Below are 274,195 nucleotides of genomic sequence, written 5' to 3' on the forward strand. Positions count from 1 at the left end.
AATTAGTCAGATCACCAGCTTTGTATAACAATTTCTCTCTCAAAATTAATTGAAATATTTAGTGATTGTCTGTCTATCATGTTGTTGTTTTTGTAGGTTGGGATGACAAACATATTTGCAAAACCATGACTATGACATGACATGACTTGATATCTTGCTCAGCAAGTAATCAAATAAATATTGCTGCTAATGACAACACTGGATGTCTTCATACTTACGAACATCAGGAGAATGTGTTGTTAAATTACCCATTAATGAATAAGGTGAGAGAAGCATTGTAAAATAAAGTACACCATAGTTCCCTCCAGGCTCAGTCACAAAGCTCAAGGACCTGGGTTTAAGCCTCACTGTGCATGTGGATCCTTGACTTCCTGACAGACAGACCCTTAGGTGCTGAGGATGTCCACACACCTCTTCCACCCTCTTTCGCCACTTTTGACTCCGACACCATCATCAAGTTTGCTGACGACACAGCTGTGGTGGTCCGGATCACAGACAACAATGAGCAGCTCTACCTGAAAGAAGTAGACCCGCTGGTGTCAGGACAACAACATAGTACTCATGAATGTCAGCAAGACCAAAGAGGTGATAGTGGACGTTGGTAAGAAGCAGGAAAGGAACTACACCTCCCTTATTAATATTAACAGGTCCTGTGTGAAGATGGTGGACAGTTTCAAGTACCTTGGTGTAGGAGGTGCCCCACACTGCTTAAATGATATTTAACACCAGGTGTTGCAAGAAAAAGGCCAGGAGAATCATTAAAGATCCAAAGCATCCGTAACAGCCTTTACTCCCTGTTGAGGTTGGGTAGAAGGTATCGCATACACCAGGCCAGCACTGAGAGGCTCAGGAGGAGCTTTTACCCTGAGGCCTCTAGGATCCTAAATGCCTATGGCTGAAATGATTTAAAGCCAAAAAGTGCTGGCATCAAACACTGAGTTAAATTGGTGTTCTTTCATTGCCCAACACTTCCAAAAGTAATCTTTTCTACTGAGCAATTTTCTGAAGTCAATACAGAGGCCTAGCCCTCCCAGCTCTAAGTGTATTCCTCACCACACAGGAGAGTGTTTTCCTTTTAAGATGTTAGACCTTCAGGACTAAAGAGGACACAGAGACATTTTATTTTATTATGTACTTTAATAACCAGATTTTAGTCCAGTTATACAAGGTATAATAACGCCGAGACCCAGAGGTCATTATCTGCTTACTGAAAGAGATGTGGGGGTATTCACAAGCTAAATGGTGCAACAATGGTTCTTCACAGCTACTTTCAGGTCTTTGTGGAAATGTAGCATAATACTTTATATAGTTTGTAGGTCTATGAACATTTGCTTTAGCAACCATGCCAGGCACCCTGCCATGTCTAGTACAGTAGCCTTGTTTTTTTTGTGAATTGAGAGGGAGAGTTGTGTTGGTCAAGCTCAGTAAGAATGTCTTGATTTATCAAGTTTTATTAAATCCTCCAAATGTCCTTGATTTGACGGGATGAACGCTATAGTAACTGTGTGAAGGAGGGGTGGGGGTGGTGTTGTCATTACTTAGAATTCCTCATAGGGACGACAGAAACTACACACTATAGCACTACCAGCCTACAGTCATTCAACATATTTAAGTCTTATCTGATAAAAAAGTCAGGACAGTAACTCACTCACAGTAACAACACTTACATTTATTGAGAAATACTGTCGCACAAAAAACAATTCAGCAATCATTCAAAAACACAAGAAAAACATTTCTAACACACTTCCAAGAAGTCAGCATTAATTATAAACAATTATATACAACGACGTCATGAAGAATTATGATTATTCCTAAATTCTCAGTCCTCTCTGGGTGAAGTGACACCTCACTTGTGTGGCAGCTTCTGAATGAAAAACAGGAAACAAACATTGGAAATCTGTGTATCACTGTAGATATGCACACTCTGACTGTACAGTTTTTAGGTTGAGTTGAAACTGATTAACTGAAAGTGGGGTATTCAACGCTTATTAATATCATTTTGATATGTATCTTGAAATTGTTAAGGATCTTCGAGGTGTAACGTTTATTTCTCAAAAGAGATCAGTCTTTCATTTTAATTGAATAAATGACCAAATATCTTTAGCTCATAATCTTTACTGCGTAAGACCCTGATGGTGTGTTGTCCTCAACATTTACAGATTTGAAAACGTAGAGTATGTAGAGATTCACCGAGACATTGTGATATACACATATTAAATTATATTAAATGTTAGGCTATTTAGCCCCTGTCACATTTTATGATTGTATTTAGTTGGGTTGATTTGATTTGAGGGAAATGAGACAGGAGAACATGAGAACAGATGCACTAATATATTTGTAAGTTTAGAGCTGCATCAAGGAGTAATTCATTAGCAAAGTTTAGTGTCAGTTTGTTGGCTGTCGTGGAGCGTGAAGAAGTGGAGCTCAGAGTTTTTTGGCGTATGAACAGCAACTTCTGGTTTAAATGTTGTTCTCTACTAACTGTTACAAGCCCAAATGACTCAAAATATGCACCCACGTTGCTTCATCCTAGACTTAGACAACATTGTTGAGATGAATAAAAAACTTCTACATATGAAATACAGTTTATCACGCTCATCCACCGTGATGGATTAGTAAGTCATGCCTTTATTCCATTCAGTCAGTGTGTGTGTGTGTGTGTGTGTGTGTGTGTGTGTGTTACATTGTTTTTTTATCCTACAGTATGAAAAGCGTTTTTGAGAACTCTCAAAAGCGCTATATAAGTATTGTTATTATTAAATGGTGGACATCTTTTCAAAAGTGTAATTAACCTTCAACATTCACTGTCAAAGCAAAGAAAGTACAGACGTTTCAACAGAATATAAACTGGTGTAGTAGAGTCAAGGACATTTAGAATCATGTACAGCAGCCATTTCTTAAGTCACTTTTTTCACAGAAGTGTTTTGTAAACAAGGTCTTGTGCAGTGAAAATATAAGGTTACAGGGGTCAATGCACACACTGAAAGAGAAGGTTTCTCTAAATGGTGCTATATTCTGTGTAGGAGCCATTCTTTAACCATTTCTTTTGTTGGAATTTATTATAATGATGTTTTGCCTATTCTTCTTAAGTTGTGCCCTCTACAGGTCAAAAGGTATTAAATAGGAAGGTGACGGGGTTGGAGACGTGGCTGACTGGGAGCGCACAGCTTTTTTACCTTGCTACATGAACCGCTGCTCCTTTAGTTATAATAATTATTATTAGTTAAAGAAAGAAGAAGGAGAATGTGAAATAGGCCCAGACGACAGTGTTTCTGTAGCTCTCGCTAAGAAAGCAGAAGAAACGGGTTCAAAGATCTCCATAACGTCCTCCGCTTTAGGCCATGCGGCAGCAGAAAGGGCTGCGCTAGAAATTCAATTAACGGCGCTTAAAGAAAGACACGACATAGAGAATGAGGAGGCAGAATTAGCTAAAAGACGGGAAACGTTGAGGAAGCAAAAGAAAATGTTAGCCCTCAGAACTGAATTGGATGCTGCTACTGTCAAACTCGAAATATTGAGTAAAAGTAAAAGCAATGTCTCAGTGGGCGACGGAATGAATGAGTATTTAGAAAGATCACAAAAGACAAAGGAACTAATTGGAAAGGAGTGTGAACCAAAGTTGGAAAATGCTCATACCAAAGGAATTCAAGAAGTGTCAGACCTAAAACTCATGCTCTCCTGCCTCAACCAGTGGAACTTCATGCCGAAAAAGAGCCCTATTTTCTACCGTCAGTACGGTCGTCCATCTGGCCAGATCAGTCTCCGTACATGTCCTCAGCCCAACCAATGCAGCTGCGCTCATCTCATTCACAACCCCGTACTCAGACTTACGAGCCCCCACAACCCCGTGCAACCTCTCACCAGACACATCCCTCTCTGACCCCTCAGCAAACTCAAGGGCCTCCATCACGGCCTCATTCAAGACGACAACCTGCAGGTGACATTGCTCCTCTTGAATCTCCTGATGGAAGCCCACAAAATACTGTTCAGCTCTATAATATCCTACAGAGGCAAAATGACATCACAGCTTCATTGATAAGGCAGCAGGACAAATCATTTTTGCCACGAAAGGAGATGAAGGTATTTAATAATGATCCAATTGAATACAGATCATTTATCACTTCATTTGAGCACATTATTGAGAGCAAAATTGAGGATAAACTGTATTATCTAGAGCAATACATGTCCGGTCAGTCTAGAGAGCTGGTTAAAACTTCTCTCTTCTTAGATCTAGAGAGAGGCTTTGTAAAGGCCAAAGAATTGCTCCAGGAGCACTTTGGAAATGAATACCAAATATCCAGTGCATATATTAATAAGGCATTGTCATGGAACCCCATTAGAGCTGAAGATTCCCAAAATTTGAAATCCTATGCTCTGTATCTCAGAGGTTGTTTGAATGCCATAAATGAAATTGCATATGTGGATGAATTAAATCTGGCTTCTAATCTGAAATTATTGGTCAGCAAATTGCCTTACAAACTAAGAGAGAGATGGCGAGTAGAAGTGTGTCACTTTCAAGAAACAACCAATCGCAGAGCCACATTCGGAACCTTAGTTGAATTCAATGAAAGGCAAGTCAAAATCTTGATGGATCCTGTCTTTGGTGATATACAAGATCCTTCACCAAGAGCACGAATTGTAAGGCCCGCCCTGTCAAGATCTGTGAAACCCAAATTCACTGACAAAGGCTTCACAAGCAATGCAACAACCATTAATGTCAATCCTACTTCTCTCAAACAGAAGAATAGTGTTTCAACAGTCAAACATAAGCCATTCTGTCTGTTTTGCTCAGGAGAGCATCTACTGGGAAGCTGTTCTTGGTTTAAAAGGAAACGTCACACTGACAAAATCTCCTTTTTGAAAGAAAGAGGGATTTGCTTTGCATGTAATGTTACAGGCCATATGAGCAAGGACTGCACCCAGCATTAGTCATGCGTTATTTGCAAGAGGCCACACCCTACAGTACTGCACATAGGAAAAGTGGAGCAGAACAAAGGAGCAGAAACACCTGGAGAAGTGGCCAATGTGGAACCAAAAAAGGTAAACACAGGACAGGTCTCTCTTAAATCATGCAGTCATACTGGGGCCAGTGAAGAACAGCGTCTAATGTCCATTGTGCCTGTGAAGGTAAAATTAAACAAAGGCAACACAGTAGTACAGACCTACGCATTTCTTGACCCCGGCAGTACCGCCACATTTTGTACAGATAAACTAATGCACCAACTAAATGTACAAGGGAAAAGAACCAACATTCTGAATCGTGTCTACCAATATCATCACTGGACTTGAAGTAAGTGGACATAACTCTGCCAGAGGCATACACACAAGCAAAGATTCCTGTGTCAGAGAATAACATTCCCAACCAGAGAACTCTGTCAAAGTGGCCTTACCTTAGAGATATCCAAATTTCCACCATCAACGCAGGCATTGAATTGCTGATTGGCACAAACGCACCTAAAGCAATGGAGTCATGGCAAATTGTAAACAGTGAAGGCCCATATGCTATGAGAACATTGCTTGGATGGGTAGTAAATGGCCCGTTAGGAACAGGATCTAGCAATGACATGCCCTCTCACACAGTCAATAGGATATCAGTACATAATCTACATGAGATGCTGATCGCCCAGTATAACCCTGACTTCAGTGAAAGGTTGTCTGAGGAAGTGAAAGAAATGTCCATTGAGGACAGGCGTTTTCTGAAAATAGCGGATGGATCAGCCACAATTGTGAATGGACATTACAGTCTTAAGTTACCTTTCAGAGAAGATAATGCTACGCTTCCAAATAACCGTTGCATTGCTGAGCAACGTTTGCAGAGCCTGAAAAAGAAATTCAATAGGAACCCGTCATTCAAAGGAGAATATGTCACATTCACGACAGACATGATCAGTAAGGGATAAGCAGAAAAGGTGCCAGAGGGGCAGCTTACAAGAAAAGACGGGAAGGTGTGGTACTTACCCCACCATGGGGTTTATCACCCAAAGAAAGGGAAGTTAAGAGTGTTTTTTGATTGTGGCGCATCTTTCTGTGGAAAAGCATTGAATGCAGAATTACTCAAAGGACCTGATTTAACCAATAGCCTTATAGATGTGCTCAACAGATTCCGCCAAGAGCCAATAGGACTAATGGCAGACATCACCACCATGTTCCATCAGGTGAAGGTTCCAGACAGATGCTGACTTCCTGAGGTTTCTGTGGTGGCCAGAGGGAGACGTGTCCAAACCTCCTGTGGAACACAGGATGGCTGTCCATCTGTTTGGGGCAACGTCATCCCCCAGCTGTGCGAGTTATGAGTTATTGCTGACGTCAAATCAGTCTGTCAAAGAGGAGGCTTTCATCTTTCAAAGTGGGCCACAAACAGCAGAGAAGTGTTGTCTCTCATTCCTGTGGAGGATAGAGCCAAAGAAATGATGGATCTCAATCTTGACAAAGACAAACTTCCAACTGAAAGGGCTTTAGGACTGCAATGGTGCATTGAGAGTGACAACTTCACCTTTAACGTTCACAGCCACTTACAAGAAGAGGAATGTTGTCAATGGTCTGTTCTGTCTACGACCCTCTTGGTTTCCTAACCCCCTTCACATTAACAGCTAAATTCTTGTTACAGAAGCTCTGTAAGGTGAACCTAGGCTGGGATGAAAAGGCACCCCTCAGCATCCGTGAACAATGGTCAAAATGGACAGCTGGTTTGAGTCAAATCTCAAACTTCAAAGTGCGACGATGCCTCAAGAGTAATGAATTTGGATCAATAATGCATGCACAGTTGCATCACTTTGCTGACGCAAGCGACCAAGGCTATGGAACTGTAAGCTATGTGAGGCTGGTGAATGACAACAACAACGTCCACGTCACCTTTGTTATGGGAAAAGGGTGTGTAGCTCCTCTTAAAGGAGTAACAATCCAAATATTGGAACTCTCCGCTGCAGGTCTAGCAGTAAGAATGGACAAGCTGCTGAGATCGCGCTTACAGCTAGACCTAGACCATTCCATGTTCTGGACAGACAGCCAGTCTGTACTAAAGTACATATCAAACGAACATTCCAGATTCAAGACATTCGTGGCCAATCGAGTTGCAGCAATAAGACATGCAACCAAGTTATCTCAGTGGAACTACACTGATTCCAAGTCCAACCCCGCAGATGATGCAACAAGAGGTCAAAGTGCAGACAAATTCATTAACAACAAGCGGTGGCTACATGGTCCGGACATTCTGTGGAAAGAGAAACAAGAACAGCGGGACCAGTATGCCGGCTTCGAAGAGGGCTGTCCACTGCCCCTGGATGACCCTGAGGTGAAAAGAACGCACACAGTGAATGCAACCTGTACAAAGGAATAAAAAGCTGATGACTCATTTTTTCTGACTGGACAAAGCTCCAGCTTGCAGTTGCATGGTACCTGAAATTCAAGAAAACTCTGAAAACACTGGTGCAAAAAAGGAAAATGGGTGAGGGCAAAGTAGTCACAAGAAGCAGGATGAAAGATTTACCTGATCCCACACTGGGTGTGACAGCAAATAAGTATTGAAGATCTAAAGAAAGCTGAAATTGACGACTCCCGAAGTGAAGAAGAAAAGCGCCCTGTACAAACTTGATCCGCATGTAAAGGATGACCTGATAAGAGTCTCATATATCCACACTCATTTTAAGGCATGTGCATAAGACAACAGGGCACGGGGGAAGAAATCATATGCTATCTGAACTCTGCAAACAATATTGGATAATAAACACTAATTCAGCTGCCAGAAAGATTCTGACCAAAAGTGTTGTGTGCAGAAAACACAGAGCTAGAGTTGGAGAACAAAAGATGTCCGATCTACCGCAGGAAAGACTTCAGCCTGACTCACCCCCATTTACCAACACCGGAGTGGACTATTTTGGTCCTTTCCAAATTAAACGAGGAAGAGCACTGGCAAAGAGATATGGCGTGCTTGCATGACCAGCAGAGCTGTTCATATTGAAGTGGCCAGCTCCTTGGACACGAGCTCATGTATAAAAGCGGTGAGACGTTTCATTTGTAGGAGGGGACAAGTAAAGCACTTGCAGTCAGACAATGGAACCAACTTTGTTGGTGCAAAAAAGGAACTGCAAAAGGCCTTCGCTGCAGTAAATCAGGACAAAATACAGAAAACACAGAAAAAGGCATAAAGTGGAAATTTAACCCACCAGGCGCATCCCATCACGTCGGCATATGGGAGAGGCTGATAAGATCCACCAGACAAGTCCTCTGTTCTGTTCTTAAACAGCAAACCCTAGATGACGAAGGGCTCCAGACAATCTTGTGTGAAGTAGAGGCAATTTTAAACAGTCGCCCTATAACAACAGTCACCACTGACCATCAAGACTTGCATCCACTCACGCCAAATGACCTCCTGCTACTCAAAACCAAGCCAGCTCTTCCACCCAGTGTATTTGATAAGAACGACCAGTACACCAGACGCCGCTGGAGGCAGGTTCAATACTTGGCAAACCTCTTTTGAAGATGCTGGACACTGGAATACCTGCAGCTGCTCCAAGAGCGTCAAAAGTGGAACATCAAAAAAAGGAACTTTCAGTGTGGAGATATTGTATTGGTGGTGGATCCAACTTCCCCAAGAGGTTCTTGGGTTCTGGGCAGAATAATTGAAGTTTTTCCTGACCAAAAGGGACTTGTCCGCTCTGTGAAACTCAAGACCCAGAACAACATCTTAGAAAGGCCAATCACAAAGTTATGCCTGATGTTGGAAGGAGATGAATAAAAGATCTAAAGAATCCAGATAATGGTCTAGTATTCTATTTTTGCTCTCATATTAAATATAAAGGTTACGTCCGCAGATACTGTATATTACAGTGGCGCGACCAGAGATCTGCTCCCATTTTTTCTTCAGCGACAAGCAATTTTGAAGACTTCGAAGAACAGTGGTGTCCGCCGTGTACCGACCACCGACCGGCTACATCCTGCCACCGGCCTGCTGGCACCCTGCCGGCCACCGGCAGTTCTGTGGTCGCTTACTGCCGGAGGAACTGAAGCAGCAGACGATGGCAGCTGAGCGGACAGTCGAGTAAGGTAAGGTTACCGCCTGCGGCGGCACCCAGGCGGCCAGGAAGAGGACCCCTTTGGCGGGCACGAGTCCGCTGACTCGATCCCCCGAAGATGGTTCCCTTGCCGGCTCTCCCTCCTCCCCGTTGGGAGGACTGAAGCTCGTAACGGCGGAGGATTACGAGTCCCGTTACGGCGACTGTCTCCGTCCCAGGAGAGGAGCACCACACCGGCGGCTTTCTCCTCTTTCTCTCCTCTGCAGTGGGCGGGCTCCCTGCCCACTGCTAGGTTCTTGTTCTTGACCTGTGCGAATGCCGAGTAGCATTCCCCTAACCAGGGAAATGGACGGTGGCCCCGTCACGGCGGCAGAGCCTGGCCTCCATCCCGCTTCCAACGGCCCCCTTTTTTGGGCACCGGGAACGCGTGTCTCACTCCAGCTGGAGTTGGAAACATAACACCATTTTTTAAGGGGCACACAGTTCCCTTAAAAGCAGGTTTTTCCCTCTGTCAGTCAGTCTGCCTTGTCCCACCCTGGGCGTCTTGCAGCCGCTGGACCCCACGTTTCCTCACACACTCGCAGACAGGCTCGCCGCCACGCCCATAGGCAGTATGCGGTTGGAGCCAGCTGATTACTCGGAATAGTAAAAGTGTTGAGAGAACGGGTCATGAGAATGCCTCACACACACAGGCCAGAGACTATATATTACTATTATACAGTCTGTGAGACAGGCTCGCTGCCACGCCACATGCAGTATGCGGTTGGAGCCAGCTGTCAACTGTGTCAGAATTGATATGCTTACACACACCCACTCAGAGTGCGTGTTTATAGCCTACTCAGTTTTTCTCCACGTCCCAGCTGATTACTCGGTATGGTGAGAGTGTTGAGAGAATGGCTTGTGAGAATCGAACTTTTCATAGCGGCTGGGGGGGCGCAATACTCACTGCTGTGTAACAGTCTACATAAAGTCGTGTGCGTGCCACTCTCTCGGTCACGCTCTAGCGTGGGAAGGCTCAGCGCTCTCTGTTGCTATGGCAGCAATCAACACACGGCTATACGCCTCAACTCGCCAGCTTTCCCCCGGCTCTTACCGGCATGGTGAAAGCTATAATGCTATCTCGAGTTCAGATAACGGCTCTGACGCCTTGCACACATGTGGTGCCGTAGGCGGAGGCCGGTCACTCCCACACTGTGTAAACAACGGGAGCGAGCGCCCACTCAGTATGTGCGTGCTACACAGTCACTCCCTCGGCCGTCTGGCGTAACGGGGAGAGCTCTGACTCGATGACTGCCCCGCCATGCATTCTCTGAATACACAGCATAGTGGCGCACTCTCTGTTGCTATGACAACAGACAACACATGGATGTGTGCGCTCAGAGCGGGGCGCAGTCAAGGGGGTAAGCTTCTCCTCAGACCGCGAACCTCCTATGGCGCCATTTTGATGCTAATAAGGCATCACCTCCCGTTATCATTCCATTGACTGCCATTCATTTTGGTGCCACTTTGACAGCGAATAACTTTACATCTGAAGCGTTTAAAGACTCTATTTGTCCGTTGTTTATTTCTAAAGAAACACGACAATGTATAAAAGGGTCCATTACCTTGTACCTCACATTATGGCTCTGTAGCAGACGTTTTTGTAAAAATAGGCTAACGATTGTGTCATAACCACGGGACTTACTGTCGCATAGTAGAGGAATTACCGTATAGTACAGGAGAAGCGCGCAGGCAGTTTCGACTTACATTAGCTGTTTAAGTTAAATTACTAATGTTAACTAGCATTTTAATTAGTTATTTTAGTGTCCATGTTATCTCCTTACATATACCTACGCTCTCCGTCTCTGCAAGATTGGGAATAATTGAGATTTCTCTTGGCACAGCTACCAGAAGACTTACAACTTTCAGACACGTTGCTCACAGCACATTTACGTAGTCTCTCTCAGTTAGAGGCTGCGCAGTAACGCTCAGCCATCAGCGGAAAAGTGCTTCTAAAGGCCTTCACTGGTCTCCGTCCAGAGCAACGGGATCTGTTGGTCCATTCTTATATACTGTCTATGGGCGCAGTGTGGGAAAGCTTGCCACCCAGGAATGCATGGCTGTCAAGCTTATCACAAAAGGCTATACGCCCCAGTTTACCAGCCTCCTCCTCCTTTTCACCGGTGTGTTGGAAATAGCCGTGTCACCTCAGGGGAGATAGCTGCTCTGACGTCAGAGCTGGCAGAGCGGCGGGCAAGGATGCTTTTTTTCCCCCCCCGCGTCCCTCCAGGAGAAGAGAACGACGGTTTCTGTTCCCGTTACTTCTCACACCGGGAAAGACAGGCAGACTGGAACCCTTCTCGACCTGTCTCAATTCAATTATGAACATTATGAGGCACCCATCCCACATGCTGACGGTCAGACACGCGTTTGAATGTGTACGCCACCATGTATGGCTCACTTCCGTGGATCTGAGAGAGGCATTTTCCACATTCTCCAAATGCATGGAGATGGTGTTACAGCCGTTACAGAGAAATGGGATCAAAGCCCCTTTTTATTTGGACGATTTAGTCATTATGGCTCCTTCCCAGGAGAGAGCTGCGGCCCACACAATGGATGGAGTTTGGGCAGCACCTACAGACACTGAGTTTGCAAAAAGAGCTCGCTGGTCCCCTTACAGAAAACCACTATGAGAGCCAAACTGTCAGCGCCAAGGCTGGACACACTAAGCTCTCTGTTGTCACGTATCACGCCTCATGCGACAGTGTCAGCGCAGGGCTGCACCTATACTCATAGAATCTGGAGTTACAATACGTAACTATCGTTTTTAAACCTTCACCTGAGGAAGAGTTATTAACCAAACATGTCATAAAAAACAAACATTTCCAGGCACTAAAGGTTGGTCACAAAAAATAAAATGCATCTAAATTTAATTAATTTGGCAAAACATTTAAAAGTACTAAATTTGTATTATAATATTCTATTTTATTATATTGTTATATTATTTAATGTTCAGGGTCATAAAAGAGTGAATTGCAATTTAGTTATCTATACTATTTGAAACACTAATACAAATAGGAAATGGAAGCAGCAGTTCAGAGGTCTTAAACCAGGCTTAGTCGGTACCAGTTCATTCCCAAAACAGCTGGAGGATCAATGAGAGACACTGAAGCCGTTCATTAGTCATGAGTTTAGTTTAGTCAAAACTCTGCATCACTTCAAACAAACATCTTCAATCACTTCAGCAATGTTGTTAAGTCATATGAGACAATTTGGGTCAGTTATTTATCGTCAGTATCTGCAGCCACATCACAACGTGACCATGCAGGTGATCACCTTCAAAATGTTATTTCCTAACCATCCAGCTGGCTCACTCACTTCATAAAAGGCTTCAGCTGAACGAGAGGAAAAGAGAAACATTATCCAAAACAAAGAGAACATACAGACACAAATAACAGCTGAAAGCACAAAAGTAGAAAATCTTTATAAAAACAAAGCAAAATACTGACATTCAGAATGAAGTCAATATTTGTATGCTGGCACCATAACACATGTTGATGATTGTCGTCTTGTCATACAGATAAATGTTACACAAGTCCAGTCAGCGTGATGAGAAAAGTTCTTTGGTATTTAAAAAATACTAGTTACTATTACAGGCAGCACATTCAGTAATTCAACATGAAATATTATGTAGCTGACAACAAAACACAAACATCATCTTGCATATCCAGCACATCATGCTGTAAACACTTAAAATAATGCCTGAAGTCTATAAGTTTATAAACAAAACTGTGAAACTCTGAAAGTGCTTCATAAGCATCATTAGATAGTGTATCTGAATGGGAAGCAACTTGTCTTCCAACAACATGCTTTAAAATGATAGCAAGAAAGACAAGCACAATCAAACACATCACAGCACAGCATGCACATCAACAGCTTCTATTGTCAACAGTAAATCAAAAAATATTTCATAAATCAAAACATCATCAAATCAATTGAAAACGTAACTGTCTGTAATGTTATACAGGGAGGTTAAAAAACGAAGGGGTGGGGCATCTCATTTTTTTGAGTCAACAGTAGATGGCAGCAAAGTAGAACTAAATACTGAGTTTCTTTGGTGTTATCCATTCAAGAATCAATGAAAACATTTCATGAAAGTAAAGTGAGTATAAAAGATAGTGAGCAAATTGTTGACATGTTTGTGTAAAACACACATACGTGCATATATATATAATCAAAGAAAAACACATATGGCGGGAGCGCACATGCACAGTCAAAAGAAAACCTGTCTGGTGGCCAGCGTTATTAACACGAGAACTGGGTTTATAATGTGACAGTTTACTGGTGCGCCGACAAGGCAGTTCCCAAAGATAAAGTGCATCAAGTTAGTCAGTCATAACCTGAGTTGAGCTATTTTAATCACAGGATCCATTTTCCAAGACAGTTTGTAAAAGGTTGAGTTCTACAGCAAAGATGATTTCAGCAGTCTCAAGTCTTTAATGCACTCTTTAATGTGGCCTGTTTTATTTTCATTTTAACTGCCTTATTTGTTTAACTTATTCTAACCCTACAAATAATGTACAGTTTCCACATCAAACCCACTGCAAACATATTTGGTGCAGCTTTGAATAACCCCTGTAGAAAATTGCAAAAAGTTGCATGAGCAACCTACAGTGTCTCTTCTTCGGCTGATGCACAAGTACAGTGCATCCAAGACACTGAGCAGTATAATCATAAAAAGGCAACTAAACATTACAAAGGTGCTTGTGCACAGCTACAAATGATATTTTGAAAAGAACACTCCTGCTAATGTGCACCTCAGCCACAGATTTAATGGCATTTGAAGTCAAATATTAACAGCTGAGGTCTGCTGAGCGTCTAAATGAGCCTGTGCCCAATATGCTCCTGCAGCCACAGCAACAGAGGCTGTAGACAGCTGGGCCCATCAGACACAGCCTCTGTGTACATCTGCAGCAGTACCTCTTGTAAAACAAGCAGCAGGGGTAAGCTCATGCTCAGTAGCTCATACAGTAACGCATAGTCCTGGGCATTGTCCCTGAGATGGCCGGCGAGTGCCTGTGCTGTACCACACACATGATGGGACAGATACCAGGGGGCGTTACACACAGCGCGAGTCATACTCAGGGGCCAGCTCAGGTGTTTCCTCATGAACGAGCTGAAGGTACCTGCTGAGGGTTGACTCTGCAGGTCTGCTGTGCTGCTGGACTCTGAGCTCTGTCCGTCATCAGCACATCGCTCCTGAACTCCAGCTCCAGAACGATTCTAACAGAGGACAGAAGAGTTAGATATCGTACAATAAATATTGCTAGGATGAGATGGATACTGTTGGAAATGCAAATTACTCACTGAGCGTACAGAAAAAGTCCTCCGTAGATTTGTCCCACTGTTGCGTTGATCAAAATGAAGTTTGCAGTACAATTTTCCTGCAAGATTACAACAACCGTCAGTACAAAGTAGCACAAGTAAGTAAAATGTGGATTCAATACTGATGAAGAGCTGACATGGGATAACACGTACCCTGTTCAGAGTCAAAGGCATGTGCTCCCTGTCGCAGGGCAGAGCTGCAGGTAGAACAGCGGAAACACTCCTTGTGGAAGTAGAGCCCCTCGGCACAGACCCTCTCCACCATATAAACACGTCTCTCGCATGAGTGACACTGGTCACCTGACGGGGGGAATGCCCTTCGTAGTGAGCCGCCCTGGGAAACAGGATAGGCAGCAACGATGGAAAAGGAAAACAGGGAAGATGAGCACTAATGTCACACACCGCGATAAAACAAAGTCTTTAACACTGACTGTAATCTTTCTATTTAGTTACTATTTCCCACTTAAACTCAGGTAATTAAATACTGTACATCATAACCATAAGATTACTGAAATAACTGACACATTCATACATTTAACACCTATTGCTGGCTTTAAGAAAATCATATAATATGCAAACAAGTTTTACCATCTGTTTGACCAAAAAGATTCCTCCAAACATTATTTTATAGGATATATATTGAATCTATTCTTATCGCTCTTTTTAACGCAAGGTCAGTCCTCATTTTTCGTCTATTTATTTGAGTTAAGATTTTGTTTGTTGCAGGTCACAAAACGTTTCTGCTAGAAATTTTAAACTGTGTTGAGTTAGTTACTCTTGGAGGTGTTGGCATGCTTGGGAGAAACACAGGTGGTATGACATGCCGAACGAGTGACAGTGTGAGATTTTGAGTGCAAGATGAGGAACACACAGCTGTTTTTAATGAATGCTTTAATTCTCAATGTTATCTTGGGGATATTTTGAGTGACAGTTGATCTGAGGGCGAGCTGTATGAGGCTCTGTATCTGGGGTCATCTTCAGAGAGGGTGACCACTGTCTTCACCTTAAAGCCTACAGCCTCAGAGTCCTTTACATTCAGCCAAGAGGAAAACGTAAGTTAAGGTAAGCAAGTAATATAAGTATAGAAAGGAGATAATCACAATGTTATATGGTTAAACACTGAGTGGTTGGTTCAGTGAGAAAGTTTGTCATGTCTAATCAGTTTCCCCAATTGCTCTGCAGGAATCAAATTTGATCCAAACACTGTGTAACAGGAGTTGTGTTCCTTTGTATTAAACTAGTGTAAGTCCTGCTATAACATCTGGCTGTTGAGTTGGAGCAGGCTGTTTGGGATGGGTGGAGCAGAGAAACCCACAGAGTGCCACCACAAGAACACACACTTCTCTTCTACGAGGACTGCTGGTAATTAAAAGCACAAGGGGCATAAACAGCAGTTAAAAGCAAAGCTTTCATGCAAAGCAGCAGTCCTTTCGCATAAAGCTGTCTATTATAATTAAGAAGAAAATACATGACAACAATGTAAATCTTGGGCTATGATGCTTGTTTTTTAAGCTGTTTTAGAACAGGCCCTATGTGTGCTGCCTTTGGGGTGAATAAGATATGTTGACCCCTCACTACTAAAACAAACAACATCATGAACATGAAGTCTTTTTGCCAGTTCTTTAGGTACACCTAGATACAACTAAGGCTAAAACGCTAGGACGCTATGAGAGCAGTAAGAGTGAACCAAAACAGTAACGTTAAAGACCAGACAGCTAAAAACTTAGCTGAAACTCACTATAAAGCTGTGTAAAGTAGAGTCGAGCTGCAGATTTAGGTGATCATTCTCTACAGGTTCTTTACTACGAGTAACCCCTGTCATATTGTCAAATTGTTTTCATATTGTCATTTGATACATTATTATATATCATGCAACACTTGTGATCCTAAACACACACACACACACACACACACACACACACACACACACACACACACACACACACACACACACACACACACACACACACAGTGAAGGGCATGAAGTGAAAAACACAAAGCCAGGGTAAGGTCACACACCAAGCTTGACATAGTCACCTTGAGGACAGCAGAGCTGTCTGCTGAGAACAACCCTCTAAGGTGAACAGCTTTTTCCTTTATACTCTTTGTGTGAAACTCTCTAGCCTGTTGTGTCTGAGCTTTTTTCTGCAGGATGACACGGAGCAAAGGAACAAAAGAAAAGCCATCAGTCTTGCCTCCTCTGTACAGTGAGACACATTCTTCCATCTAATGTGGAGCTCTTTGTGGGTAGGCAAAATTAGGTATACTAATAACCATTTAATAAGCACTACATGGTTAAATGATGAAAGGCCTTTCTGTTCTACTTTCCCAATAAGAAGCAGGATTTGACAGCTAAGCGTGCATTGTTGGGAGGAGAACAAAAACGTTGTTGTGTGGAATGAAGGCTGCCTTATTACATCTATTTTACACCTGACTTAATGTGGTTACTCATACTGTACTGGAGCAGAGAACTGAGACAGCCTTACATACCTGGCACAGACATCAAAGACAAGTAAGTCAGTTTAGCCAAATAAATATCTACATTAATAAATTACGTAGTGAAGTATTGAGTCTGTAAGGCTTAATTTAGTCAAGGCCAAATTTCTGTGCAATAAGTATGGTACGCTGTTAGCCTACATCATACAGTATACAGTATGTCAGCTAGCAGCATTTTGTCAGCTATAAAAGAGGTCTGACAATCACCACTTGAAGAAGACATTAAACATTTAACAGAGCTCATTCATGTTCAAATTGCAGGTGCATCTGTCAAGAAAATGAAACGAAAAGATTTAATATATAAAAAGTCCCATAAATCATGACCATGTCAAACACAGACAAGCTGTTCTAACAAAGAGGAGCAGTGGTCAAGAAAATAACCCGTGTTTGTGATCGTGATTTAGTTGAAATTCATTTCTCATTATTTTAAGAAAATTCTCTAAACAAGTGAAACTGCATTTGATGCTACAATATCTCACACATCAATTCTACACTAAATGACTTGATAAGGACAACAATTGTGCAGTGCTGATCTGAGCCAACACAGGCATGCTTTTGGCAAATCTGAATAATCAAAATAGCTTATTTGCAGACCGGCCCTGGCCGACCTGTTCCACATGCACTCAGACTGGCCAATAATTTGCCTGTGTGCCTGTCGCCGCTCGTGGCCAGGTCTGTACGCCTGCTCTTGCCATTTTCGTCAGGCCGGATAATTTAGGGGCTGACTTCACCATCTGACTACACATTACACAAGCCTAAATGTATAATCAGAGCATAATATATAATCAACGTTCACTCGGGGGGCTTTTTGGGAGATCAGAACATGCAACGATCACAAGGATTTAAAAAGAGGACAGAAAAGAAAACAGAAGTTAAAGATATGAAGGAGATAGTGATCACCTCAGAGACGTGTGCATCCACCTCCCTGAGGCGCTGGAGGACTCTTGACATGAAATGGATTGCTGAGTGGCAAGAGGGAGAAGAAGCAGGGGGGTCTGCACTCTCAGGATGAGGCTGGGGCTTTGTCTCAGTGTGCGTCTGATCAACATGCCTGAGCTTCACTACAGAAAATGGATGCTGGACCTCAGGCTGGAGCTGAGGTTTGGGCAGAGTCTTTGGAGGCAGGCGCACTAAGTGTTCTGCTGCTTTTCTGATACTGACTTCAAACTGAAAGGGATGATATACAGTAGTGCACACGTGAGCGGCGGTTAAGCTTCTCATCAAGCAACAAAACTGTGAAGCTTTAATTGATTTATTATCTTTCACTCACTAGGCGATCATTTAAAGAACCACACAAGTGGTTTTATGTTTCAGCCCATTAACCACAAATCACAAGAACTTTATAATGCTGCCAGACATTTTCAAAGCATAGCGCAAGTTTTTTGAGGCACAGCATGAAAACTAACTTGCATAGGTAATCCATTACAATGAATATGCTGTCTACTTTATGTTTTGCCAGAGTTATGTAATCATCACATGGTAACGCAGTTGACAACAGGCTGTGACATCTGAGAGCTGTGAGTCAACAGCCAACAGCTACATTCAAATGAGATGATCTGTTAAATCCACATTATCCTTTTTTGATACTTCATGTTTGCTAATTGTTTGTCTTGTGGGTACAAACACTGCTGTCTGGCAGCTCCAGACTACCTGCATCTCTGAAGGAGGTTTAGGTGGGACCGGAGGCCTGAGTTTAATGTGCAGACTCTCAGCCAGCTCAACAGTTTGCAGTGGGACGGGCTTCTCACAGGAAGACCGTTAATGAAAAGGCACAGAAATAGAAAAGGCTGAAAAGATTAAATGCTGGAAACAAAAGACAAGAGAAGACTGTAGCATTAGCAAAAGGAATAGTTTAGTCAGAATAAAAACACAGACCACTGTCAGAGCTCCAGCTCACAACAAGGGAAATTTAAAACATATCTTTTTTATCCATTTGAGCCATTTTAACTATATGCAGGTAGGAAGGATGTACAAACTATTGGTCTGTAGTTAAATAGATACATGCATATATACTTACTTACAGCCTTAAAGGACGACAATGAAAACTGCAGCCCTACTACAATAAAATAAAATCTATGCGTTTATTGAACACATTGTTGTGTTGATTTTTTCACCTGTGTTTTCCGGATGGTGGAGGTGGGTGTGCTTTCAAACTTGGCCAGCAACTGAGTAGCCATTGAGCGCACTTTGTTTTCCTTGGGCTCTCGGTCATCTCGCACTGCGGAGCCATTACTCGACAGATTGGTGGCCTAACGAGAGACAGACAACAGACAAGATCCTACTATTTCAACAGGCTTATTTGTCTAGAAGATAAGTTTGAAATTACAAGTAGGTAGTTTAATAACAAACCTCCTCCAGGTAACTGCAGAACTTCCGCCTCCTTTTGTAAATTGGATCTGTACCGTCTGATTTCTTTTCATCCTAAAAGTACAGCACAAAGAAATAAGACTGAATATCCAACAGTCAAAAGAAGGGGAGTTTCAAGCCAAAATAGGCTGGAGAAAATCTCATATGGCCCTTTAAAACTAATTTAACAACGAAAAGTTGCATGTATATAAAATAAATCCCACATTAAATAAAGATATCGGAAGTCAGTCAACTTGTTGTATTTAGTACATCAGATTTGAACATTTCAGTGTGGAGTTACCTTTGGTACCCGTTTCCTTGGAAGCGCAAGATTGAGCACATTATTGTTACTTCTGACTTCCTTAGATGGATAATCTTCATTGTTTTCATCCACTCCTCTGGAACCTGCAGTAGAACACATGACTGCATAATAGTTTTCATAGATTCCATGGTGCACATGTCATAAATTTCAGATAATATCAATGAATAATGACAGACAATATAGATTAGGAAAGTTATATGAGTGGTATGGGGAAAAAAAGAGAGTTGCTGTATTTGTTTAAGAAATGTTCCACTAAATAAAAAAAGCCTTTGAATCACTCAGCTGCATGTCAGAGGAAGGAGAATGGTTGGCTGGTGTTAAATAAAACAACAGAGTAAAAGTAAGCATTAAATATCCCTTCAGTAGAGACTCTTAGACTACAGCAGTTCACAGCTCTGCTACAGATACACATTCCTCTCATGCCACTATACTTGACTAATAGGACTGCACTACACACACATTTTTACAGGAAACCAAATGAAATTCAATACTGTCATTTCTGGGGGTTTTTGTGGTCGTTTGTACATATTTTAAATCATAAAATGCAGTGAAGAAGATGAAGACCAGAAACAGGCATCAGTGTCTATAACTACAGAGTAGATTACAATTCAGCAGAGTAGAGTTAAGTCAAGTAGAATCAAATTGATTAGAGTCGAATGGAATGAGTACAGTAGAGCTGAGTTGTATGTACTTGAATAGTAAAGAGCAGGGTAGTGTAAAGTACATTGGAGTCGAGTCAAGAAGAATACAGTAAAGTACAGAAGAATGCAGTCAAGTAGAGCAGAGTTGAGTTTAGTAGAGTCAAGTTCAGTACAATACAGTTGAGTTGTATCTAGTAGAGGAGACTAGAGAAGAGCAGGGTAGAGTAGAGTCAAGTAAAATACAGTCAAGTAAAGCTGACCACAGTAGAGTAGAGTAGCGTAAAGTAGAGTAGAGCACAGTAGAGTATAGTAGAGTAGAGCAGAGTATAGTGAAGTAGAGCAGAGTATACTAGAGTAGAGCCGGGTATACTAAAGTAAATTAGAGTAAACTAAAGTAGAGTATACTAAAGTAGAGTAGAGTATACTAAAGTAGAGTAAACTAAAGTAGAGTATACTAAAGTAGAGTAGAGTATACTAAAGTAGAGTAGAGCAGGGTAGAGTATACTAAAGTAGAGTAAACTAAAGTAGAGCAGAGCAGGGTAGAGTAGAGCAGGGTAGAGTAGAGCAGGATAGAGTATACTAAAGTAGAGTAGAGTATACCAAAGTAGAGTATACTAAAGTAGAGTAGAGTATACTAAAGTAGAGTAGAGCAGAGTAGAGTAGAGCAGGGTAAAGAATAGTAAAGTAGAGTAGAGCAGGGTAGAGTAGAGTAGAGAATACTAAAGTAGAGTAGAGTATACTAAAGTAGAGTAGAGCAGAGTAGAGTAGAGTAGAGCAGGGTATACTAAAGTAGAGTAGAGTATACTAAAGTAGAGTAGAGTATACTAAAGTAGAGCAGAGCAGGGTAGAGTAGAGTAGAGCAGGGTATACTAAAGTAGAGTAGAGAAGAGTAGAGAAGAGTAGAGTAAAGAATAGTAAAGTAGAGTAGAGTAAAGAATAGTAAAGTAGAGTAGAGCAGAGTAGAGTATACTAAAGTAAAGTAGAGTAAAGTAGAGCAGAGTAGAGTAGAGTATACTAAAGTAAAGTAGAGTAGAGTACCTGAGGCAGGGAGAGGTGTGCCCCGGAACAGCTCGTAGAACTTGGACAGGTAGGTGATAATCCTGGTCTTATCCAGCTCCTGATCGTCACTCAGCTCCTTCACAGATGTGAATGGTCCGATCCCAAATTCACGCTCACTGATGTCAAAAGCCAGCTGGAGGTTTGCACAGTGGTCTTCTTCTTTTAATGAGTCAAAATCTCTGATGGAAAAAGACAGTAATGGTGGCTTGAGTAAAAGGAAGGTTGTAAAAAAAAGATTCAGAGAATGTATGTCATGGCAGAGCAGCTGGGAAAAGTATAACGTTATTGTGCCAGCATATAGTAGGGTTTCAATTTTCATTGTGAGGCCATTTACTTCTGCTTGACGTTTCCCCTGATCACTCTGCAATGCATACATAATGAGACTTCTTTAATTAGATTTTCTTTTAAAATATTTCAACTTTAGTGTAGTACCGTAACCATTTAAGATGCCCTGAATAATGAGACAGGAATGTAACAGTAATGTTTGTAACTGAGATTCTTAAAAGGATTATTTCCATTTCATGTCATCTCATGTGTGACTGATGTTGAGCGTGTAAGATAATACGCACACTGATATGAAAGCATTAACGTAAGCCGAATGGAATGGCTTTACACAGAAAATGATCTTAAATCAATTTTCAGCCCTGCAGAAGAACTTGTTTCTGATATTATAGGAGAAAAGGGCAGCAAATGACTTCTAATGGGAGAAAAAAAAACCTAGCTCTGACATCTCTACCTACCCTGACGGTGTGCAGACACCATTATAAATAATGTAAAGAAGAGAGCAGTAACCTAGCAGCAACACACACAAACCTTGTGTGTACAGTAAGTACAGAGGCTCGCACTTTCTTCCTTTCTTTCTTTTCTACAAACCTGCTCAACTCTCTGCAGCCTGCTCTGCTGAAAGGCATGCATATGGAGGGAAGGGGGAAAATGCCAGTAGTTCCTGGAAACTTACAGGACCACATGAAATTCTAGTGGCATGTGGCGAGGTATGAAGGCAATAATTAAAGAGTGGATACGATATAATTAGATTTGTAAATGTACTAATCTACAGTTGCATTGGCTATACCATGCTGTGCAAGCCAGTCTAACCCTAAAAAGTGGAAACTAAGGTACAGTTTCTGTTTTTTTTAATGAGGACTTTGTCCATGGCTCCAGATCAACACACAGAAAGGCCCAACATTTGGACCTTCCCGATAATAATAATGAATACAGGTACAACAACAAGTATTTATTTCAGTTGAGTTGATAATCTCACTGACAAAATGGCCTTAGTAAAAATGTGTGAAATGTACACAGCTGCACTCTCAAAACTCCTCTGTTTGCACCATATACTATCAGCTAGCTTTACGTATAGTGCAGCTATGTATGAAGTCTTCTTCACATCTATCAGCGCTCAAAGAAGGGTTGAGTGTTTTAAAAGTTGTAAGGGTAGAGATTGCAGCAGAAAACACATATAGATCAAAGAGCTGCTCTCATGGCCTGCATATTTAACACAGCCATAAGAAATGATTTTCCTCACAACTAGTTGCTACAAAAAAAGGGTACAGAGTTCATTTAAAAAAAAATAGTTAATGCGTATGCATTCAATATACTGGTTTAAGATGGAAAGATTAAGTGCTGCAGGCTGCTACTGATATCTGATGTGTATTACGTACATCAGCTGGGGTTTGAACCTGTGGATGAGGGCGCAGAGGGCGATGCCACTTTTCCAAGAAGACGTCAAGTCTGTAATCATCACATTCTTGTAGCCCTCTGTCTGTTTCTGGCACCAGGTAAGAAGCCTCGCTGGTCTGATCTCTGACTCTACAACAGAAACACGGTAAAACAATGCAATTCCTTAAATAACTTCTCACATTAATGCCGGCTGTGTTAGAAAATAGCTCCCACAAGTTTATGCTGAAGAGGATATGATGTCACAAGCATGGACCAACACATGGCGTGCCAGTAAATAAGGCCATGACAGAACTGGAGCTGAGGTATGTACATATCTTTGTCATTTTGTCTGGACACGTACTTCCTCGCTGCCTTTAATGAGTCAGTGACTCGAGTTACTTCAGTTGAACAGCTCAGTTCAGCATGTGCAGAGGTTCATTTTAAACAGGGACATAAAGTAATGCTGAACTTGGAAAGCAAGATAAATGTGTTTGACTGTTCTTTCCACAACTGGCTCTTTCTTCAAAGCTTTTTTTCAAATCCTTTCAAAGTGGAAACCCTTATCAATCAGTCAGATAACTACTCTAAATAATCTAAAAAAGGATCAGCAGCAAATCTGTGCTCTGAACTACAGATCCATTCATAAAAACAACACATGGGAATCTGTCAATTCAAGTTACACTTACCTCGTCTGCAGAGATTTACAGGCCGACGTATGGTAGCAGCACGCTCCAGAGAGCAGGAATTCAGCTCTCCGCTGACGTACAAGTGACGCACCTAAAACAGGAAGGAAAGGGAAAATGAATACAATAAAGACACTCAAGAAGTTGTGTTTATTTGTTAAAAAAGCAGATGGACAGATGGTAAGAATCTGATTTTGTCAAAGTGGGTACTCCCTCTCACCTGGTGTGGCCTGACACAAGAGGAGTTGAGGTTGGGGTATCGAGTCCCAGGGTCAATGGTGTACTGGTCAAAGTTTTTGCCAATGTTTTCAGTTGTTGTCTGTGGAAGTAGCCTGTAAATACTCTCCCTATTGAAACACAAGTGCAAGACGGATGGTGTTATTTATATCACTTAACATGGCAGTGTCCAAACAAAATACTCAACAGAATTTTGTGTGTGTGTGTGTGTGTGTGTGTGTGTGTGTGTGTACCTCTCTGCCAGCACTTCCACAGCCGTCCGACCCTGAGCCCAGCTCCTTACCATCCAGGCCGTGTCAAAGGCAGCCAGGAAACCTCTGGCGCAACCCGTTCCCATGGGCCAGAAGGGCTGCACAGGAACACAGAACAAAAATATGAATGTAATATACCCTACCTTGTCTTTTTGTTTGTGGGCGGCAAATTGTAGGCTCACTTTACTCCAAATGTATACTTGTACGGATAGGCTATGAGGATGCATGGGGATTGGGGAGGGTGGGGAGTGGTTTGTGTAGGTAATGTATATTGTGCTGTATATTTGTGTATTTTTGTACATGGCAGCACTGTTGCGCTATGTACAATTGTATAGAAAACATGTGAAAATAAAATAAAAATAAATAAAAAAAGAAGCTAAATAAACAGAAAGAAAAAAAATATATATATGAATGTATGAATATAAATGTGTGTCAGTGAACATGAGGATGAGCTGTTAGATGTTGTGTAACAGCTTCTCTTCCTTAAGACCCGGCTACCTTACTCACCTGAGCTGAGCTCACTTGACTTGATACGTCTTGCTCTTCCTTACCTCTAACAGACTGTCGCCAACCAGTGCTACCAGCAGCTGGTGTCCAAATCTCTCCCTGACCAGAGCAGCGTTCTCGGAGGCGTACATGCTTGTGAAGTCAAACATTGCTACATCTGGCTGCCCGCAGTGGTTCATGGCAAAATCCAGCGTGGGAAGTTGGTAGTTGGTGCCAAAGTCAGCAGCCTCTCGGGCGTAGCACAGAAGAGCTTCCTGGTTGACATTCTCACTGCTTAGCAGCATCTGGGTGTCTATGTAATCCTGTTGAACAGAAGCACGACAGTCAGGAGAAGTTCACACAGAGTGAGCTTAACTAAAAGACCAAGATTGTTTTCTTTATGATCTGTTCCCTTAGAGAGCTTTTTTAAAACAAAATGGAAAAGTCTGATTATCAGGCTAGTATGCAGTTTAAACCGATGCAATTATTGGCTACCATGCTATTAATCTCCCAGCCAAAATGTTATAGGGTATAGGATTGCAATTTAATCCAATAAACTGCAGCACAAAATGCTGTGTCATAATTTACAGTACTAGTTAATTCAACACCTCTCTAACACAGTCTGAAGAAAAATAAAGTAGAGACAGTATTTGGGGATGTTGCATTTGATTGCATTATATTAGTTCATGATATTGATTTCTTGTCATCATGATTAAATAAAAAAGATAAAACTACGCTGAAAATTTGCGGTTAAAAGCACATTTTTAAAAAGTGAAATACAGTGAAAAAGGACACGATGGATCCCTGAAGACACGTTCTGCTTACATTAATGACGACTCCCTTGTCCAGCAGGCTCTGTTTTTTGGCAGTCATGACAAAGTAATGCGTGTTGTCCTTATAGTACACAATGTTCTCCAGATCGACACCTGCAACAAATAATATGGTTTGAGAATGGCTAAAACATTTTTTCAAAAGCACTAAATGGACATCAAATTGTTGTAGACATTTGTAGCGAGTGACTCAAACCCATCGATGTCTAATGCATCTTCATGTCAGCTAACACCACAGTGAGGCAGTTTGACTGAGCTTCTCTCCCACCTGTCTCCTCTTTGAGGTCAAGAAAGAACTTCTGGTTGAAGATGAAGGCAACGCCGCTGATCTCTTCTACTTTGGCCTCGGCAGTGGTGTTCCTGTTGATAAAGTTGGCTGTGATGGCGATCGCCAGCTTCCCCCTGAACTCCTTCCTTTTGAAACCTGGTAGAGGAAAAGACAAATAAAAGAATGAAACAGAGAAACGGGGGGGAATCTTCCCAAGCAAACCCGTCCTATCGACTTGTCTGTTAAAACCAAAGGAAATCTAGCCTTTAACCATAATTACAAGGCAGTTATTTTAGGATAAGAGGCTTACCAAGGTGAGCCTTCATATAGCCGGGGGAACAAACACTATGAATTGTAAGAAGCACCAGCAATTAATATGAAGTTAGATGCCTTTTTCTTATTAACCTTTAGAACTGCAAGTGTAGCAGTCCAACAGACCACTTGGAAAACTGTCTTTCATTTTATTAAGAATTTACTCTTTGGTTTAAGAGTAAGCAGGATTTTTATTTTATTCATATCTTTGAGGAATTATGATTCAATGGATGCTACAATATGCAATACTGAACCATAAAAATTGTTCTTTTGACAACTGTCTATTTCAGATATTTTGAAAGACAAAACAGGGACACAGGAAAGAAAACTCCATGTTAACATTTTATGTCCCGAACAAAACAAAACAAAACCCCAAGCAGACATCAAATAGAGTAACACTAAGGTTCAACATTTTACTGGTACATTTTTTTAAATGACCTTTTCAAACCAGCAAGAATTCACCAAAAATGTCACTAATTCTAAAGCTGTAAGTGCACTAAATAAAAGAAAATGGATATGTTGCTTACTACAAAGTGATGTATGAGGCGGGGAAAGTACTTTCTGGGTGCAGAAGAAAAGACGTCTCCTCCATACTGTCACTGTTGAAGCCATGGAGGACCTTTTCGCCTCTATGTCTCTTTATTGCCAGTGTTACCGTAGCTAGGCCATTAAAGCAGCTCAAAAAGCAGGCTAACTGCAGGGGAAAATAATTCCCCCAGGCATCATCATAATTGAAGAATGAGCTAAACATCTGTCCGGCCCAAAAAATGCCCTTTTTTGGAATAAGCATCTGATCCGAATTGGTTGTTAGATGACAGCATTTTTTAATACAGAGACCAAGAGAGAGAGAGAGCGAGAGAGAGAGAGCGAGAGAGAGAGAGAGAGAGAGAGAGAGAGAGAGAGAGAGAGAGAGAGAGAGAGAGAGACCAATCGCATCAGCTGCTGCACCGAGTCCAAGCTCTGCTCTATTTATGTACAGTGTTTTGGCGGTTTCATGTATAACCTTTTCCCACTGTCATTCAAGTGTAAGTTTACAAAAGGTGAGTTTCCTTTAGCTTCACAACGGAAATAATGCAGTATCATTTATTTAAGGTGAGAGTTCAAAAACACTGTTCAGTAAACAAAAGTTAAGTTAACTCTGACTTCTTGTTCCATGTGATGCTGTAAATATTTTCAAAATAATGTAAACACCTAAACACGGACAAATACAAATACATTCACATATATAGCTGAGAAGTTAAAATGAAATATTTGCATTGTGTGAGCTTAACCGATATTTAACAGTTTAACAAGTTGTTTCAAGAAACATGTACATTTGAGAGTGACAGTAGGCTCTAACCCTGTGCTTTGATTGTTGCTGGTGGGAAAATATACATTCGGGTCACAGATTGTTACTTGCATGATCAGACACAAGTAACATTTATCGTACTTCGTGAAGTAGACCTATACTGTTCGCCCCTTTTGTTTGCCTTCTTCTCACCTTCCAGAGTATTCCTGCGTCCGTCAGCCCCCACCACGACATCAAACTCAAAGTTAGCCACGGGGTGATCAGCAGGTCGGATTGCAGCCCTCCATCCAAGCCCTGAGAGATGGAAACAAAGACAGAGAAAGAGTAAAACAGATGATATAAATCCTAGGAATATTCCTTTTGTGCTGTACTCCACAGAACAATCAGCACACAGAACGTAGAATGTCAAATGATTCAAATTCAAGTCAAATTAGTATTTTAGCTCAAGCACACTTCAGCAGTGTCTCAGTCAAAGCATCTCTATCTCCTGGACCATTCTGCCACCTGCTTTGCTTTTCTAACATTTCTAAATGTGTTAATATGTTGCCGTTTTGTTGCTATGATTCCAGTAAAGTACAGAAAGATGTGGTTTTTCATGTGCTGGTTTTAAAAGCAATGCTTAATAAAAGCCCACCAGATCTGAAACATTGTTTCAGATTCAATATTAGTCATTTGAAGTACGCAGTGTGGGTGTTGCAGGAGTGTGAGACCAGCACAGTAACAGTTTGGCAGTTTGTTGTGTAATATCACCATGTGGAAAATGCATTCCATGATGTCAAGGGCAGAGCTAAGTTCGTCACAGCAGAACAGGAGGGATAAGTGTGTGTCTAAATTTAGGCAAGGCTCTCGTTGTTATCAGTGTATACATATTACAAACAACACCTGACAACAGCGGGTTAGTTATTTTCTTCTTGAGAGTCTATAGTCCAATGTAAAAAATATCATCACATGGGAGTAAAATATATTACCACTACATTTAGCTTTAAACAAAGAAAAACAATGTTTATTCACTGTGTTAATGTTATAGGTGGGTGCCGTAAATATAGTAGGCATACATTTGAGCACCAACTGGGGAGTCAAGCAATATACTTAACCTCCTCTAACCTCATCTAAATATGATGAAAAACTAGATCAGTGCCAATGTTTGTCTCCTGTTTATTGGTGGCTGTCAAGGAAATTAAATACTGCAGCAATGAGAAGTCCCTTGCTGCCTCACCAGCCTTCAAGCAGAGCGCCAAACTCCAGAGTAGGGGAGCAAATACGGATCCTAGTAAACTACGCAGTATCTGTCTAACAAACCGATGCAGACTTGTCTATATCTAGCTTTACACATTATTCAACTTCTCAACCTCATCCTACTTCACGTCCCAGTTGTATCGTTTCCAGCTGCTTAAATCTTCCCAAAGCTTGCAGATCATAAAACAACTGTCAGTGGGTGAATATAAAAGCACTATTAATCTGTTGTTTGGACGTGCGGATGAATACCTTCATTTTCCTGATCCTCTGGAGGCTCCAACAGCTTGACAAACTCCACATTGATGTGAAACTCCACTGCAACAATCAGGGCGACCTTCAGTAGGACCAGCTGCAGCTTCTGAATGCCTAATAGACACAGACACACACATTAGTGTTTGCATACAGATGTAAAACACTGCCAGACTGTGTTTGTGTTCATGAGAGCAAGGCCTGAACTCCATTACTCTCCTGGATCTTTGATGAGGCTTGTTCTCTTGTTTGTTATATTGGAAAGAATAAAAAAGATCAATGTGATATTAAAATAAATAACAGGTCATTAAATTGTGTTTAATAATATCACATATTATTTTATCATGATGTTCTGCATAGTTTTTAAACTTTAGTAATTTTCTAGAAATATCTATCTATCTATCTATCTATCTATCATTTTCTTTCTTCATCCTTCTTGTGGTCTCATGGTTTTGGTGTCAATCAGCTCCATTTATGGTCCACTGGACATAACAATTGTACTGAAAATACTGTACATTAGTACAAAACAGAGTTAGTACGCAATATTAATGCACAAAATGTTGGTTCACTAAAGGGTTATAGAAAGAAGATACAGACCATATTGTTGCTATTTACAGGGAAACTAACATTTAACAAAGAGAAATGTATGAACAAGTCACAATAAAAAGCCAAATAATATACAATAACAAATAGGGTTGGATCTAAAATAAGTTAAAGCTGAGAAATGATCCTAGAAAGTACTGTAAGACCATAATCTTCAACGCTACTACTGAATATACTGTGGACTGTACAATTTTAGGGTCCAACAAAATACTGTACGTTTAAGGAGAAGATCCATCTTTAGAGAGGCCAACAATATGTGATCACGGGTCAATGAAAAGCAAAAGCAGGCAGCATGTTTTCTTTCTGTAAAGTCAGACACTCACTGATGTGGTCTATGGCCCCAGCGCAGAATTTGCCATAAAACTTTTTGGCCCCGAGGCCCCGCAGGTCATGAATGGTGTAGGGCCAAAGGTGCAGCACGTTGTTCCTGGAGAAGGAGTCTCTCTTCTCGATCACCACCACTTTGGCACCCATCAAAGCGAGCTCAATGGCTGTCCGCAAGCCACAGGGGCCCCCTCCGATGATGAGGCACTAAATATGAGAGAATGACAAATTGACCTTAGTACTTACACAAGGCACAGAGGAATGAGCTACATCATGAAGACATCTATAATCACAGACGGCTAAGACTTTCCCTGCAGAAGAGACTGGGATGAAAAATGGTTTATGTCCTATTTGTTTATAAACATACCAGGGAGCATTATGCCATATCATGACAGGAAGCAGCACTTCACTGCACCACTGGAGCATTTAGAGGCTGAGTGTCTCACTCAAGGACACTTCAGCAGGATAGACAATGACTCTGAGGCTCATTCCAGTCTTGAGATGACTTTTTCACATGCCACGATGTGTGTGTAAGAATTGTTAGTAAAACATTAAGAGAGATTACACGTGCCTGAATCTAAGGAAATTGCCAAGAGGAATGTTGCGAACATCTCGCAAAACCGTTAATTCAACCGTTGCATATCTAAGGTGTTATTCATGCATGGGCCTCACCCAAAAATGCATGAAGTCAGTTCGTTGAGGTTACAGCATCTGTCTGAGAATGTGTGGCTCAAACATGACATCACCCTCTTGAAAGATAGATGAAAGAATTATAGAGAATTGTGTAGAGAGATGCGTGTGTCTTTATACTTGAGTGAGATTTCATCCAGAACCAAACCACTTCTGAAGGTTGCCCCTGCTGTGCTTAACAAGGTGGACAGTCCCCTGTGTCGATAGCCTCACCAAATTAGCGCTGAAAATATCTTTTCTTTCACCTTCCCAGGAAAGACTTTCATCCAACAGCACAAAGAGCTTCCAATCTGCCAGACCTCTAAATCACACCAGCATGCAGACAGGGGTTTGTAACGTATTTGAACAAGAGGACTCACTTCCTGCCATCCTGTGTGTCCACCAATAAGATAACACACAGTGAGGATAGAGTGATTAGGTGCCACCCGTCCATATCAGTTTTGCGAGACAATCAGCCTGGGTGCTGTTTACAGAGCACCCAATGCCAGCTTATTCCCAAATCATACCCTAAATGGCTCTCTGCTTCTGCACCAAAAACAAGATGATTGGGGCTTTAGTCATTCCACATTCTCCCTCTGTGTGTGTGGTTAAACTTTGGGGTGGCTTCACAGGGGATGTGGGTGATGAGGAACACAGTGTGTCATCATGTGTTGCCTGAGGTTATTAGGATGAGGTATTCTCAGGTGTGAAGCACACACACAGGTGGTGGAAGCGCTGCCTGGACCCGCCTGCCTGCTGGCTGCGTTGTTTTGTTTTTCTCTCAACAAAGGGTGAGTAAGTGTATTTACTCAACAAGAGACAGCTGATGGAAGGATGCTGAAAATGTAATTTATAGTACTAACGCAGTTTATTCAGATGCACGTTCACAATGTGCACATTTTTATCTAAACTCATGTAACTGTTTTCATCTTTCTATCAGCTGTTAGCAGTAACAGGCTGTTTGTTTTAGCCAGTTTCCATTCGCTGATATATTATTCCAGATATGAGGCTTTTCCTGACGACTTGCTTGCTCCACATCTGTTGAGTCAGGACACAGACGCTTCCTTTCAGCTTCCCACTCCTGACCTCGCTCTCATCCCAGCTCCACCTCGCCCTGGTCACATTTGTCCCCTGCCTTATTAATGAACGCTATCTGTCAGTCAGAGTAGCACGGTTTACTTTTTCATTGCAGCAGAAAGTGTGGCTTACTAACAAGGGACACTTTTTTATCACAGCTTCTTGATCTAAATGTTAGGAAACTAGAGCTGCAACTAACCACTATTTTTTAGTTATCAATTAATCTGACGATTATTCTGTCCCCAGAGCCCAAGATGACGTCTTGTTATTGCTTGTTTTGGTTGACCAACAGTGAAAAACAGATATATTTAGTTTTCAATCATATTCAACAAAGTCAAGCAAATATTCACACTTGAGAGGCATACATATTATTTAAATGATAAATCAATTTCATTATTTTTAACTTTTTTGCCAATCAACTCATTGTTTCACTGACTAATTATTTCAGCTCTCCAGGGGACATAAACAATATCATCCCAAACCAAGGTGAAAGTCATTCAATTTTAAATGAGACTATATATCTTGAATGCACTTTTTCTGTTGAGTCAAGATGTGTTACAGTTTTAGGGTTAAAAGCGCACTGTGTGTCACAGAACTCGGATGAAGTGTGCTGAGAATGATTCACAAACATCACATCATAAATTATAAAAATAGAACAATTTGCAATTTTTTTGTGTACAGTGAACCTTTATGGAGGAAGAAACACACTGCTGTTACATGTCGGTGTCACAGCAGCCAGCTGTGTCAGGCCATAAAACACGAATGGCATCACATCCTTTAAAGATTGCTGCTACAGTGGGAATATGAGCATGAGGCGCCGAGTGATATATCTGTCAATCACTGTTAAAAAGCAGAGTTGCCATAAAACCATGAGTCGTCACCTTGTGATTCTCCCAGGGAGAGGAGAAATTTGCGATAGAGTAAAAGCAAAACTCCCGCCCTGTGGTTGATTAAAACAGGCTTTATACTGCACGTGTGGAAATTAATAAGCAACTTATTAAATCTTAGGTTTTTAGAAGAAAAAGGCAATGTCATAAATTCACAATATGTTTCAATAATGCACACAATCCACTGTTTGTTAATCTGGTTTACTACTCTGGTCCCACTAAAGTAGTAGTACAGTGTCACTTTTTTATTTTACAACACAACCCTGTGGATTGTCAAAATTACTAAATCTGACCTAAAACATTTGGCTCAGAAGTTTAAGAGAGTCACACTTTCTTTAAACATTTAACTTCTTTCTTCTGACCTACAGTGGTGTGAAAAAGTGTTTGCCCCCTTCCTCATTTCCTGTTCCTTTGCATGTTTGTCACACTTAAGTGTTTCGGAACATCAAACCAATTTAAACAAAAGTCAAGGACAACACAAGTAAACACAAAATGCAATTTGTAAATGAAGGTGTTTATTATTAAAGGAGAAAAAAAATCCAAACCATCATGGCCCTGTGTGAAAAAGTGATTGCCCCCCTTGTTAAAACATACTATAACTGTGGTTGTCCACACCTGAGTTCAATTTCTCTAGCCACACCCAGGCCTGATTATTGCCACACCTGTTCACAATCAAGGCATCACTTAAATAGGAGCTGCTTGACACAGTAAGGTCCACCAGAAGATCCTTAAAAGCTACACATCATGCCGAGACCCAAAGAAATTCAGGAACAATTGAGAAAGAAAGTAATTGAGATCTATCAGTCTGGAAAGGGTTATAAAGCCATTTCCAAAGCTTTGGGAATCCAGCGAACCACAGTGAGAGCCATTATCCACAAATGGCGAAGACATGGAACAGTGGTGAACCTTCCCAGGAGTGGCCGGCCGCCCAAAATTACCCCAAGAGCGCAGCGACGACTCATCCAAGAGGTCACAAAAGACCCCACAACAACGTCCAAAGAACTGCAGGCCTCACTTGCCTCAGTTAAGGTCAGCGTTCATGCCTCCACCATCAGGAAAAGACTGGGCAAAAATGGCCTGCATGGCAGAGTTCCAAGGAGAAAACCACTGCTGAGCAAAAAGAACATCAAAGCTTGTCTCAATTTCTCCAGAACACATCTTGATGATCCCCAAGACTTTTGGGACAACATTCTGTGGACCGATGAGACAAAAAGTGGAACTCTTTGGAAGGTGTGTGTCCAAGTATATCTGGCGTAGAAGGAACACTGCATTTCATAAAAAGAACATTATACCAACTGTAAAATATGGTGGTGGTAGTGTGATGGTCTGGGGCTGTTTTGCTGCTTCAGGACCTGGAAGACTTGCCGTGATAAAAGGAACTATGAATTCTGCTGTCTACCAAGAGATCCTGAAGGAGAATGTCCGACCATCTGTTCGTGTACTCAAGCTGAAACGAACTTGGGTTCTGCAGCAGGACAATGATCCTAAACACACCAGCAAGTCCACCACCGAATGGCTGAAGAAAAACTAAATGAAGACTTTGGAGTGGCCTAGCCAAAGTCCTGACCTGAATCCTATTGAGATGTTGTGGTATGACCTTAAAAAGGCCGTTCATGCTCGAAAACCCTCTAATGTAACTGAATTAGGACAATTCTGCAAAGATGAGTGGGCCAAAATTCCTCCAGGACGCTGTAAAAGCCTCATTGCACGTTATCGCAAACGCTTGGTTGCAGTTGTTGCTGCTAAGGGTGGCCCAACCAGTTATTAGGTTTAGGGGGCAATCACTTTTTCACACAGGGCCATGATGGTTTGGATTTTTTTTCACCTTTAATAATTAACACCTTCATTTACAAATTGCATTTTGTGTTTACTTGTGTTGTCCTTGACTATTGTTTAAATTGGTTTGATGTTCCGAAACACTTAAGTGTGACAAACATGCAAAGGAACAGGAAATGAGGAAGGGGGCAAACACTTTTTCACACCACTGTATGTTGGTGTTGTCCTTAAATCAGACCGAACCTGTAAAACTGAGCTCACACTGAAGCATTTAAAAACACACTTTAATAACAATCTGGGCCTGGCTCCAACCTATAAGAGCCTATAAAGAGCAGAGCACACCCTCAGAACAACTGGGGCCAAATAATCATAGATGCTGAGTGATGCTTTTCTCGGCACAATAAAAACACTCTTTCAAGCTGGAGGCAGCTGATGCCTGAAAGGTAATCACACTCCTCCAGGTTTTTCCTACTTTCCCTCATCACCTTTACTGCCAAGTTCCCCCACCCCCACACAACCGTGACATGATATCTTTGTCCTCAATGCAGCTATCTCTTGATAATTCAACTCAGTAGCTCTTCAATAGCTCTCTTCTTATATGTGTTTAAGGAATGTGTCTTTTGCCTGTTATTTGCTCTCTGAATGTGATTGGCTGTTTGTGTTATTTGGCTGCAGGGTTAGATGAAGCAGTGAACAGCTGTCAAGGTGTTTTTCTTCGTGTCTTTATGAAATTCTGTGTCATGTTTCATTTGAACATCTGTTGCTTGCTGTGTTTTATGTACAGTGTGTATGTTTCTTAGCTTTGATGTATAGCATTGTTTACTGTTTGTATGGCTAAATATATATATATATATATATATATATATATATATATATATATATATATAAAATGGGTCAGTGAAGCATTTGTCTATGACATAATGTAACATAATGTTTGTATTTCATTCTGTACAGCTTTGTCTTGTAGCACCTGTCTGAGAGGGACAGATCGGGAGCAAAGCAAATGTATATCTCTTTAATTTCCTGTCCTGTTGGGAGCTGTTGCAGTGAAAAATTGAGTGTTACTGTAGTCGCTGGCCTGTGTCTGGGCAAGTAGATAGTAAAAATGCTATAGCACTCTGTTAGTGGCTGAGGTAAGGTCACTAATACATGAAACATCAACTTTAATGAGGTTTAAACAAAACCTTATGATATTCTTAGACCTTTTTAGGATACACTTACCCATGATTTTAGGCTTTAGCTGTGCCGGCATACAACACATTTTTAGTTTTCAGCACATTAACTTGGACAAGGAGACCTTTTAAATTAGCTGGGTGACCACACAAAAATAACACAACTTTGGCAAAGCAGTGCACATTTAGTCCATGTGAACTGAAACAAATCAGCTAACTAACACCATGCTGAAATTACTTTCATACCAAACAGAAAAGAAAACGATGCCCGCCTGGAAAGTAGGAAATAAATCTAAAAATGCATTTTTAATACATTTTATAAATGTGTTGTGCAAAACATGTCAAACTCATCTAGAATATGCTTACATTTACATATACCTTGCTCTCTATCCTTTGTAAATTCATCGTCTTAATCTCTAGCCTCTGATTGGTAAATACTGTATTTTTATTTGTAAACTTACCTTGGTGCCCACACAGGCTTGACCTTTCTTGTACTCCTTATGAGACATCCTTTTGTCTAGCTTACTCCATAGTGCTTTGGCCTTCCAGGACGTGGCCTTCGCCTTCAGTCTGCTGTAGAAGGTGTCATTCTCCGCAGGGTCAAGGTCCAGTCTCCTACAGAGGACGTTGAAGGCCTGAAGGGCTCCCTTGCAGGTCGAGGCCTGGACAAAGTTCTCAAACAGCTTTCCCACATTATCCTGCTCCTCCTCTGTCTCTCCCATCTTCCCCGCTGCAGTAGATGGTTTGGTGTGCTGAGGCTCCTGCTTACTTCAGCAGTCTCTGCCAGATGTGGCTACACCCTCAGCTTGGCCCGCACCGTCATGCCCAGTCTGCGGAGGCAAGACACACATAAGAGTCTGATGTCATGTCATGGCAGAAAGAAAATCTCTCAGATTGCTTTAGCCAGCTGAAGTTTTTCCATATTCTGTCATTAGCCTGATAAAAAGGACATGTTTCATCATTATTTCATTTAAATGGTTTATAGATTAGAATGTTAAAGTCATTTAAGTTATGTTGACAACACAGCTGTATTTTATCTTCTCCATGACGTAAGCTTACATTACCGAATTATGAAAAGGGCGCTCAGTACCGGCCCTCGTTAAGAAGTCGATGTCTAAGTAAACATGCAGTTAGCTGACAATCACAGTGACGAGATAACATTTCAAGTAGCGACAAGGAGATAAATACTGGGGAGAAAAATCAAGTAAGAAAGTAAAATGAGCCAGTCAGTCTTCGTCAGACAGCTGTCGAGCATATTCACGACTTGTGCTTTATAGAGGCATAACCCTGTGAGCCTATAAAAAGGAGTTGGTTGTGGTTCTTGATATTACTTATTGCTTCAACAGAGAACCAAACTTTTCCACGGCTTCAGGGTTCAGTAATAGCTTTACACTGAACAAAACTGGTGAAGCTTCAACGTGAGGTATCCACCATGGACAAATGATCAAAACCATAGTGTATTGGTACAATATATCAGGACTTTGCTAAAACTGTAGCATTGATTGGTTGGATTTAGGCTAAATATTTTTGTAGTAGAGTCTTAAATTGTAGGTAATATATATTTTGTATCATAAATTCCTCCATATATTAGTATAAACTTTCTTAATTGTAATGGCTCCAAGAAATCAACAATTTTATATAAATAACATGCCATATTGTCTTTAAAATGGGTAAAACATGGTTTTCCTATTATTGCGACCTGCAAGGAATGGAAACCTTTCATTCCACTAACAATGGATGAGTAGACTGGAAAAGTAATTGTGGTATTTTTCATTCCAGTTGAAAACCAAACAATGTTTTCAGCAGTAAAAAGAGAAGACTTTGAAACTAATTGTAATGCAAGCCCACACAAACACACATTGATTGGTTTTGATTGGGTATGCATGCTTAATAGTCCACCTTCTACATTCACTATGCTTACATATGAGCCTGCGTGTGAAAGACACTTACTAAAACACACGCTCGTGTCAGAATAGAGCTATACTGACAGAATTAAATACAATGTAGTTTTCTCTTGCCTCCAATCAACCATCAAGCATTTTGAAAACCATGCCAGAACTCAACATCAAAGCAAAATGTGGAATTTTTCCTGCATTTAGCATGTGTGTGCTTACTTGGGTGGAGACCACAGCTTCTGTGAGTTTTGGGAAGAAGTCTGCCTTTGATATTTTAATGTCCCATGGAGTGGGGTGGACAGGGTTAGAGGAGAGGTCAGGCTAACAGCCCCCCCACAGTAATCCACTATACACACCCCGCCCCAGGGCCTCAGGTGGTAGTGTGACCATGCCATGGAACTGTTCATAGTGAGCTCTAGTTTGGGACAATACACCAACACAATTCAAAACTTAGTCGTTATACTCGGCCATCGACCATTCAGTCTTGGGCCACAACATGTTTGTTTGTGATTTGAATGTGGTGAGATTTTGAATGTTGCTCCTACAGCAGTGTTTGTCCCCATGCTACAATTAGCATACTCATTTGCACAATATCCTGTTTAGCTGTGTGTTTGCATCCTGTTTTCAGAGAAATATTCAGGCAGAAAAAGGAACACCAACCAGGCCGTAGAAATACTGTACACCCAGGTGACCCTCAGTTTGCTTAATACACCTTTGTAGCTTCAAAAAGCCCATCCTGTGGGTTGATACTGTGTACCCCCGAGGCCTTTAACAAGCTCAAACATTCAGCTTCAAACTCAGAGAGCTGACATTCCTTCCTCCGTGCATAGAAAAGCCCTGAACTGCTCCATCAGCATGAGTCCTAAACTCTGCTAGCCCTCTCACTGGCTTCACTAGCCAGATAGGCACAAGACCACCTCCATAGTTTTTTGGGGGAATTTACTCTCTGATTGTCAATGACAAGTGATGACTGAGACAGGCATGATATATGATGCAGGTGCTTTAATCATCCATGCATGGCAGCAGACTGTGATGGGAAAATTGCTGTGTATTGTAGCATGTGGTATGTGGATTGTTTGGGGCCTACATAATATCTTCTATAAAGCCTCTCTGGAGTCATATCTTTTGACAGTTGAGTTTAAAATAAGTTTGTGTGAGGTACATTTCTGCCAGAAAAAGGATTTGCACTTACATTTTCATAACTGCTGTTTGTGGCTGTCTTTTCACAAGAACAGCTACTAATACTTTTATGTTGACATCATTTTATTCTAAACATTGGCCAGCATTCAATAATCTCTTGAGCCTTTGGTGAAAAGTTCAAACAAAGACAAGTTGACTGCACTTGCTTTCACGTTTCAGTCCAAGTAAAGCGGTGAAAAGGCACAACTATTGGAACCATCTGTTGTACAAGTCTGCGAGGACTAATGAAAAGGTACCACTTACTCTGTCTTCATAGCCAAGTCAATGCTCAACACTCAAACTGCATTGTCTCCGGCAGAGGCCAATGACTTCACCATCTTAGTCTGACAGAATGGAAAGTCACTTGTGGGCAGACAGAACAAACCCACAGAAAGACTGTAAAAATACAACTAATGACAGATGAAGAGGAAAGAATATACACACACACCATACATCACAACGAAACCATATAATGCTTAAGAGGATCAGAGCAGCAGGTTTTAAGTCTCCTGTCTGTTTAGAAAATTATCTGATTGAGTGAAACCGCCTGCGGCTAGTTGAGAAAGTAAAGGGCCACGATTAATTTCTTTGTAAGCAGTGAGGAACTTATACAGTGATGTATATAGTTTATTTGTTTTATTTAACAACTTAAGCACTTCTATCTCCCGATACTTATGTATAATTTTACCAGTGTTCATGTAATTACTGTACTGACACATTGCCCAAAGAGATCGAGTGTATAGAAATAAAGCACTGCTGTGTGTCTGAGAGACATGGAAAGCTATCAGTTTCCAGTATGATAAAGGGGGAATGTTAGGAATGTGAAAAAAGTATCTGTTACACCTGGACGGCAATATCAAAAACATGCACATATACACTTTTATACACTCACATATCCTCCCACATTCCTGCAAAACACATACACAACGTTTTGGATATTAAACAGTTCATTTTTTATACACTAATGAAACTCATCATTAGTGGTCTAAAACATGGATGGCCAGACAAGGAACAACCAAGTCAATTTCAAGTCTCATAGGACAAAGCTGGCTTTAGTCTACATTTTGCATATCGTCAACAAATCCCATGAAAACCCACAATGTGTGACTTTCTAAATTCCCAATCCAGTCTGTGACACAAGCCTCAGGCCATGTCATTTCTACTGAACACTGAAATCTTTAAAAACGGGTCAGAAACATATTGTTTCTTTTTAAAGCTAAATCATTTCCTTTAACAGCTGGGCAACATAGTTTTAGGCCAAAGTTACTCAAACAGAAGTAAATACTATTTACTTCTTACTAAATAGTACATTTGTTGGAGACTATATTCCACAGCAGATTAATACACATGTGGTGCCCTTGTGAGTATTTACACCAGGTGTAGAGATTGACAAAAATAAACTTCAGTGTCAGTGTTTTTGTTTTTTAACAAAACATGTGTCCATGGCACAGGGGAATACAATATAGCAGGCTTTGGCTACACAGGTTATACTTGTTAGTAAGATCAATTCATGGTTGGTTTTTGTCTTTTCATTGGATTTGCTGACAATCTTATCCCCAAATAATAATTTACTATGTACAGTATATGACCACCCCAAAAGTGACCATGTGTTTACCACGGCTCCTAGCAATAGCCAGTCCTATTCATAATATAGTTTGACTCTGACAATGACAAAACTGTAAGGACACTGAACCAAGTGTCCAACTGGTGACACAATGTCTTCAGTTGTTTTTGCAGAGCACATAGCTTCAGGCTATCAGAATACAAAGGGAAGCTGACAACACAAGGAAAACATTGGAAGTGCTGGGAAATGCACATACTGTAGTGTAGCCAGCCAGCAACAGTAATTACAGACTGGACTGAAGAAAACCAGGAAGGAACCCTCTGTAGGCCCGATAAGCGGGCAGTGTGCCTCAGAAAACAGTGCACTCATGTGGACTGCCCTTCAACAGGCCCCAGAGCTCCACAGTATTATCTCAGCTCTCTGAAATCTGTCTGCGTGTTCGGGGAGCAGTGCCAAAACAAAAGAGGATATGTCACGAGCAAGGTAGAATCACTGGCAGAATGCAGTAAATGTCAGTCAACTTCAGAGAAAAACACCTTCATCAACAGGAGCAGGCTTGTGAAGCTTCAGGGCTGCTGTCTGCAGGCCTGTCTGGCCTGCAAGGTGTGCTCGCCACACGGCTCCTTTAGAGAATAATTTATCTGGACACACTGAGCACAGACTAATGCCTGCCCAGCTACTGACACAAACAATTCACTTGAACAATTATTTTGACCCTAACTACACATTATCATCTCTTACAAATAATTAGTCTACTGAATTTGTTATAATTTACAGTAAGTGTGTCCAGTGTTTGAAAAAAAGAGATATGGCCAAAGAAAACATACTCACTAGGGAACATGGATCCTCCTAAGCGTCAAAAAATGTAGTAAATATAAACCACAAGGTGAAGATAAGCTGCAAATTGACTAGCACTAAGGTTCAAAGATCAGTAGGCATCTTTCATTCATCCATATCACGGGGGGGGGCACAGTGCAGGTTTAGATGCCGGTATTACTGGAATAACTGGCAGGAATAGCAGATTCTGTAAGTCAACAAAAGTCAGGCTCAGAATAGACAAGCATCATGTTGCAGAAAAAAACAGCACATGACATGAAAAGATCAACAGGGCCTTAGACCCTATAAACAAGACACTCTGTGAACTAGATTACCTCAGATGAAAACAGAAATGTTCAAAGTTCAAATCAATAACAGTAAAGTGTTCAGGGTTTACTAGTGTTAAACTGTAGCAGGGCCTGGTAGCAACACAGAGTGTTACATTGGCCACTATTAGACTGCAACTCCAGGAGTGTTTTGGTAGTGAAACTGAATCATGGTGATACACTAAAAAAATGAACATGTAGTAGTGTGGATGTAGCCTGAGAAAAAGATACAATGCACCTTATTCTACATTTCAAAGAGCTCTGAGTGCTTCGACAAGTGCGTGAGAATCCCTCAGACGCCTACCATCCAAACTCTTCCTGTGGAGTGTGTCTGGTTTCCTGTTCGGAGGAGAGCTGCCTCTGTGTTTTTAAAGCATGACTAAGATATGTTTTCTTTTCAGTGTGCTCCTGTCACTGACCAGATGGAATGGGTTAATGATATCCTGGGGTGACATTAACACAGCAAAGTCTCCTTAGGTCTCCTTCAGTGGCATAAGTGGCTTCATCTTTAGGTGTGATATATGTCCCAACATTTCTTGCAATGTAGCAACAGCTTTTAAGAAAGCAGAAATAAAGTGTTTTTGTTTTTTTAATACAGTCAGGGGAACAACATGCCCCACCTATCTCTGAAAGTTCCTATCTCTTTTGTGTTTGCTGATGCCTGGACACACGTGTTCGTTTTCATGCCGTGGAACAAGGAAGGAAACATATTGCAGAGAGGAAGGAGAAAGTTTACAACACCTCCCTGGCAAAAATGAGCACAAGCTTACACTCACAGTTACTTCATCGGCTGCGTGAACCACGGTTACATTGTTTTCATCCACAGCATGATGTCCTCAAATAGCTTTATTACTCTGATGTATTTACTGATTCAATCATTTATTCACTAGGACTTAAACAGTTTTTCTCAGTCGCTTTGGTACATTTCTCTAATCATTCTTAACATTTGCAAACCAGTAAGTCGATTTCTCAAAACAATTATTACAAACAGCACCACACAACGGATGACCTGCAAAAGCCTGTAACTTGCTCAAAATCTCTAGTCCATTCCTCAAAAGTAAATCTTTATGTCGATTAACATGTCAGTGCCATCAGAATGTCAAGTCCTTGTGTCATTGTTCACAAAGAAGATGCTTAGTTTTGTCAAAAACTTAGTCGTGTTGTCAATATAGAATTGTACTCTTTAGATGTTTTCTGATATACACTATGGCTACATTTTTGATGACAATGATTGAAAATGCACAACAACGCACTTTTTCTGTATGGAATTCATACATTTCAACAGTAGAAAGTAGGCCTGCACGATATTGGAAAAAACTTACATTGCGATATTTTTTTTCCCTGCTATATATATTGCGATATGAAAAAAAGACTAATTTTTACAAGAGGACATAAATAGCCCTATTTAGAAATACTAAATCATTCTCAACTACTGGGGTGATTTTGTAGGGGAGTGCATCTACAAAGAAAATAAAAATGAAAAAGGAAATTTTCTTATGTGAACCAGTCTTTGTTGAACTTTAATGTTTTACAAAAACAAAAGCAAGTAAGCGCTGTGATTACTCTTCTGAAGTGATTTTGGAGAGGGAAATTAGGAAGAAATACACTGGTTGACTGACATGACACCATTATATTCATATAATATCAATCCAGGCAAAAGTGAATGATATTAATAATGCATGCATGTTGCTTCCTCTAAATTTCAGGTTGTGGTCGACTAGCGGGGCCTGCCTTGGTTGTTTGATAAATTGATTAAAATTGATCATGATTGTTGGTTTGCTGTGCATGCAGAGCCTGCATGTCACACTCTTGCAACAAACTGTGTATCCAAGAGCACATAAATCAGTGTAAATTACGTTATATCAGAAACAGACTGCTGTTGTAGATTAGTGTTATGTTTCCAGCGTCGCAGCTCCGAACCGTAACGTTAGTTGGGACAGACGCCTTGTTTCTTTAGGCTAACTATGTTAGCTTTAGCCTGGCTGGTAGCAGCTTTCTGCGGTGAAAAATGGCCGGGAGATGTCGTGATTACGTTGCATTAATCAGGTGATTTAGCAGCGAACATAAAACACTGAGTAGCTTCACTACCCATGGAAAAGCATGTGCATCACTGTGTCAGCGGCAGCTTACGGTACTTTTCTACACACGGGAGGCAAAATTACGAATCCCACTATGGCCACGCCAAGACCCGCCCTACGAAGCAGCTCGATTGGTTGGGGTTAGGCATTTGACCTCGAGTGGTTAAGGTTAGGGTTAGGGGATTGGTCAGGGGATAGGATCTGTACATGTAAGCATGGACGCCTGGCCAGTAGTAGTGTGTGAATGCTATTGAAGGGCGGGTCTTGGTGTGGCCATAGTGAGATTCGTAATATTGCACACGGGAGAGCCTCACTTCCCATAACAAACCCCGTTGTTGCGTTTAAAGACATATTCAATGAACTTATGCCTAGATGTTTCGGGGGGGTAAGAGAATTTAACAGACATCCAGTATATTATATTTTGATCAACATGACATGAGCAATTGATCATGTAAAAAAAAGCAGACAGGTTAACATGATCAATTGCATGCATGTACAAAATCAATTGCAATTTGACCAAAACAATGATAAACTGCTTTTATCTTGTGCACACGTGACTAGATCATGTGAAGGTTGAACAAGCAGTTTTGAGAGTGTCAATTGTGATCTGAGAAATGTACCAAAGAGACTGAGAAAAACTGTAATCATTGAGTTATTCATTTAATTGTTTGATCTATGTACTTATCTATGTATCTCTATTCTCTTTATCTACACTATTTGTTGTTTGTGAAACTAAAATGTGAAATGGATAGTTTGGATCTGTTGAAGCGGGGCTGTCACTTTGTAACTCTGTTCATTGTTCATTGTGAATTGCTGTTCTTGTCATTGTTTGGTTGTTCTCTCGAGAAAATAATTAAACCCTTCCACCGAATACCTAAACTTTTAATCCAGTTTGCAGCCTGTCTTTATTTTGTTTCAACAAGGTCTCTTCTTCACCCAAATTCCTCCCTCGCTGAACAGAAACTTCCACCACAGAGGTCAGTTTAAGTGTATGCTTTAAATGTGTAAGTGCACGCTATATTTAAAATATTTTCACCCCTTTACCTTGCCATCAGACAGCCCTTTCCAATGTTATCTATGCTCTCTTCAAAGTCACCAGACTCCTAAAAAAAAAAACCTAACAGAACCTGGGAGTTGCTGGTCTAGTGCTGCCTCGATCAGTTAGTACGTTTGTGTTATTGTGTGACTTTGGTGTTTTAATGGGTTAGTCCGGATTCACCAAAGTCACACAGTAACAAACAAACTAACAATCTTACTGGAGTGTCTGAAATGCTTTAAGGGGGTTATCCACAGTCAAGATATGTAAAAGTTGAGTTAGTTAACATCATTTCTTAATTTTCCGTAAGCATCAACATAATTTAGGCCTCATTTGGCCGTGTGATTGGAGGGACCAGTGCAGCTTTCTGTAATGCTGTTTTTATCTCCACACACAGTTGTTAAGTTAAACTCCAGTAAAGCTGGTAATTACAAACTAAAAATGAAAGGCAGGCACAAGAATTCGCAGTTGTAAGCTACTGCAGCAGTGTTGAAGCGTATCATGCTAAGAGCTTTTTCAGACATTTTGCCAACAGTCAAAGTACAGTTTGAAAGATGTGGAAGTGTGTATTTAAATGTCAACAGAAGTAGTTGGCTACACCAGTTTCTCACTGTGTTACAGTGAAGTCCAGTACATTAGTTACATTTGCTCATACAGTGCTAATATACAGCCTTGTGAGATGTTTGTATGTTCGCTCGGTTCTAAGGCAACTGTATTTGTCGAAAGGACGAGAACATGATTCAGAGCTAAACCTGTAATAATTTAGCATGTTTTGAACATAAGCCTTGCAGCTATTTGGCAAAAAACACAAGACTGTTTGATAAAGTATTCGCCAAAAAGACTACTTATCTTATTGAGCGTTACAATACAGTGTCTTTTCATATATTTATATCATAGGACATGAATGACTCAAAAAAAGGCTTACTAAAAGGGAAATTCCAGCAAGAGGAGAATAATGTGGTTGCTGTTGAATATTTATACACAAAGAGTTTTTTTAATCACAAGGAGCATAAATCACATGGACCATCAGTATCTGGGCCAGATACTATATGTATGAACACTGTTTATGTGTTAGCACGATGACTGGTAGAGTCATTCTGAAATAAAGTTTGGATCCTACGGTCGTAAAGTACACAGGAAATGATTGCTCACACAGCAGTGGGAAGAACTACCACTGTTTGTATGACTCTTCTGACCCTTCTTTAAAAAGTTGCTTAACAAACATTCATCATCTTGCAAGACACATGAATCATAGTGGACTGAGTGCTCATGCAGTATTGACATGTGGAAGAGAGATAAGCTTTTTTTCTCATTGAGTCCAAATTTCAGTTGTTTCCTGCTTCATCAGGAATTTGGTGTTTATCAAATGTTCAGCTGTGATTAAACACACTACAAAACATTAACTGTAGCAGTATCTCTCACTCACTGAGCTTCATTCAGTAACCAGACAGTGCAGCCTGTCAACACCACACCTTTTATCACTATGCGGTTTATGTCATTACAACCCCAAAGACAGGCTGAGGCTATTTACAGTCTGGAAGTAAACCGGCTGAAAAAAATTCAAACACTGGGCTAAGTTCAATAACTTGTACTGACAGGACTGTTTTTAGTTAATGGTGGGATTACAAAAAACAATCCAAGCATTGGTGAGTGATTATTGTAACCTGGATGTACCAGTTTCTACTCTTTTTGCTTTGTTTGAATGTATAGTGTGTTTTGAATGGGTTTGCATAGAGGCATGTTTGAATAACAGCTATACACAGTTGCTCAAAAGTGATTTATAGCATAGACATCAGCATTACAAAAATGCAGGTTGCGCAAGTGGAGATAACATTTTTGTTATCAGGGAGCAGCCAGAGACAAACCCAGATGTCTGACTCCTCTCAAACTGTGTTCAATCACCACAATCAATAAAACACAAGACTTAGCATGTGTTAACCCTTGTGTTGACTTCGGGTCACATTGACCCGTTTAAAATGTTTGTTTTATATCAGAAAATATGGGACGTAGAAATAAGCGCTGAAACTGTGTAGAAGAAAAATTTAAAACGTTGGTAAAAGCAAAAACAAACTGTGAAAAAAAGGCGTCAAAAACGTCGAGAAAAAGGCTTTTTTCAAGGCTGAAGGGAAGACAACACAAAACTCCAAACTCACAATTGCTTGTTAAGAGCCTGTTTTTTCAATCCCCGTGCCATAACTCATTGGCGATTTTAGACCATTAAATTTAATCTCAGCCCCTTAAAAAATGATTATAATAAAACAATTAAAAAAAAAATAATAAAAAATGTAAGTGCTTCAAGTTAGAGTTTGCGAACTTGTCTGTTAATGACAAACAATTACAGGTTCCAAGGGCTTGAAACAGGTTTAATATCCTGTGTCGCTGTTACCAATGCTACCTCTAACCCAGTCAAGGAAAGGGTTAACAGAAACGTAGTGTTGGAAAATCGGAGGTGGTTGTGCCAGACTCCCGTCTTTGGCTGAGTCTCTATCTAATCTGTCAGAGGGATGGCAGGAGTGCCGTTGTGAAGTTTATCGCTGGTAGTCCCCAGAGAAGAAGTTGGTAATTTCATGGCGCAGATTAGAACCCAAATTGAAACATAAGCAACTAAAATTGCTGAATGTTAGAACATCGTGTCAAATTGGTCGTTATTATTGTGACTTATAAAATGTCAGGTTTACTTCCATCATAGTGTCAAAAAACATTAGCTGATGTTGTTCAGTAGCTAGCTCAGAGATTATCGGCTAATGAAATGACTGATTTAGCAGGGGGGGTTAACACTTGCAAGGCGCTGTATCTGTGTCATATTCTCATTAGGGGCTGAGCCCCCCTAAAGGTCTGATCCTAGAATTGCCCCTGCCATAACTTTTAATACGTAAAACCTGGCTGTCATAGTAGGCTAGACCTTGTCAAACTTGCTAATGGAATACAGGTTAACGTTACATTTTTCAAAAAACGAAAAGAAATCACTCCTGTCATAGCAGGTTAGACACAAATAAGGTGTAAAACAAAAGAACTTACTTCATATCTCAACCCAGTCCAAACTCTTCTTCCTTCCAGTGTCTTCTTCGTTCAAACGCGGTCCTGGACTGTTGGGGGGAAAAGTTTGTCGGTCCTCAGTCAGTTTGACAGGCAGCAGTTTCTCTGTGCAGCTGAGTCCAGTGTTTGAGGGCGGGGCTGCAAAATCGGACACATCCCTGAGCAGTAGCTAGGTTGCTGCTGTGTTAGATTTAGAGGATCCAGACTTTTTCATGCTAAACAAAAAGTTCACTCTACGGACCACCCGCCGTCTGATAGCCTGCGAGTTCGCCCCCACAGGAATAAATCACTACACAGCAGATTTATGGGTGGACTGCAACTGCATAAATAAAAAATGACGTTAGGCCTAAATCAAATTAGAAAAAAACGTAATAAGCTTAAACGGAAATTTCAAGATTATGTAGCCTAGCTCAAAAATACAGCAAGTAGGCTATAGGGAATCTTCATTCTGATACCGTCGGCCCCTACACAGACTTTTCAGGTAGTTTCTCATTTTGCAGGAGACGCACGTAGGACTACTGACGCCAGTCAAAACATATATCTAGCTACATTTCACAACGTGTCAGCAGAAACTGTAGTCTACTGACTGCACATGGACAAAACTACAGTCTATGGGACAAAAACCATTGAATACACTAAAAAAAGGTGTGCGCACAAAAAGAGTCCGTGGCCCAATATATTAAGCAAATGCCGCCATCTTGTGGTCAAGACTATAGAAACTACAGGCACAGGAAGTCTGGTTCAAAGGATCAGTTCACCCAATTAACCGTATCTGTTTTTACTTAGGCTACCTAAAGTGGCCATGCACATTGTTGTGATTTAATGTGTACCCCCCCCCCCGGATAAGGTAGGCTAGCCTACTGTAAATTTAAGTTACGGTGAAACTGCAATATTGAACTTGAAGTTCAATATTGCAGTTTCACGTTAACAACATAAATGGCAACGTTATGCTTTCTGCCTGCATGTAATACTTTATAGTAATCTAGAGTAAAGTATTACATTTTGGAAGTAACTTGCCCAACACTGCCCCTCAGTGACGGAGACCTATCAGCTGTGATGGTGTCGCTGTTTGTGTTTCTCAGCATCACTGCCACACCCTTGTCGAGTGCAGCAGCAGCAGCAGCAGCATGATGCGAGTCGCCCTGCTAGTTTTGGTTCTCACGGCAGTCTGCAATGGCATCCTCCCTGAGATAGTGGATTTAGGCATCAGTCACATCCTGGAGGATAATTCCTCCCAGGGACAAATGGAGCTGGACCGCACGTTTGTGAAAGTGGAGCAACTGCCAGAGGATCCGCAGCAAAAGCCCGAGGATGCGTTTCACCAAGTATGCAGCGAGTCGCACCTCTCAGTCAGCTTTTTTTTTTTCTTCCATTACATAGCATTATTTCACAGCTCACTTCAGAACGCAGCCGTTGGTATAAGTTATTGGCTGGTGTTATAAGGATATTTTAAAAGGACTAAAATTAAAGCACTTCTATCTCTGGTAAGAAATACAGTATAACAAGCTCAAAGGCAGAGACAGCAGTGGAAGGAGCTAGAATATGGGAGTGACTTCTTAATGTATCTTTTTACCTAAAATCTGTCTCTAGTAATCTCTCCAATTCTTTTAGAGGAACAACGAGAGTGTAAATGTCAGCCCTCACCCCAATAACCTTACTGCAAGTCATCATCACAATGAAACTGCTTCTGATAAAGTGATTGATAACGAATCTGTCCACACCTCAGCACAACAGGTAAGCTTATAAACATTAAACAAAAGTGAGATAGTGTTGTTTTTGTGTTTGTGAATTAAATGTAACAGATGTCCCACCTTTACACAGGAGACAAACAACATTACCACAGCCGTCCAGTCCAGTGACCTGGAGAACAATATTGATTATGTAAGTTTATCCTGTTTACCTACAGTATTTGATGCAGCTCAGAAAGAAAATGTGCCTTTTAATCTTTTCAGATGACCTTTGACTGCTCAGTTTAAATTTCTCAACATGAAACAGCATGAAAAAGATTGCATAATGTCTGCCAGCTGCATCACAGCCGCTGACTTGGCATAATGTCTGCAAATGAATGAATGAAGTGTGCTAGGATGTGCTTTCATGTCTTTATTCAGCTCTAATCATTATTTGCAAGCACTATGTCAGAATTAAAGTTCAAAGAAATGCTGATATGCAGCTGACCTGTCAAATCAAAATGATGACTGTACAAAACTGTTGATAAATAAGTGATGACGTGTGCTTTGTGCTTCTGCTGCTTGTGACTGGAATTCGCTTTCAGGAATTGCACTTTGGAGAATGTACTTTGACGCAAATGTGTATTTAATCCAGAGTTTCTAAGACTGATATATTAACATTTGCTTGGCATTTCACAAAAAAACGCATTGTTTCTATATGTAAGTAGGCCATCAGGAACTCACATATGTTCTTTAGAATATAAACAATGCCATCCTTATTTCCCAAAACTGAATTTTTCAACCAAACCATGGAGTCAGATGTAATCCTTTCTCTGTCTTTAGGGATGCATTGCTGATGAGGACTGTGGGAAGGGCAGGTATTGCCTTTATGACAAGCGCAACTCCAAGTGTCTGCCTTGCAAAGAAATCGATATGGTATGTTAATATAAGTGACCGCCTGCACTATTTGGGTCAGTTTACTCTATAATGCGCTGTCTCACACACACACTTCCGGCCAGCTGTGGTATCACTTCGTCTGCATTGCAGTGTGTCCACTTAGCTTCACATGAAAGAACAGCACGTGTCAAGGTTAAATAGGAGCTCTTCTATCCCGCTGCTCTCTCTCTCTCAGAGAATGTCTAAAACAAAAATAATATTAGTAATCAGTCTTCTCTCTAGAGCAGGGATCTTCAACAGGGGGTCTGGGGCCCCTAGGGGGTTCTCAGAGTCAATGCAGGGGGCCTCCAAATTATTAATTTTTGAAAGTAAAAAAAAAAAAGAATTTAAATGTCTTAACATGAATTCAACATATTTTTAGCAAATATAAATCCCCACTGCTTACTGGCCTATAGGTAAGGTAGTCAATAAGGCCATCCACAGATACAGTTAATCCTAAGGATTAATTGTGCCAAATGTAACATTAAAACATGATTTATTAAATCATGCCAACAATTATTAGGCTATTTTAATACCTTAGTATTCTATGCAAAAAAAGTATAAAGTTTTAGGCCGCCCTACACGTTACTGTAGCCCTAGTTTAACTTCATTTTATACAATATTTGTAGTAGGGGGTCCCTGCTCCATCTCTATTTCAGTTAATGGGTCCTTGGCTTAAAAAACGTTGAAGACCCCTGCTCTAGAGAGTCACCCATTGTTTTTTTTAAGACTCCGTTATTGCTGATTACTGATTCTGTCTTCATTGGATGAACTGGTCCCTGTATAGCAGAGTAAAAAGCAAAGGGATTAATATACTGGCAGTCTGCCACACTAGGGTACAGTGTACATGGATAATAAATACACAGAGGACAGGATCTGTGTCTCATCAAAGGCGCTGCACTGGAAAACTCTGCATGGAAATAAGCAGAACACTGTTGCAAACGGCAAACAGTAAGTGTGGAGGAACTCACTGCTATTAGAGACCAGTTGACCTACTGATCTCATTTATATTTAACCAAAAAAAACATCAGCAGACTTAATGCTTAGAGAATAATTAATGTCATTAATGCTCCGGTGAGTTTCAGCCTTTTTAAACTGAAGGTGCATGCCGTGATCTCATTTTTGTGACCTTTGAGACACCCGTATGTTACCTTCTTTTTTCACATTAGATGAAAGATAGGTACTGAAAAGTTTGCTGACATGTTTAAAATTAAATGTTATAAACATTAAGAGCATGTTTTTCCTATTCTTTCAGTCCTGCACTAAGGATAAGGAGTGCTGTGGTGAGCAGCTGTGTGTATGGGGACAGTGCAGTCTAAATGCAGCCAAAGGAGAGGCTGGCAGCACTTGTCAATACCAGACTGACTGCAGCCCAGACCTCTGCTGTCTTCTCCACAAAGGTAGAGTACAACACAGAGTTCAGAGTATGCTGCTTAGTGTTTCTTTACATTCTCTTGCTAAATGGGTCTGTGTGTTTTCTTTGTGTGTTCAGCCCTGCTCTTCCCTGTCTGCTCGGCCAAGCCCATTGAGCGCGAGCGCTGTTTTGGTGCCTCCAACCACCTGTTAGAGTTGTTGTCCTGGGACATTCAGGATAAGGGACCCAGGAAGCATTGCCCCTGTGCAGGAGATCTCCACTGCCAGCACCTGGGGTGAGTGCAGTAAATTTAACAGCACAATAAAAACTAAATATTAAAGCTTTACATGCATGTCACTCACCGACTTTTTGCCCCCCCTCCCCACACTGCGGGGCTCTGCTTTGTGACAGACGAGGGTCCATGTGCCTTAAAGGAGAGGACTCGAGTGAAGAGGACCAGACAGACAGTCTATACTCCGAGATAGACTATATCATCTAGACAAAGCGTGACTGGATTCACATTGCCTTGTCAACAACTAGACAGGGGTCTCTATTGACTCCAGAGCTTCGTCGCAAAGAACAACAGCACTTCCTGTTTGTGAATATCTGTTGACTACTCACCTCACTGTTGTCGCTGCATCACCTACATCATCAGCTGATGCTAGGTTGAGTAGCAGCACTGCATCATCTTAATAAAGTGAGACTAAAACAGAACAAAGTCACCACCCAGTTTGCAGTCCCACTGCATTTACTATGCACCAGGTAGAAAAATAACCCAGATACAATCAGGCTTAATGTACTGCTCGATCAATAAAACAGTATCGCAGAAGCAGACAATAATTAATGTTTAGACTTCCCTCAACATTACACATAAATTCATCTACAGGAAACACTACCGTGAGATGTCAGCAGACTTTGGTAAAATATTAACAGTTGGTCATATTGTCATCTAGGAAGCTCATTTGCATCCTTATACATGTCTGATAAAATCTCAGTTTGTTTAAGAGTAAATCTAATTCTAGCTGCTTTAATATCCTAAAGTTGTTTGTAAAGCTTTTTCCTCTTCACTTTTCCTCGTTATTCCTGAGGAAATGTTTTGGCAAACCTTGTTGCTTGATCCTAGCAATATCTGCTCTGCTCTAAGTACTGTAATGTTTTTGCCAAGATCTAGGCCTCAACATGTTTATGGCACCGAGATGACATGTTATCACATGCACCACAAGACAAAACACTGTCCAATATGCCATGTTGTGATTTATTCTATCTATATTGTTTTTATGTATGGGGTGGGTGTGTGTATATATATATTTTTATTATGTAATGTGCTTTTTCTTTCATACATGTACTTAATTCTGTCACTTATTTCAATTGTCCATTTTTGTCTTTCAAGCAGTATCTCATGTCCAGCAGCTTGTCAACATCATATCAGAAATATTAGGTGTACGACCAAAACAGTAGCTTATTCAACTAAACTAATTAAACTTGAATTATTCTATAGTTTATACATGTACATCATTATAAAACTTTGACCGTGTATGAAAATTTAACAAATATCAGGATCTATAAATGGTATAACAAACCTTTATTTTTGTATACCTAATTAAATATCACTAGTCTTGTCACTAGATTTCTGCTTGGAGCGATAATCATCTGATGCAAGTTTTCATTTGTCAACGAGTTTTTACACCTGCATACCTCTGTGGTACCAAACATGCCATTAGTCCCCAACACCTCATGCTTGTATGTGCTCTGTGTCTTCCATGTACAGCAATGTGAGTTATTATGTCAACATCCAGGCAGGAAGGTACTATATGAATGCAAGCAATACCTGGTGTACTGTATGTAGATAGCTTTTGTACTAGCAACTTGTGCTGGATGTTAACTTACATGCAGCTAAAACTGTCAAATATAACCTCTGCACTGTTCTTTAGCACTTAAAACCTGACATGCAGCTTGTACAACTCTTGCCCTAAAAATAAATGGGTTTTTTTTAACACCAAAGCCTCTTTTTCTTAAAAAAGGTGAGTAGGATGTGCGAGTTAAATTAAGCCATTTTAATTTAAAAGACGGAAAACTGCAGTTATGAAAAAAAAAAAAAGCATTTTTAATTAATTTCTAAAATCATCTTAAACTATTTTCACACAGGATTTAAATCTCAAAGAAATAAACAACACAAAAAAAACAAAAGATATTGGCATTTCTACAGTGAATAGCTGGTGGGGGCATCAGGAACCCAGAGGGGCCGGGATGCTGAGCTTCAGTCCTCAGACCAGTTGCCTGGGCAGACTGAGAAGTCCAGCGGGCTTTCTATACCCTCAGTCTAGCTTGCAGCAGCAGGTAGAAGCGCCAAAAACAACTTTACACTCTCTACCAAAACCCCAGAGAGAGCTCCCTCTCCTCAGTACAACACCACACACACACGGATGACACTAGAGATGTACACCCAGTTCACATGGTGCAACATTTTTTTTTTTTTTTTAGGTCAAACAAAAACAAAAGAAGATTCTTAACTACTTTTTTTTTGTTTTGTTTCATTGTACTTTGTATCGAAGGACCAATAGTCTATGTATCATTTAATCTAGTGGAAGTGATGTAACAGTTTACAAATTCTTAGTTGTTGCTTTTTTTGATTCATCAAATCTTGAAAATGAAGTTGTCAAAGTCACTGAGAGAGTGAGGTCAGGCTAAATAAGTAGTTCTTGGTTGTGTGTGCTGTTGGTTTTAAAGTATTTAAAAGGAAGGTGAGCAATGTAAGATAAGAATGATTTCTGTAATAGAGCAGTGCTCAGGGTGTGTGAGCATATGGACTCACAAGACAGTCACAGATGAATCAGAATCAACACTATTCCTGAAACAGTAGGAGAAACACGCAATGACAGGGAGGAGAGTGAAAGGATGTGAGGAGACTTAAATAGACAGGATGGCTGCTTTCCAGCCCAGTTTCACAGTCCTTACACCTCTGCATCCGTCTCTGGAGCTTTTACGTTCAATTGATTTGTCTATACAGTATTTGATTCTTTTTCTGTATTCAATAGCTTTTGTACTTCCCTTTAAACTTTACAGTACAATACACTATAGTGCACAATAGGGTTTCTGAGCCAGTCCTGGGGCTCAGAGTGGAGGGTGACGGCACATCAGCCTCACAACGCTGCTTGATGTTCAAGTAACTATCAGGCCCGACACTCAGACAAGAGTCCCGTAGCCCGGTGGCTCTGCTGCAGCAGCCAGATGATCCAGATATGAGGAGTGGTGCTCAGTGCTTCAGTCCTGCACCGGGTCCTTGGCAGGGCCTCCGTCCAGGTAGATCTTGAGGGCCTTCTCCTTGCGTGGCGAGTAGCTGACACGGTGGCCAGTCTTGAGCAGACGGCTGCTCTCCTTCTTCATCAGCTCATTACGCTCCTCCTCCGACAGCTCCATAGGCTCCTCTGTGCTGTCCCTGCACAAAGATGACAGAAATGTTGATCTCAAGTCACAAATGTTTGAAATCAAATATACTACTGTGGACTTCGTCTTTTAAGAATTAATGATGGGCTCAACAGAGTGGTATGTGGGGCATTAATTATGAGGGAAGATAGAAAAAGCAGTTATGCTGCTAATGTAACTGTATTCTGATACCTTTTACTGTGTCGATACATTTCTGCTTTGGTTTACTTTCAAATAAAAAAATAAAATGTATTATTTTGGATGAACAGTTTGTAATTAATTTATGCTTTAATATTCAAAAAATGTCATTGAGCAATTGTAATAATAATTGTGTACACTGAGATAATTTACACCACCATGTTACTTAAAAAAAAAAATTATATATATATATATATAGTCACATGCCCCATCCCAGAAAATTAAACTCAAATGAATAAATACCAGGATATATTTGTGACAAATTACTGCTTGACCATAGTTCTGTGTGTCTGAGCACTGGAAGATAAACATTCATCAGTACTTGATTGTGGACTGTAATGGTTTTACCTGTAGAAGACCACAGCTCCGTCGTCACAGATGTACAGAGGCCATACGTTCAGAGTTGACACCTTAGGGTTCCAGTCCAAATCCTGATGGATCTCCAACACAGATATATCACAAGGAAATGTTCCTCTACCCTGCACAGAACAGACAGGTGGATTCTCAGTCAGAGACGGAATGGATTCGAAGATGAAAATAAGTGTCCTGTGTGAGGTACTGCATTTCCCATACCTTTGCAAACTCCAGGTTTTCGAGAGAAACATCGCTCATTTCACTAAGCTGCAAACCGAGGAAAGAAATTAGTCACAAAAGGCCAACGGCTGTTACTTAGATCAGTTGATGATCAAGCTACAGATCTGCAAACTGTAGTGAAAAAAGGTGACAAGACAGAACTAGTCATGTAGGCTTCTCATTTATTTATATACTGTACATTTGATACATTACTTTACATACTGCTGTGTGGCTTTTGAATTTGCCCCTGGGGAACAATTAAAGCCTTATTGATATAATATCATCATTTATTTATTGATTATAGTTTGTATTGTTAACCTGAATCGGCAAAGTAACTAGGTTAGTAACTAAAGCTGTCAGATCAATGTAAGCGATAAGATAACAAGCCTTTATTTTCATTATATTACAATGAATACAACTAAATTACGAGTGCCCCTCTCAGCGGTGTTTAAAAGAAAACTATATTGCACACATCCACATATAAGACAAACAACATTAATTCAGCATTTTTCATAAAAACAAGGCTAGGTAGGTGCTAGAATAAATATATTGCACAGTTCTTAAAAAAAAAAAAAAGCTATCTATATCTCTCTCTATATAGATATATCTATCTCTATATAGATCTATCTATCTATAAAAAATAAAGCAAAGGTCAGTAAAATGGACTGTTAAAAATTAATAAAAAATGTGAATATGGGTGCAGAGTTATATGTGTGTAGATTTAGAGTCTGGATGGCTTTTGGAAAGAAACTGTTCATTAGTCTGGTGGTTGTTGTTCTGATGAACTGTAGCTGAGATCTGAGGGCAGGAGATCAAAGAGATGGTGGCCGAGGTGAGAACTCTCTTAATGTTTTTTTTGCTCTGGAAAGGTAGCGTCCTGAAGTGAGGGGAGAGGGCAGCTGATGATTTTCAGTGCAGCGTTGATAACGCTCTGCAGTGCTTTTTTGTCAGCTGCTGAGCAGGCAGCATACCACACTGTAGTGGAGTAAAAAATACAATATTTGCCTCTGAGATGTAGTGGAGTGTGAGCTGGGAGAATTTTGGATGGAGCGCAGAGCGGATTTTTACAAAGTTGGAGCGTCGCCTCATCTCCTACATTACAAAGTAATGATTTTGCTTACAGTGACCAGGATTGTGCATGATTATCTCAATGTGAACAGTTTCAGCAGTGAAACTGAACTGAGACACTGCATCGACCGTTTTTATTATGGAATATAGTCATATGTAGTTTTTATCTATGGTGTTATTTCCAGCATTTTTCTTACCAATGTTAGTTGACTAGGATGAGAGCACTGTAATTGTTTTTATGGTTGAACAAATTGAGCCTTTTATCAGTTTAAATTATGTGACAAACCTTGAAAAGCATCCAGCAGGACACAGACATACCTTCTCCTTGAGTTCTTCTACACTGCTGCTCTCCAGAATAACTTCCTGGAAGGGCCCCAGCTTCATTGCAGCGGGTCTCCATCTCCGGGTCAGGACAGCTAGCTGCGACATGGACTTCATCTTCTCCGGTTCTGAGAAACAGATCATAACAGACCATAGATCCAGGATATTATTTCGCCTGGAGCTTCACCTACAGAAAGAACATGCTTCTCTGTACTCTGGTACTAGTTTATCTGCTGATATTTGTAGCTTTACGTCATGGGCTTCCAAAAACAGACAGACATTACAATTCCCCAGTGGACAAGAAAGAAAGAAAGAAACTTGTCTAAATGATATTCAAGGACTTTTAAGCACCTTTTCAAGCACTATTTATTCATTTTCAGGACTTTCTTGAGCTTCCTTGAGGTAAATGGTGATAGTCTGAAATGTAACGCCATAATAATTGTGCACAAAAAAATATTTGCTGCGGACAGATACGCACAACCAAACTCAAATATCACCTGACAGACAACACTGGACAACGAGCGCACAGGACATTCTCCCTTACAGTCACTTCAGTGATTATTTGCTGTAGTTCTGGTAACGCCGCTTTTCTTGGATAGTAAGTGCTTGTAAAACGCGGAGATCTCGTTTTACTACGTTAACGTAGCGAGTAGCCTACTGCGAGCCCCTGCCTCCACCGGCCAACTCTATTAATAACATTCAGACAATGCACCTTGGAACTTATTTTTATTTATGCCAAAGTGAAAAAGAGGCTTTCTGGGATTTTATTCCCTGTAGCTAAAAAAAATAAAATAAATAAGTTTATGCTTTAAGCTGTCCTTTTAGCAATACAGCTTTAGTAGTAATTTGGAAGTCCCAAAGGAAAAAAAACTTTTATTATACTTTAACCCAAGGTAACATGTTTGAAAGAAACCGCAGATTGAGTGTTACCATTGAGAACTTCCAGGAAAACTTCCCAGTTAGAGGAGATGCTGATGTCTTCTTCATAGACATGGTAGTCCAGAAACACTGTTCCTGGGTTCTTCCACGTCTTTTTCCTGAGACGAACGCTAAACACACACACACACACACACACACACGTGTAAACACCTACACTTTCATTTTTTTTGTTATAAATGTATACTAACAAAAAGTCTTACCTGTCAATGCTAAGGTCAAGCTTACACTGTTCTTTCAACTGAGGGAGCAGCTCCTCTTTAGACTGTCTGACAGTCATGCCCTTGGCAAACACCGTGTCCACGAGGAACTTGCAGGGCTGGGAAATGGACACACATGCACAAATTGTCATCATTTGTGTTCAGCAAATTAGTCCGGTCATATCAACTACAATCTTCTTGAGCATAGTGACAGAAAAGCATAGGTCATACCTCTGGTTCATTCACTAGTAGTTGATACACTTTCACTCTGTATTCACCCTTTTTCAGTGCTCTTCCTAGTCGAATAGTTATCTATGGGAATTCATAAAATGTACAAGTCAAGTACCGTCCCGCTCTAACAGAAACTACAAAGAAATCTGACGAATCAATTCTAAATCTGATCCTGACCTTGTTATCATCAGAGAACGATGAGAGTGTTTCGTTGAGCCGTACACTCTCAAACTCCTGGTTGTTGGCGTACACCCGAAACACCTTGAACTGGGTGGAGGTGACACCCACGTAGGGCTCCACGTTCTGTTTAAATGCTGCTAATGTTATTCTCTTGTCCACGTGAACCACTAAACCTGAAGCAGATCACAAGAAACAACAATTAAACATTTGGTCACATTTTGACCTTAATAAAACACAGATGAACAGGTTTCATTTGCACAATGTTGTCAGTGCTTGTTCAATCAAGTTCTGCAAGAAAGTCATTGTAGTCATTGCCTCTTGATATGTAATTTGCATCATAAATAGAAGGTTTGTACATTTTTGTGCCTCCGACGAGGAGTCATCCTGAGAACAAGGCTCTGCTCTGAAGTACAGGTACTGAGCCTCTGCCTTGCTCTTCCCATTGTCGTCATACTCGCTGTCTGTTCCAGAGTCTTCTTCAGCAGTGTCCCAGGTCTCTTTTTTGCCCTCATGGGCTTTGGAGCGACGGCTACTTGTGATGCTGTGCGAGTCCAAGCCATTGGCCAGCTGTATGGGCCCGCTGTCTGCATTGCAGAGTGTGTCACTGCTGTGGCTGGAGCTCAGGATGTCGCTGTCCACTGAGCTGGTGCTGCGGTCATTGTTCACGTCAGAGTCTGAGCGCTCCTCACAGGCAAAGTGGTTCTCAGGGTCAGAGGAGGCGCTGCTGCTGCCCCCCCCCCGCTGTGGCCCTGATCCGGTTCTCTAACTCTCTGTTGTCTGCAGCCACACAGAGTGAAGAGTTTGAGTCAGCTTCTTGGGTTGGACTTTCAATATGTTCAAAGTCGCTGGTTTCAGAGCTTTTCTGGCTGTCACTGGGGCTGGAGCCTTGCTGCTGCAGCGACAGATTCTTTAACTTTTCTGGGCTCTCCTCGAGGATTGCCTCTACAGATTTCCTGTTACCTTTTGAACCCTCAAGGGGCACATCACAGTCACCTCCTACGTTTTGGCAAAGAGTTCTGTTGGCCAAGGTACCAGGAGACTGCTCAGGCAGTAACACTAAGAGCCGGATCGTATTTCCGTGACGATCCAACAGTTTCCACAAGACTGAGTCAGTAAAAGCAACCTGATGATCTGTCGACTCGGAGCTCTCTACAAAAACCTGATAAAAAACAAAATGAAACACAAGTGTGAACAAGTGTTCAAGTAGATTTTCTGATACAAAAACGGCATAACACAATGGAAATATGGAGGCACAAAAGTGAGAATTAAAAGAAAATGTAGGGACCTTGTTACTCCTGAAGAACCCCTCAGCTTTCAGTGTCTTGTTTGGAACATACAGGAGCCGCAGGTCATTATAGCAGCGCTCCAGGACCACACGCATGGTTTCTGCAGATAGCCCTGTAGCCTGGGAAGAGACACATACATAAGGCTAAGGTCTGACAGACTGATCACCTTCTTACGGCTAATGCATACAACTTATTTTACACCATTTTCGGTGTTTAAAAGTTTAGAAAGGAAGAGGAGATGCAGTTAAGAAACCGAGCAGAGTAGGAAACCTGTGCAATAAGCTGTTTGAATTCAGTGATCGTCTGGTTCAAGTACGCCCGAACACTGATTGGAGAGGCGATGGTCTCAGTCTTCAGATCCACAACATGGACCTTCACCATTACCTCTGTAGAAAGTCAGAAACACACCCAAACAACACAATTATATTCATTTGATTGGTATTTGACCATCTACATCCATCATTGGTGTGTACAGTCCATTTGCTCACAACTATCAGCGTTGGTCTGCATTAAGTGGAGACTACATAGTCATTACTCTGCTTCATGGGCTTTAAATCATACCTTTTTTTTTTTTTTAAAGTAACTGGACACAATTAGGGACAACCCTTGTAAAACAAGATGAGTATGACTCAACAGAAGCAGGCTACTGACCTCCAGGTTTGTAAGGCTGGAACGCTTGCTCTGGTTTGCGGGTCTCAAGCAGCAGGTCAAACATATATGAGGACTTGACTCCTCCCAGCAGCAGGCCCATCGGTGTGTCCTCCTCCCCTTCGTAAGAGCGCTCCAGGTACTCGTGGAACTCATCATACTTTACCAGGCGGCAGCAGTCCAGAGACACCAATCCCTCCAGCTCCATCAGCTGAGGTACAGAACACACAGTGATACTACACAATAATGCAAATAATACTTTTTACTCTTACATTTAACAATCAAAGGTCAGTGGAAGAAATGTATTGATTAACTAGGTTGTTGGAAAATCAATAAACCAACAAACCTTGTAGGCCATTTCTGTTGCTTCTCTGAGAGTTTTGTCCTTGTGTACTTCCAGCTTGCTCTCCATCATCATCTTTACAGGATGCATGCAGAAAAGCTTAATCTGGAGGTAAAAAGGGAGAGAGCAATAATAGTTAAACTTGCTTTAAAAGGGAGGCAACGCATCAACTGGTCCTCGATCAGAAGCAAAAACAATAAATCGTGAACAGATCCAAAAGGACCATGTACCTTGCAGGTGTTGCGCTCAATCTCCCTCTGTCGCTTCTCCTGCTCTTCACACTCTTTCTCCTTCTGAACCAAACTCTTTATGTGCTCTGGGAAGTCTTCTGCAGCTAAATACTCTGCAGACGGAACAGACAGGGTACACATTAAAACTGCATACTAATTCTAAGACCAGCACAGTCAAGGCAACCCTAGTAATAGAAACATTAGGATTAACATCTGCATAAGCCTGCCACACTGAAGGGATGTAGTGGTGTTGTTTCTACTGGTGTGGGGCACATTACAGGACAAGATCTCAAGCTATGGGCTCATAAAGTGCCAGGACTGGAACAATAGTCACTTAAATTAACATAATAGCACTGAATTATCCAATTGATCACAATGCCTCTAACAAGTTTCTTAGACTACCATAAAAGGCAAAAGTAATTTTGGCATTACCTACAGCAGATTGAATTTAATTAATTTCTTACTTGCATTCCTTGAGGGATCTTTCAATCTATAAATAAGCATATATGCATTTGTAGAGCTGTTGGGAGAAAAAGGATGTCATATTAATACATGTAGTGGAATATATATATATATATATATAGAGAGAGAGAGAAAATATAGTTCTGTCAGCCCTAAGAGAAGCTGCTTCATGCTTCAAAAGAAACATTAAAGAAAATAAACAAAGAATGAACATTAACCCTCTTGACTTTGATATGATAGACAACTCACCTTGCAAAGGCACTGGAATAATAGCCTCTGCTCCCTGAGGACCCGCCATGTGTCTTCCTGATATCATCTTGGGTGATCTGCCCAACGGAAATGCACAGAAACGTACTGAATCATTCAACGGACACGACCATGTTAATGATAACTAGAATGTTATAATGACACTGACATTGTTTGCTTAGTTTAGTACACACTGATGACCAACACTGATATAGTCTGGTGAGTCTTTCTGACCGACATTTGTAGTGCTGTAAGTGGACAAAACGGGTTACTAAGGGCTGAGGCTGACCTTGCTAACGTGCTGATCATTAAAACTGTACCACTGGCCATCACTGTAGGATTTGATGCAGGCGTAGTAGTGGCCACCTGCAGCGCTCCCAGAATGGACCATGACGGAGAACAGCTCAAAGGTCAGTAAACTCTGAGAATAGACAGAGAAAATCTTATTGTTCACATAAAAGCAACAGTCAAGCTTTGGTTTGTTGATGCTCAACATGCAGGATTAACTGATGCTGACAACAGGGACATCTACTAATGATACCACAGTTGCAATAGCAAGATATAAGCTGAAGATATGCTTTATTTGCAGAGCTACAGTCACATCAAATAAGCAACACTGACTGTACAAATGAAGAAAGCATGCACAGCAGGGAGATACAGCTCATAATTCAATTTTATAAAACAAAAACACCATGACCTGCAAAGTGCTGGCTGGGTCATCATCTGGAAAGTGCAGTGCACATTATGAATGAAAGACAGACATTTCATGTAACAAGGAGAGGGAAGTAATGCATGACATGACTTGGCAATTATTTCTGTTTATTATGCATTATTATGTTTTTTATTTATTACATTTTTATGAATGTTTTCCGGCCAATTTTTATGTTAATCTTGATCGCTATAGCTATGCGAGTACTTTCGATAGAAAAAACCCCGACCTGGATCCTAGCAAACTGGAGTAGCTGCAGCTACGTGTACAAGCTTCCACTGAGCATATTAATTGCATTTTGTGTCTGTTAAGAGGCACAAAGGCACTCTAAACCTTGCCCCGACAACTGCCGTTATAGCTCAGGGGAAGTTTGTACACGTAGCTGCAGCTACTCCAGTTTGCTAGGACCGATCCAGGTCAGGTTTTTTTCTATCGAAAGTACTCGCATAGCTATAGCGATCAAGATTAACGTAAAAATTGGCAGGAATTCTCCTTTAAAATGTATTTTTTTAGTTTGTACGTCTACATTTGCGTATGTACTTTGGTTGAGGTTTTTATATAAGCCGCTACAGGTTTCTACCACACACTCGCATGTATTTTTGTATTTCTTTAATGTAATTTGTTTTTTATGCTCTGTGAAACAAATAAACTAAACTCTCAGCTTTGTCTGCCAGCAGAGAGTTGCTCAAAAACATTTCCAGGAGTCTCCCCCATCACTACAATATGCCACAGCAACTACAGATGGGAGACGATGTAAAGGAAACACCAACATAGAGAGGCATGAAGGGCCTTTAGTAGAGCTTCACTGCTCTCTGAAACTCTGAGGAAATTGAAAAATCATTTGGAGTTTTGATAATGGTGGTGTATAAAACGGTGATCCACAATCTGTTCAATTGTGTTGAGACCTGGTGCCTGTGGAAGTCATTGCCTCAGCTCAGATTCACATCATTTTCATAATACTCAAACATTTAACGACCCCTTATGTCCAGTATGAAAGCATCTCCATCTATCAGGGTTTTTTTCTTTTATTTGTTTAGGTCATATGTAAGAATGTCCTGGTAGCATGTAACAGCTTTTTCATTTTTAGCTGTTGTAGACCACCGCTTTCACTGGCTAAAACAACGTTGCTGGCTGTATGGTATTTTACCTGTCACTAAATAACGTTATTCTGTGAGTAACTTGATGGAAGGCCAAAATAAAACCTGGCTGTAGTCAGGCTTATGTGCTCTCCGCAACCTAGGTCTGTAGTCGGCCAAAGATTTTTTAGGAGGTGAAAGAAGCATCACTCTCAATAAAGGAAAGTAAAAAAACAAACAAAAAAGAAGCGTCACTCTGAAGCAACTCTGTAACAACTCGAGTGGACTGAGTGTTTCTGTGGTCCCAACAAATCCAACAGAGTGATACATCTTCTCTCTAGGCTGATCATGTCACATCAGTTTGAGGGGTCTCATTCTCCAAATTAAACTTTCAACTGTATCATATCAATAACTTAAGCTTATCAACTTTCTAGTTTTTAAGGTTTTTAAGGATGTTTAGTATTTGGGTCAAGAAGATTTAAAAGAATAAGGTGAGCTGAATTTAGAAGGCTATGCCTGTTATTTCAACGTGTCAGGTACATATTTAAATCAACCTTTAGGTAAATGTAAGTACTTAAAATCGGAATCTGTGTCTGCAGTTACCCAATGTTAAAAGGGCTCGGATCGGGGCCCAAAAACTTGATCGGGACATATCTAGTTATATACACACTTTCACACACTCTTCAAAAACCAAAGATATTAACAACAATACATAAATATCTATTGTATTTAGCGAGCGGTCAAGAGGATTACCTTTGGCTTCAACACCCTCTCTGTGCTGCCGGTGCTGTCCAAGCAGATGCCCTCATCCACGCAATCATCGGTGGAAAAGTCGTTGCTCATCTGGTCGCTGTGGCAACTGCCTTCATTCTCTGCTCCACTGTCAGTGCAGCTCTCTGTCTGAGGTGACTTCTAGAGAGGCGGTCATTTCAAAAACAATAATCGAGAGGGGTTAAAATGTGTCACATACTCTAGCTCCAGGTGTATTTTTTTTACTCGATTAAATTAAAAACAGTAGACACCTGTTACGAATCCGGTGTTGTCGTTATGGCCTAAAAAGGTGTTTGTACATTTGTCTTGCCCTAGTGTTGTGTCATATTAATGAACACAGAAGCACTATAATATGCACACACAAAAAGAATTATCCAGGGGTATCACATGTTGTTCACTCACTACTAGATGTATTGGTATTGAGAGGGTATAAATATTTCCCCAGCGGGAGGTAACCAGCATGTGATACATTCCTGGACAGAACACACATTCCTGTAGTGGATTCAACATTTGAGAATGTCAACACCCAATGGATTACACAAGATTACGACTGAAAATGGTTTGCTTTTTAAAGATATCTGGAAATGTCACAGGGACGTTGACCTTTGACCTTTTGAATATAAAATGTCATCACTTCATCATTTTGTCCTGTTAGACATTTCTGAGAAATGTTGTCATAATTAGCGTAGGAAATCTTGAGTTATGGCCAAACATGTTTTGTGAGGTCCCAGTGACCTTGACCTTTGACCTCCAAAATCTATTCAGTACATCCTCGAGTCCAAGTGGACGTTTGTACCGAATGTGACGAGATTCCCTCCAGGGGGGTCCTGTGGTATCGCGTTCACGATAATGGGACAGGACAGACGGACAACCCAAAAACATAATGCCTCCGGCCACGGCTGTCGCAAAAGCATAAAAACATAACCATAGCTTATGTCGTGTTATTGATGGTTAACAGGAGATCGAGAGAAAAAAATAAAAAACATTTCAATTAAGCCACAAAACATTCACTACTCTGAAGACTTATTAAATCTAACGTAAAATCACAAATAGTGGTGGAAACAGGTAATGCCATTTCTGCTCTCACCTCATCTTCCACATCGATAAATGGACTCATGTCGAGCTCATCAGGGAAAGTCATGCGGTCGTTGAGCTTGATGCGATGCATAGTGGTGTAGTCAAAATCAAACCGCTTCAGCTGTAGTGTCAGCAAGTAGGGTAAGTGCAGAAATCTCAGACCCTGTGTAGAGAGGAATCAGGCGGGTCAATAGCAGAACATTGTCTTCACTGAACACGACTCCCACGTCATGTTTTCAGTGTGCTCACCTTCCGGGCATCACATTTCTTCTTGCAGCGTTCACAGAAGTACTGGTTGGGCCCGTCAAGAGTTTCTGGTTGGATGAATGCCTGCAAAGCCTCTTCCTGTGGTAGAAAACATTGTTTCAGGCCCATTTAGATGGAGGCCAAAATACTAAAACAATAAACTGTATTAAAATAAGCTGCCAGTACCAAATTAAAGGCAGTGTTGATGTAGTTGTGACTGATTGTTTGTTACCTTAAAGCTTTGCTGCTAATGTGTTAAATGTTTAAAGGAATGAAATGTGGAGAGAAAACGCACCACACTGCCGTAGGCCTGGCTGGCTCCGAAGGGTCTGATTACAAGAGGGATGTCCAGGTAAGTATCAATCCTCCAGCTCTCATAGCCACACTCCAGACAACGGACATAATCCTTCAGCTTCCCCTGGTACAGCTGGTTGATCAGGTCAGCCTGAGGATATGAGGCATGACAGTCAGGCCTTCTCAGCCATTTTTCACTTGTAACAATACAGTATCTGTTTGAGCTACAAAATGTTCTCTCCCTGCTACATTTGCTCCCTAAAAGGAGGCACCATTGTGCAATTATTCCTGTGTGACACCACCTGCCGTCCAAAACTGTTGGATGGATTAAAAATAGATACAATAAATACATTAACAACTTTGAATGTATTGCCCCGCTAGTAGTGAGAATCTAAGAATAGTAAAGTTTTGTCTAGGAATGCACCGATGCATCGGGATTCCGATGTCCGCCCCATTTACTGTCATTGGCCCATCGGAAAATAAGGTGACATGCACCGATGGCAGTAGCCCATGTTTCTCTATTTTGCGCTGCGTTGTTTTAACTGGCCTGACTCATACAACAGTAGCCTACCCAGCTGCCAAAAAGAACGGTCCTGTGACATTTCAAGTGTACAACGATTACCGGAAAGCTAATAACAATGGAGAGATGACGCGGAGGCCAAGAGAGCACAGACCGACAGAACAACTCATGGACTCAGCCCATGTTAACCACAGCATTCGAGAAGGTGAAATCCCCGCGGACAGCGTAGTTTACTGGCTGGTAGCATGCAGCTTAAGACATGGCCACTGCCGGAGTCGGAGATGACGGAGAAACAACAGAAAATCCTCCTGCTCCCCTGAAGTCACCTGTGTAGCAACATTTTGCCTTCCCAGTGAGTGAGTTATGGAAACAAACAACAAAGCAGGTACACTTGCTAATGGTAGGGAATTTATGCTCAGTAATAGTTAGGGTGATGAAGATGGTTCAATATTTTTTTTTATAAATGTTTACACAAAACATTGGTATCGGTATAAACATCGGCCAAATGAAAATTCCACACATTGATATCAGTATTGGCTGAGAAATTTGCAATCAGTGCATCCCTAGTTTTGTCAAAAGGAAGAAAATGACATGTTAACAAATTCAAAAGGGATTACTGTACAGTGAGCGTTTTAGGACATCTCAGACTCCGTTCATCAGGCTCAGCTCTATGATGTCAGACTTATTGTAGCCCAACTTCCACTGGTCTAAGTATTGGCCTTGTATTCTGTCCGCCCCCAAATGTTCCAACTACAGCTAACAGCTGCACTTAGCATGTTGACATTTAAGTTACTATTGAATTGGCTTGATGAGTCCTCAGTATTCTACAAAAGAAGTGCTTTTTGAATCACCTCACATATTGACTGTGTCCAACCATTTTTGTAACTTTCCAAACAGACAATCTGCCTATTATGCCCACTTTACTTACTGAAATTCACAGTCCACTTATCTGCAGCTCAACAGAACAATGGTTTTCACAGACTCTGGACCGACAGTACACCAACAAGGCTAAAAATGTATGAATATCCAAACTCTAGATTGGGGCTTGAAGGAATGCTAAATCTTCATACGTCATCTGGAGTTGGAAAAAAAAGAGTGGTGTTATTTATTCAACAGTTAACTGTACTGTAATGTATCCATTATAGTAGTTTGTTATTTTTTCATGGGGCTCAATCACATGCATTTATTCTGTGCTAACCAGGAGCTCATGTGTACAGACCACATGGCTGTAAATACGCACATTGGATTAAGTGTTTGCAGTTTATAATTCACTCCTGAGATATATTATATAAAAAAAATAAATAAATAAAAAAGTTAAAAAAAACCCAGCTAACCCTGGGGCTTACTGGCCCATTTCACTTTCCCCACAGTTGCTCTTTTGTTTCCATCGGAAGGGGGGGGAGGGAGGGGGTGCTGTTGTCATAAGTCTAGGACAAATTCTTGCTTTCTTCTACCTGCTCTGTCTGCTTCCACTTTTGCTCCAGGGCATCAAACATGACCCTGCACAGCTCCTGGACGTCATGCTGCTGCCAAGCTAAAAAACAAACGCACAAAAGGTGTAATTGAGTTTACAGATACAGAGGCACATGGTCTCTCCTTTCACAGAAAAAAAACGCAGACAGGCCATGTGAGTCTAGCCACAGGAGAGTACAAATGCTCACCTTCGCTGCTGTCCCAGCCAAAGCTCCGCGTCACATCAGTGGTCTCGATCGCCCGTTTCTTACTAGTCTGCAGCAGAACAAAGAGCCTTTGCAGCTGGTAGGGTATACTGGTGACTGGATCCTCTTCAGTCTCCTCAAACTCCCAGCTGAAGTTGGACAGAAGTTATAAAAGAATTTTAAAAGTTGTACTTTGCAAGTAAAACTTCAGAAGGACTTCTGCGAGTTTCCTTACTTGTAGAGCGCATTTCTGAACTCCGGGGTCATGAACAGCGTTTGTAGAAGACTGTTCAAATAGCAGGTCATAGCTTGGTTGACCAAGCCCACGTAACCTACATTTTTGGGGGGGGGGGCAAGAGACAAGAAGTAAGAGGATACCTGGAGTTGTATATAAGGTGACAAACAGGTGACAAAACCTCACCCGTATCAGATTTGTTGAGGATGGACGAGTAGGAGTAAGATGGACTGCTGTAGTCACCACTGCAGCCTGCAGCACCGTCTCTCGGCAGGGGCCCAATTATCCGCTCCTGGGAACTGTCATCCAACCCACTGCTGTCTGCTGTTCCCGACTCATCCTGCACACATAAACACAACACGCAACCTTTTAATAACACTTTTACAATTTAGTTTCCAAAACCAATCTCAATGTACTAGACCTAACAGTAAAAAAAATATTTTATTAGGAACTAATTTTGATAATCTTGTACCACTCACCGATGCAATCTGGGGCTGCTCTCCATCTTTGTCCGTAAGTTGGAGGAAATTCCTCTTCCCACCAGGCTCAAACCCAGAATCTGAGAGGGACATCTCACTGCTGTGGTCCAGTGGCACCTAAGGGAGGCAGAGATAAAAACAAAAATCCCATGAAAACAACAATCCCTGGAATATGTAGACAGCCAAATACAAATTGGATGAGCTCACAAGAAGACTTAGATTCCTTCCTCGATATCATTTTCAGCAAATTCTCTGTATTGACGGCGTACAACGAAAGTAGCTTGAAGCCAACATGTGAGCAATGCTATGTAGCAAAAGACTTCCTGTCTTTCTCCCGAGCGTGCTGAGGACAAGCAAGCAAAGTGCTGCAGTGGAAATATACAGTGGCTTAATCCACTGACATAATCAGTGAGATAACAACAGACACAGCACTGGGCTTTGGCCTGGGTCAGCAGCAGGATTAGCTTGTGCTCATTTAAGAAAAAGGAGTGGTATGTACACAAATATAGATAACACTGAGGGAGCACATTAAGAATGTATTCATTCATTCATTCATTCATATAAGATTGCTCTCTCTTAGCAACACCATTCTTACCCACTTTATTTTCTTTGTAGCAGAGAACAATGGTATGGCAAAATCCATTTTTGAACACTGATAGCATGAATGAAAAACTGTTGGCGCTGTCTGGCTTTCAAACATATCTCTACCAATCAGCTTCACTGAGGCCATGATATGGTGACACAGCCCTCTTAATGAAGAAGTGGTAGGGGCTATGAATCCTAACAAGACTTTGTCCATCTGCCATTTGGTGCTGGCCACGTAGTGTACGGTGTTTACTAGTGCAGCTTTAACCATCTCTTTACTGATACTTTGCCAATTTTCAACCAGCTTTGTGTCATAACAGTGTGTAAAATAACTATAGTAAACTCCCCCCCCCATATTTCTATTGCCCAGAGCTCCGTGCTCATCTCGGGCAAAACGCCGACGGATAACGCATGCATTCTGGCTCGTTTGTTGCTTGAACTACAGACTATCCTTGTGCATACGGACACAAAGATTATAGAACCGAATCGAGAGAGAGACACCGCCCTCGCTCTCTCTCAAACTCAGACCGAACTCAGATTAAAACTAGACTTATTTATCAAATATAAACCAAGATTATGTTACTTTACTGCCTGCTTCTCACCTAAAATGTTTTCAGAAACATATTTTAGTGCACTGTTCGGCAGTAATACGAGAGGGGCACCTACTGATTGCAAACTTCAAATTTTCAACACACAATCAAGCTAATAACAGCCTTTTGCATGCCTGCTCCGCCACATTTTAAAACCCTGAAACGCAGTTTTTACCATGTCGGGCGTATTTCCCCAAGCAAGGTCAAAAGTGGCTTTCACATATCCAGCTTTGTGGGCAACATCTTCATATAGTTTGGAGAGGGTGGTTGAAGCAGGCAGGTTGAGGGTCAGCCTCTCATTGACCGTCTTTGCACTGGTGATATCCTGAATGATACACAGCACTCGGGGCTCCTCAGCTGCATTTTGGATCTGCAAATCAAGAAGAACAGGGAAAACAATAACATGACATATTGGCTACATTTTCATTCTGTATTTTGTGTTGTATGTGCTGGTGAAAGGCTAAGCGTTAGAATAAACGGTTAGGAAGGCTGTGCAACAAATATCAGAAACACGCCACTACACAAAAGATAAATACCACCTCATGTCATGCCTCAGTACTGATAGATTTCTGAAAAAGATACAGCTGGATATAGAGACCAAGGTTATTATAGTTTTGCATTTTCATTAGTTTTTTTTAATTTTTTTATTTCGTTTTGACTTTTGGTTTTCAAATTCAGTTTAGTTTTTATTTTTTGAAAATGCTTAGTTTTAGTTTTTATTAGTTTTAGTCTTTTTTTGTAAAATGGGTTATTTGTCGGGGCCAAGATTCAAAAAGGTCAGAAAAAGTATTGTGTAATAATAACTAAGAAACATCATACAATTTAAAAAATATGAATTCACAATGTATTCAACAACCAGTACATACAATGTACATATGATGAGCACAAATATGTAAACAGTCTACACAAGACGCCGCAGTAAGTGCAAAATGTGTAAGTGACGTGTTCCAGGCAGACAGACTAAAGAAGACATGAACAGGTGTTTTTAACTTTGGTTCGAGTAAAACGGCAAACTTTTTGAAGTCAATCGACTCACACAGTTGTGTAGACATCCCAGTATTAATACACATATTAACCCACGCTTCATCCCGCTTTTGGTGTTCCTGCGTATGTACTAACCAGCAGCTATCGGGTCGCCGGTGAAAGCCTTCCTGTAGTGTTCTCTGTCCTGCTGTTGTCTTTGTCATGCTGCCTGGCCCTTAGCTTCCGTTTTGGGGAAAGGGGGCTTTGCATTCTCCTTTACCTTGTTAAGGTAAGCTAGGTTAGCCTCCTTGTGCGCGCTTCTCAAATGTACTTTCAAATTTCCGTGTAATAAATTGTCCACATATTTGACCACTTTCCACTGCAAACTTGCTTTTATCTGACACAGTCATAATCAAATAGGTCTCTGTCGCTTTCTTCCAACTTTCGGTACCGCCATGATGCCAGGCGAGGGGCACAGACTATGTTGTGTTCAATTTGACATGGAATGTCGGAATTTCTGGGTTCCCAGTTGGAAACTATACATGTCTATGGCATAGACTGTATAAACACAGGTCTATGGTCGGAAATGTCAACTCTAAAAGATAACGTTATTTGCTCTATGAAAGACATTGACAAAGACGAAAACTAAGGACATTTACTCGATAAATTTATTTTATTTTTCGCAAACAGACATCGTTTTTTGTAATGCCTCGTTTTTATTTTAATTTCAGTTTACGACAATGTTTTTTCCCCACCTAGTTGTCGTTATTTCGTTCGTTTTCATTAACAATTATAACCTTGATAGAGACGGGATGCATTTTTAAGAATTTTTAATTCAACTGAAATGTGTCAAAGCATCAAAAGAGAAAATATCAGGAGCTGGATTACAATATTTGGTAACAATTTCAGACTATTTTATTTAGGTAAAGTCCTATATTGTTTCTTGCTTTGGGGGTAAAAATTTAACATTTGAGAATTCAAGCTTATCTGCAAAAAGTGTTTTTTTTTTTTAGAAAAACATGCTTCTAGTCCTAAAAAATAAGGTATCAAAAAAGCCTCATTTTGGTATTGATGGGATTAGATTTTTATTTACATTGAATACTGACCTAGGCCATTGAAAACTGCCCCACACACTAATCTTGTGTACTTTTCTTCTTGATCAGATACTGCCTAATTTAAATAATAATACTGTACTGTTGTAATAACATAATGTTAAACACTGTTGTATTTGAGAAGTTTGGCCTAATTTTAGACAAACATGTCATTGCTCAAAGAAGTAAGGAACAAAAAAGCTATCCCTTTGGTATCAGAACCAAAACTCAAGTACTGTATTGGTATGTTGATATGGGCATTTTAATTTCAAATTATATGATTATAGTTTTTTTTTAAATTTTTTATTTGTTTTACAGGACACAACTTCCAGTATGTCATTGAAGTGGTGATTATTACATTGCATGTCTCTTATGTTTGATAAAGCTGACTCCTGATAAAGAATATTATCACGGTGCTGCTACATGCATCTACAGTACTTTATTTAACGCCATGCTTTTTCTCTCTCCCACACTACACACAAGGCAAGGCTACCTGAGAAATCCTCTTCATCTCATCAAAAATATTCTGTCTGCAACGCCAAAACACACCCTAATGATATATGGAGATAGTTGGGGTAAAGAACAACATAAAACAAACACAACAAGGAAATAAGTGGTAAAGCATGCCTGTCTAACTACCCTTACAAAAACACATTTAGGCCAAATTAGGCTGACTTGTCGGCCTACACCTATCACTGTTTGGCTGGAAAAAGCAACCTCTTACCTGGTGAAAGGTTCATAATTACAGGAATATATATTCAAGTTATTCCTGTTTCTGCAATCTCTCTTTGAGGTTTGTGATCTTGGCAAAATGTGACAGGTCCTATAAAGTAGCTGCAGCTGACAACACACAAGTGTATTATGAGATTAAAGGTTATTTTTACCATGCATATAATCACAAGGTGCCGACATAAAACCACATGTACTACAAAGCACAGACAGTATTGCTTTACAGCTGCAACGGATTCTAAATGGCACAAAAATAATGACAGGCTATGTTGTAAAATATCCGTTTCCATGAAATCTTAATTTAAAGCGTAACTCTCGCCAAAATGCAACCTAGAGTCTTTTTGTGAATGTACCCAAGTCAAACTTTCGTTTAAAAACATATTTAGGACGTAAGCACCACTTTTAAGATTTACCGTATTTTCGTTTTTGGTCAAATGGCCTTTTGAATGGGAGTAATAGGGGCACTTTTATGCTAGCCTCAAAATAGCTATTTTTAAAACACTAAGAAGGCTCGACACAACATGAAACTTCGCTCCAAGTATCACCAGGGGTTCTACACATGAACTCGAGCTTTGAGAACATCGTTTGTGTACACAGAGTTTACTAAAAAGAAAGGTTTTGAACAACTCACCGTAGCTCTTGTTGTGACCTCGGTAGTCAAAACGGGTCGATATCAAAACAAGTAGCCGCAGATTTAGTATATCCCTTGTGTGCCAGTGTATTTAAGGTGTAGAACCCCTGGTGATACTTCGAGCAAAGTTTCATGTTATGTCAAGCCTTCTTAGTGTTTTAAAAATAGCTATTTTGAGGCTAGCATAAAAGTGCCCCTATTACTCCCATTCAAGAGGCCATTTGACCAAAAACGAAAATACGGTAAATCTTAAAAGTGGCGCTTCCGTCCTAAATATGCTTTTAAACCAAAGTTTGACTCTGGTACATTCACAAAAAGACCCTAGGTTGCATTTTGGCGAGAGGTACGCTTTAAATGTAACCTAACTACAACTGCACATGGCACGCACACAAAAGCGTAAAAGAACAGAGATGCAGGTAGTGAAATTACCTAAAGCCAATATTCTAATTAAAATACAATTTATTGTTGGTGGCACATTTTTCAACTTAACCCGACACTGTAGCAAGCAGTGGTGGAGGAAGTATTCAGATCCTTTACTTAAATAAAAGTACTAATACCACACATTAGAAATACTCTGTTACCAGTAAAAGTCCGGCATTGAAAATGTTACTTAAGTAAACGTGTAAGTATCAGGAAAATGTACTTAAAGTATTAAAAATAAAAAAGTACTCCTCACATTTTAGAAACTGGAAACGATCAAAACAGTTCTGTCAACCAACTAAGTGTTTAAATCGGCTAATCATTCTAGCTGTACTTGTAGGCCTGTACATTGTTTGGTAGTTTAATTTATACCAAAGTATCATGTTCGATAAACTACATGTTACAATCTTAATTTGTAAAGTAACCAGTAATTAAAGCTGTCAGATTAATGTAGTTGAGTAAAAAGTACAATATTCTCTCTGAAATGTAGCAGAGTAGAAGTAGAAAGTGGGATGAAAAGAAAAGACTCAAGTAAAGTACCTCAACATTTGTACTTAAGTACAGTACTTGAGTAAATGTACTTACTTACATTCCACCAATGGTGAAAGTAACCAGCCATCAATTTGGATGAACTACAGTATCCAAAAAATGGTTTTGGTGATGGCGACTGTAAAAACTACTAAGGAGGTTTTATTTAGCTTCTCCTTTAAGAACGATGTCTTGACAAAGTACATAAAGTATGTGAAACAATGCCCCAAAACATTTAAACTACAACATTGGGGAACTCCAGTGGTGGCAACAAAATTAAAAAATTAAAAAAGCCTTTTATGTACAACAAAAGGCAATTTGACAAGTCAAGATGCATCTTAAAATCCAAAATAATTTAAATGTTGTTCTTGTTATGACAGAGCAGGATATGCCAATATTACTTTAACGCCATTTTAAATCCATCAAAAATACAAAGCCATTCACTTGCCACCCACCTTAAATGTTACAGGGTTGTTTGTGTGAGTGTGATTATATGACTGGGATTATTAACTGGGCATCTCTCCTCACAAGTGTTTCATGGAATCAACACAGAGCTCCGATTGTCATCTGGTATCCCACACCACCGCTGCCATCAACTTTCAACACCAAACTGCAACTTAAATTACCCACACTTGAGCTCATGTCTTTTTCCACAACATTAGTCAATCATTTGTAACCTCACCATCAATGTCAGCAACATAAGTAAAGTATTGGAAGTGATATTTCACTAGGTTTTATGTTCCTGTCCTACCAGCATGTCTACAGAGCTAAAGAATAGTCTATTGACGGCCAGCTGATTTAATTAACTTGTTGGGGGAACTTAAAAAAAGGTGCAGTAGGTAAGACTAACTTTCTGTCATATTTGTCTAACTGCGTTTCAATCACTGCTCATGCACAAGCATTCATTCGCCCTTGTGGGGGAGGGGCTTAGGAGACCGTTTTGGGCTTTAGCAGAAAGGGGGGGAGGGACTGAGAAGTTGTTGATGTTCAAAGTTTTTGGCTAAGTCCTGGATCTTGGCAATCCTACCTACAGCACCTTTAACAGCAGGAAAATTGCTGCTAAAGTTGCAACAACAGCCTTCACATCTATTTCAAACAAACAGACAACAAGAGAGTTTTCTAACTTTGCTGAAAGTCTGAAGGTCTAAAAATTCCTAATTTGCTGCCAAAGTTTTAAGTAAACAAACCTATTTCCTCCTTACAAGCTTGAGCCATCCATCTTTAAAATAAAGGCTTGTCCTGCAGTTTTATTAGATTAGCTCAAGTAGTAGCTAAAGGCTACACTATTACTATGAAACATATTGAAAATTCAAGAGTGGGCAGTGCTGCATCAGAGAATCCAATTTTCCCACCAGCCCTAAATGTCAACGAGTGACGTCCTATGCTTGACGTATGACTCTGCAGCTGACGTAAATGCAGCCAAAGTGCTATAAAACAAAACACCCATAATCAAACACTGGGACTTCAAGTTACCCTATAAATATACGTAAATATAAAATAACACTTGACTATGACCGTCATGCCACTAGTACCCTCTAGGACCTTTTTGTTAAAATCCACTCTTAAACTGAGCCAACATATCAGCATACAAATTACCATTAATGGTGTTTACAGAAGCTGTAACAGCCGATTCATTTTCTACTTCGACAACCTAGTACCATCGTAGAGTAATAGATTGTTTCATGTTACGCAAGGATCATATTGTACGTCGGCAGCTTACCACCGAGGCAAACATGGCAGGATAAACTAGCAGAAGTAACATTGTGACAAATGAGTTCAAAATAGAATTAAAGAATAAAAGATTATTCTAACCAATATTGACGCTAACGTGGCATTACACGAAATAAAAATAACGTTAGCTAGTCAAATCCGCTAACATTAGCGTTAGCTTACAAATGTGACAAGCTAACGTTCACAGTAAAGCCACAAATTCTATTCAAAACAATTTGCAAACACGGACAAGAAGGAATCAAAGTAACGTTATGAATAATTATAAAGCTAGCATTAGGGGTAGCTAAACGTTGCTTCAACGCTGTCAGCCAGGTTCATCGATGTAGCTTTTTGCATTTGGTTTAGCAACTTCAAAAACATCTAACGCTAGATTAGCTTGAGTTTTTGCCATTAACCAGACTTAAAAAGCTAACGTTAGCTAATGTTACTTGTGGCTAGCTAACTACTGTTGACAACTGTCTTTGTTTTGGGGGATAACATAATGTCAACCGCAACATTTTAAAAGCTAAGAGTTTTCGATGTTCAAAAAGCCACATTCGAAGGCTAGATAACTTAATGATAATTGTGTTAAAGCTTTAACTGGCCGTCATTAACTCACTTTGTCTGAGATGCAGTGAAACTAGCCGCTAACCGATGTTAGCTAGCGTTATAACGTTAGTTAGCCATGTCATGATAGGCCGTCCAAGTGTTAGCAGCTGAGAGATAGCCTCTGAATGATACACCAAGATCGCAAACTCCCAAAGTGGTGCAAAACTTTTGCCATTATTAATGAGCATGGTCTACAAAGGTGACAGCTAACGCCCAGAGCCTGAGTCTCCAACCTGGGCAGCAGGGTACGCGATATAACCTCACCTCTTTGGGTACGAACTGGTTCTCCTGGCTAGGCACCATTTCCATTTGTGCGACAGTTTAGACAAGAAGCATCTATCCGGACAGGGATGTCAGCGAAACAACTTTGCAGCGGTAAACACAAACATGATTTGTGTCCTGTTTGTTGTAAGTTTGGATGCTTGGATAACAAAAATAAACTTGCCAGAACTTGTGTGCTTATCAAAGAGATCGCAACACTCTCGTTACACTACCCAAGCACAAAGTGCCCTGCTATACATGGAGAAAAATGGCCGGTGTTTTACTCCGCGAGAGCTTTGGCGTCACATTCCATCCAGACAAGCGTGCGTGATGTGTGCGGACAGGATGACGTCTGTGTGCGTGTATGTGTGTTTAATTGTTGTTAAAGGGACACAGAGATGACATAAACACACGTAAACACAGCGTTATATGGGTTAGCTTTTGTGAGAGAGAGTGCTGCGGATCAGCTGGGTCAGTTCGGCAATGCTTTCAATTTAACAATGCACTTTTTTCAGACCTCAATTTTGCTAGATTAAATTGACTGAAGTGCACAACATGGTTTCATTAAACTGTCAGCTGGATGACCACGTTCTGATTTAAAGATTTAGAACACACAGTATACAGTATAAATTAGGGCTGCCAATCGATTACAATATTTAATCGTGATTAATCGTATGATTGTCAGTTTTCATTAAAACAAAATTATGACTGGTGTGTTAACTGCATGCCAAATTAATTCAGAGCACACAAGGTCGTATGGCGGTTGCTGACAAGGTCGATATGGAGAAAATCAAATATCACAATATTTTTTACCAAATACATCAATGTCGATATTGCATTGATATTGTAGGGTTGACTATTGGTGCTTTCACAAAATAATAACACAATGAGAGTTTTGATAATCATTAGTAATGTGAATATAATGATTAAGTGGGTAAAGGCAAATAATAAAACCACTAGTCTGGTAAGTTCAGAAAATGACATCACTTTACTGTAATGCAGCCTTTAAAACCAGGAAAAGACAACACTTGTGTCATATCACGATATTACGATATCCAAAATTTAAGACGATATCTAGCCCCTAATATATCAAAGTCGATATTTTTTAAGAATGTTGCAATGATGGTAAGTATTGTTTTCTGTCTAACATAACTGGCTTAAGTGTTTTATCTTTTGCTTGAGTCCAGCTTGTCATACAATATAGCTCGCATTACGTCACTCAACAGCGGTGTGCGGCGCAGTACATTCTGGTAGTTGAAGTTTTTCTACCATATCATAGCTTCTTTTCTGTTTTCTCTAGCCATGTACTACATGGCATGTAGCACCAGTTAAAACAATGTTTGCATGATTCTACACAGCATAGACAGCCCAGTTTTATGAAAATACACTTTCCAGCGGTAAAATACTTCTTTAATGCAGAAAAATAATTGTGAAATTCTGAAAAGTGTATGTACGAAATTTTAAACAAAAGTTGTAACAACAACAAAGTTTACATTCTTGTTTATTTCTATGTAACAGAATGTCTTCTTTAGTTCAGTCATCACCTGAGGATTTGGGATATGCACAAGTGAACATGAAGTATTCTGTTATCTGTTATAAAACAGAAGTCATCTTTCACCTGATTACTAATGATTACAGTTACTACTGTGTGTATTAAAGCTAATTAACAACCTAATTAATAACCATTGAGACAGATTTTAATAAAATAAATTTCATAATGCAAGTCATGTTTCTGTTATGTTATTCTGTTATTAGCACAGATTTGACACCCCAATAATTTAACGAATTACTCGCATAAATGATTATCAAGTTGCCAACAACCAATCATGTCCTGTCTTCTTAGGGAATGATATATTCACAGATGTACTTTTTGAGGCTGCGACACACCTCATTGTACCACTTTCCTTGTGCAACCACTGAAAGAGCAACACAGCTCTCCCTCTTCGTTCCTGTGGGCTGCTTCTTGGAGCGGTCCCAGTTGAAGTAGCTGACTGGCAGGCTGTTGACATCAACATACTGGCCTTCTTTCACTATGTCTGCTACACCGATCCAGAAGTCCTTGGATCCTGGAGCACTCCTCTTTGCATAGTCTCTCAGGCCATTGTTTTCCATCATGTCCCGTGGCGTTGCAAGAGTTCCTCCTTGTGCAATACAGTCTTCATTTGCTTCATGGTAATGTTTGGGTTCCTCAATTGTAAGATAACACTTTCTGTGAGCTTTGATGCCACGGAGACAGACTGAAAACACAATGCACTTACTTCATTAGTGAACTGAATTGTAATGTAGAACTATATGGTGTTTAAAGAGTTTTAAAAAACTATTGCAATGTTTAGTTTCCTCAGTAATAGGAAACAAATTATGATAGACATTGTACAAAAATAATGTTTTTTATTCCCCCTTCTTTCTCCAACAGAATCTTTAGCAATTCATGCAGCCATATTCATTAAGTATCTTACCAGAAAATGACTTTGGTAGAAGTTAAAGTCACCTTTTTGAATATTACTTGAGTAAAAGTCTTTAAGTATCTGATATTTACTGTACTTAAGTATCGGAAGTAATTTTCTGTTATTAAATGTACTTAATTATTAGAAGGAAAAGTAAAGGTAAATAAAAACTTTGATTCTGAACTTTATTGTGGCTTCCTTATAGTAAAGCATAATATTCAGGGGTTCCACATCCTTCTTGAACATCAAATTCAAACAACAGAATTTAAATTTTTTTGTGAAAAAGAATCTTTCACTCCATGACTCCAAAAACATTACTTGCAAGTAACGCCTTACGTAGATGCTTAGGGGAAATGTAGTGGAGTAAAAGTATACATTTTATTTACGAAATGTAGTGGCGTCAAAGTTTCCAAAAATATAAATAACGAAGTTAAGTACAGATACGTGAAAATTCTACTTAAGTACAGTAACAAAGTATTTGTACTTTGTTACATTACAACACTTATTAACTCATAGTTTAGAGAGTTCACAGTGTGAACAGTGAGCAGTAAATCAGCCAAGAAAGGAAAAAGGGGGCATAATAGAGATTTCAAAAATAAAAAACAATAAAGTTGTAGTATTTTTATATGATCAACTAAGAGGAAAAAAAACACAATTATAAGAAATAATCAATATTCCTATAAATTGTGTGTTACCTACAATCTTCCCAATTCAACTTTACTTTACAATCTAATGGCTGATATGAGTGCTGCTGCCCTCTGCTGGAGATTCAGCTCAAAATCTAGTTATCAAGTTACCAATTATCTCTCAGCAAAAATCCACAGTCTTGCAAGATGGCCCAGTGGCCTAAATTAACAGATAACAGTGCGGGAAAGCACCATGACATAATTAAAATACAACCTAAAACCACAATGAATATTATTAACCAACCAATGTCCAGTAATGCTTATGAATCTAATGTATCACTGTCATTTCCTGTCTTTAATCTTCCTTTATGTAGGGAAGTACCTGTCTGCAACGCCTGCATCTCCTTCAGTGAATTCACCTCCTGCCACAACCTCTCAAGCTGGGACTTCACATCATCTTCTTCTGCAGCTGCATCGCGACGAAGAGGCAAGAAAAACAGGTCAGATGAAAATCGGTGGCAAGCACGTTATTTATAAGCTGTGTGTATAGTTACCTCCGGACTGACGGGGTAACACAGCCTTCCTGGTGCGAGATGTTGTATACAGACGGGAGGGGTGAGCTAAATAAGAACTAAAATTACAGCCTCACGGTTGTATGCCTCTGCCAACCAGTCAAGTTGTAGTTTACATCCATATCTGTCCAGACTCATATAGTATATGCTGTGAAGACTTTGAAGGATGGTTATCCCTATATTGACATGTATGACTATTTTTAAAGATGAGTACAAATGGCTGATAGAGAGCTTCGTCACATGGTGCAACAACAATCACCTAAAGCTCAATATCAGCAAAACCAATTAGTTTGTGATGGGCTACCAGAGGAACAGGAACTGTCCTGGTTATCATCCAGAGAGAGCAAGTGAAGAGAGTGGACTCATACAAGTATACCTTAGGGTCCAAATCAATAAAAAAAAAACTGGACTGGACTCACAACACTGATGCCCTCTTCAGGAGGGGACAGCGCAGACTCAGATCCTTCAGTGTGTGCAACAGGCTCCTGCAGATCTTCTATCTTCTGTATAGCTAGTTCTCTCTTCTTCTTCTTCTTGGTGTGCTGGGCTGGTAGCATCAAGGCTTGGAGGTCAGCAGTCTGAACAAGCTGTAAAAGAAGGCCAGCTGTTCACACGCTTGGCCAAAAAAGCTGATTCTAATAGAACACAAAGTTGTAGCCATGACAGGAGACAATGCTTTAAATATGGATGTTGCTGTAAAGAAGCTACACATTCTAAAACATGGATGCACAGCAGCACAGAAGATCTATACAATCACCACAGTGCAAGGTGGGAACCCAAGATCAGTGTCACCAATTCAAATGAAATATTGTACCGTAGTCCATATTTTGTACACCAAGAAAACATTGTTAACATCTCAAGTTCTCATGAAGTTCACTTATGATTTAAATCCCGGTAAATTTATTACATAAGCTCAAATTAAATATTTACATAATATATTAAAAGAGAAGAGGGACAACTTAAAAAAATAAAGTAATATAAAAAAGGGACCTCAGGGATGGTGACAAAACTCATACCATGTGAAATATAATCAAACATTAAACCAAGACAAAAACACAATCAAGGAATACTTTGCAGATACATTTATTCAAGTAAACAGAGCTGTACTCAAAGAAAGTACACAACAAAACTGTGACAAAAATATACGACCACCAGTGAACCAGAGTTTACCAAGGAATTTTGTGAACACACTACAATGCTAAACACTTCTTTAAACACGTTTCTATTTTAGACACAAGGCAATATGAATACACTCAAAAACATGCACTCTCTCTCGCTTTCTCTCACACACAAACAGGCCTGACATTAAAGGCATCAAAATGGAGATGTATTTCCAAAGTGTCTACACATCATCCTTACTCCAAGTCTATAAATCAACTTCTAAAATTACTTATTTCATCACTTTTGTACACCCATTAACGCTGTCTCTCCACTGTTTGTCATTCAACTTCAAAGCATGCACTGTTTACCCATTAGTTTTGCTGTTACATTTTTTGTTTCCTAAAATGGCATTATTACAAAAGTCTTGTTTTATTGTTTTTATAGTTGAGAAAATACTTTTTGATGTATACTCTGGTTTCATTTGAATGATTCAACTAAAGTAATAAATAGTTCAAATGACTAGCCAAAATAAAATATACTGAAAAAGCAAGGCCAAAGAAATAGTGAAAACAATACGGTTTGTTTTTATTTTAAAACATCAAAAATAAAAACAGATCAATTATTTGAATATTTGAGTGTGAACATTTGTTTTTTTTGTCAGCCGTTCTCTTATATTTCATTAACAACTCGCAGATGTCGAGTAGAGCAGAGGGAATCATACTTAAATAATGGAATACACAGCGTTACTCAGACCTACATCACGCTGGCTTTATACTGTACATCAGCTCATTGTGAAAAATAATTTATTTATGTTGGAGTCTTATGGCACTTTTTTTGTGAGGCACCAGCAAGTAAACAACTTTAGTCAGACAAGCAAAGCAGAGACCCCACAAACCTCCGTCTGCAGTCTGACTGACCACTTCGTGATCCTCCCTAAGACAATTCTGAATTTACTGATTTATCTTATGTTTTCTTTTATTTACATATATTCTTATTAAATGTTGACCTTTCAATAAATGTAACACTGTATGGCGTCGTATAGTATTTTAGTAAAAGTTCTGAACATACAGCGTAGAGGGAAACTATGTCCTCAATCCAATAAGTTACTACATAAACAGAGCTCTGGTGGTTAAAAGTTTATGCACCGGTTTTCGTATTTCAGTTAAAAATACCTTTTTTGTTTTCGTTTGTTCAACGTGAACGAGGAAAGCATTTTGAGTACCAAACGATCGTTTGTAGCTCAAAGGCACTGGTGATCCTCTAATATTACAAGGTTGGCAACTAAGAACAAAATATGCAAAAATCTACACACAGACTTTTCTACCTCTCGTGGATTACACATTACTAGTGTAACATGAGAAAGTAATTCACTCTCTTGGTCAGAAGCATCAAAACATTGAGGGCACTTTCTCAAACTTATGTCAATCGTTTGCTTTTACAGCTGTCATCACGGAGGACAGGTGGGAATCAAATTACACTTGTTCCTATAGTATATGGCACTTATGTGCTTTAGTAAATCGTAAAGGGATAATGGCAAGCCAGCAGGTTTAAATGCTTATTCAGTCAATAAACTGTTGGCAGATGAATTAAATTGTAAAATGGACACAAACCTATTACCATTACTGGGTAGCATTAAATTACAACATAATACCATAAAGAATATAATAATACTATCTTCAGAATGGCACGCCTGTTGCTTGGGTGACAAACATGATGTTAGTCTTCATTTACCCAATAATTATGCATGACCAATCAACTGACAAACAATAGGTAACAGACAAGAGTCACAAACATATATTGTACATACATCCATTCATGCATACATGCATACATACATACATACATACACACACACACATACTGTACTGCACAACACTTGTGTGTGGTTGGGTTCCTCTGCAGTCTCTAGGCGTGTTAAGTGGGGTTTGAAGAGTTTAATGGATGAAAGGCATTCGCTCCTTGCTGTCGTTGTCTCCCTCTGGCTCCTCTTCCTCCTCTCCTGCCTCACTGGTCTCAGTGCTGTCGCTGGCCATCTAGTGGTAAAATATTATTCAGCTGTCATTAACTGTGTACTGAGCTACCCATACAGAGAAACAGAGGTGAACACAAATGTGATTTCAAGCGATACAGTAAATGTGTAAATGTGTCCTCTACTAATGGGCAGCTGTATACAGGGCCTATACTTTCAATACAAGCTTGTCTACATATCACATAGTGTTTCTAGGTTTGATGTTGATATCACTTTGGAAACGACTGCTATAAAACAGGAGAAACCCAGACTCACTGCCTCCTCGTGACCCTGACTGGACCTGAAAATGTGCTGTAGGCATCAGAAATGTTTAATGTAACTATTTATCAACAACAATATAATTATATTAATATATATTACACAGTGAATCAGTCAGCAAATTAGCTATGTGGTTAATAAAGCACAGAGATGGGAACACCCATAATTAGCATCATCTTTGTATGTTTACAGTGTTTCCAAAAAAAGCATTTCCACTATAGATGTGCTTCAAGAGTAACTAAAGCCCAAACCGCTTTTTCAGCTAAAAAGTGTTGTTGATGGATTCATATCTTGACATTTTAGTGCAAAGTATTTGAATTCTACATATTGTGTTATAAATATGCATAGAGACTGCCCTCTATGGGTTGAAACACGGCTGTTGCAATTAAATTTCTATTGGCTGATTGGTGCTGCGTGATGTTTATGGAACCCACGCAACTTCTAGGCAAGACCCGCCCTTCAATAGCATTCACACACTACTATTGGCCAAGCGTCCATGCTAACGCAAGGTAACGCAACCCGATTTATTCAGGTCCTATCCCCTGACCAATCAGTTATTCTAACCTCGAGGTCAATGCCTAACCCCAACCAAACGAGCTGCTTCGTAGGGCGGACTTGCCTAGAAGTTGCGTGGGTTCCATAATAACGTGGTGCTGGCTATCCTCACCACTGGTTCTGTATTTTGCATTCTTTTACAGCTGCCAATTTATTGCCATCTTCCCTACTCTTTCCTCTTCCTCTGTACCCTCGACCATCAATGTCATACAATACTTTCATTTTATTTGTTGTTTTTTTGTCATTCATATTTATGACTATGATTAACTTTTTTATCTTAGTGTTACATTTATCTAGTAATAATACTTTATATGATACAGCAAGCTGTAACTGATAATCATACTTTTATAATGTGTTCAGTGTGACATTTTAGGCATAAAGTGTTTGTTGTGTCTCCTGTTCAATTCATAAATGGTATTTTATGCTTGTTTATATCATAAGATGGCATACAGATAGTTAACTATCTAGTTACTAGTTACTTTAAAATCAATTCATCAGCCCCTCTTACAGTAAAAGATGTAAAGTGCTGTTGCAAAAGTCTTCTTTTGCAAAACATTGTAAATCTTTGTAGAATTGCACTTAAGATTAAGAGCTACTTAACAGCCCTGTCGTTTTGATGTGTGCTTTCTGATAACTTTATTCATGCAATTAACTTTCAAAACACATTTAAAAAGTTACCAGAGGGGTGGGAGACTTCTCGACATCCAGAATGAGTTTTCCTATGTTGCCTCTGTCATGGATTCTCTGCATGGCCTCTTTTACCTGAGAATAAAACACAACATTGAACTTACTTTCAAGAAACTGTTTTACAACAACAACAACATACATACATAAACTCTGATATCACAAATGAAATCTCATAAAATAATGACTCTTGACAATGACAACCACTTCCTGGTCATTACAGACACAGAAACACTTCCTCGGAGCAGCTGTAATTAAATTTTACTCTGTGAGAAAAGTGAATACCCTTAATGTTGACTAAATGATGCTAACTCACCCTGTTAGGCTACAACTGACATCGCACTGACCGTGCCTGCAGAACTGATCCACGGAGGTTTCTATTATTTATCTACTTGTGGTCTATTTTATATGTAGTTTGTTTGAGTTATTTTTATAATTAATTGTAATAGTTGCTTTTATTCTAGTTATCTATGTATCTGCATTTTATGTTTTGACAATTAACAGTTTATGTTCTTTTTAACCATTCTTCAGAGTCGTTATTTATTTATTTAGTTATATATTTAAGTATCTTTTGGTTTTAAGTGTCTTGCCTCTGGTGTTTCCTCACATATGATGGCGTTTCCCCAGTTTGTTTCATTTTGGTTTGGCTTGTTCCTGCTTTGAATAATATCATTTCCGTCAATTTGGTTGGGTAGGTGGTTGAATGGGGCTGGGAAGTGGGGGGGATTGTGTTACATGTGTATATCTGTGTGTGTGTGTGTGTGTGTGTGTGTGTGTGTGTGTGTGTGTGTGTATTTGTATGAAGCACTTTGTTCTTCATTTGTTTTGTATGAAAAGTGTTACATAAATAAAGTCTGATTGATTGATTAATATTAAGCATACAAGTACACAGTTTCATTTCACCTATGATTGCAAGGATAATGTAGGCTGTATTTTGCATTGGAGATTTGATTAACCAGCTTTAGACTGCTGTCTAAAGTAGGCTCTAATACCAAATAAATGATGTCTCATACAATTTAAAATTGAGTCACACCCTGCAAAAAAACATGATTTTAATATTCACATTCTTGAAAAAACTTACTTTAACATAATAAAGTCCTCAGCTCTGTAAAGACATATTATCCTCATAGATATGTTTATTTTTGTTTCATTTATATGAGTATGAATGAAGTATGAAATAACTTGTAATAATACTAATTGTAATAAGGATAATTTATTGCATACTTAAATGTAACATAAGACACCAACTTTTGCCAACTAGATACATTTTTCAAACACAGTGTTACACCAGACTCCCCTTTTTCAAACAGATTTAGGCATGAGACTTTTCATGGTTCATATTGTTAATCAACTGCAGTCAGATATAGGATCAGGGTGCTGCAGGAATGGGAGAAGCAAAGCGAGTGCAATCAATTTCATGATTTTCACATTGTGGTGACATTTTCTCATCTACGTCCAACAACAATCTCTCCGCCCAACAACACACCTCGCAGGTCAAAACTTGTAAACAATAAAACAATACTACTCATTAAAGCTTGTCTGACTTAATTGTGTAGAGAAACAATTACACATCACAACAGATTACTCATTACAGTCCACACAAAGACGCAACTGAATGCATCCCTTTGTCTGGGAGCCATTGTGTCGCAAGCATTCATTTGCTAAAAGCAATAGCGGAAATCAAGCCAAGAGCAAAAATAGGTCAGAAACACCAGCAATTTGCTGCTAGGAAGCAAGAGGGGATAATATCCACTTGCATTGTAGGTGTCAGGGGCGATTCTACATTGAATTACACCCAGGGCGAGACCCTCTTCGAGCTAGCCCCCCACCCCTCCCCCCACAAAAAAACCCCCACAAAATTGCATAATTTTGCAAAATTACTATATTATAGTGTATATTTATTTTAAGTTCTGATAACTTATACTGTCATATTTTGTGCAGAATTGTGTTCATTGTCTTTTGAAAATGTTGGAGGTGGAGATTGTGCAACTTAGAAAATGTGTTTCCTGTTGTAATTGCAATAGTTAAATAACTGGATTCTCTTAAGTGTGTTTTTCAAATGTTCTAATGAAAGATTTAGAAATATAATTTTCTCTTTCACTTATGTTGTTGTTATAATATATATATATATATATATATATATATATATATATATATATATATATATATATATATATACACACACACACACAGTGGGGTAAACAAAGTATTTAGTCAGCCATCAATTGTGCAAGTTCTCCCACTTAAAAAGATGAGAGAGGTCTGTAATTGTCATCATAGGTACACTTCAACTATGAGAGACAAAATGAGAAAAACAAATCCAGAAAATCACATTGTAGGATTTTTAATGAATTTATTTGCAAATTCCTCAGGAAAATAAGTATTTGGTCACCTACAAACAAGCAAGATTTCTGGCTCTCACAGACCTGTAACTTCTTCTTTAAGAGGCTCCTCTGTCCTCCACTCATTACCTGTATTAATGGCACCTGTTTGAACTTGTTATCAGTATAAAATACACCTGTCCACAACCTCAAACAGTCACACTCCAAACTCCACTATGGCCAAGACCAAAGAGCTGTCAAAGGACACCAGAAACAAAATTGTAGACCTGCACCAGGCTGGGAAAACTGAATCTGCAATAGGTAAGCAGCTTGGTGTGAAGAAATAAACTGTGGGAGAAATTATAAGAAAATGGAAGACATACAAGACCACTAATAATCTCCCTCGATCCGGGGCTCCATGCAAGATCTCACCCCGTGGGGTCAAAATGATCACAAGAACGGTGAGCAAAAATCCCAGAACCACACGGGGGGACCTAGTGAATGACCTGCAGAGAGCTGGGACCAAAGTAACAAAGGCTACCATCAGTAATACACTACGCCGCCAGGGACTCAAATCCTGCAGTGCCAGACATGTCCCCCTGCTTAAGCCAGTACATGTCCAGGCCCGTCTGGAGTTTGCTAGCGAGCATTTGGATGATCCAGAAGAGGATTGGGAGAATGTCATATGGTCAGATGAAACCAAAATAGAACTTTTTGGTAAAAACTCTACTTGTCGTGTTTGGAGGGGAAAGAATGCTGAGTGGCATCCAAAGAACACCATACCTACTGTGAAGCATGGGGGTGGAAACATCATGCTTTGGGGCTGTTTTTCTGCAAAGGGACCAGGACGACTGATCCGTGTAAAGGAAAGAATGAATGGGGCCATGTATCATGAGATTTTGAGTGAAAACCTCCTTCCATCAGCAAGGGCATTGAAGATGAAACGTGGCTGGGTCTTTCAGCATGACAATGATCCCAAACACACTGCCCGGGCAACAAAGGAGTGGCTTCGTAAGAAGCATTTCAAGGTCCTGGAGTGGCCTAGCCAGTCTCCAGATCTCAACCCCATAGAAAATCTTTGGAGGGAGTTGAAAGTCTGTGCTGCCCAGCGACAGCCCCAAAACATCACTGCTCAAGAGGAGATCTGCATGGAGGAATGGGCCAAAATACCAGCAACAGTGTGTGAAAACCTTACAGAAAACATTTGACCTCTGTCATTGCCAACAAAGAGTATATAACAAAGTATTGAGATGAACTTTTGTTATTGACCAAATACTTATTTTCTCATTTTGTCTCTCATAGTTGAAGTGTACCTATGATGAAAATTACAGGCCTCTCTCATCTTTTTAAGTGGGAGAACTTGCACAATTGGTGGCTGACTAAATACTTTATATATATATATATGTGCCAAAAATATATACAATCAGATATATACAAATTGTAACAACAGCAGAGAGCAACAATAATATAAATAAAATATTAAAAATAATATACAAATAAAATATAGAATAAATAGGCCTATTCTAAATAGCACAAATCCTTCATCCCACAAATGTGAAAACACACTAAAGAGAATCTAACTGTTACACCATTGCACTAAGAACAGAAAACACAAACTAAAATCTGGCCTTCCTTGATGCAAAATCATCAATAATTGTTATTGTATGAAATCTGCTACCCTATTGAATGCTCACGGGCGCACGCCCTTTAAAAAACAAAGTAGTCAAAAAATGTTTGCATTTCAGACGGCCGACACGAACACACACGCCTATCAACTCCATAATAAAGCCGTAAAGTAGGCAAGGCTCTTTCAACTCAGGATAGGATTGAGATGAAAAGTTTAACTGACACATAACCGCGATCAGCTTCGTGGGTGCTCAGTATTAGCGGAGCACCAACGGTATCGGCGCCTATGTCCAGCAACCCGTTCGACCCAGAGGTAAACTGTCCAACGCTCCCCCCTCCCCTTTCCCCTTCTCACACAGCTTCTCTATGCAGTGTGCGCACGTCACCTTCTCAGCAATCGGGCGCAAATTTGCCAATTCCCCACACGGTGAAATGATAGATAATACAGTAGAAAACCGCTTCGAGGATTTTTTTATTTTATTTTATTTATTTTTTTAAGTGCTCGTGCCGCCCCCCCATGAGTCATAAAAAAATGCGCCCCGGGCCAAAAACCGCCACTGGTAGGTGTAATGGGGTTTCCCTGGTACTTTCAAACAATCTCTGCAACATTCTTTATGCAGTCTCACTTTTATTTTTTTAGTATCCTAAATAGCATTTACCTTGGGACTTCCAGGTGAAAGTGACTGCTGTTTGTCCAACAGCAGTGTTATTTTATTTCGGTCACGCACATTCTACAACTTTTCATTCCAGAAAAAAAGGTTGCCATGGTCAACATGTAAACTAACGCCCTCTGAGTTCTCTGTCCAGGCATATGAACAAATGAGGCAAGCAGTGCCCCTGACACTGTATCCCACGCCATCCTCCCCTCTAATGAGATTCTTCACAGGCAATGGTTCCAGTGAATGGCCTGACAAATCTGCCAAATTTATGGACAATAAGAACAAGGGGAGTTTCCCATGAGAAATGAGAATCTGGAGATCATTTCATCAATCTGTTCTCTCTCTCACTGTAGATACAAAGTTCAGAATGACTTATTATCAGCGTCTAGCGATGGATTACCTGCACTGCCTCATCGTCTATCTGAATTCTTGGAGTATTTTGTTTTTAAAGACAGAGGATGTGTTAAATGCATTCTGATATCACTGATGGAAACAATAAGGCAAATTGATTTTAGGTCAAACTTTATGCTGAGGAAGTGGCTTTAGCTTACGTTTTAATGGTACCATGAGTACAGTAATATGGAGCTATTGGAAATGGATATAAAATCTCATTACCACAGACAGTGGCTTTTATCCTTTTGACTAGGCAGTTATGGTATTGCATGTTGCCAAGAAAAAAACTTTCAATCAACCTTTTTTTCACAGCAGACATGTTTTACATGTCATAGCAGGAAAAACACTGAGCCATAGTTAACAATTGTTTTTTCCACCTGTGCTTTTTCTGCTATATGGTAGCCATGATGTCTGCTGTGAAATAGCTCTATTATTTATTTAAAGTGCCCATATTATACTCATTTTCACGTTCATAATTGTATTTTGAGGTTGTACCAGAATAGTTTTACATGGTTTAATTTTCAAAAAACACCATATTTTTGTTGTACTGCACATTGCTGTAGCTCCTTATTTGACCCTGTGTGTTGAGCTCTCTGTTTTAGCTACAGAGTGAGGCATTTCACTTCTATCCCATCTTTGTTGGGAGTCGCACATGCGCAGTAGCTAGGTAAGGACTACTAGCTAGAAGCTAGCGCTGCTAGCGGTTAGCCACCTCGTTCTCAATGGCATAACACTGCTACAACACTATAGAACTACTTATATGTCCCTCGTCTGCAGGTATTCCAACGCAAAGTTGGAAGTGTGCTCTCATTTAGAAGAAGTCTCCTGGCTAATCCTGCCTTGTACTGACCAAAGTTGGAGAAACAGCTAGCTGATGTGGTATTAGCTAATGTTTCGGCCGATTTGGACCAGCTCACCCGGAGACTGAAGGCAGGATACATTCAGAAACCCGTATCTTACTCAAAACAGCATGGATGGGTTTTTTTTCCAAGTTTGTATGCGTGTGGAAGCACCAGAGACACAAAATAACACCCCGAATCCCAGAAAAAGTGATTTGTGATGGGCACGTTAATGAACAGTGACTAGATCTTTAGTGTAGATCTTTAGTGCCCAATTTACAAGTCCTACACACCCACACAAGTGTTTTTACTTATTCCAGCTAATTAAATGTCTGCTTAGGTTGAAGTGGTGCAGAACTATGTCAGAATTGCACTGTCACCAAACTTCATAAACCATTCCCAGCCACCTCAGGAGCAACTAATCAATCAATCAATCAATCAATCGATCAATCACAGTCTGTACATGGCCACACTAGGGCTATCATTTTCTATTCCAAATTTGAATTTTCATTCGAACATGGGGAAAAAAGTGAAAACACCTGTATAGCTGGACTATGGGTGTGTTGAAAAATTGTCAATAGCAACTTTTTTGCTAACAGTTTGTATCTGTATCTATTATCAGACCAAAGGAGGAATGTCCTAAAAGATACTAAAATAGTCCACAATATGCGACATATGGCAAATGGCACAGGTAGACTTTTCTATCTTTCTGTGTCCTGTCTACTAGGGATGATTACTGTAGGCCCTGCAGGTATAGAGTTTTTCATTCGGCAAAAGGTACCACCAGGGATGTGAAGACCTAATGGCCCACAAAAGGGTTGTGTAAAAATATACAAACATTCTCATTAAGTGTGGGCTCAGAGATACCACAACAAGTGAGACACTCTCTCAGACAGACCACAGCCAGCGGTGTGTGCAAGCATCCCTTGTCATCCCATGAAGGCAAACTTTATTTACCAGTAAGCGATGTCCACCTGAACACAAATATCTGGTAACTGTGATGCTGTCATGTGTAATTTCCTGACTTAAGAGTTAGGGAGAGTTGCGACCAGCACACAATGGGTTATAAGATACTGAGGACCGCAACATATATACCTGTTGTGTCCTGAGCCAAGCTCAAGACCTAAGCAAGCAGGCATTGCATTACTACTTGTTGAGGTATACTGTATGCGAAAAGGCTATTGTAATTAGAATAGGTATGTGCAGATGAACTGTACAAAGACATGGAATAACCACAATTAAAAGGAGACTTAAAGGTCCCATGGCATGAAAATTTCACTTGATGAGGTTTTTTAACATTAATATGAGTTCCCCCTAGCCTGCCTATGGTCCCCCAGTGGCTAGAAATGGCGATAAGTGTAAACCGAGCACTGGGTATCCTGCTCTGCCTTTGAGAAAATAAAAGCTCAGATGGGCCGATCTGGAATCTTCCCTTTATGTCGTCATAAGGGGAAAGGTTACCTCCCCTTTCTCTGCTTTGCCTGCTGCCCACAGCTGCCCAGAGAATTTGGCCCACCCATGAGGAAATAGAGCTATAACCGTGGTCGCAAGCTGGTCAAGGCCACACCCCTACCCTCCACCTTGCCCCACCTCTCTCCTACTCAATAGCATTTAAAGCTACAGACACAGAAATGGCACGTCCTAAGGAAAGCTCATTGTGGGACTGGCTCATAGTGGCTGTAATTCTGCACCAAGGCGGAATTTCGGGAAAGAGACTTCAGATACAGTATTAGGGGACCACTGAGGCCTATATAAAAGCATCCAAAGAGCACCATGTCATAGGACCTTTAACAAGTTTGTAGAATTTGAAAGTGAAGGGATTGACTTATATTGCCTGTTGGGCTTTGTGTGGGTGTGAAATAATTGTGGAAGATAAAGATGCAACCTACCCACCATCTGTGGAAGATTGTCCAGAAACAGCTGACAATGTCCCACAGAAAGCAACAGTGACAAACAACAGATGACTTGCTGTCCGAGATGTTTGCATAAAATCTTCTCTTACATCTTAAACCTGGTGTCTCCTGTTTATATAACCACTGTGACCAGATCATTTTTAATGCGCTAATCATTGACTTTATTCATTGTGTTAAAGCCTCTTATCACCCCAGGCTCTTACCTCCTCCAGCGCCCATAGGGAGTCCACTACCGGCTTGATCTTCTTTTGGTCATAGAGACACAAGAGTTTGTCCATCACTGATTTCACAAGACTACATTTCCCGTGTTTAAAGAGGAGGTTGAGGAGCGAGAATCCTGCTATGACTTTGTTCTCCTCGTATAGTTTAATAGGATTCACCTTCTCCACCTGCCACCACTGGAGAGAAAAAACAAAAACACAGAGAGACACGTTCATTCCGAGTGACTCATTTGTGTGTGTTTCATTTGCCATGAAATGATTAAATGTTCATTGGGTAGTACTGTTTCCATCAAATGTTCATGACAGACTGCATCTCTGACTCACAGATTTTGCAAAGCTGAAGAAACTCTTTGTTTCCCCAGTTACCATGTTTGACGCGCCTGAAAAAACAAAAATAAAAGGATTGCTGTATGCTGTGCAAAGGCTGGGCAAAAGTGACTGGTCAATAACAGGCAGCCACAAAGCATGAAGGGTGGATGTGGGGGAACAGTTGGCACCTTTAGACCCTTAGATCTGTGCAAGCATGCCATTGCACATATTAAGTATAAATAAAACTAATGAAATAATATCCCTCTAAATCTGTTACTTGATTCATGAGGCTTCACACAAACTAAAGAAATCAACAGAGATCAGATAAGTATGGTAGCTGTGAGGGACAATACATTTAATTTGCAGGCTATGGATGGAGTATGTTTTATTCAAGTGAGCCTCACTATCTCACTCTCAGTCCGGCTGCCAACACATTTAATGAATGCAAGACTCTTTAAAGGAACAGTTCAACATTATGGGAAATGCTCGTATTGCGATCTTGCCAAGAGTTAGATGAGAAGACCAATACCATCTTCATGTCTGTCCGTTGAGAATGAAGCTTTAGCCAGGAGATGGTTAGCTTAGCTTAGCATAAAGACCGTAAACAGGGGCAACAGTTAGCCTAGCTCTGTCCAAAGGTAACAAAATCCACCTACAAGCACCTCTAAAGTTATATCTGAATAGCAGACCCCGGCTATGAATGACAGACGCGGTTATTTGCTTTGGACACAGTTCTGATCATAGACTCTGAGTTGGAAGGACCATTTAATATTATATGTATAAATAAATACATTTATATACATACAAATAAAAAAAAAATGTTAAGTCAATATTTTGTGTCAAGTCATGGATTTCTTAGCCGTGTAATTAGCAGTATAATGTAGAGCGAGCACATATTGCGAATTTAAACCCCTTCAGGATGATTCAAGACACTGCATCACCCTGTCAGGTTCTAATGCGCTCTAGTGCTACATTATCCCTTATGTATCTTGTTGGCCAGACCTGGAGCAGTGTCTTCCTGACGTCTTGTTGTCACCAGGTTTTATGGACAGATGTTAGAGTGGTACGATCTTCCCACATAACCCTCGGCAAGAAAGAAGAAAAGTGTGTTTCCCAAAATGTCGGACTAACACTTTAACTGCTAATAGTAAGGTTGTAACTTGAAGTAAATCGACTACACACAAATACACTGCAAATTTAGTTATTTCCACTTTGAAAGTACTATATGGAAAAGCATAGGTATTGTTCCCACCATAGAGTATGTAGGTTCCCAAAGGCCTCAGCAGAGTCAGGCCTTTCGCTGTGTTCTCCCCACACAGGCAGTCCAACACAATGTCTACTCCCTCTGGAGAAATCCTAAAACATCAACAAAGTAAAGGTTAAGTCCACTGAAAAAATTATTAATATAATTGAATTCACCAGTTATTTCGACTGAACATTAGAGCTGCAACTAATGATTATGTTTCAATTATTGTTTGATCCGACAAATGTCAAAATATTGTAAAATATGCCCAACGCAGTTTCCCAGAGCACATGTGAGAATTTGCAGCCTTTATTAACATTATATAAACTGATTATCTTTGGGTTTTGGACTGTTGGTTGGACAAAAACAATTTGAAGACATCACCTCAAGCTTTAGGAAATATGATAAAATAGTTGCAGATTCATTTTCTGTCTATTGTTGATCAACTAAATATTTCAGCTTTCAGTTGAGATAAAGTACAATCAGAGGTCAGCTTCGTACATTTACAGTGATGTGGCTTCATTACCTTGTTTATGTCTGTGAGCACAATGTGAAAGTGCAAAACATATTCTATAAATCCATAAATGCAGCCTGTGAGTCATACTCTGTAGCAGCTTCAGGTTTCAACCAATCACGGATTTAGTTATGAGCATGGATTCTCTGGAGTATAACTCTGAGAAAAAGTTGCAGTATACAACCCACGTTTTCTTTGGACTCTGGCTACAGTTTTCTTATAAATAACTTGATGTTTTGCAATGCCTACATCACTCCTCATTAGTAACATGCTTTCTATCATGTTACAAAAAGGTTTCATGATGGCACACAGCATCAATCAGACAGAAAAGTTACTCACTAAATACGCAAAAATTAAAGAATGAAAGACATGTCATTATTGAGGCAACTACATTCTGCCTTGTGGCCCTGGATACCTGCTTGGCTAAACTGGTCTTGTGATTCCCATGGTTTTTGCCTTCTGTAAAAAGAGTCATTTAATTGCACTTTGCTCTTGATCCTGAGAAGAATGTGTGGGCCAGAGAGATGAAAGTCATATTAATCCACTACCACTGTGGATATGTAGGCAGAAAAGATGAAACAATCACTTGTTGCTTGTGAAAAAAAATATTTGAATCCCCATGAATTATAATCTGAAAAATATAACCATAGAGCGTGTTTCATATATGGTGCATGTAACCTGATTAAATGACTCATAGGTATAGGCACAAATTGCTAAGGCTTGCTGAAGCAGAGGAGGCAGCAAGGTTTTGGAGTTCTCTAAATAATCAAAAGCTTCAAGAAAAGATTAAATCATCACAGCATAATAGCAGTAAACCTGCATCATACCACTCAGGCAGTGTTTGCTACAAGGTGTTTTCTTTGTAGTGCAAACTGGCTGACAGTGGCTGTGTTGTGAATGGAATGTGTAGAACATCAATGCTCAGCCCTAATTGGCTCAGTTGTTCCACATTGCCAGTGCAAACCTCAGCCCTACACAATGCTGCTGCTCTCTCAGATGAGCCGTGAGTTACCATGGGGACCACAGCCACACAAGACCAAATAAGGCAACAGGTAACATCTGCCTCCTCACACAGCCCTCTGTTCTCGGTGAGGTCCACGTTATCACATTAGTGCACATGTATAACATGCTACAGGGACAATGCCTGATGATGCCTTGCAATTCCTTTTTTAACATGAACAAATGATTGTGGAACTAAAAACAGACTCTTCAGCCTCAAATGAATCAAAGTACGGAAAAAAACTTTCTATGCTTACTTTTTCACTTCTTGTATATAATCAACGTTTCTGTCAAAGAGGTGAGTCACAGAGTCTCTGATGGCTGCGTGTTTGAAACATGAGGCGATCCCGAACACAGTGACATTAGGTACAGTGGAGCAAAGCTGAGCCACAGCTTGACCCTGAAAATACAGTTGCAACAAATTATCAATGCCTGAAAACACAGGGGTTTAACTCTAAATATACCAAGGTCACACAAAGGCAACAGTATGTATGTAGGCTACACCATGAAATAATAATCAAACATTCATAGAAAATGAGTGGTGTAGAATATCTATATTGTATTCATTATAATTAAACAGTTAAAACAACATGAACTGCTTTTTGAATAATTGTTGTAAGCATTTCTTTCAGTCATTCTGAATCTCAAATTACTCAAAAGAATGTTCAAGGCATTTTATTAAGACATGATTTAAAATCTAGTTAGTTAGTATATAATTTCATTTTGTACTGTAACAGATATTAAGTAATAACAGGAAACACTTCCACTTGTAGGTAAGCCGTCAGTTTGAATAAAGAGTTGGATAAACTTGTTCTGTGGCTGTGCAACAGTCATAAAAGAAATGGACTTACTACACCACCTCCTGCTGAGTGAACCAACACTGACATCCCCTCTCGCAGATTGGCAACCTCAAAGAGCATCATGTAGGCAGCCACAAAGTTCAAGGAGAATGCAGCAGCCTCAGCAAAAGTCATTTCCTCTGGCATCTTGTAGACAAAATCCACAGGTGTGCAAACAACCTCTGCCCAGGCATTGTAATTGACAAAAGCCATGACTCTGTCGCCTATCTGAAAGAAACATGTTGTCACTAATGTGAAACAAGCATGTGGCACGAAGGAGGACGTTGATAGTAGATTATAAATTTATTTTAATGGGTATCTCATTATTATTCTTACAGCACGTTTCTAGTTTTGTTGATGCCAATTTGGTTGTTCATAAACTGACTTTTAATATTCATTCATCACAGCATTAGGCTACAGAGGTACAATCCTTAATGTCACTAACCTCAAATCCTGTTGTGTTTTCACCTACTGACTCTACTATTCCAGAGCATTCAAACCCAGGGACAAGAGGGGGTTTTGGAGGATTATCAACAGTTCCCTGACGTACCATCAGATCCAGGAAATTCAAGCCACTGTGACAAAGAACAATTAGGACCTTACAGTATGTTGACATTAAATACATCTGATATAATATTTGAATGGAAAGCATGCATCTGAACTGTCTCCAACCACTGACAGCTATTAAATCAATAATACAAATACTTAGTATGAGCTGTTAATAGATTTAGGGATAACTTATATCATTATTATCAACAATGAGTCAATGGCTATTCACCTGTGAATGCAAGGCATTTTCTATTAAACAATAATATCCTAACTTTGAATCAGCCATACTTGGCATTGGTACAGCTGTAATATTTTTCAGCAATTATGAGCTAATCAATACTTCTCTGAAAATGCAGCTATTATCAAACAAAAATTATTATTTAAAATAACAAAATCTGCCTGAAAAATGCTTGCTTGGCTGACAACAGTCTGCTCTTCATGTTTGCTTATGACTGGTTCTCCAGCCAGCCTACCTCCTGCACTAAGACCTGTGGCTTCATGACAGCGAAAATTCCCAACAAGATTCAGCGTTCAGAAATACAGTGAAGCGTGGCCATGTAACGGGGAGGCCAGAGCACATCACAATCCTTAAGTAGCCTACATATACAATGCATCACTAAGTGTTTATATTTACCATGCTTTGACGCGTATTTTCACTTCACCATCCTGAGGCTCGGGCATTGCCTTCTTGGTTACCCTGAGTTTGTTAAGACCTCCGAAACCTGCCAGTACCACCGCTCGCATTTCTTTGGCATCGCCGGACGTTTCCACATTTTCTGTTTCTTTACCCACATTTTTGTCTATCATGTACTCGGTCTCCTCTGTCATATCTGCTCCTTCTTTAGCCATGTCGGAAACCAGCTGCTCTGCCTCTCCGCTCCTCCTCGGGGTTCAGAGTGATGTGGTGTGCAGCCTGTGCACAGACAGGCGCTGTATGGTTGGTTATCCACGGCGGAGCCTGAAATCTCACTGTCTACACTTTTATTCAATCATGCTGAGTGTAAGTTCTCGATAATCTTTTTTTTTTCTTCATTCAATTCAATGAGATACTGATTAATTAAACTAAAGTTTGTCAAGAACATGGAATATAATTCGTCCCTGTGTAACGTTACTGCCTTTGCTTGCAGTGGGCTAAAGTATGAAGTGCACCATCTGCTGGCGAAGTGTGTACACCTATCTATATTTAACTATAGCCTATAATTTAGAGAATCTCTGGTATAATGCAACGCATACAGCCATGGTGCAACTAAAACCCCTTCAACAAGTGGTGCCTTCATGTGCGCTTGGAAAATGTATGTTGAACATCCTCCCCCACCTACAAGTTCATGTCATGCCTTGTCAAAGGTGCTGGACAGTAGCTAACGTTAGTTATTGAGGTTTTAGAGAATGGGCTAAACACGACGGATAAAAACAGCGTTGGTGCAGCTTAAAAAAAGGCTCAATAACGTTACATTAAAACATAAAACATTAAATACTGTTTCTATCACTCGTCAAAATTCCCTAAAACCACACGACACCATTAACGTTAATCGTCTCTCCGACATATTATCACTTTATGTTGTCGTGGCTAATGTGGTAACAAACAGTCGCATACTTACACATCCAGGAGGAGTAACGTTAACTTTATTGTTCCATTAAGCTCAGTCGACTACAAAGAATAAGCGTCCCTTATTGGCTCCGTCTGTTACTCGGTGATTCGAATGTAGGCCTACCACCTGAAAAAAATGTAGCGGCTAACATTATTAGCTTTTTCAATCTACTGTGTCTGTCATATGCACGCACACGAAGTTTCTTTAAGGCTTCGTCTGTGGTCAACAACTTTAATATTGCTCATTGCCTTAAGAGTAGGTGGTGAAAATAACTAATGTTGAGTATGGCTCTACTAGATTAGTTTAACTAGATGTGGCAACTGATTATAGTATTAAAATGTCCGTTTCCTTCGCAAACTTGACTGTAAAATGTTTTAATCACATGAGCATCCATAGACAATCAACTAAGAAATGTTATCAATTTAGAATCAATCAACTTTCATGGCACAGTAACACATACATTGTGATATGACATGAACAGTGTCAGCAACCCTGAAAAACAATGCTCCACAAACGAGGGTCTGTAGTAATTCTCCAACATTCAGGAGGTTCTGTTTATTACTTTTTTGACTGCTTATCATTACACCAGCATTGTTATCAACCCTGAGAAGGCCCCAAATTGGGCACAAACCTACCTGACTTAAAATTTTACTTGCATTTTACTAAGTCTTTGTGCGTACTGTCACCTGTTTTATACTATCTCAGAATAGAAGATATGTCACTAGTTTAAAGATAACTTAGTGTACTCATTTTATTCACATTTCACACTGTGTATGCCAGAGAAGATAAGAAGATCTATGTCCCTCTGCCTTTCTGCCACTGACACATTAACAATCATGTAATTCATTTACTACACAATATCCTCTTTAAAACCGTACATTCATAATGGACAGGGGGAACAAAAGGAAAAAGTTGTGGGTCAACAGTGGAAGGACTTTTTCTAATGTTTTGGAACATCAGTAAATATTCGCAGTCCATGCATTCCTTGAATCTCTTCCTTGAGTGCCTGTGGAGAACAAAACACAACAGCTAATGAATAACATTTAACTGGTACAAGAAACAAGTGTACAATGTCCATCAAAATTGAGGCGATAATCTTAAAAACCTCACAGGCATGGCTGACAGACAGATATGACAGTAGACACAATCCAACTGTACAATATGTCACACATAGTTTTGCACTACTTGTTAGTTTATACTGCCACAGGTAATATGCTGGGCTGATTGTGATTCTTGTTATTTACCTGATTGACTAATTGGTGTTGTTGGATGGTCCTTTTTCCTTTGAACTCACTGGACTCTATATGGATCTCATACATGGCCCCACAACCACCTAAACACAGCACAGGATCACACAAACAATACTGACATTTCCCAGATGTGTGTATGTGGTGACCATCTGCTTTCTACACTACAATAGATCTACATAATATTTTTTATGATGTCTATATTTTAGGTATTGGACATCTGAAATATGGTGCAGCCAGCCAGATCTGTGATCTGTTTACCTGATATATCCACAACTTTGAGCGATGCAGCTAACGGGAACTTCTCCTTCAGTATGTTCGCGATGCGGGCCTCTCCGTCTGTTTGTGTGGACATACATCTCTGCCCATGACCAGACACAACAACAACCTGAGGAGGCAGAAACGAGGATGAGCGATGAGCTGCGTCAAGTTTATCAAACTGCTAGCATAACAAATCGACCCTATGAACTGCAGTGCGAGCCAGGACTGTTAACGTTAAAGTGTATTTACTTGATTACTGCGAAGAACCCGGAGACCAGAGACCATCAAGCTACGTTTACAAGCAAACATTGCGTCAGTTTATTCACGGGACGTTTATAAACTCCACACTGGTTGTTCAATAAGTCATGTCCTCGAGAGCATCGTCTCAGTAATATGACGTCAGTCATCCGGGGCGGGTACTTATGAGTCGCTTTTTTAGTATTTCTAATCACACAATGGTGTGTGTTTTTCATATAATTTTCACCAATAAAAATGTGCTTAAAAATATAGGCTACTTAATAAGTTATAGGCTATACGAACCATTAATGGAATATATATAATATATATATATATATGAATGTTTTTAACCATACATATCAGTCTGAACAACAACAGGCCCATGGGACGTTGAAAGCTCCAAATTGACATTTTCGTGGTAGGAAGGAACAGGTCTGAATGAGAAGCTTATCTCACTCTGCAGGTTGTGGAGACTTACATGTACATTAATGGAGGCAGAGGTGTAATCAGTGACTGTTGACAGTGGGCTTTCGTCCCTTTTCACTACAGGCCTGAGCTTTTGTTTGTGCACAAGAATTATGGGTGCAACACAAAGCTGGACAGCCATCGAGGAAGCAATCCTAATCTCAGAAATCATCCGGAGTGCAGACCAGTGTCAGAATTGCTGACGTCATTACCCTTTAAAGACATGATGTTACCAGAGAGTCTGAACAGTGTGCAGGTGCAGAGATGGAAAGCACCACTTTCCCCACACTGACATTGATGGTTCTCTTCCTCACTTGTTATGCTCAGGAGGATACAGAGGCTCTATCCTGCCCAGAAAACCAAGAGGGTTTTGACGGCTCTTGCTACGAGTTTGTGGGTCTGCAGCGATCCTTCCTCAGTGCCCAGGGGTGGTGTGAGCGAGGTGGAGGACACTTATCCTTCATCCTGAATGATGAAACACAGCAGTTCCTCCAGAAGCACCTGGACCCAGAGATGGACTGGTGGCTCGGGCTGGCACCTGCAGCTCCAAACTTCACACTCGACTCTGCTGCCACCGAGGGTGAGTGGGCATGTGGGCAGGGAAACAAGAGTAGACACTGCACGACTTCTAATGGCTTTATATACTTTTTTTGTGAGTTTACATGTATTTGAGTCACAACTGCTAAAGATTATTCATAAATCACATACAGTACATTTCTCGCCGTACATCCGTACATTTTAAGTTACTTTGCTGCATATATGAGTAACAAATTTGATATATCTGTGATTATATCAAATAATGTCAGAAATGAAGATTATGACCTCGGCTGCTATCTCGTTAGGCAGCTTGCATGTCCATTATATAGATCTGTAACGTGTTTGTTTACTGACATTTGTTAGAAAACTGTCACATTTGGATATCTCCCCCAAGCAGCAGGTGTATTGAGAGATATTTCTCATTCATTTGAACTTACAAAAGGCTTCCTGTCAAATGGTCTGATTTATAATGTGTTTTTTTGTCCTTTCACAAAGAATGAGTCTTTATCATTCATTCACCCTGTCACCAGCTCAATCTATTGCTTTGTTTTTTTTATGATCCCTAAATTGCATCGTGAAAATCCTTATCGGAAAGAAAAGATAAGCAAAACGACCTTGGTTTAACATCTGTGGCGATTTGTGTATAGCATTTTGCTTGATAATCAGAATTCAAAATTAAAGTTTGATCAAATAAATGCTGTATTTTCTTTTGTCCTTTCCCAGGTTCCCTTGCGTGGCTTGATGGCTCAGATGTCAGCTATAGTAACTGGGTGAACATGCCAGAAACCCAGGCAGCCTGTGGGCATATCCTGAGACATTCAGGCTTCCAGTGGGAAGCCGTGGAGAACTGCAGCCAGGAACTCAACTTCATTTGCCAATTTGGTATGCACTCCTAAAAGAAATCACCAAATAGCATTAAACTTATGTTGTGTTCCCTCCCCTTAAATAATTCTTGATTTTTTTCCCCCTTCTTAGATTCTGGGAGATCTATCACATGTGATGGCCAAAATGCAACATTGCAATGCGGTTCTGGTCAAGTTATAGAGATAGACGACAGCTTCTATGGTCGAAAAACAATTCACTACTGCAGAGCCAAACTTACATCCTCACCCACATCCTCCCAGGAAGAGTGCAGCTGGATAGATGTGATAGATTCCGTAACAGGTATTATGAATTACATAAAAGTATTTTTTCATTAACATGAAATATAAAATGTAGAGAGCCGGCCTGCTATATTCTGCAAACATAATAGCGGCTATGATAGAGAAACACAAACATATATGTATAATAAATCAGATTACTTCTCATTTACATCACAAATATTTACTTAACTTGCAACCTCGTGGAACATGTGTGTATTTACAGTGAAAGCTATGGGAAAATATTTGGCTTTGTTAAAGCTGCTGTAACAAAAGGGCCAGATACTAAAATCACCACAAACTACATTTTCGTGTCCAACACAAAAACCATCATTGCCGTGTGAGTGTAGACAAAAGGATTACACTTCCAGAAAATACATCTGGCAAATCCCCCTCCTAGGAGCTGAATAGTTGGGCTTTGGGGTAAATATACATTCACATTCATATCAGTCTGGGATTAGTTCATGCAATTACTAAACAAATAGTTGTTTTTTCTCCTTATTGTTAATACACCTCTTTAAAGAGCTATTAAAAGACACCAGCAAGATTATTTATATTTAATAGGATAAAAATTGAACAGTGCCGTGCTTTTTTAAACCTACTAAAACAATATTTTCAAGGCTTCTGAATCAGCAAGATTGAAAATATCTGCAACACATTCTGCACCACATTATCATTTACTTAATTTTTGTGTCATTCCAGCCCATTGCCACGGACGGCAGGCTTGCCAGGCTCCAGTGGATCTGAGCTCTTTTGGTGAACCATGTCCTGTGCTGGGCAGTTACATGTCTGTAGAGTACAGCTGCAAACTTGGTCAGATTTTACTTCCACTACAAATAGACTCTAAAATAATACTGAAGGTCATTATTAGATGGAGCAGATTGGACAATCTGAAGCAATGTTTCCATGATTGAAATTAACAGTGTGATTTCCTCTCAGGACTCCACTTGTTGATGAGTAAGCTGGCAGCTGTCCTTGATAATGTCACCGTCACTGTGAAGTGGCTCCTTCATCCTTTTCAGGGAAACCTCACATGCACAATGAATGCTGGAGATGGCCACACCATTGATCCATATAGCCCAGAAGAGTGAGCAAGACTTTGCATTCAACCAGATATATAGATAGATAGATAGATCGATAGATAGATAGATAGATATGTTTTATTCATTCACTGTATTCATGTAACTGTATTTATGGTATGACTTTAACTGTCTCACAGGATGGAGAGCACTGTGATGCACAAATTCAGCCGCCCCGGTGTTTTCATGGTTCGAGTGGAGTGCACTACCAGTGATTGGCATGTTACAGCTCAGAAAGCCATAACCATTCAGGAGCCCGTTAGAGAGTTTGCTGTCATTAAGTGCTATAGCAGTAATATGTCAACAGATGGCACTAAATGCAATGCGCTTCATGGTGGGCCTCTTCAAATCCAGGTTATGGTAGAGGCAGGTAAGTCGGTCCAACACTAGGTGATACATGCTTAAAAAAACACACACCAAAATGCAGAATTATTTGATTACCTTTTTTTCTGTAAATAGGTACAAATGTTTCCTACACAATTCAACATGAAGGCCATTTGGTTGCAAATTCGTCAGTGGAGAGAGGGATCACACCACACAACATTACACTGAGTGAAAGTGCAGTGGAGAAGCTTGGACATGGTTGCCACAACCTGACTGTAACTGCCTCTAACAGGGTCACAGCCCACACAGTGTCCACTGATCTGGAGCTGTGTCTGCTGGAGCCCATTCAAGGCCTGCAGGCCTCAGTGATAGCAGAAGAAGACACGTGTCCAGACTCTACTGATCTCATCATTGGGGTTTCGTTGGAGAAAGGAGCCCCTGCGGAGCTGCTCTTCAATCTGACTGGAGCCAGGGACACACTCTCCGAGACCAGACACATGCTCAATGGCAGCTTACAAGCTTATACATTCTCCAGTCCACTTGAAGGTACTATACGGCTTAAGCCATGCTGTAATCATTAAATGAAAACAATCACCCATAGTGTATAATACTAATACTTCTATAATATGTACTCAGTGCTCCTAAATACAAACTCTTTTGGTAAAGGACCGTTGAAGGTGAATATACGAGCCGTGAATGCCTTCTCTGCCTCTGATGTGGACGTGGACTTAGAGAACATACTTTGGGCTTGCCAGAATGACTCTGACTTTTCACCGGATAAACATCGAAACACAGTATGTGAAAGATTGGTATCAAACAATAATGATCTGAGCATATGTTTAGGTGTTCGCTTGTTTCTGTTACAGCACAATGTCTTTGTTTTCATCTTCAGACAGGTAGTGTAAGTATAGACGACTTGAAAATAACTGCTACTCCAGACACTTTGGTTGACTACACTCAAAGTGTCACACTGAGCGTAACTGGAACTGACTCATTGCCCAGCAAAGGACTCACATTTGAATGGAGATGTGGTAAGTACAACAATGAATTGACCAATAAGCATTTTAAACGTGTTTTAACTAGAGATGTTCCGATACCAATACCAGTATCGGTATCGGCTCCTATACTGCCTAAAACGCTGGTATCAGTATCGGGAAGTACTGGAGTTTATGCACCGATCCAATACCACGTAATAAAGCTCTAAAGAAAAAATATGTTAAAGTAGTTTATTTATGTTCTTTTTCCGTTATAACTGACTGTCAAACTGGATAATAAAAGAACGTTCTGTGGCATTCATGTTTCACAAAGAGTTTAACCTGAGCCAGACTGACAACAAAGATAGAAATATCACATCCATACAGGGATAGTATACAGTTCTTAAAACATAATAAAATATATGACACACTAGTATCGGTATATCAGTATATAAAAAATGGTATCGGACCATCTCTAGTTTTAACAGTTAAAACCATGATTAAAGTGATTACAGGGCGTGAACACAATTAAAAGAATACAGACAATCCAAAACATTAACATTTTAAGAACAGTTAAGCTTTTTAATGCTCAGTGTTTGTGACAGTGAGACATTTTTCATGCACACTATGAGTCCTGTTTTTAGTCTCATCCTGAATTTGGTTATATTCAGGATGTGAATTTTACATCGAACATGACACACCTGGTTATTCATCTCTCTGTATACATGATTCTAACAGTATCCAGCTATTTTAAAGCTCTACTTCTGCTTCTTTCTGTACAGAAGGAAACTGCAAATGCACAAACAAAACAAAGGATGAAACTCATGTTATTGAAAAAGATTGCCTTCCAAATCCCTTTGATATTTTCAATTACACTTTAACTGTGATGAGAAGAACCTGGTTTAGGGAATGGGTTGATCTGGCTTCTGCTTCAAAGTGCATCACTGTTGCTCCAAAAGAATTCACAGATGTCACCATCAGGTAAAAAGGGGGTCATTTACAATAAATGCTCAAATATCCTAAAAAATAATTATTCTGCGGGTTGTTTGCAGATTTTATAAACAGGCCTACTGAAAATTACAGCTATATATTTACTCTAATTCTTGCAGTTGTAATGATTGCGCTTCGATTAATGTCAACGACCATGTAAAGCTCAGACTGAGCTGCGTGACAACTTGCCCAGATGTTGTTTGGTATATTGAGGACCTCAAACCTTTGACGGTAAGTCTGGAACAGCACTTAAATTGATTTTAAACTGTGATGTCAGAGATTTATGTGTCAATTATTAACTGATGATCTTTTCCCAGGATGACCTCGAAAAATGTTACTCCAAAGCAGGAAGAAGGCCACCTATTGAGAGGCAGGATGGCAACATCGAATATGTTGTACATAGCCAACATCTGAAAGTTTCAAGGGACACATTGCACAACATCAGTGTGATTGCTTATGGTGGGTTTTCATTCCATAGTCAGTCATAATGTTCTTTTCAGCAGTGCAGATTTTTAGATATAGTAGTATGAATAGAGGTTTGGGCCCTGTGAAACCCAGTGCCTTATTCAAAACTATATTTTACTCTCTTTCTTTTTTTCACTTAAACTGAAATAAAGTTTTGTTTTGTTCTGTTTTTCTTTTTTTTTACAGGAAAGAGTGAACCAGGTTTTGCCAAGTACACTTTTCCAATACCAGGTGCTGAGCCAACTGAACCAGCTGCAACTGATGCTCCTGCAGAGCCCAGACCCCCCTCATGTAGCGTCTCTCCACCGTCAGGAACAGTTCTCGATGCTTTTGACATCACCTGCAAAGCAAGCTCTTTCTGCTCTACAGGCTGTTTGTATTGCTTCAAAACAGACACAGGTGAGAATGTGCACTGTTACCTATTGATTTAATTCACTTTTAAACTAATAAATAAAAGCTCTGTTACGAGGCAGACTTTAAAGACAGAAAGAGAAGGAAGGAGGAGGAGTATGAATCTGTTGGTAGGAAGTGAGGAAAAGGCAGATCAAAATTTGTGTAAATTCGTTATTTTATGCATGTTACAAAAGTATCCCAGAGCAAGAAAAGTTTTGAATTTGGTTGGTGAGAACGAGATTGTGTTTTGCTTATCGTTACTTCACTTGGGTGTTTGACCTTCATCGTGCAGAGTTTGACACTAGAAGTCTGTTTTCACATGTATCTGCTGAAGGGGGAAAGTTCTCTGTGCTTATCTTAAATCTCAGTTTAAGACGTTGTGTCATCCCAACTAGTTTAGAAGCCAAAAGGTCCAGTATGAAACTTGCACAAGTGTGATGTGGAAACTTGAAAACTTCCAGTGCACTGCATAAACGCTGGGAATGGATAACTAGTGCAACGCAAGGGGTAGAAGTAATTTTAGGATTTTTTTTAACTAGCTAATTGAGCTCTTTTGCTGTCAAACCATATCAAACACAAAATATTATTCAAAGCAGCAGAATATTTTTTATGTCATAAAACCTGTCTGGAGGGGATATTTGAGCCCTGTTAAAATTGTTGCACATAAAAAACTAATTTAGGATGAGTTTGATGATGATGGCTGACCCTTAAAAGAATGCGCTTTGCCCTAGAAATTAGTGCCTGTTATTTATGTCAATGCTTTGGCCATTCTGCAACCTGTATGCAGATAAATAATTAAGAATTCATTGCATTTCTTAACAGTTTTACAAAATGTTCTCTTTTGTCTTTAAGGCAAACATCTGCGCTGCAGTAACGCAAATGAGGTGAAATCGGTCTTCCTGCCTCTCGGTGACAAGAACAACAATTTCAGTCTGTCTGTTGTAGTGACTGTGAAAAATGAATATGAGAAAGCCACCACAACTGTCTCCACCCAGGTTTGTCATCGACAAGTAAACAGAGATTTAAATTGAGAGAGATTTGTTTTCACAGCCGATACACAGAAACATACAGATATACAGATAGCAACATACATATATATATATATATATATATATATATATATATATATATATATATACACACAGTACACACAGATCTTCAGTGTCAAGAAAGAGGATTACAGAAACAGGTTCTCCATGTAAACATATTTTGAATAATTCAGAGTGACTGTGTTTGTGTTCCTCAAGGTACGAAAAAGCACCTCCAGTACAACTGTGGAGGCTCTCCAATCTGCAGTGGAGGATACCGTGAGTCAGTTAGAGCAGCAGGGTCTTCTCTCTGGTGAGACACTCGGACAAATGTTTACTTCAGTTTCTGATATGCTGAATACCGAAGACAGCCAAGATCAGAAGGATGCAAGGACAAAGGTAACAGAATGCCGGCAATGTTTAAATTTCAGTAATATATTGCTGTGATATTTGTGAGGTTTACATCTGTGGCCGAGGGGAGGACCCCGTGATGTTAATCATCACTTCCGCCTTTTTCAGCTCAGAAAGCAAATGCTGACCAAAATGACCACAATTCTGCTGGACTCACCCAGCAACACAACTCAGGAAGTGCAAGTGACGGCCAGAGCTGTGGCCGGACTCACCCAGCGCCCTGACGAGCTCAGTCTGGCTGCTCAAGTACAGTACAGTAGATCAGTACAGCAGTATCAAAAAATTGCAAGTTACATTTAAAAAGTTAAGAAAATGCGGTACAGACAGCCCTTCATTTCAACCATTGTAAGTGTAGGGTTAAGTCTGAATTAATGTTACAGAACAACAAATGAAGAAGAAAAATAAAAATGAGTATATTTTTTTGTAAGTAACTTTTGAGTATGGACTCTCTGTTTCCTGTTCATGATGCAGGACTGTTCATTGCAGTCTGTAAAATCTGTAGCAACATGCAGATCAGGTTATTTAAAAGTTATTTGAATTTCTTTTAACTGCCTTTCCTAACCTGAGTGAACTGAGAAGCAAATTACATTTTTTAGAAAAATCAGTTCAATGATAACACGTCTTGTATACATGTATAATGTAATACATGTTCATCAGCTCTTTTGAAAGTTGGACACAGATCATCTGTTGCTGCATTTCCACTCCAGGAAGAAGCGGGTTCATTGTTGGTAGACCTCAGCTCCTCCCTCAACACTATCAGTGTTAATCAGGATGACGGAGATGACGTAGAAGTCGTGCAAGCAGCTACACCAATAGTTGAAGCAGCCAGTAATATTTTGAATGCTTCATCAAATGTAAGAAAAAAAGCTATCACTGATATTGCTAAATATCTGTTTTTCCAGATACGAAACAACGTATATGTATACATTATATACGTAACAATATGTTTTCCTCAGGAAAAAGTCTCAGATTTTCTTCTTACTGGAATAAGCAATGTTCAAAGTGCTTTGCTGAATAATAAAAAGCTGGATGGAGACCCTGCCATCATTGATTCTGCTCAGATCAGTGTGTATGTCAACAGGTAAGAGATGACTGACAGGGGCTAGAGCATGTACTTAAGAATAAACTAGGGTTTTCTGAAATTACTAAGATAATTCTGATTCTGATTCCTGCAGAGTGTCTCCAGAAAAGATGCAAATGCAGGATATAAATGTCCAGAAAAACAGCGCCTCCAGATTTTCCTTCCCCTCACTGCCGGCTCATATTGTCTCTCCAGAGGATCCAGTGGATGTCAGAGTAAGTGTGTGTCGTGTGCAGATGCTTATACAGCCGATGTTTGTCATCATATTATGTTTATGGCCCTTTGTAGTTGTAGAAGTCTGCATTGATGTGGACAGTATAAGGTATGCATTTCCTTATTGTTGAACATCCATAATGCCTGGACTAGTTAAAAAACTAGTTTATTCCTCATAAATAATAATGTTCTTATTTGGATCAGTTACATTTCTGCCTCCTTACCTTAAATGTTTGCACTCTCTGGGGTTAATACATGTAATTTTGAGAAAGCTAAATAAAATAAGGAGGAGAGAAGGATTGTAACTCAAAACATTATTAATATCTGATATTACGACAACTATGGACCCAACAGAAAAAGACTATATGTCTGTAAAAAAAAGTGTAGATAATGGCCATATCAAATCAGGTTGGGTCTGCTTTCTTTAAAGTAATCTGAGTCAAAGTTTTGCACAATTTGTTTTGCATATATACACAGGTTCTGGTCATATAATTAGAATATCATGAAAAAGTTGATTTATGTCAGTAATTCCACTCAAAAAGTGAAATTTGTATATTATATTCATTCATCACACACAGAGTGATATATTTCAAATGTTCATTTCTTTTAATTGTGATGATTAGAACTGACAACTAATGAAAATCCCAAATTCAGTATCTCTGAAAATTAGAATATTACTTAAGACCAATACAAAAAAGGATTTTTAGAAATGTTGGCCAACTGAAAAGTATGAACATGAAAAGTATGAGCATGTACAGCACTCAGTACTTAGTTGGGGCTCCTTTTGCCTGAATTACTGCAGCAATGCAGCGTGGCATGGAGTGGATCAGTCTGTGGCACTGCTCAGGTGTTAGGAGAGCCCAGGTTGCTCTGATAGTGGCCTTCAGCTTTCCTGCATTGTTGGGTCTGGCGTATCGCATCTTCCTCTTCACAATACCCCATAGATTTTCTATAGGGTTAAGGTCAGGCGAGTTTGCTGGCCAATCAAGAACAGGGATACCATGGTCCTTAAACCAGGTACTGGTAACTTTGGCACTGTGTGCAGGTGCCAAATCCTGCTGGAAAATGAAATCTGCATCTCCATAAAGTTGGTCAGCAGCAGGAAGCATGAAGTGCTCTAAAACTTCCTGGTAGACGGCTGCGTTGACCTTGGACCTCAGAAAACACAGTGGACCAACACCAGCAGATGACACGGCACCCCAAACCATCACGGACTATGGAAACTTTACACTGGACTTCAAGCAACGTGGATTCTGTGCCTCTCCTCTCTTCCTCCAGACTCTGGGACCTTGATTTCCAAAGGAAATGCAAAATGTACTTTCATCAGAGAACATAACTTTGGACCACTCATCAGCAGTCCAGTCCTTTTCGTCTTTAGCCCAGGCAAGACGCTTCTGACGCTGTGTCTTGTTCAGGAGTGGCTTGACACAAGGAATGGGACAGCTGAAACCCATGTCTTGCATACGTCTGTGCGTGGTGGTTCTTGAAGCACTGACTCCAGCTGCAGTCCACTCTTTGTGAATCTCCCCCACATTTTTGAATGGGTTTTGTTTCACAATCCTCTCCAGGGTGCGGTTATCCCTATTGCTTGTACACTTTTTTCTACCACATCTTTTCCTTCCCTTCGCCTCTCTATTAATGTGCTTGGACACAGAGCTCTGTGAATAGCCAGCCTCTTTAGCAATGACCTTTTGTGTCTTGCCCTCCTTGTGCAAGGTGGCAATGGTCGTCTTTTGGACAGCTGTCAAGTCAGCAGTCTTCCCCATGACTGTGTAGCCTACAGAACTAGACTGAGAGACCAATTAAAGGCCTTTGCATGTGTTTTGAGTTAATTAGCTGATTAGAGTGTGACACCAGGTGTCTTCAATATTGAACCTTTTCACAATATTCTAATTTTCTGAGATACTGAATTTGGGGTTTTCATTAGTTGTCAGTTATAATCATCAAAATTAAAAAAAATAAACACTAATAATACATTATACAAGTTTCACTTTTTGAATGGAATTACTGAAATAAATCAAATTTTTCATGATATTCTAATTATATGACCAGCACCTGTATACATACAGTATATCAGTGTATGTCTACCCCCTTTCTAGATGATGAGTTTTGAGAAGAACCCATATTCTTGGAAGGAGGAAAACATCACAGGAACTGTAGGATCTGTCTCTCTCACCAGAGTGAACGGCACTGTCATTACTGTAGAGAACTTACCTGACGAGATTGAGGTAATATTTGTTTTAAAAGGCACTTTTAGTTGCTTTACTTTGAAAACATTGGTAGCTTGTTCAGACTAATGTGTCTTCTGGGTTTTCAGATCCTCCTACCGAGGCATGATGTAGGGCAGGAGAACAGCACAGTCCTGGACCTGTCCAATTTCAGCACATTAATAATTGACGTTCCCTCGCCGGATGTAACACTGGTTCTGAAAATGGAGCCATCTGAAAACATCTCCTTCATGCTATTCCTGGGATGTAAAGATTATCCAAATGATGACAATTATGTAGCCAAGACTCAGATCCCTCTAGAGAATGCCAAAGAAGGTAAAATTAAAACTACCACATTTCCTTTTTGCATAATACATAATATGTCTGAAATTGACTTGATTTAAAGTATATTCACTGACATCATGATAAGAGAGTATGCTCGATACATACATGTAAGCCTCCATGTTTGTGTTTTCGTATACGAATATGTCAACACAGAGGAAAAATACACCTGGGTGCTGAGTCCCAAAGACAGAACAGGAGTTGGAGTTGGAGAGCACTACCTTGTCATGAAGCCCATTGTTGAGCCAGGCGTCAAATCCATCAATGCCACTGTCACTGTCATTTCCATCGCTGCCCAGTGCAAATACTGGAATGAAACCGAGTCTTCTTGGAGTGAAGATGGCTGCAGGGTGAGGAAAAAACAACAATACACATCCACAGTGGTTGCATCAATACATTCAATACATTCAATACATTCAAGTTTGACTTTTTCTTTTTTTTACAGGTCGGTCCGCTCACCACGCCTCTGGTCACCCAGTGCCTCTGTAACCACTTAACTTTCTTTGGCAGCTCTTTCTTTGTCATGCCAAACTTGGTGGATGTGTCACGCACTGCAGAACTTTTTGCTACATTTACTAACAATCCCGTGGTGGTGTGTTTTGTGGGGGCCATCTTTGCTGCTTATCTCCTGGTGGTTGTGTGGGCACGCAGGAAAGACATCCAGGACTCAGCCAAGGTAATTCTCAGTAAAGACTTGCACCACTTTATATTGATGATTTGAAATGCCAGACCAATTGGGAAGTCTAATTCAGACGTTGCTGCTCACACATATTATATGAAATTCTTAAAGTATCAGTACCACAGCAGAATACCCCATTAAAAACTCTGCATTTGAGATGTCACTGTACTGTGTAAACTGCAGCATCCCTGTTCATGTCCAAATACTCATGTAAAGTACCAGTACTTGTATTAAATACCTGCTCTGACCTACTACAAAATGCACTCACATCAAAATACTAAAATATTTAAGCAGATTTAAATGACTTTCATTGCTTCATGTATCTTATATTTGACGTTTTTTATATATATATATATATATATATATATATATATATATATATATATATATGTATGTATATGTATAGCATTCACTTTATGTCATTGAATTTACCAATTCAAAAATGTGTCTTTGCATTCACTTGTAGGTCAAGATAACAGTGCTTGAGGATAATGACCGCTTGGCTGAGTATCATTATATGCTGAACATCAGCACAGGGCATCGGCATGGTGCATCCACATCCTCTCAGGTCAGTTATGCCTGTTAAAGCTCAGAGGAGACTCACAGAAACAAAACCTGTCTGCTGCTTCTGTTGGACAACATTTATGATGCCTACAACTCTGGGCATCTTGATTGACTTTTTTTGGTTTTAGGTGACAATAACCCTGCTGGGCACGGAGGGAGAAAGTGAGCCCCACCACCTGACGGACCCTGAGAAGCCTGTGTTTGAGAGGGGCGGGGTGGACATGTTCCTGCTGACCACACACTTTTCGCTCGGAGATCTGCAGAGCATCAGGCTGTGGCACGACAACTCGGGAGCACACCCTGCATGGTACGGGTTAGAGGGCAGGACATGGTGATGTGACACCAAAGACGATTAAATCATGAAGGTAGTTTGTACTGTTGCTATAAGCACACAAGATAACTATTGATGTTACATGCAGGTACGTCAACAAAGTAATGGTGCAGGATCTGGAAAGTGGTCAGAAATGGCACTTCCTGTGTAACTCCTGGCTGGCTGTAGATGTGGGAGAGTGCTCTCTGGACAAGGTCTTCCCAGTAGCCACAGAGATGGATTTGAAAAGGTTTAGGTAAGGCCGGCCATGGATCTGGTACATTAACAAGGAATCTGTAATTTATTATTTCTCCTAAATCAAAATTTTCGTTTTTTTTCTCCCCCCGATACTTCTTTCTAGTAACCTGTTCTTCATGAAGACAGCCAAGGATTTCCGGGATGGCCACATCTGGTTCTCTGTCATTAGTCGGCCTCCCTGCAGCACGTTCACACGTGTGCAGCGAGTGTCCTGCTGTTTTTCCCTGCTGCTGTGCACCATGTTGACCAGCATCATGTTTTGGGGCATCCCCACTGACCCCTCTGAGCAGACAATGGACCTGGGTAGGTAACAAACATAAAGCTTCAAAGCTTTCAAGACTCTAAATTACGTCATTAAGATGTAAAATTCGGATTATTTTACTATACAATAGAATACTTTCAGATTTGTTCAAATGCAACTCTAATTCCTCCCATACACAGATAGAAAATATGTGATTATCCCTAATTTTCAGCACTAGCCTGCTTTCTGTAATATCATGCAAACAAGAAAAGGTATTTGTAACGGGTTTTTACATTGAACTTTTGCATAGAGTATAACTGGGACAAGAGTGCTGAGGGTTTATGGATAGATGAGTATCCAAAATAATACAAATACGGTCTGACTAAAAGAGTAACTTCACATCCATTTAAACTTCACTCTAAACACTTAATGCGCTGAAATACTTTGCAGGTCACATCGAGTTCACCTGGCAACAGGTTATGATTGGCCTTCAAAGTTCAATCATCATGTTTCCCATCAATCTCCTTATCGTGAGTATCTTCAGAAACACTCGTCCCCGAGAGAGGGGGGCCAAAACGGACACGTCTAAACAAGGAAAGACTGGTCGAGTTTCTCCCTCACAGACTTTTTCCCCTCAGAAAGAGCTGAAAGATATCACACCAGACACTGTGATCAAGGTGACGTAACAGATATCCATATCAGTGATTTTGAAAGTGATAATAACTCCATTGTTATACATGTCTAAAGTGTTTAACATGGTTTCTCCATTAGGACATAAAGAGAATTGCTCAGTCACTCTCAAAGGCCATGAAGAGCCCACTGCCTCACTTGGCGCTCCGGCCTGGGCAGCAGGCGGACATCAACACTCTGCTGTCTCTGGTGGAGGACATCATTAGACAGCAGAACCGTGCGGCTGGAGACTTCTACACTGACGCCTCCAAGAGGGATCGCTCGATGATTCTCAGTTTACGTGCAGTTAATCTACAAGGTACACAGCATCATAAGCTTTACAATGCTCTTAATATCATGTGTTTTACATCTTTATTGGCTGGTCGATTTGGAGGACCAGACTTATGAAGAAAAAAAAAAAGAAGGCAATGAATTAATATAATGGCAATTTACATGATTAAGATTCATACAAATAGAGAATCTATTATTATCTAAAGATATATACCGTGTTTTATCTTCTTTCTGTCTCTTCAGGCTTTTTTTTTTTCAGCAGTGTTTTCCTCATGGCACTGGCTTGATGCATTTTATCGATGATACGCAGATATAAAAAATGATCAAGGATAATTATTTTCTTCAATATCAATTGAAAGATTGGATAAAGGTTTAGGACAAACTGTATCTTTTATTTTACATACAAACTATAAAGTTGTCAAGCAAACTCTCCTGATACTTGTGATAGAGTAATCTGATGATGGTGATGTAATCTGTGATATTGTCAATGATCTAAACTAGGCCATACCTTAGTTTTTAGATTGATTATGGCCTACAGTACCTGTGGTCTCATTTACATCCTGAAAGACAAAATAATTAATGCAACAACCTCGAAGAAAGTCCTGCTGAAGGAAAAATAAATGATGTTTAATGGAAAATGTAATTGCTCTGAAATTGTAACAATTGTGTTTATTTTCTATTATAAAAAAGAAATTTCCCCGAATGAGAAATATGGGCATAATGCATTTGGCATCCTGACCGAGTAATACAGATTTTTTGCGTGGACAGAAAACAGTGTGTGGACGAGCCCTGAGAAGACTTCAGATGAATTTCAGAAGAAGAGCAACAACAACAGTCAATACCTCTACAAGCAGTTGCGTCATGTTGAGAAGGAGCTGGGTTTGTTGGAACCTTCTCGTTTTCCAAACCCAGATAGCTACAACCGAGCCATGCAGCAAGTTCAGGGAATGAAGGGTCTTCTGGAGTTCCACCTTCCCTCGTCCAGCCTGGAAGGTGACCAGCTGGACCGCAGCCCCAGTCCAGAAGAGAGCATCATCAGAGACTCCACCAAGAAGTGCTGTCAAGGAGGGCTGCCGTGGTGGTTTGTGTTTGTTGGCTGGATACTGGTGATCGCAACCAGCGGTGTGTCAGGATACTTCACCATGATGTATGGGCTGACGTATGGGAAAGACCGCTCTATAGGCTGGCTTATCTCCATGGTGGTCTCCTTCTTCGAGAGTCTCTTTATTACTCAACCTCTGAAGGCGAGTGCTCATACAGAGATAACATGGATAGCATTGCAAATGTTTAGAAAGTCATTCATTAAGTGAGCGTTGGGACATTTCCAGCCAATGTCTTTTTTTGTGTTTAATAAAATGTTCCTGTACTGATAGAAATATTTCTGATGTACTTACTCAAAACATTACACTAAAGACATGCCAGTTTTAAATGGGTGATTCTTTGTTTGAAAATTGACGTGATTCTAAAGACGGGATTCATTTATGGCAAAACTCTAAGTTCATGCATACAATCGACAACTCTTGTCACATCCCACAACCTGTTTGCAAATCTTTGGCAAAAGACAATAAAATGAGGATAAGCTCTGTGATGAAAGTATGTCTTAAGATGACATTTAAAATGATAAATAAATAAATGATTACAATTTTATTTTGAGTCAGCTGTAAACATATTTTTGTTATTTCTTTAAGTATATATTTTTTTTAGAATTCTAGTTTTTATTATCAGATATATTGAATTGCTTTATAAACATTTGCACGGCGTTTTGGGTCCTCCACAGATGTACCTCCCAGTACTTCAGAACATACATACTGTATTTATAATACATTGAGCGTCATGAGGTCCTCTGGTATTGAAGTCTAATAAATCTTCCGTCACAGGTTCTTGGTTTTGCTGCTTTCTTCGCTCTTATTCTGAAGAATGTTGACCAGGAGGAGTATGGAGAGCCTCAGATAGATGAGAGTCTGAGAAACAGAGGTACCTTTTTTTCTCCATTTTTCCATTTTTGTTGTACTGTTTTGTGTGGAAAAAAACAAAACGTATGTAGTAAAATATCCCTTTCTCAGATGATCCTGATGCGGTGCGCGCAGCAAGAAGAGACAGCACATGTAGTTTCTATCAGCCTCCACCTCCCACTGACATCGAGAGGATAAGGAACAACATGATTAAAGAACAGAAGGTCTTCGCCCTCATAAGGGAGATTCTTGGTAGGAGAACCACTTTGGTACAACATAGGAAGCGATGTGATACGGTTTGATATGCTGATTTGAGATTTGTTTTGTGATGAAGCCTACATGGGATTTATGTGGATGTTGCTGCTGGTGGCGTATGGTCAGAGAGATCCCAACGCTTACTTTCTGACCCAACACATTCGACAGAGCTTCAGCAAAGGGATCTCAGACAGTATGAGTATTCAGAATGTGTTCAACTGGGCGAACACAACTCTGCTGAGCAACCTGTTTGGAGAGCACCCAGGTCAGTATATTGTGACGTTATTAACAAACATTTCAACATTGAAAAAGGGACCACAGAAGTTGGTGGACAGTCAGTGGTACAAGTTGTGATAATCCAAAATAACTACACATTTGATCTGACAATGAAATATTGAGAGTTGTGATGATGATAATATATTAAAGGATTTCCGTGTATTTCACATTTAAATGTTGGACTACATATGAAGATTTACTAATATCCCCTGATGGTTCTTTTTGCTTTTAATATAGTTTTTTTTACTTCCATCGCTTTGAAATGCCTCAAATCAAACTCTCACTTGTGCCTTTGTTCCTTACTACAATACTATATTATATCAACAGTATATTTATGTAGTGAAGTATAAAATCTGTTCAAACATTGCCTGTCATTAACATTGTATAAAAAGGCCTAGTGTGGTTCAAAGTATGGAGTTAGTTGTGACCAAAGCTACAATTTATTTGGACTGACTGACACATAATATGGACTGTTTTATCTGCAAAAAGGGGTTTCACAGAAAATAATGAGCACTTTTGACTGATATTTCCTTTAAATGTGTTTGTTCTTGTCCTCATAATCTGTCACAGGATTCATCACAGATGGAAACTCCAAGCTGGTGGGTAACGCTCGTCTTCGCCAGGTGAGGGTGCATCAAAACTCGTGCCTTGTGGCTCCCTCCATGCAGCAGTCTGAGCGGGACTGTCACGCTCCGTACTCGTGGGAGTTGGAGGACATGGGCTCCTACAGTCCAGGCTGGAGCCACTCTGTGGGTGATAACGCCTCACTGAATCTTCACAGCCCATGGATGTACCAGTCCCAGGGTAAACTGAGGGCCTTCCCTATCTGGGGCAGCGTGATGCTCTACAGAGGAGGAGGGTTTGCGGTGGATCTGGGGCCAGATTTACAAAATTCTAGAAGGTAGGCAATGTAATATATTAAGAGCCCACTGACATTATCTCAATAGATGATGACGGATGATAAAACATGAAACAATTAGTCTACTAATCAATTATTTGATTGACAGAAAATGAATGTCAAACATTTATAGGTTCCAGCTCCTTAAGTGTAAGGAAGTTTCTGATAGTTTTTATACAAAACAATTAGATAACAAAAATAATTGTTAGTTGTAGCCTTACACATGATGACAGGTGACAGCATAATTTATTGTACATTCATCCAAAAACTAAATTCACATTTGTATGGTAAACAATATCAATTAATACTAATTAATACATGTTTAGATTTAGTAAACGTATTTTATTTGCTTTAAACTCAAGCCTTAAATTAGTGCAGCAATGACAGTTATGCAGCACAAAAGCGTGCCACGCAGTTGGCCTCTGCATCAGAACTAGCTGTTTCTTGACATCAGGAGTGAATTGTGTTTTAAGGTATAATATTTACAAATCATATCATTTAACCATGTTGTTCTCTTTGTAGATCCCTTCGGTACCTTTATGACAACACCTGGTTTGATGTGTACACCCAAGCAGTCTTTGTTGAGTTCACTGTGTACAATGCCAACGTCAACCTCTTTTGCATTGTCACACTCATGCTAGAGACCACAGCCATAGGTAAGTAATGTGCAGCTACTGTGTTGGAGCTGCACAGAACATTAACTGTTATAAGAATACTTTGTGTTTCCTCCAGGAGCTTTCCAGTTCCGCAGTGAGCTGCAGGGTGTGCGTCTTTACCAGTCGACCGGTGGCCTCCACATCTTTGTTATGGCCTCTGAAGCCATCTACTTCCTCTTCATCATCTATTACATGTTTGTCCAGGTATGAATTCATTACACCTCAAATCTACTAACATCACTAGTGATAACAATTTCTCACACAAACTTCTCTCCTGACAGGGAAAGCTGATTAAGCAGCAGAGATGGGCTTATTTCAAGAGTAAGTGGAACCTGCTCGAGATGGCGATTATCATCCTCAGCTGGAGCGCGCTATCTGTCTTCATCAAGAGGACTTTACTGGGAAAGCGGGACATAGAGTACTACCAAAACAACAAAGACCAGTAAGCAACAAGAATAACAAGACCCATACAAGTATATAATAAAGGGTTCTATCTTAACATTGGTATGAACGGCAGGTTTTGCTCATTTACTGTGCACTTTGCTTATTTACTGTATGTTTTCTGACTGTACGTCCATCTTGTATTCCAGCGCATCCTCTCTGCAGTACAGGAGTTACCTTTTTCACTGTTTCACCAGTATGCAATAACTGTTCTGATAAATAGTAAGCACTCACTGACATAAAACCTGAACAATTTGGTTGATACAGAGAAATATTTGAGCTAGTGAAAGCTGATCTTTTTTTTTTAAGATTATTTTTTGGGGCTTTTCCCTTTATTAGATAGTGGATAGACAGAAAAGGTGGGAGAGAGAGAGAGAGGGGATGACACGCAGCAAAGGGCCACAGGTCGGATTCAAACCCAGGCCGCTGCAAAGGACTCACGCTCGCTCTACTGGGTGACCTAGAGGTCGCCCCGAAAGCTGATCTTTTTGCTCAGAGCAAATTAGACAAATTAGAAACTGTCTACATTTTATATATAGCGTTATCTGACAAATGCTCTGAGAAAATACCTAATTTTAACCTTTGGAAATGAATACGAACACAGAATATCTGTTATTTGAATTCAATTTCAACTCAATAAACACGAAAGCATTACTGGGTCAACTATTATTTCCATAATCCATTTAAAACATTTTTTTAATAGATTGTCAAAACAAGGCTCTGTACTCTCATGCTCTGTCTCCAGATACGCCAGTTTCCATGAAACGGCCAAGGCTGATGCGGTGCTGGGGTATCTGATTGCCTTCCTGGTGCTGCTGGCTACAGTCAAACTGTGGCACCTGCTGAGACTGAACCCAAAGCTGCACATGATCACAGCCACGCTGCAGCGAGCCTGGACTGATATCTCAGGCTTCCTGGTGGTCATGACCATCATGTTTCTGGCCTACTCCATCGCTGTGAGCAGTTTCCCACACTTCAACATCAACATGCGGCTGGAGTCACTGCATTTCTCCCTATTTTATCTATACTGTGTGAAATAGATTTTGTTAATAACACAACTTTCTACTTTTCAGTCTAACCTGATGTATGGGTGGAAGCTGTACTCCTATCGGACTCTGCTGGATGCTGCACAGACCATGGTCAGCCTACAGCTTGGCATTTTTAACTATGAAGAGGTTAGTATGAGACTATTATAACTGTACCACAGCAGATTATGACAGCTGGCTCTTCTTCAGTGTGTGTCTTCCTCCCGATCCCTCAGGTTCTGAATTACAATCCAGTGCTTGGAGCTTTCCTCATCGGCTCCTGCATTGTGTTCATGACCTTTGTGGTGCTGAACCTCTTCATCTCTGTCATTCTGGTGGCATTCAGTCAAGAGCAGATCCATCACAAGGTAACTCACCCATGCTGAGTCTGAAATGTCTTATTGTACACATATTGTAGAAGAAGTGAGAGCTTACCATTATTGATAACGTGATACTCCTTGAGTTATGCATATTGTATTACTCACTGTTCTTGCAGCCATCAGAAGAGGATGAGATTGTGGACCTGATGCTGATGAAACTCTTCTGTTTGTTTGGACTTAAATGTAAGAAAGAAGGTGGCGACTGCCTCACCGAGGGCCCAGTTGTTTCATCTGCTTCAAATAATGGACTCTCAACGATTTCTTCTGGCGATATGTATGAGGGTTGACATGTTCCCACAGAATGCTTTGCTTCAGTTTTTGCTTTTGTTTCTTTGTGACAGAATATTAGCCCTTGCAAGTCTGTAAATTATTAGTGTTTCTCTCTACTGCTACAGATCTGTCACTCTTGTAATAGAAGCTAAAACACTGAGAGAAAGTAGGAACTGAGGATGATCCTTATGTTATGTTATTTATGACTAAATATTGTACAATTTGCTTTTATTCCATAAAATAATTATTCGTGGATACTAGTGAAACATTGTATTTGCATAAATCTGACGAATCTATGACAGTTGCTTATTATTAAACAAGACCAAGCTTTTGTTATCACTCCACATGACTAGTAAAATACATACAGTATATTGAGAACTTACGCCTAGACAACAAACACAAGGTGGCTGCATACAATAAAAGAGATAAAACTACAGTTCAGGCATATGTTGCTACTACCTCTGGATGTTATCAGATTCAACAATATATCATTTTACTGTATGTATATAGTTAAAATAGATAGTAATGTGTAATACGATCTGGACATCTGTGAACCATAAACATTAGTATATACTTGATATCTATTGCCAGGTGCCTTCAAATTACTTTTTACCATTTCACTGTGTTGCTCCTGTAACTCACCTTTCACTTTAATGTGCAATGAAATTGAGTAGATGAATGGCTAGATGTTTAAATTTAATCAAGGGTCTGATTTACTATTATGAAGTATGTCAAATTATCAATATCATCCAATCATTGCCAGTGTAGTCTGTTTCTAGTGCTAAACGTTTGAGCTGTCTGCCAACCATTGTTGTTGATCTTGTTTGTTTTGTGTTCTGTGATTTTGATGAACATCTGTTCATCTAAATTGCAGGCTGCAGGTGTTGTGTGTACATTTAATGTATAAGTACATGACCATTAACACAAAGAGATATTGATAACTAAATTTAAAGGTCAGATGGCAACAAATGGCAGTATGCTAGTATGGATGGGTCGGCTGAGACAAGGAAAATAGGGAGGAGGTTCCAGGACACTTGAATACACCGGTGCTTGAAAAGAAAAAGAAAAAAAAAAGACAGATGCACAGTAAAAACGGTGGCACTATTGATGCAAGGATTACTACTTGTGTGTACTGTACAGCAAAGTGCTAGACAAAGTTTGCATGGATTCAAACTGAATTAACTGGACATAGGATTTTGCACAAGTAGAGTAATAATACAGAAGAATGAGACAATAGTTTAGAGATAAATGCATACATAACAGATATAAGTCATTCCCATATCAATTATATTCAAATTTACAACCTGCACGCATCTCAGTCATAAATATTTTTTGTCCATTATTGAACATAATCCACAAATATACTGTATAAGCAGCTTTCAGCAGACAGCCAGACACATGGTGTATTATTGTACAAATAAATGTAACTATAGTTTAAAATAAATAAATGAGAATAAAAAAGAAAAGAAATGCTGATAAAATAAACAATGAGTAAAAAAGAAAATAAACAGCTGATGATTGTTAAGAGAACTCACATAATTATCTCGTTACTCATAAATAAATGACGTGGTTTTTACGTATTGCGTCATCAGTGTGGGCGTTGCTCCCGGTGTGAGCAGCTCGGGTAGTCTGCTCACAACAACATGCGTCGCAGGCGGACCGAGGGGGACTCACCAGCTAAGTGACAGCGGAGACGGTTAACCAGCTATAACGACAAGGTCAACTTAGTCACTACAGTTGTCTCAACACAATATTGAAGGTTTTTGTGACAGTCCGAGAGAAAAGAATCTCGTTGAGTGACGTTATCTCACTTGAGGGTGTCTGGTTTCCTCAGTCTGAGGGATTGCGATGCCCTCTGACTTTATCTCCCTTTTCAGCGGGGACCTCGACCTGAATTCTCCCAGATCCTTGTACTCAAAAGGTAACAACAGCTCTTGTATTCACTTCTGTGTTGTCGCTATGTTTAAGTGTCTACTCTAGTTGTAGTTTGCGAATGTGTGTGTAACTTATCCACCTAACGTTACCTGATGGTAACTGTTCATGTGGCGTTCAACCCCCTCAGTGTCATTCATCTATAAACTGCCTCCTGCCACATGCCTGCTAATAAAAGTAAGGTTTTGAATCTCTGTAACGTTACAAAGATGCCCATGGCGTCCTTCAGCTTTACTAAAAAAAAAAAAAATAGCTTTACTCTTGGTTTTGTTTCTTGTGGCAGGGTGAAGCAGTGTTCTTACTACCATTTCAACTGAAGCCCTCAGCAGCTGCATGCACACCGGTCAGACCAGTTTACTTTTCCACTGCCAGCTAAAAAGCAGTGCTGTCTATTTACTGTGTGTTGTTTGAATCAAAACAGTCTACAAGTTTATGGTTTGAATAGGCCACTAGTGCCACTGCCCCCCTGAGGCACCACACATGCACTACACTGCACCTAGTGGGCCCATCAACATAAACAGTTTTATCATCAGTAAACTAAACTAAACTCATGAGAGCAGGTGTATAATTGGTGTTTTGTAGCACGCTTATTCACAGAAAAGGTTATTGATGTAAAATAGTTTTGAATAATTTCCACTCAGACACTGAAAATGCTCATTTGCTCATTCCAGCAGTGGAACAATAGGTGCTTTCCGACCGGATAGTACTTGTACTTTTTAGAGGAAAAGTACACTTCTAAGCAGTTCTAAGAACTACTCTCCCCCAAAATCTTTTTTTCCGTTTGCATTCCCACTGTCCAAGTGGCCACAGGGACTGGTAAGAGGGGTAAGGGAGTGACGCAAGCACAGCAATGGTCTTTATAGCATCGTCACTAGACCTTAGCGCCACATACAACAACAACAAATGATGCTAATACTTGTTACAGCGTGCGTGTGTGCGTGCGTGCATGTGTGAGACGGCCGGGGAGCCGCAGGACACGCTTGTGGAGTTTAACTCCGAAAAGACAGTTAACCACAGGTTCCTGTTAATCTTATGATGGACATGTGTTGTGATATTTAAACAAACGAACCGTCAACGGCGAAATAAAAGCCTCTTATTTACGAGAGCGGTCTGAGAGACCTCCAGCTTACCGCGAGGTGTCTGAGCATGACAGTGACGAGCTAGAAGCCGGGGCAGGCGCTTGCTGGCTGTCGCCTCACTTGATGGAGCTTCTGAACTCCGAAAACTTTGAAGCAAATTGTCAATTCGGCATCAATTTTCGCAAGACTGCCTATATTCGAAATCTAAACAGTTAATTTCTCGCCTAAAACGTTGTCAGAAGTGAATTTAATGATGAATAAGATGGTGAAAATTGTTAAAAATGTCCCGTTGTTGCTCTGCCTGCAAGTTCCGAGTTGGCAGTAGGCGTGACTTATAAGTTCGACCAATCAAGTACACCTAGGAAAAGGGAAAAGACCCTGCTCTGAAGTAGGAGCTAAAAAAGTACACTACAGCGGCCAGAGGAACTAAAAAATCCCCACATTTTTCCTGTCGGAACACGACAAAATTTTTTTTTCTAGGAACGTTTAGTTCTAAGAACTGCAAAAATCCCTCCGGTTGGAAAGCCCCTAATGTCTCCAAAAGGGTTTATGTACTAAGCAGGCTATATTACAGTTAAGAAATTAACTTCAGGGGACAGTTCACCCCAAAATACATATTTTTCCTCTTACTTGTAGTGCTATTTATAAATCTATATTGGTAGTAGGTTACTCAAGATAATGCAAATACCTTGTTGTAAGCACTTTCATATAGGAACTATTTTCTTCCACCCACCAACCGTATTACCGTGCAGAAAAAAAGCGTACTCATGGATGAGATGTGCTGCTGCAATTTCATGTTATTCATTGGCTGATATATGTGCCGATACGATATATCTTCAATAAACTAATGTCTTATTGAGGCTCTACTTTACAATGAGGTCAGGACTTCTGAGGTGTTTTGTGTAACAACTGTACCGCCAGCTGTTTTGTAATTTAGGAAACTAGTACAGTGCCCGTTTGGAGCTTGTGCCTGTTCAGAAAGGGCCGATTGCTTAGTTCCCAGTATTTTCCCCCCAACTTTATCTAACTATAAACGCGGTTCAATCAGTCGTGTAACAATAGGAATTGTTTGTGGTACCTGCTGCAGTACGGACCGTTTTAGAGGTTGTACCTAGAGGTATCAGAGTAGCCATGTGTGTGAGCCCACTTGTATGTTCGCCAGAAGAATGTTAAATAAACTATCGCCCTTTGGGTGACTTAACTGATATTCCGGAGTCTTCGTGAGTGTTAAAGACCAGAATATTACATGGTGGCAGCGGTAGTGAACTTTGGCCGTGTTGTGAGAAAGTAACGTTAAAGGTCCAATATGTAATATATTTACTGTAATAAATCCAAAAATGACCCCAATGCGTCATCAGCTATTAAGGAAACATGCTAAGTTGAAACACTATCTTTTCTGACAACAATGTTAATGTCAGTATTTTCTCCTTTTGAAATTTCCGCTCCGTGACGGAATTTCTGTTTGTGTTTTGGCACGTGGGTTGTTATCAACTGGCCAGTTTGACAGCCAGGCCGGGTTGCCAGATATACATATACCTGTAAAAGTGTAAACCCAGTGCGCTACAGCTGTAACGTTAGTACAGCCATGAAAGCAGCAAACAAACGAACAGGATCAATGGAGATAGATTCTACCCGACCTAAAAAAAAAAAAAAAAAAACGGTTGCGTGACCAGAGATGTAAAAAACCCCGGGTAAATATTGGAGATGTTGCTTTTATGCTTTTATGACTGTCAATATAGCCAGCATCTAACGTTAGTTACTCCGCTGTGCTGTGGAGTAATGTCTGGCTATGTGAGACAAGCATCTAGCAACATTGTTGTGGATACTGTGGTCTCAGCCTGGCAACCAGGGTGGGAAATTAACTTTTTTGCCCAATTTTACCAGCCACTTATATTTTTTACCAGTCACTTTTTCCGGAATTCAAATTTATAAAAGAGAGTGCACTAGCATATTTTGAATTGCTTCAATACATAAATTTGTATTATTATTGATACATATTTTATTAATTTAGGCAAATAAAAAGTGATGTGGAAAAAAAACCCTGCGAGACCATGGTAAAATTGTGTTTGGTTATATTCTACAGTAATTGTAGGCCTACATGTTTAATGAACAAAAAAAATATTGACTCATCTCTCAGTAACATAGCATTAAACAGTCCCTCCAGGATTTCGCAGCCTTTTTTTGAGATTGTTGCAGCCCAAAATGCCTGATTTTGCAGGAGCTTTTGTAAAAAGTTGCCATAAAAGTTGCGATGTCTTTTGTATTTTTGTTGCAGTGAAGTTGCGAGGGACAGTGAAAGTTGCTTTTTTGTATAGTTCTTTAAAAATAAAAAGGAAACTTGTTTTGGCTAGAATAAAACTACACTGGGCTGAGTTTTCCTAGTAACGTTACCAAAAAGGCTCAGGATGCTGCAAATGTTGGTATAATATGAAAATGGCTGGTGGATTTAAGACAAAAAATAATTTATTGAATGAATCAAATTTTAACATTTCTGTCAGTGGCTTGTTGATCTTTACATTGATTTATTTCCTTGCCTGGGACACACATTCATACGGTTTAATAAAGGACTTTAACTTATTTATCGTTGCACTTACAATAACGAGTGTAGGTGTCCTCAATTTAGGTCATCCTGTACGTCTCATCTCCGTTTTTTCGTGTGTGTGTGTGTGTGTGTGTGTGGTCAGTCATGGGGGGAACTGAGCAGCAGAGAGCCGACAGGATTGAAACAGCAGCAGCTTTCGGCGACTGAAAAATCGTTACAGCGTACATTGATGTTAAAATGTATACAGGTTGGCAGGACGGTCTGAAATGTTTTGCACAGTCTTTCGCTGTACGTTTTGTCAATGCGCCACTTGTTCGAAAAGTACTTTCTCTTTTTCTTTACTTCGCCCTCAACAGTTTGTACATTCAAAGCTACTGCTGACTCCGCGGCGGGCCTCTTAACACCGGGGATATGTCGCCACATTTTTTTAACTGATAATTTTCCTTTCGTCTGTACCTCAGCTCAGCTACATGGTGTCACGGACTAGCGCTTAAAACTACTTGACAAAAGTCTGGAGTTGACGGAAATATGCGTGGTTAAAGCCCCGGCTGTGAACAATTTCATTTCTTATAAGTTCTTCACAATTCCGTTATTTTGGTATTTGAATGTTTTTATTATGAAGCAGCAAAATCCGGAAATGTTGGGGATTCATTAGCAGTAACGTAACATGACTCCAGAGGCATAGAGATAGTAAAGTCTTTCTCTATCACTCTGCGTGACTCCTATAAGCATTGTGCGTTGTTTCTTAGCAACAGCATTCTTTGACAAAAGCTGTCCAATCCGTTACAAGGAATGTTTTACATTCCACCCGCCACTGTGGCTGGTATACAACCAGACAAACCGCCACTTTGAAAAAGTACCCGCCATTGGCTGGTGGCGGGTGTTAATTTCCCACCCTGCCGGCAACCTCTGTGAACTTCGAGTCTGGGGAGAAGGGGGCGGGGGAGATGACTCTCTCCAGTATTTTGAATTTGTACTGCAGTAACTATTTTAAACACTAACTGTCAGTATTACATATTGCACCTTTAAGTTAGCAGACTCAGCTAACCCCGGCTCGGCTGCGGCTCATCTACGGATTCGAAAACGGCGTACAACACGGCCGGAGAAATGAACGCAACCGCCGGCAACAAAACAATGTGCTGGAGAGCCCAAGAGCCGTGGTGTTCATCTTACACGTGTCTGTGTACGATTGTATTTGCATGTAGGGTAGACAGCAATCAGTTTTTGGCGGACGACCCCTTTTGGCATATGACACCGTTACCTGGTGAATCACACTCAGTGAGCCTTCTAGTTCTAGGGATGCAGCAACTCCCTGCCCCCGCTGCTATACTGCACATGTGTGGGTGCTGTACTGCACATGTGTGGGTGCTGTACTGCACATGTGTGGGGACACATGCGGATATCCCGATGTATACAGTAGATAGATAGCTCCAGTGCGTTGCCACATCGCAACACAACATCTTCCAACAATGCACTGCTTGTGGAAAAAAACGTAGCCCCTGGTGTTTTTTTGCTCTTTAAATTACTTAATTACTATTACAAGTACTCAGATAATTAAGAAGAGTGAACACACAAGGTCTCAGATACACAATTTCCTTTTTAAAGTGTCCATATTATGAAAAAAACACTTTTTCTGGGATTTGGGGTGTTCTTTTGTGTCTCTGGTGCTTCCACACGCATACAAACTTTGAAAAAAATCCATCCATGCTGTTTTGAGTGAGATACGATTTCTGAATGTGTCCTGCCTTCAGTGAGCTGTTCAAAATCGGCACGGCTTGTGACGTCACAAGCCGAAACGAGCTGGCTAACCGCAACCGTTAGCTCGTAGCCAGTCTAATGCTAACGCTAGCATGCTACCTCGTTCTCAATAGCAAAGCACTGCTACAACACACACAAGTTCACCATAATCTACAAAAGAACTACTTACATGTGCGCCCTCATTTAGAAGTCTCCCAGCTAATCCTGCCTTGTAACTGACCGAAGTTGGAGAAACAGCCTTTCTTTTACTGTCTATGGAGCTAGCTAGCTGACATGATCTACATCTGAGCTACTGCGCATGTGTGAGTGCAATCAAAGATAGTACAGAAGAAGAAAAGAGGTCTCACTCTGTAGCTAAAACAGAGACCAGGCGAAAAGAGGATCTGCAGCAGTGAGAGAGAGCTGTGCAGTACAACAAAAATATGGTGTTTTTTGAAAATTAAACCATGTAAACCTATTCTGGTACAACCTTAAAATACAATTATGAACCTGAAAATGAGCAAAATATAGGTGCTTTAAGGGTCTGTCCTCTCAAACTCTTCTATTAACTCACAGTATTAGAAACGATTATTAAAATTTTCCCTCACTGACTAAAACAATTAAAAAGTAGTGAGCCCCAATCCTACAATATTATTTAAAACAACTGAGATTCATTGGCAAAAAAATATAAATAACATAAAATAAAGCTATTTAAGATCAGCTTTAGTATTTAACATTATTATTTATTGATGCATTCAGTTTTACTTGTGACTCATCAGAAAGCCTGTTATACTGTTGACTTTATTCATCTCTTGTGCACCATATAGGTCAGCTGAAATTCCTTTGAGAGCTAGACCAATAGTTAACTTTTTCTTTAGCCTACCTTGTTTGCTTACTAATCACGCTATTGTGTATTTGTTTCAGCACAGTTCACTTGACTTTATGTGAGAGGTGAAGTTAGTTTTGCATCTTGCCGACAAGGCCAACTCTCCCTCTGTTTGTCTGTGGGATTGCCCTTTTCGGTTAAAAGAATATCCCTTTCATCCATTTACCTCCTCAAATCCTCAGTATTGACAAGTCATATCCTACACCTGGATAAAAGGAATTATTCTCTATTATGGACATAATATAGAGTAGATTGTAGCAGCTTTTTGTACTATTTTTTTGTTTTTGTTTTTCAGAAAGCTTTAGTGGACAGCTAAAACACGATGAGGAATACATATTTTTAGCATGTGAGTAGTTCAGGGAATACCAAGGAAAAACTAACAATGGCACTCAGAATAGGAATGCTAGTCATACTATTTTTTTGTGGTTGGTAAAGGACAGCGCGTTAATGGACGTCATAAAATGGCTTTCCACCAGCTTCACATCAAAGGTGAAGAATGTAATGGCTTTCCCATAAGTTCTATCAAGCCCGGTTAACAATTGTAAGACCACAGATCTCAACATTGTTTTTTTTTCATCCATATTGACAGCCACCTAAGCCTGGTTAATCATTAACCCTCTGGCTGCTCTGTGTGTAAACCTGGGCTTAAATAGCACTCTATTAATATTGACTCTGCTGTGTAAAGCAAACTTAGCGTCATGCGCTTAAAAATACTTGATTGCCTTAAAAGCTTGTTGATATCTGATGATGAAAGAAAAAATACCATAGAGGGAAAACATCTGAAAAATAAGGAAAAGTGTATTCAGAGTTCATAAATGTGCTTTTGCATTTGTTAGTGTCTGTTCTGTCATAAACAACAACGGATGGACTCTAAAATCAAATCTGTATTTAAAACAGAAAATATGAAGATATATTTTCTCTTACTGCTTTGAACGTTTAACTCATTACTCAGTAGTGTTGTAAAGTTGAGATCAATGAAAGTAGTGTAGTCAGAGCATTTCTTTTACTTCTTTCTTTTAGTCTTTGCGTGTTCATCAACCCCGACCTATTCTGTAAACTTAAAAGTTGAGTTGGTATAGCTTTGCTCAATTATTTGGCAGGTGTCACAAAGGAAGCAACCACATGATCTGGCTTGATATTGACGTTAATTTGCATAATGCAACAGCCAACTGAGGATGAGATACCAATATAAGTCCCATAAAAGTGGGTCAAATCGATACTATCTGTCCGATAATCTACTACTGTGTGAATCTAGATACTGGTAATAGTACGCACTTCTTAAAGGGTCCTTGATATTCACCTTGGGCCTTTGGTTCTGGCCCTCAGGCTCCAAGTTCGTCTTCAGGACCCTCTGTCTAAAATGCCTTGTTGTAGTGTGGTACTCTATATTGTTCAAACTGGTGCTAAGGTGCTAAGCCCAGGCCAAGAAACAGACGCATGTGTATTATGGCCCAATAACCTTTCTGTTAACTTTTTTAGGATCTCAGGAGCTTTACCTGCATTTTGACTGAAGTAATACTTCCAGTGTTGGGTAGTGAATCCTCAAACTTCCTGCTACTGTAGTATTTTTCATCATCAAGTATGCTTGTCAAAACAATATAACAGTGTCTATCGTACATATTTTTCTGCGTTACAGCCATATTTACGTCATTTGGACGACGCTTTACGTTCTGTTCCTTTCACGTTATGTTTATATTGCACTAAAGTTCTTAATAAAATAAAATATTCAGTATTTTCATTTGTCAAGTATTTAATTCTCACAGGAGTATGCAAAATAGACTTTACCATGTGGTTATTTCATATAGCCTAGACTATTTATTTTAGAAAACATGCTATCATGATATATCGTAATCAAGATAAGAAATGACTTACATCGAGATGAAAAGCTTGGCCATATCACCCAGCCCTATCAAATATTGAGGTGGAGTATTCAGTACAGTATGGTAATGTTATCGACATTTTAACAAAGCTATATACAGCTGACTTTTGACTAATCTAAAGAAGAGCTAGATAATTGTTTGATTGTGGATACGTACAAACTCAAGTAGTAAAACAACAAAAAAGTTCAGAAGATTCTTTCTACTTTACAAACAGGCAGCTAGCCTTTTTTTTGCTTTTCTGGTCTTCCTTACTACCCCTGCACGTCTCCTTTCAATATCTACTTAAATGTCACACAGTCATGCAACAGTAAATTAGTTGACTCCTGCAATAAGTTGTTAATGAACTAGTGACAGCATATCTGTTAAAATAAGAGGAATATTGTAATTTACTTAAACTTATGAGTCAAATGTAAATCCTGAATCATACTGGATATACATGTCTTGTATATTCAGTGTTAGGGGTAAGTGCTGATAGATTCATTGTGTGTGTGTGTGTGTGTGTGTGTGTGTGTGTGTGTGTGTGTGTGTCTTTACAAAAACAAATGTAGTAATGCAAATGACTCCCACCTCCTTAACTTCTTTTAAATCGCTTTGATTAATCATACACTAACCACACAGTAAAAAGACTAATCAGCCCAAGGTCAAAATATCACCTCCTCTGGTAATTACCGCACACTTGTGACTTTGTTTTGGCCACAGCAAATCAATATATGTTTCACGGTTAAGTGAAGCAGCTAAACCCAAAGGCAGGAGACTGCAGAAAACAGGAACTTGAAGACAACTCCTTATCACAGGTTTAGTTTAGCTGCGGTCCCGCATAAACTGTGTCACGACGGTGGTTAACAACTAGTTCAATCAACCCAGGGTTTCCCAATCCAGCAACGCGTTCACATAAAAGAGGCGGTGTTTGCACAGCATGACCAATCACAAACATCTACTAGAGCCGCATATTTTACATAAGAAGAGCAAACTATAATTCTACATAAATATGAAGAACACAGACACAATTTTAGAGGCAAAACGCAATATAGTCACTGCTTCCTAAAAAAGGAAGGAAAGCCAGCAAAAAAAGCCAACGCTGTAAATTATTTTGGCAAATAATTATCAATATCACTTTCCCATCAGTCAGGACCAAGATCTGACCATAATTACACTTGTGCTTTCCATAAACTGTCATTGCTTTATCCTATTATTTCAGTTGCAACCCTGGCAGTGGTAAGCGATCGTGAGAACAAAAATGTAAAAACATAATTCAAACCGATTGAATTGCGCATTGGCAACATACGGTTCATCCATGAGTCCGCTGAAAATCTATGTATTTCATAAAAATGCCCATCAGGGAATGTTAACGGGGTTGTCGGTCTCTAAATGTTTTAACTTTTCTGAGCGCACCTCTCTCTCTCTCCGCGCACCGAGCTCCCCCGGAACTTCAAAGAACGGTGACGCCGTTATCCGAGTATTGATTGGTCAGTAGGCGGTGCTTTAACACCGGTTGATCTCTAATCTCCAACATAACCTGCTCCCGAGCAGGTTAGGTGTTCAGCGTAAGTTACCATGGCGATTTAACCCGGTAACAAGTGATCCACCGTCGTGATACACAAAACCCTGGGTTGAACCTGAAGTTACCTCGTTAACGCCAAATCTTGCTTCGTAGTACAGGCCTCTGGTCTCAACATAACAAAACAAAGGATCAAACAAAGACTGAACTAAAAACCATGACTTAGGGGCCATCCACACGGAGATGCTTGATGCAAACGCACATGTTTTGCATCGTTTGGGCCCGTCGTCCACACGGATCCAGTAAACGCACTGCCTGAAAACGCGCTTTTTCGAAACCGGTTTCCAGGGTGAACAAATTCGAAAACGGCTCTCTTTTGGCTTCTTATGGATGGCGAATACGAATACGTCCGTTACGATGATGTCATCGCCACACCCCTCAACCTCTAGTGCACGGCCACTCACAACTTCACTCACTGCGGTGAAGCTAAGCGAGCATATCCCATCTTAATGGTCAAACCAGCTTACTTCATCTAGCTAAATAGTTTGTCTCTGCTCCCTAACACTTCCCTCTGCTCTGCCGGTCCTGGATTCTACACAAGATATATTGTTATATCTTTATGTAGCTAACGTTAAACATCGCTAATGTAGCTGACCGCTACAGCAGCGACGTAACGTTAACGTTAGCTGCTATGGTTAGCTGTTTATAAAGTGAAAGCTAGCTAGCTAATCTGTCTGCTTATCAACTCCATGAACGGATTATAGTAACTTTTACCACAGCTTATTGTAGAAAAGCTACAAAACCCCAAGACCATGACAAAATGATGCTGTTGAAGCTGTAGCACCTGTATACTGAAGTGTCATTTTGATGTGTTTTTTTCTTCTCATTAGTGTTGCAGTCTTAAAGCAACATCAAAGCACTTTTCCTCTTCGGTCCTACAGATTGGAAGCGGAATTGTCCATTGCCGTTCTCATTCGAACTACAGATCCGCTACCCGATCTGGCAAACTTGCATAGTGCAGTTTTAGCCGATAGAGGGCCGCAAAGCGAATGCAGAAGTGCCGTTCACCCTGTTACGAGTTGATGAACCACTTAAACAATTTTGGAAACATTATTTTATGGTACAAAAGTTGCATTTCAAGGGAGGTTTCTGCTACAATTTGTTAATTGTATGACATACCTAGATTAGATCCTTAGCCTCCCATTTGTTGTTCTACTATTTTTTACAGTTTATAAATATTATGCTTTGCACACAAGCTCATGTCAGCAATTTTGTGATCTGTGTGAAAAGGTAAAATATCAGAAAATACATTTACTCATTTTAGTATTAAATTTCAAAATTGCTGTCACTTGATATCCTTGATTTACTTCAGTGATACTCCTACTAATATTTTGGTGGTATTAATACTATATATTGTATCAACATATGTGAATATTTTATGCTTTACCAGAAGAGACTTAACATCTTTGGACTGTGTGTGTGTGTGTGTGTGTGTGTGTGTGTGTGTGTGTGTGTGTGTGTTCTCATGAACCGTTCATCCAATGTACTTCACACTTGGTTTCCTGGGGACCTAAAAGAATTTAGAATTTTGAGCAGTTTGGACAGCATTGGATATTGGATAATAACAAACTGTGAATTAAACTGAACGACCGCACAATAAAGGTTGAGGAAAAAAGGTTGAGAAAAAAAGTGCGGCCATAACGCTGGCTCTTCCGTGTCTACCCTTCACAATAAAGGTCCAGCTTAAATTCACTGAACATTTCGCTAAGAGGAAACTTAATAAAAAGGCATTTTTGCTGACATAGGCTATCAATCAAAAGCCAGACACTATATCGTATTAAGCTGCTGTGAGCTGTAAATTCGCCACTTCTAAGCACACAGCAGCAGAAGATAACTTAATCTTGGAGCTGGGCAAAGAGAGCAGCCTTCCTCCTCAGACTCACCCTGGGTCCGGTTGTTGAAGTGTGCTGCTAACTACCAAAATCCATACTTCAACGTAAACCATCAAACCACTAAGCCTGTTTGCAAATTAACACCTCTTCTGATGTGTTAAATTCGTTAATGATATATGACGAGACGAGTACAGCACCGTCGTCATTGAACGCTGACTGTGGCGATATCAACATGCAAAATCGTTGATGGAAAAAGACAACATTAAAATGTAGTTAAACAAAAACTCTTTATTTTGATTGCCTTCCACCTTTCGTAGGCTATACAGTGGGGTTGCATATTAAGTGCTTTGGGTCTTTCTGTAAGTAATTTTGGGGTACAATGCATGGATGTAGTAAGAGAACTGGATACAGCGTTTGGCGGGACGCCCCGTACATTCCAATGAGAGTGCTCAAAAGCACATAAAGCAAACATGGAGCTCGGATCTTCCGCGTTGACTGGCCCATGACGTCACAATGGACATGTGCACTAGCAACAGTTTGTTTGTGTTGTCGTAGCAACATGCTCGTTCATGAGCTTCTCTCTCGTGTCTCTTACAAGTGGCGAACTCATGAACTCGCTGTTTCATTGTATAAAATATTCACTAACGTTAAACATTGTGTTTTCGTTGTTCCCGATTGTTTACATGCTTAGTTAAATAAACGATGGATGTATTTAGACAACCAAGGAGATGTAATTATTATGTCGTGCTACTAGCTAGCTAGCTACTAGCTAGTGCTAACTCCTACGGTTAGCCTGCAGTTTCAGACAGAGCTTCTCTTAATAACATCCATGGCTTCATCTCTCATTCACGTTACAGGCTTTACAGCATACATACCATGGATGTATTAATACAACACATGGTGAATTACAACCATTAGCGTTAGCATTATCCATTATCACAGCTACAGGAGAACAGTCATATGAGCATGCGCAGTGCAGTCTGCTCACGTCCATTATGCGCGTTCATCATGCCTAGTTTAATAACTCTGGATTCGGCTACTAGTAAATGTTAAAAAGTGACGTTTTAAACAAGGACCTTTTAAGTGTTCGGGGTTGTAAGTTGATGTTATTGTTTGTTTGTTATTGTATTATGTTAAAAAAATGATTTGCTGAAATATAGAAGTTTCTTTGCCATGCAAAGTCTACGTGAAAAGTCTTTATGGGCCATGGGGTGCAGTACCACCCTTATCCACTAAGCCCATGGTGGCGTTAAGACATGGTGCTCTTCCTGGGGGCTTGGTACAATGATTCTGGAGAAAGCTACAAGCAGCAATACCACAGGCCAAGCAATCGGCCCGTTCCAAACAGGCACATTTTGAAGGGGCACTTTACTAGTATAACGTGCCATATGAAAGTTTTGTACAGTATGTACTATATAGCACACTTTGATAGATTTCTGATCTGCAATGAAGTTATCAGCAAACCCATAAAACCTGTAAAATACTAAAAGTATGTTGCCTAGTTTTTCTGCTCTGCCAGACACATTCTTTTCATGAGAAGTGCAGCAGACACTTTTGTCTCCTTGGCCTATTTTAGGTTAGAAGCAGGATAATTGTGCTCATGAAATGGAAGCAGATCTTTGCTTACCCTGAAACAGCCAGCCACAAACGCATCAGCTGTTAAAAGGTTTCACTTAGAAAAACCTCAAAGTGGAACAAGATGCTGTTTATCTTCCAGGCAGTACAGTTTCTGTTTTGTTTCTGTGTGTCAACCTGGATGGAAGTGTTTCTGTGATTGAACTGTACTGTAGTTCAGCATGTAATTTATGTAATTAATCTGTAGAAAATGATGATGATGATGTCTTCTCAGGCCAAAATAGAATTGAAAAGATGCATTTTTCAGATTTAGCTGGTTTAGTTGACACAGTGTCTTCCTCGCTGAAAGGAGAAGTGCAGCAGGCCATGATGCCTGATGCTTTTGCTTCCAATCACCGTGTGGAGGATTTCTCACACTCTTCTGTGAAAAACCCAAAGCACTCGTGAGATCTAACATTAACTCGGCTGGCAGTAGTCTTTCGATTGGCAGATGAGAAGCAGCCGTTATGGAGCTCATAAATAGGCTGTACACACCACGGTACACACTGCCAGGGTATGGCCTGGCTCAAAAGAAAGGAAAGGTCGCACCTAAAGTGTTACCTATTGAACTGTCATTTATTATAATTCTTTGTAGAAAAATTTTAATTTTTCTACAATAAATCATAAGCACATTTGCCTACGTGCATATAGGAAGCAGTGGCAATGACAAATAATGTTATATCTGTAGAAACCAGAACATCAGCTTCATGTAATTCAATATACCAGCCTCACAGTAAGCCCTCCCTTTGTGAAGCTTATCATATTCAGTTTTTGTTGAGACTGTGCCAAGGAGCTGTTGATTCAACTCGTTTTGTAGGCTGAATGTTGTGGTTGGGTATTATTTGATTGTAATGTTTTATAATAAGCTTTAAATTGAAACTAGTTGACCTGTAACACCTGTTTTATCTTCATTAGCTCATGTATCATCCTACTATGTTGCAATTATAGAACCGCAAACATAACCTCCTTGGCCGAGGTAATTCGTTTTTGACGCTTAAATAAAAAGTGTGAACTGTGAAGTGCATGCAAAAACATGTAGGATTGCAACAATAGATTGTCTTTATTATCAAGTAATCTACTAATGTCAATTTTCTAGAATCCCAGGTGACATTATTAAATGTCACAGAGATTGTACTCGCAAGAAGAACAAGAGCATTAGTCGATTCAGAAAGTGCCCCAAAGCAACATATGTTTACATTCAAGTGACAAAGCCCTCTAGCCGCTGTATCAATTATGACAGGCGCAAAAAAGAAAGTCAGGTGACATCTCAAGTCTACTGTATATAGGCCTAATCACTGTGACGTCGTACCAACACAACAGTCACTCCTGGGTAGATAACTGGCAGTGGATTTGAATTGCAGAGATACAGCAAACATGTTTATTTGTTGTCATTTTCAGCCGTAACTGTAACGGTTAAAGATGTATAGTTAAACACGGAGGTCCGACCGATTGACGTTTCTGCCGTGCTTATTTTATGTACTGTGTTGCTTTGCTCATGTCTTTGACACTCAGATAGGCAGTAGTGCCCGCACTTACGACAGCGCTGTGGAGATAGGTCTGGCAATATGAGAAGGCACAGGCAAAAGATTTTGTTCTGCCGATAGGGTACGTCAGATCAGAAAACCCCTTGTATTAGTCCAGATGGGTAGTACACATATTAAATAATACCGTTACTGAGGTGATAAAAGCACCACATTTTACATGAAGTTTCTTTAGGACCTACTGAATGATTTCAGCCTAGGAGCCCAGCTGAAATATTTAAATTTAGTGTCAAATCACTTAAAAAACAAAATTCATGAAAAACGTTGTTTTAGTAAAACATTCAGGTTAATGGCCTTTTAAGACCACTGAATGAGCTTCCTTTTGTTAATTTGTGTTCAGGCCAGTAGATCTTCCAAATTATAAGTGTAAAAGAGAGTGCCAAGACACCTTATACCTCAAAAAAGTATATATATATATATATATATATATATATATATATATATATATATATATATATATATATATATATATAGTAATATAGGCGGAATTATTAAAAAAGGCAGCAAAAATGCTTAAATGTTAAGAGATCTTGGTTTTCTCTTTTTATTTTTCAGTTCAACTAGGTCATTCATATAGCTATCTACTGAGTTCATAGTTTGGTCATTAGTTTTATGTTAGGCTGCATCACATCACATTAAATCCTATTTGTGTGTGACAGTACATAGTAGGAATGTCACGAGAACCGATACTACCGATACCTTCCGGTTCTAAAATTACAAAACACAGATGATGCCCATTTTTTTGAAGCACCGTAGGCACCGTTAGCGATGGTGCCAGTGTTAGCAGCATCTGTGCTCACGGTCATCTCTTTCCGATTTAGCTACAGCCCCCCTCTCTTGGCTTTAAATAACTCACCGTTGTCGGCTACGGCCGCTGAACAAGCTACATGTTGTAAACAGCCGTGGCTCGCTTGCCTGCTCCTCCGGTAACGTTAGCCGTTAGGAGGGTTAGTATGGCGGCGTTAGCCACGGTTAGCCAGGACCAGTCAGGATCATTTTACTGGCAGTGTCTCAATTGTTTTTGCGAGTAACCAACTCGGGTACTCTAGCTATATAATTCAATGTGAGTACACGAATGTTGAAATGACATAAAATGTCCGTCCCTTGTAGCCGTGATAAATAAGCCTGAAGCTAATGCTTAGCTACCTGTTCAGGAGGAAATTAGCCAACTCGGCGTCCTTTTGGACTCTAAGCTGCCAATATTTACCCGGGGTTTGTAACGTCTCTGGTCATGCAACTGTTAGAAACACTGTTGTTTTTGCACAGTACCTTTTGAAAAGATGCCTGGAAGTCTGGAATGGGTCATGGGGACACTAGTTGTTGCACTATGACCATTCATTGCACTTTATTATGTTATTCTATGCTCTATTGCACGTTTTGTATGTCTTGTTATGACATTTTGATATTTTTCAAATATTTTAATAAAGATGTTCATGTTTCAAATGAAAGTACATGGAATCTTAGAAAATCTTTTTTTTATCGTGGTATCGAAATCGGCATCGAGAATCGTGTTATTTTACTGGTATTGGCACCGACTACTACTGAATTTTTGGTATCATGACACCCCTAGTACATAGCTAGATGTACTTTCAGTTATTTTGGTTTCCTATTGTAGACGTGTTGCAGGTCAGAATGTCTTGATTCGTTCATTCTTTTATGCTTACATAAAATTAGTTTCTGAGACTTCAACATGGAGCTGAACTGGGCTCTATGTATTATTTGCCAGAAAGACACCTCTGAACCCCTGAGATATCCCTTGCAGACACCTGGGCCAAGTGGTGATAAATCTGATGCCTATAGATCATTTCTTGCTAATGTCGAGCAATTCAGAGCGATTGACAATCTTCCAACTAAACTCTATTTTGGAAATGATGAAACTGCTAGCAATTTTGCTTCACATTCTGCTTCTTGGCACAAATCTTGCCACCTAAAGTTTAACAATTCAAAGCTTATGAAAGCAACAAAGAACGTGCGGAATACTGTTGAATCTGGAGGGGGAAAGCCAATGAAACGGCAACGACTGGATGTTCGTAAGTGCTGTGAGGGCGGCATAGATCAAGGTGAACTATCAACATTTGATACTGACAGGAATATCTGAACCATGATCACTGAACTTAAGGACACAAGGCTTATGACAAGGATAATTGGAGCAGATTTAATGGCAATTGAGGCAAAATACCATTTACCATGCCTTGTAAAGGTGAGAAATCGCTACCGTGGACTCGCTAGTAAGAGCGACCAATGTCCAGAAAAAATGAATGAGTCTCGCGTTTTCATTGAACTTCAGGACTATGTTGAAAAATGTGTTGATTCTGGAGTCCTTCTCTTTATGCTATCTGAGCTCCACTCTTTGTATGTAAATCGACTTTAGGAACTGGGTGTCAGAAAGTAAGTCAACAAAACCAGATTGAAAATTCATTTGCTTCAACGCTTCCAGATGCACAAGAACAATTTGATGGAAGGAATACAGTTCTTGTTTTTGAGGATCGCATGAGAAATATGGGGAGCTATGAGGAAGAGAGATTTTGATTGATGAAGACGCTCTCATCCTGGCAAAAGCTGTGATGATTATTAGAAATGACATATTCAACCATACAGGCTTCAAATTCACTGGCTCCTTCCAGAAAGATGTCAAGAAACTCACTGCCTTCAAGTCTCTTATCTCGATGATGATGAATGGCTGCAACTTGAAAGATCAAGAGAAATGTGATTCTCAGGCTTGCCTCACAATGGGACAAGGCATTCTTTATGACACAAAGAAAAGGGCAACACCCACTGCTAGGATGACCAGACACAGCCTTGAACGTGAACCACCGCTCCCTATTTACATAGGCCTTAATGTACATGTACAAACCAGAGGCAAGCAACTGGTCCAGCAATTAAACCAAATGGGTATTAGCATTTCAAGACTGGCTTGCTAAAGCCACATGTGAACGCTTTGAAGTTGATGGTGTTGTGGTTCCAGCTTGTCTCCGGAAAGGACTCTTCATAGTTGGTGCCCTTGATAACCTTGACTATGACCCAAGTTCAACCACTTCTGTAGGCTCCTTTCATGGTACTGGAATCAGCATGTTTCAGTTAAGGATGACTGTGGTGTACAGAGACCACCCATTATGATACCTCCTTTTGAAAATAAAAATAAAGCTCAGTGGTTCATATACAGCATGCCCTGGAGCAAAGAGCAAAAACTGTCTATGTGCGTACTGTGGACACTGATGTCATTGTGATTCTTGCAGGTTTATTCCATGATTTACTTGTGATTCAACCTTTGACTGACATCTGGGTGGGTTTTGGCATGGGCAAAAAGTACAGATTTTACCATATCAATAGCATATGTAAAAGTCTTGGTAAGGACAAGTCTCAAGCACTGTTGATGTTCCATGCCTATTCAGGGTGTGATACAACATCTGCTTTCACTGGGAAGGGTAAGAAGTCAGTTTGGCGGGCCTGGCAAGCCTATGATGAAGCCACTGAAGTATTTGCTTCCCTTGCCATAAATCCATTCCAAAAATTCGATGCTGCTTCATTGCAGTTCCAAAAGCTTGAGAGACTGACTGTCATCTTGTATGACAAGTCCAGTCCTTCAAGCACCATTGTCCAGAAGAGGAAATAACTCTTCTGCCATGGGAGTAGGACAATGGAGAAACTGCCACCCACCCAAGATACTCTGCTGCAGCACATCAGACGGGCAGTTTATCAGACTGGAATCTGGGCGACCAGCACACTCTCACAGCAAGGTATTCCTTCTCCAAGGGACTATGGATGGACCGAGGAATCAGGGTCTTGGGAACCAGTTTGGATGATACTGCAGGAACTTGGAAAATCGCTGTGTTTTTAAGCATATTTCATTGATAATGATATACTTCTAATATGACATGTTACAAAGTTTTTTTTCCGAGGGCTCCTAGGCCAAAATTACACTATAGACCCTAAGGAAACACCATGCAAAATTTGGTGCTTTTATCACCTCAGTAACGGTATTTTCACTACGCCACCGGACTATATGTGTTGTGATTAGTTTTGGGGACTGCAACAGTCCAAAAACCTAAGCATAATACAATTTACTATAATCCAAGACAAAGAAAAGCAAAACATTCAAACATATTAGAACTGGAGCCATCAAATGTTTGTTTACTTAAACCATTAATCAATTATCAAAATAGTACCCGATTAATGTTCTGTCAATCAACTAATCAATAAGCCAGCTGATAGTGTTCTAATGGAATTAATTTCTACTCTTTTTTTTTTTTTTTTAACCACAGCTGCTGACCGGGTCTAATTTTTTATTTTTTTAATGAATTTTATGCACGTTGAGAAAGTTTTCCACATGTCAATTTCAGGTCCAACATTTTGGACCTGTAAAGATATCCGCATTGCAGGTTCAATGTCAGTTCATTTTTGTCACTAAGAGAAATGAAAAATGCATTTAGGCTTTTCTTCCCTGCCATGGATGTTTTGAGACACAGCCACTGTCACTTTATGGTTTCAAAGACCTGTTCCATATTTACGAACAGTATTGGTTTTCTGTAGGGAATGAGATTGTCTTTTTGTTGACTTTTATAACCTGTCACATCAGAAGGTCTCCTCATAGAGGCTCATACAGGGAGGTATTTCATGAACTTCAAGAATGCTGAATACTGTAATACATTAAGTAGTCAAACAATCCATTCTACAGCCTCACGGTTGTGGTATGTCAATATCCTGTGTTTTCATTTGTTTTGTGAGTCATCTGCTGCTTCCTTGGCAGACTGGCAGGGCTGGGACAGACTTGCCAATTTCCCCCTGCATCCTGTCATTGTTGGTATTCTTTCTCGCTGTCTTTATTAAAGTGACACTAAAGGGTTTGGATACTGAGGGAGATGCCTGGTAGGGCCGAGGCCAGGAGGAAGGATGACAGATAATTGTAGCAATTCTCTCAGTTAAAGTAGAAACTATATCCTTTCTTTGTTAACTTGTCAGGTGATAACCATTCTGGTACTGTATTGTTTAGAAAAAGGAAGGTGTCATTGAAAGGGGCGCTAGCCAACTGTCTCATGCATGCACACCCAAAACTTTAAAGGTCATTATTTGTATTTTGGGGTTCTACTAGAATATGTTTACATTAGGGCTGTCAATCAATTAAAAAAATTAATCTAATTAATTACATACTCTCTGATTAATTAATTGAAATTAATCGCATACATAATTAACGGTGCCTGAACCGATACTTTTTAAGAAAGTTAAAAAGAAAAAAGAAAAAAAAAAGGGTAATAAACAACAGTTGGTGACATTAAAGAATGGCTTGTTTATTGCTAAGGCCATATGGTCAAAATTAAATGTTTAATAATAATGTATAACAATAACTTATTTCACTAGTAAATTGCTGTTGAATGACAAAAACAACCACCAGATGGTAAAGGACATTTACAATAACTTCAAATGCACCACGAGGCTGTAGTTTACCAGTTTCATTGAACGCACCGTCTGTGTTGTTTCTCCGACGGCAGCTGCAGGTTGTTACATACCGGTGTTGAATCCTCTACAGTAAAACACAGTCAAACTTTACACCGTTTAGCTGTCAGCATTTTAACCGTGTTTAATCCAGCTACTAGCTAGCGGTAGGCTAACGTTAGCTGCTGTCGAGTATAGTGTTAACTAGCGTCATGTGCAGCGGTGTTTGTGTTGCCTGTATCGTCTTCAGAGCATCAGAGAGAAGCACAGACATATCAGTGGCACCAGATTTCGGTAGCCAGGGTTGGCAGGAAGTAAATGTTCCAATTAATGATCCAGGCAGCACATTCTCATCTCCCTCCTTCATTTTACAGTCGAATGGTGGCTAGAACGGCTCCGGGTCAAACGTCAATATGGAATGGATTAATCTGCGTTATTTTATTTTTTTTGCCTTTTATGCCTTTTTTTTTAAAGAGTAAGATCCTTTTTGTTTAACATGAAACCTCCCCAAAATCGATAAACCAACCAGACTCCATTTAAATGAACAGTCATTTTGTAATAAGTGACCCTTTAAGCCCTCCTTCCGAAAAAGCCCATTCTGCTTTGATTGGTCAGCTTTTTCAGGTCTTCCGCATCTGCGTTCTCGGAGTCTCTGTAATGTCATTGCAGCTGGGGAATGACTGTAACTGCACTGTAGCAGCACTTTCTACCTATATATAGTAATGTTGTGACATCTCAACTGTATGCAAGTCCTGACGGCTCGTTTAAAGGCACAGTTTCTGACACTTTAACAGTATTTATAGCACCTCGACCTACTTTATAATCAAAAAAGACATAGAAACCTAACTATTTACAATATGGGAACTTTTATCTGGACAACTTTTTCTACAAACCAAAGCATAAATTATTAAAATAATTTGAAAGATAGCAAAAAACAATTATGCTCCTCCTGTATGGGATTTTTTTTATTAATACTGAACCTAAAAAGTACAGAAAGTGTGAGAAAGGTTTGAGGATGCCTCTAACAGTTAGCCACTTGTCCTCCTGTTGGTAATAAATTGATTGACACTCATTGAAAAGTTAAAAGAACTCAACCCTGAACTAGGGCACTATTGCACACTGAAAACTGAATAAAAGGTACAATCTAATTGATTTTGGTGTATAAACATGCAATGGCTGCTAGAGGTCTGCTTAGCTCCCACCTACATTATGGTCCTTTTAACCTTGTAAAGTTGTCCTGCCCACACACAGTGGAATCTGTTGCCTCAGGACAAGTCAAGGCAAGTCAAGGTGAACTGGGTCTCTCTTTAATAGCTTTAAATACATTTATGTAGATTATTGTCATCACTTATGTCCCTTTTTCCCATTTGGCTGCCAATTTAACTTAATTCTTTGCCCTCATTGAAGTCAGTTTTTTGTTACTGCTTCATAAAAATAATAATTATTAATAATATAATAATATATTATCATTTGAATTGTTAATCAAATCATTATTGTATTAATCATTGCATTAGTAGTAACAGCATTATATTGTGTCAGTAATATTTGGTCTGTCTCCCTCTTGCCGCTCTTTCATGCATGAGTTTGTCAAAGATGTTTTTTTGATTGAGGCATCATCATTAAAGACTCTCAGCAAGCCAAAACCTGCTCAAATAGTGGCCGGGTTAGCTCAGGTGGTAGAGCAGGCGCACATATATAGAGGTTTACTCCTCGACGCAGCGGCCGCGGGTTCGACTCCGACCTGCGGCCCTTTGCTGCATGTCATTCCCCTTCACTCTCCCCTTTCATGTCTTCATCTGTCCTGTGGAATTAAAGGCCTAAAAATGATCTTAAAAAAAAAAAAAGAAACTGCTCAAATAGACAAAAAATAAAACTGCACACATTATAGGTTAGCTGCTCTTAAAACGACTTTTTGATTGCTGCAGTGGTGTTTTGAGCAATAAAAAGTCCTTTCAACAGAAGCTGTATGGTTTACATTTTTACTTGATCATACAATAGACTAACATATGGAATTCAATAAGGGTAATTCTTCATATTTTGAGCTGTGATGTTCAGCTGTAGAATTATTTTTGTGTGAAAAGTTTTGTTCACACAGATATAATTTGTAATGTGTAATTAAATTTGTGGAGGAATATTTTGAACAGCAAGGTTTTACAAAGCTCTGAGCAACGGACACACAAATTTCCTATCTGTGTGCGACCCCTGATCACCCAATCACAATCATAGCGTCACTAAGTGCCCGGCAGAGCCACGGTACCGCTGCAAAATAGCCTTGTGAAGAAACTTGTTTTGGTGGAAAAACTGTCTCAATTTAGTCTAGCTAGCTGTCTGGATTTACCCTGCAGAGATCTGAGGAGCAGTTAACCATAGTCCTCATAAATCGACCGGAGTTTAAAATTCCAACACAAAGAAAGTCGTAAGGTTATGGACATCTGGGCGAAAAGAGCATGATCCGGAGGCATTTACGGCAGCACCGGAGCAATCCCAGAAGTGGACCGTTGTGGATATAGACTACACTAACCCTTACACTGCTTTTAAAGTCCAACAGCATTACTATAATGGCCAAATGTATTGTAATATCTACAAATTTACACCATACATGTTTAGTTTACAAGCAAATTTGCCTTGTGTAATTAGATACATTATATTGTCATTAATAAATACATCTCTGTGAATGTTCACCAATTCACTCATGCACAAACTAACCTTTTATTGCTTATATTTAAGCTTTTAAATGGGTTGTCGTCTTCTTATTTATCGGAGCTTTTACATCCAACCACACACCTGAGGTCTTCCAATCAGATGCTCCTCGATGTTCCCAGATTTTGTGAAGACGGATGCTCTTTTCTCTTCCTCTGCATTGTATTAATTACAGCACTAAACAAGGAAGTAGGCAACTCTAGTATCGAGTTATGACCATTATAGGACAAACGGGGAACATTTCTCTTCGTTTAATATCATTAAAAGTAAAGTTAGGTTTTGACTCATTTTAAAAAGGACAGCGAAAGAGAGTGGTCTGCGCCAGACAGCGCCACAGTGAACTGCACGCTGCGGGCGCGTGTGTCTCGGCCAAGAGAGAGAGCGGCGGTACTCTCTAATGTTCTAACGCTGGGTTTTACAGGCAGCTTTTTTCTTCCGCTATCGCTCTGCAAAAGTAAACTCGGAGTCAACTTTGGAGAACAGGCAGGGGATTTTCTATGCTAATTTCAAGGCTGCTGCTCTGCAGATACACTTTTTACCTTGACGAGAAATCTCGTCACGTTTAATCTCACGAGATCTTCGTCACACCTCTTCTAGCTACTGCTAGCGTTAGCTGGTAACTTAAGGGAGTTTTCAGATTTTCTGTTCTGCCGTACATGCAGATGAATGGCGGCAGTACCCGCCTGTAAATCTCCTGTTGGATGACACGCTTCACAAGGGTTGAAAATCGGCAACTTTCCCTCTTTAGCGTTTAGCTTAGCGCAGCACCATAGCAACCATAAACAACACTGGCTTTAGCTGTTGCTGCTTCCTGCTGGAGGGAGCGCACCCATTGGTTGTTGACAATGTTCACATGATTTAACTTTACTACTAAGACTTAACTTACGATAATATCAAACACGTTTGATTTTGTCCTAATGTCAAGACGGGAAAAAGACTGACTCGGACTGAGTTTTATGACTTCCTTACACAAAATGATTGAGATGATGGGAGCGTGCCCAACTCTAGCAAGACTTACATGATTTAATTCCTTCCTAATTGGAAATTAGTCTGCAACAGTGGAATCGCTTGAAAGGTCGTTTGGTGTAAAGTCAGCATGAGTTGACTAGCCAATCAGCACAATGCCCACTGACCATCCAATCAGAAGAAAGTCAAAGAAGAAGAAAATGATGGCATTGGCAAAGCATGCATTGCACCCAAACTTTTGCACTTTGGTTAAAATTTGAATAATAAATGCAAGGTGGTGGTGCACGGACTGTGTGCACACCTTCTATTTGGTTCATGCATGTGCAGCTGCACAATGTACAAAAGGGCTGGGTGAAGGTTAATATAGATCAGGGGTGTGGTGATTATAAAATACTCTCTCAGCCAGTAACATCACTGGTCTCTGAAACATGTGATAAAGACAACTCAGCAAACAGAAAGCTTAAATGTCTGATAGTTCAGAGCGTCATAACAAAACAAAAACAGATGGAGTAAGATTTTCCATCATGCACTTACTATAATAACGATAAAAGTAAATAAATTGATTTTAGCAATAATTCTAATGTATCACACCTCTTACATGATCACATGGTTTGGTAATTAATGTTACATTACAGCGTTTGCACTGCAATGTGTTTCAAGGATAAAACATGAGATGATACTTTTTTACTGGAAAAAAAAGTCTCCTTCATAAAAAAGCAAAGCAGCTTGGTGTTGTTTTCAGGCGACTCAATGAAGCTACATTAAACACAGTACAGCCGGGCGTAACAGCTCTGGCGCGCACTTCTCTAGAGCAGTGTTTCTCAAATGGGGGTACACGTACCCCTAGGGGTACTTTGGAGGACTGCAGGGTGTACGTGACATTTTTTTGCTAAATGTTTTTCAGTTACAAGTTTGTCACCTTTTTTTGAAGGTTTTGACGCTGTTTTTGAAGTTTGTCACCTTTTTTTGAAGGTTTTGTCGTTAGTTTTGACATATTCTTGCCTTTCTTCCTTACTTTTTTCTACTGTCTTTTTTTTCTTCAAAGTTTTTGTCTCTTTTTTTCAAAGTTTGTCACTTTTTCCGAAGTTTGTCGCTTTTCGAAATTTTTTGTCACTTTTGTCGCCTTCCTTCTTTCTACTGTGTTTTTTTTTTTTTTTTAAGTTTTTATTACTTTTTTGAAGTTTGTCTCTTTTTTCAAAGTTTTTGTTACTATTTTCGACCCATTCTTGCCTTACTTCCTTCTTTCTACTGTCTTTTTCCAAGTTGTTTCACCTTTCCCATTAGCATTTAAATGTTTTCCAGGTACAAGGCTGTTGTTATGTAAATCTATCGCTGACATCGCAGTATTGTCCCTCTTTTATATAGACTTTTTTTTTTTTTTTTTCTACCAAAAATTATTTGCGCTGGTTAGGGGGTACATGTCTTAAAAAAACTGTTCAAAGGGGGTACATTATTGAAAAAAGCTTGAGAACCACTACTCTAGAGGGTGCCGATTGCAGCCAGACTCCAAACCAGACCGCTATATTGTAGCTATATTGCTAACCGCTAACATTAGCCACGCCAAGTGCAGGCTGCATTATGTGGGGAAACACCTGTTAAAGATTAACATTAATGTTGTTTGTTCAAACGGCACAACAACAACAAACGTTAGCCAACAGACTGAAGCTGCTAAGAAATTAGCAAAGACCACATCAACTTATAAATATGCAAATTAGGAACCCTGAGATGCACGCACAGCTGTCTGATATAGCTAGTTAATTATGATGTAAAGCTTGGCATGTTTCGTGCTAACCCATGTAATTAACCCACCTGATTGGACAGTTTGACTTATCTGATTGGATTGCCAGTGTGCAACGTGCTAATTAGCTCAGGAGTAAAAACAGGGTCAAAATTCGTGCTGGTAACTTCAGGGACACAGATAGGAAATTTGTGTCCAGCACTCAGACTTTGTTGTTCCTCAACAAATTTTAATTGCACAAAATAATTCTACAGCTACAAAACCTTTTAACGCATGTGCAAAGTATATCTGTGCCCAGAACTTTTTCACACATGCACAAAATAATTCTACATCTGAACATTTACAAGCTCAAAATATTAATGACCCTTATTTGATTTCATAGTATCAGGAATCTCACTGAAATCTACCTATGGGGACCAGTAAAGGCCAGAACAACCTAATTCAGTTTTGTGGTCATGGCATTTGCTGATTCTTGACCACCCTTTCCCCAGTCTGTTGTCGTTTTTACTGACTAATCAGTGGACATTCCAGATTTACTGTAGACTTTATGCCAAATCCTCTTAAGTAATTAATGTCTGAAGGCGTAGGCTCAGTCTAGTTCTGGAAGGACACATTGTAAGAAATCTGGAAAATGGCAAGTCTTAAAGAATTAAACTAGGGAAATGAGGACAGAAATACTGAAGGAGCAGGTTAAGGCTATGCAGAGCCGGCTGCTTGTTTTTAAAATGCTTTTTGTTTTTAAATGGCTTCTTTGTCTACAGAATGTGGTTTCTAGTCCTACATTCTTACACTTTACTGTTGTGAATTTCTGAGTAACTCGAGACGCAACAGACCTTTCCAGTCTACGATAAATGTTGACCCAGTGCCAGCTATTTTATATGTTTATTCCCACTTTCTTATCAATAGAGTCAATAGCTTCCATCAGAAAGGTTTCCAAAAAAAGACCTCTGCGATGCCACAAGCTATTTTTAGATCCTGCTCACTGTGATTGTAGATGCACTGCACATAGGTGGTGGACTGAAGTCTTTGAGTCTTTAAATGTGTAAACAATCAAAACATGACCACAATGTGTCATCAGATATTTAGGAAACATGCTAAGTTGAAATGCTATGTTTTCTAACAACAATGCTAAAGCAAGTATTTTCTCCTTTTGAAATTTAAACAGGTAAGCGTTGAGCTTCATTCATTTATATCACGGCTAACGTAGGGATAGACATCTTTTCAAAAGGTACTGTGCAAAAACAACAACAGTGTTTCTAACAGTTGCGTGACCAGATACGTTACAAACCCCGGGTAAATATTGGAGATGTATTTGAAAGATGGAGACAGCTTAGAGCCCAAAAGGACGCCGAGTTGGTTAATTTCCTCCTGAACAGGTAGCTAAGCATTAGCTTCAGGCTAATTTATCACGGCTACAAGGGACAGGCATTTTATGTCATTTCAACATTTGTGTACTCACTTCCGAGTTGTAGCCTGGGAAAACCCGGATGAACTTCCGGCAAATTTGAGATTTGCTTTGCAAGTCAGTCTGTCCAAGAGCCCATTCAAGCCTATTTCCAATTTTTCCAAATCGAGGCACCAATCACAACCGTTGAGACGGGCTTTACACCAATCACAACCATTGAGGCGGGCTTTACACGATGACGATAGCGCAGCGACGGCGAGCAGTTTCTTGTTTACATTCAACATGACGGCCACCGAAGCGCAGCAACCCGTTGATGCCGCTGTTACTGCTACGTCACCCGGATCGTTGGTCTGATTGGTTGAAGGACTATCCAATTGCGCCCAGAGGCATTTGAGCGGCGTCCGTTGGTGACGCCCTTTGGAAATGGGCTGCGAATGAAGCTTGCCCAGACCCGCTCTCAGTTACAACTGAGAAGGGTCTGGTGTCAACCAGGCTACCCGAGTTGGTTACTCGCAAAAACAATTGAGACACAGCCAGTAAAGTGATCCCTACTGGTCCTGGCTAACGCCGCCATGCTAACCCTGCTAACTGCTAGCTAACGTTACTGGAGGACCAGGCAAGCGGCCACAGCTGTTTACAATGCATAGCCTGTTCAGCGGCCGTAGCCGACAACGGTGAGTTATTTGAAGCCAAGAGAGGGGGGCTGTAAATCAGGAAGAGAGGACCGTGAGTTTGCAGTGAACATGCCGTTTTTTTAGGTCGGGTAGAATCTATCTCCGTTGACTCTTGTTCATATTTTTTCGAAAGATATGTCCCATGGACCGGAAGTAGAAGGGTGTGACTTTGGCTTGTTCGTGACCTCCTACTTATATGCTTCTGATTGTATCGACTGGAACACTCTGAAGTGTATACTGCCCCCATCAGTTCCAGAAGAGGAGCAGCACCGATGTGAAAACACTGCTAACGCTGGCATCGGTGCTTACGGTGCTTCAAAAAACTGGGCGTCGTCTGTGTTTTCTCATTTTAGAACCGAAAGGTATTGCAAGTATCGGTTCTCGTGACATCCCTAGTGTTCTTTACAGGTTACTTTGTAATGTGTGTTATTGTGGCTAACGTTACCCTCGCCAGCTTAACGGTTATGATATGTTGGACAATAAGATGATTCCCACTTTCTTACAAACTGGCATGCAACCATAATGTGTAATGTACTGACTGTACAGTGTATAGACAAGCTGTACAATGGGTCTGGAAGTAGTAGTACCAACAATCTCCCCCCTGCTGAAATTGTTTATGTATGCCTGATACTGACCCCAGCCATGCACCATTTTCCCGTCAGTAATCATTCACATGTTTTTTTGTTAAGTTTTATTTCTGGCAGAGTTAGATGAGAAGACTGATATCACTCTAATGCCTGTAAAGTAAATATAAAGCTACCACTGAGTTTAGCTTAGCTTAGCACAAAGACTGGAAAACAGCTAGCCTGGCTTTGTCCAAAGGTAACAAAATCAGCACACCAGCACCTCAACAGCTCACTAATTAATACCTAATATATCACTTCAATGTTCAATCCGCACAAAAACCAAAGTGTAAAAACAGCAATTTTCCATTTTTTACGTTGGGGGGCACATTGGCTCGGAGCAGTACATTCCCAGAGTCTCAGCTAGTTGCCTGGCAACAGATTAAACAAACACGTTTATTAGTTAGTTTTAAAGGTGCTGGTAGATGATTTTATTATCTTCAGACAGAGCCAGGCTAGCTGTTTTGATATATAGTGGTGTCTTGTAATCCCTTGTGGGTTGGGCCAAATGTTTGGCATGAAATGGAAATAAACTAAATTAAAGAAATTAAAACTCACTATTTTACAGACTGTAAGGAACTTCACTTCGCTGTGATTCCTTTCCAGGCTTAGACCAAATGCGGCTAGCATGGCAACTTGGTGATGTCACACTGTCAAGTGTGCTTGCGTTGGTGCTAAAGGCTCTTCCTGTTGCCTCAGCATGGTTTTCCTGAGATCTCTGATTCAGAAGAAAACAGGCAGTCATGTGTAAGCATTGTGTGTGTGTGTGTGTGTGTGTGTGTGTGTGTGTGTGTGTGTGTGTGTTGTCTTCTGTAAATAGTTTGAATTCCTCTGCTTTTTGATGTCACGCTTTCATGTTAAGCTCAGTGTCTGTTTCATCTCTTTGAGTCCACTGATAAATGGAGCCAAAGGCAGATGTGTTGTACGTAGAGAGAGATTATTCTCAGCCAGAGTTTGACTATATCTTCCCATTTGAATTCAATCCCAAATAACACACAGTAATCCCATTGCATTGCTGTGAGGACATTAAATACAACTAACAACCCACTTTGTTTTCAAACCTGACCTGTAGCTGGGTGGTTTGGCCCTCACAGTCTCACACCCACACCCACCACTATCCTGTGAAGTCAGGATAGTGGTGGGTGTGTGTTGAAAGCAAGTCATGTAAACTGATGCCTGGAGGTCGTTCCTGGTCACTTCAGGATTAGCTGACTGAAAGAGCTACGTGCCACAAATTCTGAGCCTGGTGTGACACAAATGACTTAACCTGATTGAAGCCTGGCAGACCTTTGCTTTTTCAAATGACCGTGTAGAAGGAATATAACGTGGGACTTTTTCAAAAAGATGTCAGAACTCAAAGATTATTGGGATTGCTGGAATCATTAGGCAAAATAGAAAATGTTTACATTTGTCTTTTCATTTGGGATTGACCTAATTTAAAGCTGCAGCCACAAATTCTTCACTATAGCTGCTACAGTATGAGCACATATTTTTAAGGGAAGCTGATATAAATTATCACCAAACTTGAACTACAGCCAAAACACAGCCATTCTTCACTTTGGTGTTTCTTTACCCTAAATTGTAAGCTGAGGTGTAGCTTGGACCAGGTCCCATGTCAATTTGCAGATAGACCTTCTACAGGGAATATGAAATGATATTGTGCTTGATTAGTGTTTGATGTGTATACTTTTCCTTTCTTTTGTTCACAGTGATCTAGTGGATTCACCTTTTTAATTACTCTTGTAAGATTATCTACGGCCTAAGTAGCCTTTACTGTTTGGACAGTAAGATCAGCACAAGGTGGTTAAGGCTAGAAAGATGCTCAAGGTTGAAATATTGGCTTATGGTCATTTAGATATTATGTTCATTTAATTCTGCAATAAATAGTTTTACATTTTAAAATAATATTGACTTGTGATCGTTCCCATCTTCGCTAAAATTGTTGTTAAATGATGAAATGTGCGGTTTTCATGCTACTGTAGCTACGTCTATTCAACAGGTACAACTGGGATTTCACACATCCTCTCTGCTCTAGTGTGGCAATTTCCATCTGTTTCTTCATCAGGAGAACATTTGATCAAATATAATGGTGGTGCCATGATGATCCTTTCTGAATGCAATGATGACACCTTCAGTTATAATGGCTGATATTATGAAGTATGCTGTAGAGTAGTCTCGCATTGCACAGCGCTGCGGAGGAGGGTCTGGCTAGTCCACACAGCATTCCGGGATGGTAGAGAAACGTGCTGTGGTTTATTGGCATTTCTTTAAACCAATCACAAGTGGAAGTGGAACGTCGTGGATATATAGTTTAGCTGTAGAGTAATCACTGTAGACTTTTTCTTTTAACATATTTGAGTCATCATGCCCGTCATTCGGCATTTATAAGTGACAGGCTCTGCAGTCAAAATGAAAGTTATGTGACCTGGGTTCCACTTGTAGCTGATATTTTGTTATGAGGCAATGTATTAGTTTATGTGGAGTAATAAAATGGGAACAATGCATTATGCTGTATTTAGAGCTCTATTTATTACTATTATTAATAATTATTAAGTTATGACTCCACCAGCCTTTATCTGTATTCAACAGTAAAATTATATAAAACCTTCCATGCTTACCTCTGATAATCTGATTAAAATGTAACTCATTATTTGTGACCATGATGATGAAATAATGTTTCACTCTAACAGCTAACACTGTATGACAAGGGTTCACAGCTCATGTCTAAATGAATGACTTGTCATGATGAAATGCATGAATTCATGCGTGGAATATCAATCATTCATGTTGCGCAATATTAACAAATGATCAAGGTATGTCTAGGTTAATACAATATTTATTAATGAGAGCTGGGAGAAAATTTTGTGATATCGGTGGATGTTTTAACAAAATCAGGAAGCGTTGGAAGCATTGCAGGCAGGTCATGCATTAATTGATATCTCACCACATAACCTGCAATTGGCCTACGTCAGTCTGTTTATCATTGTCACAGGTTTTGGCTTTTCTCACATGTGGCCTTTCCCATCTGCCGCCTGTCATTGAAGAAATAGCTTTGGATGGCAGAATGCCCACCACAACCGGATGTTTTCACTTCATCGCACGTACGCACCCTGCCCCTGCATCCATTCATGTTCATCATGTTGTCACTCCACTTACGCATAATTCTTTGACAAGTTTGTACAGCTTGTAAATGTAGACTCAGTTGCCTGTTTATTATATGGTACACCTAGTGATAACTCCAGCAATAAATCCTACCTTCATGAAGGTTATAATATTTAGATTTTGTTGAGGTGTTGATTAAACACATGAGCTGCAGTTTGTGTTGCTGTTGAACTGTATTTTATTATACAGAGAGACACTTTTCATATTTAGTCTACTTTTATTGGAAGTGTCACCAAAAAAACCTCAATATTGAAGTATGTTGATCTAATTGGCTGGCATTTTGGGAATGGCTATTTGTAGTCTCAGAAAATGCGCACACACAAAAGCCTTTTGACATTGTAAGTCCGCTCGAAGATAAGCTCAAGTCTGGGTCACTTAATGCAGCATTTAAAACCAGGAAAACATAAAGCATGTAAGTTAGGCCTACATCACCATATTACAGTATATAAAGCTCTAGTCGATAGGTATCACATATCATGATATAATAATGTTTGAGAGTTAATATTCATTTTATACATAAAAATATAACATAAACAAACAATGATCCCTTATATTTGATCATTTAAGAATAATTGACCAGAGCAGGGCATTTTGCAGTTGACTCCGTGCTATGACAGTTTATCAGCCAGGCTCTAATAATGATATTCATACCATGTAAAGATATTGCCCAGTTCAGTGACTTGATTGTTTACTAATATTAAAGATAGAGTTGTGATCTATCAAACACTTATCTGATTCTTGCATTAGATTAAGAATAGTATGCATCAGTTAAGCATAAATGATATCCGCATACTTTATTGATCCCCTCAGGGAAATTGTTCAGTTGCAGTTGCTCACAGTCAAATTCAAGGTAAAAATAAGAGTAAGAAAAGAGTGAGTCAATGAGTGCATAAAGTAACATAGCTACAGTGCAAGAAATAAAAGCATTAAGTATAATTAAAGTGAGGTTAGGTTACAAAGTAAGATTAGGTTAAAAAGTTTATGTTGCTAAAACCATTGATTGTACAAATGCTATTTTAGTGCAGTGTGAACATAAAGTACAGTGTCAACATAAATGTACTCCTATCATAAAGAGTATTAGCTCTAGTGTAATCTGTTAGTAATGGGTGGTGTCAAATAAGATAATATGTAGGGACATTTTACAGAGTACAACACACAATGTTTTAATCACTTGAGTTTTGATTTGATTTTCTGATTTGCTCCACATTATCTCACGAGAGACGCAAACGCTCAAAAGACTTGTCCCCTGATCTGTGTTGCTATGGAGTCCCTGGCAGCCTTCATGTAGGCTTGGCTGTAAACATTTCAGGGTTGTTGTACATGGTTTGCTGCAGGTGCCAGCCCCTTCACTGTTTATTTTTTTCCTCCGCTGCTTGGAATTATCTCCAAATATACAGAGCTTAATTGTATCTTCCCCATCACTTTCTTTTAATCTTATTCCACCAAGTTCAATACGTCTACCTTGTAAATTACATTAGCCTGAATTTTTCAACACGTAAGTAGGTTAATCTATTGCTTCATTTCTGCTTGATAGGATTCCACATCATAACACCACTAACCTGTTGAACAAGTTGAAGTACAGAAAGGGGTCTGGGAGCACAGTAAACAAGACAGGGAGAGCAGTAGGTAGAGTGGAGGAGGGGGACAGAAGGGGAGTTAAATCAGTCACTCAGCCAAAAAGCCAGTGCCACGCCCCAGGTGCCAGGGCTAGTAAGAGCAAGCAGCAGGAATGTGAGGGAAATGAATGGGAGTGTAAGTCCTGCCATTCACATGGTGAGTGCTTTCTTTTTTCACCTTTAGCCTGCACTACTTACCATATATAAACATATCACAAGGTATGGTGAGGGTATAAAGTGCAACAATATATCTTTATGCAGGATTTCAGACTTGGAAACTTAGATTTTAAGTGTATGTGGGTTGATTCAGTTGATATTCAGCAAAATGTATTAATAGCATGAGTAGTGAGTCTGTCAGTGTGACTATTTTTGTCCAGGCTTTAATCTGTTATTATGATGATGATCACAGATGCACAGCAAATTAAAGGTCAGTGGTCTGCACAATATGACTGCAGTCTTAAGTTAAAATCAAAACATCACGTGGTGTGTGAGTTTGTATAGTTTCTTTCCCAGCTAACGAGGCTGACTTCTTTTAGTTTAGAAATATTCTCCCATGTGAAAGGGACAGTGTTTTTTCAAGTGTAAATAAAGAATTGCACTCTGTCTGCAAATGAAGACACAAATATGCCACAAAATACAATTTTTTTCAGTCTTTAAAAACGTCAAGGGACTGTGGAAACACTTTGAACAGGCTGGCCAGTGATTTGAGACCACTGCTCTGAGAGAAGAGTACATATTTTCTGTCTGTGCGGTTGGCAATCTGTTTACTGGAAGTGCTGCTGCTCACTCAGAGCACATGTTGCTACATGTGCAGTCAGTCAGTGAGCCCCAAGAAGACTGTAGAGTTAAGTGTAAGTGTAAATGCAGGGGCAGAGAAAGTGTTTTTGTGGGGGTGTTTGTGTGTGTGTGTGTGTGTGTGTGTGTGTGTGTGTGTGTGTGTGTGTGTGTGTGTGTGTGTGTGTGTGTGCGCGTGCGCGTGTGTGTCCACGATTATGTTTGGAGAACTTAGCAAATAACCAGCAAAACCACACTAGAATCCTGTACGTACGTGTGGTTCAGTGTGAGTTATACAAGTTTGCTGAGTCCAGATTTAAGCTCCCTTTCTGGGAACCAGCATTCCCTGCTCTTCTAAAGCGAGCTGTAAGAGACTGGAGGGCTTTGGGAATGAAGAGGCATGGGCTGGTTTCAGTATGTCCCAGGTTTGTCTATTGTACACAGCGAGTGGTAACAATGGGAGGGTTAAGTATCTGATATACACACCAAACCCTGGGACTCAGCTGCAAGTAATTAAAGCTGGCAGTTGGCAGAGAAGAGAGTCAGGCGACTGTAATGGCCGCTGTTAGTTCATACCATAATATTTGGATGATGAATCAGGCTGCTAGTAAAAGTGCTGTCATGCTGTTGACCCAAGGCTTTCTCCCCTCTGAATGTCCTGTTGGCCCTGAGGGAGGTACAGAGAAGAAAGAAAAAGGCTTTGTACGACCCTGCAGCCTGTTTGTAATGAGATGTGCTGTTGATTCGGTATGCTACAGCCTTTGCTTTTACCTCAGTAGTCTCATCATTTTGTGCTGTTTTTTTCCATTTGGTTTGGTCTTCCCCAATGTGACTCAGAGCCCAGAGTTACCATTTTAGACAATCTTGTGAGAGGACATCCATAATCCATAAAGAGACGATGTAGCTTGGATATTAGCTTTCCACCTCTTTATTTAAGAAAGGTTTGTTAAGGTAAACAAAAATGTTACAAACTATTGATTATTTTCATCATCAATTAATGTGCTGATTCATCTTTGATTAATCGGTGGATCTTTGTTTTAAAAGGTGAGAAAAGACTCTCTGGTACCGCTGCATCAATTTTGCTTCTTTGTTTTACTGTCCATCGTGAGTCCGACAATGTTACAGAAGCGCAATGCTAAATCCATGCAGTAACTCGTTTTACACGGCTAGTAAAGATGAAATTTCGAATGATGTAAAAGTCCTGATCAAAATCATCATCATAAAAAGGTCACTTCATATTTATTTCCACTCTGTCCGTTTTTTAATTCCTCTTGGTTTTCTGAGTCGATCAACAAATAATTGTGCACTGGGCTTTTGTTTCTTATTTTAATTAATTCCACCATGTGTAGAGGACAGGGAACAGTGTAGGATGATTCTTTCATATGTGCAGCCGGCTGCAGAGAGAGTTTGGTAGTAATAAAGGCGTCAACCCATTTGGCATTAGAACTGAGGCTACATAGCTCCTTGTCATTTATCAGGTTTGTTGCCAACACTGTGTAACACTGAGTATTTCTGAGAACAGCATGACTCAATACAACAGGGAGTCATGTCTTCAACAAATTGGTCATTGAGCTCCAGTGTGAGTCGTGGTTCTCATTTTTATTTCTGTTGAGACCCTGTTAATATGTCACCTTATCATCCCTTTTATTTGTTCCCTCCTCTCTCAACAGAATCAGCGTATGACCTTCTTCCCAGAGAGCTACAGTTGCCTTCCTCCACTCAGCAGAGCCCAAAAGTCATGAGTCAAAAGAGCGGCGGAGAGGCAGGGCCTCCCCCTTCAGCTGCTCTAGCATCAGGTAGGATCCTGCTCCTCTTAACTTTATTTCTCCTCTGTGAGCAGGACTGATCATGCCCCACCCCAAAAAACACAACTTATGTATGTCTGTACCCGTAGACAAATGAACTTCTGCTTACGACAGAAAAGCCTGTCAGACAACCAGCCTGCTGCTCTGTGATCCTCACATCAGGCCCAAAAAAAATAATAATTGAGATTTGCTCTGCAAGTCAGTCTGACCAAGAGCCCATTCAAGCCCATTTCTAATTTTTCCAAATCGAGGCACCAATCACAACCGTTGAGGCGGGCTTCTCACGATGACAGCGAGCAGCTTTTTGTTTACATTCAACATGACGCCCACCGAAGCGCAGCAACCCGTTGATACCGCTCTCGCTGCTACGTCACCCGGATCGTTGGTCTGATTGGTTGAAGGACTATCCAATTGCGCCCAGAGGCATTTGAGCGGCGTCCGTTGGTGACGCCCCTTTGGAAATGAGCTGTGAATGAAGCTTGCCCAGACCCACTCTCAGTTACAACTGAGAAGGGTCTGGTGTTAACCAGGCTAATCTATCTGTCCCTGCTTGTGAAATATTTTGTCAGTGGGATTGTTATTGTGAATACTTGTGATCTACTGTATGTTGTGGTCTCTTGCAGCAACAAAGTGTTGAAATGTGGGTCATTAAAATAGATTAATGGTTTAAACCGTACACAGAATCCGATAATGATGAGAAAGCCCAACAGAGCTCATTATTTTAAAAGTGTCGCATACTCAGCACAAAATACTTGGTTGTTTAAACTGCTTTTTTCACTTTTTTTTTAGAGAATTAGGAAGCTTTGAGTGGATGTAATCACCTTGTTGACCACTTTGCACTTCCAAGGTGGAGCTATTGTTCACAAAAGAAAATCCTATTGGCAGAGAAACTCAGAAGTCCAAAAATGAGATATTACAATACCACAATTTAAAGCTGTGGCCAATTTTTGTCCCTTTTAGAAATTAAAAGCGTCATGATCATTATGCTTGCAGTGTGGTCAGATGGAAAAGGGTCACTTTTAAAACCATTTGTTTGGTGCGTTAAAGATGAATCAGATGTTTTATTGAATGTGTCATGATCAGTCATTTAAACAGATCTTTTACCAGTCATTGGAAAAAGTTATACGTGTCACTAAAATGAGCAGTTGAAATTTGTCAGGTTTTATGCTGACATTAAACGTTGCAAAAGAACAAAACAAGATGAGTGTACAGTGCATATACAACAGAGGACACGTACAGGTTTGAAGTACAGTCATGTGAAAACATTAGGACACCCATGCTAAAGTTGAATAAAAAGAGGAATAAAAAAATCGTCTTTTGGAAATTGATCTTAATGCCTTAATTAAAAAAAAAAATAGGACAAATACAATCTTTAAGGACACCAATTTTCTTTGTGAATGAATAATGTATCGTAAATAAATACATGTTCTTCCTTAAAATACAGGGGGCATAAGTAACTTCACCCCTATGTTAAATTCCCATAGAGGCAGGCAGGTGTTTATTTTTAAAGGCCAGTTATTTCATGGATCCAGGATACTATGCATCCTGATAAAGTTCCCTTGGCCTTTGGAATTAAAATAGCCCCACATCATCACATACCCTTCACCATACCTAGAGATTGGCATGGGGTACTTTCCATAAAATCATCTCTCAATGCAAATCAAACCAGCTATTAGGCTAACTGAAATAAAACCATGCCAATCTGGCAAATAATTAAAGAGAAAATATGAACTGTTAAGGGCAGTGATAAAACAGTGAAGTGGATGTGATGAGCAGGCGCATGTACTTAGAGGTTTATGCCTCGACGCTGAGGTCCAGGGTTCGAATCCGACCTGTGACGATTTCCTGCATGTCTTCCCCCTCTCTCACCTAGCTGTCCTGTCAAAAGTTAAAGGTGGAAAAGCCCCAAAAAATAATCTTAAAAAAAAAAAAGCGCTGGAAGAAGTAGAAAGGAAAAAAAGAAGTCCACACCCTTCTCATTGGTTTTACATACATGCATAAATGGTTTCCTTTGTCATGCCGAGGTCAGATAATGTTTTAAAATATAGCATTTACTGTATATGGCTTTTTGAGTCAAGCACTATTTTCTTTAGTCCCAATCCATTTCTAAAAAAAAACCCCACTTCACTGTAGCTGTTTTGCTCTGCTCCTCATTGAAACGTCAAGGCTTTACAGTGAGTTTCAGTAAATCCATGGACTTCAGTGCTCCATTAAAGCCACTTGCAGCGCTCTGGCCTGGTGGAAAATGTGTCTGTAAGAGGAGTAAGGTGAAGTATATTTTAATTTACATGGAACTATAAGTTTAATTGAAAACCGCCAATAACATCATCTGGCTTTTTTGTTCTTTGTTTATTTTTTGGTTTCAAAAAGATGTTTCATCAAACAATGTGTTCACTTCACAGTGAACACATTTTTTATTGCAGTGTTTAGCAGTACAGTGTTATAATGATTTGCACAGTTTTTTAGCTTTCATGTCGTGCATTGTATAATATAATGTATAATAGAGGGTAAACACTCATAATAACCCACCTCTCAACATTTATTTGGTCATACATTTGGGTTGCTATTGTATGTTTTTGGTTTGTGATCATATATGTCTTTGTGTTCTGATACTTGTTCAAATCCCAATACCTCCATTCTTTGTATGTGCCTTTTTCTTGTGTGTTTTGCAAGCTGAGTCACCAAACAATCCAGAATGTTAACAGCCATCTAACTCCTTTTTACTATCTGCAATTTAACCAGACTTTTCCCCATTCTTCATCTAGTCCGTTGTAACTATTTTAATGCTTTTAAAATTACAGTGTATGTCAGCATGCTGGAGCAACATTTTTTGACAAACAAAATACCCTGTGTCATTCTTTAAAAAACAAATCTGAATACTGTTCAGCTCTCATCGCTCATTCGCTGTCTCATTTTTATATTCCAGGAAGTTCCCTCTGAAGCAGGGAGTGTCTGCATATAAATGGTCTGCAGTTCTCTGCTTCATAGGTCAGAAGCTTGTTTATTTTGTCTCTGTGGCTACGTTCAGTCCCAACCAAATATACTTTTGTAGCAAGAGAAAATCAAAAATTGAAAGTAAAAGCTCCAATAATTGGCATGCATCATATTGTACATAGTACTCTTTTGGACTTCCCTCTCCATTTTGGCAACTTTTTTCAGTTGAACATGAACAAAACGCTAATAATAACAATGATAAATTCAGTTCTTTTAGTTGCAAGTTAGTTTATTCCCAAGCATTTTAAGTCTTTTTTTTAAATAAGGGGGGACTGCTCACCTTATCTCTTCTTTGGCATCCTTTTTAGCCACACCTATACTGCGCTTCACATACTGTACATTTACACACACACACACACACACACACACACACACACACACACACACACACTAAACAAAAGCAAAAAATAAACAATCATGAACTAATTTTGCTGCTTAAATCGGACTGCTAGCCAACACTGGTTGAGAGGCCTTTATTCACTGTCTAATTATTTGCACTGTAGATGCCATGTCCTCCTCTATGACCATGGAAGGCCCCAGAAGTGCTTTTCCCAACTCTTCCAGCCCCACCATGCATTCCAGTGCTTCAGCCAGTGCACAGAACCCAGTTCACAGCGCCAATGTTGACCTGGAGGACACCAGGAGTAGCAGAGCGGTTCCAGAGGTTGTCGGAGCAGAAGGTGGGAATGGTAAATGCAGCAAGAGCAGCAGTGAGCTAGGAGGAGGAAGAGGCATAACATCCCAGGAGGCCCAGCCACATCACCAGATGACCCCATCTAAGCGCCGCACCATACTGAACATCTCTCCGCCTCCACAAGACCTGTTTGATGACAGCCAGATGTCCTGCCAGGATGAAACCTCCCTGGACTCAGAGCAGAGTAACAGCATCTGGATGGAAGACTCTCTCTCCAACTTCAGTATCATGAGCACCGTCTCTTACAATGACAACACAGAGGTGCCACGAAAGTCACGCAAACGTACCCCTCGGCAAAGGCCTGGTCCTAAGTCTGTGCCTGCAGGAGAAGCCAGTATGGACGTGTTTGATGCAGACAGTGCCAAAGGTCCACACTTTGTCCTGTCACAGCTAGGCCCTGACAACAAGACTGGATCAAAAGGAAGGTTTGTGCAACCCGTTGATGTAGTTAGTTTGAAATACAACTGAGTTTGCCCTTTTAGACTGTAATGTCCATGTCATGCCCCTCTACATCTCATGAAGTTGTCAAAGGCTATGTGCAGATGGGTGAAGAATTAAAGGAATAAACAACATTAGGGGTCTTAAAGCTATGGCACGTAGTTTCTGTCGCCCCCATAAGGAATTCTAAGTAATGACAACAACACTGTCCACATGATGCAAGCCATCGGTGGTTGTGCACCACCCCTACAGAAGAGGTAATTATCTTGTAGTTTTGATGTCCTCTTCGTCTCTAAAGTTGACCGTTGCTGTTGCTCTTTCTCAGCGGTGACGTAAAACGCATCACTCGAGCTTCTGCGCGCGGAAGTCGTCGGACGGCACCTTTTTGTAAACATAGCCATACTGAGAAATACAGAGAGAGTTTTGTGGAGCTGATAGGCTTAATTAGCTTTGAATCAACTCATTTGGCAATGGCTTGAATGTAACGGACGTTCATTAATATAAAATAATTGGAGACAAAGTACACAACAATTATAAGATAATTACCTCTTCTGAAGAGTCTATCATGTTTTTCAATCCTCTGTGTTAGCAACTGCATGGAGAAGGGGTGGGGGTGCGATCACCGAAGGCTTGTGTCATGTTGATGCTCCGACAGTGTTGTTGTCACTACTTAGAATTCCTCATGGGGGAGACAGAAACTACGCACTATGGCTTTCAGGTAAAATGTTACCTTCACCACAAGCTTTCAGGTCAAAGTCTCTGAAGCTCTACTGGAGGGATGAACACCATTCTTCCAAAAGAAATTCGTGAGCTGCAACCATTAGTCGAGTGATAGAAAATGATTATTTTCATAATCAATTAATCGTTTCAGTGATTTTTCAAAGAAAAATGCCATTTTCTGGTTCCAGCTTCTCAAATGTGAGGATATGCTGTCAGTCAGATGAATATATTTAGGTTGTGGACTTGTGACTTGCGGACAAAACAAGCACATTGAAGGCATCCCTGCAGGCTCTAAGAAATTGTGAATGTCATTTTTTTTATTCACAAAACGATGAATCCATTAATCAAGAAAATAATTTGCAGATTAATCGATAATTCATTTAGTGTTTTGATGATGGTGGTAGAGAGCGTTGTCTAACACAATAGCTCAAAAATCTCCAATTTGTGTTCAATTAGAATCAGATCTGGTGACTGTATGATAGCATATGATTCTCATCATTTTCAGCATGTGTTATTTTACTTCACTATTTAAAGTTTTTCCTGTAATCTGTCACCCATCAGTGACCAAAGAAAACAATGACTCTCCAGGTGGTAGTTGCACAGTTAAACGCTTAAGTATGTATTTCATTCTGTGTTACTATTGTCTGAAAGGCCCTTGTGGATAATCTCATACAGCTTTCATCCTCACTGTCAGAATAGGTAGTATCAGGAAATCACACAGCACAACAGAGAAATCTTCCACAAACTACTCTGGCTCTAAATTTCCCACCACGCTTTGACTGAAGAAGAGCGGTTAGATCAGAGAGAAGGCGGGGCAGGATACTGAAGTACAAACAATGGTCAGCCACAGTGAATCACAGAGCCTCTCTCAGAGACCTAGGATAAGCAGAGCAGATTAAATAAACAGATAATTCTGAATGCTTTAAGAGCTGGGGATAGAATATGCTTGGTTGATGGAGGGCCTGTTAATTCTGTTTTGCTCAGAGCATCGTATCTGCTCTGAACAAATACGGACAAGGTCCATAATCCGTTAAATCAAGTTCCAGATATATATTGGAATATGCCAGTTAGGTTGCACCAAATGAAATAATATTGCTATAAAATGTTAGAATTAGAAGTAATCTACTGGTGTCTTTGTCAAACCGGTGTTTGTTGCAGCTCTGATGATGCTCAGAAAACTAACCAGAAAGGAGGAACTCTATCGATGCAATACCCACAGAAGAGTGAGGGGAAGGAGGTGAAGATCCTCGTCCAGCCTGAGACTCAGCACCGAGCCCGCTATCTGACTGAAGGCAGCAGAGGGTCAGTGAAGGACCGCACTCAGCAGGGCTTCCCTACTGTAAAGGTAACTGTTAAATCCCTGACAACCTCCATAACTAACTCTGTGGTCAATGTTTTGACTTTTCTACCATAGCGTGTCTTTGAGGTTAAGTTAATGATTGTGTCTGTGTCTGTGTCTGTGTGTCTGTGTACAATTTTGTATTTTTTGGGCCATAGGAGCAGTGGGGCAAAAAACAAAAGTAAAATATGTTCAAGGTGGAAGAGTTAAGATTACATTGTGTCAAAAAGTGGAAAGAGTCTTTTTCTGCAGAGCTCTGTAGGGATGCCCCAATCAAGTTTTATTTCCCCCCCAGTGGACTTAATACTGATTGTTTGTCATCACCAGGTCCAATCCAGTATCTGTTTCATATCTGCTCTGCATGCATTATGGTTTCCTATTATATATTTTATATGTTTTATAGTGTTTTGTATGATGTATGTGGAGAGGGGGGTGTCATTGTGGATCTGTTGTGTCAGAAAGGTTTAGATTGGATTCAAACAGCCCCTCTTCATCCCCAGCATGAATTAAATACTTAATGTTTGCAGTTGACAACCACCTGCATTACTTCTTGAGGTGGTGTGAGGTGGAATCTGGAAAAGTTTTATGACAATCTGCCCATTTATATTTTGATACTTCTTGAGACTAGAGAGTTAGGAGACAGACTAGATACACCGTCTGTCGTTTGATCATTAATGTGGTCAGTTTGTTGTAGCCTAAGAGGTGATCTGGAGATGAATGTGAGCACAGAGCAGTGTGAGTTCTGCCGGATCAGTCACTGTTTGTACTGTCCAGGCTTGTGAAGAGCAGGTGGACCCAGACGCAAGTAACAGGCATTGAAGTCAGAAACCGTAGGTAACAGCCGAAGATAACATACACAGGTTGGCTTTTAAAAGGCTGACTAGATTGCACAAGAAGATGGTCTGATAGGCTTATGAGAAGATGCCAGAATGCACTTGGGCTACACTCTGAGGGCATCTGCTGGACAGGTAGGGAAGCATCTTTATAAAACATGTTTTAAAATGCATATACTGCTTGTCTTTTGTTTTTACATACACAGCTGGAGGGAGTAAATGAGCCAGTAGTTTTGCAGGTGTTTGTGGGCAACGACACTGGGCGTGTTAAGCCTCATGGTTTTTACCAAGCTTGCAGGGTGACCGGCCGCAACACCACAGCCTGCAAAGAGGTGGACATAGATGGCACAACTGTCATCGAGGTGTACCTTGATCCAAACACCAACATGACACTAGCGTATGTACTTTTCTTAAGATTGAAATTGGGTTGTTTTTGTGGTAAATATTACTCCAATGAAGAATTTCATTTTATTATATTAAACAAACAAAGCAAGTGTTGTGCTTTTATGTGCCCAGTTGTACTTCACAGTCAATTCAAACCAATTGCTTAATAAAGTGATTGCATAATGGATTAATACTTTACTTTGATCCCTTTAGGGCAACCAGCTATTGTAATGACACACTGAAGTATCTAGTGTTGTAAAGAGCTGCTAGTTTAGCAAACAATGTAAAGTTGTTGTTCAAACTGCAAGTTTTCCAGGTTAACATCGTCTCTCTGTGCAGGGTGGACTGTGTTGGGATCTTGAAGCTCCGTAATGCCGATGTCGAGGCTCGCATTGGTGTGGCTGGATCGAAGAAGAAGAGCACACGCGCTCGGCTGGTGTTTCGGGTAAACATCCCCCGTCCAGATGGATCAGTGCTCACACTACAGACTCCATCATCTCCAATCCTGTGTAGTAAGTCAGTCTCCTTGTGTTTGTCTCTGTAGAAATGCTTTTATAAATGCAGACATTCTGGTATATTATCTCACTATATTAAACCAGTTTCACTAGAATTAAAAGAAGTAAAACTGACAGCTGACCTAGAATTTACATAGTAAAACATTTCCATTATAAACTGAGCTATAATTTACTAAGTTAATAATTACTATTATAAACTGAGCTATCATTTACAGAGTTAATAATTACCATTATAAACTGAGCTATTTTGTCCTCTTAACAGGAGAGGTCCTGTTTCTGAAGTTTAATCTAGCCTGAGGTCAGGAGACTGTTGTCTTTGTATGTCCACTTTTGGAGACAGTGTGTAAAGATCGCTTCAGATTCAAGTATTATTTAATAATGCGCACAGTATGAGGATGTGGTTGGTTTCATAAACGGGATAGAATCTTAGGTCTATAAGAAAGTTTCTGTGTAAGTGGATTTGGGAGAACTTTGAGAGGGACAGGGGAGAAAGAGAAGGAAAGGATGAAACAATAGAGCTGTAGAACAAAAGAAGCATTACATTTGGGTTCCTAAAAAAAAAAAAGGCCTTAGAAAGTATTAAAGTCCTGAATTGCATTCACACAAGTCTAAGTTACCTCTGCCAAGGACGTTATGTTTTCGGTTTGATTTGTTTGTCCGTCCGTCTGTCAGATCACGGAAAGACTGTTGTCCTGATTTTTACGAAACTTGGTGAACTTGGTGTAGTTGGGCCAAGGTAGAACTAATTTGATTTTTGGAGTGGATCAGAATCACGTGGCAGATAGACAAATTATTGAAAGTGAAAAATAATTTTTCACTTTTGTTAACATTGCGAGGTCTGTGATCTCCGACTGCCCTATTAGTTATAAAATGTTACGTATCAAATTGCAGGCTGTGGGGAGACATAATAATATAATATAAACTACAAGTGGGATTATCGCGACAGTGGATTATTGTTTTGCGGCTGTTTAATCCTTTTTTGAGGAGTTTTAGTGTTTTTTTTATGAATACCATATCCAGCACAAACCTGTAGTTTAACCATTTAGCATAAAATAAATTACTTTGAGGCATTATAGACATAATCAAATTTGGGTGAAAATAAGTTAAAACCAATCTGCTTCTTTTGTTTGTTTTATAAAACCTGGGTATTTTTGGTGAAAAAATCAGTAAAAGTGATTCTTATCAAAACTGTTTATATCTGCTCTGTTTGCAGCTCAGCCTGCAGGAGTGCCTGAAATCCTGAAGAAGTCACTACACAGCTGTTCAGTGAGGGGTGGAGAAGAGGTCTTTATCATTGGCAAAAACTTTCTTAAAGACACCAAAGTCATATTTCAGGAGAATGTCTCTGGTAAGATATTTCTTTTTTTTTTTTTTTTTAAGAATATGATTGTCCACAGATATTTTGGGTTCATGCGTTATAATTTTTCTCCAGTTAACACGCTGCATCTTCTGTCTGTTCCAGATGATAAATCGTGGAAGGCGGAGGCTGAAATTGACAAAGAGCTGTTTCACCAGGTAAAATGTGATTGCTCTTGTGTTATTTTTGTACTGAATGATTAATGCCAGTTACTAATCAGCTGAGTAGATAGAAGCAGCTGTTTCAGATTTGTATGGGGCTTTAGATGTAATCATCTTAAATGGCTGCTGGTTCAAAGGTTTGAGTAGCCTCATTGTGTTCTGACCTAATTACACTCATACTGAGTGTGTCTCAACAGTCCCGTTTAAACCTTTGCCCTTGTAAACAAAATGGTCAGAAGTAGATGAGTTGATGAATCTCCAGCTAATAGAAAAATGTTCTTTTGTTGAACTCACTGGATTTGGGTTTTTGTTAAAGGTACACTGTGGAGTTAGTTTTCTTGCAAACAAGCACATGTATTGTTTCTGACTGAAATGAATGGTGTGTATCTGCAAGCCCTAGCAAACATGCATTTCCTAACTCAATAATTACATTTTTAGTGTGTTTTTTTTTAGGCATTTTATGAAGCTTTACTGCCACCAGCTGTTGATAGGTGGAATTTAAACTTAATTGAGGCATGTCCTCTGTCATTTTGTAGATATGGCCACACTGGGTTGGCCCAATCACTGAGTAAGAATGTCCTAGGGATATTAACTACATTATCAGCTTAACTGATGAACATTTTAAGATCCAGATGTGTAAAAGAAGTGAGCGTGTTTCATGCTCAAACCTTCACTGTAAATTTATAAGACAAATAAGACAAATCTTTTATACCTGAATGCAGTCATCACTGTGTAAACCCAATCTGCTCATTCTTTGTCTACCTCCAGTCCAGTGCACACATTTATAGTACAACCTCCTGCAGTCACCGAAATGTGTATCACGTCACCCCTATGCCCACGACAAACAAAGTGATGATGACCTGCTCATCGAAATATTGCTCCTCAATATTAATTTACTATGTTCTAATCAACTTCAGACTAGATTTCTCAGATTAGATACGTGCATTTAAACCTACTGTAGTATTCATTCTTTTTTGAATGATCACCCCCATAGAATCACTTGATAGTGAAGGTTCCTCCGTACCAGAACCAAGCCATCACCTCTTCAGTGTGTGTGGGAATCTATGTGGTGACGAATGCTGGGAGATCCCATGATGTTCAGCCTTTTACCTACACACCAGATTCAGGTTTGTTTCAGTCAATTTCAGTTTGTTCAATATATCATAAGTTTCTCTTCATCTGTCTCCTTTTTTTTTTTTTTTACTTCTGATTCCGAGGTCATTATTTACAATGTACTTTTTAGATTTACTGGCTCACTCAGTTTTACAGCTTGAGAACACCACCACTTACTTTATTTATTTGGATCAGAGCAAGTATTAGCAATCATTAGCAATTTCTTACAAGAGCACTATACCCAGCCCATTTCTAAACACAGGAATCCAGGGTCATTCACATTCATGGTCTCTCTTTCATCAGCACTTTTTGTCATTGTAAATCCCTAATGCGCCTTGATACAAAACTTTGAAAGATGTGATCATCAAAGTAACTAAACTGTTATTGTGCTTTATGTTTACATTGATTTTCTAATGTTGTGGGCTCATAGAGATAAACATCTGTCTATGTTTTTGCCCTTGTAGCAAAAACTGATGTTCCTGTGAAGAAAGAGGCACCTTCTCCAGTGAAGACTTGCTCATTTGAAGAGCAAATTAAAGGTTATTTCCCCTTTGTTAACTATTCTCCATGCCCACGATTGTAGCCTCCCCTACTGTACATTTTAGCTCACTTCTCTGTATAGCTGAATAAGAATAAGAGTTAATTTATTGCTTGGTCTTGCTTCTACAGTTCTAGACGCTGCCTTGATGCCTTCCATGTTGCCTTTAGTGAAGAGAGAAGATGTCACTCCGATGGAGGTCACCAGCAACCTCCAATCTTCTGGTGTATTTAAGGTGATATATTGATCTGTAACCTCAGGCCTCATTATTTAACTTTTACATAGTGAAAACTATTTAAATTGGATTGAAGTCATTTGATATTTCAAATTACATAATTGTTCAGTAAAATTCAATTTAGCTCATATAACACAATACAACTGTCAACAAAATCAAAATAAAGTACATCTTTGATCTTTTGTTTTGTGTTTTCAGCAGACTGGTGACCTGTGTCCAGCCCAGCAGAACCCAGACGTGACTGCAGGTCATCTAAATGAAAACAGACCATTCTCCAACAACCTGTCTCAGGCTGCAGGCGACCCTGACAAAGGCCAGGCACCTGTTTTTCTCAACACAGAGCCCTTAAGCACTATCCAGAAGCAGGACATGGCAGCCGCCAGCTCTTTCTCTGTGCCTGCTGACTCACTGCTCCAGCAGGGATCACAGCAGTTCCTTCTGGAGCCCAGAGAGGGCCTCGGGCAGGAGAGGCCCGGCAGCGGCTCCGGAGCTGTGGGGAGGCTGTGTGGAGAACCTGCGCCACAACAGCAGCAACTGCCGCTGTTCCCCCCAGACGAAGTAGCCCAGCTGGAGGAGGCAGTGAGACAACTTAAAGCCAAAGGGTTCTGTAACTTACCACTTCAGTCTGACAACTCAATGGCCAAACACCAGCAACAACATATGCAGCACCAACAACAGATCCAAAAACAGCAAATTCAGCAGCAACACATCCAGCAACAACAGCTGCAACAGCAGCAAGTTTTGGAGAATTTACAGCAGCAGCTGTTTCAGTCACAGATTCAGATGCAGTGTGGCATGTTTCAGGATGCCTCTCAGGCCAAGAACGCAGAGCAGGGCTCATCACAAGGAGTGGTGCCAAACCAGGGGACTCTTTTCCAACAGGCCCAACAGCAGCAGCATCAACAACAACAGCAGCAGCAACAAGCAGCTCTGTTTCAGCAGGCGAGTGACCTGCTCTCTATTCAGACCAACTTCCTCCAGCAGACCCCCTCACACCCTTCACCACCCATGTTTCACAATCCCAGTTCTTTGGCTGAAACACAAGATCCACAAGGGGGGTTGTTTCAGGAAGCCTCTCAGGAGCAGGTCCAGGCCGCTCTCTTCCAAAATACCATGACAGTACTACAGTCTCCGGACCAACGGCCCTCAACCCCAGGACTTTTCCTCCCTCAGTCATCCCTGCCCTCTCAGCTCACAACCAGTACTGCTCAACAACAACAGCAACAACAACAGCAACAACAACAGCAGCAACAGCAGCAGCAGCAGCAGCTGGCCTTCCTTAGTGCTCTACAAACACCTGCCCCTGAACCACAATCAGTATTTCAGGCTCAGACACAGCTCTCCCCCATCCAACAAAGAAGCCCCATGGAGCAGCAGCAGCCCTCCCAGGCTCAGCCGCACACACAGCCGGCCCAGCAGGCTTCCCTGTTTCAGAACATCTCCCCACATCCATCTGCAAACACACTCTCTCCAGGCCAGCAGCAGCAACAGCAGGCTGGCCTACTGTTCTGCAACAACCCCCTGTCCACTCCGGATCAGGCCTCCAACCTCCTGTTCAACAGCCAGGGCCAGATGCCACCACTGACCAGCAGCAGTCTAGTTTCCCAAGAGCCCCAAAACCCCTCTCTGCTCTTTTCCCAGGCCAGCATGGTGACAGTAAACCAGCAGGATCGCTCTGAGCCCATGGCCTTAGGGAACCCCACCGATCAACGACAACAAGTCATGTTTCAGGAGCAACAGCCAATGCAGCTGGGCAGCAGCTCAAACAACCGGCAGGAGCAGCCTGTGGGCCTCTTTATGCCTCAGTCTAACATGGCCTCCCTGCAGGGGGGACTGGCAGCTCAGGAGCTCGCACAGACAGCCATGTTTGTCTCACAGAACGGAGTGGCAAACCACCAGACGACCACCTCCTCTCCTGTTCAACAGCCAGGGACTCTGTTTCAGACCGCTGTCAGTGGGAGCATTAATCAGCCCAGTCAGCCTCAACAACCTGGCCTCTTCCTTTTTGGGATTGAGAACGGTAAGAAATTGATTACTCAGGTGCACACCGTTAAACCCGTTTGAGGTAGTGTTAATGAATGCCAACAAGTGCCGATGGCAAATGTTATATGGTCCATCTACAAAACTGACTGAAAGCCAGTGAGAGCTTTTGTGAACACCCTCACTCAGTAAATTGAAAAAGTTCCTCGCACCACATAAAGGTTAGCAGAGTCGACAAATGGGATAGTAAATGAGGAACTACAAAAAAAAAGAAACAAAAAAAAGAAATCCCCTTTTTAATTCCCAAAAAACATTAACTTACCAATATCATAATTGATTTAGATATTTATTTATTATGGCAATAAAATTATTAAAATTATCATGAGAAGGTCCATTGACTTTCTGAAGCTTTCAGCCACATCTTGTGGCCTTCCTCAGTGATTGGAGTTGCTCAATTGTCATGGAGATAAAATATATAATAATATCTGAATTCTTTTATTTAGTCCATTTAATCTGATCCATATAAATAAGTTTATTAGTTGGTAATTCATTGCTAATTATCAGTAATTGTAACTTAATTGCTTGATAACCATGTCAATGGCCAATAATTTACTGTATTATTATTGATTATTGTCTTTGAGTGGACCCATATAGTGATATCTTAAGACACTATCCATTGTTAAAACTGATAACCACGTAAACGTTTTAAACAAGAGGTATAAAATATAAAATTCACGTTTTGCATACATAGGACATACTGTGAGTTGAAAATAAATACTTATTATTGTGTTAAGTTTAGCCATAGTCTTTAAATTCACCTACAGTAGGCTAATTGTCGTTCCATTTAATTTCAATGCACTTGAAATAAATGTACTCATGTTTTACCCAACTGAACTACAGTTGAACATGAAAGTATCTGTGCATATGAAAAGTGCAAAGAAATGGCTATTGAATATTATAATGAATATTAGACTTGCATTACAAACTTACAAGTCTGAGGTTTTTAAACTCATTCTGTTCCTTCCTTGCAGAATGTGGCCAGCTGATGAACACTCCTGGAAACACGCTGTCGGATCAGATTATTGCCATCAGCCAATCTGGTCAGAACCAAAGAGAGAGTGACGCACACATCCAGTCCCTGCTCAGCCAGTCCCTGTCTCAGTCTGGGCCTGTGCAGAACAGCATGAGTGCCTCTCAAAATATGGAGAAAATTGATGACCTGCTGGTCAGTCTGCAGGACTCAGGCAACAACTTAACCCGTTCATACTAACCTTTTATACAGGTTCACGGATTGTCTTTTATTTTGATAGGTGGAATCATTGTAAAATGTTGACAAAAAAGTCTAAATATTGTCTGTTAATAAGCCCATGCTGTAAAAGATTTGTAAATTTGTCTCGCATCATGAAGTTTGAGACGACCCAAGTCTCTTCCTCATGAATATTCTCCAGAGTGGCATGGATGATATCTGTTATCTCATTATTAAGGACAAACTTGACAAATGAATATCTAGACAGTGAACCAGGAATTTGGTTTGTAATTTCTTGGCTGAGTGGGCTGGCCGAGAAAGCGAATGTCTCTTATTAACTTTATGACTGACTGACTGACTCCCCATTGTAAGAAACGTGCAAAATCAGATTAGGCTCCAGGCAAGAACAGACATCTTGTCATTACTGTTCTTTGAGAAAAGCAGCATTTGGTGCTTTCCTTCAACTTTTCCTCTGAAAGAACAGTAACGTATTGGTCTTGTTATTCATGAACTTGTGAAGTTGTGTGTGCATCTGTAGATAGATTGTCAGTGATTTTATCTGCAGCGTCTTTCAATTCTCATGGTGTTTTCTAAAGTGTTCTCCAGAGTGTTTAGTGGTTTCCATGAATCGTGTTCCCTTTAATATTCGTTTGTATTTTTTTGTTGCGTGGAAAGTGGAGTGTGCGGTGTATCAAGTATGTATGGTTGAATACATCCAAGATGTGGAAGGTAGCCGCTGTTGACATGGTTTGAAATTATTTTCACCCAACAGTGCAGGAAGTGTATTGAAAGAAAGTTAGTGGGTTAGAGATGAGGCAGAGAAATGAGAGGTAGAAGAAAAGTAGGAAAGTCTTTGACACTAATCTGATGTGTAGTCACAAAGAAGCGTCTTTATTCTGAGTGCTGATTATATCAATGTTGTAGCAGCCAGTAATATACATATATTCACTCAAGCTGTTTCTGGTAGCCCACAGTGCTCAGTAGGTGTATTACTAATGTAATGTAATTAGTGGCATTTTGTTGCCTGGGTAAATTAGATTGAGTCTGGTCTAGATCTGTTTGGTGCAGTAATACCTGTAAAAGAATATTTTAGCTGTCGGTGTGGCAGTGCATTGAAGATGGTCACCTCCAGCTGTGAAACATATCTTTCAGTACAAGATACTTTAACATCTCCACCACAGTGTACAGATATACTTTATGATATCAGTAAGCAAACATGTTCCGGCTAACATTTAGTCTGTATTCATCAAAAGTCAGTTTGGTACTTTTTTTTTTTATAACAGATCCCCCTGTTAATTCATTAAACGGGTGAATCTTTTAAGAAAGTGTGGCGGTATAAAAATAACAAATATTGGCGGAGGCTTTTACATATATATATATTCAGCACTTTATGATGCTGTTCTTTGTGACCACTTTACTCATCGAGGGTACAGTACAGTCCCAAAAGAGGTGGTGGGTTGTTTTTTCAGCCGCCTCTTTCTCATTGTTTACAGTGAAGAAGATACATTTTTTATTAACATGCTGTTACAACTATTCATTCCCAAAACCTAATACATTATTTATTCCTGAAAACCATTTAAGAAATCTGGAGAAATTAGGAAATGAGTTAGCTAGTTAGATCGAGACGAGACGATCGAGTCGTTTTTATTCAGTTGATATAATTTCAGTTGACATATACCTCTTATTCAAACACATCTACAGTAGAGGGCGTAGAATGTAATGTTGTTATTATTATTATTATTATTATTATTATTATTATTATTATGTGTTTTAGTGTCATAATTCTGCGTCAGGCACGCATGAAGTGGAATAGTATTCTTAAACAAGCTAGAGAAAAGCCTTTTTGTTTTTACCAGTTTTAGTAATGTTATGGATTTAGTGAATGTTGAGGAGAAGCAACTGTTTGCTGGCTCAACAGTACACAACATTATACATCTCATCCAGCAGTTGGCTAGTGGCCTCAGGACCAAAGTTTGACTAGAATCTTGCTTTGCATAAATCCTGATGACAGGCTAGTTTTATGGCTCATAAGCTTTTATTTCCTTTTTTTAAAAGAAATGTAGATGATTTCATTATAACGATGCCCTGCTGCCACACTTTTCTTTCTTTTTGTTTGTTGTGAGTTTTTTTTTTGTCAAAAAACTGTATTTGCGTCATGTTTAGTTTTACTGTAAGTGTATGCATGAACAAGGGGCTGGTCTCTGATGATGGCAGAATTAGCTCCGTTTTATGCCTCAGTCGTTGTCTTGTTTTGTTTGTTAGAAACACATAAACACCTTTTACATTTTATACACTTTTAAGTCAGTACCAGCTATTGTTTTATGATGGAGATTATGTTAACTTGGCTAATGTGATTTGAGTCACTGCAGCGTGTCAGTTTGAGTGGTTGTGAGTGTTTTTTAAAGGGACCCTACTCCTGAAGGAAACCTGACTTTGGAGAAAAGAGCTATCTGGGATTGGCTTTCTTCAAATTGTGAAATAGAAGAACTAAAATTTCCAGTGTTGAGTATTTATGATTTTATTTGTTTTTGTTTATTTGAAGTTTAGATCTTTTTTTTTTCTTTCTTTTTTTTCTGTGTAGTACATGTGCCTCTCTTGAGAAGCATATTTAATTTATTTGTGTGCTGTTTCTTATCAAAATAGTTTCCCGTAATCAGCTATGTTCAGATACATTCTAACTATATCGATGACAGCAATGTGATCTGGCGCCCCCACAGACCTTGTGATGATGGTGGTGATGCCTTTAAAAGAGACAGTAAAGTGATTTGTACACTATGAATATTATGCACATTGCTGTGCACACTTAGTGTTTTGTTATAATATAAGCCTTCATGTACATATCATGTGGTTGTTCAAGGCTAATCATTGAATTGCTGGCCCTGTATTCCTTTTTTACCAAATAGTTGAACATTCAAACAATTAAAATTTGAAATCCTTCAAAGCAGGGCCAACAAATGTCAGTGTTTTTACTATAAATATATAGAACTGAATGTGATTATACAGCATGGCTGTAAATGTCTCACTTAGATCCAAAATGCTCTTTTATACACATACTGGGGAGGTAATTACTTTTTTGAAATTACAGTTTCCTCATTTGTGTGTTTCCAATGTAACTGGAGATCAGAAATATGTAAAAGTGTGACTCATTATACAGTCACTACTAACTGTATGAAAAAGAGGAGGATTGTTGATAAAGGTTCTCATATTTCCTACAGACTCTAACTGTCTCTGTTTCATGCAATAGAACAAGTGGTTTTCTTTTAATATTACCCATTAATTTAATGTCAACAAATTAAATCTGCTGTCACAGGTGTTATTTTTGTTCCTAAAATGTCACTTTAGACACTAATAGAAAATGTACATGTGCCTAGAGATGTTGTAGTAGCGACCAGATGGATGTTTTACCATTGTTGCCTGTTTAATACCCCTGGTTCTGCCAGTGATGATTAGTCCTCATTAACTAGAATGTTTTAAGCAAAAAGACTTTAAATGTACTTTAAATGCTCAACAACAGTGACCAGATAAATGTGGTTGTGGTTGATAAACGTGTTGTGCAATTTCTGTCATGCTTCTAACTAGTTTGTACTGAAGTATCCATTGCATTTATGTTATACAACGTAGATGTAGACACATTTTCCCTGAAACTGCTATGCAGCTAATATACTGTAAATGTAGATCTGTTAGTTTTTGAATATATATTTTTCTAAACAGCATAAAGTAGAAACCAAAGTAGATGTTCTTTCTATTATTTATGTTGCTTGTTGAAATATTTTCTGATGCTTTGAGTGCCGCCTGAAACCGATTTTAAATCTTTTAGTTAAAAAAATGCAAATTTCTCAATGCATGCTAGAATTGTTTTGTCCTATAATTTAGAGCAATTACAAATTCTGCAAAACATACATTTTCATGTTATTTGTCCCTAATTTGTTCCAAGTCTGGTATTATTATTATTTTCCAAAATCCATTCTTAACATTTCTGTTACTTCTTTAACTGTCACTCTTTTAGTAAACAGGAAATTTTAGTCCTGGAAATAGCAAGGGGGAATGTTTTCTTTATTTTTTCTAACCATGTGAACAACTGTCAAATTATTACCCTTCGGGGGGGGGGAACCTTTCTTCATATTTAGCTTTTGTTGGGATTTTTTCATTCTTTTGCAATTACGTTTCTGTAAACTTGCTGCTATCTATATTAAACATATATACTTTAAATGTTAGGCCAATTTGATTTTTTTTCATGTTTTTTATTCTAAGTTACTGCAGAAGAATACTTGGCTGCGGGATGAGCCATGGCTGGAGGCATCATGTTTTGGGGTTGTCTGTCCATCCCATTCTTGTGAACACTATCTCAGGACCCACTGGAGGAAATTTCTTCAAATTTGGCACACAGGATAAAATGATAAAGCAATGGCATTTTATATCCAAAATGTCAAAGGTCGACTTCACTGTGACATCATATTGTCCTGCAAAAACACTTTCCTGGCCATTATACAATGCCATAACTCAGGAAGAGAAGGGGAGACATTTGGTCGTATACCGAATTGGTGACACTAATCTTGGCTGCCCACCTCGAAACTGTGGTGATTGTTTAGATCTTCTGTGCTGCCGGGTTGAAGATGTGTGTGAAACATCCATGTTCCGCCATAAAATACACTTGACACCTTTTATTAAGTTGCTTCCAAATCTACATACATAAAATATGAGTCTAGACAGGCATGGATGTAAACTGCAACTTGACTGGTTGGCGGATGCATACACAACCACAAGGCGTTAATTCTAGTTAGTTTTAGTTGTTACTGTGCCAAAGCACTAGTCTGGCTATCACCAGACCAAGCTCAATCTTTTAAGATTGAACATTAGTCTGGGGAGTCTGCTCTGTATTTTCTCTGCACAAGAGGCGTGATCAACGGGCATAGTTCAAATGACTCTGTACGCAATTGGATAGTCCTTAAACCAATCAGACCATAGATCCAGGTGATGTAGCAGCGACAGTGGCATCAACGGGCTGCTGCCATGGAGTGCTGCACTTTGGTGGCCGGCTTGTTGAATGTAAACAAAAAGCTGCTTGGTCGCTTCTCTATCGTCATCGTATTAAACCCGCCAAAAGCGCGCCAGGAGGATAAGCCAGTTTGTGATTGGTTCCCGCAAATTTGTAACGGAAGCAGGATAGATAAATGTACAGGTTTCAGGGTACAGGGTTTACCCAGTCTACCAAAGAACCCCACCTTGACACAACTAAGGTTATTGGACCGTGACTGATGGTTGGCGGTATTTTATCATACTGATATAGTTTACACTGAAGTGCACACACTCATGTCAGACTCCTAAACATGTGAAGGGCATGTCAACAATCTGCAGCAAGTGTCCCTTGTCCAAGTGTTATCCCTTTGACTTATCTTGCTTTTAGAGCCACCAAAATATTTAGGCCTGCAAATTCTGCCTTCGTTAAGGCTTCTGCGGAAATTTAACAGAAAACTTTAAATAATAATGGCTTTACCAATATGTTACTAGTCCTTGTGCAACAGGAAAGCACCTTAACCAAGCTTTGACCTAAAAAAAAAAAATTTCAAATTGGAAACCAAATGATGACAGTTATGCCAACAGCTGCATCATGAGAACATCCCCTCTGGCTCCTTAAAGGTGCACTATGCGTTCCTGCATGACGTTACTTCTGTTGACATTACAAGTAAATTCAAAACAGAGCAAGCTCGCCCCTCCCTCCATGTTTCCGTAACTGTCATGACTAACTGACTAACTGTCACTAACCCCCACCCCCTCCCCTAACCATCTTGTCGGTGATTGGCTGGAACGTGTTTGTTGTATTTTGGTGCCTATCCTGTGCCTCTAGTGTTTGTTTGACGTTTACGACCCCTGTGTTGTCTCCCGAGACCGGGCTTTTTCACAGTGTATTCAGGGGGCAGGCAGCTAGCGGATCAAGGAGAGATGCCTACGATTTGAGACAAAAATGAAATTGCGCTGAAACCATGCAGGAACGCATAGTGCACCTTTTAATCATGCTACTATCCACACATACAACTTACTGTAGGCTACAGTATGTGCCCTGCTTAAAACGTATTATTCGCACATTCAATTTATTGCTTGTGTTAAACCCATAGACTGTAAATGGTCACTGTTGTCAAGCATTTAAAGTACATTAATATTAACAGTCTATGGTTAAACCAAATTACATTTTTCTCTAGTATTACTCTTACTACTACTAAATTCAGACTGTTTGCTGTCCTGGCCCCTCAATGGTGGAACGAACTACCTATAGACATCAGGACTGCAGAACTCATCTGTTCAGACAACGGGACATGCAACTTGGCCCATAAAATTATATTAAAAAAGAAAAGAATAAATCTCTATCTCTTATTGTCTCTAAATGTGGCACTTTAATTAGCAGCACATTTGATGAAGTTGATGATGATTCTTGCACTTTTGGTTGAATGCACTTATTGTAAGTCGCTTCGGATATAAGCATCAGCTAAATAAATGCAATGTAATATACTGTAGAAAGGGGCTGTATTAATTGATTTAAAGGAAGACAGTGTCAGTCAGTTATCCGTCTGTCCATCTAACACTTCTGTTAATCAGGCATTCAATTTAGTCAGGTCAAAATTTCCTGTTGACCAGCACTTTTGTACAGCACAGTTCTGCCAGAAACAAACATTTTACTGTAATACTTCAAGGTTCTTGGAGATAAATAGCGTTTTTAGTGACCCCAGAGCTGGTCTACGGAAAACCTTTTCACTCCCTATTCAGCCCCATTGTACCAAATTTGGTTGCAGTTCCACCAGAGTTCCACTGGGGGTGATCGCGGTCCAGTGCTAAATGAATGGGACTCTATGGAGCTAGATGGCTAAATTTGTCTCTTTCGCCTGATTGTCGTTGAGACATCTCAGATTTGATTTTAGTTTTTGCAGGTTCAACATGGATTATAGGTCAAAAGTTGAATGAACGAGTACTTGTGTCCTTTTGATTTCTTACAGGTTGAGTCGTTGTTGCCCATAACACGCTAGCATTCTGCTAATGAATGTTGATTGGTCAGTGAAGGACTGATTACGACCAGAGATCCCGCTTGACGGCTTCCGAAGCAGAACCAGAATGTCAGACTGAATATATCATATCCTGAGAAAAGTGGATTTTGAGGGGTATAGCTCCATAGAGTCCCAGTCATTCTGCACTCGCCTGTGAGCGCCCCCTATATGGATCTTCTTCCCTTATTAGAAATTATTTGGTGGAACTTCTTCCCTTATAGAGCTCAACAGTCCTGCCCACAGCGGGTTCCGGAAGTAAAAATACAATGCAATTTCTCCATTGACAAATTGGAGTATAAGCCATAAAATCGTAAGCGTCGATGGTAGACTTAAAACCAGCTACGACACAAGCGATTGTATATTATCATATAGATGCCAAAAGTTCATGGGGCACCAACCTTGTTTTGAGATAAATGTCTTTTATTCACGATGTCTTGGATAAGTACTCCATTACCCACAATCCTGAACAATCCCACAATCCCACAGTGATGCCTCTGATTGGTGGAACTCATGCTGGTGAGGAGGGGGAGCTGCCTATGGATCCGTCATGCGCATGCCCAAAATGATAATCCTGTTTTACGAGGATTGACGTCACTGCACGAAACACGATCGGTTCCACGCTTCTGCCGTTAGCCTCCACCAAAGCTAACGTTAGTTTAGCTAACAGCTAATTTGGCTAACCGCTAGCTGACAGCTTGATTCAGTCTAAAATAACGTTAACTCAAATAAACACTGGGTAAAGCAGGCTACAGCTGACATAACAGCTGTTATATATTTTAACGGTTATTTTCAGGTTTTATTTTGAGGGTCTTTTACAGTTATTACATGCTGTCTCAGCTAGCGGTTAGCCGAATTAGCTGTTAGCTAAACTAACATAGCTTCCTTTATTCAGTGGTGTGCGGTGGTTTATGGGATGAGTAGTTCCAAAGCCTGTCTACGGAAAGCCGTTCCACTCCCTATTCAGCCCCATTGTACCGAATTTGGTTGCAATTCCACCAGAGTTCCACTGGGGGTGATGGCGGTCCAGTGCTAAATGAATGGGACTCTATGGAGCTAGACGGCTAAATTTATCTCTTTCGCCTGATTGTCGTTGAGAAATCTCAGATTTGATTGTAGTTTTTGCAAGTTCAACATGGATCAAAAGTTGAATGAACGAGTACTTGTGTCCTTTCGATTTTTTACAGGTTGAGTTGTTGTTGCCCATAACACGCTAGCATTCTGCTAATGAATGCTGATTGGTCAGTGAAGGACTGATTACGATTGGAGATCCCGCTTGACGGCATCCAAAGCAGAACCAGAATGTCAGAGTGAATATTTCGGCGTGGTCTTTAAAACATTAGCAAACCTCTAATGTGTGTATTAACAGGGAGAGCCTAACCTGTCAGCTGTGTTGTCGATGCTTTGAGAGAACAAAGGAAGCAACTCAGAGCTTGCCATAAAGCAGTATCTCTGGCCGTATATGTGTATGACATCATTGACATTTTAAAAGGCTTTTTAGAACAAAAAAGCCACTTTAAAAAAATCTAACACCCAGCAGTGTGTATTTTCTTATTTTCATTCAAATTACTAGACAAAAAATTATATCCTGAGAAAAGTGGATTTTGAGGGGTATAGCTCCATAGAGTCCCATTCATTCTGTACTGGCCTGTGAGCGCCCCCTATATGGAACTCTGGTGGAACTGCAACCAGTTCATAAGCCGGAAGTAACGAGAGAGTGGAACTTCTTCCCTTATTAGAAATTCTTCGGTAGTTCCTTTGCTCGATAATGAAACTATGTACACAGTTTTGTACCTTTGACTTTTTTTGGATTTTCTGTTCGTTTTTTCAGTCGAAATTATATGTTGTATGCTTATGAGTCACGTCGTAGCTGGTTAGCCTAAGACATGGTCTAAAACTCTTTCTGTACGGATTTTTCCAGACGTCAATGGGAGAAATGAATGGGAAATTTACTTCCGGAACCCAAGGTCTCTCGGAGGAGGGGCTGGATTTTTGCAGTTCTTAGAACTAAACGTTCCTAGAACACTTTTTTTGTCGTGTTCCGACAGGAAAAATTTGGGGATTTTTAAGTTCCTCTGGCCTCAGTAGTGTACTTTTTTAGCTCCTACTTCAGAGCAGGGTCTTTTCCCTTTTCCTAGGTGTACTTGATTGGTCGAACTTATAAGTCACGCCCACTGCCAACTCGGAAACTTGCAGACAGAGCAACAACCAACAACGGGACATTTTTAACAATTATTATTATTCATAATTAAATTCACTTCTGACAACGTTTTAGGCGAGAAATTAACTGTTTAGATTTTGAATATAGGCAGGCTTGCGAAAATTGATGCCGAATTGACAATTTGCTTCAAAGTTTTCGGAGTTCAGAAGCTACATCAAGCGCCTGCCCCGGCTTCTAGCTCGTCACTGTCATGCTCAGACACCTCGCGGTAAGCTGGAGGTCTCTCAGACTGCTCTCGTAAATAAGAGGCTTTTATTTCGTCGTTGACGGTTTGTTTGTTTAAATATCACAACACATGTCCATCATAAGATTAACAGGAACCTGTGGTTAACTGTCTTTTTGGAGTTAAACTCCACAAGGGTGTCCTGCGGCTCACCGGCAAAGACCGTTGCCGTGCTTGCGTCACTCCCTTACCCCTCCTACCAGTCCACTTGGCCAGTGGGAATGCAAACGGAAAAAAAGATTTTGGGGGAGAGTAGTTCTTAGAACTGCTTAGAAGTGTACTTTTCCTCTAAAAAGTACAAGTACTATCCGGTCGGAAAGCACCTTTAGTCTCCTGCAGAGGAGGAACAGTACATGTCCCGCCCGCCTTTTTTTTTTTTTTTTTTTGCAGGGTGGGAGGGGAAGACTGATGAATATTCATTAGGGAACTCATCCCTGAATGGCTAGTACTCGTTGTCTGCTCTGGTTGGGTTGGTTAGGTTTAGGCAAGAGGAGTGGTTAGGGTAAGAATGTCAGGGCGAGCCAATCAGGGATGAGTTCCCTAATGAATATTCAAGTGTCTTCCCCTATCTATGGTGGCCGACAGGGGCAAACACCCTACAACTTAAGAAAACACACGCAAATAGACAAAACACAAGCAAATTAAGAAAACAACTTCATTAAGTTGACAACACATGCGAAGCATTCAGCAAACGCACTGCAAATACACACAACACAACCAAATACATAAACGCACTGCAAAAAGAAAAGCACACAAACCAGAAAACAAATGCAACAAAAAAACCGCAGCAACCATTACACAACAGAAGTTCTCCAGACCTCTAGAGGGAGCAGCTAAGTGGAACAGCTGGATTTTCGACCCCAAGGGGGGAGAGCGCTCTGCCTTTTTATTAGAGTCGGGTATGGCTGCAGCCTGGAGAACTCCATAGACTGTATATTAAATTCATATTATTATTAATAACATAATATATTAATAATTTAAAGTCTATGCTCCTGTCTCATGCCCTCCCGGCTGGTGCCGTCCCCGAGCTTCGGCTTTTCAAAATAAAAGCTTGCGTCTGGTCCGCTATGTGTTTGTACTTTGGTGTGTTGGATGTTTGTGAACTAAACAGTACGGCAATCATGCTAATGAATACAATAACTTTTTCAGCAGATGTCTTACTTACAACACGTTGGAGTTAGCAAAGCAGTTTTGTGTTTATATGTGCGAGCGGGATTTATTCAGATTGATAAATCCCACGGTAAATTGGCTGGTTTACTAAACAGGGAGGGACTATAAATCCTGTCTGTTTTTTGTATTTCAAGAGCAAATTGCTCCACAATATGAATACAGATTGATCACTTATTTTGTTGGTAACCGTTGTTGTATAATCACAATATTACACATGAGGAGGCCTATACTTCAGTAATGCGCCTTTCGGACCTCGAAATGAAACCCTCTCATGTAATATGGCTTAAACAAACGTCAACGTTAAACGCTGATGCAGTTTTAAATGTTTTATTACCACGAGTTTACAAACGTCTCTGCTGATTGAGTATCACCTGTGACCTGAGCCGAGACACACTCACCAAAAGAGAAAACATATCTCAAACATAGACTTAATATTTACAGTCTATGAATGCTCTCTCGCTCTCTCTCTCTCTTTCTCTCTCGCTCTCTCCCCCCCCCCCCTTGTTGAAAATCAAGCTGTTCCACTTAGCTGCTCCCTCTAGAGGTCTGGAGAACTTCCGTTGTATAATCTGGATGCTGCGTTTTTTTGTTGCATTTGTTTTCTGGGTTTGTGTGCTTTTCTTTTTGCATTGTTTCATATTTGCAGTGCGTTTATGTATTTGGTTGTGTTGTGTGAAGTTGCAGTTCGTTTGCTGAATGCTGCACATGTGTTGTCAAATTAATTAAGTTGTTTTCTTAATTTGCTTGTGTTTTGTCTATTTGCGTGTGTTTTCTTAAGCGTTTGCCCCTGTCGGCCACCGTACCTACTACCCTGCAAAAACAAAAATAAATAGCGTCCCGCCCCCCCACCACTGTATAAAAGGCATGCTGCTTTCGTGGTATTAGTGAAAATTGCAGCCTCTATGGTCCACAAGCCGTTTTTGTGGTACTCTCTGGATATATACTTGTGTTGTGTGAAGTATTCTTCTACTCAGTTTCCAGTCTTCTGATTTCCGACAGTCAACCAAACGCACCATCAAGTTCTCGCGTTTTTGCGGTGCGTGCGCGTCGGTTGATCTTTCTGAGCGCAGCATCTACAACATGGCTGATGTTACAGCGGTAGAAGGAGAGAAACTCAGCAAAAAGTGAGCTTAATCTTTTATTCCATCGCATTTTAACCATTATCAACCCTTAACGCATTGTTGTTTTCCTCCAACAATTTGTTATTTTAGCAGTTATGACTGTTTTAATTTGGCTATGCAATATTATAAAGCGTTGCATCAGGTCAAACGGTGATAGCGAAGTGAGGGCTCCATATGGTGACACCACAAGCCTACAGATCCCAGGATTCAGTTCGTTTGTGTCTCTTGGTAGTTGTAGTCCTGGACATGAGCTGAAGCCAATCGCAGTAGTGCCTTTTACTAATCAATAAAACTACAAGATCCACAATTTAATCAAATAAATTGCTTTCAGACGTTGGTCGAAATCGTGTGGTTTCGTTTCCTTGTGTCAGATATTGGTTTTAACGTATGGTATATTTAATGTTAAATTTTTCTAGCAGAGTACTTTGTTATTATGTATTTTAGGGGTATAGAGGCGTCTGAACAATTCTTAAATCATGCTAACTGGTTGTTCTTCGATCTAGCTTTAACGTTACTATATCTGACTTAGTCTAATGTCTCCGACACACCCCTGGCTAACCAAAAGTAAAAGTAAACCTAATCTGATTCACTACGAGTTAACCTTACTAACGTGTTTTTACCTTATTGACTGTATTTGTGATCTGTCTTGGTGCAGACTAGTAGAGTTATATTCTTCTAGTATATCATTTTGCCTGGTGGGCCAAAGACAGCCTCTACTGTATATACTGTAAGCTACACTGTCTTTGTATATATGTCTATTTTTTCAGGTCTGTCTGCTGACTCTGGTAGCTCAGCATGCTGTGTCTGGTCAGGGCAGCCAGGCAGCAGCTGTGCCAACTTACCTTTGGGGTCAGGGGACAGTGGTTAAAATGTGCACCCCCATGTACAACTGTAGTCCCTGCTCAAATTTACGGGATCCGTTGGAGAGGTGACAAAAGGTTGGTGGCTTTTCCATTTCAATGAGAAAAACAACCAACCTTTTGTCATCGGAGAAAATGAGGTCCCCTTTCCCCTTCCGCATGAGTGTTTGTCTCTGTTAATAGTTGATTGTGCCGTGGCCTTGTTTTTTTTAATTTTATTTTAAACACCAGAAAAGCATAAAATGTGCAGTTGTTACATTTTGTTAAGCAGTTGGAACATCCATGCAACTTCAGTTGTAGTTGCATCATTGACAGCAAACTTCTATATCGGAAATATGAATATTATAAATAAATATCTAACCTTTGACTCATCTTTGATTACTCCTTTCTTACTCATCAGTGAGCTGAAGAGACGAATGAAAGCTGAAAAGAAGGCGGCTGAGAAAGAAGCCAAGGTCAAAGAGCAGGTGGAGCAAAAACAGGAATCCAATGACCAGGCGGCACAAAATGCCTGTGGGTTGGATGAGGAGACACTTGACCCAAATGTGAGAGATTTATGTGATCATATACCTTACTTTTTACTTATTATACCCTTCATTTTTTAATGTTTTTGTATAAATGCAATAATTTGTTTCTCTCTAACATAGCAATATTACAAGATCCGCACCCAGGCCATTGAGGACCTGAAGGGCACAGCAGAGGACCCCTACCCTCACAAGTATCATGTAGACTTGTCACTTACAGAGTTCATCGAGAAATACAATAATCTACAACCTGGAGACCAGCTGACTGATGTTGTTCTCAATGTGTCGGGTACCAGGAATACTTTATGATATTAAACATATTTGCCATTTTATATGTGCAGTGTAATCCATCAGTAGATAACCTGTTAAACTTGATATATAATTTAACAGGCCGTGTCCATGCAAAAAGGGCTTCTGGTGCCAAGCTGATTTTCTACGACCTGCGAGGTGAAGGCGTCAAGTTGCAAGTCATGGCAAACTCAAGGTACAGAATGATATCCTTGGTAAAAAAAAAAAAGTCATCATGTCTGCAAACGGATGGAGATTTGTACAGAGTGGCATGGAAAGTTGAAGTTGTTTACAAGTTATAATTATACTTGGCGTGGAGGAAAACTAGTAAAACGTGTTTAGGCTCTTGGGAAGCTTCATGGTGTCACACACTGAGTCAGTGCACGTTATTGCAGCAAATGTTTGTAGTGTTATGTAGGGAATTCATTGGCTATTTGCATTTTTTTTTAAAAACACAGACTGAAAAACCACTCAACTCAGAAAGTTTACTTGATTATGTGATTATTTCAGTCAGATGTCACATTTCTGTGTTGTGAAACGTTATTTGGTATATCATCGCACCTCTAACTGTTTGTTTTTCATTATGTGGTTAATTGAGAGTGCAGTGAGTGATCTTCTTTCACTCTGTCAGGAGTTACAAGTCTGAGGAGGCCTTTGTAGCCATCAACAACAAACTGCGGCGCGGTGATATTATCGGTGTTCGCGGTAACCCAGGGAAGACAAAAAAAGGGGAGCTGAGCATCATCCCCATCGAGATGACCCTACTGTCACCATGTTTGCACATGTTGCCCCACCTCCACTTTGGCCTCAAAGACAAGGTAATGCCCATCATGATTAGACACACAGTTAGTGAGAGATGCACTTTTGTCCCTTTTTCTCGAAAAGACACTAAATCACAGTTACTGCAAATACCACATTTCGAAGGGAGAGTGGACTACATAGAGTCGAAGGATTAGTTCTTAAGTCCCACTATTTTCAATATACATACAATATATATTTAGGGCATTGGCATTTAAGTTAAGCATGTAAGTTTGATTTGTCAAACACAGGTGTCATGGCTGTGGTATAGAGGCTAAGCATAGACGTTACCTCCACACCATCACTGAGGGACAAAACAAACCAACACATGGCTAAATCAAAAGTGTAGAGCTGCAATATTTGGAGGAACACAATGTTAAACTCATTGTTTTATGTTGCTTTTTTTGTGGTCTTTTCAGAAACTGTGCTGCTAGAGGACACATGACTCTTACCAGAGAAATACGAATCTAGCAGAACTGATTTTGACATCAGTTCAAAATGCTTTTCATTATATTAGTGTTTTGTTTTTATTATCAGCCAGCCCCAGTTGCAGTGTCACAAAGTGGAAAACCGTAAAGCTTTTCAGTGATGTTAATTTTACTGAATTATGTTCATAGTAGCCTGTGTTGATGGGAAGAAGACAAAGTGACCAGTCATTACAAAAGGCAATAAGCAATGTTGAAGCATTTTTGTCTCTGCACTGTAATTTCTTTTAAAGGAAACACGATTTCGCCAACGCTACTTGGATCTGATTCTCAATGACTATGTGAGGCAAAAGTTTATAACTCGCTCCAAAATCATCACATACCTGCGCAGCTTCCTGGACCAGCTGGGCTTTTTGGAGGTAAGAATTGGTGTCTGTAGTGTGATGAGACATCCGGGTTGACGTCACACAACTAATTAATTAAACAGTATATCTTAAGTTTGAAGTTTGAGTGAAAAAAGTTTGTATACACAAATTAACATTTGAATTTATACAAAAAATAGGGATTTTATAATGCTCTAGTTTTTTAAATTAGTTCCACATTTAAGGCAGTTAGAATTAGTCAGCGTAAGCTAGTTTGCTGAGTCATGTTTGTTGTTACTTTAGATTGAGACACCAATGATGAACGTTATTCCTGGTGGAGCAGTGGCCCGTCCATTTGTTACTTACCACAACGAGCTGGATATGAACCTCTACATGAGGATTGCGCCTGAGCTCTACCACAAGGTAATATGCTTTTCAGTCACCCATCACTTTCAAGAGCTGTCCTTGGTAACCAATCACTACCAGGGGCCTGGCTTTTGGATATTTTTTTTTTTTTTTTTTTTTACATTGGTCAAATATTAACGCTGCACATCATATCTTTACCACAGATGCTTGTGGTTGGTGGACTAGACAGAGTGTATGAGATTGGTCGTCAGTTCAGGAATGAAGGCATCGATCTCACTCACAATCCAGAGTTCACCACCTGTGAATTCTACATGGCATATGCTGATTACCATGACTTGATGGAAATCACAGAGAAACTACTCTCAGGTAAGTGAAAACACATAGTGAGCATAGTGAGAAATAGTTAATAGAAAGATAGCTGGTCGCCTGGGTAGCTCACCTGGTAGAGCGTGTGCCCATATACAGAGGCTCAGTCCTCGACGCAGCAAACGCCTGTCTAAACAGGTATGTCTTTATCTAGACGTACCTGTTCAGACAGGCGTTTGGTTGACATTTTACTTACCTGCCTATTTTTGGCACTCTTGTTAGGACAATTCCGGCGCAAATTGAACCTAGGGGTTAATAACATATGTGTACTAGGGCTGTTGGAACGAATACCAAAATTCAAATATAAATCGAATAGTAAAAAAATCAATACTGTTCGAATGCTGAAATTACTATTCGAATGTGACTTTTTTTTTTTATAATAAATATACGTTATATATAATAAACGTTAGCTATCTTCCCCTTCTCGCCTTGGCCTACCCGCATGTGTGATTCATGTCGTATGAACAAAAATTTAGCGGGAGTGAGAAACACAAGGCATTCTGAGGTCTAAGCTAACGTTACGTACCAAGTAACGTTAGTACAGCATTACGGAGCTAACGTTACGTACCGAGTAACGTTAGTACACGGGGGAGTGACATGCTGCGGCTGGAAATCATAAGAAGGACGGGAAATAGTTTTAACATGACTTTAAAATCGACATCCATCCGAGCCAAAATTCTTATATCAATATTATAAATAGTTAGCTCGTTCTGGTTTCCTAACTGCGTCGTGAGGTATAGTAACGTTAGCTTAGCTGGGAGCTTCATGGAGAAAGCTAAAGTTGATGTTAACTGCCTTACAGCTGTCTGTTAGCTTCCACGTCATATATTACCTTCTTACAGCTGTATTCTCAGTAACGTGACAATCTGCTGGAAACAGGTTGCTTATAAATCACTAAAATAGTAGTGACAGCACCGTTTGGCTTGGTTATTAATGCAGTTAGCGTCGTTTGTTACTTACCTAGTTTATGATAAATCGTTTCGGCTGTGCTTCCTAACATGATATTGTGCTAACCGAGCACCGTTAGCCTTTACAACAGAGCCGCTTCACTACACTTGTTAGATAACGTTTCATTACAGAGTTCTGTTGATTTGTGTTTGTCGCTGTGTGCTCGTGGTGGAAAATGAATGTAAACAAAGTTGCGTGTAGGTCGCCTCAAGGCCAGGCTAATGTTAGAAGTCCCTCTAGGGGACATAACGTGTAACAACAACCACATGCTTATAGTGGCATTGACAATGCATGAGCCTGAGTAGTGTAGTAGATATTATTTAACAGGCTGCAATTGAGCATTAAATATTCGAATATTATTCGAATATTAAAAAAATATCAAATGGAATTCGAATAGTATTATAGAGGAAGATTGACAGCTCTAATGTGTACCGAGTCGAACATTCTCTGGGATCTGTTTTCATACTAATCAAATGTGTCTCTAGCTTGAAACAAGCTAAGTTTGCGTATAGGGACCCTCATTATGCTACCGTTTAAGTGTGGTGCTATTTCGAGCCTTGTTAGTGGTATCAAATAGGGATTTACCCTGTGCCCCGAAAGCTAGCGTTAGCAGCTACCCCCCGGTTTGCGGTAGCTTGTTTCAAGCTAGAGACGCATTCGATTAGCATGAAAACAGATCCCAGAGAACGTTCGACTCGGTACACATATGTTATGTTATTAACCCCTAGGTTCATTATGGGAGCGCCGGAATTGTCCTTTTAAGGAGATTACCTTTGTGCCATTTCTTCTTAATGTCTTTTCAGTTAAGTCACAGGAAATGCGTCCAATGAGCAAATAAAAAAAAAAAAAAAACTGCTGTACTTAACACAGTCAGTGCGTTTACAAAACCGATTATATTCGGGATAAGGCAATACCCCGATTTCTCAAACGCCATGTAACACCTTACCCCGGTTAAAATCGGAGTTCTATTAACCCGGGTAACAGAGGTACTGAACTCTAACTGGGGTATGCCTCCATGTATACACCTTAACCGGGCTATGATCGGTTTAAGCGTCTGTGCATGCTTCAACTGCCCCTCCCCTGCAGTGGTTTTTGAACCGGACATAATCCGTCAGTGTGCTGTGAGTCATAGTCGTTGCTATGACACCATAGAACAAAACAGCGATGCCCGAATCAGCAGGCCATCGGCAGCAAAAAGCCTGCGGTCCGTCTACTTTACTCCCTGCCGAGACGGCAGCGGACATCGGGAGATGGCTAAACGGGTTGTCCATCTCCGGGGCTGTCAACGTTGTGTCTCGGCAAAAACAGTGGAGGGACGGAGCAGCCCCCGCTGCGGCCGCTGGCTAACGTTAATGTTATTGAGCTAATGAAGTTAGCTTGCTAATTCCACCCGACACTGGTTACAGATAACGTTCTAATGAGCCAAACAAGTTGTCAGTCATCTGGCAGAAACACTGTGCTGTCCTCTCTGCTTTAGGAATGGTGAAGCACATCACTGGAGGATACAAGGTGACTTATCACCCTGATGGTCCGGAGGGACAGGCCTGTGAGATTGACTTCACGCCGCCATTCAGAAGAGTCAGCATGACGCACGACCTGGAGAAGATTATGGGAGTGAAGTTCCCGCCTGCTACCAGCTACGACAGTGATGGTGAGAATCTGTTCAAATGGACTTTACGTCAGAAGACAATTACCTCTGAAATGTGAGAGTAGCTTTTGTTGTTTTCTTTCCTTTTTTTTTTGAGGCCAGTGTTGAAGCCTTTTTGTCTCCATTTAGATAAACAGCATTGCTCCTGTGACATATTTTTCTCTATATGTCTCTCATTGTCTCTATCACAAATGTAGAGTTTATTCTTCATGTTATTTCTATATTTCATGTTTTTATATATTCTGTAAGCTCATTTCTGAGTTCTCTTTATATTTCCCTTTTACTTTTTTGTCTTCAGAGACGCGTGCATTCTTTGACAAGCTTTGTACACAGAAAGGAGTTGAATGTCCTCAACCCCGAACCACTGCCCGCCTCCTTGACAAGGTGCTCTATTGATAAACATCTCCATCGGATGTACGCTTTATTACTTTTTTCAATTGTTATATTTTAAGGTCTGTCACTAATGACTTATTTCCCCCACAGTTGGTTGGAGATTTCCTTGAGGTCACCTGTATCAACCCCACATTCATCTGTGATCACCCTCAAATCATGAGTCCCTTAGCAAAATGGTGAGAAAGGACTTATTTCAACCTCATATTTATCCTTTTTAAAAATGCAGTGCCCAGGTTCATACTGAAAACATCCTCAATTGTTACAGGCACAGATCAGAGAAAGGCCTAACGGAGCGTTTTGAGCTCTTTGTGATGAAGAAGGAAATCTGCAATGCTTACACTGAGTTGAATGATCCAATAAGACAGAGACAGCTTTTCGCGCAGCAAGCCATGGTGTGTATACACGCATAAACTTTTTTTTACTGTTGCAGTGAAAGTTGGTATATTGGTGCATGTTAATAATTTGAGTGGGATCTTTTTCAGGCCAAAGCTGAGGGTGATGATGAAGCCATGTTCGTTGATGAGACCTTCTGCACAGCTCTGGAATACGGACTGCCTCCAACTGCCGGCTGGGGGATGGGCATCGATCGTCTCACCATGTTCCTCACTGACTCCAACAACATCAAGGTAAAGCTGTCGTATGAATCATGATGCAAGCAGATGCGGCCATTTTTAAGTCCTTGTACCTCAATGACGAAGTAGATTGTTTGTCACTGTCTTCCAAAACGACCAATAGGAGGATTAAATGTTCCCTGTGGACTTTTAACCACTAGTAGCGCTATGGAACTGTTTTGGAACTGTGAGTGGTTTGTCTCACAAGGGCTCACATGCATGCAAGTGCTAATGGTTTCACACGTTTATACTGATCAACAGGTAGTTGTAATTCACAACAAAACCAGGTAAGAAGAGGCAAGCTAGTAAACATGGATGTTAACAATACAGGATTTAAATACTTTAAAGATCTGTTGCAACGCAGCTTGCAAATGTTTGTTCGACCTCAGGGATACACACACAATGCTTCTTGGTTAGTAACACTGAATGTAAACATAACTTTTGTTTGCGCTATAAGAAAGTCTGGCTAATTACTGTAAATTCCGGCTCTGGTTAACATAGGGCACTGTGTTAGTGTTTAAACTGACCTGAACTTTGACAGTGTCAAAAAGAAATCTGTTCGTATAACTGAAAAAAGTGATTTCTCCAGACATAGATGTCAACCCAAAATTATGGTAACCTAAAAATCACTTGATTCTATACTGGAAAGTTGTTTAGTGCTGTCAGTTTTCCCATCATTAGTGCTATGAACCGAGTACAGTCTTATAGTCTGCATGTTCACAATTAGAAAACGCAAACATTATATTGGTGTATGATGATAATAGTTCTCTGTAATCCCATTTCCAATGTTACATGAAGGAACACAATTGTAAAATGTATCAGTTAGTAACTTAGCAGCCATGCTTTTGCATCTCTTTTCCATGTAATTCTTGCCTTTCTTGTTCTCTGTTTGTGTTACTGTAGTCTGATGGCACTTGAAGGCAACATTAATGGACCGTTAAAAGCCTAAAATTATTAACCGTTTCCTTCAGGTACACGGTGTCAAAAAAATTAATTACAAAACCGTAATTATAAAAAGACTTTCAAAGTAACAAATTACAGTAAAATAAGATCCTGTGGTATGTGTGACCACATGGTGCCTTCCCCCCGTGCATCTCAAGGAATCGTCTTCTTTTATGTTCATGCTGTAAGAGAAAAACCCCTCTGCTGACAGTTTTGTTCTTTCACAGGAGGTGTTGCTCTTCCCAGCCATGAAGCCCGACGACAATAAGACATCAGCACCCACAGAGGGCACCTCCGTCTAATGACATGACCTCTGACCTCTCCTGCTATCAGATCTGTGCAGGAGTCCGTATGGAGTAGGAGCCTTTACCTCACTTTGGTCATCAGTGGAGCCTACAGGTTTTGTGTTTTATTAATGTTAGTCTGTCAAATGTTTGATCCTTGCTGTCATTAAGGGAAATCATCTTCTCAGTTATATGGTTGGCTGGTAAACGATGATGAATGCTTTTTTTTTTTTTTCTGCTTTTGCATTTCTTACACTTTTGCCATAATATTTGGGTGTGTCCTCCTTGTTTGGTGTAAGGAGATATTTTAATCCTTGGTGTCATCTAGACGGTAAATCAGTGGTGTTTGATCAGAAAGTCATACGTGATCTGCTGTTCTCTGCAAACTTGGATAATATTTTTGAAAATACTTCAAGGGGTGCTTTATTCTGGCTACCAAATACAGAGTAGATGCACCACATAACAAAGCTCAAGAACCTCTAATATTTTAAGTATATTCATCTGTTTTTACCAGGTATGCTTATATTCTGTCTCTGACTTTTCATAGACTCCATACATTACGTACTCCTCTGCCAAGGCGTTTAAACATGGGTATGTCTAAATAAAGTGCATATGAATCAACATTGTTTACTCTCTTGTGATGATTGTGGTCGGTCTTTGACAGAACAAAATTCAATGTATTTTGAGAGCCTAAGAGTTTATAGCATATTATCAGATTTACGGTGCCTTAGATTTAGATAATTCTGATGGTAATAATAACCCCTCTTTTTCTTTTAAATGAGACAAACTATTTAAATTATTTCTGTCTTTCGATAACTGCATTTTTGAATGAAGTGAGAAGTTACTTTAAAAAGACATCTTTATGATTTGTTAATTATTTGTTATGTCATATTTCATCTCAAATTTATTTTCTTTCCCCCAATTTCTGTTTTGTGTTTAATTAAAAGGTAACTTAACACATTTTTTGCCCCTGTAGGAGTGCAACATAAAAAGGTAAATCTCTGCGGAGAAGACCTCCCTGGTTCGCTCCTCCTGCAGATGCTGCTCCAGCTTAGCTCTCTTTTTTTCCTGTTTCCTCTCTTTGGATGGGGATGTTAATACTATATGGGGTCTCATCTTAGTGTCTGCCGCAAAGCTCACAGTAGGCTTGAGATACTTGATGATCTCTTCGGCTGTGAGGATGCAGGCCATCAAGGTGATGTGCACATCTTTTAATTTCAGCAACAGGTGGATATGCTTCACCATCTCGTTTTTAGAGGCCTGGTTCCTCTGGTGCTGTGGTGTGTAAAAGTTCTTATCTCAACCTTCAAAAAGTGCATTTAGCCCATTAATAGAAAGCAATCAGACAAATTAACTGTTATTAAACCAAATGCAAACAATCCATGATTTAGCCACAAATCTTCCAACATCTGCATCTCTCACACTCAATTAGCCACCAAACTCCTTCACTAATAAAAACACAACACTTAATAAAACTGGACTTACCCTTAGCTGCACACACAATGTACAGAAGTACCAAGTCCGACTCTCTTTTGTCTCACTCTTCGTGTAGGGAAGAAACTGTGTGCCGCCACTTCACAGGCACTTGGGCTTTTGTTTTTAAGATTAACTATCTACAACATTAATTTGTTCTTATTAGTGGTTTTATATTTTGACTGGCTCTGATTGGCCAGTCAGGGTAAAGATTAGCTACTCCACACTTGTCAGTGCTTCCAACAGATTTTTCCAAAGACAGCCATATGTTTTTGTAAAGCCATATGTTCTATACAGCATTGTTACTTTACACATTTTACATGCAAAACCTACGACTACAACTATTGTTGTAAATGCAACCGTATAGGTAGGCTAGAATTAGCTATACCTCGACCACCCATAAGACGATATGCTTAGTCCTTACATGATCATGCATTAGTACTAATATTTTAATAAAAACATACCGGTAGATAAAAATTAAACAGTCTGAAAGGGGCGTTTCTCTTATTTTTGGTATTTTAAGTCCTTTTACTTTTTTACTAAGGCAATAGGCTAAGTAACTTATATTTGCAATGGAGTATTTGTACAGTTGAGTATAATTTTGCTAAAGTAGATCTAAATACTTCTTCCGACACTGCTCATTTGTTATGATAAACAATGACTAAGTGAAAAAGCAATCTGCATTATTTGAATATATTTTTTAAGACGGCACGTTTTAAACTCGAGCTGACCCCTCCTCCCACCATCGCTGTTCCCCTGCCTCCCGACGGGAGCCCGCAAACAGTGGGATGGTGCGCGCTCCCGCGGTCAATTGTGCAAGTGAACGACAAGACTGGATATTGGACACACATACTGAAGATGGCGATGAGAGCAGCGCTGCGGTGCCTCTCTGCAAACTTTTCTCCCAGACTGCCTCAGCTGTCGTCGGTAGCGCAGGTTTCAGCGACTCGGCTGCTGTGGAGGAGCGACTCTCCGCGGATACTCAGCACGACCTCGGCCCTTTCCACAGGTAAAAAAAAAAACATGTCCAAAGGAGCTGTAATGTTGTACTAACATGCGGGCTAGTCACACATTACTGTCTATCTGTAATGGGCGAAACAACTCACGCAGTTTGTGCTGTAATGGTGCTAACGTTACTTTCAACGGAGCAGAGGAATGCGACAAGGAGGGCGGCTAAAAGTTTGTTTTTGGTGGTTGTCAAGTAGCCTACAAAAACTTTGCAACTTAAGTTGTGTTAAAGTATAAAACGAAGCTTTATTTTTTATGTCATTGACAGACGGTCATACCACGAGCTCCAAATTGGGATGTTAATTATTGACTGCAAACAACGAATTACCTATGTCTCGTGCACCAAGTAGCTTATTAAACAGTCACCCATGATCCTGATAAATAGTGATGAATTAATAAAAATAAATGTCATCAATTACATTTCTCACGCATTTTAATAATTAGAAAAAAATATTACTTCAGCTCTTTTATAGCAGGAATATTCCGCTCTTAGGACTGACTGCTCTCCCCGGCCACGCATCTGCATCTTGCACAGTTCACAATCTGGTTCAAACCTGTATTTTTCTGCATGGTCTGATGCCAACACTGGGAATTGTTGAGGCATTGTGATTCGTCCCTCAGGGTATCGTAAAGATGACAGCATGACAGCAGTTTTTTTTTATTTTTTATTTATTTCAGATCTGACTCAACCAGATACAGCACCTTTTTCTGTCAACACTGTCGGTCAGCATCTAAAACTGCATCTGCACAATGCTCATGTTTTTGACAAGTTCATTTTGTAAGTTGTCTCAATGCAACCAGTAAACTACAGACTCTTTATAATTGACAGCACATGGTGTTGCATAAGAAACAGCCTACTCTTCAGCTTTGGTCCATAATACAGTGAGATGTTCTTTGGACATCCAAATGATGTGCCTTGGTTTGACACTGGTGGGCTTCTCTTGATGTATTGTACAAGTTTGTTTATTTTTCTCATTGCAAGAGCTGTGTGATATTCACAATTCACATGGTTTCATGTTGTTGACTCACACAAATTAATTCATCTGTTCCAAGCTAAATTATTGCCTTGTTTTTTCCGCAGCCCTAAAGTTCACAGATAAGCATGAGTGGGTGCGAGTAGAAGGTGGAATTGGCATAGTTGGTATCAGCAATTACGCCCAGGTAGGTTGTTGGATGTTCTTACTAATCATTAGATTTATGACACACTTGGTTCAGAGGTTTACTGATGGCCATCTAAAAAATAGTGATATGTTAATGTCTGTAGTTCAGTACTGTACTTTGTCCTCACCTGCAGCACCTGTACTATAATGTAACAAGCTAATTTTACTGTTTTATGACTATTGTTTGAGACAATGGATTAATGCCAAACTGGAGTGGAGTGCAGAAAATTGCATGGGCAGGCACTTACTTACCTTTAGATGTTCAAAGCTTTGAATGAAGGCAGGTGTCTTTTGTCTTTGGTGTTAATGCAGCTTTTAAAAATCAATTGCTATACTTGGAGGCGTTGTTTTCCTAGTTGGGAATGTTAACTCTGAGCAGAACTCTGACCATGTGATGCACCCACAGCGTCTTGGAAAGGTGAACTGTAAATGAAAGAGCCTTGTAAAACAAATGAGCAAGCTGTAAAGGAAACAAAAATCGCTATAGTTAACTCTGCTACGCTTTTATAGGTTTCAGGCTACTAATAGTCTTCATGGGGTGTTAAAGTTATAAACAAATGAATTTAAGAATGACCAAGTCAGTTTTCCTGCAGTTCTCTAAAATGCCTTAAAGTTGGTCTGAAACGGCTTCAACACCTCCAGAGTCTCCAAATAGTTTCCTTATCCTGTTGAAGTAGTAGTAGTAGTAGTAGTAGTAGTAGTAGTGATTAAGCAGTTAGGATGGCTTTATAAACATAAAATGATCTAACTTCTAACATCAAACTAATCAATTCATAGAATTTAGGCAATGTTCTGTACAACTGATCTGGAATCAGTAGCCAGGAACAACTTGACGAGTTTCCAATAGCCAATAGAGTCCAACAAGGCATGAGACCAAAACAAGTGCAAAACTTCAAAAAAGTGGACTCAAGTACCACAGCCCTGCCATTACCTTTAGGACATATTACATCTAACTGGTCAATTTGACCTGCCTTGTAAAGTAGCCCAAAATATATAGCTATTATAGAAACTTATAGAATATAGTATTATAGAAAAGTTCTTAATAGCACAGTTATTTCTGGTGGTCTAGGACAATGTATTTAGTCTCTGCTAACTTAAACACTCACTTAGTATAACACTTATTTTAAGATAACATGCACACCTGACACCTGAAAATGTCTTTATCCGTAGGTACAGCAATTCCAGGTTATTCTGTATGAGTTAGGGATGGGAAGAGTCACCTATTTGCATCGGTGTGCAGACATAAAAATGCATGATGCAAGTGCACCAATTAAAAAGAAAAGAATTGTACAACGGATACAATTTGGGATAGACTCACGGTGCATCGTTTTTAACATCCTTTCATCTGTAAAATCCCATTTCTTTATATTATTAAACTTTGCCTTTTATTATTTAGAAAAAGTGACCAATAATTTCATATTTAGATGGATTTGTCCCCTAAATGGTTTCACTGTCAGTATTGCAACAGTAGGAAAGTCGAGACAAGTGATTTCTGATTTTGCCTTCCCTGATGGCCCTGCAAATCTGACTCTATGCCGCCTTTTAAAAATGTTGGTAGACTTCAAGAATAAGTCTGGTGAAATTCTATATTTGTCAACAAACCCAATGAAAAGACTAAAACCAACAATGAATTGATCCTACTTAGTGTTGTCTGTATATAGATAGTGTCTGTGTTTTAATTATTGTTTTTTAAAAGAATTAAATATATATTTGTGACCTGTTTTTAAAGATGTTCGTCTTCAGTGGAAACAAATTGGCTTGTGGTTTGAGAACCACAGACAGGCTGGGGAAGTATTAATAGACTGACTGACTTTACCGTAGTTGGCATTGCCCTTTTAATGGGATTTGTTGACAATTAACAAATATAGAAAATAGACAGCCTTAAATGTTTCAAAATACAGAATTACATGTAACACATTCATGGATTACTGCTTGTACTCACTTTTATATAATTCATACAGTTTCTTCTTTTATTTTAGGAAGCATTAGGTGATGTGGTATACTGTGGACTCCCTGAAGTTGGCCAAAGACTTGAACCATTGGGTAAGAGCATGAAATACACTGCACGTTTTTGAAAGTTATTGAGTCCATTAGTATCTCTCATTGTGTGTGTGTGTGTGTGTGTGTGTGTGTGTGTGTGTGTGTGTGTGTGTGTGTGTGTGTGTGTGTGTGTGTGTGTGTGTGTGTGTGTGTGTGTGTGTGTGTGTGTGTGTGTGTGTGTGTTTTAGAGGAGTTTGGTGCCTTGGAAAGCGTAAAGGCTGCCAGTGAGCTATATTCACCACTGGCAGGGGAAGTGACTGAAATCAACACAGAGCTGGCAGACAATCCTGGACTTGTTAATAAAGCCTGCTATGCAGAGGGTAAGTGCCGAAGTAATGGTTTTTCTTTTCTACATTTCTCCCAGTAGATTTGTCGCCAAGATAAAAAAAAAATTCATGAACTCTTACTTTTCAGGGTGGCTAATCAAGATGACGATTGAAAAGCCTGAAGAACTCGACGGCCTCATGGATCAAGCTGCATATGATAAATTTATTAAGTCACTTGAAGAATAAATGGATAAGCTCACTGTGCCGTTTTTATAATGTAATTGCAATCAAAGATTAGTAGGCAGGGTTACTAACATCTTGTGACACTTTCTTATCTGTGGTATTTATTTTGATACTGGAAATGTGCTATCAAAATAATAATAAAAAATCCTCAGTAACATCTTCCACTTAAGTTAGAATTTGTATAGCTACTAGCCAACCTTAAATGCTCTTACTTTCAAGATCTGTCAATATACTTGTTTATCGTGTTTTGCTCCATGTGCACCGAGTGCACTTTTCAGTCATAAAAGACTGAAAAGTGATTGTAAGAGCCGTGTCGCATTCATTTAATAAAATTTGGTCCTGACACCTCTGTGATTTTCCCCGCCTACCAACAGCTTTAAAATTGAATATAAATCACATTCTTGGCAACTGCAGTAAACATGCAGATGTGTTGTAATGGCATCGGTGTCAAGATGGCACCAATTCACACAGCAACAAGGACAATATAACTTAACATCTACTTTGTTGTACTGTAGACATGTTCTATCATGTTGCTGTGCAGCAGTACATGTGCTGACAGAGCATGCTGCTTCTTGTTGCTTGTTATAGTTTCCACACACTTTGACCTTTGCCCTCGTGTGAAGATAGACAGAGATTGCAGTTGATCAATGATTAATGAAGCAGTGGTTTTAAAATCAGTGACTGGACAAAAAACTGGACTCTCAGGCTGATAATGGAAAATAAAAGCTGTAATTTGTTTTCCTGGCTAAAACTGACTTACTGAAATATTGGCACATGCTGTATTCTATAATACAATATTTGTATCAAATGACTTACTTTATAACCAAATGTTCTCACAATAACTTCCTAAAGAGAAATTATATTGTGCTGACCAAATTGTGTATAATTCACGTCTTCCCAAAAACAGCAGATAACTGTTCTGTACTGATAACTTTTTACTCCAAAATAATAAAACATGATTCTCTTAAAATGCATTTTAACAGCCATTTCTTGTTATATTTATCTTATAGATTGAGGGGATCATGGTTCCATTTTGTTTCTTTATTAGGATTTTAAAAAGTATTTATATTAGACTATATTTGGATGTCTTTCAGAAAGTGAAGGGAAATTCAATTAATAAAACCCTCATCAACCAAGATCTAAAAAGTAATCCACTTATGCATCAGTAATATTAATGAAGCAGAAGCTTTTGACATTTTTTTTTTTTTACTTTAAACCTACGTCTATGGCACAGTTTAGTTTCACTGCAACAAGTAAGTTATGAAAGCTGTTTCATTTGATCTAGACATACAGTATAATTATCTTCTTTATAGTCCATTGTGTTCAAAGAGTACACTGACTCAGGGACATGCTGAGAAACAAGTTCAGACAGCATATGTATGCAGAAATATGTAGTCACGTGTTTAGACATTGAATTAGTAAGAAATAAGGAACTATCCTTATTAGTGGAGACTAATGTGGCCTTTTTTTCTACACAGTGCTGTGCATCATTGTTAAATGTCCATTGTCTTGAATAGAAAACTGTAGGAATTATAGAAATGTCCTGATTATTAAGGTCCCTGATACCAATGTATAATTAATTGTTTTATTTAATCTTTAGGTTGCTATATATATATATATATTATATATATATTATATACACATACATACATACAGTATCTCACAAAAGTGAGTACACCCCTCACATTTTAGTAAATATTTCATTATATCTTTTAATGGGACAACACTGAAGAAATTACACTTTGCTACAATGTAAAGTATTAAGTGTACAGCTTGTATAACAGTGTAAATGTGCTGTCCCCTCAAAATAACTCAACACACAGCCATTAATGTCTAAACCGCTGGCAACAAAAGTGAGTACACCCCTATGTTAAATTCCCATAGAGTCAGGCAGATGTTTATTTTTAAAGGCCAGTTATTTCATGGATCCAGGATACTATGCATCCTGATAAAGTTCCCTTGGCCTTTGGAATTAAAATAGTCTCTAAAATAGGTATCATCACATACCCTTCACCATACCTAGAGATTGGCATGGTTTTATGTCGGTTAGCCTAATAGCTGGTTTGATTTGCATTGAGAGATGATTTTATGGAAAGTACCCCATGCTATATATGACAAATATATATATATATATATATATATATATATATATATATATATATATATATATATATATATATATATTATTTTTCACATTTGATGTTCATTTGGTTCTTGTGTCCCACTAAAATCAAAGTGTCAAGTTTCACAGAAGCTTTCCCAGGTCAGTGCTCTCCTCTTCTGATTCATGCTCCCATAAATGGGACGAGTCATTATTTTTACATATAACAGACCTGAGTTTTGTAGCATGTAATTATAAATATAACCACATAACATGTCTTTATTAAAGGGCTGAGCGATATGGAGAAAATTAAATATCACCATATTTCTGACCAAATACCTCAATATCAATATTGTAGGGTTGACCACTGGTGCTTTCACTAAATATTTACACAATGAGATTTTTTGATAAATAATCATCAGTAATGTGAATATAATAACTAAGTGAATAAAGGCACAAATAGAAGAGCTAGAACAGTCTGGTAAGAAAATGACATCACTACTGAAATGCAGCCTTTAAAACCCAGGAAAAGACAACACTTATGTCATATTCAAAATCTAAGACGATATCTAGTCTCATATCCCAATATTGATACATTGCCCAGCTCTACTTTATTATATTGATTTATAGAGCAGGGTTACTTCCACTGTTTTCTGTGCCTACAGCACATAGAGAGGCAAACCTTGTTTTCATGTGAGGAGGATAGATTATGAGACAATGGGCCCCTGGTCATAGATTTTAAATCCTCCCCACTCAACTCCTACCTACCAGAGAAACAGACACGTTTACATATTGAATCGTACTTACAATATTCTCTTTCAATATGAAAGGACTCGGATCAGGAGCAAGGGCAAAAAAGCAGGTCATCTCTACTGTTAACTGACTCTCCAACAAGAAATGCTAATAACAGTCATTTTTAAACAGAGGGACACCCTGACCCATTTTGTTTTTCTTTAGTCTTTCAAGAATCATACTTAACACATAGAAATGACCGGATTTCTTACAGCTATACGCTTCTACCATAACAAATAATTGTCTATGTATGTACTATTCACAGCCTTTATACTGCCAGTAGCCAAGACTACTGCTGACTGCTAATGAAGGGCGAAGGCCTACATCTAGTGGCCAGTGAAAACACTTCACATCTGATTGTAAGTCAAACTTGTGAACACAAAATTACATTATTGTAATGTAGGCTAATGAACACAAAATGGCATCATGCAATACTTCCATCAAACATCAGCTTGCAAAATACATTTTAAAGTGTAGCAAGATGAGCACATAATTCTAAAGCTTTGCAAACGTAAATTAGGCTACATCTATTAAAAAACAACCACAGCCTTTTTACGTTTGCGTGTTATTGTAAGGCTATATAGCAACAACTTTAGAAAAAATAATTGTAGGCAAATTTATATTGTTACGCATAGGCTACATAACAGACTGTAACATGTTGGATTTCTCTGCATCATAACAAAGATGATTGCGTTCTTACTTCCGGTGCGCACGTTTTAACTGATTTACAGTATATGGTTTGAGCGCATATGAACTTTTTAGGAAAGATACTGACAACATCTTTGTTTTTAGGTTGTGCATGTATCATGTACGTCCAAAGATAACATAACGACTTATTTTACAGACATCAAATAGATTATATAATTAAAATTATGTATTTGTATAATATATTTTTTATCACAATCATTTAACACTATATTATCTATTCTTACATTATATAATCGGACATCTTTTGTTCCGTTTTAATTTTTATCGGCTGGAAGTATTATAGCTTGTTCTCGTATAAAACTCCTTTATATACTCTTTGATAACGTCTGTTCGGCCATTGGCTGGTTGACACATATCCCACAATCCACCGCATTACAACTTCCTTTTTCCTTTCGGCCATTTTCCTTCCTAGTAGGTAAGATATTTTTTCTCTACATATTTAGAAGAAATCTAGTGTAATCCTTGGTATTTTATTGGTAGTTGTCAATTTCACTTACAACCTGAAATAGAGTGTTTTGTCACCTTTGAAATAAGGTGATTATTGTCTTAAGATCTCTTCGTTAAATTGCTGAATAACATCTGTATTAGTAGTGATCCCTGGTTAAGTGGTGTTGGTGTGTGACTGTAAGCATTGCCGCTACAGGCCAACATATTTATCAATGTTCCTCAAAATAAAAGTAAGCATACGTAACGAATGCCGAAATGGACTAATATTATGAGACGTAGCAGCCGCTTACGGCTATTACCCATCAAAACAGCCAGTAACCTCGTTTACCTGCTAGCCTAGCATCTCAGACGTAGCCCCGGGTACTTATGGTATGCCGGCATGACAGTCTGCTCATGTCCGTGTGTCATGCTGTATTGCAGGGAAGACGTAGGCAGCCATGGCCCCCAGCCGGAATGGAATGCTCCTGAACCCTCACTTCCACAAGGACTGGCAGAAAAGAGTGCGCACCTGGTTCAACCAGCCAGCCAGGAAGATCCGCAGGTGAGAACTGCCTTGTGTTCAAATAGAGATGCTAACTCAAGCTAACACGCCTTCCAGTGGCATCATGGAGGAGTAGCAATGACAAACTTATTTTGGCAATAAGAGATTAAATGAGCCGGTATCATATTTTGCTACATTGAAATGTCAACCGGTTATGTATTTTGTGTGCATGCCTTAACATATAGTGATACAAACTTCAACTTTAAACTAATCTTATGGTGGACTTTAGACAAAATAGTGGCTGTGTGAGTTGTTATAGTCAAAAACATGGTCTTTCTTGAAGGCAAGGCAAATCGGTATGTATTGTTTTGGAACACGTCAGGTCTCCAACTTTTTTGTTTTGCAGCCATTGGACTATACTGAGTTTTGAAAGGACATAGCAGATGTATATAACGTACACCAAGTTTTACATTGGTGATCCTGCTTTGATGTGAATGCATGCGCATTAAAAAAAAATTGAGCTTGTGTTCAGTGAAAATATCATATCTTGTTATAGTTACCTTGTTATATTGAGTATCCCAATCATGTCTGTAAACAAGACATGATTGGGCTTGATCAAGTCCAAGATTAACATACAGTTAGGTTGCAGTACATGGTTTGCTGCTTGCAGCCTATTTCCCACTACAGGACCATCGCAACAAAACGCAATGATTAACCCTACACACAAAAGTATATATTCAATTCCTCGGCTAGACTTAAATGTGAGGACTATTAGTGGGTGAGGGAGAGAAACAAAAAAACGGCGATTTGAAAATTGTCTCTATTCTTTGATGTACAAAAGCACAAATAACTGCTAAACGCTCAGCAAATCATGCTACTTTGGACTGATGCGTGTCTCGTTGGCATCCATTCATACCTCAGTCACCCAATACTAAAAATACAGAACTTTGACAGTGACTTTGTTTTGTTTGTCTTTTTCCTAATTCTGTTATTTGCCTTATTGTCATAGCGGAGATGGGTGGAAACCCAATCGGATATGCAAACCAGACTTTTGTAGTTTGAGTTCTTAAAGTTCCTGGGTCTGAAAAGGGGCTTTAATTACTGTAGTTTTGACTAAGATGCCTCTATCTTTAGGCGAAAGGCTCGTCAGGCTAAGGCCCGTCTCATTGCTCCCCGTCCTGTCGCTGGACCATTGAGGCCCCAGGTGAGGTGTCCCACAATCCGGTACCACACCAAGGTTCGTTCCGGACGTGGCTTCACTCTGGAGGAACTCAAGGTAATACTTTCTAGTTGTCTGTTAATGTTTAACATGCATGATTATTTATTCAGCAATGTCACCCAGTAATTTTGTCCAAAAATACTGGGCGGTGTTTCAAATAATGTAATCTATTGACAGGGCAGAAAGCACTAAAGTAACAGATTTTGTCTACTTTGCACAGTTCACAGTCTATACAGTACCAATTGCTTTTGTCAGATGACCTCATCTTCATGAATAATAACCCATTATTTCAGTCACCAAATGCTATTCAAGTTGTAGAGGGAAACGGATGCCCATGGTGTAGTCAAATCACAAGTCCCATCCAGGAGTTTGATCCTCCACATCAGCCAAATTGTCTGTGAGCAAACATTACACCAATTTCCTGTAAAATGTCCGCCCTTTAAAATGGGCACACAAGATATTTCTGGCAACTAAAGAAACTGAGGGAGTGGAGAGCACAGTGCACCAGTATATTGTTGAATCATTATTAATGGGGGTGTAATTGAGTGTATTTTTTTTTTTTTTTTTTCTTTATTTGCAAATACTGATATTAAAGTTTGCCCTTGTACATGCTATATTATGTTAACAAAACATCAATATCCTTACTAAGACTTATGCCAGTCAGGACTAGGCTCATATTTTAAATATGAATTTATATGTAGGCGCACGCATTGTTGGCCAATGTGCAAGTAAATGCTGAGCTGCGAGCTTGCAGTTGCAAGTGAAGTTCTGTCCCATGTAAATAGAAAATGGCACATACCTGGGCTAACATGTAATCATTGGCAGACATGTTCAGAATTATAACAACCATCTTATGTGTTTTGCCTCGCAGCAGTCAGATGATGAGAAATCTCCGGAATCTCTGTATTTACTTGATGAATACTTTGAACCTTTTTATCTGATGACTACTTTTTGTTACTCAAAATTGAATGTCCAACACTGAACATCAGTATCTTATCAATTTCTTATGTTTAACTCGTAGTGTGCTGTGTTTCTCTCTACAGGCAGCTGGCATCCACAAAAAGACAGCCCGCACCATCGGCATCGCAGTTGACTCTCGCCGTCGCAACAGATCCACAGAATCTCTTCAGGCCAACGTGCAGCGTCTGAAGGAGTACCGCTCCAAGCTCATCCTGTTCCCCAGGAAGGCTTCTGCTCCCAAGAAGGGAGACAGCACTGTAAGTGTCTTTTCATGTTGCTGATTGTTTTGATTGTGTGGTCTTATTTTCCTGAGAAAAACAAGTGTTAAACATTCATCAAAGGCATGTGGTCCATAAGTAATTTAATTTATTCCCCGTGCATGTTAAAGTATAGAGATGTGTCTCTGAGGGAGCTCAAAGATTTAGCCCTAACCGGTGTACTTTGGCATTTGAACTTTGGTGAAATAACTTAATTTGCATTCCTAATGCCATTTATTATTATTTAGATTGGTTGTGGCAGGAGTTTTTATTTGATTGCATGGGATTTTAGGTTACCTAATGAAACTAGGGACACTAGTAAACTTTTCAAATTTAACGACACATTTACTAGGGGTGCACGATTCAGAAAATGTCACAAGATTTGATTCAAAAACGATTCTCGATTTTAAAAAAAAACAAAGATTCACAGTATGTAAATGTAGTTACTTTTCCATGTGATTGCAGTAGACATACAATTAAACACAAATAAAAGATTTTTGGAATTCTATGAATCGATTTTGAATCGGTAGAGCTTGAATCGCGATTTGAATGTGAATAGATTTTTTTTTGCACCCCCCTAACATTTACCCATGTAGTGATGAATTTAAGTTTTCTATGAGATTGTCTAGCTGATAAGACATCACTGAGGACCTGTTATGTTACAGAAACTTCCATTGTACGGTCAGAACAACAAGTGAGGCTGAATGCCTCAGTCATCAGTGCACCCTTACTTATAAAAATCAGATCCCTGAACACCCCATTTTTGATTCAGTACGCATTAAGATTTCATATTACACCCATTGCTGTGGTTGCAAAGGAATAACCAACCTTACTTTTTTCCGGACTCTGCCTTTTTTTTAATTTGAGTAAATTCACCCGAGAACACCCAAATGCGGCTGATGGCTAGATGTTTATCTGACTCATAACTTGCCTTGCTGTTTTTTTGTTCCCTTGAAGAATTAACTGTTTGTAATATTTTCAGGAGGAGGAACTCAAGATGGCCACTCAGCTCGCTGGTGCAGTCATGCCCATCAAAACAGTAAGTTTTAATTCCCTAAAGATTCCACCAGCAGCCAACACATCCATATCCAAAAGTATATTAGGATAGATTACAGCGACATCACTGGAAATGAATGTGATTTAGTTTCAGGTGGAAAATAAGCCTGCATTTTATCCTTGAAATTGCACACCAGCTAACGTTAACCTTCATACGCCATCATGTCGTTAGTCATGACTGTTGAGAAAATATGAGAATAGTCTGTTTTGCATCACAGCAGTCAGATGATGACAAATCTCCGGAATCTCTGTATTTCTTTGATGAAACACTTGAACCTTTTTTCTGATGACTGCTTTTTACAATCAAGCTGGAAAAGCAAATTGGTTGTCCCAAAATATTGATGGTATAAAATTGGGCTTCTATTTGCACCAGTCAACGTTAAACTGGCTGGATTTTGTCATTTGGCAGAGAGATTTTAAGCAATATGTAGAAGTGTCATATGTGGTTACTATTCTTTTTTTTTTTTTGTTCTCCCAGGTGCACAAGAAGGAGAAGGCTCGGGTTATCTCGGAGGATGAGAAGAACTTCAAGGCTTTCGCCAGCCTGCGTATGGCCCGCGCCAATGCTCGTCTCTTTGGCATACGTGCCAAGAGAGCCAAAGAGGCTGCCGAGCAGGATGTGGAAAAGAAGAAGTGAAAATAGTCACTATGGAACTTTGCAAAATAAAGTGTTTAATAAAGATGAATGTGATAATGTCATGATTATGAGCTCCTTTCAGAGTTTTAATGATGTAGTCATAGATTAGGGGACTTGATATAATAGAGCCACACAGATCAGGGAGTGTCAATTCCATAACTTGGATCACTTTTACAGATAACGCAGGTAAGATGTGATTTTTGATGTGTCAATGTGTTAAAATAACGGGTTCAGATTGCAGCTTTGGTCACACCTATGGACAGAAGTAAAAACATTGAAACATTCAGAATGTTTATTTCAGCCATACCGTTTTTACTTCGGGACCGAAGACAAAAACAAAGCCGACAAATTATAAAAAAAAAAAAAAAAAGATCTAATACTACTTTGAATAGACCTTTATCACAGCAGGCCTTTAATCTTGTCATAGTAGGAAATCATGTTACAATGGCTCTGTTAAATTCAAGTGTCGGTAAGACAACATGCACCATTCACAACCCTGAAACTAAATCAGCTTATTGACATTCAGCCATTATCAATTGTATTTACACCTGTGCTTTTCCTGCTGACAGGTCAAAATGTCCTATATATTGCATGATGAAGTCTTATTTTGCAGACACTTCAGTAACTTAAAAGATTTGAATCCTGGACAAGTGGAGTGAAATCAGAGCTTTATACAAAAGATAAAAAATATAATTTACACTCACTGTACTGTACTACACTGTTGATAATAAATTGGCAGTCTGAAATTTATAGCCCATTAACTAAAATGTGAAATTAGGGTTCAGAGTCTATGGAATATTAGGCTCATATTTACAGCAGTAGGTGGCACTAGAGGCACAAAATGTATCATTAATGAAGAAATAAAAGCATATAAGAGCAGGGTTTGAGGAATTGTAAATCCATTACATCCAATAGCTGGATTTTCTGAAAGCCAGTTATTAGCCGGATGTGAATTGCCATAGAATTTAACAGTGTTACCTGATTCATTTATTGAGTTAATGTCAGTAGATAGAAGCAGTGATAGAAGCTCGTACATGTCAATTAAAACGTCACCTCTGTGTGTAGGAACTTTCTTCGGGAAAAGGTCAATGACTGCCAACAAGGCAGAGGAATCGAGAACAAATCCCATCCCACTGGGACAATTTTATACTCTGCTTCTGCAGGGCGGGCAAATTTGAATTTTCACACAGAAGGTTATACGCTGTCAGACGTGAACCAAAACTGACTGTTAATATGAAACATTGCCATGATAAACAAGACATTTCTTGAACATTTCTAAACTATGCGCTCATGTTGAATGTGGTGTGGTGTTCTCAATGAAGAGCTAAAACGTTAATAAAGAAAACAACACACGTGCAGAGAAACTGCCCTATTGAGTGAGATTGCCTCTTTCAAATGCATTAGTCATCACTGTTAGAAAATATCCACTACCAAAAATGATCCCAAGCCGAGCATGTTACACAGACTTTAAAAATCCGGATGGGTGAGACTAAATGTCCTTGTCTGTGTCTCCTTCAGTGTCTCTCTGTGTTCTAGATGTCTGAACGCAAATAAATAATTCAGTTAATGAAGGTGAGTGGACAGTCGAGACATTTTGGACCAGGGGTGGTTGATATTGCTGAAATGGAAACTCAAATGGATGGTCCTATTTATCCAGAAGATAGTGAACTGCAAAATAATCACACATGTAACCAGTGGTGGGATGTTACTACATTTACTCAAGTACTGAAGTAGACTTTTGTCAGACTTGTACCTTACTTGAGTAACTTCAGTTTATACTTCTACTCCACTACATTTATTTGACACTTTTAGTTAGGCTTTCTAGTTACTTATTACATTTTAAAAACGTTATATGATGCAGTACTATACTACTAATTTACCCAGAAGTATACAAAGTATCTAAAATGGTTGACTGAACGCAATTCTCTCGTCATCCTGTTTCTGCTTATCAAAACTGAGGACTCAAGGCAGTTATTACATCTTGCACCACAAGTGATATTGACTCGGGTACCATTTGGTATTGCTTTTATCACAGTTAATTATAACACATATAAATGTTACATCACTTGCAAATAATAAAATGTGGAAGTTGTCATTAATTTTGGTTTCAAGACTGGTAAGACATTTAGAAAAGGTGGAAAGAGGAAATAGTTCCCAGAATCCATAGTGTCCTGTTACATACAGTGGTGGAAGAAGTACTCAGATCCTTTACTTAAGTGAAAGTAGAAATGACATAGTCTATAAAAAAAAAAACTCCATTACAAGTAAAAGTCCTGAATTCAAAATGTTACTCAAGTATTATCAGCAAAATGTAATTAATGTATCAAAAGTACTTGATATGCAAAATGGATTCTTTTAAAGTGTTATATTATTCTAGAATATTATATTATTCTGTTTGTATCACTAACGAAAACATGTAAGAGCAGTTTAATGTTTAAGTTCGTCAATGTAGAGCCCAATATGATTAAAGACTGGCCCGGAGCTGAAACTATTAGTCAGTTAATCGAGAAGTCTATTGACAAAAAAATAATGGGCAAATTTGATATTTGATTGAGTATTTTATCAATCACCAAACATTCTCTAGTTAATACTTCTCAAATACTTCCTACATGGACTACTTTATATTCCTCTGTCCAACTGAAATCAATGAGGTAGCATGTGTGTGGTGTCAGCTTCACCCCTCTGAAGTGTGCATCAGGTTTACTCTGTAAAAAGGGAACTGAGATCATTTTGACCACAGTATTTGTAGGTCAGTAAGGCAAATATAATGATGACAGAGGTAACTCGTGGAGATAACGCTTTTGTTCAATGAGCTGTTACTTGAGCTAGAGCCTGCTGAAACACAAGCTCAGTGATTGATTACCATTAACATTGATGCTGCAGCTGCCATCACCAATTAGAAAGACTTTAGAATCGATAATGTCCAAAAAAAAACCCTACCTATGTGCAAAAATACCTCTGTCCGAGGGAGCCACTGGTGGGAAACTGATGATTTTACACAAACACCCCAGGCACGCAATGTGGTCAGTGACTGGGGAGAAGCAGCGGGGGGAATCTGAATAGATAATCCATGTGTAAAAACAGGGCACGTCCTGTGAGGTGCTGAACCGACGCAGCAGCAGCAGCAGCAGCAGCAGCAGCAGCAGCAGCAGCAGCAGATGGCCGTTGTTTGGAGCTGTGGCGTAACAGGGCTCAGGTGTGTGCCCCAAAGCATTCACTTCTTACTGACTCTGAATACCCATGGAAGAAGAGGCAGTGGGGTTGAAAAAACTGCAGGAGAGAACATGACTTTATATGATGGCAATGTCAGAAAGCAGCCAGTGTCCATGTTAAACACAGTGTGTGCAGATCCAGGCGTGTATTTGTTACTTTTGTTTAAAGAGTTTCACTAATAATATCAACCTGTAGAAGCAATTAGTGTGGTATTTGTGTTGTTTGGTGTGTAAGTTGCATGGTTATCAGCTTTACAGAGCAGCTCATTAAAAAGCAGGGAGCCATGTTTTTATTTTATTTTTTCAAGCTGTTGGAATAATGTGATTGACCTGCCTGTCTGCACACATCATCATTTTACCAACTGAAAGCTTCTGAGTGGCTCAACTCTCAAAGAATTAGCCGTGTCCTCTTGAAATCAAAGACAGCCGTAATTCTGCAAAGCTCTAATGAAAAATAATGTTCGTTCTGTTTGAAGGACACTTCAGAATCATGTAATTTCACCGCCTTCAGGAACAAAAATGCTGAAGCCTACACATGTATATTATCATGAAGTGCACTGTAACCACGAAAGGTACTTTTAAACAGTCAAACCTTTATTTTCGGTTTTGCACTGTATTTTGATGAACCCACATTTCCCAAGTCATTTTGTCTATTTATTTCATGGCCATCGCCCTGTTGTAGCAAAAACTCAAGGGCTGCTGTTTTGTCAGCGCAATCTAAAAATCTATACACGTTATGTAATGTCTGGAAATACATTCATGAAAATAATACACTTGTGGGTGGACTGTGAAAAGGTTCAAGCACAAACGTGTAGAAACAATAAGTTATGTAACATACAGTGCTGTCAAAAGAATCAGCTCATGATCATTTGAATGTGAGAGACATTAGACTAACGTATGAGTATGTGCATGTACAGTATACATGTGGGTGTATGTGTTTTTAATAAAGTTAAGAGAGCAGAAAGTCTGTCTGAAGCTCCCGCATGGAGATTTCTTTGTGATGTGCTGCTGCTGGACGATCCGTCCTTTAAGTTCCTGTTGTTTTGCTGTGAAATGTCTCACTTGTATCCCTGGCATTCCTATTATTGAAGTGAGACTAAGCCTTTTTTTTCTGAGTGCAAATTGACAAACTATGCAGTAGATCCTACGGAGAGGATTATCATCTGGTTTACCTTTTTTATGTTCACATGATGATGGAGCCCATACTGTAAACAGTTGGAACATCTATCTATTTATAGTGTAAAATGCTTACCTTACTGTATGCAGGACTGTGCCATGTATGCAATATGACATGTAAACATTATCATAATGCTAATCAATGATGCTAATGCTCAGTATGACACATTCATTACAGTAGGCTGAAGCTGAAGAAAAATCTGATTGATATGTCTTTCTGAATGTAGGCTATATATTAAGCCCCCTCAATGAAGCCCGCATGGGATTATTGGTGCAAAGAGACTAACTTCAATTTAAAGGAAGTGTGAAGGATATATGTCTTACCCTTAGATTTCCATGTTTCATTGATGTGTTCATATATCTCGTCATTATTTTTGCCGGAAGCAAATAACACAAACACTAGCCTATGCCCATATTTTCCGCTTTTATCTCAGGTTTACATGCTGTGTGAAAGCGGCCAAATCTCCTAATCAATAAAAAGCCACTGTAATGCATTTCCATAGTCTCGTGTTCTGTTTTTAAGATTCGATTTTCAACCATAGACTGTAAAATGAATATATACAGTCATTGTTTTCAACCGAACTCCCAATAATCGAGTCCCAGCGAAAGCCCCATCCTTACATCAGCAGCTGGGCTCTCTCCACTCCCCATCTCTCTAAACCGAGCCTACTCCCTCCTCGCCAGTCTAACCAATGAGTTTCGGCGGAGAAGGGAAAAAAAAATCAAGCAGTGTGTTATGGGAGAGGATTAAAACAAGTGTGTTTAAGAGTAAAGACCAACGACAGGTAGGAAGTGAGTTTCTCGTTTTTAACTTGATGGTCAGCAGAGTTTATTGGGTTTAATGGGGGGATTAAGTGCGGTTGCTTGTTTTTTGATCAGCTGTATGTTTTCTTATTGGAAGTAAGACAATGACAAACGACAAATGTTATCAAAGTAGACTGTTCATTTTGAGTACGGCGCTTTGTTTTAGTACGAACCTTATCGTTAACTGGGTTTGCAAGGATTACAGATTTGTAGCGGAATTGATGTTTTGTGATGAATTATTAAGAAACCATATAGGAGCGTTTACTGTATCGCCTTCATTATTAAGTTGTTGTATTGAATCGGTAACCGACGTGTTGCTTTACTAAGCGTTTTACATTACAACTTTTGCTTCTAGCTTCTGAATCTGATTGCATTCCGAGTTTTATTGAGTTAAGTTTGAGATTGATGTTTGCGGTAACATCTGGTTTCCAGACTCACAGCTGGCAAAAAGAAGAAAACACGGGCGCTGTCCCTGGTGCTGAAAGCCAATGGTACACTTGTTCGTTTAAGAACGTGACACTTACAGTGAGGGATGCTGGTAACGAAATTCAACCCCCACCCTCATACTTTCTTCCCCTTTACAGTTAAGCATGGTACACCCGTTGCTCAAGGACACTTCAGCAGGGCGGATGTTTGCCACATTGGAGTTTAAACAAATCAAAGTATTTTTTTTTTTAGTTTTATGGCTATCCTGTGGGCAACAAAGCCACTCAGCCATGTGGCTGCTGGATTCCTGATTTTATCTACCACTTTACTTTTACGTGTATTCATTGTTGAATAATACCAATTTTGTTTTGCTAAAATAGTTTGCTATCTATGCTGTCATGTTTAGAATAGGATACAAATAGAGGTATGCAGAAAATGGCAATATCAAGTCTATGTCTTTGTCAAGTCTTTTTGTATTTTGTGGATAGGATAGCGTGACACCCTCCTTATTTTTCACACTGGAATTAAGAGCATTTAAAAAGAGGAAGACCCAGATTTGACCATCCTAAATTACTTATCTTAAATCTTACTATTTGATCTGATCTAGGCTCCTGAAAGCACCACCTTCATGTCCTGTCTCTCGTCAGTGCTGAGGTGAGATGATACTCCTCACAAGAGGATAGCTCTGACAGGCAGTATTAACAGATTGGGTTTGCTTTGGTCTCCTGGGACTCAACAAGAATCTCTGTTCTTTTTATGACATCTGTACCAAGTCAAAAGAGCCTGTCTCCCGTGAGTGTGCCACGTCTTTACTGAGATCCCTCGACCCACCACTACATTTTCCCATCCCACGGAGCTACCACATCGTACTGCTTCGCTGGTTGGCAGCTCCTCTTGCCCTGAGCCAGGATGAATGATGTTCAGGAGGCCACCTCCCCTGCGACCAGCCTCAGCGGTCCAGCTACCTGCGTCTGCAAAGTAGAGCTGCGTGTGTCTTGCAAAGCCCTGCTGGACCGAGACACGCTGAATAAGTCAGACCCATGTGTCATACTCATGGTCCAGACCAATGGACAGTGGACAGAGGTGAGCCCCCCTCTTTTTTTGTTAAATCCAACAAATACACAGTTGGACCTTTTGGGAAAAATTGTGAGGCTGATATCTCCTCAACCACCTATTATATAGGCAGCAGTATTTAGCTTTTAAAAATTAAGCCACCATCTTTTATTAGTCTCCCTATCTGAGTCATTAACCATGTTATTTAATATGTCAATAATCGTGCCTTGAATCACACATACATAAGAGTTCAAATCATTCAAATGACAGCGCCTCGAGGTGATCTGAGAACATGTTTTCTTAAAGAGCTCATATTATGCTCATTTTCAGGTTCATAATTGTATTTAGAGGTTATATCAGAATAGGTTTACATGGTTTAATTTTCATAAAACACCATATTTTTGTTGTACTGCACATTGCAGCAGCTCCTCTTTTCACCCTGTGTGTTGAGCTCTCTGTTTTAGCTACAGAGTGAGGCATCTTACTTCTGTTCCATCTTTGTTGGGAGTCGCACATATGCGCAGTAGCTAGGTAAGGACTACTACCCAGTCAGAAGCACAGTATGAGGGCGTGCCACGCTAGCAGCTAGGCGAGCATTATAACGTGTTACAAAGGGACGCACGTTCGTCTCAGAAGTAAAGGCTGGACTACAATAGAGCTGTTTGTGAACAGTGTTTTTCGTTGGAGATGGTAAGTCCCTTGAAGCCTATTACACGCACAAAAAAGATATATAACACAATAAAGGAAAAGGGAAAACAATAAAGAGCATAATATGAGCACTTTAATGCTTACACAGACTTGTTATACTATAGCTCAGATTTTAAGATGAAGCAGTGATGATGTGTGAAACGTTATACATTGAGATGAATTTTCAGTCCCACTCCAGTTATCCCCAATCCTGTGTAGTCATACAATATCGACCAGGGAGATAAATCTGTTAATGGTTTGCTGAACTGGCAGCTGTTTGTCACTCTTTCGGAAAAGATCATGGCTTACACAACAGCTGTCTGACTCAGAATTAAAAACTGTTGAATTTAAAACAACATTTACAGAGAAAGATTGAACATTGTTTGCCTCCACATTTCACTAATTTATACAGTCTGCCTTGCCACTGGTCTACATGTGTGGACAAACAGTGGGTTGGTAATACGCAGTGTGATAAGGTGTGTTCCAGCTGAAAATGTTTACTTTCTTGGATTGGTCCCAAGCTGATTTGAAGTGTAGGCAGCAGGTCTCTCATTTCCCTGTTAATTAAGTCGTTTAGTGCATGAGGAAAAGCCAACACACAGGTCTCCATTAAGTAGAGGATATCTAATTATATAGATTTTTTTCCCTGCTACACTTCATTCAACAAAAGCTATCTATCCAGGGAAATGGGAGATAATTATTAAGTGTAACTTAGATTCTTGCCACATGGGAGCCATTTGTTTAAGATGTTCACTGTAGTGTTTGGGCTGAATGAAAGTGGAAGCTTGAGGTACCATTATGATTAAAAGACTCGCCTAGCAGTTCTTTGAGGACACAATTGTGGATTTTTCTTGGTTGTAATTTGATTTCTACTAATTGAAGCAAATTCATGTCAAAAGAAATAACTATGAAACAGTGCAGTATTACAAGAAGAGCTCTATCTATCTATCTATCTATCTATCTATCTATCTATCTATCTATCTATCTATCTATCTATCTATCTATCTATTTGAGTTATGACAGTGTACACATGTTGTCCAACCCTCCGCTGTCAGATCCCTTGGTACTGGGAGGCAGCATTCCTTGTGAAATTGTTTACTTACGTCAACAACTGAAGAAGCTGAGAGCCCACTCATACCACAGCCACCCTCTTTCTCTTTTCTGAGCTCATCCTGTATGGCCCCACTGACTTGCAGCTGCTACAGTCAGGTCCATAAATATTGGGACATCGACACAATTCTAATCTTTTTGGCTCTATACACCACCACAATGGAGTTGAAATGAAACGAACAAGATGTGCTTTAACTGCAGACTTTCAGCTTTAATTTGAGGGTATTTACATCCAAATCAGGTGAACGGTGTAGGAATTACAACAGTTTGTATATGTGCCTCCCACTTTTTAAGGGACCAAAAGTAATGGGACAATTGGCTGCTCAGCTGTTCCATGGCCAGGTGTGTGTTATTCCCTCATTATCCCATTTACAAGGAGCAGATAAAAGGTCCAGAGTTCATTTCAAGTGTGCTATTTGCATTTGGAATCTGTTGCTGTCAACTCTCAATATGAGATCCAAGAGCTGTCACTATTAGTAAAGCAAGCCATCATTAGGCTGAAAAAATCTAAACAAACCCATCAGAGAGATAGCAAAAACATTAGGTGTGGCCAAATCAACTGTTTGGAACATTCTTAAAAAGAAAGAACGCACCGGTGAGCTCAGCAACACCAAAAAGACCTGGAAGACCACGGGAAACAACTGTGGTGGATGACCGAAGAATACTTTCCCTGGTGAAGAAAACACCCTTCACAACAGTTGGCCAGATCAAGAACACTCTCCAGGAGGTAAGTGTATGTGTGTCAAAGTCAACAATCAAGAGAAGACTTCACCAGAGTGAATACAGAGGGTTCACTACAAGATGTAAACCATTGGTGAGCCTCAAAAAACAGGAAGGCCGGATTAGAGTTTGCCAAACAACATCTAAAAAAGCCTTCACATTTCTGGAACAACATCCTATGGACAGATGAGACAAAGATCAACTTGTACCAGAGTGATGGGAAGAGAAGAGTATGGAGAAGGAAAGGAACTGCTCATGATCCAAAGCATACCACCTCATCAGTGAAGTATGGTGGTTGTAGTGTCATGGTGTGGGCATGTATGGCTGCCAATGGAACTGGTTCTCTTGTATTTATTGATGATGTGACTGCTGACAAAAGCAGCAGGATGAATTCTGAAGTGTTTCAGGCAATATTATCTGCTCATATTCAGCCAAATGCTTCAGAACTCATTGAACGGCGCTTCACAGTGCAGATGGACAATGACCCGAAGCATACTGCGAAAGCAACCAAAGAGTTTTTTAAGGGAAAGAAGTGGAATGTTATGCAATGGCCAAGTCAATCACCTGACCTGAATCCGATTGAGCATGCATTTCACTTGCTGAAGACAAAACTGAAGGGAAAATGCCCCCAAGAACAAGCAGGAACTGAAGACAGTTGCAGTAGAGGCCTGGCAGAGCATCACCAGGGATGAAACCCAGCGTCTGGTGATGTCTATGCCTTCCAGACTTCAGGCTGTAATTGAATGCAAAGGATTTGCAACCAAGTATTAAAAAGTGAAAGTTTGATTTATGATTGTTAATCTGTCCCATTACTTTTGGTCCCTTAAAAAGTGGGAGGCACATATACAAACTGTTGTAATTCCTACACCGTTCACCTGATTTGGATGTAAATACCCTCAAATTAAAGCTGAAAGTCTGCAGTTAAAGCACATCTTGTTCGTTTCATTTCAACTCCATTGTGGTGGTGTATAGAGCCAAAAAGATTAGAATTGTGTCGATGTCCCAATATTTATGGACCTGACTGTATTTATTTATTTATTACCTTATTTCACCACCTGTTTGCTTCCAAGGACAAACGCAGAAGCAGTGCGGAGATGACTTAACGTTTTGTCCCACAAGAGATTTCTCTTCTTTTTGTGTAACCTGGACTCCACATTCTCTCATGATAGTGAGTTAATTCAAAAGCTCATCGTTCTTCTAATACCTGACCTAAGCTAAAGGGGTTAGTTATGATCGAGCTACAGAGATGATGCTCTACCCACCTGGTAGAACTGATTAGAGAAAGCCTTAATTTTCCATGTAAGGGATCTCTCTATAATTCTGTCCCCCCCACCAACAACAAACAGGCGTCACAGACTTCGGCAGAACCTTTCCTCCGTTGCTCTGATAAGCTTTCATCAACAAACTCATCAGACTCATCCCAAATCTGTCCATCCAGATGGCACAAAGAGAGGAGAAGGCGAGAGAAGGCAATAAAGATAAATGGGGATGAATGAGGCTGAGGAAGCTGGAAGCTCCTTCTTTATGATCTCTGCCAGAGTGAAAAGGAAACTGTAGAGCAGTAGAGCAGTCCCTGCTACTAGTCATCCACTGCAGTTGGTATTGTCTGATGATGATGATTATTATTATTTTCATAATAAAAATCTCAAAAAGTGAGGCAGATGTTAACAGAACTATAGTCAAGTATTAATTTAGAACCGTGACAGAGACCAAAGTCTGATTATTTTCCACCCAGTGCTGTTTATTTTTTAGTTCAAACTAATGAAGATGTGACAAAAAAAAACTATTTAAGGCAACAAATGTAATATGTTTTACTATTTACTAATGAACAAATTGAATTGCAAATGTGAGTTTTGTGTGGAAGGGTGCTGAATTCTCTAAATTAAAAAATTCAACAGCAGGACAGCACTCCAATTGAATTGTTTATTCATGCATGGATGTTTCTGGCAGACATCCTACCTCAGCGTGTAAACTGGTGTGAAACACAAGGGTAAAATGAACAACGATAGTGACGTTTGAGGTTTTATAATGCAATTACAGACGGGTTACAAATAAGGCTAGAAAACTAAATTAATGAAAGTAGAAGATAGTGACGATGCTTCCATACAGGTCGGATGAGTTTCACTTGCACCATTAGATGGAAGCTCACTGCAAAGCAATACAAAGTTATTCTGAGTCATTGCTTTAATTCTATGATGAAATATTTCTATCCTGATGGGAGTGATCTCTTTTAATGACGCTAATGCCCCCTTTTAAAGGGAACTAGGGGTTGAATGGTTCAATAGGTATGAACATGATAAAAATCATGTCTCCAAATCTCAACCCAACTGAACACCGTTTTATTTAATGTCAATAGATCATTTCCAGATTATGCCTTTTTATTGATGGGTCTGTTCTCTTCTGTGTTTTTTTTTATAAATTGAGGTAATAAAAAACAGCAGGCTATAACATGAAAATTCTGAGTATGCAGATTGTTACTGCATGTATATAATTATTAAATGTGGAAATAAATAACCTCCATAGACTTAAATATCATATTCAATGACAATTTTTCCTTGTGACAAATTGGGCAGCATATAAATGTTTGTGGAACTGTGTGAGAGCTAAATGCTACATCATGAACAGATGGGGCCTCAGAGAGCTCAGCTTTTCCTTGTCAGGCAATGGAAGACAAGCATGGACGTTTTCTGTACGCTGAGATTAAATGTCCGAGCTCTCCAATCTTCTCTCACATCATCCTCTTGATGGAACAAAATAACATTTGCCTTTCTGTAGACACTGTTTTTCCTCAAATTAAGTAGGAAGATAGAAGTTATGTTTTCCATTCCTTCCAATCCAAATCTTGCTGGAAAACTATATAGGTTACAAACTGCAAAAGTGCTATCACTCCATAAGGTCTATTTGCTTTTATCACACACACATATCGTGAATTAAAAAAAGCAATATTACAATGTTTTTTTTAAGATTATTTTTTGGGCATTTTAAGCCTTTATTTGACAGGACAGCTGAAGATGTGAAAGGTGAGAGAGAGGAGGAATGACATGCAGCAAAGGGCCGCAGTTCGGAATTGAACCCAGACCCGCTGCGTCGAGGAGTAAAGCTCTATATATGGGCACCTGCTCTACCAACTGAGCTACCTGGGCGCCCAATATTACAATGTTTAAACATATTAAGTGTGTGTTCCCTCTCAGCTGGACAGGACAGAAGTGATCAAGAGCAACTTGCACCCGGTCTTTGCCAAGGTGTTCTCACTGGACTACTACTTTGAGGAGGTTCAGAAGCTGCGATTTGAAGTCTATGACATCCACGGCACTCACAGCATCGGGACCCGCGATGATGACTTTCTTGGTGGGGTGGAGTGCACTCTTGGCCAGGTAGGCAGATGCCACTATCTGACTCACATGTTTTATTGACTATTTAGTTTTGTGCCATAAAAACTCAGATTTATCTGCCATAAAAGATCTAAAACATGTTGGAGGTAAATGTTTGTAGTAAATATACCTGACGCTGGTGTTGATGACTCAGGTCCCTGTTCTCTGCCCTTTACTGCTAAGAAAGGCTCAAGGCCAACAATGTGTTTATCTTGCTCTTTGCAGATCGTGGCCCAAAAGAAGATGTTGAAGCCTTTGTTGCTGAAGTATGGGAAATATGCCGGCAAATCCACCATAACGGTAGTTTCTAACATTTTGCTTATGACCTGCTCTAGTGAAATTAAATGGTCGAGATAGCTGTATATAAAGATAGTGGAAGTTAATAGCTAATGGCTGGTGAGCGCTGAGAGAAATAATGGATGGCAAATTGATAGGTAAAAAGGATTTCTGTATTCTTTAAAAAAATGTTTTCAATCAGCTTAAATCCTGCAGCTCTATTTTTTTGGACTTTTTTCAAATACTTTCTCAAAGATAAAGTTTAAGACACCACAATCACAGAATGGCTTCATATTTCTGCTTTCCATTGCTGTTTTTGTGTGTTGGTAGTTGTTAAGAGCATACATCCTCTCTGAGCACTTTCTATATGCTAGTGTCCATTTTTGGTGCCATGGGTTCTGTTCCTGCCATATATGCCAAATCACGCAGGGAAGCAAGAGGAAATGATGCATGTCAGATGTGGAAGAGAGGCGCTGTTGGTTCATTAACCAGCATCGTATAGTTAACAAGCCGGTGGTGGTAGTATAATAATAAAAAAAAGACGAGCTAGATCGTGCAGTCTTCCACTCTATCTTGTTTGGGAATACATAAGAGAGGCAGGATGTGGACATGATGACAGGACCTGAACCCAATCAAGTGCTCTTCAATAAATACAAACTGTGCAATGGCAGCACTATTATCGATAGTAATGGATTGGATCCCTGCGCTGAGGGATAAGAAAAAAGACAAACTCATAATTTAATTCCTTGCCAGAGTTTGACTTTATTGAAACCAGAGCAACAGCAAATACCTTTTGAAGGTCTTCAGGATAACTGTGAGATTTCACACAAGGGGATTTTTTCTCCATTTCATCTAAGCAAATATAGAGATCTATATCATCTGTTTTGTCTGCTATATAGAAAGTGTATATGTTTTTAATATATGCATTGATGCAACCATGAATGTATTGTATGCGATAGAGACACAACAGACCGAATTGAGTTTCCTTATATAAAATCACAATAGTTAGGAAACACACAGAAACACATACTGTACACATACAATTGTACTTCTATAGGCTACTTGTCAGGATTCCTATTGACATAATGCATTTCTTGATCCCTTACCATAACCTTAACCAGGGGCTGTTCTGTGGACAGTGAAGATCCAGTGATTAGCCCTGAAGTCTTTGAGTTAGTCTGGGGTCACGCATCAATCAATAAATATTGCAATGTAAAGAAGTAGGCTGCTATATGAATAATTAATAATAATAATAATAATAATAATGACAATAATAATAATAATAATAATTATTATTATTATATAATAATAAAGTTCACTGTCTAAAACAGCTGTTACCAACACATTTAAACTAGAGCTGTCAAAATGAATTCTATAATAACGAGTTAATGCAAATTCCTTTTAACAGCGATTAACACACGTGTTTTGTGATTTGGGCATCGTGCCGCTCCGTAGTTTGGGAAATCAGGAAGCGATGCAGCAGTAATCATAGACAGTACAGTAATGTTGTGGACTTGTAGATGGCTAGCATGGATGTATTAAGAGAATGGCTAGCAGAAACAAACCTCCTTGAGCAGAAATGGATAAAGAAAAGGGTCTTTTGAAAGGCAAAGGCCCTTCCAAATGGTTCTCTCGACTAGACTGAAGTTATTTGCTGCTATGTACTGTTGATGTAAATTGAGTTACCACTGGAGTGTGTTGAGACTTAAATACCACTTGCTGGCAAAGCATACGGTTGATTTAGAGAACCCTCCTCCCCGCCAAAGGCAGGCCACGCTGGACAATTTGTCATGTGGTCATATGACTCATATTTCTTTTTAACATACGTAGGCTACCTTTAAGGTTATTTTGCAGAATATTCTAGACAGTAATTTGTAAGTGTTTTGGATTTTTGCAATAATAAACATAAAGCAAGCATATTTGTCTGCTCCCATGTTGATAAGAGCATAAAAAAACTTTTGGCCCAGCAGCAGAGGGTGCTCGGTGATTCTTTTTAACACAGGTATAAACAAACAAACAGAGCAGCCATTTGGTAATGCCAGAGAGCTTTTACAAAACTTTACTGTTGCACTGTACTGTATGTGGTAACTGTTACATCCATAAAAAGTTGACTGTTCAAGTTGAGACAATAACCTATAACAGCGGGGGGCCATTAGTTTACAACTAATGGGACTCTACTCTTTAGTTTTAATGTCCTGCAGTCCTATGTTAAGTAAAAACCACTTCACTTAACTGCTTACCACAGTGCAACTGCTACTACAGTAAAAGTTACTTTTAGCAAAAAAACTCAAGTAAAGCAGCTTGTTTTAAATACTGGCAGATAATACCTTCACCTTAATATTCTAGAGGCTTACTCTTACTCTGAAACCAAATGTCATTTGCCAAAAAAATATATTTCTAGTGTTGAGTTTCAATTTCAGACACAACAGTGACTTTTATGAGCTTTTTTCTTTCTTTCCTGAAATGTAGTGTGGTATCTTTAGTTGTGACGCTGTGTTGCAGGTGTGTGGAAGAGGAACTCCGCTGACACTGTACTTGATCATAAAGGTTTTATTATATCAAGTTTTCAGCATCAATTTACAGACTCCATGGAAAGTCTGGAGAATACACTGCCAATATGTACTCTGCTCTTGCTGCAGCAAGCAGGCTTATAAGGGGTACGTTTAGGTAACATGTTAGATAAAGTAAATAGATGTGAGTTGGCAAGTAAAGGTCAGAGTCCCCGGCTTGTGTATTGCTAAAGCCACAGGGTCAAAATGAAATGATTTATTAAAAATGTAATAACAATAACTTATAACAATAACCTGTTTCAGGCTGAGTCTACAGTCTGGTGTTACAATCCTCTACAGTGAAATACAGACACTTTTACACCGTTTAGCTGTCAGCATTTTAACCGTGTTTAATCCAGCTACTAGCTAGCGGTAGGCTAACATTACCTGCTGCCAACTGTAGTGTTAACTAGCGTCCTGTGCGGCGATGTTTCAGTTCCCTCTAACGTCCATTTTTTGGAGCATCAAAGCGCAGGCATGTAAGTTGCACCTAATAAGGCACCGAAATCTGCGTTGCTATTCGGTCCGGTAGATAACGGTCGATAAGGCACCGGTGCCATATTAGGTCTGTGCAGGTGCGATGGATCGCGTACAAACCAATAGGGTGTCGGAATGGTATATGTTTATACTTCTCATCCAACCACAATCAAATTCACTCTATCCGGATGGCGCGATTTATCTGGATAGGTTTTTTTTTGTGGTTTTTTTTGAACGATGACAAGCCAGAATGAAAACAAGCCGAACTGAAATAGGAGTAGCAAGGCTATTTTTAAAATGTAAGGAGTAGAAAGTACAGATAATTGCGTGAAAATGTAAGGAGTAGAAGTAAAAAGTATGCTGTAAAATAATTACTCCAGTAAAGTAAAGATACCCCAAATTTCTACTTCTAGTATTTGTACTTCGTTACTTGACACCTCTGGCCCCCAATCACAGAATCAAATAGAACATCCTCTTCAACACATCACGCTGCTGAGAGGAAAATCATTAAACTTAGGTCACTAACAGTGCTCATAATATCTCAGCACATTTGAGCTTTATACAGACTTTAACCTTATAGGCCCTTCAGATACCACAGTAGGCCTAGATTATGCGGTTGTGATTTCTTTCAATGAAATAATGAAGCCCATAAGCACAAACTGTAACTGACAAATCTTATGTCCTCTCAGGTGCACGCTGAGGAAATTTCTGGCAACAACGGGTATGTAGAGCTCTCCTTCTGTGCCAAGAAGCTTGATGATAAGGTGAGCAGAGCACAAAGTTCATATTTAATTAGTTATGGTTTAGTAGCACTAGACAGGGATAGTAGTAAAATTATAATCATGATGCTGTACCTCAGAATGTATTCACACTGCATCACTGGCCTTAAAGGGATTCACATTTAAAGTATTTTTAAATCATTATATAATTTCATGTTACAGGGAGAGAGAAAAATGATAATAACACTTGATATCACATATTTGCAGTGACATTATGCTCTAACATGCAAAGGTACAATACTCATTTGGCAACTTACGAGTGCACGAGGCACATGATAGCACATGTGAAATTTGCTTTTACTGTTCTTTTTGAATTCATATGGTTTTACTTTAACTATGGATATCACTGACTTTAACTGCTACTGCTCTCACACTGTCAAACTTTGCTGAAGGTATATTCCAATCAAAAAGACAGCAGGAGCTTGCAACCAATTACAACTTTGATGATCTAAAATCGCTCCATGTTCTTAGGAGCGAGCTTTAGGATGCCACACTCAGAGGCTTCTCTTGATTCCCAGATGTATTGGGAGAAAAAAATGATTTCTTTCTACAGCATTTACATTTATTTTTGAAATTAGTTTTATTCAGTTTCCTGCTACTCTGACAGTAAAATTGAACCTGACCCTCATACGAGGAAAAAAAATAAAAATAAAGGGCATCTTTCCCTGCATGTGATATTTGCTTCATATTTCCAGTGTGCTTCTGGCAGTATTGAGTTTCTGCCTGGAGAAAAAGACTTGCTTGCTTTGTTTAACCTGATGTGATTACAGCTGTGGGTACATCACTGTAGAGCAATGCAGTGGCGCAACTACCCAGTGTCAGAGGGGTATGCAGTGACAATTTTGCATAACTTCAAACCATACTGGACATTTAGTTTTGTGTGGTCTAATAGAACTCCTACCTGATGTCATCACTGGTCTCATCTCTACGTGATGCCATCGCCAACCTCATTTCTGTCTCATTCACTCCTCGCCTGTGTTCTTCTCCACTAAGACATATTGTCAAACAAACATTACGTAATAGATTTTTCATTAGTTTTTTCATATCAATAATATTAAGAAATGAATCTGTTGGTATCAAGTGGCTCCCCCTACACTTCCACCTAATGTTAGACCTACCCGTTGCCTTCCCGTCTTTCCTGATCCACCATCCTCACACCTGAATGAAATGAACTCACTGTCAAATAAAGCAGCCTCAATTCAATTCTTAAATCAGCCTAGTGATGGCATCAGATAATACAACTATTATGAAGTAAGGTTGTGCTGCTGTTGAAATTGCATTCACATTTTGTATTTTAAATATTTATATATTTTTTCATATTTATTTATTTTTCTTCTTGTCATTTATTGTGCATGCTACCTTATATTTACCAGTTGTTATTTGGCCAAAATCTAAATGTAGCTATCAGCAACATTGGCTTGCATTAAGTTAGCAAACACTAGCCAGTCTGTTAACATGGATATTTGCAAGCCTCCAAGTTTGGTAGCAAATCTATGCATGATTCCATGGTAAACCAGAGTTACAGCATTAGTTATGTTTTCCAGATTATTCTCATTATTGTACATTGTACCTTATATTTATCAGTTTTCAGCTCATCAACCTTGGTTTTGCATATTGTAAGCTAGCCGTAAACCCCCATTTGGCTGCTACATTCCCAGTGTTAGCAAACGCTAGCTAGTCTGTATATATAAATATATTTGCAAGCCTCCAAGCACAGACCTCACACTTTAAATCCTACCTGTTGCCTCTCACCATCCACTTATTTAACTGCTGTCGCATCCCTTAACATGTCATCTCCTTTTCCCTCTTTCTTTTTCTATTTTTAGCCCCAACAGCTGTTTTGCTTTGCTCTTTTTCCATAGACGGCAACTTACTACTCGTACGCTCGTACCTACTCAGCGCTCAAAGCGCCCACACGCTCCCCGCACTCTCCCCTCCCCCCCTCCCTCTTCTATGTCAACATTCTATAATGGAATCTTATGAGACAGGGCGCCTAATCTAGCCTGTTAGTCCTCTCAAATGTTATATAATAACATTGAGGAAATGCAGAAATGATTTAGAAACGCACAACAGCAGCTACATATTGAAAATACCCAAAAAAATATTTTTTTTATTTTTATTTTTTTTAACCATCGCTTTGGTGCCCCCCATGGTGCTGTGCCCCTATGCGCCGCATATAGTGCATACCCACTTTTTGCACCACTGGAACAATGGTGTGTGCAGCTTATTTGGATCAGAGTTTGGTGCTTCATGTCAAATATCTAACAGCACTGATGTAAAAAATGGTAGACACTGACTTTGTTTACGCACACGGACAAAGTCATTCCGGTTAGAAAAACAGCCCTTCTTTAGAAAGAAATTTGGTCAGAATAAACAAAGTTAATTTTTGTCTCCACCAACTCCAATGGTTAGCGTTTTAGTTGTTAAATGCTCCACTACGTTCACTTGCTAGACGCTAACTTTGTCTGTTTGATATTTGGTGAACCAAAAGCCACATTTTGGCTGTAAAACCAAAACCTCCAGCTAACAGATGGTTAAACACTCCATCCATTCTTGATTCATTGATCCATTGTTAATATAAAAAAATTGAATAGTGCAGCTTTAATTAGTTACTTCCTGTAAACAAAGATATTGTATATCGAGCAAATGGTGACTGTCAACAGCTCCTGTCATACCACAAACCTGTTTAACAATTTTAGGATTTAAATTCCTATAATTATTAGATTTTATCAGCAATAAAGTGCAGGCCTATTATATGCTGATTTTCCTAACAATGCAAATTAGCTGCCACTAATCTGGCAGGTCGGTGTTGGGTGTAGCGATTTATCATACAGCTGATGACTGAAGCAGCAAACTGTTTCTAATTAGCTGCTTGTCAGCTGTATCACCTCAACGTGCCGTAGGTATTGAAGGCTCACAGTGTAGATGTCGATGAACAGGAGGATTAGTGATGAGAAATCATTGATATCCCAGCCTAGGATTGAATTTTGACAGCTGTGTCCATTCCGCTGATGCCACTGGCTAACGGTTGCCATGACAACAAAGAGAGGATGCTACAGCTCTTTTTGCTCCTGTCCCTCAGGAGATGTATCTGGCTAATGTGGCGGGAAATGCCCCCGCACCCCCTCTCCAACTGCCAGAGTCTCACACACACACACACACACACACACACACACACACACACACACACACATACAGCGGTGTCGCGTGTGTATAGGCAGACTAGCCTAGCCCCACGATGCTTCTTTATTGATATCGGAAAAATGTGGGCTTATAAAAAATGTCAGCTGTTTTGTTTGGCCCTAATTTCGTCGCCTCTTGTAGTCCATTGGTGAGGAATGTGTGTCTGTCCATCAAAATCATCAATTATATTATCAATAGTATATAAGTAAGTAATTCATTCTGGAGTGTGGAGTGCAAAAGATAAGAGGTAGCTTAAAAGTCCAGTTTCCTGACCATAGGTCTAATAGGCACAGAGAAGTTGATAGAGACTAATAGTGGTCATCTAACAAGGGTGGGTGAGGTCTGACAGGATGATTTAAAAAGTTTGATGGCAGCAGGCAGGAATGATTTCTTGTAGCATTCCTCATTCAACAGCGGGGTTGAATGAGTATATCAGGTCAAAGGAACTGATTTCCCCAGGGTTTTAAGTTGTGAACCTGGTAATGATATGTGCCTTGTTTCGCTCTTGTGTGTATGTGTGTGACAGTGTGTTTTACGCAAAAGTTTTTTGTTTTTTTTATATAGGGCTAAAGAATATTACAGTCATTATTTAGATGAGTTGAAATGTGAATATTTAGAAAATAGCTGTGATGTCATGACTCTGCTGTAAAGGGGTTTAAACCTATTGGACCTACAGACCTCTTGCTGACGTTGTCATTCAGATACGCATAGGTGTCATGCGTCGGCCTACTTTAATGCTTGTTGACACTTTGTGTGTTGCACTTGCCTATTTGCGTGATGTGTATATATTGGCGTTTGTGTTGTTACAGTTTTTTGCTTATATTGGCTGTGTGTTACTGTTGGTATATTGTAGCCTACGTTGCAAATAGAGGGGCGGCACAATTTTGTTTCATCTAAATGCGTGCAGAAATGCACGCACCAGTCCTGCACACACACACACACACACACACACACACACACACACACACACACACACACACACACACACACACACACACACACACACACACACACACACACACAAACTAATCATTTGTTTTTCTCCCTGGAGAATCAATTGACCTAAATAATCAGTGTTGCTCTGCTCTCAGGCGCCTGTACTTGAGACTCAGAAGATGATTTAGGCTACCGTAAATAGCCTTAAAAAGGATGCAAAATCGTACACATTTTCAATTTAGCTGGTACTAACACTGATGATGTAAATGGACACATCCACAGTTGAGTTACTGTTGGAAAAATAACAACCCAATGCTGGGCCATTTCAGATGCATTTTGCATACCGGAAGTAATGGAGTGCAAAAGAAAATGTATGTTCTTTACTAGTGAGTTTCAAATATTGGTTGAAGAAATCAATAAAGATATTTTAAAACTGCAATGAAGGCTGTATAGGAGGAAACAGCAGGTTATTAATGCTATTGGCTTAAGGAAAAGGTCAGTGATTGAATGAAAAAAATTTAATAACTAGGGAATGGCATAAGTCAGAAGCTTGTAAAATATTCTCAAACTCTCCTCTCTGACCAAAAAAACAAACTATTTTTCTAAAACTTGATGATGTCTTCTCCAAAAGAGCCAACACGCTGTGCTATAAATTTGATACTTGCTTCTCCCTGACCTTTAATCACAGAGACAATTACCTCTGCAATCAGCTATGATAAATCAGTGTCAACAGATATTTGTATAAATTACAATTTCCTTTCATATAAACCATCCAAAAAAAAACACCAAGATACATATTGAAATAACCCAAACTGATTTTTCCTGTGTAAAGTTCATCACAGCCTCAATGGTAAATATCATCTGAGTCATTAGCTTCAATACTGTGAATCAAATGAAATCAAACCCCTAGTGTTAAATGTGATGTTGTATGTGGGTCATTTGTTCTCATTTGTCTCTCGTTAAATAGATCTGGATCTCAATGAGACTTCCCGACTTTTCCTTATTTGATTTCAAGCAATTTCAGAAAGAAATTTGACCTGACAGTACCAGAAGAAATACTTAATCAAACTTTATCATCTTCCCTTTGGATTAATTGTTACAATAAGAGTCAGTAGTTTTGATATTCTGTTTTCCCCTGCAGGATCTCTTCAGCAAGTCGGACCCATTTTTGGAAATATACCGAATCAATGATGATGAAACTGAACAGCTTGTGCACAGAACTGAGGTAAATTCTTCATGTTCCCTCTTCAGTTTAAGCAACAGCTGTATTCTGCCACTCTGTTTCATAGGTAATGTGCTCCTACTCCAACAGGTGATTAAAAACAACCTGAATCCTGTGTGGGAGCCCTTTAAAGTGTCTCTCATATCCCTGTGCAGCTGTGATGAGGAGCGGAAGCTCAAGGTAAGGGACCTTTAGCAACTAAGTCCACATCAGTAAAAACCATAGGGGTCAGAAACTGTACAAACAGTACTTAACGAGAATACAATAAAGACGTTTCCTGATGATTTGAGGGATGAATCAATGACCAAACCAATAGAGAGAAACTATAAAACATTGTTGTCCGTGTGTTCCACAGTGCCTAGTGTGGGATTATGACTCCAGGGGGAAACATGACTTCATTGGCGAGTTCTACGCCACTTTCAGGGAAATGCAGAAAATTGCCAGTGGAAATAAGGTCAGTGAGTGGAGAGGCTGAGCAGAGCAAAGAAGAGACAGCCGTGTAACCATTTCATCCAATTCCAATATGCCTCTCATTTTACTATAAAACGCTGAAATCCATCCCAGATGGAACAAATGTCATGGTGCTAAAGATATATCGCCAAGGTTCAAAATGCTCCTGTTTTTTGTCTTCAATGTACTTTGTTTAAGGTGACGTGGGATTGTGTGAATCCCAAGTACAAACAGAAGAAAAGGAACTATAAAAATTCAGGAGTTGTCATCCTCAGTGACCTTAAGGTAGGAATCACTTGAACCAATTAGTGTTTTATTTTATATTATGAAATAGGAATAAAAGGAACTGGTCCAAGGAGCTTTTAGTTGTATGAAACAGTTCTTTAGAATTTCAGAATCAGTATAAATTAATTGTAGTAATAAACCCTTGTTTGCATGTATTCACTGTACATGGAAACAGTCTTGTTTAGTTTCTCTCACTGTATTACAGCAAAATGAGAAAATGGCACAGATGCTGGGCCTTTTTTTGTTCCCACTGCTTTAAGAAGATATAGCAAAAAAAAATTTTTTACCCTTTACAGTCAACAGATTTGTTGGGTTAATTCTGTTTTAATGACCAGATGCTTTTTTTTTGCAGCTACACAGAGTGTACTCCTTCTTAGATTACATCATGGGAGGATGCCAGATTCACTTTACGGTAAATTAAACAGTGACACTTCACTGTCATTGAGTTTTTAAATGCACATGGCTCTGGTTGCATGAATTACCTAATTCTGTCAAATTCTCCGTATGTTACTTCTTTGTTTAAGATCATATAGCTAATAGATAAACAGACTTTGCTTTGGCTTTGCTTTGGTGGGCCATTAGCATGCAATATGCAGCAAATGTTACATTACACAGCTTTTAAAGATATGTTTTATCCTTGAAACATCCCCTGATAGTGTTTTGGTCCGTGTACACAGTTTTCTTGTAGGCAGCTTCGTGGAATACATTCAAACCTTCAACTCTTGCCCTTTGGTCTGCCCTCTGTGGTGCTACCTCTCACTCTCTAGCTGGATTACTGAAGCAGTGAATATTAATTATGAGGATTGCTGTGGTAGATGCAGTTCCTCATGTTGAAATAGCTGGCTGCTGTGTATGGGAGCTGGAGCTGTTTCCAGTTTACAGTATGTGGGTGTAAAAAGAGCAAGTTCTTACCTCTCATCAGATAATTTATACTGCCATTATGCTTATTTCAGGCTTGCTCATGCAGAATTGTTTGTAATATCTTAAGCAGCCAAATAAAAAGTAAAGTAGCAAAAGAAAAACGTAATTGATTCTGTCATATTATTCATGCTGCACACATCTTTCTACCAGGTTGCCATTGACTTCACAGCCTCCAATGGAGACCCAAGGAACAGTTGCTCTTTGCACTACATCAACCCTTACCAGCCCAACGAGTACCTGAAGGCTCTGATAGCAGTGGGGGAGATCTGTCAAGACTATGATAGGTTTGTTAGTCTTTTGTTTCTCAGTAAAGGCTCTTTGGTGCCTACAGGGTTTGTCCGGGTCTCCTGTTGTAAAATAGAGCTGCAGAGTGCCCCTTGCATGCCATTTCGGTGTGCTCTCTCACACTGAAACGAGCCACTCCATGTGAACCACAGGAAAATGATTGGAATGGAAAACATTAAGAACTAGAAACAGAATGGCACATAATCTTGCAAGGTATTCATTTTTGCTCACTAGTTCTGTTGGCCACCATCTTCTCCATCTCCGATTCATTTCTTCACTGAAATGTTTTTTTTTGCATAGTTACAATCCTCACATTGTCAAAAAAGCAGCCGGTTACCTGCAGCACAAATACAGTCTTGTTTATTGTCCACATCATGTTTACATTGGTTAATGTATTTTAATCTGTGTTAAACCCAGGAAGAAGTGATGCATGATAAACTGTTTGTACCTGGAAAAATTAGAGCAAGCAAATTTGGCCTCTACTGGCATTACTTATGCATGAGGCTAATCTGGGCTGAAGTGGGTGCTTGGTAGCAACAGTCAAGGACATGGACACAACATTCTGGACACAGTTGACTAGCCATTTTGTCAAATTATCCATTATTTTCCAGCTTTTAACAATCTGTCAGAAAGATGACATTTTGACCTTTATAGATTTTTGGCATGATTTTTAAGCAATTTGTGAATTTATTTCTTACCCATTCTTGCATAACAGTTTACAGAAAAAATAAAATAAACAACACCACATCTCTCATAGCGTTTCTTATTTTAGCAAATAACACAATGAAACAAACCAAAGTGAAAATACTTCTGTCCTTTCCTTTTCATTTTTATATGTTACTATCAGCCAATGGTTACTACTGAGAAAACTGTTATTATGATCAAATCGTCTATACCCTTGTCATGTAACTTCAGTTTCTAGCCACAGAGAGAAAGAGCACAGGTTTCCTCCCCACACCCATGTTCCACTCAGACCTAAATTGAAAATTGGTCCAGTTTGTGTTTCATTGTCTGTTAGTTCACAGGATATCTCAAAAACCTTTCATTTCAAAGACAACCAATACAATTACAAACAGGAGGGCATGCTATCCCCTACAACTGCTGGTGCCCTGGGAGGCGAAAATAAAAACAGAAAATCCAAGGTACTCAAGTGGATGGTTAAGAATAAACAAAGAAATAAAAAGTGCCTAGAATTGTCTAGTGGCCACAAGGTTAAGATACATAGTGGCCATTACATCACTTTAAAGTAGACAAAATGTCCACAACATCTTCTCAATCCTCTTTGTTGCCTATTCTTGTGCACCAGGCTACTGACTACTATATAATCCTATAGTACTGGTTAGATCACATATAGTCTCACAATGCCAGACCTTCCTCCACAGCACTGCAGAGGACGGTCTGGCTAGTCCACACAACATTTTGGGATAGGAGAAAAACATGCTCTGGTTTATTGGCATTTTTTAAAACCAATCACAGTCGTCTTGGGCGGCGCTAAGCGCCGGACACAATAATGGTGCCTCTGCAAAATAGCCTCGGGAAGGATCTTGTTTTGGTGGAACACGTGCTCGTTCAAAAGTTGTTTTAGTCGTGCAAAAGAAAACTCAGATTGGACAGATAGTCTAGCTAGCTGTCTGGATTTACCCTGCAGAGATCTGAGGAGCAGTTAACCATAGTCATCATAAATCGACCGGAGTTTAGAATGCTAAAATAAAGAAAGCAGAAGGTGAGGGACATCCGGCGGATCTTCGGGCGACAATGGAGCAATCCCCTAAATGAATCGTCGTCGATATAGACTAGATCACATATGGTCAAAGTACAGTATGTGTATAAAATACATTTGGAGACAGAAAGAGAAAAGGAATGGTTCTAGTTTAGGAAGCACTGTGATAAAGCAAGCCTACACACAAGCCTGTGCCTCTGCTATTTGTAAGGACAGTGCTAACTGCTTTGCATGTACTTCACAGGCTCTATGCTCACTGTGATGGCTGCATGGGCTTTCTCTTGTGGATAACTAAATGATACAGTTTTCTCTTGGCATCTGTTGCAGCTACTGGTCCCCTTTCTTAGCTTGCAGAAGCTCATTACCCCAAACTACAGACGAACACATGCAGAGACAGAGGCTAACACCAGGATAGCAGGCACTTCAGAAAGAAGTGGGAATCATTATGGCTGGTGAAATAACAGCGTGGTGTATAATCAGATGTAAAGACAGAGGAGGTGCAGCAGGGAGCCTGTTTGAGGAATCATTAAAGACACTGATGCTATTTGAACAAAGTTACATTTTCATGTGAGAATTCCTGTTTCTGTATATGTAAATACTGTCTGATAGTTATCAGTTTTTGGCTTCTTTCACACATATATATGTTGGTTTTAAAATGTCTGATTTTCTAATTGAAATATGCAAAAAAAAACTATTAGTTATTGCAGGCACGCTTGCAGGTACTTGCTAATTATGAGAAATTATTTATAGTATCATATGTCTCAGAGAAAGACCCTCTCATCTGTATAAACTAAGCCAGATAAGGATTAACACTCTGACTCCTGAGTTATGCAGATCCTCCTATTAAATAGCAGGGGAGCACTGTCTGGCTAAGTATAGTATCCAAGATATAGCACTGGAGACACTGAAAACCTGCCCCAAAATTAGCAGCTCATCCTTGTAGCTGTATCATTTACGTGTTTACATATACACAAGCGATTCACACATGCAAACATGCATTTGGGCGAACAGTGACAGCAAAGTGTAGGCAGCCCTTCCCTCTTAAGTTGGAATTGTTATTGAGGTGTAAAACGTGGGCAAGCAAACCTTTTAGCCTTTAGTGAAAATAGGTGATGTGGGATTTTAGAGTCCTTGCAGAGGAGTGCATTACAGAGCTGGAGTGACTAGCTTTTGTCTGTGTGGGCAGAGGCTCGTTTACCTTGCTGAGAGGGCTATTATACCAAGCACATCTCCCCGTGTCTCCTCACGTGTGCTGACAAAGTAAGAAAACCAGGACCACCATGAACTTGACAAAGTTCAAAACAAAAATGTATGTGATGAAAATGACTTGTCAGTAGACTTCTCTGCCCTCTTGTCTGGACTGAAGATACTGTGTCACATCACACCAGGAAAGATAGAGTTTGGTAATCTTTTAAAACAGTCAATTGCTCATAAAAATCTATTAATTAAGGCTCCAAGGGCACATAAAAGTATGGAAAGAGTCTAAAGGTCTAGATAATGAGTGCTGTACAATACATCTCAGGATAGAATTGGCTCAGCATGAATAACTCATTTAAATTTAGAATATTATTTTCATTGAAATTCTTTCTCTATATCAGTATTGTTGGTAAATCAATATAATACCAAACACATCATTTGTTTTTCCTATTATTTTGCATCTATACAATGTACTCCAGTGCGTTTGAAAGGTCACAGTGGTCTGTATTCAGTGGAACATAATTATTTTGATGAAAATGGATTTAAAAAAGCAAGTTGAAATAAATATATACATGTTGATTGTGAGTTTAGAGCAAAATTTGAATGCTATCAGTTGCAGGACCTGGACACTGAAATCTATTCATTTGTTTGGCACATTATTGCTGGAGTGTGTTATATCTGGATACAGTACAACACATTAGCTAGGGCATGTGGAGAGGTTGCATTACAGAGAATAAAAGTTGGACTCATTCACAGTTTTCTTTGCTTGGAACAGAGGATAATGATGGTAACCAAATATGTGCTCAAATGGCCAATGCACCATATTCAGTGATGTCTTTTTAACTAAGCCCACAGTCTGTTGCTATTACCATTTACAGCTACTGTAAAATAAATACTACTGCAAGGTTCTGTGTAAAGACACAAATTATACTTTTTCTCCTCCAAATTCCTTATGGATAATTATGTTTTGGTGTGTTAGTGCTGCTGCTGCTGCAACAACAGCAAGTGCCAGTGCTACTAATTATTGTAGTAGAACAATTACAACTTAAAGTAAAGTTGCGTCTGTCAATAGCTTATAGTTAAGAGTTTATTGCTCATTCTGACTCATCATTTTGTCAATGTTTATTTAAGTTCACACCCATCAGAGTTAATTAAACACTTCTGATAGCTCTAAAAAACAGCCTCAAAGCCATATTAGATCTATGAGTGGACAAACAACTCTCCAATCAACACTTGTCAACACACCAAGTAAATCAACACTTATCAACAGTTTTTTTTGCTGTGTACCCTTTGATGCACCCACACTATGTCCAGAGGAAATGTATTACACATCACATAATTTTATGATTCTGTTGAGTGGGATATGTTATTTGTAATTGCACTGGTGTGGAGAATTTGGGTTATTTTATCAGTCACAAAGACATGTTTACTAAATGTTCTGATAAGGGAGGCAGCCATTGGAGAAAGCTGTCTGTAGACAAACATTCACTGATGTGAATGAAAATATGCTGTGACAGTTCTGTTGCTTATCCTAAATACCACAAATTCTAGATACATACATACTGTAGGCACAACGTGTTATCTATATATTTAATATATAGAAGGTCCTTTAACTATATGGTATCAAAGGGGTACTCCCTTAATTTGTTATGACACTTCCATAAAGTTAGGGGACTTACAAGAGACAGTTTTTAAAAAAGAGAATGGTCGAAACCAGTATACTACTTGTCCCATAATGCAACTCTTTCCTGCCTGGTAAAAGCTCACGCCTTCCAAAAAAGAAAAGATAAAAGAACTACTGCAACAATTGCAAAGAAGACTAGCAGAACAAAGAGAGCTGGTAAAAATGTGCCAAAAGCTGTTCTGGTTTTATAACCATTAGGCATTCTAAGAAATTCTGCAGTAAATGGCCTTTTGTGGTGCATTTTATTTTTGGATGCAGTATAACATTGATTGAATGCTAGAGAAAAATGTTGCACACAGCCACTGTAGGCCATTGAACCTCAACAATTGAACAAGTGCAATTGTTGAGCCTCACTGTCTAGTGGATCTACATGCAGAATATTGCCTTTGTATACCTCAAGCATCACATTTGTCGTTGTCGACAGCTGGAAAGGTGATGACTACAAGGTCATGTCTTAGTTTACTTTTAGTGTAAATATAGTGCAAATAGGGAGTGGTTTGAGACAGCCTTTGTCTTGTTATTTATACAAATCTGTGCATGCTGTCCTTTAGCGCAGCATAGCAGAGCCTCTTACAGTAATCTGCCCATCTAAATAGTACGATGAAAAGAGAGGATAAAGACTGAAAAGCTCTTTGAACAGGTGCAAACACTGCCTGCAGGGAGATTTCGAATTGCAATTCAAGCTTTTAACATTTATGAAATGCAAACAAGCAGGGGGTTTGCTGTGGAAACGTGAACTGATGGATAAGCCATCAATATTTTTCAGATCACTGCAGTAACTGTAATATATGACTGGTTAATTTTCTTATTGTTTCAGTGACAAAAGATTTTCAGCTTTGGGCTTCGGTGCCAGAATCCCTCCAAATTATGAGGTGAGTATCTTTTTCCATATCTCTGCTCGCCCTGTTTTTCGCTCATTCTAAACTTCCCTTTTTCTATTTTTCCATGACACTGGCCTTCCCTTCACACAAACAATATTATGCATACTATATATTCACATGCTCTTATGGAAACCTGGTATTTTCCACTACCCTGGGACTTAACGTTAGGCATCTGATTTCCGTGACCTGTTGTATGACACACTTTTCAAATTTCACATTTAAAACAAATTAGGGATTTTATTGTTATTCACAAGCTCCATGTGTTAAAATAGCAACACAAAAACATGTTCTGATGAAATAAAAGCCCTGTAGTATTGATGCCGAGTTGACATAATAATGCATGAGTGTGAGAGCGTTTGTTCAAGCAAATTGGACTTTGAGAACCCAAAGCCTTCGGTGATTCTGAATAGACCTGACATGCGCGCACGCACGCACACACACACACACACACACACACACACACACACACACATGCACAGTTGAATTGCTATGCTGTTTGCTAAATTATCAGATCAGAACGGCCTATGTTTAATGTAAGATTGTACTGCTCTTTGTGCCGATGTGAAACACTCATAATTATAATTTCAGTCATTCCAAGATTTGTGGCTCAGTAAATACAATCTATTAATTTCTGAATTTACCATGACAGTGACTGACCTGCAGGAGTCAAATTTATTTTACTTTGTGGTTGGTGGTGCAGGTGAATGCTAACTAAGTCATCAGACTAATCATGAACTGCATCTATGAAGTTATAGGCTACACCTGTGTGCAGGTAGTATGTGCTGTTGTGCTCTCTTGTATTCTTCTTAATTATGCATTATGCATACTAAGTGTGATTTGAAAACATATACATATGAAATAAGGATCCAAGATGTTTATCTGTCAGCCAATAATACAGCAGATAGTGAGTTGTGTGATTTAATGGGAAGCCTCACATTTTAATGAATATGACCTATTGTGTTTTCTTAATTTAAAGTCTCTACGAAAAGTTGCACCCTTAAAAGCTCAAGTTTAGAAGAGAACATCTCTTCCCATCAGGTACTCAGGGGTTTAACGTGTTTGGTTTTGTTAAAATGGACTCTGGTGTGTTTGCCCATGTAGTGCCATTTGTTTGTTGCTGGTGTGGACTTAACAACCACATTAGGACGCCTCCTTTCAGGCGGTCTCGGTCCAGGTTTTGGCTTCCAAGCAGACTCTGATGCGGTTCGTTGGTGGTCTAAAAGTAAATGAGGAAGCAAACCACAGGATTTTATGATAATAGATAAGTAATTTAGGATCATTAATTTGAAAGCTAAACTATATATATGGCTGATTGCAAACTGTTCAGAAAGGGATGTATATAGGTATGCAAATCATTTGGTCAAAAGCAATTAAAACTGCAGCGTGTTGTGCTTGTGTCCTACTCTGTGTACTTTGGCAGTATTCATAACATGCGGTTTGCAGGCAAATTATACTAATATTGCTCTTAATCAGTAATTTCTTTGTGAGCTATTTGTGACAACAGATAACATAATTAAACATAAGAAGCATTTAGGTTTGTAAAAAGCCACTCTGAATACGAACTGGACCAGAACTGAAAGGCAACATTAATTTTTCTCCAGACCAAATGAATACTCAAAAACTCAGTTAATCTGCTTCACTGGGACTGTGTGAGTGTGGTTTGATCATATTTGATTGCCAGTGCCCCGCCAACATAAATAAATACACCACAACTGTGATCAGATCTAGATTTAAATGTTCCCAAATCCTGATTTGTGCTCTGACGCATGTGACATCATCTTTTTCCAAATGAGCCCTGTCCTCTTCAAACCAGTAAGAAAAGTACAGACAAAAACACTAATACAGAAATCTCTCAATTACAACAAAACTGACTTCCAACTTTGGCAGAAAATGTTGTGTTTGCTCCTTTGCTCATAGTAAGAAAACAATCATTTGGTTTTCAGTGCCTTTAAAAGGAGTGTTGTTTTTGCACAGATGCTATCCACAAAAAAACAGATTTTTTTATGTACTTGGGAAAACAGGCAAAGCTAATAAATAAGATTGTAATTTTTTTATTTATTTTTTGGGGCTTTTCCACCTTTAATTTGACAGGACAGCTAGGTAAGAAAGGGAAGACATGCAGGAAATCATCACAGGTCAGAGTCAAACCCTGGACCTCTGCGTCGAGGCATAGACTTCTCAGTATATGTACGCCTGCTCTACCCACTGAGCCAACCTGGCCACATAAGATTGTAATATTGAATGTCTGTCATACAGCACAGATGTAACTAATAAAATGAAATGCTAAATAGAATTGTTAATGTTACGAGTTACACCTGTGTGCTTTCATGTCAAAAGGTCTGCCATGAAACAGGCCTGTTAAATGAGATACAAAACAAGATCCCCTCCCTTGCAGTGGCCCAATGCAAAAAAATAAATGATTAATTTATCTGGGCTCCTCATATATAGCTATACAGTGATTAAATACAGGCTGTTAATCACATTAAAGACAAAAATGACTTAAAAGAAAGTAGCCAGCTGGAGAGGAGTCAGTTGTCACCGATCTGGCTGACAGTTGGTGCTTGTGGAAAAAACGGTTTCTTGTGAGAGGAGGTATCAAGAAGTGGATTTCATATTGCCAATTAAACAGCTTTGAGTAAAACAAAGTAAATCTGACATTTGGATGGAAAAAATAGACCAGATCAAACAAGAGGGGTTGCAAACTCTTTCAGAAACCAGATTTTAAGCATATAGTGCATGCTATATGCTCATTACAGCATAGTTTGATGAAGTAGGGTATTAATACAAGCAGACCCTTCAGAATACAAAAAGTAAGGACATTTGTGTTTGGCAGATTATTTCTCTGTGGTAACAATGCTTTTTGGCAATAAATCTTATACCGTTGGAAAGCCTGTTTAGTTCCCTTTCAAATGGTGCCCCATTTGTAAGGAACATGCATTTGTGGGATGAGCAGCAGCGCTGAGTATTTGGGTTGCGCCCATGAAAAATTTGCCAAATCTTCTCTGCCAATGCCAAACAGCTTATTCTGCCATTGACTTGTTTGGTGTTTGGTGGATTGGATGATTGAAGTTTGAAGAAAAGAAACAAGACATATTGGCAATTTAACAATTTATTCATTTCACAAACAGGAGCCTCAGTAGCGTGTGGAAGAACCATACACAGCCACAACAGCCTGGCACCTCCTCCTCATGCTGGTCACCAGCCTGGTCACACACTGCTGTGGGATGGCATCCCATTCTTCAACCAGCATTTGTCGCAAGTCAGCCAATGTGATTGTGTTGGTCACTCTGGCACGAACAGCATGCCCAAGCTGATCCCACAAGTGTTCAATGGGGTTGAGGTCAGGACTGCTGGCAGGCCATTCCATCCTCTCCACTCCCACATTCAGGAGGTAGTCTCTGATAAACCCGACCCTGTGGGGGTGAGTGTTGTCATCTTGGAGGATAGAGTTCGGTCCCAGACTGTGGAGATATGGAATTGCCACTGGTTGCAGAATCTCATCTCTATATCTCTCTGCATTGAGATTGCTTCCAATGATGACAAGCCTCGTTTTCCCCCACAGGGCGGGGTTTATCAGCGACTACCTCCAGAATCTGGGAGTGGAGAGGATGGAATGGCCTGCCAGTAGTCCTGACCTCAACCCCATTGAACATTGTGGGATCAGCTTGGGCGTGCTGTTCGTGCCAGAGTAACCAACACAACCACGTTGGCTGACTTGCGACAAATGCTGGTTGAAGAATGGGATGCCATCCCATAGCAGTGTGTGACCAGGCTGGTGACCAGCATGAGGAGAAGGTGCCAGGTTGTTGTGGCTGTGTATAGTTCTTCCACATGCTACTGAGGCTCCTGTTTGTGAAATGAATACATTGTTAAATTGCCAATATGTCTTGTTTCTTCAAACTTCAATCATCCAATCCACCAAACACCAAATGAGTCAATGGCAGAATAAGCTGTTTGGCATTGGCAGAGAAGATTTGGCAAATTTTTCATGGGTGCAACCCAAATACTCAGCACTGCTGCTCATCCCACAAATGCATGTTCCTTACAAATGGGGCACCACTTGAAAGGGAACTAGACAGGCTTCCCAACGGTATAAGATTTATTTCCAAAAAGCATTGTTACCACATAGAAATAATCTACCAAACACAAATTTCCTTACATTTTGTGCTAAGTTTAGTAAACACAGATCAGTATACACATGACATAACCAAGTCTCACTGTGAATCACCCCTGAAAAAGTGAGGTACTCTTAACCAATGGTTGAAATAGAAATTATTTTATTTATAATTCAATATTGATTATATTAGCCTAAATTACATGCAAATACCAGAAAAAGAAAAAAAGTCCAGGCCTTCAGAGATTCCAAACATGACAGCCATTTCTGATACAACATGGGGGGCAGAGCACAAAGCCTCCTTGAACACCAAATTAGTGTTTTACAATTTTCTCTTTTTCCATCCACAGGTGTCTCATGACTTTGCCATCAATTTCAACCCAGAGGATGATGAATGTGAAGGTAAGGAATGGCTTTGTACACCAGTTTCCCTGAAAAGTGCATATCTATGCTGATGATACTAGAGTTTGCATCTGTAATCTGACAACACAGCTGCTAAACTATCAGTATTACTCAGCAGGTCCCTTATCACATATTTCAGATAAATGAATACATGACAGATCATTTTCATACAGTCCAAAAGTAAAGAAAAAACAACTCCTCTGTACCGATTTTTGTGAGCATTTCTGTGTGCATCTTTTCTAAAAATAATAATAATAATAATAATAATAATAATAATAATAATAATAATAACTTTATTTGTATAGAACCTTTAAAAATGTTAGTTTACAAAGTGCTTTGACAGAGGAAACAAAAGCACATTCAAACCAATACACATACATATATATATATACTGTACACATCATTGTAATAGTGAAAAAAGAAGTTGGGACACTTTAAAGGACAGAAATGACAACTCAAATTAATTAATAATAATAGGGTAAAAAGACAATGAAAAAGATAATAAAAAGACAGAATCACATAAAAGCAAGTCTATAAAATATGTTTTAAGAAGTGATTTAAAAGAAGTCACTGATTCAGCAGTGTATCTCTGGGAAAGTCATTCCAAAGCTGAGGTGCCCTAATGGAGAATGCATTATCACCTCTGGTTTTGAGCCTCGATTTTGGAGTGGTTAGAAGGGCCCCGTCCGAGAATCTAAGGCTGCTAACAGGCTCGTATGGGGTCAGCATTTCTAGCATGTAGTTGGGGCTAGACCCTGACGAGCTTGTGATTAATAATATCTTAAAATCTATTTTTAAATGACCAGGGAGCCAAATAAGTGAAGCTAGGATAGGAGTAGTCTTGCTTTGCCAGACCTCCTCCAAATTGCGCTGAAGGAGGGTCTGGCTAGCATTCGGGGATGGGAGGAAAACGTGCTCTGGTTTAATGGCATTTCTTTAAACCAATCAGAATCGTTATGGGCACTGCAAAATAGTTGTGCGAGAGAAAACTCAGATTGGACAGAGAGTCAACCAACCATTCCAATTTACCATGCAGAGATCTGAGGAGCAGTCAACAACAGTCCTCGTAAATCCACCAGAGTTTAAAATTCCAACACAAAGAAAGTGGAAGGAAACGTAAAATACATGCATCCGGCGGAATTTCCTGCAGCACCAGAGCAATCCCGGAAGTGGAACGCGAAGGATATAGATTAGGATAGGAGTGATGTCATGCCATCTGTTAAAACCGGTGAGAATCCTTGCTGCTAAGTTCTGGGCCAGCTGGAGGCGGGATTTATGGTTGATGCCAGTTAGAAGAGAATTGCAGTAGTCTATAGACGGGAAAATATGAGGGCATGAACTAGTCTTTTACTTACTTATGAGTCATAGTAGTGGTGAAAAAGTATTCAGATCTTTTACTTAAGTTACTACAGTGTAAAAATACTCAAGTAAAAATACTGCATTCAAAATCTTACTTAAGCAAAAGCACAAAAGTATCAGCATCAAAATATGCTTAAAGTACCAAAAGTAAAAATACTAATTTTGCAGAGTGACCCATTTCAGAATAATATATATATATATATTGCTGATTTATATTTTGTAATAATAATCAAAATCTGCAAAGTAGCTAAAGTTATCAAATAAATGTAAAAACTACAACATTTGACATAGTGGAGTAGAAGTATGAAGTAGCATAAAATGGAAATACTCAAGTAAAGTATAAGTACCTAAAAGTTGTACTTATGTACAGTACTTGAGTAAATGTGCTTAGGCACATTCCACCACTGCTTTATGGATTTCATAATTGATTGGTTGTTAAAATTCAAATGAACAAGCCAAAATCTAAAACTTTGCTTCCTTCAGAGGATTTAACTTTTCTAACTTGTGTTAGGCAGAAAACATATTAAGGTATATTGTATATTGTATTGTACAGTCCTGTAATTCTCGAGACTGCAATAAATAATTCATCCGACTGTACCTTTTAATTTACAGTCGCTTGTTTAATGACAAGTGTAGATAACTGTTTCCCTCATTTTGCTCTGTGCTCTTTTTGATCAGAGATCCAAGGAGTGGTTGAGGCGTACCAGAACTGCCTTCCTAAGATCCAATTGTATGGCCCAACCAATGTTTCTCCCATCATTAACAGGATAGCTAAGCTGGCAGCAGGCGACGGCATCATTAAAGATGCTTCTGTGAGTGTCTCTTTATTCGAAATATATGAATGTATTACAGGCTTTGCTGTTGTACATCCCACTGAGTTCCTAGAGTGAGTAGCCTCTGGTTCACCTCACTGTTTACAGTAATGATGCCCTATGGGACAAAAGGACGAAGGGGCCCATTATACAACAAATTAGGAGTGAAGTCATACAGTGCCGTATTGTTGGTATATTTGTTACACATATTTCCATATCATTGACCCTTTTTTGTGTTAGAAATTACCTCATGAACTGCTGTTAAAATGCAATGTAACACAAGTGGCTCTGCTCCTTGTCTTTCCTTGATATCCCATTGGGAGAAAGAAAGAACACAAGTCTTTTATATATTTAGTATCTGAAATTACCCAGCGACTGCACATACATTGTGTTCTAAACTATTACACTCTTGTAATTGCACTGACCTTTATGTAATTATTTACTCCTCAATGTTAGTCCTTCTTTTGATCAGTAAATAAGCTGCAGTAAACAATTAAGCTTACATGGCACACATTAGACATGCACACATATATAAACATTAACACATAAACACACAATAACAGTACCAACAAACTAACCACTAACCATGGGACCAATCAGAAATGATTACAGTATTCTGTGCCATGTTAATATTCTTGTAATTCTTGTATTTTCATGTTATACTGTTCAGTGGGCACATGAAAAAAATAATTTCAACGTCTCTGCTGTTTGAGATGTAGTTATGTCAAGTTGTCTTTTGTTTTTAATGTGCTTTTTATCTATTCTTGAACACTGTGTTTTTTTGTGTAACACTATTAAAAGTACCACACACATACACTTATCTACTAAGTGGAGGCTCTAAAATGATACAAGACGGCATGAAAAGCCTACTTTCAGACCACAACACACACAGAGAGGTGTTCTTGCTTATAACCACACATAATTGTTAAGATGGGTTAATAAACACTGAAAGCTCTTATCTTCTTCCAGCGATACCACATCCTGCTCATCCTCACAGATGGTGTAGTGACAGACATGGCAGACACGCGCGAAGCTATTGTACGAGCGTCCTACCAGCCTCTCTCCATAATCATTGTTGGTGTGGGCAATGCAGACTTCACAGACATGCAGATTTTGGATGGAGATGACGGAGTCCTACGCTCACCGAAGGGCGAGCCAGTCCTCAGGGACATTGTGCAGTTCGTGCCCTTCAGAGACTTCAAAACGGTCAGTTTTTCTCCGTCTGTCAATCTGCACTTGTTGACTTTCAGCCTGAACCCCACTCCTTCTGACGGCTGTGCTAGTGACGCTCATGAACGCAATTTTTTTTTTTTACATAACCGCCCCCTCCTTTCTTATTCAAAAGAGCAGACAGGAAGCTTTTGCTTGCTTTGCCAGTGCCACAGATGGACATCATGGACTGGAGGAAATCCAGAAATTTCCTCAAACAACAATGTATTCTTGCATTTAGCAGCATTTCAGCTGTACAATTATGCTGTCTGTTGTTGACTAGATGTATAATGTTATAAACATGGAACATTTCCCAAAATGTGCGATATATACAGTAATATATATTTACTAGGGGTGTACATCTCTCCCTTAAAAGATGATCCGATACATACACATGGGCTACAAACGGTTCAGGGACAATACATATTCAATGTTGAATCAATTCGGTGCGATTCAATGAGATATGATTAAATCTGATACAGTAGATACAGTTAATATTTGTTTAATGTTAACACATTCATTTTCCATTATACATTTAAATAAGCCAATTCTATAAAATGTTATTTTATGGCATGGGGAAAAAATGGAAGACAAACGTATCAATTCAGAACTACATGTCTTGTGTTTATTCATAGACACATACTGTACCGATTGTACTGTATGATTGTACTGTTGTTACGGGCTGTTTTTACTGCACTCGCAACTCTCGTTACCTCATCGCGAGACGCCGTTGAGATGTGCGCGCACAGACATGCACACACACTCGTCTCTTTCAACGGCATTGCACACACAACAGAAGCTGAAGTTGAAATGACAGCAAAGCTTTAGTCAACCGATTCATTGCAATGTAGACTTAGGCCATCGGCCGATTCTTGGTCCATTTAGCTCGATCCAGTAGTCCATATATCAGTGTGCTCGTATCTGTGATAATACAACCGGATACTGATTCGTATCAGTGAATCTTTACACCCCTAATATTTACTATATACAGATGGGTGGCAAATAAAAAAAAAACTGAGTAAATGAGTGGAGAAACCTAACAAATGCAGACACTTTCATACAGGAAACAAGGTGATAAAAGGTGAGGGGACGAGTATGAAAATGATGTGAATCGAATGATCTTCACAGTCACCAGATCTTAAACCAATTAAATATCTTTGGGAGATTTTGAACAGATGCATTGCACAATGATTCCCACCACCATCATCAGAACACCATATAGAGGAATACGTGGTGTTCATCTCTCCAATAGAGTTACAGTCTTAGAGAATCTATGCAGTCTGGAAGCTGGTGGCCCAATATCTTCAGACACCTATGTTGTTTTTTCCTTTAGGTTGTCACCCAACTGTATATTTAACCTGATATTATTCACCAAGAGTTTGAGGAAACACATTGAATATAATCAAAATCATAAGTGCAAAAATTAACAATTGCAACCCCCTTTTTCACAAAGTGATGTGTCCAGACTTGTCACATAAATTGTTAGAAATCTATTGCGCAGGCCTGCATATGTGTAATGAATAATACCATCTAATGAGTTTTATGCTACTGAAAATTACTGTTGCCCTCTAATACAATGTCTGACACTGACCTACCTCTTTTAATTTGTCTGAAACAAAGAAAGTAGTCCTCAAACACACCATCGGTATTTCCCTGATCAGGAAAAAAACGTAAAAGCTTTACTAGAAAATGTTCTGTTTCTCAGATTAAAACAAAGTCGTTATTTTGACAACTCCAGCTGTTCTCTGTCTCTATTGCAGGCTTCACCTGCAGCACTGGCCAAATGTGTTCTGGCAGAGGTGCCCCAGCAAGTAGTAGAGTACTACAGCCATAAGGCCATCTGCCCTATGAGTCCTATGAGGGACTTACTGACCCCCATCCTCAGCCCTGTTGCCACCACCCCAACAGAATAATCACCCATCCTGCTCTTGGGACCAAGCTTTGACCACAGCACCAGTTCAGCAGACTAAGAGGAAGAAAGAACGCATGCCTCGCGATTTTGGACTGAATGACTGAAGAGAATATCTTTCTAGATGTGTTGTTACTCATTTATTTCATTCTTCACACCTATCAAAGTGTTTACACAAGGACAGTACAACAGACTGTGAGTTAACATTTTTCTGCTCAGTGGATCCAGCGCTTCTCCCTGGCTGTGCAAATCATGATCATCCAGCTGTTTAAGCATCATGAGTCCTGGGGGATTGTGTTATTTTTCCCCCCCTAATTTTTATGCATGCAGGCCAATCCCTCATTGCTGATCCATCGATCGGATAAAGGCTTATTATTCCTCACTACCCATGAAATTCAGCAGCTCAAATCTGTCTATTATGTTACTGTTTTCCTTATCTCTTATCTTTAGATCATTTTGAAGATGTACTGTGTAGTACCATATGTCGCAATCAAAATTAGATTGCTCAACCTGAAAATACTGACAATACTTAATCCAGATGTTATAGATGAATCACAGGAAGTATAAAGAAGGGATGCTGCATTCAGACCTAATATTACATTGACCTTGCCTCATGTACCTAAGTCTGTCTGTCTGCAGATCACTATTTCAAATCAACCTCATGAACTGACATAGGAACAGACTAGTGGCAAATCATAAATTAGCTATAATTTATTGCTAAAATTAAAAGCGCTGTTCCAAAGTGCACCAGCCATTCTCAACAAACCAAAAAATGTCCTGTCTGCAACAGCATGAACCATGAATGACACCTCCCCTACCTAGCAAATACAAAAGCAAGCAGTGCTTAGTGTGTTTGGCAGTTAGCAGATGAAGGTTAACAAATTAGTGTTTTGTGTAAAATAATTAGCTTATCCCTAAGTATTTTGGCCTTCTTAAAAACCAGGTGAGAAAACAGAAGCGGTGAAAAATCTTTGTTTAGTTCTAAAGTGTCACCCCTTCAGACCCAGCTTGTACATCTGTGAAACTGCAAGTGACATAACTTTAGCAGTGTGTGATATTTGCTTTAGCTTGGGCTCTTTGTATGCTTCTTTCAGTTACAACAGTGAGCTAATAAGTCACAGCAAGACAGAAAATACAGTCAGCTCATCGGTTGGCAAGTTGACGTATGTGTTTGGGTTTCTGTGCAGCAACAAAAGTTGCAAAGAGCAAACAAAGCCCAAATAAAAATTTTCTCCATGAAAAGATGAGCGATCACACACTATTTTTATTCTTTTGTCAGGTGGCTATGGTATAAACTGTGAAAATCATGCTTAATGTAAGGCGAATACTTTCCTTTTGAATTTTTCGTTATTGTTGTCATTCCTAAACCAGCCGTCATGCATTCTTCACGTTTCTGCAGTGTGTTTAATAATTTTTTCTGCTGCTTTTTATATGCAATACAGTAGTTCTACTCAATGTTTTGTAAGGAATTTAACTGCTGATCGCACAGTTAGATCCAACGAAAACACAGAGCCGATCACAGTGAGTGCTGTAAAACACACAGTCATGTTCATAAAACCAGCTCTGGAATGTGTTATATCAGTTACATTTACATCTGATTATTACAAATCTGAAAAAGGTATCATTATTACCAGATTTCCTCAGTGGTCATTAACAAAGTTCTTACCATAAAATTAGTATTAAAGGTTTGCTCATCATTGCACATGTGCATCCCCAGAACAACTGTTTTGTGAGTCTATTATTTTTTATTTCCAAGAATCTCTTGCCTAAAGGATCATTATTTACTTAAGAGGCTGCATTTGTTTTTTCTGTTCTATTGAGCTTTACCATATTTATCATATTCAAAAAGATAAAACCTTCACTTACCTTGCCGGTGCTGTGTCAGATTTTCGTCATAGTGTTTAGAGTGCAGACTGTAACAAGTGAGCTGTGTCATGTTTTGGCCTCAGTATTTCCCAAAAAAACATATTAATGCTGCGTCAGTTTCAGTAGCATTACAGCTGAAACTGACTGACGTGTTCCTATTGTGCTGTAAATACCATTTGGAATATCAGCATCTAACCAAACAAGAAAGGAGAGATGCTGTGTTCAAGTCACATGTTACATTACATTACATTTTCAAGGAGTAGGGAAAAAGTCAACTGAACAAGAAAGTAAAAGATTTGAAAATACTTTTTCATTACTTATGCAAGGAACCTTGACATGTTTCCTTAGCTTTATGAAGCAAATATTGCCAAAATACAGATGATTTTACCTTTAACATACACATATCCAGCCACATGCATTAATCTGACTTTGATTTGTCCTCAAGAGCTTCACCAGCCCTCCCCAGATACAGACTATTGGCTTCTCATGAATGCACCTAAAGACAGCTGTAGCTCTGTTGTTGGCTGCTCTCTGAACTCCTTTGAAGATCACAACAACTGAGGATTATTCTGTCACTGTGGATCACAGGATGAGGCCGGTTGATTTAGCAGGTCGAGATATGGAGCCATACTCAGTATCTTGAATGCAAATGATGCTGGAGGACTTTGTTAGTCTCACGACTGAAGTTATAAGTGGCCTTATAGGTCTCTTGGTTCACAAAAGATTTACAAAACAAAAAACATGACCAAAAAGTTGCCATTCTTAAATGGTAATGTGATTACCATCATAAAAAAACTAAAGCATATATCTATGACACCATCTTTGTGCTTTCCCACAAACCTTTAGTGGCTACCTATTCTGACTAAATAAGGCAGGAGGTGCAGATATCAGCCAATATTACTGTTCCTTAAGGGCAAACCAGCTCACATATTAATATCTAAAAGGCATCAGCACTTCTTTTTTCCCTATTACCTGTAACACCTTATTGCTACTTTGCCTCAGGTTATGAGCTGCACCAGCTCAAATGGTTTATTACCCTGTACTCTTAGCATTTTATGAGATGGGATTTAACAATTGACCTCAGAATATACACAATGTTTTTCCTTTATCTGAGTATTTTTTTTAAATTGTTTTCATTAGTTTTGGTTATCAAATAAGTAATTCAAAAATGCCAAAATACGTGTTTTCTTGGTTTAAACATTGATAGAATGAGCCATGCATACTGTATGTGCATTGCTCTTCTGGGGTTACCTGAATTACGAAATGTATTAGATGTGTAATGGTAATACACATACAAAAAATCTTTTTTTTAAATTCTTTATCTTTTTCATTCAGTGACAAGTTTCATTGTAATTAATCATGTATGAAGTATTACAATAATATCATTGTGTGCCTGTAGCTAGCTGAACCCTACCTACATTCATGTTTTAATGAGAAACCATCATTTGTGCCACAGTGGTGCAACAACGGTGAGCTAAATCACTGGAGACAATAGTTAATGTGGCCATCTTGCACTGCAGATAACTGGGAAGAATTTACTGCTTATTTCCCCTTATCTATACTGGCACTATTGTCTGACAAAATTAACAAGTCATAGGTTTTACACCACACTGATTCAACTGAAATTTCCAGACAATCTCTCTCTCTTTCACCCATCCACTGCTAATCAGGACAAGGTTTACAGCCCATAACCCTAATATGCAACTGGTGTAACTGCAGGCCGTGTCGGTGAGAAGCAACCCATGCATCATTAGTGAAATAATTGATTTATTAAAAAGGAAAAGGGATTTATTGCATGCTTACTTTTATTGCTGTGCTGTGCAGTCATTCATTTGGGTCTTATGATATGCTAATATGCAAGGCTGCATTTGCACAAATCTCTGTTCTTGTAGTTTAGACTCTCTGTCTTGCAGTTAGGTAAATAAATCACATCATTTAACTGAAACTGTCTCTGTGATTTTGTCAGAAATGACATATTACATCTGTCTACTTTTGTCATCCAGTTTCCCGTGATCACCCTCACTCATGTCACATTTTCTCATTGCTCACCGCTGCACAGGAGGGATGAATAGAAATGAGAGACTGATTTTGATGTGCTTGATGAAATGTAGGTTATACTATTGTACACATTTGCCTTGTGTGGTTTTGCTGCGGATGCTGTGAGCACGTATTGCATGGGAAGAGGAACTGAGCCTACTCTTTAATTCCATCAGACAGCTCCTTTCATTTAACGGCTATTGTTAAGAGCACTGAATAATGGTTGTTACCATGGTGACACCTACTTGTGGGGAGACTTAGACCTTCATTTTTGTCAGATTCAGGGACAAAGATGCAGGATGTGGTGAGGGCTCTGGGAGGAGGCCATACGCACATTATTATGAAAACGATGACGCTTTGATTGTGAAAGCTGCTGTCTTTTCGCAAGGTTGAATGTCCAGCAGGACTGTGAGCCTCAGGTGAGCTGATCAACATATAGAAACTTACTCTCCCTGGCCGCTTTTGTGCCTGGCCAACTGATTTATGGACATAATTAAATAACACTCACCACCATTGAACATTCACTGGCAATGAAACAGCAGGCTTGCACCCTGGGACAATGTGCTGTTGTTTAGTGGAATCAGCTCATTGCCTCCATGTTATCAGATTACCTTTAATGCCTTTAAATACAGCTGGGCTTCCCTAACACTGGTATGGCTGGGAGGTTTAGCTGGAGGCAAAGTAAACCGGGAAAGACAGAGGATTCATTGGTTTTATTCTCCATGGTGGCCTAATGCCTGCCTGTAATGAGGAAATGACTAATAAAAGGTGGAGAATGGGAAAACTCAGTAGCTTTTCCTTCCCCAATGGGAACAGCACACACCTTTGAACTTGTTCCAGCTCTGATGTTGTCTCTCTGTTGTACTGTATAGCACATACATGTAGCCTATATATACATTCATACACACAATAACAGACTTTGAAGAATGAAGTTGAGAATACATCCCAAATAAATAATGATGCATTTGTGACAAGCGTAGTGCACTGTTTTAGCTATGCAGCACATTATGAAAAGGAAATGCAAAAATTATAATATTCTGGTATTTTCAAATAATGCAATGTTCCAAGTCACCAGCAGCTTTCTCAGCACCCTTGGTCGATCAAGCATGCAGAAAGCTTAACTGGAGTGAGTCTATTGAAAGATGTCTATAGATGAGTCATATATAAACTCAAGGCTCACACACTGCTAAAGAAGATGAGAAGCAATAGATTGACAGAAGGGACTGTAGTTGTGATTTTTAGTTGAACCTTCTGGGAAAATTTAGCATTCCATCCACATCCTCTCTCTTCTCACACACACACACACACACACACACACACACACACACACACACACACACACACACACACACACACACACACACACACACACACACATTTAAATTATTACATTCATTTTGTGATTCAACTTAGTGATTGGCACTGTTTGTGAAAGAACAAAACAAAAACCTCACTGTCAGCATTCTCATAACATGAGTTTATAAGTACATTTCCTCAACATAATATTGGAGGAAATTAAAAACAAGACAGAGTCTACGGCTAGCGGCTCTGTGAGACTGCACTTTGGCACAGCGGTGCTTTGAGATAAATGCTATCATTAGCATGATAATATGCTCACAATTACAATGCTAACATACGGATTTTTAGCAAGTATGCTATATTCAGCATAGTGTGTTAGCATGCTAAAATGCTAATTAACACTAAACAGAACATATAGCTGAGACTGATGGGAATGTCATTAGTTTTAGAGATATTTGGTCATTCACAAAATTCAATTTTGACCTGATGATGGAGTAGGACAAAAAAGTTATGGGATCACCATCAAATAGTCAAGAAATTTTTTGTCATTAATTAATTAAGATATTAATTGTCCAGTTTGAGTTGTATTAGTGTTTGTGTATTTTGCATTTAGTTGTATTGGTAGATGTGTTGTATGTTATTATTTGCATGGTTTTGTGGATTTGCTGTGTTTTGTTCATTGTATGTTTTACTGGGAATCAAAGTGATGACAAGCAGCTGTGATTGACTGGACCACACCCCCTCCATAGCTTAAGAGTGGACACAGGATAGTGTGCTGTGCTTGTTAAAGGTTGATGTGGGCAGTAATATGCCACTGCAGCGTCTAGTCTGCTGTAAATCCAAAGAAGAAGAAGAAAGGTTGACGTGAGACAGGTGCAGACAGAAAAAGGAGGACAAGGGAAAAGAATCACAGGTGTGACCAACTGGAGGAGACTTTTGTTTTTAGTACTTTTCATGCTGTGCAGTAGTAACCTGTTTTATTTTGAATAAATGATTTAAGAGTCATCCTGTAGAATATAATTTTTTTAACAGTGGACATACTTTTTTGCTGGTAAAACAGGAACTCACACCGCCGTGTGACATATATACAGTATAATCTGCTTGTAAATTCCCTACAGCGACCATATGCACCTAGCAGAAAGTCAAACTGTCCATGAATCCGTAAACATGTAGATATCACCATTGAATTTTTCATTTAATGTCAAAATGTGAACAGGGCAAGTTTCAAGAGGGACACTACAGTGTGAATTAGTGTCAGTGTATTTAACAAGGAGGGTCTCTATGAAGAGGAAACTACCACTTTCTCTGGAAGTGGGCTTACTGCAGAATTATTACCATTCTTTTCAGACTGTGGGACAGTGTGACTTCATGCCTCATTCCAGGTCTCCTCTGTCTATGTCTCTGACACCCACAGATACTGTAATTTAATTAGGCTGGACTGCTCTTGATTGTCCACAGCAGTGTTCAGTCCCTGCTTCATCAACCTCCTTCTATAACTGCACAACTTCATCTGTGTGGGCCTTGTGTCCCTTGACTGATATGAAATTAAACAACTGACCCATATGTGGGAATCTTTCATGCAGCTGAGCCAAATAACCTGGTTGTAATTAGTAGGCTACAGAGAGAGAGCATCCGGGAGTTGGATTAGCCATTCATATGGCAACATTTTCTGGGTTGCACTCAGTCCTCTTCTCCCATTTCTTTTGCAACAAAGCAGCCAGAACAACATCTTCTTTGTTGAGTTTTGTTTAATTTTAAGACAGTTTTAAGGCATTTTTACTGTGGTTTTACTGGCCTATGTGTTGCCTGTTCAGTCTCATTGCTCAGGGTAGCAGCTTGCTAACTTTCTGGCTGACAATCCCAATACAAGGCTGTTATAAAAGTATTATACAAAAATTATGTTTAAATTGCCAAATCTGTGTCCTTTAACGATGCTTTAATGTGTATCAGTGTCTTAATTTAGTGTGTAAAAAGCTATGGATTTCAGCCTGTATATTTTGTACAAATACTAGGGGTTGTGATAACATTTGTGGCACAGGACAAACACAAACAACACAAATACTTATACTACACAAATGTAATATTAAATCTTGTTTTAAAAAAAACAATTTAGTTGTTTTATTCTCCTTTGTGGAATAGTGTGGGGCTAGTGTTGAGCCTGCAGGCCCCTGCAGTAAAATGAATGCAATATATAGTATAATAATAAATGAGGGAAAAATCTGGCTCTTCAGTTGCTTAATGCTCCATTACATTCACCATCAACTCACTAATTACGTTGTCTGCTATTTGGTGCTAAGCACGTAGTGTACAGTAGAGATGTAACAGATAATGAAATTACTGTGAATTGTTTAGCGCTCTGTATGCTAGATGCCTGCGGCAGGGTCGGCATTAGACATTACTATTGTTGGTGTTAAACTGCTATGAGTCAAACATGTTGAGAATAACTGCTATGAATAATGATGTCATCCACAATATGTAGGCAGCCATGAGGATGCAGCACCCGCTGTATAAATCAATGAAGCAGAACAACCTGAATGAAAGTATAATAAATGAGTAGAGGGGGCCAATTCTTCCCATATGAGATTCTCACAGTGCTGGCATTATGTCACAAGAATAATTCATACACTGAATAAAACGAGAGACATGTTACAGTATTGGTGTGTAATATCTGTATTTAATGCAATGGCTGCTTTGGGATCGCTAAGGGATGAGGCTCATGCAAGTCAAAGGGAACAACGAGTCTTCCAAGATGATGATCGCCAATCATGTGTTAACCAGGTTAAATTAGCTTATGTACACACACACTAATTGTGGGAGTCGGCATTAGGATTGTACACGTGTGCACATTTTTCACAGTGACTATTATTAATTAAAAGGAACAGTGAGTTGGTGGTGCAGTTCAACATTACGGTTTCATAAGTTCACTGAGTAAACTGTCATGCACAATTTTCACTCAAATGCTGTAACTTTGTATGTGATCTCCTATTGAACTAAAGATTTAGGTGGAATGAAATTAACTCATTACCTCATGCTGTGGCAAAACAAGACCTGAACATCAATAAAAAGCTATTTAATACCACTGGTTATATCCTCTATCTTTAGATCTGACAGGTCCTCCGCTCAAGAAATACCAGTTTCAGAAACGAGAAAGTAACACAAAATAATTTCTAGAAATGGACATGATAATTTGATATCTAACAGTGTAGGATGCAGAGATACATTTTTTTTTAGCAGAAAGAGGAACTAACAAAGTTACAAATTGGATGAATAATATATAGTGTGCTGTAACTAATTCCCCTGCAGTCCAGTCAAAGTCTGTTTTTAGAGGCAGATGGTGACATGTTCTTTTTACACATTTATACATCTGCGTCAAGTGTAACAGTAATGTTGTGAGTCAACTCCAAAATTGTCATAACTGTGTGCTGTGTTATGATATCAATCTAGTAAAGTGGGTCTTCAACGTTTTTTAGGCCAAGGACCCCTAACCTGAAAGAGAGACGAGCAGGGACCCCCTACTACATATACTGTAGAAAATTGAGTTGCATAATAAACTGGGCCTACAATAACATATCGGTAGGCCTAATACCTATATACATACCATTTTTATGGTGCCTTACAATACTAAGCTATTAAAATAATAATTATTTACATATTCATGTTACATGTTTTATTGTCAAACATACATGTGGAAGGCACAGTGAATCCATAAGCTTACCTGTATCTGTGGATGGCTACCATAGTAGCTACCTTACAGGCCAGTAAGCGTATCATCAATGTTGTTGAGGTTGTTGTTTTTCACCAATATGCTGATTTATCTTTGCTAATAATATGATGGATTCATTTTATTATTTTCAGACATATTTTAATTTTTGAGGTAAAAAACAATAAAAAAATGTTTTAAACAATAATTTGGCAGCACCCCCTGCAATGACTCTGAGGACCCCCTAGATCACTGATCTGTCTTTAGAGAAGTGGGCGTCATTCGCTGATGGACAGGGCCAGACTGACACGTCACATGAGGGGGTGTGGTGTTGTGTTTTTGTAAATACACGTTTTAAAACCTGAACTACAACACAGAGGGCGGGTTCGCTGAGTCCTGACGACGATGAAGGACACTGAAAAGCAGATCCGGAGTGGAGGTCACTCCTAAATGCGTGGTCACCAAAGCAAGCAGGCCCGGCTCAGGAGTGAGAATTGAAACAACAGCTGGGTGAATCAGTTTAACACAGCAAAACTCCTCTAAGGTAGGAAAGTATACACTCATCCACGCAAGCACAGGTCTCATTCGCACGTTAAATTCATCACGCAGGGAGAGGAGACCAATACCATTAATGTTACGTGCTACATTAGCCTTTTTAAACAGGTCGTTAATGTTGTGAAACGGTTGCAGTTTGGTTAGGTTTAGGCACAAATACTACTTGGTTAGATATAGGCAACAAAACAACTTAGTTAAAGGCATACTATGTAACTTTTCCCTCTTCGGTCCCCCTACACGTTGTCTCATTGGAACTACAGCTTGCGCGTCCCGCCGCTTCGTTCCAACCACAGCCACGCAAGCTGATCTTTATGATTAACTATGCCTGCATTCCCTTTTACTGGCAGCTTTTGTGTAGGTATAATCTTTTGTGTAGGTAAAACCTTTAGTCCTGTTGTCACTTATTGTACTAATGAGATTTGATTAGCCGTCTGATTAACGGGGGAAAGGTGTTGTTTATGCTGCACGTTCTAAAACCAACAATGAGACAAATGCTCCAACCAGACGGCTAGTAATATTTATTTTATGCTGTCCACAAGACAGAGCAGTCTGTCCTCACCAAGCACATCCATTGTGGGAGTAATGCACTACTGACATCTTTCCCTTAATGTCCCTGAGCAATGTGTGAGGGGAACTTCACAACAAGACATTTTCTTATAATGGCCACTGATGGTATCTGCCTCCAACTGCAAGCCAATGACAAAGGTGCCATCGATCAGAACTGACAAAGTTGATAAATACATCTGTCACTATTTTTCTGTGGAACAGACCAAATGATTGTGTCGCTATAAACCACTATTAACTTCACTCTATCACAGGAGATGCCAACAGTTTATTGCTGCGACAAAACGTTATTTAAAAAAAACATTGAAAGCAATAATGTGTCAGCACTTGTTTTCTTACAGTCTGAATCCCTCATTGAGAGGTATTACTACAGTATAATTTAACTAATTCTATACTATGCTTTTCTGATCAGTAACACAGCTGGCTGTCGGCTTTCAGCTGGCAGAAACCCAAATGAAAAAATACAGTCCTTGACAGCATCCGTGACACCAACATTAATGCTTTATTGTCCGCTATTTGGTAAGACAGGTCAAGGGACCTCATTCAAGAAGAGTTTATCATACTAGAGCAGTTGCTAAGTACTGTAGTGACTATTGGTAAGAATAGTGGAACCATTTACACAGTGCTGCAGACACAAAATAGATGCTAAAGACCATCTTGCGTTGGGATCACACCAGCCATAGTTTCGCTTTGCCAGACCTTCCTCCACAGCGCTGCGGAGGAGGGTCTGGCTAGACCACACAGCATTCCGGGATGAGAGAAAAACGTCCTGTGGTTTCTGGCATTTCTTTAAACCAATCACAATCGTCATGGGCGGTGCTAAGCACCGGGAAAAACCACGATGCCGCTGCAAAATAGCCTCGGGAAGGAACTTGTTTTGGTGGAACATGTGTACGTTTAAAGGTTGTTTTAGGCGTGCAAAAGAAAACTCAGATTGGACAGACAGTCTAGCTAGCTGTCTGGATTTACCCTGCAGAGATCTGAGGAGCAGTTAACCATAGTCCTCATAAATCAACCAGAGTTTAAAGTTCCAACACAAAGAAAGCGGAAGGTAATGGACATCCGGCTGAAAAGAGTGAAATCCAGCGGAATTTCCGACGGTAACGGAGCAGTCCTGGAAGTGGAACGTTGTGGATATAGACTACACCAGCCATGACGCCAAATTGGGCCAGGGGCATAAAGTGAGGGGGCCAATGGCGTCTTTGCCACTTCCTACCCTGCTACTTCCAGCGCCCTTGCTCTGACCACACCCATCTTCGAACGCCACCTTCATTTTGATCTCTTTAATTCTTGCATGGTTGTGAAAAAATCTTGCCGCAGACAGAAATATATATACCTAACAAAGTACACAAAACTGCTGTGGTAGTTTCCACTACAGTAGTTGTCTCTAGGACTACATTTTCCCATGACACAGAGACTCACAAGCTGAAAACAATACCAGCATTGCTGTCGCAGCTGGTAAGAAGGACAGGTTATATAGCCAAGTATGCGGCCTTGCTTGGGTGAGGTTAGGATTTAAGGACACTTTAAAGGTACTAACTCCCCTGACTGCAATCATCTACTTTCAAGACAAGCTGTAGCCAGGCCCCCAAAAACAGCGCTCAGCCTTTCCGCTGATTTTGTCCAGTGGCCACTGGCAATATTGCAACGAAAAACAGAAAGAATGTTTCCCATAGGCCACCACTGTAAAAGAGACATCTGCCATGACACCTCGAACTGCAAACAAGGTGGGTTATGACTCTATTTTTTTAATCCATGGACTTTTTATATTTGAAAAACTCCCCTCAAGCCGAGAAAAGCAATTTAAAAACCTGTGACGTCACCACAATGTAAAGTCTATGAGCCAAGAGAGGAACTTGTGGACAGGGCCATGGGACAATCTACTGTGCATATTAAGTGGGTCGCATATCACAGAAGTAAACCCGAAAGCTTAGAAACTTTTTTGATGCGCCACTGAGCAACTTTCATAGGAATGAACGGGGTTCTGCCATTAATATTGCATCCAGGACTTATAATCCATGCAGCTCATCATTCCCACGCCTGCCACTCCCTCCTGTCCTGCAATAACCCCTTTCCCCAGTCATCTGACCTTCCCTGCCCACCTGCTCACCTGCTTCCCATTTTTCCTAATCAGCCCAGTTGTAGACGTACCGGTTCATCTCCATGTGTACTCACTCAAGTGACATTGTCGAATTTGCTATGCTACATTGTTTCATGTACAGTCCTGTCCCCCCTAAAAATTACAAACACTACAAAAACACAGCAGTCCAGTATTACGTTTGTCTTTGATGTATCACTAATAGGTTTCTAATCAAAATCTGCGTAGGGATGAGGTCAGGGTGGACGGATGGGTCAAACAAACACAGGACCAGGAGACCGCTGTTTGTGTCCCGTTTCTTCAAGAAATCACTGAAAATTTTCATTTTTGCCTTGACTATCTGCATTTGGGTCCTTCCCTAGCTCAGACTCACAACCACATCCTGTTCATATGTGTGAACGGGGTTGTGTTTCAGTTGTAGAGGGATCTGACGTGTATGTCTGCAGACGGTATCAAGTGGTGTCATTGACTGAAACTATAGAGGCAATATCTCACAGCACGCAATGTGTGCTGTGCGGCTCATGTCCTTTCGGTTTTTTAAAGGACATCAGCAGTGCAGATAAATTGATTTTACCCTTATCTTTTACTTGTGCAACTTTATGATACAGAAACCTGGAAAAGATGAGCTGTGTTGTGTGAGAAATAAAGGGAGGTCAGATAATGGAACTGTGTTTTACTTTTGTGTCCCTCTATTAATCTCTCAGTGATAATGATAACTAGACGCTATATAGAGATGAGATCCCTGGTATTAAGATGTTTGTTTTAATAACCCCGACAGAATGTCTTTAATTAAACTGGGCCACTAAAGTTAACCCTCTCTTTTCAGCAACGCTAATACAGATTTGTAATGCTAACAGTCATGAATTATCAGGGGACGAGTGGGTGACGCACAGAAATAATCCATTAGGAGCTTGATAATGGTTCTGTTGGTCCATTTAATGTTTGTCCATGTGTGTGTGTGGAAAAAGTCAAAGCTTCATCTGGGACTGACTGTCTATTGTGATTTAATAACATTATCCCTTGTGCCATCCCACATTAGCACTTATTGCCACAGTCATGTTTTTACTGTCTGATGGGAGTGAAGTGCTCTGAGTCTTATTTTAATTATAGATTAATCTGGGGGCCAGAATAAGCTTTGTGTCAACAAACAAGATTCAATTTCTCTTTGACCACTGTGGTATGGATGCTATAAATGTTAATGTGCCGTTATTGCCACGGCTTTGACTGCACAAACACTGAGACGTGATAATACACAAAATTGTACTCTATTATACACACACACACACACACACACACACACACACACACACACACACACACACACACACACACACACACACACACACAAATGTACACATACACGTTAGTTGTATGAAGTTAGTTGAGTTGAGAGACAGAGACAAATGGTCAAATAGAGTTGGCTACTAGTGTTGTTGGCTGGTGAGTTAAACCTCTCCAAATCTGTTTTTGAACACCTGTCAGAGATTTATATTGGTCCTGCTCTACAGTGTGTGTTTTCATCAGTATCGCCAAACGATTTCTCACCAATCAACACATTGTATGCTCCGCTGTGGCTCTTCCAAATGTGCCAACAAGCATGTAGGTTTATGTTCTCACCACCAGTATTAATTATTTCAGCTTTGTTTCAGAGAAATCATGTTTTGTCCATCATTTCAGCAAGGCAGATGGCTATAAGTACTACAATACCTATGAGCTTTAGCCACTATTGCCATAGAGAAAAAGCCAGTCAGAAGTGAGAATCAGAGTGGTAGAACATTCAAAATGCTTTGTCGGTGCAACTGAGAACAAAACACAGCGCCAAAGTCTCTTAGTTCACTTTCTGAAACGTCTCAATTTTTTTTATCTGTGCATTATTGATTAGACATCTGTGACTCAGATTAACTGGTCCAGCAAGATATGAAGAAGAGAAAAAGAGAAGAAGACCAGATGTCCAGTTCCCCAGTAACTTCCTGCAGCTCCTCCAGGTTGATTCAAATGTGATCCGAGTACACCACACTAGGGCTTCCCTTTTGTGTTTTTCTTGCTACAACTCTTTACCAGCTGCCTGAAACACTTCAACTGCCTTCAGTTAATGTGTTTCATTGAAGACAATTTATAGATCAAATTTCTGCTTACTCTGGACAATCAGAAGCAGTTGCAAAGGATTCCTTCTTATCTCAATGAGCTTGGAGATACAGATGAAACAGTGAACTAGTCAGCACTGAATTGCTGAGAGAGTACGTGTGGAATTTCTGCAATTCTATACTTCCTGGATAAAGCCTCTGTGCTTTGGTACTTACTCCCTGACCCACTCCGTGAATGAATGAAAACTACCTTTACAAGTCTCTGACTTCCCCCATATGCCTGCTGTTATTTCATTTAAATTTCCTCAGAGCTCTCATTTCCCCTCACATGGAATCAGGTACAGCACTTTGAGTGGATGTGGTGAAACATCATCCCAAAGAAAAAGGGTTTTGATGACAAAATATGCACAACATTAAAGTGACATGATTTTTAAGGTAATTGTTCATCAGTCACAAAATGTGTAAAGGTGGGATTAAAAGTGAGATTGTCAAAGAGCATGTGATAAACTTAACGCTCAGCAAAACGTTTCACAAACCATGACAGCTTTCTTCCAATGGTAAAACAGACCAACATAATTTACGAGCAAGTGCTAATTTATAGAGCATTTAATTATTAGGGATGCCAGTCTGTCTATCTAGGGAGCTAAATAAATTGCAATTTATTTTTCTTCAGTCGAGCACCGTATTGGTCCAGTTCTTGATTTTTCCTATACTTCCTGGTCTGTACAAAAATGGTGTGATCAATGCCATTGATTCTCCACAGGTCTACTGTGTGCTGAAGATCATGTGTGGAGCTAGCTCAATATGCCTTTACCCTGTCTGTCTCTGCTATCACTATTCCCCAGCTTGACTGCTTAGCTGATTTGGTGTCACTTTTAGTGGACAGACGGGCAGTTCTTTACAAGTGTGAGGGTGTAAAGCCACATTTATACCGTGCTGACCAAACAGCGGCCATCTGATACAACTATACATATTTGTTCTTGTTGTTTGTATTGAGTTGTTTGCCAGGACGCAAGCACACTAAATCTGAGTAAACAGCTTAAGTCCAACCCAAAAACTGGGCAGTGACTGACAAAAACTGCACTGCTATAAACAGTGTCCGTGCGTCAGCTACACCAAGGGAATAGTCAACACTCAGCCTCAGTCAGTAAAGTGCATTATACATCTTAAACCTCCTGGTCAAACAGCTTGGTGATGGTAAAACGTCTGTAAATAGGTGACTTTGAGCTGGAAAGCTGTGGCTGTGGCTCCAGGCTTTCTCATCCACCTGAACTCACACAGAGGAGGCGTCCTCAGGGGTCTGAGTCAATGACCTCCACAGTTCACTCCCTGATAATTATAACAACAACAACAACAACAACAACAAAAACAAAACGGCATGCACTTGGCATAAAGCAGCACCATTATGTGAGACAACGGTGATCACTTGCTCTGTGTGTTATTCCATTTTCTGAGCTGCATTCAGGATATAACACAGTTCAATGGACTCATGTAACCAATTCACTTGGAAACAATATAATAGTTTATTAAAATTATCATATAACAGATACTGTGGTTCCAGGATAGATATTTATGTGAACATTTCTAATCACAGCACAGCTTTGACAGCCAACATCTTTTTGTTGTGAGACTTAACACCGCTTGGCAGAGGAGCAATGTTACATTATTAAAATATGCCTTGAACATTTATGTTTTGTTTAGGAACACGGTGGTGTGTGCTGATTGTTAACCTCTTGTTTTTCTACTAACTGTAAAGGTTTATAAGTAAGGAATAATGTCCCACACTGTATCACAGTGTCACATATTACGTATTTTTGTTGATCTTATATTTCATTTAGGCAATAACATGCTTACACCAAGTTAAATCATCAAACCACATACAACACAGTTTCCATGGTTGTGCTAATGCAAAAAAAAGGAAAACCCAAGATGTTTTGTGCATTATTTGACATATTTATCTCTAAAGCTTCACTGTATATTAGGCATAATGTCTTGAATTAAAAATACTGTTCTGTTAACTTGAACAATGCCTTTCTGCACAGCATGTGGACAACACACTACACTGGTAATATAACAAAAGGCTAAAAGCAACAAATGTTTCACAGTGATGGATTGCATATCTCAAGTTTCATGTCTCTGCAAATTGGTTTAGTGTGGTAGTGTGTTAAAATAGATAAAAGGCTCTGTGGAAAGTAGGAAATCAATGTAAGTCTCAAATGTAGTCCACGTTTTGTGCTTCATGGTCTAAAAAAGGTGAATTTATCCTTTGTCTTTTTTCACTGGGTATGTAGCATGTTATCCAACTGTATTTTTTAATATATATATATTTATATAATTTGACAGGCGGGTTGTTTAAGGTCAGGTACGAGTCCCAGTGACAAAGCAGGAGCCAGCTGGGACAAGGTTGATCCTCGGTCAGAAAGATAACACTCAGCAAACTGGAAAGTTTTCCTGAGACCAATACATGTTCTGTAGTTGATATTGCCTGATGTGCATTGTTTAATATGAGGCACTAATGAACATCAGGATGAGCTCTGTGTTTGTTTGTTTGTTTAAAATTACTTGGTATTCATTTGTTCAACAAATCCTAAAAGCTCTGTACAACCGTGACATTCAGTGGTTTCACCAGGAATTATTTTAAAATTGTCATATTTCAGCTCCTTTCAATCATGTGTCTGTCCTTCCTCTAAATCATCTACAAAGTCAACCTTTTCAAAATACAGATGTCTAAATCCTCCAAAATGTCATTTCTGTAAAGGAAGGAGCGATATCTTGAAATTAATTTTTGATCTTCAGCGAGGTTTACCATCCTGCCATCAAAGAGCCTTGCATGTGAAAAAAAATGTTGAACTCCTGGATATGTCATTGGAAAGAAACACTTCCATTGCTGACAGATTATTCATACAGTAATTGTATGTTTTGGTGCCCAATGTAGTAAAATTAATATAGCCATCAGTGGATCTTGCTGTAAGAAGACTTAGACAGCACCATACATCCCTAGTTTTTATGATTGGATGATAGGTTAGACACTGTAAATCTTAGAGGAGCACTCTGACATTTTGGGAAATAAGCATGTTTGGTGATAAATTAGATGATATGGTTGATATGAGTTTAATCTCTGTGCATATGTTCACACTAGTTTAGCAACTTATTTTATTCCTTCTGCACTAGTGTGACATGATATTCCATAAACTATTGCTGTCATGTATCTGTGCTTGCAGGTTTCATCATCAAAATGGGGGAGGGTGAAACAAACTATATAGGAAAACTTGAGAAAAGGTGAATGCAAATTGAACCTGAACAAAAAAACTGCTTTGGAACTTATTTTCTTGCTTGTTGTGTACACTGCAGCCTCTCTGAAAGGAGACATATATTTCATCAGAGAAACACCACTGCAGACAGCAAACTCAGAAAGAATTATTAGAGACTAAATCACCCAGCCAAACATGACGGACAAGGCTGATAGCCAGATGTGCTTGGGTGCCTTCAAGTTGGCTAGGAAGCTCAAGGACTGTACAGTAGAAAAGATGGCTCTATAAAAAAGTGAGGCTAAAACTCCAAAATACTGAGAACCACAGTATCTGGGAGGAAAAGAAGGTGATAGAGTTTGTCACAGAGCTAGAGGGACAGGAGGAAGAAATACAGTTTCTCGACAAACAGATGGAGCACCAGAAAGAGACCAGGGCAAGACAGGAGAGAGACAGACGGCCATATCCCTGGAGGGAGGTGGAGGCACTTAAACATCGTCTGGCAGACACAAAATATATACTCCAGGAGAAGACAGGCCAACTGAGAAATATTTGAAAGAGGTGAAGGAAGAAATCACAAAGATGACAGAGCCTTGCAACCACTAAACCTTGAGGTGAAGGTTGCCACAGAGCCCCCAGATGACAAAAAAACAAGAAAAAATAGGAAATAGCTTTAAAAAAAATTAGAGGTGCTAAAGGTTGTATACAAAGATAGCAGCCAAAGGTTTGCAGCAGAGCTCCACAAAGAAAAAGAGAAGAAAGAGGCTCTTCGCAGAGGAAATGAAAGTTGCGTATTTTGAAAGCATGAAACAGATCTCAAGGCAGGAAAAAGAACTTCATAGGGCGATGAAATCAAATGTAGAAAGTTGGGGCTGCTTAAGGTGATGAGAGCTGAGAGGGTCCATCAACAGATGAAGGAGGAGATTTGAATCCTGCTGAGAAACACCTTTGGAAAGCAAAAGGCATTTGAGAAAGAATATATATATATATATATTTTCAATTACAATAATTTAATAATCAATTACAATAATTTGACAAACACTACTGGTGCCTTTCATCTGCATTTACGGCAGTACACAGAAATTTGGCAAACTTTCCCTTAACTTACCAGTTAACCCTGGCGCTAGCTAGCTAGCTTGGTTGGCAAAGTGCTACCGAATGCTGAACAAGACATTTTTAGGCGACCAAAATGTTCCAATCAACTTTCAAAAAGTGAAAACACAAAGTGGGTCAAAGTTTAAGATGAAGACACGGACAACATCCAAAAACGTGTTCATGGCTATTTTAAGTTTAAGCATTGGTTAGGTTAATGTTTAAGGTTTAGGTTTTAGGTTTAAGGCGGTGTGATGTGTCTTCCGTTGTTGAAAAATCCATCCCTGAAGTTCTCTCTGTTTTACTCCCTCTGGCACAAACAGACCTCCACCTACGCTGTGCCAGACATTTTAAAATGTTTGAATGGCGTTTCATCACTGCCACGGATTTTGTCTGAAAGGATGGCATCAAGATTAGGCCAATTTCCCATGTTCTGTCAGGACACTGAGACATGGAATACATTTGGACTGAAAGGCTAAAAATGAAAGTATACTGTTTGTTGAAGGAAAATAACTACTATCAGTTTAAGCTCCTTTATGTCTGAGCTTAATATTATTTAAAATCTTTAAATAAGCAATGTTGTTCAATATCTTTGTATTTTCATATGTATGTACTCTGCCATTTAGGCCACGAAGGAAAGTGTGTGTGTGTGTGTGTGTGTGTGTGTGTGTGTGTGTGTGTACCTATTTGTAGGGTAAGACTGAGGACATGCAATAAAACCATAGACTGTACAAATGGTAATAAACAGTCTATGAACAAACCCTTTTACATGGCTTTAAATACAGTGTAAACACAAGAGTCCACAGTCTAAATTATATTTATGTACTATTTTATGTTCCAGTAGTAATCACGAAGCAAGGTTATGGTTAAAATTCTGGGTTTATTTCATTCAGACCAACAGTGTATGACTGTGAACATAGACCGTGTATGTGTGTATGTATGACATATTACGCCCCTAACACTGTAATAGGCAGCATATTGAAGATAACACAATTAGCATTCACTTTAAACATCTGTTTACCGTAACCATAACCACACACACACACACACACACACACACATACACACACACACACACACACACACACACACACATACACACACACATTTTGGAATTTGCCGCTGGGAGCTGATCAACAATCAACAATAAACAAGTTACAAGCACGTAACAGTGGGATATAATATTTGTGTGATTTAAACAGCTTCACTAAACGTGACAAACTATAGACTTTAAACGTAGCACTTGCACGTTAAAAGACGCTGGGCACCATTTAGATAACGTTATAGCTGTAGCTTCGTAGTCTAAATGGCAGCGTACATACATACAAAGATATTGAACAACATTGCTTATTTGTGACAATCACGTAGCGACAGTAATCATAATTAGCCAGGAACCATGTTTCACTTACTTCTCAAACATACAAGAACTTTCCTCCTCCGGCTCCGTTTGTCAACAACACACTCACTTTCATTGTCGCTTATGTGTTTGTGTTTTAGCTATTGTATTTGTGTCTCGGCCACCGTAAAAGTACCTTAGGGCATCTCATCATCAATTTTTTTTTTTTTTACATTGCATACATTAGTTAAACAGAGATACAATGAAATAGTTTACGTACAATACTACCAAAACAGTTGCCAGACCTCTGTTACAATTTAACCAAGCCATGAGAAACTGTTTTTATTTTTGTTACACTGAAACATATTTTTAGAGGAACAAAGTAAATAAGAATAAGACTATTTGGTTTTGCAGCTACAAATCTTGCCTGAGTAATATAAAAGTAATGGTGTATTAAAATGTAATTATATTTAGCCAGCAGAAAGCTCTGATGAATGCTTTTGATCATGTGTCCACACATAAATGTAAAATAACAACAGAGCACAAGTTTAATCTTGTGAAGTACTAAGCTCTTTAATAGAGAAATAAAGGAAAATACAGTGCTGGACATTTGTTAGTCATCACTGCCGGTGCTTCACCTGTGTTTTTGAAATTAGCATAATGGAGTTGGCCATGGCCTGGTAACACTGGTATGAATTGATGATCTCTTTCAAACTTTAGTTTCTATGTTTGTGGTTTGGTGAAACCGAGTTTGTGATACCCTGGTGCATGTTGTTTTCTCTTGTGCAAATACAAAAGCGAAAGTAATAGAAAAGACTTTCTAATGTTTGCTAAATGTTTCAGACAGTCCTCATGCATACCAAACTGATTATCTATATATTCCCATAATGACATTACTTGCCAAAATGGGTTACATTTCCTACAGGCCATCTATTATGTGTATTGTCTAACAATTAACTGAAATTTACTGTAACATGGAAATTGATTTAGATATGAAGTAAAATGTTGACAGGAGCCATTGCAGTCAGACAGTGGGTATAATGTGTTGCATGCTAAAGGTTTGATCAACTATCTGTTTGGGTATTTTTTGCCTTTATTAGAAAGCCAATGAAAGGAAATGAAGAGAGAGAGATGGATGGGACAAAGGTCTCCTGTGTATTTGCATCATTTTCTCAACAAAACAGAACAATTTCTTGTCCTTACTGTAAGACGGAATATTGCAATTTCAACCAACTGTAGAAGAATTAAAAAGTTTTAATTAGTTGCACAGTTTAAAAACAAAGTTATGGATCTCCACTGAAAGACTTTTAAATTTCATGAGAGAAAGAAAGTAAAAGAAAGTTGGCTTAGTTCTCTACTTTTTATACACACTCAATCAATATCGTAGCAGGTTCTGACTGTGTGTGTGTGTGTGTGTGTGTGTGTGTGTGTGTGTGTGTGTGTGTGTGTGTGTGTGTGTGTGTGTGTGTGTGTGTGTGTCCATGGATACAGCACATATATTTCCAGTGGCTGTGAATCATTCTGTCAGACTAAATGAGTTGTCTGATAATTAGGGCTCCTGCATCATCATGCAGTCATTGGTCAGTGGCAGACAGCTCCATCCTTCACAATTTTGTCTCATTCCAATTCAAGTCTCCTTCCACATTCACTCTCAAAGTCATTCATTATTTTGTTTTTCTGTCTATTTTTTTGTATTTTAAGTTGCCCATTGTTTCACTAACATTAATCTCAGCATTTCATATCCTGATATTAGAATATGATTTATTTTCCGTATGCTCCAGTGATCAGTAATTTAGAAAGTGGACAATGTCTTGTTATTCTATACTTAGAAAACACAACAGAATCAGTTTACTTGACATCAGTGGGCTTTTACTCATATGTCTTTGGAGATTGTAGTCCACATTAAATGTTTCTCATGTCAATATGTTGAAGCTGCAGCAATGATCACAACATCCTGATTTATTACAAATAAGATGGAAAACAGCTTTAGTTATTGCTCCTGATGTCACTCTCTCCATCAAAGACACCTTTCCCGTAACGATGTTGATCAAATTGAATATTTATTTGGTAAAATATTTCTATTTCTGTTAGCCAGATAATCATTAAGATACCAAAACAATCTGTTATATGAGCTAAATATTTGCAGTGAGTACTGGGCTAGGTGGGGGCATATAATTTGATTTGATGGTTGTAGTTGTTGCACAGAAATGGATTAGAATTAAGTGGTTGTTTTGTTCAAAGTAGCATCTTAGCCTCCAAATATCCACCTTCAGACAAGTCATCTCTAACTTGTACTTCTACCATCTATCCTTTTCTTTTCTTGAAATAGCAAAGATACACACGTTTTTTTTTCTTCTTTCTCAAAGCAAATAATGGCCATGTTTGCACTTTTGTTCCTTTTTTGTGAAAAGTTGGGAAGACAATAAGAAAGACAAGCAATGCATTGACAAATTTGAGAAATACATGAGATTATTTAGTTTAGTATTTATATCTGCTTACATAGTCTAATTGGAAGAGCATCTATGGGAGTCAGATTAACTTCTGTCCTAAATGAGAGCTCTACAACAAAACAAAAAAAAACAACACAATAAGATATTGATCCGACAGAGACTTTCACCTCAGCACAGCTTGATAGAGCTAGACTCTATATCCATCCAATAATTATTTTCATATTCAGGCTGCAATGCCTCAAGATCCAGAAAAATCAAGGCTGTTGAAGACTTTCTAAAGATTATGTAGTTTCCAACTTCAAATAAAACAGTTTTTGCCCACTAGTTGGTTAATAAAACCACAAATTTCGGAGTTCAGTTTAAATTAGTGAACACTTAATACTATGTACTGTAGACAGGATCTGCAAACTTGATTGTCTCCTGCCTAATTTGTGTGGAAAATGTAATTAAATAATGAAATGTGACTGGGAGAAAACATAAGGTGATTTTTCAAAGGCAGCACACTGTTTAAGAAAGTTTGTAACGCTTTACATTGTATATAGCTAAAATCCTTAATTCAACTGACAGTTTTAGAACCATAGTTAAGAAGTACTTATTTGCATTTAGAGAAAATGGAGAAATATGGTGAGAATATATTTTCACCAAGCTACAAATGAAACATGATGTCAGAGCAAAATCTCAAAATGTGTTTATAAAGACACGTGTAATATGGACAAAAAAACAAAAACATATTGTGATGTATTTACTATATACTGTATGTGTTGTTATCTTGTGTCTCAGTCAGATAAAGACAATTATGGGTGAAATGTGCAATAGTTATATGCTCTATTCTGCATCATCGTACTGTGGAAATAAAAAAAGATTTTTATCATTTTGAGCTTTACATCATGATCAAACTACACTTATATTTTGTATAGTAGCTCTTTTCTCTTCCCTCAAACTAATCACCACATGATTGTAAAGTAACATACGCATTTTGTTTGTTTGTTTAATCTCATATTCTTTTTGGCGAGCACAAGTGGAAATGACAGTAAATGGAGGGGATGAAAGAGAGTAGTCAAGTCTGTGACACATGGGATGCAGCAGCAGCCAAAAACCACATTTCTCGCTCTGTTCCCAGCGTGCCCATACTGAGGCCTCCATTTGACAGAAATGATGCTGCCAACATCCATATTCATTATCACCATGGCTGCTACAGTATTGCTGTGTTAATGATTAATAAATGGACTCATTTGTGGAATATCAGCCTATATAAGACCAGTGCATTGTTAAAATGCAGCAGCTAGATGTGGTTAACAGTAGACACACATTAACACATTAAATTGATTTATTTTTTGATTGTGTTGAGATGATGTTAATGAAGCCTTGCTCAAAACTAGTTGAATTCTCTAAATTCTAACAAAATCTGCTTCAGTGTTTTTGCCTCTCATTTATCTGTCCTTTCACATATACATGTTTTGTCCAATTTAATGAAATGATGGATTTTTAATGTGTTTCTGTCACGGTCCGCTGACCGTGACCCTGGCCTTCCCTTATAGTGTGTGTGTGTGAATGTACATTTTGTGTTTTTTTTCCTTTTGGTGTGCTTGGTGTGTTTTGATTTGGCCTCCCTCTGTGTTTTGCCTCTCCCCTCATGCTCGAGAAGTCACAGGTGGGCGTGGTCATGGGAGCTTCCACTGTCACACCTGAGGCTCATCACACCACTCAGCACTCCTGTTCCTGATCATCTATCAACTCCCCATATAAGCCAGGCCAACCTTCCAGTCTCTGCCGGATTGTTGAATCAACCAGTATGATAACACGCCAGCCAACCTAGTAACCTGCACTTTTGAAAATTACCTTTTGCTAACTTGTCTTTGTCCTTTCTCACCTCAGCCAACCACCTCGCCCTGTGCTGGAAACCTGACTAACCTACCTGCACCGCTAGACCCAGATTTCTGGAGCCCGGACCCCATTCCCTCTCTAACTCATCCTACCACCTGCCTTCCGGACCACATTCTGCCTTTTCTGTTCAATAAAATCACCTTTTATTGCAGCTACCTCTGGTCTGCGTCTGAGTTCTGGTCACCGGTCCTGACAGAACGATCCGGCCAGAATGGACTCAGCAGACTTGGAGTCAGTCCGCCATGCCGTCTCAACTCAGGGAGCGATCTTGGACCAGCACAGCAGCGCGCTTCAGGAGATAATGGGAGGACTCCAAAACTTATCTACCCATATGGCAGAACTCTCTACATAACCCTCACCCAGTACCCACCGCAGCTGCACCCACTGCTGCTAACCCCACCAGGGAACCTTGGGTCTCCCCACCAGAGAGGTACGATGGAAATCTTGGTCAATGTAAAACTTTCCTCATGCAGTGTGGTCTTGTCTTTGATCTCCAGCCCCTTTCATACGCTACGGAAAAAGCTAAAATAGCCTACCTGATTAGGTTGCTGCGGGGAGCGGCGTTGGAGTGGGCTTTGCTTCACTGGAGGAAGCAGGATCAGACCACCACCACCTATGCAGCCTTCACGGCCGAGATGACTAAGATTTTTGACCACCCGGTCCAAGGTAAAGACGCTACTAGGAGGCTTTTCTCTCTCCGCCAAGGGCTTCGGAGCGTGGCTGTATACGCCATTGAGTTCTGGACTTTGGCAGCGCAGAGTGGGTGGAATGAGGCGTCTCTGCAGGCAGTATTTGTCAATGGATTAAGTGAATTACTAAAAGATGAACTAGTATCACATCCTGTGCCTAATGACTTGGATGATTTAATTTCTCTGACAATCCGTATAGACAATTGATGCCATGAGCGGGGAAGGGAGAAGCGGCGTAATTCGGGCTGTGACGTAACGCCCCGTTGGAAGGAGCATTCCCCAGCCCCGGTTAAATCCCAGCTAGTTCCCAGCCATGTACGGCCACGGGAAACCGTGATGCGGGAGGATTACCCCAAGGGTGAAACTATGCAGCTGGGATGGAACCAGCTCAGCACGGAGGAACAACGAAGAACTAACATGTGCCTCTACTGTGGGAAACCTGGTCACTACCTCGCCACCTGCCCTAGCCGGCCGTTAAACCGGAGGGCTCGCTAGCCAGGGGGAGCATCCTAGCGAGCCGAGCAACAATACCCCTGTCTTCCTGACCTCGAACCCAGTTACATGCCACCATCTGCTGGAGGACCAGACTCTGGAGCTCCTAGCACTCATTGATTCTGGTGCCGATGGTGGGGTTTTTTTTTTTTTTTTTAAAAAGACATGTTAGACACACAGCTGGGGGTTGCCTACAGAGCTTCTGGAGCAGCCGCTGGAGGCTAACACTCGATGGGAGACTGCTGGCTCGAGTCACCACCCGCATCTGCCCCGTCCAGCTCCAGCTGTCAGGTAACCATTTTGAGCTCATTTCCTCTTTTGTAATTGACTCTCCATTCATACCACTGGTTTTGGGGCACTCCTGGCTGATCAAACATAATCCTAACATTGACTGGAAGACGGCTAAAATAAGTAACTGGAGCGCCACCTGTCATGCCAATAGTTTGCGGTCTGCTCTGCCTCCCTCTGTAATCCACCAGAAACCCTAACCAGTCCGGCTGCACCTGTCATTAATCCCCGCTGAGTACCATGGGATTTCGGAAGTGTTTTGTAAACAGCAGGCCCTCTCTCTACCCCACACCGACCCGATGTTCTGGTCACCGGTCCTGACAGTTTCATAAG

At 39.7% G+C, this 274,195-nt stretch overlaps 12 protein-coding genes and 2 non-coding genes across 28 annotated transcripts; 9 read left to right on the top strand and 5 right to left on the bottom strand.

The window, feature by feature from the left end:
• Positions 1 to 12,449: 12,449 nt before the first annotated feature.
• mical2a (microtubule associated monooxygenase, calponin and LIM domain containing 2a) lies at positions 12,450 to 47,763 on the bottom strand. 5 transcript variants are annotated; one of them, XM_078248532.1, is made up of 22 exons: positions 47,159 to 47,763; positions 35,708 to 36,076; positions 29,665 to 29,872; positions 28,739 to 28,855; positions 27,446 to 27,547; positions 25,654 to 25,809; positions 25,381 to 25,481; positions 24,621 to 24,878; positions 24,052 to 24,167; positions 23,802 to 23,928; positions 23,585 to 23,675; positions 22,901 to 23,048; positions 21,219 to 21,418; positions 19,519 to 19,622; positions 19,221 to 19,292; positions 18,987 to 19,120; positions 18,522 to 18,627; positions 17,772 to 18,038; positions 16,413 to 16,520; positions 14,529 to 14,709; positions 14,358 to 14,434; positions 12,450 to 14,273 (listed from the first exon to the last, which is right to left on the bottom strand). In XM_078248532.1, the coding sequence occupies exons 2-22, from the start codon at positions 35,966 to 35,968 to the stop codon at positions 13,869 to 13,871; spliced, it is 3,339 nt and encodes a 1,112-aa protein (XP_078104658.1). In that variant the 5' UTR covers positions 35,969 to 36,076; positions 47,159 to 47,763; the 3' UTR covers positions 12,450 to 13,868. The 5 variants fall into 5 exon arrangements, with proteins under 5 accessions (XP_078104658.1, XP_078104627.1, XP_078104634.1 ...); XM_078248501.1 differs by lacking the exon at positions 18,522 to 18,627 and having other exon boundaries at positions 18,986 to 19,120; positions 47,159 to 47,762; XM_078248508.1 differs by lacking the exons at positions 17,772 to 18,038; positions 18,522 to 18,627 and having other exon boundaries at positions 18,986 to 19,120; positions 47,159 to 47,760.
• dkk3a (dickkopf WNT signaling pathway inhibitor 3a) lies at positions 45,671 to 53,613 on the top strand. Of its 2 annotated transcripts, none has more exons than XM_078248544.1 (8): positions 45,671 to 45,786; positions 48,259 to 48,501; positions 48,788 to 48,910; positions 48,998 to 49,057; positions 49,687 to 49,779; positions 51,035 to 51,179; positions 51,272 to 51,428; positions 51,545 to 53,613. In XM_078248544.1, the coding sequence occupies exons 1-8, from the start codon at positions 45,754 to 45,756 to the stop codon at positions 51,630 to 51,632; spliced, it is 942 nt and encodes a 313-aa protein (XP_078104670.1). In that variant the 5' UTR covers positions 45,671 to 45,753; the 3' UTR covers positions 51,633 to 53,613. The 2 variants fall into 2 exon arrangements, with proteins under 2 accessions (XP_078104670.1, XP_078104679.1); XM_078248553.1 differs by lacking the exon at positions 45,671 to 45,786 and adding an exon at positions 46,566 to 46,699.
• On the bottom strand, positions 53,167 to 76,964 carry usp47 (ubiquitin specific peptidase 47). Its single transcript, XM_078248485.1, is given in 29 exon segments — positions 53,167 to 54,569; positions 55,103 to 55,233; positions 55,328 to 55,375; positions 56,714 to 56,844; positions 57,647 to 57,765; positions 57,856 to 57,971; positions 58,084 to 58,164; positions 58,261 to 58,436; positions 58,620 to 58,998; positions 59,000 to 59,422; positions 59,549 to 59,668; positions 59,820 to 59,935; positions 60,201 to 60,408; positions 60,544 to 60,645; positions 60,771 to 60,883; positions 61,235 to 61,290; positions 61,482 to 61,558; positions 61,768 to 61,899; positions 64,017 to 64,175; positions 65,122 to 65,274; positions 65,361 to 65,456; positions 65,653 to 65,802; positions 67,626 to 67,705; positions 67,833 to 67,978; positions 68,065 to 68,161; positions 68,251 to 68,404; positions 68,544 to 68,660; positions 69,894 to 70,088; positions 76,664 to 76,964. Coding segments are annotated over 29 exon segments (4,095 nt in total). The 5' UTR covers positions 76,709 to 76,964; the 3' UTR covers positions 53,167 to 54,394.
• A 1,535-nt stretch (positions 76,965 to 78,499) lies between these two features.
• clec3a (C-type lectin domain family 3, member A) lies at positions 78,500 to 80,859 on the bottom strand. The gene is made up of 4 exons (XM_078258608.1): positions 80,727 to 80,859; positions 80,288 to 80,350; positions 80,113 to 80,208; positions 78,500 to 78,897 (listed from the first exon to the last, which is right to left on the bottom strand). The coding sequence occupies exons 1-4, from the start codon at positions 80,857 to 80,859 to the stop codon at positions 78,500 to 78,502; spliced, it is 690 nt and encodes a 229-aa protein (XP_078114734.1).
• Positions 80,860 to 81,369: 510 nt separating this feature from the next.
• Positions 81,370 to 98,440, bottom strand: vat1l (vesicle amine transport 1-like). The gene is made up of 9 exons (XM_078257533.1): positions 97,989 to 98,440; positions 97,251 to 97,380; positions 96,818 to 97,033; positions 96,224 to 96,366; positions 94,463 to 94,566; positions 93,226 to 93,281; positions 92,884 to 93,078; positions 84,924 to 85,007; positions 81,370 to 83,436 (listed from the first exon to the last, which is right to left on the bottom strand). The coding sequence occupies exons 1-9, from the start codon at positions 98,201 to 98,203 to the stop codon at positions 83,338 to 83,340; spliced, it is 1,242 nt and encodes a 413-aa protein (XP_078113659.1). The 5' UTR covers positions 98,204 to 98,440; the 3' UTR covers positions 81,370 to 83,337.
• An 861-nt stretch (positions 98,441 to 99,301) lies between these two features.
• Positions 99,302 to 100,835, bottom strand: bola3 (bolA family member 3). Its single transcript, XM_078257546.1, has 4 exons — positions 100,701 to 100,835; positions 100,452 to 100,578; positions 100,188 to 100,276; positions 99,302 to 99,949 (listed from the first exon to the last, which is right to left on the bottom strand). The coding sequence occupies exons 1-4, from the start codon at positions 100,758 to 100,760 to the stop codon at positions 99,884 to 99,886; spliced, it is 342 nt and encodes a 113-aa protein (XP_078113672.1). The 5' UTR covers positions 100,761 to 100,835; the 3' UTR covers positions 99,302 to 99,883.
• A 582-nt stretch (positions 100,836 to 101,417) lies between these two features.
• Positions 101,418 to 121,911, top strand: LOC144523207 (polycystin-1-like protein 2). Its single transcript, XM_078258621.1, has 38 exons — positions 101,418 to 101,733; positions 102,414 to 102,572; positions 102,666 to 102,854; positions 103,532 to 103,642; positions 103,769 to 103,916; positions 104,049 to 104,278; positions 104,368 to 104,778; positions 104,899 to 105,026; positions 106,514 to 106,655; positions 106,848 to 107,060; positions 107,907 to 108,049; positions 108,302 to 108,481; positions 108,602 to 108,739; positions 109,201 to 109,347; positions 109,450 to 109,574; positions 109,669 to 109,789; positions 111,887 to 112,015; positions 112,105 to 112,330; positions 112,493 to 112,686; positions 112,782 to 113,012; positions 113,482 to 113,583; positions 113,708 to 113,886; positions 113,999 to 114,145; positions 114,251 to 114,450; positions 114,839 to 115,065; positions 115,160 to 115,376; positions 116,117 to 116,592; positions 117,226 to 117,322; positions 117,412 to 117,552; positions 117,635 to 117,820; positions 118,402 to 118,732; positions 119,252 to 119,385; positions 119,462 to 119,589; positions 119,667 to 119,827; positions 120,572 to 120,782; positions 120,900 to 121,001; positions 121,088 to 121,219; positions 121,348 to 121,911. Exons 1-38 carry the CDS (start codon positions 101,418 to 101,420, stop codon positions 121,516 to 121,518), a joined length of 7,023 nt encoding a protein of 2,340 aa, XP_078114747.1. The 3' UTR covers positions 121,519 to 121,911.
• Positions 121,912 to 123,124: 1,213 nt separating this feature from the next.
• nfat5b (nuclear factor of activated T cells 5b) lies at positions 123,125 to 177,751 on the top strand. 7 transcript variants are annotated; one of them, XM_078248592.1, is made up of 15 exons: positions 123,136 to 123,219; positions 123,379 to 123,422; positions 123,717 to 123,776; positions 158,861 to 158,986; positions 162,493 to 163,108; positions 165,000 to 165,186; positions 166,220 to 166,410; positions 166,737 to 166,909; positions 168,126 to 168,260; positions 168,375 to 168,427; positions 169,425 to 169,557; positions 170,008 to 170,082; positions 170,213 to 170,316; positions 170,515 to 172,336; positions 173,328 to 177,751. In XM_078248592.1, the coding sequence occupies exons 3-15, from the start codon at positions 123,767 to 123,769 to the stop codon at positions 173,564 to 173,566; spliced, it is 3,864 nt and encodes a 1,287-aa protein (XP_078104718.1). In that variant the 5' UTR covers positions 123,136 to 123,219; positions 123,379 to 123,422; positions 123,717 to 123,766; the 3' UTR covers positions 173,567 to 177,751. The 7 variants fall into 7 exon arrangements, with proteins under 7 accessions (XP_078104691.1, XP_078104709.1, XP_078104700.1 ...); XM_078248574.1 differs by lacking the exon at positions 123,717 to 123,776 and having other exon boundaries at positions 123,129 to 123,219; positions 123,336 to 123,422; XM_078248600.1 differs by lacking the exon at positions 123,717 to 123,776.
• A 7,346-nt stretch (positions 177,752 to 185,097) lies between these two features.
• kars1 (lysyl-tRNA synthetase 1) lies at positions 185,098 to 194,744 on the top strand. 3 transcript variants are annotated; one of them, XM_078248637.1, is made up of 15 exons: positions 185,098 to 185,311; positions 186,076 to 186,246; positions 186,569 to 186,713; positions 186,816 to 186,981; positions 187,083 to 187,176; positions 187,612 to 187,798; positions 188,497 to 188,622; positions 188,869 to 188,988; positions 189,135 to 189,297; positions 191,723 to 191,896; positions 192,192 to 192,277; positions 192,377 to 192,462; positions 192,552 to 192,678; positions 192,769 to 192,912; positions 194,067 to 194,744. In XM_078248637.1, exons 2-15 carry the CDS (start codon positions 186,104 to 186,106, stop codon positions 194,139 to 194,141), a joined length of 1,836 nt encoding a protein of 611 aa, XP_078104763.1. In that variant the 5' UTR covers positions 185,098 to 185,311; positions 186,076 to 186,103; the 3' UTR covers positions 194,142 to 194,744. The 3 variants fall into 3 exon arrangements, with proteins under 3 accessions (XP_078104763.1, XP_078104773.1, XP_078104754.1); XM_078248647.1 differs by lacking the exon at positions 186,076 to 186,246 and having other exon boundaries at positions 185,101 to 185,311; XM_078248628.1 differs by lacking the exons at positions 185,098 to 185,311; positions 186,076 to 186,246 and adding an exon at positions 185,827 to 186,035.
• A 1,233-nt stretch (positions 194,745 to 195,977) lies between these two features.
• gcshb (glycine cleavage system protein H (aminomethyl carrier), b) lies at positions 195,978 to 200,475 on the top strand. Its single transcript, XM_078248660.1, has 5 exons — positions 195,978 to 196,605; positions 197,686 to 197,765; positions 199,744 to 199,807; positions 199,993 to 200,124; positions 200,219 to 200,475. The coding sequence occupies exons 1-5, from the start codon at positions 196,455 to 196,457 to the stop codon at positions 200,314 to 200,316; spliced, it is 525 nt and encodes a 174-aa protein (XP_078104786.1). The 5' UTR covers positions 195,978 to 196,454; the 3' UTR covers positions 200,317 to 200,475.
• Positions 200,476 to 204,238: 3,763 nt separating this feature from the next.
• rpl13 (ribosomal protein L13) lies at positions 204,239 to 209,016 on the top strand. 2 transcript variants are annotated; one of them, XM_078248671.1, is made up of 6 exons: positions 204,239 to 204,329; positions 204,782 to 204,902; positions 205,977 to 206,118; positions 207,105 to 207,278; positions 208,261 to 208,317; positions 208,813 to 209,016. In XM_078248671.1, exons 2-6 carry the CDS (start codon positions 204,799 to 204,801, stop codon positions 208,969 to 208,971), a joined length of 636 nt encoding a protein of 211 aa, XP_078104797.1. In that variant the 5' UTR covers positions 204,239 to 204,329; positions 204,782 to 204,798; the 3' UTR covers positions 208,972 to 209,016. The 2 variants fall into 2 exon arrangements, with proteins under 2 accessions (XP_078104797.1, XP_078104807.1); XM_078248681.1 differs by having other exon boundaries at positions 204,268 to 204,325.
• Positions 206,941 to 207,020, top strand: LOC144523408 (small nucleolar RNA MBII-202). Its single transcript, XR_013502501.1, has one exon. It is a non-coding gene; the product is annotated as a small nucleolar RNA MBII-202 (small nucleolar RNA).
• LOC144523402 (small nucleolar RNA MBII-202) lies at positions 208,561 to 208,639 on the top strand. Its single transcript, XR_013502499.1, has one exon. It is a non-coding gene; the product is annotated as a small nucleolar RNA MBII-202 (small nucleolar RNA).
• A 6,482-nt stretch (positions 209,017 to 215,498) lies between the features above and the next one.
• On the top strand, positions 215,499 to 248,184 carry cpne7 (copine VII). Its single transcript, XM_078257558.1, has 15 exons — positions 215,499 to 215,672; positions 221,351 to 221,533; positions 221,756 to 221,830; positions 225,522 to 225,596; positions 230,872 to 230,955; positions 231,043 to 231,132; positions 231,308 to 231,406; positions 231,601 to 231,687; positions 232,040 to 232,099; positions 232,759 to 232,892; positions 238,312 to 238,366; positions 242,840 to 242,891; positions 244,929 to 245,062; positions 246,032 to 246,268; positions 248,032 to 248,184. Exons 1-15 carry the CDS (start codon positions 215,499 to 215,501, stop codon positions 248,182 to 248,184), a joined length of 1,692 nt encoding a protein of 563 aa, XP_078113684.1.
• The last annotated feature ends 26,011 nt before the right edge of the window (positions 248,185 to 274,195 follow it).

The sequence above is a fragment of the Sander vitreus genome, chromosome 1, assembly GCF_031162955.1.
Source record: "Sander vitreus isolate 19-12246 chromosome 1, sanVit1, whole genome shotgun sequence".
Taxonomy (NCBI): domain Eukaryota; kingdom Metazoa; phylum Chordata; class Actinopteri; order Perciformes; family Percidae; genus Sander; species Sander vitreus.

Bases quoted from the DNA above. Each gene is read 5' to 3' on its own strand.
- nfat5b (XM_078248565.1), top strand. From the start codon at position 123,350: ATGCCCTCTGACTTTATCTCCCTTTTCAGCGGGGACCTCGACCTGAAT. The intron at 163,109-164,999 runs GTTTGTGCAACC...TGTTTGTTGCAG, and splicing joins AAGACTGGATCAAAAGGAAG to CTCTGATGATGCTCAGAAAA. The intron at 172,337-173,327 runs GTAAGAAATTGA...CCTTCCTTGCAG, and splicing joins CCTTTTTGGGATTGAGAACG to AATGTGGCCAGCTGATGAAC.
- vat1l (XM_078257533.1), bottom strand. From the start codon at position 98,203: ATGGCTAAAGAAGGAGCAGATATGACAGAGGAGACCGAGTACATGATA. The intron at 97,034-97,250 runs GTTAGTGACATT...TGTTTCTTTCAG, and splicing joins AAAACACAACAGGATTTGAG to ATAGGCGACAGAGTCATGGC. The intron at 93,079-93,225 runs GTGAGTCAGAGA...TTTTCTCTCCAG, and splicing joins TCTTCAGCTTTGCAAAATCT to TGGTGGCAGGTGGAGAAGGT.
- LOC144523207 (XM_078258621.1), top strand. From the start codon at position 101,418: ATGGAAAGCACCACTTTCCCCACACTGACATTGATGGTTCTCTTCCTC. The intron at 113,013-113,481 runs GTAATTCTCAGT...ATTCACTTGTAG, and splicing joins ACATCCAGGACTCAGCCAAG to GTCAAGATAACAGTGCTTGA. The intron at 115,377-116,116 runs GTACACAGCATC...TTGCGTGGACAG, and splicing joins ACGTGCAGTTAATCTACAAG to AAAACAGTGTGTGGACGAGC.
- kars1 (XM_078248628.1), top strand. From the start codon at position 185,842: ATGTCTCCGACACACCCCTGGCTAACCAAAAGTAAAAGTAAACCTAAT. The intron at 187,177-187,611 runs GTACAGAATGAT...TCACTCTGTCAG, and splicing joins CAAGTCATGGCAAACTCAAG to GAGTTACAAGTCTGAGGAGG. The intron at 188,989-189,134 runs GTAATATGCTTT...TCTTTACCACAG, and splicing joins CGCCTGAGCTCTACCACAAG to ATGCTTGTGGTTGGTGGACT.
- rpl13 (XM_078248671.1), top strand. From the start codon at position 204,799: ATGGCCCCCAGCCGGAATGGAATGCTCCTGAACCCTCACTTCCACAAG. The intron at 207,279-208,260 runs GTAAGTGTCTTT...TAATATTTTCAG, and splicing joins CCAAGAAGGGAGACAGCACT to GAGGAGGAACTCAAGATGGC. The intron at 208,318-208,812 runs GTAAGTTTTAAT...TTGTTCTCCCAG, and splicing joins CAGTCATGCCCATCAAAACA to GTGCACAAGAAGGAGAAGGC.
- gcshb (XM_078248660.1), top strand. From the start codon at position 196,455: ATGGCGATGAGAGCAGCGCTGCGGTGCCTCTCTGCAAACTTTTCTCCC. The intron at 197,766-199,743 runs GTAGGTTGTTGG...CTTTTATTTTAG, and splicing joins GTATCAGCAATTACGCCCAG to GAAGCATTAGGTGATGTGGT. The intron at 200,125-200,218 runs GTAAGTGCCGAA...CTTACTTTTCAG, and splicing joins TAAAGCCTGCTATGCAGAGG to GGTGGCTAATCAAGATGACG.
- dkk3a (XM_078248544.1), top strand. From the start codon at position 45,754: ATGGTGGGATTACAAAAAACAATCCAAGCATTG. The intron at 48,911-48,997 runs GTAAGCTTATAA...ACCTTTACACAG, and splicing joins TCCACACCTCAGCACAACAG to GAGACAAACAACATTACCAC. The intron at 51,429-51,544 runs GTGAGTGCAGTA...GCTTTGTGACAG, and splicing joins CTCCACTGCCAGCACCTGGG to ACGAGGGTCCATGTGCCTTA.
- mical2a (XM_078248532.1), bottom strand. From the start codon at position 35,968: ATGGGAGAGACAGAGGAGGAGCAGGATAATGTGGGAAAGCTGTTTGAG. The intron at 25,482-25,653 runs GTGGGAGAGAAG...TATTTGTTGCAG, and splicing joins TGACCTCAAAGAGGAGACAG to GTGTCGATCTGGAGAACATT. The intron at 18,628-18,986 runs GGTGAAAAAATC...TTTTCATTAACG, and splicing joins TCCACCATCCGGAAAACACA to GTCTTCCTGTGAGAAGCCCG.
- bola3 (XM_078257546.1), bottom strand. From the start codon at position 100,760: ATGTTTGCTTGTAAACGTAGCTTGATGGTCTCTGGTCTCCGGGTTCTT. The intron at 100,579-100,700 runs GTAAATACACTT...CTGCCTCCTCAG, and splicing joins GGGTTCTTCGCAGTAATCAA to GTTGTTGTTGTGTCTGGTCA. The intron at 99,950-100,187 runs GTAAATAACAAG...TGTTCTCCACAG, and splicing joins AACACCAATTAGTCAATCAG to GCACTCAAGGAAGAGATTCA.
- cpne7 (XM_078257558.1), top strand. From the start codon at position 215,499: ATGAATGATGTTCAGGAGGCCACCTCCCCTGCGACCAGCCTCAGCGGT. The intron at 242,892-244,928 runs GTAAGGAATGGC...CTTTTTGATCAG, and splicing joins AGAGGATGATGAATGTGAAG to AGATCCAAGGAGTGGTTGAG. The intron at 246,269-248,031 runs GTCAGTTTTTCT...TCTCTATTGCAG, and splicing joins CCTTCAGAGACTTCAAAACG to GCTTCACCTGCAGCACTGGC.
- clec3a (XM_078258608.1), bottom strand. From the start codon at position 80,859: ATGCTACCAGCCCAGCACACCAAGAAGAAGAAGAAGAGAGAACTAGCT. The intron at 80,351-80,726 runs GTGTTGTGAGTC...GTTCTTATTTAG, and splicing joins CCCTCCTGAAGAGGGCATCA to CTCACCCCTCCCGTCTGTAT. The intron at 78,898-80,112 runs GTACTTCCCTAC...TTGTGTTTTCAG, and splicing joins GATGCAGGCGTTGCAGACAG to TCTGTCTCCGTGGCATCAAA.